General features: G+C 36.7%; 1 protein-coding gene across 4 annotated transcripts; it reads left to right on the plus strand.

Moving 5' to 3' along the window:
- The first annotated feature begins 1537 nt into the window (after positions 1-1537).
- LOC117983692 (zwei Ig domain protein zig-8-like) lies at positions 1538-159242 on the plus strand. 4 transcript variants are annotated; one of them, XM_069499471.1, is made up of 8 exons: positions 1538-2019; positions 105306-105487; positions 137580-137713; positions 139831-139908; positions 140352-140484; positions 150116-150232; positions 152494-152691; positions 154853-159242. In XM_069499471.1, exons 2-8 carry the CDS (start codon positions 105364-105366, stop codon positions 154984-154986), a joined length of 918 nt encoding a protein of 305 aa, XP_069355572.1. In that variant the 5' UTR covers positions 1538-2019; positions 105306-105363; the 3' UTR covers positions 154987-159242. The 4 variants fall into 4 exon arrangements, with proteins under 4 accessions (XP_069355572.1, XP_069355573.1, XP_034826203.1 ...); XM_069499472.1 differs by having other exon boundaries at positions 1540-2019; positions 105306-105472; positions 150113-150232; XM_034970312.2 differs by having other exon boundaries at positions 1541-2019; positions 150113-150232.
- The last annotated feature ends 129116 nt before the right edge of the window (positions 159243-288358 follow it).

Consider the following 288358-nt stretch of genomic DNA (forward strand, 5'->3'; position numbering starts at 1 on the left):
AGGTTAGAGAACTCACTCTTACAATATTATTCAATGTATCCTACGAACTTCGGCTTTCCGAAAGATTGTATTTGACTCTATTAATGTGAAACGTCTTGTGAAAGCAGTCTCTTGATCCTATCATGTTCAAACCGTTTCTATAAGTGAACAGCCACTTTGAATTGAGCAGGGACGAGTATTTGTCTTGTCCGACCAAATGCTTAATAAGTATTTATACTCGAATATGCAAACCCCACAACCGTCAACGCAAAAAGTCGTTGGGCCTGATGAACTCATAATTTCTGACGCTCTAAAAGTTCTTGGTTTATTATGGACACAACATTCCAAAGGACCTTACCGCTAAACGATACACGTGCCATTTTAAATGAATTAAATTAAAACGAAATCGTTTGAAAGAACTGAAGGAAAATAGGGTAGAGGTTCTTAGGACCTCGTTCAGGTTAGTTACAGTATTTCATGTGAAAATTACTAAATTAATATCTGCATACCTATATAATTATTCATAGTACAAAGGTCTTTAGGCTATTGGCCAATTAACTCAAATTTCTACTGTGTTATTTTCGAAAATGTTACTTATTATTGTTTCGACAAAAAAAAACATCCATCATCCTCATCATGACCAACCCATTACCAGCCCACTAATAAGCACGAGTCTCTTCTCAGAATGAGAAGAATTTAGGCCATAGTCAGCCACGCTGGCCCAGTGCGGATTGGCAGACTTCACACACCTTTGACAACATTATGAAGAACTCTCAGGCATGTAGATTTTCTCACAGTGGTTTTCTTCACCGTTAAAGCAAGTGATATTTATTTGATTAAAACGCACATAACTTCGAAAAGTTAGAGGTGTTCGCCCGAGATCGAGCCTCCGATCTCCCGAAAAAGAGGCCGACGCGACGTCGTGACCACTAGGCTATCACCGCTTCACCTATAAGAAAATGTGTCTGTCTGTTAACATTTCACATATTTCACAGACAGGTTTTTGTGATACACCGGAATAGTCAGTAATTTAATATTCAAAATTTATCTTTGTTTTTAAATAAATGAATTAACAGCTGAATTGACTTTGACAAAAGGCACAGAGATAGGTACGAGTAGTTTACATGCTAAAGCATGCATTCATACTTGAAATCACGGATTCTGTAAAAATACGAATCGAATCACGAATGAGTACGTATTTGTATGACGACCACTTTGAAGAATCACGGATACGAACCGAATACGGATGAGTGCACAAACGCCCTATAGATGGACATTAGATATTTTTATCCCTGAAAATGAAACCGAAATCTACGTGGATAAAGTCGTGAGTATCAACTAGTAATGAATGAAAATTGATCAAATATAACATCGGCTAATATCAGCTGGACCCATCTCAGAGGTCTCGCTCATCGATATAATAATACCGAGTTTTATAACCTGTCACTTGACATCGGCATTTAAGTAGCGCGAAACACGATTTTATTTTCATACGTACACGAGCATGCGCGAGACGCACCGTTTTCCCGGCACTGGCCACCACCACATACACAGACAGAGGTGATCGGCAACAAACACATCCGTAATCTTGGACCATCAGAATAGCGCAGAATCGTTTGAAATCACTGGCACAACCAACTGAAATACCTCACACATCGACATCTCATTTTCTGTGTAAATACGGTGTACGAACACGAGACGCGCACACAGATACGAATCCTACCCCGATTTTGCTGTATACGTTAGTCTACCAAAGACCAGCGTTGTAAAAGGAGGTTCACGGAACCCTCATGTGAATTTAATTCGCCAAGTGCGAAATGTGAACTTCTCAAACATCGTTAGTAATATCAAAGTTGAGTGATAATAGAATTTTTTGGCGCTGTAAATAAAATGTAACATAGTTGCTTGATGTCCGAAGTTTGTGAACTCGTGGATTGATAAAATAAAACTTTTACGAAGTTCGTAAGTGGAGTGAAGTGGTTGGTTTAAATAGTTCTAACACTGATTGAGACTTGCTATATTGATTGGGATTTTTATCAGGTAAGATTAGCAAAGTTTTATCTCTTTTTTTTGTTAAAAGGTGAATGGAAATATACATTTACTTAAAACGAAAGTGATTTGTGTGTTTTTATATTGTTAATTTTTACTGTTTACTTTCCTTCTTTTCCTTAAACCACACTACTGTTTTTTAATATTTATGTTTGACATTAAAAAAGTAAGTTGATATTAAGTTGATAAGATCTTAAAATTATTTGCAACACAAAAATATTGAAATACAAAAAATAAACAATATGACATTTTTAAGATTTAAAATTCTATAATTTGTACGTCTTACTCAAATTTTTATTTATTCAACTAAGCTCGTGTTAAGGCATGTTGGGCAAATAAAACCTTATTCGTTTAATTTGCCCAAATTTGAAAAAATTAAAACGGCGCATATTATGAAAATTCAACAAATTTCTTTTTACATATTGAGTAAATCTTTATTAAGTTAATCACTACGCAGTGTAGAGAGAATTTTGTAAAACTCGTAGCTCGTAGCACTTGACTGCTACGTCAGAAATCTACTAATTAGTGAGGTCAACCTAAACTTAACAAATTATACCATTACATTTTATTGATGTGATTTTAGAGATTCAGATTTTGATCTTTTTAATTTAATTATTTTTTGATTAAATTAATATAATAAATTACCTAAAAAATTAAATAAATTAATAGCAAGTTCCGATTTCTGTGGACCTCCCTGGCGCAGTGGTGAGTGGTGAGCACTATGGTCTTATGAGTGGGAGGTCCCGGGTTCGACCCCAGTAGGGGCAGTTAGGGAATTTATATTTTTCTAAAATATGGTCTCTGGTCTGGTCTGGTGGGAGGCTGCAGCCGTGGCTAGTTAGCACCCTACCGGCAAAGCCGTGCCGCCAGTGTGATGCCGCGTAGAATCCTACCAAAGGTATGGGCTTTAATGCCATACCTCTTCCAAGTTAGCCCACTACCATATTAAACTGCATCTTCATAATAATATGTACCACAGGGGGATTCCAACATCAATGGGTACCACCATGTGAGATCGCAGTCAGTGGCTAACTTGTATAGGAATAAAAAAAAATTGCACGGCAATCTCGTGTGACTACGTATTACCCGACAACACGGTTGATCTAGACGTGCCACCGAGCATGCTGTTAGACTAAAAGCACACCTAAAAGATGCTTTTTCGTCAGTCCAACCAAATGTCGCGCATACAAGCTTCACTGTCACGCAAAGTAGGTAATGCCTCGCTAAGCAGGAGTGCTAATTAAGGACCATGCTAATGACTATTCGGCTTTTTTATCTTTTTTCCTATCCAGTTTAAAATATGATCAATACAATATTGAATACCTTTGTGTTTTATGACAGACTAGCTTATGCTCGCGAATTCGTCCGCAAAGACTACACAAATTTCAAACCCCTATTTTACCCTCTTAGGGGTTTAATTTCCTAAAATCCTTTCTTAGCGGATGGCTACGTCATTGTAGCTATCTGCATGCCAAATTTCAGTCCGATCCGTCCAGGAGTTTGAGCTGTGCGTTGATGATAAGTCAGTCAGTCAGCTTTTCCTTTTATATGTCTAGAATATGGGTTTGAATATTTATGTATGGAGTAATATATTCCGCCATTTTTGTTTCTTTCTAAAATAGCGGCCACGCATAAAACCTGTATCAATCAATAAGCTGGCATCAATAAAAACAAGTAGGTATCGTGTGAGACAACATCTTCCAAAGTGTCAAGTTTCTGGGATATTATGAGCTATCAAAGTTGTACTGTTGGCTAGACTATAATTGTGTACTACTGATGACGCTACCACTAAAACTTTGATAAATTACTTATATCTCGGAAAAGTGTCACTTGGGAAGATTTTGTCTGACACAATACTTAATACTTGTTTGTGTTGATGCTTGCTATTGATTAATATAGATTTTATGCGTGGCCACTATTTTGGAAAAAAAGAAAAATGGCTGACAACTAGGCCGAAATCTTCAAAGCCCGTATTTCACATCATTTTTATTGAGTTCAAAGAATAAAAAAATATAAGGTTTATCATAATATTCATTACTTTATCCCCTTAATATTTAAGGATTCTGCGAGACCTCCATTTACACATCAAAAAAGGATAGCTAATTTTCCGCCTGTAGTTGGTAAAATCTTTCAATCTGTTCAGTCTGTAGTCAGCCTTCGGACGGTCCAAAAATGACTTCGATAATTGGGTTTCTCTGAGAGTAACCTTTTAGGCTTTTAGTCTTTTTCGATATTTTTGTGCTAAAATTTCTCTTTTTAGCGACGGGAATACATTTATTTCCTCATTGGTATAAGGTATTACGGTTTTAACACTTTATTTTCACTGTTATAAAAAATAGAAGAAGATTCTTGGGATTATCGACTTACCTATTTTCTACTATTACTTTTGGGTAAAGTGTTTTTTTGTTTATTTGGGACAGTTTGGAGTAAATATAAAACTAATCCTTAAACCTTTGGTCATTTTATAAGAGAACAAATATTACTGACATCATATAAATAGGATTGGGCGTAGTACATAAAGGTTAACTGGGATAGTTAAATATTTCACTAAGGGAGAATTAAAAGTTGCAACACTTCTTTTACTTTAATAATTGACTTTATTTAATAATAATCACTGTGGAACTGCTAAAGCTGTGATAGCCTAGTGGTTTGGACGTCCGCCTTCTAATTGAAGGTCGGGGGTTCGATCCCGGGCACGCACCTCTAACTTTTCGGAGTTATGTGCGTTTTAATTAATTAATTACAAAAAAAATAAAAACCGACTTCGTTACACAAACACTAAAAATTGAAAAATAATTTAATTTATTACCGATTATATTATGTATACAAGAGTTAATATAGTTCCATAATAATACTTTTTGGTGCCGGTGCCAATTAGCTTTAGCTGCGCGAATCGTCTAGACTTCATATTTTTATGGGACTCCACAATGGCACCTCATTGGCACCGACCCCAAAAAATATTATTATGGAACTATATTAACTCTTGTATACATAATATAATCGGTAATAAATTAAATTATTTTTCAATTTTTAGTGTTTGTGTAACGAAGTCGGTTTTTATTTTTTTTGTAAAAAATTTTTATTTTACAATTTTTAGTGGCCCCATGGAATTATGCTATGACTGGTTAAAAATCTACTGTTTACTAAACTATTACACTGATCGCGAGCAATTTACTCTTATCCGTTGAGGAGTTCCAGTATCTATCTTCGAAGATGTTCATCAGATCTTCACCAAATTGAAACGGGACCAACTTTGAAGTATACCCTTTCAAACAAAAAAAGAATTTTCAAAATCGGTCCAGGCGTTTTCGAGTAATCGGGGAACATACATAAAAAATAAAAAAAAAAAAAAAAAAAAAAAAAAAAAGATTCCGACGAATTGAGAACCTCCTCCTTTTTTTGAAGTCGGTTAAAAATCACTTGCTTTACCGGTGAAGGAAAACATCGTGAGGAAACCTGCATGCCTGAGAGTTCTCCATAATGTTCTCAAAGGTGTGTGAAGTCTACCAATCTGCACATGGCCAGCGTGGTAGACTATGGCCAAAACCCTTCTCAGTCTGAGAGGAGACCCGTGCTCTGTAGTGAGCCGGCGATGGGTTGATCATGATGATGACTGTGGAACTAACTCCCATCGGCGGTGTTCCCACTCTATTAAAACATGGGGTTATTCAAGGGGCGGACAAGCAAATTCCTCAAAGGCCGGCAACGCATCGGCAGTTCCTCTGGTGCTGCAAATGTTCATGGGCGGCGGTAATCACTTAACATCAGGTGACCCGCCTGCTCGTTTGCTCGCTATCTCTATTTAAAAAAACATTTTATCGGTACAAAAAATTCTGAATCAGGGAATTTTTACATGAGTACCCAAAAAAGGGGTGTAATATTTTCAGGGTTCATGTAGGTATGTATGTAGACTTCAGTGAAGTGAGTTTTTATTTTTTTAATTACAACTTGTTCAAATTCAATAATAACATTCTCATAGGTAATTAAGTAAGTAATTGTATGAATATTTGTTTAACTTTTACATTGTTTTTATAACATCTAAAAATGCTTGTCTTTTTATTTATTAGCTTTTTCTATGAACTCTATTTGCTGCTTTTTTTCTTTTAAAATCGGTAAAAAAAAAATACCTTTTTTATCAGTTAGAAATTGGAACATAAATCGATGGTCCCATCCCTACAAAGGTGACTTGGATATTTTTCCCTCACGCCTCATTTTTCTTCTCTGTTAAATCTATATTTACAAACGTAATGAGCTTAACTTTAGCGGTTTCTTGAATAATGTGTTTTCTTACGAGATTCATGTTTTATTGCGTACCATTAATCAAAAGCTTTGATAAAAATAAACAGTTTTCTAAAACAGGCATTACTCCTATGAGCTAGTTTTTAGGGTTCCGTATTTCAAGTGTGCCAACAGGATCCTATTACTAAGTCACCGCTGTCCCTTTGTCTGTATGTCAGCGGGGCTGTATTTCGTGAACCGTATAGGTAGAGAGTCAATTAGCTGATATATCTAAGTAATTATTTTGATAAGAGACCTCTGATATATGGTATACTTGAATTGTCCAGTCTCATGTTAGTAAACTGGTTGCATGGCCAATGTTGGCTATGCAGGTTTTGGAACGTATATACCTAAATCAAAAGTTCTGATGCGATTTACTCATCGATGTATCTACTACTTTTAAACCAATTATGCCGTGTTCCATAGCTCTAATGGCATACCTTGAGCTTAAACTTTGAGAGTTCGACATGGACTTAGTCTTATCACCAAGGCTTTAGCACGACGCGAAGACAATAATTTCCCTCTGGACTTGATGATTCTGATTCCAGTCATCTGCCAGATTCAATCTCTGACACACAATAGTATTTCAAGATCGTTTCAAGTACCAGTCATAATGTCAGGCAATTACTAGTGTTAATGCAAACATTATAAATACAAACGTATTTATTATGTTTGCAGATAGAACATTTTTGCAAGTGTGTATGTTTGTCCCTCATTGACACTTAGGTGCGGATATGATGTCCCATTTTGACACTTGTATGTGAAAAAAATGTTGTTCTCTCACACTATGGCGCGGGACTTGGTCATGCTAATATTGTAGAATGATAATAATTAAGTATATACCTACCGAAGAGTTGACTAAGTAAATGCATATTATGATCATTGGTTTTTCATTATCTATAAGTACTTATTTAAAATATTTTTTACAGTTCTTATATCTAAATATATAAAAGGAAAAGGTGACTGACTGACTGACTGACTGACTGACTGACTGACTGACTGATCTATCAACGAACAGCTCAAACTACTGGACGGATCGGGCTGAAATTTGGCATGCAGATAGCTATTATGACGTAGGCATCCGCTAAGAAAGGATTTTTGAAAATTCAACCCCTAAGGGGGTGAAATAGGGGTTTGAAATTTGTGTAGTCCACGCGGACGAAGTCGCGAGCATAAGCTAGTTTTTTAATAATTCCATAACGTTTTGGAACTTGTAAAATATATTACTCTTGCACTTCCGTACAAATAAACTATTTTTAGGGTTCTGTGCCTCAAAAGGAACCCTTATAGGATCACTTCGTTGTCTGTTTGTCTATCGTGTCTATTAAAAACCTAATAGAGTACTTCCCATTGACCTAGAATCATGAAATTTGGCAGGTACAGCACAAGCAAAGGGGATAATCCAGAAAACGCGAATTTGTGGTAACATCACAAAAAAAATTAAGATTACGAAGGTTCATGAGAACCAATATTTAATGAGTATTTTCAATTTTTAAAGTAAGATACATACCAAATGGGATATCATATGAACAGGTTTACCTGTACATTTGAAGTTTGAACACAGATTTTTATTTATTTTTATGCATAATAGTTTTTGATTTATCGGTAGGAAAGGCATTCCGAACCAGTGGTAGATGCATCCGACTATTCGTAAGTACTTGTAAAAGTTTATACGAATAAAAAAGATTTTTATTTTATTTTTTTATCGTGCAAAATGTCGCAAAAATACGATTAGTACGAAACCCTCGGCGCGCGAGTCTGACTCGCACTTGGTTGGTTTTTATTTATTTATTTTCTTATTTCTTTGTTCTCTCTTGTTTAAGTTTAGTTTGATAAAATAACAACAAAATATTACGATTGACGAGAACGCCCGATGTTTGTATTTAGATCCTTTTCCCTTTTCAGTCGCAAAATACCCGTTTAATATTTATATTTCCTTGGCTTTTCCAAGTAAGCGTCAATAAAAATCTTTTTTGCCCGAACCTTCAGGATCTCCATGATTGTCTCCCTCTTTATGAATGTAAGTCGAATAATTTATTCCCTTTATCGTTTCTTTCTCAGTTAAATCTTTCTTTAGAGACGAGAAAATTGTACCGTTGTTCGTTCGGTCGTTTTGAAAACAAACTCAATACAACTTCTAAAATGAAAGACGTCTTGTAGTCTAATGAATGAGTATAAAATACCAATAGCGTTGAATGTAAGTTTAAGCTCCTTTTTTAGGGTTCCGTACCTCAAAAGGAAAAACGGAACCCCTATAGGATCACTTTGTTGTCTGTCTGTCTGTCTGTCTGTCTGTCTGTCTGTCCGTCTGTCAGTCTGCCTGCCTGTCTGTCTGTCTGTCTGTCTGTCTGTCAAGAAACCTACAGGGTACTTTCCGTTGACCTAGAATCATGTAATTTGTCAGGTAGGTAGATCTTATAGCTGACATTTGGGGAAAAATCTGAAAACCTTGAATTTAGGGTTAGATCACACAAAAAAAAATTAAATTGTTGTCATGAACTAATAATTAGTACCTATTTTCATTTCGAAGTGAGTGACTATATCAAATGGGGTATCATATGAAAGGTCTTCACCTGTACATTCTAAAACAGATTTTTATTTATTTTTATACATCATAGTTTTTGAATTATCGTGCAAAATGTCGAAAAATACGACTGTAGTACGGAACCCTCGGTGCGCGAGACTGACTCGCACTTGGCCGGTTTTTTGAATTGACGTCAATAATTGTGTCTTTTGTAGGCAAGAACAGGCTTGACATTGGAATGTTTCAAGTGCGATGATGCGTAAGGAACATGGTACGACACTTCATTACCATATTATCTCAAATACACGAGGCAGGTAGAACCTCGCTGGTGGAGTGGTGAACGCTGATGGTCTTATAGTGGTTCGATTCTCGGATTCGTATTCTGAAAGTTGATAGAGAGTTAGCTTACTTCCCGGGGATGTACATAGGCTACTTTTTATACAGGAAAATGAATAAGTTCCCACGGGATTTTTAAAAACCTAAATCCACACAGACGAAGTCGCGGGCATCATCTAGTAAAGAATCACTACCCCTATTATCACCCTATTATAAATGCGAAAGTGTGTTTGTTTGTTAGTTTGTTGGTTTGTTCTTCAATCACGTCGCAACGGAGCAACGGATCGACCTGATCTTTTGCATGGGTATAGTTAAAGACCTGGAGAGTGATATATAGGCTACTTTTTACCGGAAAATCAAAGAGTTCCCACAGGACGCGGACGAAGTCGCTGGTAAAGAAATAAAACAACGTTGCCTTTGGTGTGGAGACTGCGTATCGGCAAGCGTAGTTTGGGATGACTTCCAACCCGCTGGACTGACGACCTTAATAGGGTAGCTGGAAGTGGGTGGATGAGGAAGGCAGAGGATCGTGTGTGGTGGTGCGCTCTTGGGAAGGCCTATATCCAGCAGTGGACGCAAACAGGCTGATTGATTGATTGCCTTTGGTGCTGTGGTGTGTAATAAGTCCTTATAAGTGGGAGTCCTGGATACAGGTCCTCAGGAAAGTCCAAAAGTCATTTGTGGGTATGGGTATTACCTTTTATAATAAAATCCCGCAAACTATTTTGAACTTACCTTTGCACAAGTTTAAAAAATCTATTAAAAATATGCTCCTGAAAAAAGCATATTACACAATTGAAGATTATCTAAATGATAAAAGAGCGTGGATTTGACCTGTAGCTCGTTCCGGCAACGCACAAGACTGCAAATCCTATTTTATATATGGCATAATCTTGTACCTATATCAAATATTTGAAAAGAGCAACCGCCGAGTTTCTTGCTGGTTCTTCTCGGTAGGAAAGGCATTCCGAACCAGTGGTAGATACATCCGACCATTCGTAAGTACTTGTAAAAGTTTATACGAATAAAAAAGATTTTTATTTTAATTTATTTTACACATCCTTGCTGTGGTAATACATTTGAACATAGACTACAATCATTGTTTTGGTAATACTTGCCCAAAACGCCATTTTAAGGCTGACGTAGGTACTTACTAAGCATTTATTTTAGTATTTTTTTAACGCTGAATTACAAAGGAAGCAGTAATTTTATGGAAATTACAGCACATAAATATTGGTTTTAGCTTTTTAAATTTCCCCTTAAGTAAAAGGCTTTTTACCGTATCTGGTAATGCAGAGCTGAAATTGTAAAGGCTTGAATTATTGACAGCTGTGATAGCCTAGCGGTTAGGACGTCTGCCTTCTAATCGGAAGTCAGGGGTTCGATCCCGGGCACGCACTTCTAACTTTTCGGTGTTATGTGCGTTTTAAGTAATCAAATATCACTTGCTTTAACGGTGAAGGAAAACATCGTGAGGAAACCTGTATGCCTGAGAGTTCTCCATAATGTTCTCAAAGGTGTGTGAAGTCTACCAATCCGCACATGGCCAGCGTGGTAGACTATGGCTAAAACCCTTCTCACTCTGAGAGGAGACCCGTGCTCTGTAGTGAGCCGGCGATGCGTTGATCATAATGATGATGAATTATTGAGTTTTGAAATGGTGAGTTTGAAACATTAGAGTAGGAAACCTGATGACGTGGCTTGCATGAAATTTCACTGGTTTCGAAGAGCTTAGGAAATTTGGACAGGCTTAGAATAAATCGTTTTTCAACTTCTCGTCCAAAAAGAGGTTGATGAATTTTTCGGCTTTTCCTTTAATGCTCTTAAATCTGTTTAGTCATTTAAATAAACAGAACGAGCGGTACACTGGTAATAGGAGATTGGATGAAAATCAGGCCGATAATGGTAATGACTGGCTGTTTTCGAACCATTAAGATACTAGCAAATTTTTCCTTGTAGTTGCTACTTGCTACATTTGTGTACAGTCACTGAAAAGAACATAAAATACTAGTACCTACCTTTTTTTACTGGGGAATATTAGGAACTAGATGATGCCCGCGACTTCGTCCTCGTGGATTTAAGTTTTTGAAAATCCCGTGGGAACTCTTTAATTTTCCGGGATAAAAAGTAGCCTATGTCCTTCCCCGGGATGCAAGCTATCTCTGTATCAAATTTCGTCAAAAACGGTTGAACGGTTGAGCCGTGAAAAGCTAGCAGACAGACAGACAGACAGACACACTTTTGCATTTATAATATTAGTATGGATTAAAATTGTCAGTTTGTCAGATCTCATTACTAACATTTAGGGGGAATTTACAGAGGCACTCTTACTTTTCTTAGACTTAAGATAGAGTTAAAACGAGACAGATGTGCAGGATTTTTAGAAATTGAACCCCCACCTCGATTTTTTAAACTCCACCCGAGCGAAGCCGGGGCGGGTCAGCTAGTATTTATATAAATTGTGAAGAGATCCTAACAGCTGGGTTGATATATTATAAGGCAAGTATAAAATTAGCATACTGTAACTAAAATACTAACTAAAATATCTGAAACAAATTTAGAACGGCCTTAATTTCATGTCTGTCATCCGAAAGATGGCAATTAGAGCACAAAATCCAACATCGAAGGTAATTACCCCGTAGGTAATTAGGTAAATAGGCTTTGACAAAGCAAAATGTAGGCACAATATTCTCATATACAATGGTATTAATAATTAACGAGCTATATTAAACTATAAAAATACACAGATATGGTTCATGGGCGGCGGTAATTACTTAACATCAGGTGACCGGCCTGCTCGTTTGCTCGTTGTAAAATATTTAAAACAAATAAGGTTTGTATGGACATAGCGAAGTTTGTGAGGACTTAAGACCAAATTATTATTATATAATGTATAAAAACACGTGGTCGACCGTGATCGTATTACGTGAAACGATTCAAGGAATAACATCAAAGTGTATAATAACCATCTTGTTCGAGGAAAACTCATTTGTTCGAAATGTAACACAAAACTACTAAGCTCAGTCGAGTATCATTTCGAAAAGTAATTAAGGTACACGGCGTCAGTATTTGAGAATTCTACGAAACTCTGATGTTATTAAATACGAAATTATTTATTCTGAAAATCTTCCAAAATTAAACGAAATATAATAAAAATTATTATGCTAGGGCTTTTGTTTTGTGGGCTACTGAGAATCAGATCTCTTCAATTTAAACATCTGATTTTCGCTACCAGATTAGGTAGGTACGATAAGTTTACAAAATAATGAAATTAAATTAAATGTTTAAAATATAATGAATTTGCGCAGTTCTGGGGAGACTCACACAAATTGTCTTATTGAACTCGATTTTTATAGTTCTTTCAAAAAGGTGGTTTAATTTTATCTGTTATCACTTATCAATTATCACATAACTTTATACTAGTTTCCCGTTAAAAGGAGTTCACACGGAACTAGTTACACGTTTTAAAGTTACATGGTTTATAAAATTTGTATATAGGTACCATTACCTAACTTTTAGAGCTTAAACTGCTTAATTATTTTTACGTAAAAACACACAGTGAAGAAAAAAAAATCACCAAATGAAAGTGATTTAAAAATGTAACAAATTATCCAACTATACGATGAATCTGATCTTGCGATAGTTATATTAGGTACCCTAGGTGATAAATCCTGCTCAACCTGATAAACAGAAATCCGAACACGATTAATACTCCTACAATTTATTAGACTTACCTGAGATACCCTAATAATTAATAGGTATAATTTGCAGTTACGTCAACTCTGGGTGTTAGATATCGTTAGGCCCTTTGTGTACAGTTGCTTGGAGATGATTTGTTTACCACAACCCTTCGTTAGATAACATAGGTCTTAAACTGTGTGGGATGCTATAGGTTTATCTGGGTAGTTGTATAAGGAGCTTATGCTTTAAATTGCTAGTGAAACTTGAAATAATTATAGCCGTCTCTGTCATGCTCAAAAGCCTATTTGGGTGAAACTGAAACAGAAATATTTTCATAATGATGAATAGAAACCCTTTCTTGACGACGGTCGTCTATACCTACATAGATATGACCCTGAAATTTCGTCTGTCCTATCTTGAGCTATTATTTATCAATATTCAGACGTGGAAAGACGATAGGTGCAAAATACGCGTTACGGGAACTGCACTACAAAATGATATACTGAATCCACTTGTACGATTTTTTTTGGGTAAAAAAGCGAGAAAACGAGCGCGTGGGTCAACTGATGTTAAGTGATTGCCGGTCGCTCATGAACATTTGCAGCGCCAGAGGAACCGCCGATGCTTTTTCAGCCTTTCAGGAATTTGTTGATCCCTCCTTGAATAACCCCATGTTGAAATCTAATGGGATCACCGTCGAAGGGGTTGGTTCCACAGCTTACATATGCGTGGAAAAAAATGATCTGGAACAACGAGAAGTCGAAGTGCACCAGGCACCCAGGTGGCGATACGGATTAGTAATACGATGAAATGGAATCAGATCACATTACAGGGTGTGATGCTGACAACAAACACGACTGCACGAGAGCACCTCGTAAGTACGCGGGCTCTACATTGTGAATACTATCAACGCAGTTCCTTGTTTTACAATATAATATAAAAGCCGAACTGCACACGTTAGCAATGTGATGGGCTGTGAAAAGCTAGCAGATGGACAGACAGACAAATAGACAGCCAGACACACTTTCGCATCTTTATAAATAAAAATGAATCGCCGAAATGTACCTACATATTATGTACGCGCATTACGACTGCACAAAATTGGATACCTAATTCTTTTTAAATATACTAGCTTATGCTCGTGCTAGATTAGCCTCAGAAGTATAGAGACAATAGAGTCAGGAATCAACCTACTGAGAGTCTAAACCTTAGTTCGTTATCAATAAGCTAGGGCGTGGTTGTAGGTAGGAGACAAAATAAAAGATTGTATAAGGAAATAAACTGTTTTATTCAGGGAAAAACTCCCTCCAAATCAAAGTTTATCTTTACCATTACTTATTGCTTTATCATTAAATAATTTATTACTTCCTTTAAGAAAAATCTACCGCCAGTTCGTAAAAAGCATATTATCTACCGAGAGAAAGAACTGGCAAGAAAAAACTCGGTGGTGTCTATTTTGAAATACCAATTACACATTTGAACAATACATAAATCAACATATACAACAATAGAAATATAAAATCAACAATATTCGTACCTGTAGGTATGTCACAGCTTCTTCTTAAAAATAGGAAAATTAATGATGTCTACCGTCAAAGCAGAGCCATTTATAGCCCTTTGGCTACCCTTTCCATAAGTATAATGATACCATATAAAAGTCAAATTCAATAGAGTCGACAATAGAGATTAAACTTTAGTTTTAAATTTATACACTTCAAAATTCCACATTATACTCTATTTAAATCTACAATTACTTTACTTCTAAAATATAATAAAATCAATTTCACCATGTAAGACCTTTGGATTAGCTGCTATATATTATCTGTTACGTCTGTAGTATTTTGTCTATCATTTTGACGTGCCTCTGTTTACAAATAAAATGTCAATGGTTTAGAATTAATTCTTAAGCAAAATCTAAAGAGTTTAGTAGCAATTTCAAGAAATAAATAGCAACTCTAACCATTTATCTTATACGGCCAAACTGACAATTGCTTCGTTCTCGAAGCAACAAAATAAAAACAAACAATTCGTAAAGTAAATTTTTAACAACATCAAAACATGGCTTCCAACAAAATTTAAAAAAACATTTTAAACATGTGTGTGACATACAAAATTACCACACAGTTTACTCTCAAAAATACAAGAAATATTTTTCTCGCCACAGCACATAAATGTTTCCAAACAAGATATCCTTTAACCCCATTGGTTTTAAACCAATATCAAAAAATATTTTTAACACCACTGGTATTAAAGCGATATTATAAAAATACTTTTCAACACCGTTGGTTCCAACGTTTTAAAGTATCATCTACAAAATATCCTTCAACACCATTGGTTTTAAGGCAACATCGTAAACCATCATAAAATTGTCCCTTAACACCATTGGTTTTGATCCATATATCACTATACAATTTTTCCATTGATCGAACATTTGATCAAAGTTTTAAATAAATTCCAATAAAATATAGAGATGAATATTAAACAAAGAAAAATTGCAACTGAACAAATTGTAAATTATCAGAATTTAAAATAATATGTTTCATAAAAAAGAACCATCAAAATGAAAAAGTTACAAAAATATTAATATTTCAAAATAAGTTAAATCATAAGAACTTTTTTTCAATTTCAAGTTAATAATTTTGCAAAAATAATAAAATACCATCGACTCTTACTCCTAAAGTACCAAAGTCAAAAACAAAGGGTAGGTATATAAAAAGTAATTATATGTAAGATATATCAAAACAAAACTAACTACTATGTTAGAAGAAGTAAAAATAATCAAAGAGTAAACTTATCTAATTATCGTTATTTACTTTCAAAAATATTTTCTATTCAATCTCTTTTTGTCTATCTGCAATCAGTCCTTGGACTATACAAAAACATTTGTTGCTTCCCACATCCAATGATGTGCCAACAACCTTCCTTTTTAAATAAATACCAAAACATTTTTCCACAATAAAATATAAAAATCCAAAAAGATCGTAAATAAAAACATAAAGGTAGGTATCAAAAACTAAAATGTCAAAAAATACCACAAAAATAATTTACATTAAAAAGATCGTCAAAGAAGTAATCAATATCAAAAATAGTTAAACACTTCAAACATCAAAAACGTCAAAAAATCAAAAGTATTATTCAAACAAAACAACAAAATACGGCATTAAAAAATATTAAACACAAGTGGGTAGTCAATAATCTCTAAATTCCAATATTCTAAATTTAAGTTTCAGGTTTAACCATAGTCCACCACGCTGGCCAAGTGTGGATTGGCAGCTCCATTACATCACATTACATAACGGTGGGTATATATAAAAAAACAATGACATCAAACAATCAGTAGCTACTAGACTTAGCGGCATAGCAACAGGATAAGACATCAGCAGCCTAACCTATCCTTATATAAAAACTACAAAAATAAACTCCAACAAAATTTCTTAATTATTGTAGGTAGGTATCACAAATCTTTCGTCTCTACGTTTCGCGAGTGAGAACTCCGATGCAAAGTCAATAGCAAATTTACAAAAATGGCCACGCTAATCGCGTTTCTGATCAATGAATCATCAATATTTAACGAATGATGCAATATGTATTTCTGTATTGTTCTTAATTTGAAACAAAATTACAACAAAAAAAATTTTTTTTTTTCTTTTTTTTTTGGTTCTTTTTTTTCCTTCTTTTCTCTCTGTCATTATGTAACACATAAATAAATTATATACATCTATTCGGCCAACCTGAAAAGTACTTCGTTCTCGAAGTACTTACATAGGAAATGCCTCAAGAACATAACTAAAAAAAAAGTAAGATGACTCATCACTCGTAAAACAATATTCAATGATTCAATGTCAACATCACTATCATATAAATTACGAATATACGGCTAGACGTCAGACGTAAATTAAAATAGAACACAAATTAATCATCAGTAAATATTTACTGACAAACTTGCTTTAGTTTTTCACCGCTCGGTCAGTCTGACATTTAACCACATTTTATCGTATGATCATTTAATAAAAATTTCATACCAACTAACTACCTGCAAATTTTTAACATTAATTTACGTAATATCGATTTGTGTTACTAGCTGGGACATCATGCGATTAAACACCTTCAAACATTAATCTGAGTCATTGAAACAGAACATCTATACTGAACACAAAATTACCCGCAAAAATTTTATTTATTTAGTACCCACATCTTTATTTCTATAATACAATTAGTTTTAAAACAAATAAAATGACGACAGGTACTATGAAACTGTGTTACTACATTACACAGAGTATTAATAGGTCCATGATTACGCAATAAAACTTTCTAAGGCCTACCTGCCTGAAAAATTGTCTTGCAAAAAAGTTTTAATTCACTTTCACTTTTTTTTTTCATACCATATTTTCATATTAAGATTTCCAGATTTAGGGTATCCAATGTCCATTGTGGTACCTCTCGTGGACGTCAGTCATCACAACGCCTGTTGGAACATCTTTGATGGCTTTTCACAAAGCCATCCGAATTCGCCGGTATTTCTGAAACTTGTACAAACTGCATTAGAAAAGGCACAATTCAGCCATATCGTATCCCACTTCTGATGCTAGATTAGCCTCAGAAGTATAGAGACAATAGAGTCAGGAATCAACCTACTGAGAGTCTAAACCTTAGTTCGTTATCAATAAGCTAGGGCGTGGTTGTAGGTAGGAGACAAAATAAAAGATTGTATAAGGAAATAAACTGTTTTATTCAGGGAAAAACTCCCTCCAAATCAAAGTTTATCTTTACCATTACTTATTGCTTTATCATTAAATAATTTATTACTTCCTTTAAGAAAAATCTACCGCCAGTTCGTAAAAAGCATATTATCTACCGAGAGAAAGAACTGGCAAGAAAAAACTCGGTGGTGTCTATTTTGAAATACCAATTACACATTTGAACAATACATAAATCAACATATACAACAATAGAAATATAAAATCAACAATATTCGTACCTGTAGGTATGTCACAGCTTCTTCTTAAAAATAGGAAAATTAATGATGTCTACCGTCAAAGCAGAGCCATTTATAGCCCTTTGGCTACCCTTTCCATAAGTATAATGATACCATATAAAACTCAAATTCAATAGAGTCGACAATAGAGATTAAACTTTAGTTTTAAATTTATACACTTCAAAATTCCACATTATACTCTATTTAAATCTACAATTACTTTACTTCTAAAATATAATAAAATCAATTTCACCATGTAAGACCTTTGGATTAGCTGCTATATATTATCTGTTACGTCTGTAGTATTTTGTCTATCATTTTGACGTGCCTCTGTTTACAAATAAAATGTCAATGGTTTAGAATTAATTCTTAAGCAAAATCTAAAGAGTTTAGTAGCAATTTCAAGAAATAAATAGCAACTCTAACCATTTATCTTATACTCGCAACTTCGTGTGCGTAGACTGCACAAATTTCAAACCCTTATTTCACCCCCTTAGGAGTTGAATTTTCAAAAATCCTTTCTTAGCGGATGCCTATATCATAATAGCTATCTGCATGCCAAATTTCAGACCGATCCGTCCAGTAGTTTGAGCTGTGGGTTGATAGATCAGTCAGTCAGTCAGTCACCTTTTCCTTTTATATATTTAAGATAAATCGTGATGGTATTATTATTAATTTATCACGCAAAACTCGTGATGAATAATAAACCATAGATAAATAGACAAAAGATCGTTGGCGATAAGTAGTTACGATTTATTAGACTTACCTTGAATTATTAATAGCTGTAATTTACAGTTACAGGACAGTCTTGTGCGTTAGATACCGTTGGACCCTTTGTGTAATGTTGCTCCAGATGATTTGTTGGTACAACCCTTCCCTGTGATAACAATTCGCATAAATTTGGAAACAGAAATAGGCTTTACTGCTTTCTTAAATAGGTTGATAATGGGAAAACTTAATACGTTTCGCTCTGCATGGGTTTGTTAGGAGAGTTTCGAGTATGTACTTAAGAGTTCATGTTGGAGAGTATTGCTTATTGATCTGTACAGACTACAAAACCTTTTTCTGGCCAATAAAGACAACATTGATCACTTAGTGACTATACAATATGTATGACATCATAATATTAACAAAATTTAAAGAAATAACACTACTCCTTGTGTTGGGGACAATACGCAGAGAAACTTTCAGCTTTTATAAAATAACGAAGGTCTGGCCCTCGCGGGCTCTTAGTCCAATACTTCGTCTAAAGAAATACAGGACGAAGTTTGGCCTACTGCCAACATTTATATGACATTTTATTATTTCCACCGAGGGATTTTTCTTGACGTTGTGAGTGACGAGTAAAGTAGAGGATTTTTATGAAGATTTAAGACTGAACGTCCAGAGTAAATAAAAGTTTTATATCCAATTATTTTTCGATAGGACTGCTATCCTTGCTTTTTATTTTATTTCCATTCAATTTCCATCACCAAAAGTAATAGGTAACCAATACAAATAGTAGGTAATAGTAATGATGATTTAATCGAAAAACGGATTGATCTTATTTGCTATTTATTTAATTATCTGTTACATTAGCCTATGTTTTTGTAAAAAATTTAAATTAAATATGAGGTTTCTATAGTTACTATTGGGGCAATGATATTACTTATACTATCTAAATATATAAAAGGAAAAGCTGACTGACTGACTGACTGATCTATCAACGCACAGCTCAAACTAGTAGACGGATCGGGCTGAAATTTGCCAATAAGATTATACCTATTATCAATTATGACGTAGACATCCGCTAAGAAAGGATTTTTGAAAATTCAATACTTAAAGGGATAAAACATGGGTTTGAATTTGTGTAGTCCACGTGGATGAAGTCGCGAGCATCTAATAGATAATAATTACTTCATAATATTACATGGCGTATGAAATGAGTACTCGCTGACGAGTAAGACAGAAGATGGAAAACACTTTACAAATGTGATTCAAACGCGGTAGTTTTAAATCTTCATTTTGGAGACGCGTATGTAAGGTATCTATTTCTTTAAACATAATATTAACATAACATCATTATAAGTAATGTAGAGGCATGAACACGCATAAGAGCTTAACGACACGACAAGAATTTACCTAACAGCCTTACTCGATTAAGTTTAATAATCCACTAGGGTCTAAATAGGAACACGTGTAAGGCATGTTAAGAATCATTTTCCATTATACTAACAAAAGTTTATATTTTGTATTACATAAATATTAAATGTGAGGCACTTAAGTCGACACGCTACATTTTCTTTCAAGAAAACGCGTCTAAATGGCGTAGAAGGTATCAGCAATTTCGGAACGATAATCGAAATTGAACGTCCTCGGGTTTTGTGTATTTGCTATCCACAAATTAGATTTAGGTTCTCAATCTCAACAATATGAATAAAAATGACTAGTTAATTCTTCGTCAGATTCACTCAGATGGTAATTCTAGCATTCTTTTAAAAATAATCAAGTATAGGTTTTCCTTCACGGTGAAGGAAAACATCGTCAGGATTCAGAAAACCTGCACGCCTGAGAGTTCTACATAATGTCTCAAAAGGTGTGTAAAGTCTGCCAATCTGCACATGGCGTGGTGGACTATGGTCCAACCCTTTCAGTAGGAGCCGGCGATAGGTTGAACATGATAATGATGAAGTAAAGATAGTTTGGTAAAAAACCAGCTCTAAAAAGTAGCTATTTTCGTAAACTGTGTATCCCGCCCTCGATTTTCTCGCATTTCCCGCCTTAGAAATTTCTTGAGGTGCATTTACACTCCGACGCGACGAGTTAGTAGCTGTGCGTAAGCTACTCGTACCTGTCCATGCATTCGTCTCTAATCTCGTCTCGCAACCGCGGCAGTGGTGAAATTGTGTGCGACATGCCGCAGATATAAACGGCGAGTGGTGCGGTGCACTGCGATAAAATATATAAAATATTTAAATGCTCCGAAATCATTTTCAATTTCAACAAAACGTCACCCTGGATTGGTACGCAGCGCGACGTGTAAACATGTCAGTATGTCAATATTTTAATGAACAAAAGGAATTTCGCCACTGTACTGGCAAGTTGAGGGTATTTTGATTAAATTCATTTTGCTTTATCAATCACAGCGGCTTATATCAAATAAATTAAGCTTTATAATTCTGATAAATTCCAAATAACTTTGATATTGCAGGAATATGTTTAAAGAAGCCGTGTATTTAGGAATCTAATTATCATCCGGCTGCTGCTTTCCGAACCAGTACAGTGGTAGAGTCGCAGGCGTAATATTATAGGATACACGAGTTGTCCTACATGAAACAAATACATTTTGATTTTGAGTAACAAGATGATACCCACGACTTCACCCGCGTGTATTCTAAAAATACGGAGGAATTTCATTTATATTCTAGGGTAAAAAGTAGAAATGTCTCTCTCCAGGTTTCCTTATTTTAGGTTATATTTAAAGTTAAAGAATAGCAAGTTCTAGGTGAAATGCTTGTATGTAGTTCTATGGAACAAATTAGGATATGTTTTTTGGGCAAGTCCCATTTATTCCATAGAACTTGACGTCATCGGACTAAATGAGACTTGCCCAAAAAATTACGTCGACGCGTTGCTGCTTTATGGCATGATTTTAGAATAAACTCGTGTCCTCTATTTAACTTCTGATTTGTAGTATTAATAATAGGATAGTAGGATGGTACTCTTACCATTTTGAGACGGCCTATGTTATGTTATGATTCAACTCCAGTATAAGTAGAGTAATGAAGGTAGTAGCGGAATTAGGTATAAGTTTTCCTATTTACGAGGCATAGACTCAACAAAGCGTTGTGGTAAAACTTTCAGTTATTTGTGAGTGTGTCTTGGTCTGCAGAACGGGCAACTTTTACTTCAGAGCTATCCTTTCTTATTTATATACTTAGTACTTATACCAGACTAACTTATGCCCGAGACTTCGTCTGCGTGGAATACACAATCATACCCCTATTTTAATTCCTTAGGGGTTGAATTTCCAAAAACCTTTCTCAGCGGATGCCTACGTCATAAATCATAATAGTTACCTGCATGCTGAATTTTAACCCGATCTGTCCATTAGTTTGCAGTCAGTCAGTCAGCTATTCCCCTTCTTCTATATAGGTATATAGTCTAGCTTATGCTCGCGACTTTGTCCGCGTGGACTACACCAAACCTCTATTTTAACCCTAAGGGGTTGAATTTTCAAAAATCCTTTCTTAGCGGATTCACGTCACCCGCGCGATTCCACACAGGGTTAGCGCGGAAGCCGTGCGAGAGTGCGGGGCATCCCCACCCTGATTGCCATCTCAACCTGTCGCCTATTTAGATCTCATTTTATTTCTGAGGGATACTTTGTACAAGTTCGCCTACGAGCATGTATCGCCTTAAGGTTACATCTAAGAGGTTTCGGCCCTTAATCCCTTTTACTGCGAATCGAGTGGCCATCAAAGGTCCACAGATTAAATTGGTTATGTGACGAGTAACAGCTTTATTGGGTCATAAATTTGGACGGGTCCCGAGTTATTTTATTAGCAGAGCAAATAAAAGTGTGATGGCTGGACGGCATCGTAAACGCAAATTGCTTTGAAGTGGCCGGTGTGTAGACTTTTAAAAGCTTGTTAAGTGCTTTTAAGAGAACATCTGTGCTAAAGTCTATAAAGTTTAGTTCATATGATGTTAACATGACTAAAGCTTTAAGCACGAAACATACTATGGGATGCGTCCGTAAGCCGCGGCTGACAGCCGCGACGGATAGGTGTGTACAGTCGTCTTGCGAGATATGGCTCGGACGCTCAGATATCTGCGGATATTGTCCGACCGCTCAGGAGCGGACGTAAGTCGCGTACGTAACCATGAGCCTCAAAGGAACGTCTGCGCCTTACGTCTGTGCCTTACGTCCGACAGTGTGCACAGTTCAGTGATTAAGTAATATTGTCCAGATACCTATAGTCCGCGACAGGTTGAGATGGCAATCGAGGTATGAGGTGGGGGTGACGCTCCGCAAACCCGCACGTCACCCGCGCTCGCCCGCACCGGGTTAGCACGGGGCTGTGCGGGTGTGCGGGGCGTTCCCTCCCCGATTGCCATTTCAACCTGTCGCGTACAGTAGGCGGCAGAAAGTAATGTACATCGGCCTTTAGAATGACACTTCGGCTTTGTAGAGCGTTGTCTCGGTCACTCATACCTACCTATATGATGTTTTGTTGGTCCCAATGACAGGGACAACGCTCCACAAATCTGCTATCTCCTTCTAAATGTCGACGTAGGTACATTATTTTCTGCCGCGTACTGTACTATAATTTGTTTCTGTATCTGATTCTGTTTTACTGATTTTCAGGTAGATAACGGTTGCATATCCTGAGAATATCAGCAACCTTTATTCGTCATCATCACCGTGATCAATCCATCCGAATGAGAATGGTTTAGGTCTTAGTCAGCCACGCTGGCCCATTGCAATTTTGCAGACTTCACAAACCTTTGAGAACGTTACGGGGAAATCTTCACGGCTAAGGAAGTGATATTTAATTGCTTAAAATGCATAAAATAAATCTGAAAAGTTATATATGTACGGGATATACCAGGGATCGAATTCCTGACCTCCAGAATATAAGACTGACATATTTACCACTAGGTTTACAGCACTTCACACCGGTAATATATTTTACAAAGTTATTATTGCCCTCTTCTTGAAACAATGAACCAAAAAATATTAAATTATTCAATTTGTTTATTTACGCCATAAATATTTTAGATGATACTGTGCTTTGTTTCACTTGGTGTAATTACAATTATATTATTCATACAATTATTTGCCCAGGCTTAAAATATCAAAGTTAAATCATATCAATATATTTGGTATTCGAAATAACTGAATTAAATTGAAAATCTTGACACAATGAGCTAGATCGCTACCGTCGGAATAATATCACTCATAAGGTACCAATATGATATCAGTGCATGCATATATTATTTTCGATATTCCCTTGACCTAAATCGTAAACAAAAACAACCATTGTAATTGCTCGATTCGTTCCGTGGATACGGGCATGTCAGAGAAAAATCGCGATATCGGTGATTTCGAAAACTGTCTGGAAAAAACCTCGAAGACGCCGAATACCCTAATTTCAATTCCTCGTTTACTTACTGTTGTAGCTGTGATGTCACCCCCCACAGTTGAAAATCAGCATCCTGCATTTTATGCGTGTTGGTGCTTACGATGCAAGGCATCCATTTGGGTTGGTGTCACAGATGAAAATGTCACATTTGAATTTTTTTAGGATTCCGTGCCTCAAAAGCAAAAGCGGAACCCTTATGTTCCCTCCCTTATGAACCCTGTTTGTTGTCTGTCTGTCAGTCTGTCTGTCTGTCAAGAAACCTATAGGTATATATACCTAACCTTTACTCTCCGTTGACCTAGAACCATTAAATTTGGCAGGTAGGTAGGTAGATCTTATAGCACACGTAAGGGGATAAATCCAAAAACCATAAATTTTTTACATCACAAAAAAATTAAAATGAGTTCATGAACAAATAATTAATATTTTCAACTTTCAAAGAAGATTAATAAACCAAGTGGGGTTTCAAATAAAAGGGCTTTTCCTGTACATTCTAAAACAGATTTTTATTAATTTTTATGCATTATAGTTTTTGATTTATCGTGCAAAATGTCGACAAAATACGACTGTAGTACGGAACCCTCGGTGCGCGAGTCTGACTCGCACTTAGCCGATATTTGGTCAACAACAAATAAGTATATTTTCTTTCAGTTCTATATCTGTATATCTTAATCTACCCCATTTCACTAAACAAATCTAGTCAATGGTAAAACGCTGAAATGGTAGCTACGAGGACATCATTTTTTTTAATGGGCTACGCCAGACGCCAGATAACGCCACACAAAAACACTCTAAAGGTTAGAACAGGATTATTTCGGATTTTCATGATATCCCTAGGAAACTTGCGAAATCTCTAATTCCTCTTTTCCCTGCAGCAAATATTATTATTTATTATCAACGGAACTGACTTGGCCATAACCTATATTTTCTGGAGGAAGACGCCTGCGAGAATTAATCAAACAAACTTTTTATAACCGACTAGGTACATATACATATTATACTAATTCCTTGACTGGTGACAGAAAAACGGTTCTGTTTACGTGCCGCTCTGCTGATTACAAATACTTCTTCATTTTCCTTGTTTTTTTATACATGCCCTACTTTCATTCTTACATATTATTATCATCATCTGATGTTTCATGTTTCTCCATAACTCAAATCGGGATAGGAATCGTTCTTTTCAACAGTAGGTAAGTTGTTCAACTGTGTGAGATAATGGATGTATGTTTTCCTTATACTTAGCTTGATAATGGTTTGGTTATTATTGAGGAATTAATTGTCTTTACATATTATTCTTTTAAATATCTTATTAGTAAAATTGTTTTAGTTTCAAACCCAGTTAAGTTCGGTTCTTGACATGTTGCGTAAACAAATTAATGACCTAGGTTCCCTTAATCTAAGCCTATAAACAAAAACTGGTTCGAAACTAAACATTCACAAATATCATTTTTTTTTTATATTTCTCACGATACTCACGATAGTGTAAATTCAAAGTACCTAAATAGAAAGGTGCGACTAATCTTAGCTCGGCATTTTTCTTCCCGTGGGGACTCGGGCACTTACCCAAATACACCTATTTCGAAAGTAAAACATTATCTAAACACATCCAAGACCGTCGTGTCAAGCATATATTATACAAGAATTGGTCGATTTAAATACAAATACAAAGTATAATATTATGATAATATTATTATGATTCTATCAACCAAAATCACAGTGCAACATTTAAAAATAACAGCTCCGCGCGCCAGCATAATTTGTTATCCAATATGCGCTATCTGACCGTTCAGAAACTGAACGGAAGCCGATGGGTATGATACACGAAATTAAATTGCCTGTTTTGTTACCATGCCACCCAGGATGATCCCAAATTGAAAGCACAAGCTTAGCCGCTCTCATGATACTTTAATACAATAGCTACTTGAAACAACAAGTCTGAGCACACAATATGATTTATTTTACATACATTTGACATGATTTTAGCCATTTTAGCCGTTTTATTGTTTTTTAAGGTCCCGTGAAAATTTCTTAAATTTCTTCCTTGGTGTTTTTAACGTTCAAGAAATATTTCTTTCAAATTTCAAATCTCTTGGTATATCAGTTTTGGTACAGGTTTTGTTAAAACTATTTTAAAATTAAAATTGTTTTATTAAAATCAGTTGTTCATTGGGCATATCCATACAGCATCTGTGTCTTTCTATTTACTATTTTTTTCTGTTATCATATTTTTTTGTTTCTATTAACAACGGCGCCGAATTAGCAATAAGCATTAAAATGTACATACGAGTTCCTACAATTAAATGTTTTAACGAGTCTTTTATGCCTTCTACAGCTAGTTTTGCTACTGGTAGCACTATTACTAATATTGGTCTTCAAAATATTCTTTTGTATTGTATATTATTTTCTGAATAAGAATAAGCCCAGACGTTCGAAAACATAATATTTATGTACAAATCATATCGTCTACTACCACTAATATCCACAAAATATTTCTGAAGAAATTCCACAGTAGCTCAATATTCCAAGACATTACATCAATACCATTATCATAACATAGATATCGAAGAAAATCACCGAGGCAAAATTATTTTGAACATCATAACAGTATGACGTGAATGTTTTCAATAGAACATAATAGTATTTCCAACACAAATTGCAAAGCCGACCTCTTAGTAGGCAATTAATTTATCAGGAAAGTCTATAATTAGAATATTACGTCATATGTTCGTGTTATATAATAAATAATTATATAATACTAGCTGATGCCCGCAACTTCGTCCGCGTGGATTTACATTTTTCAAAATCCCGCGGGAAATCTTTGATTTTCCAGGATAAAAAGTAGCCCATGTGTTAATCCAGGGTATAATCTATCTCCATTCCAAATTTCATCCAAATCCGTTAACTGTTTTTGCATGATTGAGTAAAAACATCCAAACATCCACACTTTTACATTTATAATATTAATAGGATTATGTAAGTACTCGTACCTACAGCGTGGTTTTAGATGTGTTCAAGTTGGGAAATAATTATGTATTTTGAAAATGTTTTGTAGTTGCTCAGATATACAGCTTGTTTCAGATGTTTAGTGATTTGGGCGGGCGAGCGTGGGTGACGTGTGAGTGTGCGGTTCGTCTCCCCGCCTCATACTCATACCCCCATTGCCATCTCAACCTGTGGCAAACTATATCTACACAGAGATAGCTTGCATCCCAGGGACGGACATAAGCTACTTTTGCCTCGGAAAATCTAGGAGTTCCCACGGGATTTTTAAGAACCTAAATCCAGCTGGATGAATCTATTGGTACAGAAATAGCCTGCGTTACAGGAACTGACGTAGGCCGGAAAAATAAAGAGGTTGAACAAACAAGACTTATCTAAGAGAAGTAATATTATTATGTAAACAGAGAATTTCCATTAGTTATTGAGTAAAGCAGCTTCAATACGTAGAGACAATATCGATAAATCCAGTTAATACTGTTGTTTGTTAGGTGTCGCCGGGTATCGGCGACTAGACGTCCATTATCCGCCTGATAATGAAGCTGAGGAAAGCTTTAGCTTACTTAATCAAGGTTAATTGGAATTGCTGGCTGTTTTGCATTAGTATCACAACCTTTTTAGTATTCACTATAAAGCCAGGTCCTGTTTCTCTCGGATTACATTTTTGAAAATCCTTTTTGGAGTTTCGTTCGTCCGAATGAAAAAACTGAACTCTTAGTCTGTGGCCCAGGTGGGAGCGGGTGCGTCGTGCGGGACGGCCAGCGTGTAGAGCAAACTCTTCATATTCAGAAGAAATTGCAAGGAAGACGCGCGGACGCGTCCTAATTTAAAAAGTAGCCTTTGTGTTAATCCAGGGTATACCTAATCTATCTCCATTCCAAATTTCATCAAAATCCATTTAGCCCTTTTTGCTTGATTGAGTAACAAACATCCAAACATCCACACTTTTACATTTATAATATTAGTAGGATTAATCATTAGTATGAATTGGTATAAATTTTAGCGTAAAGACTACAGAGGGCCTTATAAGTGTACGGCGTAATATAAATGCTTCCTTACCCAAGTACGATAGAGTAACAAGGAGATGCTGACACGCGTTAAAACAACTAAAGTGCCCTTCTAAGCCGCTCACACAATCATTTATGTCACATCTCGCGACGCAGACGTGACCCACTTCAGTTCCCAGACGCGTCTGCGTCTAAAAGATAACATTAGCTCATTTTATTATATGCACCCGTGGGTTAATTTGATTGGTTGATATCCGTTAAGAGACCTATCATTAGTAATATTCAAGTCGAAATTGAAGTTGTTTGAGTTTCACAAAAACCTTTTTGTGTGGATCTGCGTTTTAGGCAGTGGTCCGACCGCCAACGATAAACGAGAAACGTGTAGAACTAGAACCTCAACGAATTGGCGATCAGCGGGAAGCGAGTGTGTAGTTTCGATGAGATATGTTGTGGCCGTATGGTAATAATTAAATGCGGCAACAGTGGAAGATGTTTATTGAGAGCCGGCTTATGATCTACTCTCCCTTATGGACTAACAATACCAATAATGAAATCTTACATACTATTGTTTTAATCTTATTGCCTAACTACTTAACCTACATAATTTTGCATCACCTCTCTTTCAATCCGATGTGCAGGCAACCTACTTCGATATATTGAGGAGTTGCATTTTTATGTTACAGCTAATATGAATATGCTACGTTTAAACTGTCAATTCGTACATATTACAACTCCCCTGAAAATGTATGCGGTTACCCCTCCCCTTAAAAGAAAAAAAAATGTTAGACGCTACATCGAATCAGAAGAAAAGATGATGACAATCACAAAAATAAAATCTAATGCTAAATAAAATTAAATTATGTAAGGAAACATTTTTTTTTAGTTACTTCCTGTGCTTAAAGTGCAATTTATCTTATCTCTTACTTCGTATGGGCATACTTTTAACCTTACTTATATAAATATAAAAATCGTAATCTATTAAGTGCACAGTCAAGGATTTAACTTTTACAAAAGTTTCGAAAAATCTCATCATAATAAAATAATCTCAAAATAGCATCATAGGTATAAATTAGATATGTATAAGTTGAGGTATCGATTTCACAAATCGACTTCAAAAGATTCTTTGACCTATCAAATCGTCCTCATCTACAGTATACAGCTGCTGTCGTAGCATCGTCGCAAAACAGTAAATATAAGGTTTCTATTCCATAACCCATAATAATACCTATTATTAAGTAAACATCTCAGGTATTCATATTTCCTGGACAGTCAAAATAAATCTCTCCTAGTCTTCATCTTCCTTTCAAGTTACTTCTTCACATAATACAAATAAATAAACAAATCAACAAACGCGGCGCGTACTCTCCTAATCAATATTTAACATAACATGCTTGCGAGCATTTTTCATAACACTTATAATCTTCATCAAACTTATTTCTTTCAATAAGTATTTCAATAACATTCAACTTTTCATAAAAATTCTAGGTCTTTCACTAACACCAGCGCGGTAGATAATGATCAAGAGTCTAGACAAATATATAGTTGAATGAGGAGGTACTAAATATGCGCAAAACATCGCGTCCAAATAAATAAATAACAATCATCTTCCTACGTCAGTATGTCTCAATCCCAAAATAAATATTGTATATTTTATACCTATAGCACTTCTACAGCCGAAGGGTGATCAAGCCTTTGGTTTGCAGAGTCCTAATTTGTCAAAGCCGGGTATAGTCTTATATCGTCAAAACTAGCGCGAAACTAGACGAAAAACGTCTGTAGGGGAAAAATTCTCCTTATTTCATATTCATTTCCTTGTATTTGCAAATTGCATCTCGAGCAAAACCATTGTCTCGTATAACAATACAAAATGTTCGGGTACGCGTGTGTCGTTGACCACGCGATGACACCGTTATAATTCTCTGAATTATTATAGTTCGATTTTAACACCGAATATTTACGAAAGAAGTAAGTATCTATTTATTCATTTATTAATTATCTATTATTATTTTAAACTATCCTACACACTATATAAAATCTTACAAATAAAGTACGAATGGAACTTATTAGTAGATAGTGGAGCAAGTATTATTTATTATTAAAAAACCAATATTCACCTAACCTACGTACAAAATTAAATTATCTACCCAAGAGAAAAAAAAAATTATAATTGCTACATATTTTACCTATTTGCCCATTACGAGAGATAAATTGCACTTACTTTAACTGTTAGCGACGCATTTCAATAGTCAATTTCGTGACCGCCGTGTAGTCGCCGTCGTCATCAGGACAGGTTTTGGTCATCAGGTCCGGAGGTCTGGAGTCTGCGCCTCTTCTTTACTGCATCTTAATGGGCCGGGAAAACCCTGGACTCCTCGAACTGGGCCGGGAATACCCTGGACACCTCCTAGTTGTGGCCGGGATAACCCTGGACGCACGATGATGCTGGGCCGATCAATGAAGCTTGAGATTGTCTTCTGTTCATAAGCGATTCATTTTTGAACTTATTTCTTGATGTTAGTGTTTTTTGAGTTTTAATACAGGACGTGGAATTATTTTCTTCTTTTTGTTCTAATTGAGTCTTGAATCTTGATATTCTTTTGAAAATTGTGTAGTCTTCATCTTGATCGGTGCCCAGCCGGTGCACGCACTTAGATTAGGCATGCACCGACTGGCAAGGGTCGCCATGAGATATGTTGTGGCCGTATGGTAATAATTAAATGCGGCAACAGTGGAAGATGTTTATTGAGAGCCGGCTTATGATCTACTCTCCCTTATGGACTAACAATACCAATAATGAAATCTTACATACTATTGTTTTAATCTTATTGCCTAACTACTTAACCTACATAATTTTGCATCACCTCTCTTTCAATCCGATGTGCAGGCAACCTACTTCGATATATTGAGGAGTTGCATTTTTATGTTACAGCTAATATGAATATGCTACGTTTAAACTGTCAATTCGTACATATTACATCGATAGTTTTATCGCCGGGCTATAAGCGAGTGTGCAAGTGCGACGAGCGATTACTCGCGCCATTCGCCCGCGGTCGCTCAGTCCTGTGCAAACCTGCGCGCGCGTTACACGTGTTGAAGCGAGCGAGCATCGCTGAACGAATATCGTTGAGAGAGTTTATTTTTGAAAGCTCGTCGCTCAGCGACAAAACTAGTAAAGCGAGTTGTCGCCGGCAGTGTGAACAGTCAGAGAGCAACTTTTGATATTTTATGCATCTCTTTCGTTTACACGGAATGTACATTCATTGTGCGTTTCTTGAGAAAGAAAATCGATGCCTAATTTTTTTATATTTTCTTTTTGCTATTTTTGGGTTGAAATGACAAGTGTCTGGTAATGCATGACGTGATTTCTAATACTATTCTGAAGAAAATATAAAAAATTACACCTTCATCACCTATTATCTCCCAAAGCCACCGTGATCAAAACTTCATAGTCGCTGATCGTTCCTCCCTGTGATGGGGACAAGACGCAGATAAACTTTCAGGTTTTATTAAATAACGAAGGTCTGGCACGCGTCGGCTCTTAGTCCATAATCTGGTAGGGAAGTAGGTAATAAGCAAAGGTACAGTTGTTTCTTTTGATACGCTTCTACTTCTTATCGCAAGCTTGTACAAGTTCAATGTTCATGTTGTAATTGACGTCTTGCTCAGCTCCGAAATGCCTCTTCTCGGTTCTTTACGCTTCTGCGAGCTTATTTTGTTACAAGCACCGATGCGTTAACTTGATTGGATCACGTCCGCTAAGAGAGCTGTATGTAACCCAATTCTATCCTATTATGTAATTATGACAGTTACCCTTATCAAAATGTAGTGCAAGTATAATTTAGTGTCCAACAGTATATTAGATGGAATCATCATCATCAACCGATAGACGTCTACTGCTGGACACAGGTCTCTTGTAGGGACTTCCACACGCCACGGTCTTGCGCCGCCTGAATCCAGCGGCTCCACCTGTCTGATTTCGTCCGTTCACCTAGTGGGGGGGTAATCGGTTTTACGAACTACGTGCCCTGTCCATTGTCACTTCAGCTTCGCAACTTTCCACTTTTAATATTAAGCCTACCTTTAAATCAAGAATGAAGAGGCATCGTCTAGGCAGGGTGCTCCACCTTAGGCAGTCCACTGTATACTACTAACTTGCTAGTAGTTTGATTGCAGTCTATAATTAAAAAATCTACTTTTCCCTCCCAAGATGTTGGTGTAAAATTGACCTCGTAATCGATCTTGGTCAGATGAAAATCGGTCTTAAATGCGGCTATCTGCTTTAGCTCGGCTTCATAAAAAACGAACAAAGACCTAAGTCGTCTACAGATATCCACAAGAGAAATTATTTCGGGTTTGTGAAGAGTATCTACCTACCAGCTGGTACTAATGTGCTTGTATAATATTTTCTTTAATTATACTGCAACTAAAATTGTGCTCATTTTCCTTTTGTTCCATATTCTTTTTCCAAATCTTGATTATATGGGTGCTTTATAAGGCGTGTATCGTATACGTACCTCCTTTTTATTTTTTTTAATATAAAAAGATGTAAAAAGTGTATCTACCAAAAATTTTGCAGTATTTTGTGTGGGAGAGCGCACTTTTTAAGAACTGTTTCCGTTATTTAAATTCTACTAACAATAGAACTGTATTTTTAATATGTGTACTCTAAATAATACAGCCATATAATATGGTTTTCGCTTGGTAAATAATGAGAAACTTTTGTTCTGCTGCATCTACTTTATGATTAAAAGACATTCGTGGTTTGTAAAACGAAAGCGTGAAAATAATTATATACTTGTTATACTAAAAACTCACATTTCTACGATTCATTTATTTACTAAGATAAGATTAAATAAGCAATACGTTCTTTGATTTTTTTTTAGTATTTTATAACATTGTTTTTAGGTTTCCGTACCTCAAAAGGAAAAAGGAAACCTCATAGTACCACTTTGTTGTCTGTATGTCCGTCAATCCGTCTGTCCGTCCGTCCGTCCATACCGAGAATGGTGTCCAGTGTTATTCTAATTTTGACAGCGCATAGAACACGATTTTTGTTTGAAATAGCCGTTCTATCGGTACTAGTTTAATTAAATGCTTGTAAGCGAATTATTTTCATATCATCATCATCGTCAACCGATAGATATCCTCTGCTGGACATAGCTTTCTAGTAGCCACTTCAACGCGCCATGGTCTTGCGCCGCCTGAATGCAGCAGCTCCCTGCAACTTGTTTGATGTCGTTTGTCCACCTAGTGTGGGGGGTCTCCCAATGCTGCGCTTTCCGATGCCAGGTGCCATTCTAGCACTTTTTTACTTGTCGAGATTATGCACTTATTAGACTTTATAGTAAAACGAAAACTAAAACAAGACTGAAATACAGTACAAAAAGTTTTCTTAACACAATACTAAGAGTATGTCAACAAAGTTGAAGTTTGTAATTTTTTTTTTCAACAAAAAATCCTATTCCTGAGGCTCGTTTTTGTTTTGTGCCTGTTTTGTTTGCCACAATAGACGTGCTGTCTGTTTGTCAACTAAGTGAGCTTTGTTTTATTTTTACGCGACCTTCCTCCGCTTTGCTCATGCTAAAGTCAGGGGCAGTCAAGACGTTTTAAAAATGTATGACTTGAACATCACACAGTTGTAGGCATAGTTTGCGACAGGGCGAGATGGCAATCGGGGTATGAGGCGGGGGACGCCCCGCACACCCGCACGTCACCCACGCTCGCCCGCACTCGCCTAGCGTGGGAGCTGTGCGGGTGTGCGGGGCGTCCCCCGCCTAATACCCCGATTGCTATCTCGATCTGTCGCGTGCTATAAGTATGTGTTTTGTGATATTAAACTATTCAAAGATGATTCAAAGGTATTTAGTTTTTCTAACCCATACTAGTATATTAAATATGAAAGTGTGTCTGTCTGTCTATCTGCCAGCTTCTTTTGACAGTCTTTTAAGATGGATTGACATTGACAAAGAGGACAAACTGGCCCATCCTTTTGCGTCGGGATTTAGTATCTACTGAAATCTTCTAGGTCTCGTGCATTTTCTACTGTAATGCTAGAAACACGCTTTACGCCGAGGAAAGAAATAATATGAGCCTTGTGCCAAGTATTTCATTTATTAAGATAAATCCATGGTCCGTGGCTGCTTACCCCTAAGTGCGTCCACGATTTAGATATGTACGACTATGTATAGAAAATCTTCTATTGTCGCTCAAGACCGCCGCTCAAGACGAGCACTGTCAAAATATCATTGTCCTCGTTCTTGGCATACTCCGTGCTCCACTTGGCAACTTTTACGCCACCCAGTATCTTTTCAGCTTCCATCTAATATATCAAGCTACGAGTAAAGGTGAACGCACACTTATCCGAGCCGAACACGTCGAACGAGTCGAACGAAATGAATTTTGGAATTCTGTATATGAAATCTCATGAAACCTTGCATACTTCTCCGCGTCGAATATTCCGAATCTGCAAGAACCCCAGAAATCCCAGATATCCTATACGAATTCGGATGACGTCATCAGATTCAGCGCCGTTTATGCGGTTGATTCGACCGATGCGCTCGCATTCTATCAGTTGCGTACGACAGAGCAACGCGCGAGTACTATTTCTTCATTGTTTAAAAAAATGAGTGATTCTTTTGAGTCGATTCTTTCGGCGCGGTCGATTCTTCTGGTGCGGATATGTGTGCGAGGCCTCCTTGACTTCGATACGTTCGACGCGTTCGGCTCGGATAAGTGTGCGTTCACCTTAAGAAATAAGCAAACGAAATATTTGGGACCAAAGTTGCTATCCAGTTTGTCACAATTCGTCATTTAATTCCGAATTTAATAAAAGTTATATGCGAGTTGATATGTGACCTACTTCGACACAACTTTCAGCATGTGATTATATTAAAATCATTTTCTGAAATAATTTTGCGAATATTTAATACTAGATGAAGCTCGCAACTTCGTCCGCGTGGATTTGGGTTTTTACACCTTTTATTTTCTATGCTCCGGGACGCAAGCTATCACTGTACCAAATTTCATCAAAATTCGTTAAAAATATGGGCAGTGAATAGGTGACAGACAAACACACTTTTGCATTTATAATATTGGTATGGATTGCTGCTATCCTGTGCTGCTATCAGTAGCCCGGTAGCAGTTTTTTTTTAAACTCGCAAATTTATACTTATTATTAAGAATACTAAAACTGGTTAAATATGCTTAAAAATTTTCACTTCATTGATTTTAATATTACAAAAGCATTACGAAAATTATTTAGTCCAGAAACGGATAAATCCATTGACTCGTAATATATAACTTCATATGGACAGGGTCATTGAACAAACAAAATGGCACCGACTCATTGGTGCTTAGGTCCCAATGCAACCTCAGTGACGTCTGGATTTCAAACGCGTCGTTTATTAGTATAGTAGTAATAGTTCTAAGAGGTGGCGCTGATTTATTTGGTTCCAAACCCGTGAAAATTTATGTTCGCTTGGGCATATCTTGTCATTTATATCGATGGATGAATCAGTGTTTGTATAATGTAGTATGCACATAAAAAAATTACGCATCGCATTCTCGTTTCCACTGGAAACGATAAGCCGAAACACCAACGTTAACTTTGTGATTCTCGAATACTCCAATCAAACCACAAAATGGGTACCTAACCTAATATCTTCGGTTTGTAAGTATTAAATTGCTGTGTTTATTCGGGTAAGATTCCAAAACTAAGCAGTCCGAGGCAAACAATTCACCGGCAAATCCTTAGCAAACATTTGTAGAACACAATTTAACTATGTTTACATCAAAAGATGACCACTTCGACCCCCGAAAGTACGTAGACCCTTGCAATAAATTCAGCAATTTATATACTACTAAGATAGGATAATTTAATAAACTTGAATAAAGGCTAGTACACATCACTGAAAGAATCCTAAAGCATTAACTTTTTACCGTTACCCTTGCAGTTGATATGGCTCCTGCTATAATAGCTTTATTCAATGGGCTTATTTTATATTTTTAAGTATAATAAAACCGGCCAAGTGCGAGTCAGACTCGTGCACCGAGGGTTCCATATTTTCCACATTTTGCACGATAAATCAAAAACTATAAGTCATAAAAAAATCTAATTTAAAATGTACGGGTAAAGCCTTTTCATAATATGATACCCCACTTGGTATAGTTATCTTACTTTGAAAGTTGAATATACTTAATTATTTGTTCATGAACACATTTTAGTTTTTTTGTGATGTAACCGCAAATTCAGTTTTCGGATTTTTCCTCTTACGTGTGATATAAGACCTACCTACCTACCTACCAAATTTCACAATTCTAGGTAAGTACGCCATAGGTTTCTTGACAGATAGACTTCTTTACAGTCACCAGTGTTCCGCCTATATTGCTCTTTTTATTAACCGACTTCCTTCTACAGAGCAAACTTCGTTATATGCCTTTATCACTTCACATATTACTCGCTATGTAGAAAACGTCTCGCGTAAATTTAAACGAAGAAATATGAAAGGCAACGCCAAAGTTTCCGACTTTCCTTTTATACGGTAGCGGTAGAAACTTTGTCCGATAAATAAAAAATTATAATCAAACTTTGTGTAGGTACTCACGCGTTTATTTCCATGCTATATTTCTGGTATATCGGTGGCATATTAGGTAAAATTGTTTTAAACGGAGAATCATAATCAACTTTCAGCGGTGGCGCTGTGGTTACCTAAGCTAACTCTTCGCACATTCTAACAATTTGATGGTTGAATTAAAGAAACAGTACTCTTTTAACAAATATGGCTCAGTCAAGTCCTAAACAATAAAATTACGTTCATATTAGTCATATTTCTATCGTAATATTATATCTAGTTTATACCTAGTTTTGATAGAGAAAAATGGCGAAGAAAAATACTGAATGTTTTGTCCATTACCGATATAACCTACATCTTGTACGATGGTACGAAACCCTTCGCATGCGAGCCTGACTCACAATTGATCAGTTTTTATCGGCTTATAAATCTCCTAGTTACATAAATGCGATATTTTAAGGCTGCAGTAAACTAAAGTTGCACATTACAAACATATTTTGCGATAACGTGCAGTAAGTTACTCGGAAATATGTTGTGCAATACTACAATGTACGTTGCATATATTTTACGCTGTACAACCGGGGTGGGGGCGCCGCTATCGCAATATTTGATAACGTCGCCAGCTTGCTAAGAAATATTTCTTAACATATATTACACATGTTTGCTTTTCTCTTTAGTAAATTGTGTACGTGAAATATTTGTGGGTGGAAAGGTGCCTTATACTCGTACTACAGTAGAGACTGTGATGTCCCTCAACCCAACTGGTGAAAAAATAGTTTTGCTTTTTGATTCAGTATCGTGACGCATTTTAATAGTAATTTAAATAAAGAAGAAAGAATTATTGACATGTTTACTCAAGCTGGGGCGCTGGATATACTATGAGATCTTATCTCTATTGTCTATGAACTAATGTATGTGGGAAACATGCATTACAAATAATTTATAGGCAAATATCGTTAATGTTTGTATAATAACATGAGTTTTATAATTAAGTTAAATTACAAATCAACAAACACCAATATATTATTTGTACACTAAATAATCATACAAGTATTTTAATAAATAAATAAATAAATAAATTTGAATACAGTTTTAGGATATACGCATAAAATATTAATGTGTATTTTATTTATTATTATGTTTGATCGTATCTATTAATAGGATTGCATATTATTTAATGAAACCACATTGTTAATGAAATAAATTAATTTCAATAAAAATATTTACTGTACGGTCAGGTACAGATACATGTGACAGATACCTCTAGATGTGTTCTAAACTTTTAACGTCCTTTTCGTACTCTAACAGGTTACTCTACCACCATAAGTTTCTTCTTTGCTTTATATTTTACTGTCTTATCCCAGCTTCACATGCCTATATATATATACCTACCTATATGATTACTTATATGATTGTATTAATCGCAGAACAAAGAATCAGGTTATTTGTACAGAGGTAAATACATAGAATAAACATTTCCTTAAAACTGTCTAAAATCTGAATCATAGTGAAAAATGTATTGGAATCTATGTGTGCCTGCTGCACTTTGATAACTTGTTGTGCCAGATCTTATTTTCCACGCACATTCATATTGCGGAACCAACTTCCTTCAGCCTTGTTCACACGTGATTTTAATTTAAGGTTATTCAAGAGTCGGATCACCAAAATCTTGAATAGCCGACAACGCATTTGCTGTTCCTCTTGGTGCTGCAAATGTTCATGGGCGGTGGTTATAACATAACATTCGTTAGCTTGCTATTTATTTATATCATATCATATCAATAATAAGAACGTAAAATGCTGCTACAAATTGATAAAATGAATAAGGAATATAGTATAAGTTCGTTAGCTTGCTATTTATCTATATCATATCATATCAATAATAAGAACGTAAAATACTGCTACAAATTGATAAAATGAATAAGGAATATAGTATAAGTAATATGCGTTCAATACGTATAAAAGATTAGCGCCATTCAGGATTCTACTAGAGCCATCTAGTATATAATACAAACAATAAACAAAACGTAGGTATCCATCCATGTAGAGACCCACCGGATTTGACACTATCTCCGCGCGCGATGGCCAGCCTATCGTCCGCAACGCGGAGATCACGACCGGACCAGACACCACCCCCGCGCGCGACGGCGACTCTATCGCCCGCAGCGCGGGGAACACAACCAGCCACGAGGCCTCAAGCCAAGATGGCGGGCCCTAGCCGGTGAAATTCCGGCTAAAAGACCAACACCGGGGTAATTGAATACCCCGCGCCTTGCCCGGGTAAGGAGGCTACGCCTCGAGGCCCGTACCCCCGCTTGGCCTTCGGCCAACAGGAGAAGACCCTATCGTCCATCCATGTAGGTTGAGCTGGTTTACTTGGCTCAGTAAATCCTTTGGTAAAAGTATGTTTGCTTTTGTTTTTAAACCATACCATTTATAATATTTAAATATGAGTTAATATTATGATTTATGTAGATGTACTGTCTTTTGTTGTCCTTGTTAGCAAAGTCAAAGTCAAACCATTTTTTCAAAATAGGTAACATGATTTTTTGTTTGTCAATACAGAGTTGTTGGATTTGTAAGGTAATGATGTAATGGTGATAAACTTAAAACTAAAACTACGAGGGTTCCAAACGCCCCCAGGTTCGACAAATACCCGCAACAAACACAGTCAGGTATTATTGAAGCCTGCAATTCTTAGACATAATATCTATAGTAGTTACTTACTGGATTTCCGGTAGAGATGAATTTAAGGTACAAGTTCATCGGGCCCTCCTCAAAGATGTGTCAACCCTTCCTGCAGTCTCTTCAGCATTCATTAGTCAACACGGCTTTACATGCGCTTCACACGTTATGTTTTGACATCACTTGACAAGTCTCCACTTTGCCCGTCGTCCCGTCGTCACTTCGAAGATAGGTAGTTACGTGAGGTACAAAATATGTTCCGTGTAACGTTTGTTGTGGGCTTTTCTCAGACCTGGGCGCGTTTGGAACCCTCGTAGCTTTAGTTTTAAGTACGTATTAATTATCACCACTAGGTATATCATATCATCTTACAAATAAAATTTATGACAATCAGGAAACGTAAAATTTTACCAATTCTGAATAAATAATTTGAGTATGAATTTGAGTTTATTATTATCCCAAAGCCATCATGGCCCAATTTTCATAATCGCTGATCGTTCCTCCCTGTGTTGAGGACAATACGCAGATAAACTTTCAGCTTTTATAAAATAATGAAGGCCTGGCACGCGCTGGCTCTCTCTCTGTAAAGTCCATTCAACAGTTACATTAAACGATCATTTTCAACAATAACGATGATTAGTGATCAGTTTACCATTAATTAAGTCACTGTCGCATGACAGGCTTAATGGGGAACAACTATAAATCAGGATTGCCACCGCACGGATTGCATATCTACTTGAATTATTGTTTAAAAGATAAATAGTTTAAATTACGTTTACATTAATTCATCATCACCATCATCATGATCAATTTATCGTCAGCCCACTACTGAGCACAGGTCTCCTTTCAAAATCAAAAGGGTCATAGTCCGCCACGCTGGCAAAGTGCGGATTGGTAGTCTTCACACACCTGTGAGGACATTACATATTTTTATTACTTAAAACGCACATTACTCCGAAGAGTTGGAGGTGCGTGCTTGGGATCAAACCTCTGACTTCCCGAATGGGACGTGAACGTCTTAACTGTTGTACTGTTATATTATATTCTATGCCTCTAGGCTATCGTGGCTTACATTACTCATCACAGCTTACATTAATTAATTATTACTAGCTTATGCTCGTGTGAGATTTAGATAAAAAAAGAAGTTAAGACAGTGGGCTTTAATAGTGATGATTAATAAAAGTTAATGACGACTAATAAAAGTTATCATCTATCATTTATTTGAAAATGTAGGTAGTTGTAAATTTTGTCACGTAAGGCCAATATTAAGTTATTAAAATCAAGCAAAGCATCTGCTGTATTATTTTAAAGTAAGAATCCTAATCATCTAAACAAGCTTCTATAATAATTAGGAGCTAACAACCTAGTGTTTACTTTTATCTCAATGTATAAAATAAATAGCAAAAGAGGGTAGGTTATAAATACAGAAGTAAAACCAACCAAGTCGAATAATAATTAATCATTTATTGAAAGATCTTTAATACTTTAATCTGTATAGACCTATCTGTATTTTGTTGTATTTCTCAGCATAGGTCTATTCATATTAAAATGAATCTACCACCCGTTTCCAAAGGTGTTTCGTTGTGGAGAAGAAATGGGCAAAGAAACTCCACAACACACATCTTTTAAAAGCATTACAATGTTCCATAATAGATAACATAATATCTAAACATATTTGGTACATGGTTATAATAACTAAACCTTTAAAACACATTACAATAAAATATAAGAATACTTAACTTAGCAACTCTGTCGCCTTTGTTTACTCTGAAGTCACATCACTTCACTAGACTAAGGCTGTAGTTAACACGAGAAGGAGTTATAATACGAGACTGCCCCTTTATCGATGTGTGTCCCGTTTTTATCCTCTCTCCATTGTAAACAAACCACAGGCCACCGTCACATGACATCTTTAATAATTATTTATGTTGGTACAATGGTAGGTACCATTGTACAAACATTGAGATTGTTGACATTATTATTAATTTACTTAAATAATATTATTTGCAACATGTATTGACGGTTTACTTATTATTGTTTTACTACATTAATTAATGCCATACTCTATTGATGATTTACATATTATTTCACATAATTTCTATAGATAACTGTATTTTAAATCCAGCCATATCCTGTCAATCCTAGTATGTTGTCAGTATTTACTTTACAATAAATAATTAGTCATATGTATCGATAATTTACATAATATTATTTATCGTATTGTCACATTCCTAAATATTAAATTAAACAACATACAAGAAAAGATACTTTAGCGTTTAAACTACCGTGAGTGATTTCCATTATAAATACTATCTGTCCCGGCTTACTCACGTGTGTAGTCGACGTTAGCCTGACTAGTTTCGAACCCATCCGGGGTCCTTTTTCAAGGGAGTCCGTCCGCGCACGCGCCGCGGTTTTGACTGCGGGACGCACGTGCCGCTGCCCGTAGAGCCCGTTGTGAGGGTGGCTGGGGTGGCCATTAGCTCCGCGTGCCTGGATTTCGGTGACGGTTCCAGTGATGAAGAACAGCAGGAACTGTCGGGAGACGATCGGCAGCTGTCTCCCCCCCCACCCCAGCCACCCTCACAACGGGCTCTACGGGCAGCGGCACGTGCGTCCCGCAGTCAAAACCGCAGCGCGTGCGCGGACGGACTCCCTTGAAAAAGGACCCCGGATGGGTTCGAAACTAGTCGGGCTAACGTCGACGACACACGTGAGTAAGCCGGGACAGATAGTATTTATAAAGAAAAGATACTATTTAAATCATACCCTTTCCGTACATTGACATTGAATCCGGAAACGGAATAACGATTCTGTTTTAAATATTACAACAAATATTTATTTCGGACTCCCAAGTTTATGATTAGATGAATTTTAGCATAATAATTATGTATCCAATTTTATCGTAATATAACACTCGCGACTTCGTCCGCGTGGACTTCAAAAATTTCAAACCCCTACTTCACCCCTTTAAAAGTTGAATATCCAAAAATCCTTTCTTAGCGGATGCCTACGTCATAATAGGTAGCTATCTGCATACCAAATTACAGCCCGATCCGTCCAGTAGTTTGAGCTGTGCGTTGATAGATCAGTCAGTCAGTCAGTCAGTCACCTTTTCGTTTTATATATTTAGATTATGCTATGAGATAACCGCAACTTCGACCAAGCGGATTTAAGTTTTTTTTAATCCGGTGGGAACTCTTTGATTTTCCGGGATAAATGTAGCCTGTGTGTTAATTCGCGGTATATATGTACGATAATATCTCCATTCCAAACAGCCAAATTGCCTCAGAACAAACATTTATACATCTGAACTTTCGCATTTATATTATCGTCTATCATGTTCTATTGTAATAAAGTTGAATCACCCTTTGAAGGTTCCACAATTTAACCATTATTATTATTAATGTGGTATTAAGTATCTCCGACTTCCAAACTGACGTATTTTACACTCGATATCGCTGTGCCATTCACTCGACTGAACAATGAACATTCAAACAACCAACAAAATAGAAGTCAAACGCACAAACCTACGACGAAACTGTTAACATTTCAAACAATAATAATAATCCTTGTTTACAGGCGCTATCTCGCTATAGAGTAAGTAATATAAGTTATAATATCTTAAAGTCATTATCTTAACAGGCAAAGACTTGATGACTGTTTGCATATATTTTTAGAAATTATACTGACAATTTTTTGTTACCACTATGCCACATAAGATGACGAAAAAGATGGGACAAAATAAACCCAGGTTGTGGAGTAAACAGGTCCTTACAGACGAAGGCAAACCAAAACTGAGAGCATAATTTTATGGCGTGGTCTTAACACTTTTTTTTAATCTTATGAAATTTTTCGTTAAGTTAGGATAGGATATCTATCAAAGTAAGCATGATGTTAAATATAATAATAAATTTTGACGATTTTAAATCTTCTTCTGTTTAATAAAAAAAAAAACTAGGTACGCCGTACGGCTAAGTTTTGGACCAATTTAGTTATTATCAAAGAACGTAAATCTCTTTCCCTCTAACAAATAAACCTGGAATAGCGGTGGAATAGTTATACTCTGTTTTGTCTTTTTCCTTCAAATGTCAAATTACTGATGACAGAGAAAGACAAAACAGAGTATAACTATTCCACCGCTATTCCAGGTTTATTTGTTAGAGGGTTTAAGTATATTATTCAATTAAATATGACAAAGATAAAAATACAATGGATAACAATACACCAAGGATACAAAAGAGGCGTGCAAAGGGCGGGCATATCAAAAACAGTGATATATTTCGGGCAACTCTGAAAGATGGACGGGTCAGAATAAATAACAAATGTTTCTAAAATACCAGATGAAAACACAGACATTGAATTAGTACAGTGTGATTTACTCGCCTAAATTAAATGAAATCTAAGGTGCAACGCGCACCGGCAAAGCCAAGGCGCAGCGTATTTCTGGCTAACAACTTAACCTAAGCTTTATTTACTTAAGAATAACAGTGGCGGCCGCGGCCGACAAACCTTGATGCGCTCAAGTGCGGCGAGATAAATGCGAAAATGTCTGTCTGTTAGTCTGCTAGCTTTTCATAGCCTACCGTTTAACTGATTCTGATAAAATTTGGTAAGTACTTGCATTCCGGGGATGGACACGGGTTACTTTTTTTCTCGGAAATCTAGAGTTCCCACAGTATTTTAAAAATAAGTAATTTCACATGGATGAACTCACAAACATCATACATTGCTTGCACGTAGGTATACGGAGATGAGCAACTCTTTGTCCCAAAAATTAAGTAATTCCTACAGGATTTTTAAAACCCAGATAAAATCGTGGGCATTATCACTAAGCAGAGTTGAATAGTTTTCAAGACCCATTCCACTTCACTCCACCTGTCTACGCCTGGCTCTTATACGATCACGATTATTACATGTATTGCTAAGGCATCTACGTATGCCTGCACGCGATGTTGTTAATAATGTCATGCAATGTTACGTGATACATGTATGTTATGTAACGCATGTCCCAGTTTAGCAAAATATGACTTAATGGAAAACATTTCTTTATGCAACTACTGAATAATATTATATTATGTGAAAGACTTCAACGCTGAACCAGAAAATAGCATACAATACTTTTTATTGTTTGCCTTATGGCTGTGTTTGACTTAGTGTACTTGTGCCTAGAACATAGACTTTGTTTAACCTTGAATTGACTTTAATATCAAGTACAAAAATGCTTTAGTATTTACATATATATCACACTAATTATACTGTTTAAGTACATATATCATACTTAATATTATAAATGCGATAGTGTGTCTATCTGTCTGTGTGTTTGCCGGCATTTCCCGGTCCATCTGTTTAATCGATTTTGACGAAATTTGGTACAGAGATAGCCTGCAACCCAGAAATGGCTTTATGTCCTGAAAAATTAAAGAGCTCCCAACAGGATTTTTAATCCACGATGACAAAATTGGCATACAAACATGTACCTACTACTTTTTATCCAGGAAAATGAAAGAGTTCCCACATCGGGGTTTTTAATAAACCTAAATCCACGCGGATGAAGTCGCAGGCATCATCTAGTTATTTCATATTTTTATGTTATTGCAACCGCCGCATTAAATATTTATATCAAAACTACATCAATATTTTCAACATCTTTTCCACTAGAGTGTTACGCAGGCGAAGTCAGCGGCTGATACATAGTGAGCCAGCGCAACATGCATTCCCATTCCCACGTACGAATACGACCCGTATAGCTGACGCGGCGTAATATCAGAACCCGCGCGATGTGGGAATCGTAATATTAAGATAGAATATTCTCATCCGTAGAGATAAGCACTAGTTTTTAGTCTTTTCATTTAAATGTAACTTTGAATATAATTATTATAAGGATATTATCGCCGACTAGTTTTCTTCCATCCACCTCCTGCGAGCCTAAACATTACTGGCGCAGTGACGGGGTAGGATAAGCTGTACCTGTAGCTGTATCGGACAACTGTGACGGAGAACAACTTATCCTGAGAACCTACTATTCGGAGGCCGCAGTGTAGTGGAGAATCTAAACTTCGATTCGTGGAAAGAAATAGAATGGCGATGCGGTAAGTACTTGAATCGTTCAAGTTCCTTTTACCTATCCTTTCCGACTAACAAGAAAAAGAGGTATTGTGTTTAATTTTTTTTAATTGATTTTTTTTAAATCGGACGTTTATTGAATCCTCATTTATATATCGTCCTTATTCCTAAAATTTTATAATCTAGGTTTATACAAAATCTATAGACCTATTTAATATAATTTTACGTGAACTTTAGGGAATTAATTTTTTTTATTGAGTGCTTTTTTGTAATAAAAGTTTTTTTTGAGTGTCTTTTTGTGTGTGTTAGTTTAATTTTTATTCGTCAAGATTTTTCATCCAAGGTCAGGACGTAGTTTCGTAGGTTCGGTTAATAGGTCAAGAGCCGTAGACGAATCTAGGAACTTAGAAGACATGGCATCAAACGATTTAGATACTATCTATAAATCTATTCGATTTTTACCCGAATTTGACGGAAATCCTCATGTGTTAACACGGTTTATAAATTTGTGTGACCAATTGGTGATTGCCCATTTTGACGTTAGTCCGGGACATGAGTTACAAAATTCGGCATTAATTAGTGGAATATTAAATAAAGTGACAGGTTCCGCGGCTAGGTTAATTAATGCAAACGGTATCCCAGATAGTTGGAATGGCATACGAAATGCCCTTATTAATAATTTCGCAGACCATCGCGATGAGACCGCTTTATACAATGATTTGTCTCTACAGACACAAGGCTCTAGCACCCCACAAGAATTTTACGAAAAGTGCCAAAACCTGTTTAGCACAATTATGACCTACATTTCCCTACATGAATCTGTACCTACCACAATAGAGGCTAAGCGGCAACTTTACCAAAAGTTAACCCTGCAGTGTTATTTACGTGGTCTAAAAGACCCGCTAGGCTCAAGGATACGGTGCATGCGGCCAGTGTCAATGGAAAAAGCCCTCGAATTTGTACAAGAGGAACTTAACACGCTATATATACAACAGCGAAATGAAGGCGGGTTTTCTCAGAAAAATTTTGGACATAAATTTTCCGTGTCAAATTACACAGGTCCTTCAAGGTCACAAGGTTTCGCTATGCCTGGGCCATCTTGGCAGCAGCCCATACATTTTAGACCACCTCAGAGTCAGCAACCTATGCATTTTAGACCTGGTTGGAAACCTAACCCTCAAATGCATCCGCGTGGTCCTAGTCGTACCCAATTAATGTTTCGCGCTCCTCCACCGAATTATAACCCGAAGAGCAACGTTTTCAAATTACCAAATCGACACCAATCGCCTAACAATTCTAATTTCCCACGTCCCATGAGCGGTGTGAGTCATTTCACCCCTAGACATTTACCACCATCGGGACATGATTGGCGTAAATTTGGTAATCCACCACCAACTAACTATATGAAATCACGCGACGTCAATTTTAATGAACTTAACTATGACTATGATTATGATTATGACTATGACTATGACTACGATTATGACTATGACAATTACGAACAATTCACGAATGAATGCTATAATAACTATGAGGAAAGCTCCTCGAACGTTGAACCAAGTCCAATAACAGAAGAAGTTGATCAGAAACAGGAAGTCAGTTCTAAGAAAGAAAATTTTCAGATAGTCAGCGAATCCGAAAAACCAGGATAGATGTAAATTTTTATGTCCAGCGGCAACTTGGTTATGTACAGATTAGTAATCCACCTCTCAGATTTCTTATCGATACCGGGGCGAATCAATCTTTTATCAGTCCTAAAGCAGTACAAATGTATTTTAGTAATATGCCACTTAACTATGAACCCTTTGAAGTAACCAACGTGCACGCAACAACTAAAAATGACTATTCCATTACATTACCTTGGTTTTCCGAATTTAACGAAGATGGTGACATTACTTTTTACGTATATAATTTTCACGAATACTTTGACGGTCTTTTAGGCCTAGATTTACTTGAAAAATTGGAGTCCACTAATAATCTTAAAGACAGAAAATTAGTAACGCGTAACGCTGAGATTCCAATAAAAATGTATGATTCGCGTAACGTTAATTTGTTCGAAGAAATTATTCCTGCTCATTCTTCAAAGCTATTTGCATTGCCTATTAATTCGCAGGACGGTGATGTCTTGATTCCATCTCAAACTATATGCAGCTGTATTATTTCCGATTGTATAACACGCGTTAAAAATAAGAAAGGATATGTTGAAATTACTAATGATTCCCCGAATGATATAGTTTTTTCCATAGACAAACCCATATCAGCAGAACTTTATAATTTTGAATGTGAGCAAACCAATGTTTCTTCGAATCGTGCTAAAGAAGTTTTTTCTCGTCTTCGCACTGAACATTTAAATCCAGAAGAAGCAGCTAATTTGAAAGCACTGTGTGCAAAGTATGCCGACGTGTTCTATCTTGAAGGTGAACCTTTAACGTTCAATAATAAGATTAAACATAAAATTAAGACCAGCGATGAAATTCCTGTACATACAAAAAGTTACAGATATCCTTATGTCCACCGACAAGAAATCAGAGATCAGATCAGTAAAATGCTTGAACAAAATATTATAAGACCTTCTGACTCCGCCTGGAGCTCTCCTATTTGGGTGGTTCCCAAAAAGGCAGATGCTTCTGGTCGTCGTAAATGGCGTCTTGTCGTGGACTTCAGAAAAGTAAACGAGAAAACGATTGATGATAAGTACCCTATTCCCAACATCACCGATGTTCTAGACAAATTAGGGAAATGTCATTACTTCACTACCCTAGATTTAGCTAGTGGCTTTTACCAGGTTGAAATGGACCCTGCTGATATTCACAAGACTGCATTTAATGTAGAGAATGGGCACTATGAGTTTTTAAGGATGCCCATGGGGTTGAAAAATGCTCCATCGACTTTTCAGCGAGTCATGGATAATGTTCTCTTCAAAATCTACAGAACAAAGTTTGTCTAGTATATCTTGATGACATAATTTGCTTTAGCACAAGTCTTCAAGAGCACATAGTTAATTTAGAAAAGATATTTCAGAGATTGCGTGAGTCAAACTTCAAGATACAGATGGATAAGTCTGAATTCTTGAAGTTAGAAACCGAATTTTTAGGTCACATAATTTCTAAAGATGGTGTAAAACCAAACCCCAATAAAATAGCAGCCATAAGTAAATATCCATTACCAAAGACTACGACACAGATCAAACGTTTTCTCGGATTGCTAGGATATTACAGAAAATTCATCCCTGATTTTGCACGTCTAACAAAGCCCCTTACTCAATGCCTGAAGAAAAATTCTAAAATAATACTCGATGACGAATACATAAGGTGTTTCGAGCACTGTAAGCAACTGCTTACCAATGATCCCATTTTACAGTATCCGGATTTTACTAAAGAATTTTTGCTAACAACTGATGCTTCTAATGTCGCAGTAGGTGCCGTTTTATCACAGGGCCCAGTAGGGTCTGATAAACCGATCGCATATGCATCTAGAACTCTTAATTCTAGCGAATTGAACTATAGTACGATAGAAAAAGAACTCTTAGCAATCGTCTGGGCCACCAAGTATTTCAGGCCTTACCTTTTTGGACGTAAATTTAAAATTATTACAGATCATAAGCCCCTGCAGTGGGTAATGAGTCTTAAGGAACCTAATTCGAGACTTACAAGATGGCGTTTAAAACTCAGCGAGTTCGATTTTACGGTGTTGTATAAGCAAGGAAAGTCTAATACCAACGCGGACGCGTTATCGCGCATTGAAGTTCATGTGGAAGAGCTAAGTTCGGTTGCTGTGAATCTATCGGACGGAGCTCCCTCTTTAGATGACTCTGGAACTCTCTCAGCTCCGGAGGCTGAAGATGGTTCTAGAACAGCAACTGTCCATACTGATGACGAAAGCCCCATCTTGGAAATCCCGATTACAGAACATCCGTTGAATAAATTTACTAGGCAAATCGTTTTTAACGTTGTAGGTGATATTAAAACCAAACCAGTCACTACAAACCCCTTTGAAAACCATAAGCGTACGACTGTTCAATTATCTGAATCAAATTTAGAAATAGATGTCATCAATGCTATATAGGAATTTGTTCAACCTAAAATTAAAACCGGTTTATTAATCAATCCACCATTGGCTATGTATAAGATAATTCCAATAATACAGAAAACCTTTAAAAATTCGTCAATGACACTCAATTTAGCTAAAACAGAAGTAGAAAATGTTCGAGAATATTTAAGGCAGCAACAAATTATAGATAAGTACCATGATGGCAAGACAAACCACCGCGGTATCAATGAATGCTTTCTTGCTTTATCTCGAAAATTTTACTGGCCTAAAATGCGAGAGCATATTTCAAAATTTATCAACGACTGTGCAGTATGCAGACAGGCTAAGTATGACCGTAATCCAATCCGACAGCAATTTCAAGTAGCTCCACCACCCAGTAAACCTTTTGAGCTTGTGCACTTAGACCTCTTAAGTGTAGAAAGCTGTAAGTTTCTGACAATAGTCGACTCTTTCTCCAAATATGCTCAAGCATATTTCTTAGGAGACAGCGCGGCAGTCAGTGTAGTTCAAGCATTACTTAAATTTAGTACGCATCATGGAAATTCTTTGACTGCAGTAGATCCAACATGATAGAGTTAGGATATTATAGTGTTAGGATATTATAGTGTTAGGTTAGTATTATGTAAGAAATGATATCGTTTTGTTTTTCATAGTTTAAAATTTTCCTGTTAGTTTAACCTAAGTATATTATGTATTAATTTCCCATTACCACATACGCATCATGATATCCTTGTCACTTATTATCCATTCCTTGCAATAAGCTTGAACGAATACAGGTACATAGAGGCTGAATGCCCGAAGACCAGCAAAGGTTATCTATATTATAATATGCCGATATACGATGCTTATAGATTTACACTTACCCAGAATAGAAGAAGACATAGCCATCCAAGTTATAGTTTTACCTAAAGAAGAATCCTTTGACTCAAGACCATCTCCACATTATGAATAATTGAAGTCCACAAAACTGGATCACCTACATGATGCAAGTGCAAAGGTTTCATCTCAAACGCCTATCACTCTACCTCCAAGTACGGACCATGGAGTTATTTATCACACAATCATTACCATACGCCATATTAATTGGAACCTGCAGACTGAATATGATCATTACAGTTTATCAGAAAATACATCGCACGAAGACCTTGCAGTTAAGAAACATAACCAAAATTCTGAGTTCTTCATCCGATGACCTTTCGGCGCAATTCACAGCCAAGGTGTTCCATATGCGCCGATCTGATGGGGGAGGTGTTACGCAGGCGAAGTCAGCGGCTGATACATAGTGAGCCAGCGCAACATGCATTCCCATTCCCACGTACGAATACGACCCGTATAGCTGACGCGGCGTAATATCAGAACCCGCGCGATGTGGGAATCGTAATATTAAGATAGAATATTCTCATCCGTAGAGATAAGCACTAGTTTTTAGTCTTTTCATTTAAATGTAACTTTGAATATAATTATTATAAGGATATTATCGCCGACTAGTTTTCTTCCATCCACCTCCTGCGAGCCTAAACATTACTAGAGCGCATTTTCCGTTTAGCTACTCTAACGACATCATTACAAAGCGGACAATTCAAGATGTTCTATCCGACATAAAAGACGGACAAAAACAATGGAAACACTCTACGAGCTTCGCTCAAACTGTCTCCTCTTTGAATAATTGAACAACTTTCAGCACTCCAATTTGTTACTCGGCAAGTAGTTGTGATTTAAAACAAAACATTCTTGACATATCTGACGTGAAGATATAATGTGATATACTAGCTGACTAGCCTGGCTTCGCTCGAGTGGAATTTTGAAAATTGACGAGGGGGTGGACTGGACTGTCTTAAGGTCCTGAAACACGTATTTCTTCGTTTTCAATCGAAAGTCCAAATACTAATTTTCATTGAAATAACTTGAAAATGACGGAATTTCATATACACTGTCAACCCCTATTTTAACCCCTTGGGTGTAGAATTTTCAAGAACTGAAAAACACGTATTTCTTCATTTTTGACCAAAAGCCAAAAAACCGAGTTTCATAAAAAATTACGGATTTTCATACAAACTTTCATCCCCTGTTTAATCCCCTTGGGGTTGAAAGTTTAAAAAAATCTGTTTAGTGAGTGCTTAGGTACGACGTAAAATAACCCGCTTACTGTCAAAATTTCAAGCTTCTGTGTTCAACGGTAAAGGCTGTGCGTTGATAGATCAGTCCAGTCAGTCAGTCAGGACAACTTTTTATTATTTTAGTATAATAAGTCTATGATTTTACTGGTAAAATTTCACTGGTCCGCTTGTCAAGTATTGACGGTATTACGTCAGAAACCTTCACGCAAGTGCCAATAACAACTGCATAACGTTTTAACCCAATTGGATGAAGAACGCGCGAACGCATAGGTGACAAACTCAGGTGACAAATGAACGAACAGACAAACGTCAATTTTTATAGTAAGTAATATATTATATTACCGACCTATGTGTATATAGATTTATCTATAACAATAAAAGGGAAAGGTGACTGACTGACTGATCTATCAACGCACAGCTCAAACTACTGGACGGATCGGGCTGAAATTTGGCATGCAGATAGCTATTATGACGCTAAGAAAGGATTTTTGAAAATTCAACTCCTAAGGGGGTGAAATAGGGTTTTGAAATTTTGTAGTCCACGCGGACGAAGTCGCGAGCATAAGCTAGTGTTTAATATGACAAAGTAGGTATCGGTGATTGTTCAGAAATAATTTTGTGGGAAAATTCATGCCTTATTTCGTTTCTAAAGAAGTGATTTAATTTTACTAGGCTTGGCAACATAATTTAATTAATTTATATAACTACCTACCATGGCACTTCCACAAATTTTGTTTTGCAAGAAAAAATACAGATTGTTGATATGGAGGACGATAGAGGAAAGAGAAAATAAGGATATATTATAATATGTATCATATTTCTCTCTTCCCTCTATCTTCCTGGCATTGTAGTTGAATGAATATGGGATGATATAATATTCATTCAATTAAATCATTTCGTTTGATTTCATCCTGATAATATTCGGTTTTTACCTTCTCACAGGCAATTTTTTTTCCTAATACATAGGTATAGGTACAGAGTTAAATCTTGTTGATAAATAAGTTACTAGATAAGTTGCAACGTTGCTAAGTATAACTTAAATATAAAAAACCGGTCAAGTGTGAGTTGATTTGCACACGAAGGATTCTATACCGGCGTACAAGACTATGTACTTAGTTTTTCTAATTTACATGGCGGCCATTTTGAAATTTAATTATTAACTAGCTGATGTCCGCGATTTCGTATGCGTGGATTCAGGTTTTTAAAAATCCCGTTGGAACTCTTCAATTTTCCGGGATAAAAACTAGCCTATGCCACTCTCCAAGTCTTAAACTATACCCGTGCAAAAAATCACGTCGATCCGTTGCTCCGTTGCGACGTGATTGAAGGACAAACCAAGAAACAAACACACTTTCGAATTTATACTATGGGTAGTGATTATTGTTATAGCGACAGTAGAAACACACACTAAAATTTTCAACTCTCTACCTATTAAGTTTCACAGCCCGTTGACAGACAGGACGGACAGTGGAGGCTTAGTAATAGGGTTCCGTTGGCAGCCTTCGGGTACGGAACCCTAAAAATTAGCTAAATATCATTTTCAAACGCTCGTTATACCAACACATTGTTACTTAAAATAAAATTAGTTAAAAATCGTTAGCAGGCGTGCAAATTGCCTCTACAAAAATTTTCAGTTGCGATAAAGTCGCGAAAAATAGGCCAAGGGGCGAAATTCGGGGAGAGTTGCCAAGAACGCCAACGATATTATCTTCACGATATGGTATATTAGTCAGTCAAAGTTTTCGAGTAAGATCTCTCAGGCATGCAGGTTTCCTCCAGATGCATGTAGGTGAGGTTTTAAGTATTTTAATATCACTTGCTTTAGCGGTGAAGGATTTACAATATGGATACAAATTATGTAATACTAGCTTATGCCCACGACTTTTTCCGCGTGAAGTGAGTTTTTTAAAAATCCTGTGGGAACTCTTTGATTTTCCGGGGTAAAAATAGCCTATGTTACTCTCTGTCCTTTCACCTATCACTATGCCAAAACTCAAGTCGATTTGTTGCTTAGATAGGGCGTGAAGGAAGGACAAACAAACAAACACACTTTCGCATTTATAATATTATATAGTATAGACTAGCTTATGCTCGCGACTTCGTCCACGAGGACTACACAAATTTCGAACCCCTATTTCACCCCCTTAGAGGTTGAATTTTCAAAAATCCTTTCTTAGCGGATGCCTACGTCATAATAGCTATATGCATGCCAAATTTTAGCCCGATCCGTCCATTAGTTTAAGCTTTGCGTTGATAGATCAGTCAGTCAGTCAGTCAGTCACCTTTTCGTAGGTAATTATTTTCTATTTTTTAGTTGTCTGCCCTTGATGTAGATCCGAGAAGTATGATGAAAGTGAATCCAAGAATTCTGTGACATTTTAGATTAGCTCGTTCCAAGAAACCCGTGACCTTTGAACTTAGACAATACAATCCCAGATCAAGTAGGTACAAAGGATACAAAATGGTACAAAGGGTAGTGGAGAATAGCTCTAGTAGTAAAATACATTGACGTTTACGAAATAGTTTGAACTTTACTTTATTTTCTCAAAAAGTAGTTTATCCTTAATAAATGTCGGGAATGCCGACAATGAGACCAAAATATTTTTAATTTGAATTTATGTACGATACCTATTTAATGTATTTAAACCATTTATCGTGACTAAAACTTACTGTGCGTTTGTACAATCTGAGAATCGATCCTATGGAAAATAAAAAAAAATTGTAACATTCAAACCCTCTCTCTTTTCTTAAATCCAAAATTTTATCAATTAATAGCTGTATTATATACTATTCATTCCATATAGTTTCATGTGTGGACATCTAAGGGTCTAATTTATAGAGAATGTATATTATACTGCAATCGAATAGCATTAAAAGGAGATCACCCACATTTTTGTTTGTACGCCCCTATGCTATAGTTTCAATTTGTTTTCAGTGGCTAGCGCCAGCATACATTTTCCCTGAAAAGACCCTACACTAAAGCTAGTCAAAACAAGTGCTATTTTCTTGAAGCATCCCTAAGGGCGGAAACAAATTATTGGACGCGGCTGGCGGACGTGGCTGACTGCCACGACGTACGTTTATATATCTGGATAAAAAAATGCACACTGAACTTTGCAAACCATCGGACGCAATGTTAAGCGCTCGGACGTCCGATAGATATCTCGCAGGTCGCGTCCCAAACGACTGTGCTCACCTATCTGTCGGGCTGTCAGCCGCGGCTTAAGGAGTTACGGACACATCCGATAGTTTGTTTCCGCCTTAAGGATCAGCGTCATTTGTCCGACATGTTTGTTTTGGGCTCTTATTTATCTTCTCTCGGCCTATTTAATGACCAAACTGGTGAAATATGGTTGGCACTTAGGCGGGGCATTGAAGTATTCGGTTACAATGGATCTGTAAAACAAGCACACTTTCCTAGAGGCAGTTTTGTTTGTAATGTATTTATGTTGCTACGAGAGTCGTTACGTAAAGCTATGAGTTTCGGCCTCGCAAATCGTAAGTATTTCTCCTTCTATGTTATGAATGATAGATAGATGGTAAGCTACGATTTAAATTAATAACGGCTAAGTACTTTAAATTACCCAATTCCATTCATCTATTTTTATTCTATATTCTCTAGGTAGGTAGGTACCTTAATACCTACTAAAATTATTCTATCTTGACTTGTTCTACACAAAAATACCGATTTTATCCAGAGTTTTGGACCAACCCAGAAAAACTGTGACCTTATTGTATCTTGTGAATTATATTGCGTAAAATAAATCGTTCCAACTCATTTGACCGAATATTTAGGCTCATACATAAAGTTTTTATCTATATGTACTTAATAGATAATAGTTTTAGATCCTTGGGAATAGAAAGAACCCTTCTATTCCCAAGCTTCATACACGAAACTTCAACAAAAGCTCAAGAACTTGGGAACTGCTGATACAACTTCAACCAAAGAGTCTAAATGCCTGTAAGTAAGTACACTTCCAAACAAAACAAACGGCACGGTACTCCACGGTAGTGTCCACACCACTAGTTAGATACACATTAGATACAAATGGAATTCTCAGTAGCAGCTCAGAGGTACAGAGCAAGGATGGTAGGTATGTTACTCTCCTTACACAGTGCCAGAGGTACAGAATAATATAACAGTACTAACGTACAGAAGTTTCACTCTTTTGTTAAATAATCACTTGCGTCGATTTAATAGCCTAGCCGCAAAGCCCCCGCTAGCGCGAGATAGCGTGGGTGCCGTGCGGGGTGATGCGGGTATGCGGGACGTCCCCCCGCCTCATTACCCCGATTAAACTTTAGCAATAGTTCAAAGAAAGTAGTAGATAATATATCTACGAATAATAAACATTTGTATGATAAAGTTATGTAGTATATAGTTTATTCGTGCCGTAAAAATCGGAATTTACTATACCAACTTTATCTCCCCGAAGAGCCTTAAAAAGTGTTTTTATATATCCATAAACCATACCAAGCCTTAAGGTAGCCGCGGCAAATAATTTTTTTGCGAAACCGTATATGAATTAAATAGGTACTCAAATATTATTCGACCTAGTATAATATTATGTTCACATTTTATAAAGAAGTAGGTAGTTAGTTTAATACAATATATTATTATAGCACGCGACAGGTCGAGATGGCAATCGGGGGAACGCACGACACCCGCACTATCCCGCACCGAGTTAGTGCTATATAGTGTATATTTGTAAATGCGAAACTGTGTTCGTTTGTTGTTTTGTCTTCAATCACGTCGCAATAGAGTGACGTGATTTTTATCCGTGGATATAGTTAAAGCCGAGATATACGGGATTTTAAAAACCTAAATCCACGTGAATGAATGAAGTTCATTTATTATCTTTATTGTAATTTAGTATCTATATTGTAATTTAGTTGGTCGTTCGCTACGAACTTAGGCTGAGATCTATAGAGCGTACTTTGACTTTGCTGAGACTTAAGTTGCACTAAAACGAGACAGATTTATGTCTATGACATAATGGGCAGATTACACAAACCGAGTAGTGAAGCGAGACAGTAAAATGTCACTCGGCCGAGACAGTGCTGTGGCTGAGAAATTGCGGCGAAATTGCTTCGTTGAAGTGTTTATACCAACCGAGTACTCGGCCGAGGACACTGACTCGCCACTGTACTCGGTAGGTGTAATCTGCCCATTACGATGTCTCGCTGTAGCAGTGCTTTAAGTTTTTTTTTATTCTGTAAGTGATAATGCAGTCTAAGATGGAAGCGGGCTAAGGCAGTTTCATTAAACCCAAACCCTACCTACCTCTGATCGGTTTCTACGCGGCATTGTACTGGAACACTAAATCGCTTGGCGGCAAGGCTTTACCGGTAGGGTGGCAACTAGCCACGGCCGAAGCCTCCCACCAGAACAGGCCAAAGACAATTTAGAAAGTATATATAAATTCCAAAATTGTGCCTGCCGGGAATCGAACCCGGGACCTCACACAGCGCTCACCACTTCGCCAGGGAGGTCGTCAAAGCCTGAGCAAAGTCAAAGTACAGACCTATACATTACAACCTTAGCTACGTAACCTCTAAAAAAAGCATTTCTTACCCTTAGATTAGCCACACGTCACGGATACCTACATTACCTAATACTTTGAAAAGATTCTGGCAAGTGGCAACTACCAACTATACCACAGACGCCAGCGCTCGTAACTGATTGATTGAGCCAAGTTTGTTCGAAACAATACAATATACCTACCTAGTGAACTGAAAGTTTATTAATAATATCTGATCAATATTGTGGTGCGGTGAAACATCTTTAATGATTCCAAGGTGGGTTTAGCAGACTGGGCTCACTTGGTCACATGACCTGAAAACTATACCTACAGGTGCTAGAAGTCGCGTCCGGTATGTATGAAGTCGGGCGAGCATTATAAAAGAAACTAGAAATCAAAGCATGAAGCTCGCCCGACTTTAACATTCATAGGTACTTACAGGTGTAGAAACAAAAGTTATTTTTCACTTTGTAGTAGTTTTGGAATTCGGTTTTTGTAATATTTTTTTCTATTTCAAAATCGACCTGATCAATCGTAGGTCAAAAATTGTTTCAGTCATTTCCGCTGGCTGGCACTGTGCTGTGATAATAATGGAATGCGTTTGCATATACCCCTTCGTCAAAGTCCGCTCTGTTGTATTCGATATTTTCGCACTCAACGCCGATGAAAATCTATACCGCTATTTAAGTAAATTCCACAATTCACTACACCGAACATTGGTATGTATTAGTTCGTTGTGTATTGGAATGTATTTTGTATTTTGGCAACGTTTCTCTATTTGAATTAACTGTACAATGAACTTCTATTGTTACAGATGCTATAGTGTTTTTGTATTGCATATTCCTATATCGCGCGCGTATAGTATGCGACATGTTGAAACGGCAATCGGGAAGGGAACGCCCCGCACTCCCGCACAGCGCCCACGCTAACCCGGTGCGGGTCAGCGCGGGTGACGTGCAGGTGTGCGAGGCGTCTCTCCGCCTCTTATCCCGATTGCATATCGCGGACTTTAGTAGAGAATAGAAATTGTAACAAGGTGTTAGATCTGAGCACCTGGTGCAGCAACGTGCTGGAATCTTGAACTCGCACCGGAAAGCGCAGCGTTGGAAGACCACCTATTAGGTGGATGGATGACATCAGGCGAATCGCAGGGAGTCGCTGCATTCAGGCGGCGCAAGACCGTGATGTGTGCAAATCCCGACGAGAGACCTAGATGTCCAGCTGTGGACTTGTATCGGTTGAAGAAGATGATGGTGATGTTAGAATTGAACTCCAATAATTTCATCGAATGAAAAAGACATTGCTACCTGCCTTTAAGATTCAATGGGATTTACCATACGTTTAGATTCCTTTGCCTTCACAGACACGACAAACCGATAGACAACGAAGTGATACAAAGGTTCTTTTTTCCTTTTGAAATATGGGACCCTAAAAATATAATTTTCTTCAAAAATGTCTGTACAAATATTAAACCTTCATTTCTTAGATACGTTTTTACATACATTCTTTTAAATTATCCTTTCTTTATTAATCTCAAGGGTCACTCAGACCTTCCAATTGTCTGTAGTACCTACCTAATCAAGATAACTCAAGTATTCAGGCTTGGCTTATCTTTTGGAATGGGCTTGATGTAGGCGGTTTTTTGTTATACCAAAATTAAAATTCTAAATATTCACATATATTACTGTGCTTATATTTTTTTGTTTCAAAAGATATTCACCAGTCGAGGGATAACATTTTTGTCCTTTAGTAAATTTATAACGTAGAATGGTCAAGAAATACATTTGGACCAATAAAATATGTTTCACCCGCGCCTTTTTTCACGTAGTTTTCTTTCGATAATTTCTCATTAATTTTCTAAATTTTTCACGATTTCACGGTTGCGTCACGATTTTTCCTTCGACTTTAAAGAAAGTCATATTTAAATTGCTTAAAACGCACATAAAAAAGTTGAATTCACAACTTTTTTACAACGTTAGATTTAGTATACGCAAAACCTGCAAGTAGTTTGTTCAGAATCAATTGCAATCATTTTTTCAACTAGTTATTTTTGACCAAAAAATACTTTAAAATCCTGCAAGTTTGAACACTATATTTATTCTTTATGTTTCGGTTTTTGCGTACACTAAAACTAACGTTGTATAATTAAAAGATTTGTCGTGAGCATTGATGTCTTTGATTATCGCCTTTTCCAAGTCGAATCAGTTACTGAGACGCATTTGGGTAAAATTGACGTAATAAAATGGAACTCTTATCCCTAAAAATTGCATTGCCTACTCGAACATAAAGCTAGTATTGTTTCCCATCTTGGCAACCCTCGCCAAACTTTAGTAGTTGCCCTATTTTTCATCGTTTTATCACGGTTCAAAATTTTTGTTTTTGGCAAAAAAGCCAATTTGTTCGCTTGCTAACGAATTTTTAATTTTCCCCATTCTCACGAATCTCGGCCATTAAGCGATTTATTGTGCACATGTATGGAATAATAACTTCAAAGTTAGTTCGAAGATAAGTATTTAATAAGCCGTGGCAAAGTACTAGATATTTTTTAATTAAAAATCAGAGGTCGCTGTTTTATTCTTGGAGGATTTATTTTTAATATTAAGTATCTGTTTTATGTGGGTTGATGTTGTTGATGTTTGATGATGATGAGGACTAATTATGAAAATTAACTATGTAATCAAATTGGTAGTTGAACAGCTTTATAATTTAAATCCGCTTAGGATCTGGAATGCAGACATATTATACATAATATAGATTAATTACCCTTGCTCCTACAAACTTGACATAGAAGCGCACTGCAGTGTCATTAATTAGAAATATCATATAATTTTAAACGATATAATAGGTATATTTTAGTATAAATTAACAAACTTGTACAAAATATGGATAAGAAGAACATCCATACTATATTCCATCCATACTAATATTAAAAATGCAAAAGTGTGTCTGCTAGCTTTTCACGGCCCATCCGTCGAAATTTGGTACAGAGATAACTTATGCATCCCGGGGTAGAACATAGGCTAATTTTTATCCCGAAAAATTAAAGAGTTCCCTAGGTAGTTTCCACGCAGACGAAGTCCGGGCATCATCTAGTCACCTATTTTTTTTAACTTTTATACAATATTCAGAAAAGCTGAAATTATTAGGTCAATATTACATTCATTATATATTGAAATTTTCCAGAAATATTCATTGGAAGAGACTCATTAAGTAAATTGCATTTTAGTGCTTCCGATGTAAAGTGGTTCTTAAACAATTCAATTCAGATTAATATTTTCATACAATTTATATTAATTACTTACTCAATTGTTTAGTTTCATAAGAGTTCAGAAATATACATACTTTTGCTTCTGTACAAAAGAAGGTATTGAGTTAAACTAATAGAATGTTGTTTAACGTTTATTTATAAACTAGCTGATGCCCGCGACTTCATCCGCGTAGATTAAGGATTCTAAAAGTCCCGTGGGAACTCTTTGATTTTCCGGGATATAAAATAGCCTATGTCCGCCCTCAGGATGCAAACTATCGCTGTACCAAAAATCATCAAAATCGGTTAAACGTATGGGCCGTCAAAAGACTAGCAAACAGATACACAGACAGATGGACAGACGGACAGACAGACAGACAGACACACTTTCGCATTTATAATATTAGTATGGTTATATAAGATATCAATAAAATGTGTGAAGTGTCTGTTCGTGTTTTATTTAATCTACAAGAAACTTTATTTAAGTACAGACTGAGAATTTTATCTGGAAAATATGTAAACTTGAAAAGGTTGAAACTAAGTTGCCCCCAGAGGCCGTCTCTTATCCCTGAGTAGTGACAAAAACTTACTTAACAAAGTCCGAAAGCTATAACGCTTCAAAATATCTAAACAAATAATTACTTTATAAGGTTAACCTCTAGACAAAATAGATAGAAAGGCAAACGAATCATTTTTGCCACACTATAGACTGGTAACGGGTCACCATGATTTGAAGCATGCTCGTAGGCGTCGTCTTACCCAAAATATTTTGTGATCACGGCCTAATAGTGATTTAATTTATATCCCGGCTTTAATTTATATCAGTAACTGTCCACATATTCATTCATCTTTCGTGATAAGTACAGCATCTAGAACCGGTTAAGGAGTAGATGTAAGGAAGTCCTTGTCCAAAACAGGTGAATTCGTTGGCGAGGTACGTCTGGGCGCCAATACGTCTTATCCACAAGCGAGAATTAAAAATACACACCTTAATTGCATGCAGTACAAGTCTTTTGACTCATGAGTAGGTAGGTATGTCCAACACGCGCCCCTCGTGATAGTCTCCAAGTCAAGATACCTACTAGAGACCTAGACCTCCCAGATGCGCTTGGCGAGCGAGCGAGTCAAGTATAGGTACATTCTCAAAATGCTCGCTCGTTGCACGCTCTTAGTAACTCCTTTTAGTAAAGCTACTGTACTGTACACAGTACGCGGCCGAAAGTGATGAACATCGACCTTTAGAATGATAATTAGCGTTGTCTCTGCCACTCATACCCACATGACGTTTTTTCGGGGACAGTGCTCTACAAATATGCTATCTCCTTCTAAAGATCGATGTTCATCATCATTCAGATGTAATCTATACGGTATAATGCGCGAAACGATTCGCGGCTAATTCGCCTCTTCTGGATAAAGCCTTAAGACAAGTTACCAAAATGTATTTACCATTGCCAATTGAACCAGCTTCGCTTTCAAAGCGTATCCCGTTAATTAAATATGGGACACAAGCAGAAATATTATGATCAGAAATTCACGAATACTCTCAAAGGAAGCAGATGAAATCACTTGTGCATACTTAACACCATGATTACGTTCCTCGGAGGAAAACGCTACACGGAAGACATCCGGAATGAGCTTATATTGTATATTATTTAGTATCGTGTTTAAAATTGGAGGCTATTTAATTTTTTTTGCTGCTAATTAATTTAATTATTGTTCGCAGATACATTTTAACTAATTAGTGTGATGAACTTTTTATAGCACCTAATACATCAGATCAACTAAAAACCAAAGATTATTTATACAACTCCAGATAGGCAAAAGTTCATACAGCTGTATTTTGATAATTTGTAATTATTAGTTCATGACCACAATTTAATTTAGTTTGTGTGATGTAACCAAAAATTCACGGTTTTCAGATTTTTCCCCGAATGTCGGCTCTAAGACCTACCTACTTGCCAAATTTCATGATTCTATGTCAACGGGAAGTACCCTGTAGGTTTCTTGACAGACGGACAACAAAGTGATCCTATAAGGGTTCCGTTTTTCCTTGTGAGGTACGGAACCCTAAAGATGTCAACCAAACCAAAAGTTCTGAATGGAATACTTACTTACTTGTTTAATAAAACATTTAACTTTATTTCAAAGTCATAAGTAAGGAGAATCCACTCCAATTATATTTCGAAAGATCCCAGGGCAAAAGGAAACAGGAAACGTAGATTTCAGAATTACATTATCATACGCAAATCGTTTTTGTTTTAACATTGTCACAAACATATTTTGTCATTTACCTATAACATACACGTGTCTTGAATGTTTTATAAATCATGTTGTATAACTTACTATCAGAAGAAATTATTATCTCTCTATATTCGAGTAGGTATTCATATAAATGTACTAGCTTTTAGTAGCGAAATTCTTCATGTGGATTTTGATTTTTACCGTTCCGTACCTCAAAAGGAAAAACGGAACCCTTATAGGATCACTTTCTTGTCTGTCTGTCTATCAGTCTGTCAAGAAACCTACAACCTTGGTGGGTAGGTAGGTCTTATAACGGACATAAGGGGAAAAATCAGAAAACCGTGAATTTAGGATTACATCATACACAAAAAAAATTAAATTGTGGTCATGAACTAATAATTAGTATTTTCAATTTTCGAAGTAAGATAACTATTATATATCAAGTGGAGTATCATATGGTATCATGTGGTAAATTAAAACTACCTGAGTCAATTCATAAACACTTGTAAAAAGTTTACATGAATAAAAAAACATTCTATTCTATTCTATTCTATGAACGGGCTTTACCTGTGCATTCTAAAACAGATTTTATTTATTTTTATACATCATAGTTTTTGAATTATCGTGCAAAATGTCGAAAAAATACGATTGTAGTACGAAACCCTCGGTGCGTGAGCCTGACTCGCACTTGGCTGGTTTTTAAAAATACCGTAATGGTTTATTTTGCGGGATAAAAAGTAGCCAACACAGTTATCTAGGCATGTAAAGGGTGGTCCATGTATTTGAGCTGAGAGGGTCATGAGTAGTGTACATAGATTGCATCAAATGCGTTTTTACGTGGATCAAGATCGAATGGATAATAATATGTCGTTATAAAATAACGAGGCAATGTCAACCGTACGAAGCTTTTTTGCTTCCTCGTTTCTAATACGCACAGCTAGAATATGGAATGCCCTTATGCCTTCCGTTTTTCCCGCTAGCTATAATATTGGTACCTTAAAAGAAGAGTGAATAGGCATCTTCTGGTCAGGCGCGCTCCACTTAGCCTATATAGTTATAAAAAAATGTTTAAACTCGCATTCGCTAGAAATATAATGTACCGGCAACTGAATACCTATTATGATCCAAAAGCTACATTTTTTTAAACAAAATTAGCCACGTTTATCATCCCTTTCCCCTCCAACTAAGCGTAAAGCTTGTACTAGGAGAGGGTACGGCAATAATGCAACGAGTAGGATTTGAAACTCCGATCTTTCGAATCTCATTCTCAGAGGAGATCCGTGCTCAGTAATATGCCAGCGATGGGTTGATCATAATGTTGATGATGAACTAGGTTCTTCCTTAAGCTACTTTTTAGATGTTCTTGTCGCAAAGTGCTATAACAAAAAAAAAGAATGAAAAGGGAATTGCACGATACCTGCCCGTATTATCATAACCAAATCGCTTTCGTGCGAACATTGTCAGAACCATTCCTGTATAATATATCACTTGCTCACCTATATCATGCCTGGATGTTTACTGAGACGACTTTCCATTACTGGAGCATCGCTTTTTTACGATATAGAAGTTATTCGTATTGACGTATCTTGAATCTTGATTATATTTATATAAAGTCTCTTAAGATTACATTCATATAAATATTATCACATACTTCATTGAGTTTTTATTAGAAATGGGCAATGGCATTGTGTTATTCGTCGTATCTTTTATATTTCAATATTTATTTTACACGTTCTTTAAACAGAATCCGCTTGGTTCCTTGCTCCATTTGAATATTAACTAGTCCAATTCATTGAAATCCTGTACACACGTTTGAGATACAAATAGGTGTATCTGTGGTTTGCCAGATTTTCGGAAAAATATCTAGATTTAAAGTTAAAGTTATAGTGTAAATCCTTGAGGCCGTATAACTTCAAAACTAAAAATTTTAAGCGGAAACCAGAGACATACTATATTATTAGTTCTTAGAACGTATCAGCAGAATTTCTTTTAGTTTGATCGGTCAGTATAGTCAAATCAGAGCCAAACTACGTCTATTAAGGCATTCCAAACCAGTGGTAGATGCATCCGACTATTTGTAAGTACTTGTAAAAGTTTATACGAATAAAAAAGATTTTTATTTTATTTTATTTTTATTTTATTTGGTGCGCACTACGAATTACAATTACACACTCTTAAGGCGTAATGGGATAGCAAAGGCGAATGTATGGAAAAGTCTGGGCTGCCCGAACGCAAATTTGTTGCACGCTTTTTATAAATAATATTTATATTATATTTTAAATTGCTGTGTGCTCTGTTACCATAAATTAATACCATAATCCCATATTCAATTATCGTAAAAAGTTGGTTTTATATCAATCGAATCAAACTGGCTTTTCAGCTAATGGTCGTGTAAAAAAATGCGTATTTTGGGGAAACTTCGCCATATTATGCCAATCGTGTGTTAGCTCTCCTAATTCACTAAAGAGTATCTTTAATTTTTAGAATATTAAAAAATAAATAAAGTAGTTTTTGAGGCCAAAACTTAATTCTTTAAACATCCTAAATGTGTATCAACAGTTAACACCACTTTTGGGACGCACATCGCCTTAAGTGACTATTATATCTAAGGTCTTAAATTGTCTCAAAATGCGAAGTAAAGCTTTTTATATTCTATAGAAAGATTTTTATTCCAATAAACTTTTACACGTGCTTTTGAATCGCCAAAAATCTGCCATGCACTTGTTTGGAACGGCCTATATCTACAGGGGATTCTGAACCAATTCAAGTTTCTTTCTCCACGTTTTCCCGAGGTACAATTTATTTATTAGTCCTTATATCTATTTCAAAACTATCAATTGAAAAGTCCAAGGAAAACTTTGGTGGCGATACTGTATAACATCATCGAGTCTAAAAAAAATATTATCTTTATCTTGAACAAAGCAAGTACCGAGCAGGTCAGAAACCTCGTTTAAGGTTAATCTGTGTATAGCACGAGCGGCCATCGGGGAAATTGTTAACAAGCTTATGCGATATAAATGTTAGCCAAACTCGATTAAACAGTCATAACTGCTTTTTAACTTTTAACATTTGTGAACTAGTTCAGAATGAACTTGGTGAAAATTACGTAATAAAATGTGCAGTCATAATAAATGAGCATAATAGGACATTACAGTCCAGTCCTGAAATAAAGCGATTACTGGCCAAGTATTATTGGAAGGCTGAGGCGAAGGACTTCTCTCCCATTTGCGAGGAAGCAATAAAAAAATTGAAGACTAAAAAAATCATATGAAAATGCATATATATATATATATATATATATATATATATATATATATATATATATTATATCTACTATTAAAACAAATTAATAGTAAAACGATAAGCGTAAAAAATATATGTAAAAGAGAGAAAAATTAAAAAAAAAACAAGAGTAAAAAACATTTTAAAAAATAATAATAAAAACTATTAAATGAACAAATGTACTTATTAAAAATAAGATAATTAAAAAAAAAAAAAAAAAAATAGTAATAGGTGAATATTAATAAAATCGTGTGCCTAGAAAAACTTAATTTATGTTAGTGTACACCACAAAGATCCTCGTCATCAGTATAAAACTGTCCAGCAATTTCCATTACAGTTCTCTTGGAAACTGCTGGCGTGCGGCCAGTAAAGACCCAATAACAGTACTCTGTTATGAAATCCTTTCTTCTGTAATGTAGCCGATTCGGAGCAAGTGGGAGAAAAAGACATTACAGTAGTCGGCAGGAAATATTCCACATTGACCATTAGAAAGAGGTTTCAGCTTCATAGAGCGTTGTCTTTGCTACTCATACCTACCTATATGACGTTTAGTTGGTCTCAACGACAGTGACAACGCTCTACGAAACCGCTATCTCTTTCTTAAGGTCGATGTACAATATTTTGCAATACTGTAGGTACAATAAGTACTTACAATAAGTTGGTTATCCAACACTATTAGCAAATAATTAATTCTGTACTGACTTTCTAGTAAAGATTAACTTTTTTGTTACCATAAAATATAGCTACCCTACCCTAATTAGTAATTAATATGCAAGTCATACCCGCGTGGAATGGAGCTAAGAATACCGGCTGTATTTCCGCACTTTACAACCACGCTGATTCTTTAAGCATACAATGAGCCAGCCTTTCTCCAAAAGTAAATTAAATCTTTGGTATCCATAAATATTTTTGGAGAACAAAGAGAAAAGAACCTTCATGAGATTATATTCTAACTATAGCTGATGCCTGCTGATAGCTGATAACTTCGTACGTGTGGATTTAGGTTTTTAAAGATTCCGTAAGAAATCTTAGATTTCAGAGTATAAAAAGTGACCTTTATCACTCTCCAGGTTTTTATCCAAAGATAAAGTAGTTAACCACTTCCTTTATCTATGTTTTTATCTTCATAGATACCTAGGTACATTCAAAAAATCACGTTGATCCGTTGCTCCGGTGCGACGTAATTGAAGGAAAAACCAATAAACCACCAAACAAACACACTTTCACATTTATAATATGGGTAGTGATGGTACCTAATTTTTTTTCATAACAAAGAAAGTCATTACGCGAGTCCTATGTATAGTCCATCCGGTTGCAGACTGTTTCTAAATTCTAATGCAGCCTAAATAGCGGTAGGCGGGGCGGGATTAAAATAAATTTAAACTAATAAGTTAAGTTTAAGGTAGCCCTAGGAGGTTGGATACAGCGGCATTACAACAGCTGAGTATTATCTATACTATCTATACTAACATTATTATTGAGCCTCAATAGCTCAACAGGTAAAGGAGTGGACTGAAAACCGAAAGGTCGACGGTTCAAACCCCGCCCGTTGCACTATTGTCGTACCTACTCCTAGCACAAGCTTTACGCTTAGTTGGAGGGGAAAGGGGAATATTAGTCATTTAACATGGCTAATATTCTTTAAAATATATATATATAAAGAGGTAATGTCGTTAAGTTTGTTTGTAGGGGGTAATCTCTGGAACTACTAAACCGATTTTGAAAATTCTTTCACGAATAGAAAGCTACATTGTTCCTGAGTGACATAGGCTATATTATATACACGCGAGCGAAGCCACGGGGATCAGCTAGTAGATAATATATAAAATGAAAGGCTGATTGACTGACTGACTGATCTATCAACGCACAGCTCAAACTACTGGATGGATCGGGCTGAAATTTGCCATGCAGATAATTATTATAACGTAGACCTCTGTTAAGAAAGGATTTTTGAAAATTAAGTCCCTAAGGGAGTAAAATAGGGGTTTGAAATTTATGTTGACCAAGCGAACGAAGTCGCGGGGATAAGGTAGTTCAAGGTATATTTCAATTTTATTTATCCATTTTAGTTAGTTTAGCACAGACTTAATCTGTTATCATTTAAGCAAGACATAATAGTAACCAATCCTGCTTAGTTAGTATCAACAACGGACGAGATTATCTTACAACTGAATGTAAAAACAATACTTTTATTGCGAACAAAGCCGCAAGCGACCGACCTGGGGAACTTATTTAAGGTAAAATTGTATATAGCAGGAATGGCCATCTGCGAAATTGTTAATAACAGGTTTGTGCGATACAACCGTAAGCGAAACTCGTAACAGAGCTTACGTGCTTTAACCCCTAACTTTATTATTGTGAATTAGTTTTAGATGGCTGTAATTCTAGTTTGAGGATTTTACAGTTTGTTTTGTTTTATTAGGTACACATTTTGTATTTTGTGTTTCAACTAGTCTACTTTATATGTCATAAGATACCATACAAATAGTTCTATGACAACTTCGGAACGTATTTTCGCAGACGGTACGACTGATAGAGACAACACTCTATAAAGCTGAAATGTCATTCTAAAGGCCGATGTACATTATTTTCCGGCGCGTACTGTACACTTTTTGATTCTCAAAGGTGTCTGAAGGCTGCCAATACATAATTGACCAGTGCGGTGAATTATGGCCTGACTTTGGTTAGACCATAGTTACCAGACACACACCCTTCCCATTTTGGAAGGGACCCGTGTTCAGTAGTGAGCCGGCGATGGGTCGATCATGACGATGATGATGAGTATGGATTTGCCAGTCTATTTAACAAAAGCCTTAATCAAAATTGCTTCATTTGTACTGAATGAAGAAGTAATTATACGAAATGGTTCAGAGTATTAAAAAGAGCTTCGGTAAACCCAATCTGGCTCTCTGTATCGCTTTAAAAAATGAAAAAAAAGGCATTTGATCCACAGTGTGACATTAAATGGGAGTTTTACTTTGTAGGGGTGTTGATTAGTCTCTTTAAATAGGTCACCGGGATCGATCGGCGATGTTTACAAAAATACTTCTCTCATATATCAATTTCTGCTGACACACTTTCGGCAATAATTCAGCCAATTTACAAGTACCTTACTTACTTTTCAGTATTTACCTATAGTACGCGACAGGTCGAGATGGCATCCGCGATGGGGACGCCCCGCATACCCGCACAGCCCCCGTGCGAACACGGTGCGGGATAGCGCGAGTGACGTGCGGGTGTGCGGGGCGTCCACCCGCCTCATACCTCAACTGGTATTTCGATTTGTCGCGTACTATACTTTATCTACTTTGATAGAAGATGTATCTTCTGCCATTTTTATTCGAAAAGTTTTCATGATTAACTTTGTAACCAAAATTTTAATCCATGCAATTTCAACATATGTTTTCTTTTATGAAAAATGAAAAACAAAAATTTCATTTCATTTTGGCTTGTAAATTTTGTACCTAACCTAAAACTACAGAGCTGTAATCTCACGTCAGCAACCATTCGATATGAATTCGTACTGAAGTTGGCCGTACACCTCAGTTGGTAATCCATTGTTTGGGCAACCCAAAACTTTTGACAGATAACAAAGTGAAGCTTTAACAGCAAAAACAAAGCACCAGCCGCGCTCCGAATTTCCAAATGTTTGGTGTTAGTTACTTTGACAGGGATTATGTATTTTTTGCTTGGAGATGTTTTGAGAATGTATGGGCCCTGGGATCAGATCTTGTACTGAAAAATAAATAAGATACCTTAAAATAGCGTTTCGAAATAACATTTTCTTTGAAATGGGTTTTTCTCAATTTTTTAAGGAAGCGTACAATTACATGCATGTGGCACAATTTTAAAAATCTCGGTACTTGTCACCTAGTAGCTTAGTTAGGTGTAAGTTTGTATTTTTAATGACAGTGTATTTTTTAATTTTTAACTCCGTTCTCCATTAATTGAAAATTGCACATTTTTAGGGTTCCGTACCTCAAAAGGAAAAACGGAACACGTATAGGATCACTTTGTTGTCTGTCTGTCTGTCTGTCTGTCAAGAAATCTACAGGGTACTTCCCGTTGACCTAGAATTATGAAATTTGGCAGGTAGGTGTGTCTTATAGCTGGCATTAGGGGAAACATCTGAAAACTGAGAATTTGTGGTCACATCACAATAAAAAAATTAAAATGTGTTTTGAACAAATATTGCTATTTTTGACATTCAAAGTAAGATTGCTATATCAAATTGGGTATCATATGAAAGGGCTTTACCTGTACATTCTAAAACTGATTTTTGATTATTTTTCTACATAATAGTTTTTGATTTATCGTACAAAATGTCGATAAAATACGATTGTAGTACGGAACCCTCAGTGGGCGAGTCAGACTCGCACTTGGCCGGTCTTTTTTATAATAATATGTTTTGCGAAAATTTTATAACATAAAACATACATGTGACAAACAATTAGGTTAAAAAATCTTTACCAAAGCTCTCTACGTTTAAAAGTAGGTATTTATAACATCTATATAGGATATAGATATACACATCTCCCTTGTTACAACCAAAGTTTTATATACCAGGGTATCATTCTTATAACATTAGTAGCTTTAGGATTCCCTAGGTGACGATATATTTTAGCAACTTGGGACCGTAAATGGCCTTCTTTATTACAATCTTTGAATAGCATTTCCATATTCAAATCACGTCTGTAAATTTCAATACCTATTTTATTTCTTTTGCAGGTAAATCTGGAGATGTTTTTACCACTGACGATGGTTAGTAAAAAATGATATTATTACCTATTATGTATTACAATAGGTACGCAAACAAAAAAATGTTGGATTTCCCTTCCCTTTTCAGCAAGTTATTTTTTTGTATAATATTTCCCCCAGATTACTTGAAATGTACTTACCTAATGAACTGAAAATGGAAATTTAAATAATTATGTCAGTAAAAAAACAGTAGTTGCTTTATGCTATATATGTACCTACTCATAGAGCCAATTTTCATTTTTAGGGTGCCAACGGGACTCGATTACTAAACCCTCAATGTCCGTCCGTTTATCCATCCGTCTACTAGTTTATAAATTAAAAAAAATATGTATAAAACCCTACCTGATACTTTAAAGCACATCCAATCCCTTTGATGAAAACTGCCAACTTTCAATTAATATAGTCAGATCAAATATGATCCGGGAATATCCGGATAGAATGCAGCGAGGTGGCAGCGAGTTATCCCCACATAAACTTTTTAGTAACGCTGCTCTTACTGCAAGCTTTGTTGAAGTTTTTATGAGAATTCTACACCCACGCAATATTATATAACCCACTTTGACGTACGAGTTCTCATGTCATTGGCAAATAATTTGTTCTCGCTCACGCAACTCGTGTCTCTGAAACGTGTCTAAATTTTCTGGCCAGAATATCTGACTAACACCCACTTGTCGTTTGTCGTTTGTCGCTTGATGTTCCATATGTAAGATGTGAAGTGTTATACTAAATTTTTCTCGAAATCACGCATGCTAAGTATTTAAATCCATACTTTAATATTATAAATGCGAAAGTGTGTCTGTCTGTCTGTCTGTCTGCTAGCTTTTCACGGCTCAACCGCTCAACCGATTTTGACAAAATTTGGTACAGGGATAGCTTGCATCCCGGGAAAGGATATAGGCTACTTTTTATCCCGGGAAATCAAAGAGTTCCCACAGGTATTTAAATCTATTTTATAAATCGTGTCTGTCTCTCTAACTGTCTAATAATATATTATACGTCAACTCGTTTCTCGCTAATCGTCGGTGGTGGAACAAGTGCCTTAGGGCCATCGATAAAATGACTTTAATACACTATGCGCACTGCGGGACTTTCACATTTCTGCGAACATTATGGTGAGCTAGATTTATTTGTATAAAATGCGGGTCTTTTATGAGGTCAGTTCGGTTTCAAGTTGCGTGGGCGGCCGTGGGCGGCACATTCATCTTTATGTTTCCACAGTGGAACCATTGTGTGTCTATTCAATTTTTATAAATAAAAGCTTAAAGGTTTCATATTTTTAATTTTCTTTTTCTTTTGTTTTCTTATGTATAATCTGTGGTAGAGTATAAATTAGCCTTTTTTATCTTTAGAAAATATGACAAAGATACAGGTTTTGAAGCAATCACGGCTCGTAGGCTTATAACATAAAAGATCCAAATTCTTTAGTATGTTATTCATCTTATACCTACTAGGTACCTAACCTACTACGTGTTGTGAATTTGTATTGATTTGAAAGACCCTCTCAGCGTCAGCGTCATAACTAGTTTTTGAAGCGAAAATATAGGTATCTAGCTTTTATCTAGCTGATCTTTTCACGGCCTAACCTTGACGAAAGGCACAGATATAGTTTTATATGGGTACACTTTTATTACAATAAATAGCTAGATTCCCAAGGTAGTCTTACCTTAGGAATCTAGCTATTTTTTGTAATAAAAAATCGGCACTGACTGTTACCTTTTCACGGTCCATTCGCTTAACCGATGTTGACAAAATTTGGTACAAATATTACAGTTTAATAGGTAATAGGTATAAATAAGTAGTTCCCACGGGATTTTCGAAAACCTAAAGCCACTAAGATGCTGTACTATCTAACTAGGACCTAGTAAATACATTGCAGTATATTTTATTGAGTAAAATTGCTTGCTCGATCCCCAGACACGCACCTCAAACTTTTCGGAGCTTCGTGCATTGCTTTAACGGTGAAGGAAAACATCACGACGAAACCTGCCCAGCATGCCTGACAGTTCTCCATAATGTTCTCAAACCTGCTAATCAGCACTTGACTAGCATGGTAGACTTATATTTTTTAATTAAATACAAGTTAGTCCTTTACTGCAATCTCACTTGGTGGTAAGTGATGATGCAGTCAAAGATGGAAGCAGTCTAACTTGGAAGAAGTATGGCAGTTACTATTAAGCCCTTTAGTTTCTACACGGCATCCCACCGGAACGCTAATAGTAGGTAGGTATTTGCTCATCCGCCTGCCTTCGCCGGATCGGATTTTGGAAAACCTAAATCCAGTCGCGGGAAAAGCTAATAAAAAATTTTTACATCCAAGATTACTTTCTTTTTATTAAGTTTGCAATTTTGTATGTATGTATATTTATCTTAAAAGGTTCAACTAGGATGATGTTAGTCTCGTTAGTAGCTCGTACAAGACAAACATCTAACGTCATTAGCTACAGAACAAGCTAGCTATTGTTATTGTTAGCTGTACCCACATTAATGAAAGCTTGCTACACCACATGCATAAACTGAACGCATATGCAAATCGAATGCCAGCAGCAGTGTTCTAGCATTTCGCTTGTAAATGTAAATAATGTGTAGGTTTCCTTCTAAGTAATGCACTATGAAGCTATGATAGCCTATTGGTTAGAACGCCCGCCTTCCAATCGGAGGTCGGGTGTTCGATCCCTGGGCACGCACCTCTAACTTTTCGGAGTTATGTGCGTGTTAAGTAATTAAATATCACTTGTTTAACGGTGAAGGAAACATCGTGAGGTTCCCTCACGATTCCTTGCATCCTTGCATTCCTTCCTGCATGCCTGAGAGTACTATAATTTCTCCATAATGTTCTCAAAGGTGTGTGAAATCTACCAATCCGCACATGGCCAGCGTGGTAGACTATGGTCAAAACCCTTCTCACTGTGAGAGGAGAGCCGTGCTCTATTGTGAGCCGGCGACGGGTTGATCATGATGATGAATGTACTATGAAATAATAATTTGTACTAGGTATTTATTTAGGTACTATAACATTCATTAGCGATCGCCCGCGGCTTTAGTCGCCGAAAATATAAATCCCTTCACTCCCTTTCCCGTGGGGATTTTAAATAATCCAGATTTAGTAAGTAGATAAGAGACAGTCAGTGAGTTAGGACTTCTTTTTTATATATTTAAATTTAAAATGACGATCAAAACAGTAATGACGATGGTCGTACTCTTTTATTTCTTAGTACTTAGTATCTACCCTGTAGCAGAAATATTTCATGCCTGGGTGGTAACTAGCCACAGCCGAAGCCTCCCACCAGACCAGACCAGAAATTTAGAAATTATAAAATTCCAAAACAATTAAACCAAATTCCTGCCGGTAATCGAACCCGAGACTTCCCACTAATAAGACAACAGCGTTTACAACTGCGCCAGGGAGGTCGTCAAAATATCATTATCATAGCAGGTTCGATCCATTGGATTATTATTGAATCCACTCTTAGTATGTACAAGCACAGAAAATAATATAAAAGTAGGTACTTACAAGTTTAATGCTTATTTTGGAAGATAAATGGAAATAAGTACTAGAACTTATGCTTAGAAATACGATACGCCTAAAGTGTTTCTATCAAATCGGGATGATTTGCGCGTTTATTGTGGGAGAAATTATTTTCTTTTCTCTTTGATTGATTCAAGTGTATATTATAACACGTGCATTGACCTCTCTTATTATAATAATAGGGGTCAAAGTTCATACTGCCATGAGCAATTTATGATCAGGGATCATTTATCAAGTTCAAGGTTGAATACCCTAAGCAATATTTGATTATTATTTGGCAATAAAGTGAGTGGACTTGCGTGTGAGATTATGACGTGGTACTTTTTATTGTTAGAGTTTATACCTATATATTACTAGCTGCCCCGGCGAACTTCGTACCGCCTAACAGTCGATTCCAATTTTTTAAATTTTTCTCTCCGTAAGAACCATCCTCGTACTTCAAGGAATATTATAATTAAATAATTTTCAGCTGGCAAAAGGTTCAGCTGTTCTCGAGATTTGCGATCAGTAATACATTTAGCGATTAATTTTTATATATAGAAGATAGAAAGAGAAGATTATAGAGGCAGCGAGAGATTGCGTTTTTGACATCTCTCAGTAACATACAAAATAATATTTTGTGCCCATCGATATAAATGACAAACAAGAAGACATAATAATATTTTTTTAAACAATATAATTAAGTCAACTTCAGAAACAAAGAGAGAAAGATAGGCTTTACCCGTACATTCCAAAATAGCTTTTATTTATTTTTATGCATAATAGTTTTTAATTTGTAGTGCAAAATGTCCAAAAAAATCCTCGAGTACGGAACCCCCAGTGCGCGAGTCTCACTCACTTGGCCGGTTTTTTTTATAACAAACCACGTTTCAATTCTATTAAATTTCGATACATAAAGATATCAAATTATAAGTTAATCGAGCCATTAGTTTGGTTAATTAAACAATTTGACAACAATTACTCCCTAACCTTGTTCCTCTTTGTTTACCTTTAAAACCCTACAAGTGATAAGTCTGTTTGCCCAATTAACAACTTTGGAATCTGAGAAGCCTTCGGAGATGAAGTTTTGCTTCAAACAAACCACTGATTTGATCCTTGGTGCTATTTACTTACCTTGAACTCCTTTGGCGGTGGATACAATTTTAATGAAGCTACAACACTAATACAATTTCAAAGGTATCTAATAATAATTGTAGTATTAACTTAATTGATAAGGCAGTACGTTTTCTGGAGGAATGCGTACCGGTAAGCGCAGTGTAGGACGGCCGACTGATGACCTGAAGAAGATGGCGGGAAGCAGGTGAATGAGAAAGGTCGTGTTTGATGGTGCGCTCTTAAAAATGTCTATGCCCAGCTATGGACACCCACAGGTTGGTGGATTGGATTGTCAAGTATTGTAATATTAAAGGTAATTTAACCATAATACGTTAAGAGATAGGCAGTATAGAGCGCACCTAAGCTTGCGCACAAACTTGTAACGTATAGTATATAATACGCGACAGGTCGAGATGGGACTGCTCCGGGAATCGGGGAGGGAACATTCCGCACACCCGCACAGCCCCCGCGCTAACCCGGTGCGGACTATGTGTGGGTGTGCGAGGCGTCCCCCCGCCTCATACCCCAATTGCCATCTTGACCTGTCGCGGACTATAAACATTATATCCTGTAGGTAATTTGGCTAGTTGTCGCAGATATTGTATTGGCCGCCGTGGGCAAAAATCTGTTACGAAAACTTTATTAAAATCATTTATCAGCGAAAAGTCGTTTTTGCAATATTATTATTCCAAAGTTGTATCATAAAGTGAGTCTAATACAATTCTAGTTTCATTGTTATACCCTAATCTTGCTTGGGCCTTAGAAGTAATAGGCATGTTTATAAATAAACTCCATTTAATGTGTTTTCTCCCTACCGTTTATCTCGAGGGCGCTTGACTTCATGAAATTTTCGCTTTATATAAGGAAATTTATTCGAGCAACTTGAGAGATTTGCCTTATACAACTCTATCTCATTAGAAGCGGAAAACAGAATCGTTATTTTTGTTCGTGAGGACCATCACAATAAAGAATTAAGTATAGGTTTCGGGGAGAACGTGTTTGGAAAGTTCTGGAGTAGTTTTGCGTAGGCGACTTTCGATTGTTATTTTATTGGTGTTCAACTATAAAAGAGCAAAGATACTTTTTTTATTATTATTGAGATTCAAGACTGACTGACCCTTGACTGCAATCTCACGTGGTGGTAAGTGACGATGCAGTTTAAGAAGGAAGCGGGCTAACCTGGAAGGGGTGTGGCAGTTTTCAGTGAACCCATGCCCCTTTGGTTTCTACACGGCATCGTACCGGAACGCTAAATCGCTTGGCGTAACGGCTTTTCCAACTAGCCACAGCCGAAGCCTCCCACCAGACCAGACCAGAAATTTAGAAATTGTAAACTTCCAAATCCCTGCCAGGAATCGACCCCGGGACCTCTGACTAATAAGACCACAGCGCTTACCACTGCGCCAGGGAGATCGTCAAAAAACTAGTTATGCTGGTAAAGAAAGCATAATTATTATTGTCGCCAGAACTAAAGACAAGCATAGATTGCGCTGCAATAAAAACAAACACGGTGACAACATTTTAAAAAAAATGTTAAGGTATGATTCCGAACCACACTGAACGCAGCAGTCCATGCATGTCGCGGCAGCAATGTAGCGGAACATTGCTGCCTAGCTCGGAATGTGATCTCATATAAGCTTATAAGATTGCTGCCTAGCTCGGAATGTAATCTCATATAAGCTTATAGAGATTGTATGGGGACCAGTATAAGTGCCGCGACAGCACTGTACGCTGCGCGCAGCAGTGCTGCGTGCAGCGTGGTTCGGAATCATACCATTAGAGATGACATCAAATCATAATATGTTTTTACTAGCTTATGCTTGCGACTTCGTCCGCGTGGACTATACAAATTTCAAACCCCTATTTCGCCCCCTTAAGGGTTGTATTTTCAAAAATCCTTTCTTAGCGGATGCCTACGTCATAATAGCTATCTGCATGCCAAATTTCAGCCCGATCCGTAGTAGTTTGAGCTGTGCGTTGATAGATTAGTCAGTCAGTCAGTCAGTCAGTCACCTTTTCCTTTTATATATTTAGATTATTTACAGGAGCTTCTTTAATAATTATGTTGTGTTCTAAAGTAAGCAAAATAGGTAGTGTTACTTGTCAGCGTTAAATCTGCCACACAATCTTAAACCATAACGTCTTAACAATACGTATAGTTATTGTTAACGGTGAACTGAGCCTTATTTATTCGCATTTGGACACTATCCAAATAGGTTTCGGGGTTCATGTACGATTTATTTCCCGCGCGGAATATTTTATACATGAATTTTTAACTATTCGTGAAAATGCCAAAATATTGTTATCGAAATTCAAACAATATTGTTCTATTTGCTAACAAAATAACCAAATGCGCGAACGCTACGGACGGAGGGCAAAACGAAGCGTGACTGACGTAAAAATGCTATAGTGCCCTAATTCTAGTCAAAATTCTCATAATATAATAATATATAAGCATGCAAATGAATAATATTTAATATCTAGTAATGATAATTTTAATAATTTTAATCCTATTCTTATTGTATCTTTAATATTTACCATTCTATTGTACCTAAAATTGTATTTTCAATACCCTGACAGGGTCTCATGTATTTAGCTTTTAGCTTTCAGCACCCACCATCAATTAATGTAAATGTACATGAAAGCAAATAAATAAATCTGAATCTGAATCTGAAGTATGAGTTTTTACTTCTCACCAATTTTGATAATATTCGAGAGTTAAACGTCAAAGTAAAATGAACCTACAGCTTCTTGATATAAAGTCAAAAATTCAGTACCATTGATTTTAATTTCGCAACTTTTCCGCTTGGAGCGCTAGCTGTAAATATATGTACAAACTTAAGCATTAAAACAAGGCAGTTAAGGGTCATTTTACTTTAACGCTAAAGTGTATAGACTCTCAAAATACTATCGACGTTGGTGACAAGACAGAATCTATACTAAGCGTACTGGTCTCCAAGCTACGATTGCTACGTTCATGCTACGTTATAGAAAACGCAACGTCTCATATCATTACGATCTTAACTCAATTAATAATAAGTATCGATATACTTAAAGTGAGACTTGAATAATGTGGTCACTTATTTCTTCCTACATTTTGCCTTATTAGGCTAGTGGAATCTCTACAGCCTTTTATTTGGGTGATCAGGCCTAGGCTTCTTTATTCGACATGTTTGTACTACTTATCAGTTATCTTACTTAGAAGGTAGCTTGGTCAGGTCTTAAAAATTAGACGGGATCATTTTCTGGGTGAATTAAGCAGGTTGAAAATGGGATGTATTCTTTCTTTCTTTTTTGGACAGCTTTCCGCACTAAAACACCATCCAAACCTGCGCGACTAAAGCGACTACGAAGCGGGAACCTGACCTGACGTTCCCGCTTTGTAGTGGCTTCGTAGCGCTTCGTAGCGCTTGGCGGTCGCCTCCCATGATATTTAGTGGCACCATGCATACCTAAGCGACTACAACAGTCACAAGTGTGCACGTATAATTTAGATTTACGTCGTGGACGCTTCGGCATCGCGCTAAGCATCCCGCGTTCAGGACGCGCAGGTGTGGCCGCAGCTATAATAAACGTTTCGGAAAAAAATGGGATGTCTTTTTCGTAAGAAATTATTATTTTTAATATTTTTTTCCAGTTTAATGAGTTTCTAGTTTAAACATATTAAAATTACCATCAAATAAAATGGTAAAAAGTCAGATTAAGTATTATTATCTAACTATGTAAGCAATAAGGTATTCAATATTTAAGTAAAGTACGTATTTTTAGTCACCGGTGAATCACTGGTATAGATTTGGGTTAAATTGTTGAGTCGACAAAAATAGAAATCACAAAAATAGGAAGCTGGAAAAAAAAAATTATAAGTTTTGCTCATTCGGAGAGGAATATTATAATTTATATCTTGTGTTCGCCAAAACCACTTCAAACGTTTTAGGTAGGTACTTGCAAGTTGGGGGTAATGGTGGGTATAATCAGAATAACAACTCAAAGTTCCCTGAGACAGTTTAAAAGTTGAACTTTATCAGTTCAATCATTTGTACTCTTTGAAGTAAAAAATACCGATGGAATTGTTGACAAAAGAAATAATATTGTTCAGCAAGATTTTCTGAGGAGAACCGGAATCTACCGCTAATAAAACGAGAAATTCTTTGCACGATTGATAATTTTTGTTGCAATGCAGAGAGCTTCAATACACATACAATATACATACTTACATACTAAAGTGGAATTATGAAAAAAATACATTTTTGCTAAAATTGTGGAAACAGTAAAATTGGATGACAATGGGGCCGATTCTCTTGTACACAATCTCTAAACTAAACTAAACTAACAGGTCTAAATCTAGTGCCATCCTTTTCCGCAAGCAACATTATAAAAGGGATAGCAATAGATTTAGACGTGCCATTTTAGTTTAGTTTAGAGATTGTGTACAAGAGAATCGGCCCCAATGTCAATATATTTTTTAAAATATTATATACATATTTCTTGGTTTTTGAGAGACATATGTGCTTATTCAGCGCGAACGAAATCATCAGTAAAAATTTATTTTGTTTTATACCGCACTATTTTTAAAGAAGTTTCTTATCTGAGAACTGGATTATTGCATTGCTGGCTGTAATTCTTTTAACTTGCGAGTTATCCGATACGGAGCGACGCCACCAGCCAACAGCGAGAGTAAGTCTCTATTAGACTATGGTCTGTACTCCGTAAGTGTATAGTCGCGCTGCATTTGCATTTTCATCGTAGAACTGCCATTCCCAGAGCACTTTAACAAACTACATTTAAGGCAAGAGTGACTTAGATGTTAGAACGTTCGTAACATATTGTACCTACAAGTAAATCTATATATTATGTAAAAGAAAAAGGTGACTGACTGACTGACTAACTGACTGACTGATTTATCAACGCACAGCTCAAACTACTGGACGGATCGAGCTGAAATTTGGTTGGAAAGGTTTTTTGGAATTCCAAATTTTTTGGAATTTCATAAAATAGGGATTTAAAATATTTAAGGATTTTAAAAGTCCAAGCGGACTAAGTCGCTGGAATAAGCTAGTTAATTCTATATATTTCCTACACTGAAGTGAACTACTGAGTTCCTTGCCGGCTTTTATTCAGTAGAATCTGCTTTCCAAACCGATGCTGGTAGAGTCTTGCGTGAAATAAGAAAATTATGATTTCGATTTTGTTTATTTATTTTATTTTATTGAACCACCAACCGAATTAGATTAAAAAATATTACATTATTCAAATCCCAGGTGCCAAGTTCTTCCAATTATAGGCGGCTACAGCATTGATTTCAATTTTGAACATTTTTTTTACGTTTTTTTAAAGTACAGTGGGAGCCCCCTGCCTGAAACCCTTAAACTTTTAACTTTAAGGGCGACTGGCATGGGTTTGCCACGACACAAAGTATCAGACGTACGTGATTCCTGATTGATTTTTTATATTTTTTATATTAAGAAAATATAAAAAAATTAGACCACTATATAATTTTTGACTATACCTATGCAAAAAATCACATCGATTCATGGCTCCGTTGCGACGTGATTGAAGGACAAACCAACAAACCAACTAACCAATATACCAACAAACAAGTAGTGATAGGGGTAGTAATAATGGGGGTAGTGATAAAAGGGGTAGTGATGAGAATAAAACTACGTTTGTATGGAGTACGTTACGGAGAGTCCCCTGAGAAAAAACGTACGTACGTGTATAAGCATTAAATTATACATACTAGAAATACCCTTTTTGGGTGTGACGAAGCGTACTGCAGGTGCGGAAGTTATGCATGAATTCGCAATTGGGTTCGGGTGAATCGATTCCATTATTTCAGGAAAATGTTACGAGGCATTCAACGTTTAATACATTTAGGTGTATTAAGCTTGTACTTAATATACCTAAATGTATTAAACGTTGACCCGCCCCGGCTTCGCACAGGTAGCTTATTAGTATTACATTTATTTTCGTATCTCTAATTTTTTTGAAAATAAAATATAGCCTACGAGTATGTTACTCAGGAATAATGTAGCTTTCTACCGGTGAAAGAATTATTACCTGAAACCTTTATTACCTGTTATATCCAAAGCCACCATGATCCAACCAAACATCCAAACAAACGTTCCTTTCAGTGTTGGGGCAATACGCAGAGAAACTTATAGCTTTTATAAAATAACGAAGCTGGCATACGCTGGCTCTCTTAATTTTCTTTTCACTTTTTAGAAAGACTTTCTTTAAAATCATGAAATTAGGCAGGAAAGTGGGTCTTATAGCTGGCATTAGGGGAAAAATCTGAAAACCGTGAATTTGTGGTTACATCACACAAAAAAAATTAATTTGTGGTCATAAAATAATAATTAGTATTTTCAATTAACAAAGTAAGATAACTATATCAAGTGGGGTATCATATGAAAGGGCTTCACCTGTGCATTCTAAAACTGTTTTTTATTTATTTTTACGCATCGTAGTTTTTTAATTATCGTGCAAAATGTCGACAAAATACGACTGAATTACGGAACCCTCGTTGCGCGAGCCTGACTCGCACTTGGCCGGTTTTTAGTTACGTAAACACCAAGTCAGGCTTTTATTTTTCCTTTTACTTGTGCTATAAGACATTGCTACCAGCCAAATTTCGTGATACTAGGTCAACGGGAAGTTACCTTCCCTTACCGGTCTTGACAGACATGTCACATAACAGATAGACAACGATGTGATCCTATAGGGATTTCTTTTTCTTTTTGTGGTACGGTACCCTAAAAAGTATAAGAGAAAGAAAAAAGAGATGCTTTGAAGTTGGACGCCAGCTAAGCTACATGGGCTACGCAAGTTATTCTGCGGTTTTTACTCGCTCTCAATTTTACACGTAATATGGGTGCGAGCTTATTAATTATGGATGCGACCACGGGCGGCGGGCCTGTCCCCCACGTTTGGTCAGTGGTCTGGAGATTACTTTTAAAATTAAGTGCGCTGGAAATAAGTCAAAATGTTGCATATTTAAAAAAAAATTAATGTTCTAACGAAAAGGACAGATTTGAGTTATGGTAAAAGTTGTATTTGGCGGTCCCAAAGTCATAAGCAAGTCATAATCAACAAAGTCTTTTGGCAATGCTAAGCTATGAATTGTTCCAATTTGAAACGTAGGTATTTGGTACGAGTATTAGTTATTAACACACCATCAAATTCTATAATAATAATATAGACTTTATAGATAGAATCGTTGATGTAGAATAATCGCTATAGAATTGTCATTGGTGTAGAGTAATCGCTAAGTATCGTTAGTTTAACGATAAACTAACAACTTTCGCGTTCATAATAATTATTATGGGAAGTGATTACATCTGATACCTAATAATAGTTAACTCAATAGGTGAAAAACATTTTTAAACCTGGCTTCATGCGTTTGGAGGTTGATGTTAGTTGGAATTTATGCTAAAATTTTAATCTGTTGTTATCAATAGCTCACCATCCTTACTATCTATTGGGATATTTTGATTTTATAGGGAAAAATATCAGTAAAAGGAAAAACTTGGACGTCCTGTTTGAGATATATATTTGAAGTAAGAGAATATGTCATCGAATGTAAAAACAAAAAACTCTTAGAAAAAATAAGAATAAGAACATATTTAAATATAAACAATTTAGTTTACAGCCAGTTCCAACATCCCCCTTTAAACTAAATTGTCTTACAAAAAAAAAACTTAACATAAAATATAATAATTAATATTACACACAGGAACAAGAAAAAATAAACTAACATGAGAAAAAACTAAGACCTAAACTACCTGATGATTCTTCAAGTTCAATTGATTCATGCCTATGCGACATAAGTGTCCTAACCATATTATGCCAGAGCTGATACTAGCTCAGACGGTCAGAGTGCACCTCGTACGCAAAATCTTCACTATTCATCTTAGGTGGAATATTAACAGTACAATCAACTATGTACACTGTACAGTCCACCACAGGGCGAAGCATGACGAACAGAATCACCTTCATTGATGCAGCGGTCGTATCTCCTTCTGGATACCCATCAATAGAAAACCACAGGTTCTCATGTAGCCAATAGTTTAATCATTTTCCAAGTGGGATATCCTTCTCTATTTTTGACATTTGGTAAAAATTGATTTTTCTTGTTCGCAACAAATATAATATAAATGGACAATTAACACCACTTTTCCACTTTTATTTTTCCACCTAGAGCCCTTCGTGCTGATAACGTGTTGGGATATTTAGAATTTATAGGAAAAATATCAGTAAAAAGAAAAACTTGGACGTCCTTGATGCAGCGGTCGTATTTCTACTCGTGCTGATAACGTGTTGGGATATTTAGAATTTATAGGAAAAATATCAGTAAAAAGAAAAACTTGGACGTCCTGTTTGAGATATATATTTGAAGTCAGTGAATGTCATCGGATGTAAAAACAAAAAACTCTTAGAAAAAATAAGAATAAGAACATATTTAAATATAAACAATTTAGTTTACAGCCAGTTCCAACATCCCCCTTTAAACTAAATTGTCTTACAAAAAAAAAAACTTAACATAAAATATAATAATTAATATTACACACAGGAACAAGAAAAAATAAACTAACATGAGAAAAAAACTAAGACCTAAACTACCTGATGATTCTTCAAGTTCAATTGATTCATGCCTATGCGACATAAGTGTCCTAACCATATTATGCCAGAGCTGATACTAGCTCAGACGGTCAGAGTGCACCTCGTACCCAAAATCTTCACTATTCATCTTAGGTGGAATATTAACAGTACAATCAACTATGTACACTGTACAGTCCACCACAGGGCGAAGCATGACGAACAGAATCACCTTCATTGATGCAGCGGTCGTATCTCCTTCTGGATACCCATCAATAGAAAACCACAGGTTCTCATGTAGCCAATAGTTTAATCATTTTCCAAGTGGGATATCCTTCTCTATTTTTGACATTTGGTAACAATTGATTTTTCTTGTTCGCAACAAATAAAGCAACAATGGACAATTAATACCACTTTTCCACTTTTATTTTTCCACCTAGAGCCTTCCGTGCTGATAACGTATTGGGATATTTTGATTTTATAGGGAAAAATATCAGTAAAAGGAAAAACTTGGACGTCCTGTTTGAGATATATATTTGAAGTAAGAGAATATGTCATCGAATGTAAAAACAAAAAACTCTTAGAAAAAATAAGAATAAGAACATATTTAAATATAAACAATTTAGTTTACAGCCAGTTCCAACACTATCAATACAAATTATCCAGGCTTTTAGAAGTTTTTCTGTGTTTAAAAACTGATTTTAACGGATATTTTTCTACTCTTAGTACTCGAAGACTGTTTTATCCAGTGCTGTTTCCGACGTTGCAACAAAGTCAGTACTTTTCTCCAAACACGATCCATCACTCGACAGCCACCAATAGAAATTAAGCATCCGAATCGTTTTTTAAACGGTCCATCAATCATAATATTATGCTTGGTAATTTTTCACTGTCTATTTAAATTGAGACGATGTCTTAAAAGCATTGATGCGAATGAATCCATTCAGTTCAGTATCTATTTCAGAAAATCTACCAGTCGTAAGTACTAAGTAGGCAAAACATTTTAATGGACGTTAGGGATGGAGCAATGCCTCGTAAAAATGAAACAAACAATGGCCATGAAACGCTTTTCACTGGATGTGCTGCGTGTATGTATGACTGAAAGTTAGTTAGTTAGTTTACTTAGTATCCTTCCATTCTGCCGGTTGTTCCGTGAATCCTATTGACTTAATGTTATCCATACTAATATTATAAATGCGAAAGTGTGTCTGTCTGTCTGACAACTTTTCACGGCTCAACCGTTCAACCGATTTTGACGAAATTTTGTACAAATATAGCTTGCATCTAGGGGAAGGACATAGGCTACTTTTATCCCGGAAAAATGAAGAGTTCCCACAGGATTTTTAAAAACCTAAATCCACGCGGACGAAGTCGCGGGCATCATCTAGTTTTAAATACATAATGTCTGTCTGTTAAATAATGGAAAATTTATTTCACAACGAGTCCATGCCCGGATTGTGTATGGTTCGAAGAACGTAGATTAGTATAATGATAGACACAAAAGCATATATACAGCTAAAAGAAGCAACTCTGATTGCAACGTCGCAAATAAACCAAAACAAATCAGTAGACCAGCGTACAAGTCATTGATGGAGGAGGAATCTGTGGCATATAAGTTAAAAATAAAAGACCCATCATATGCATACATTTTAAGAACGCACTCGCCATATTTGCTCTGTGTCGTCGATGCACTATACCTAGAGTCCGCGACAGGTCGAGATGACAATCGGGATATGAGCCGGGGGGACGCCCAACCTATCCGCACGTAACCCACGCTCGCCCGTACCAGGCTAGCGCGGGGGATGTGCGGGTGTGCAGGTCGTTCCCTCCCCGATTGCCATCTCGTCCTGTCGCGTACTATTCCTATAGTAGCATAAAGACAATATGTCGGGCACGAAGGACACGTTGGGGCTATAAAAGCTTACATTTTGAAGATAAAGTACCTAATTTAAAAGAATACCTAACCTAATCCACTAAGCCGCTAGAATGCACGCTATTATAGGTACCGTGTCGAGTTTTTGAAATTTTACTGCATTCTTTAAACCTTATTTCTGGGAGATAACTTAATCTAGCGGTCACGAAGGATTATTTTGCACATGTTTTTCAGCGGAGTGTTAGACAAGTTATTTTTGAAGTAAAACTTTTTTAGACGTGACTTCAGAGGCCAGAATAAAAACCGACACATCATTTTTAAATAAGGTAGGTCAGATATAGTAGGTACCTATTGTATAGTGTAGTGTATCAGGTAGGTGTAGTATTGACAATGCCTTGAAAGAATTGTGTATAGAATCCAATTGAAATACTTTTCTTTAAGGTTTCCGAAGTGTGCAGTGTAGCGTAGGGTGTCCATCGTTTTTCTCAACGCTAGTCCATACCATAACTTGAAATTGGAATTTTCTATGAAACGGTTATATATACCTAGTCAAAATATACTCATTTATCTCTTGAATCGGTGAATGTATTGCTGATCGCAAATCTCGAGAACATCTGAACCGATTTCTGCATGCCCAGCCCGATCTGTGTATAAGTTTGAGCTGTGTGTTGATTCATCAGTTAGTCAGTCAGTTATCTTTTCCTTTAAGAATTCAGTTTCATCAAATTATTAAATCAGGAGTCTAAATAGATATATTTAATAATAATTAAATCTAAACATATTATTTATATATAGCGTTGATGTATCACTCCTCCTTTTATATATTTAGACTCCTGATTAAATAATTTGATGAAACTCAAGGCTTGCAAACCCTCAAAATTCGGTCCTAGTTTAGCCAAAAAGCATGGATATACGTGTGAATCTATTTTCCCCACATCGGTAAAGATCGGAAGATTGGAGATGTCAAGCTTGTTTCAAGATGTCAGTGTCGAATAAGTATTGCTTTATACTCGTAGAAGCCGCTGCAGTGAGAAAATATTTTATTTCGACACAAGCGGCTTTCACTATAAGCTCTATAGACTTTTTCGCAAATACTCGACCATTTTTCAACTAGACTTTTTCTTTTTATTCTTTGACTCGACTAGGGTAACATTTGGGCCTATAATTTTTATGATATTTATACGCCTTTTGCAATACTCTTAAAGAAACAGGAGGAACGTAGAGGGCTTCCTATTTTACTATTATACTAGCTTATGCTCGCGACTTCGTCCGCGTGGACTACACAAATTTCAAACCCCTATTTCACCCCCTTAGGGGTTAAATTTTTAAAAACCCTTTCTGAGCGGATGTCTACGTCATACCTAATAGCTATCTGCATGCCAAATTTCAGCGCGATCAGTCAGTCAGTCAGTCAGTAAGTCACCTTTTCTTTTTATATATTTAGATTAGTCTTAAAGCTGAAGCACAGAGTAGACCAAAGAGGAAGCTCCATACAAGCGGTTTTCTGTAGGTATACTCAGGGATATCTACTTGTGTGGCTTAAGGATGCATTTCTACTGTAGTGGAATGGAGCGGAGAGATGTTTAATAGCCCAACCAGATTATTATTAGTTGACGTGACAATTTTAACTTCTCTCAATAACCTGATTGGTCGAAAACGTAAGTGTCCGCTCTGCTCTGTTTCAGTAAAAATAGATCTGGCATAAAGGTGGCGTCACATGATGAGCCAGGCGTGGCATACATTTTCCATGTTTTGTTATCAATAACAATTTCATTAGTAGGTATGTCATTTTTTTTTTTTATTATTCAGATACAAGTTGGCCCTTGACTGCATTCTCACCTGGTGGTAAGTGATGATGCAGTCTAAGATGGTAGCGGCCTAACCTGGAAGGGGTATGGCAGTTTTTAATAAGCCCATGCCCCTTTGGTTTCTACACAGCATCGTACCGAAACGCTAAATCGCTTGGCGGTACGGCTTTGCCGGTAGGGTGGTAACTGGCCACGGCCGAAGCCTCCCACCAGACCAGACCAGAAATTTAGAAATTATAAAATTCCACACCCCTGCCAGGAATCGAACCCGGGACCTCCCACTAATAAGACCACAGCGCTTACCACTGCGCCAGGGTTTATAACATAAGGAGCAGTAGATATAGGTATCGAACACTGCATAATGCGACGGCATTGACATGAGACACTAGTAGCCGCCCCCTACGCGTATATCACAATTAAATACAACTCTTTCATACAACGCATTATATTGTAACTTTAGAACCAACGCATGGAGATGTGTAGAGTTGAGTTTTTCAAAACTACCTAAACACAGTGTTATTTACCTTTGACGACCTCCCTGGCGCAGTGGTAAGCGCTGTGGTCTTATTAGTGGGAGGTCCCGGGTTCGATTCCTGGCAGGGGTGTGGAATTTTATAATTTCTAAATTTCTGGTCTGGTCTGGTGGGAGGCTTCGGCCGTGGCCAGTTACCACCCTACCGGCAAAGCCGTACCGCCAAGCGATTTAGCGTTTCGGTACGATGCTGTGTAGAAACCAAAGGGGCATGGGCTTATTAAAAACTGCCATACCCCTTCCAGGTTAGGCCGCTACCATCTTAGACTGCATCGTCACTTACAACCAAGTGAGATTGCAGTCAAGGGCTAACCTGTATCTGAATAAATAAAAAAAATCGTAAACTCTTACGGTGGTTACGCACTCATCCGATCCGAGTCCGTGAAAATACGTTCGTTTTTGTTCTGTAATGGAAGCTTATGACATATGTCGTAGATAATCGCTGGTATTCTCACGGATGACGGCTAGAACTCAATTAGGTACCCAAGTGACGGAAGTGCAGTGCGTAATCGCCGTTACGCACACATTTAGTGTATCCTTTCGTGCTCTTTCCAGCTCTCACCGTCATTTCATAAAATGTTGAAAAAGACCGAAATGCGACGTGTAAAAATGGGTCCACAGGGGTTTGTATCCCAGAAGCTTTTATTTGATTGTGACGAAATGTCACGCAAGGGTCCCTTTAACGTGCAAACAAGGGTTGGATTTATACAATAAATACCATACCAAAAACATAAATACTTACTTATTATGTCAAGACTGGATGTTTTTAAATCTTCCTAGCATATATTATACTTTGTTGATAAATTGATTTTCAATTGTATAAATCTTATCACTTCATTACCTACTCTACGGCCGAAACTAATGTACATCGACCTTTAGAAGGAGGTAGCAGATTTGTAGAGCGCTGGTCCTGTCGTTGAGACCGACAAAACGTCATATAGGTATGAGTGACAGAGACAACGCTCTACAAAGCCGATATATCATTCTAAAGGCCGATGTACATTACTTTCAGCCGGGTACTGTACCGAATAACGTTCTCCAAGTGTAAATATCTCACTTGATGTTCTTAATAGTAATAAGTTGCTATCAAAACTTAAGCTAACTTACATACTAAATCATGAGCCTCTTCGAACTTTATAGTAGGTACCTAATGTAGAAAGGAATAAACTGTATGATAATAAAATATCGTCACCACGGGAATTGTTGAGGTACTTACTTACGCTATAAGAATGAAAGCCTAGTAAAATACTAAAAAGAGACAAAATAAACCAGAATGTCTAGTCTGTGACTCTAACCTTACAAAGGACTTAAAACGAGCGACATTTCTATGAAACGGGTTCCATTTTCCTGGGAATTTTTATTAGTCTTAAATTGTTATTTCACTGAACAAAGCTTTGGTCTGACTTTGACTGGATGTGAATTAAAAAAAAATTATTAATTTCTTACTTTTTTGAATAATACATATTTATTATATTTAACTGGCAATTTCTTTCAATTATAAATAACAAGCGACCAGCGCCGGCTTCGCACGGGTAGCTTATTACAATTTTCGTATGATCTCTAATTAAAAAAATATAATATAGCCTGTGTTACTTGGGAATAACGTAGCTTTCTAATGGTGAAAGAATTTTTGAAATCGTTCCAGTAGTTTTTGAGAGTCACAAACAAAACTATGTTTTCTGAAAACATTTTCGAATTGAATTTCGAATCTTTTTTGAAAACATTTGTGATTGGTTGGTGACTTCAAATGGTTAACTCCCACTGAGATTTTGTGTCTATAATCGACTCTAGTATCATAAGGTCGGATGTGTACTTCCGACCAAACTCACTTTTTTACATAAAGGTAATGAGCATTTCGGGCTCTTTCTGCCAAGCTGACACCAGTATTTCTATCTCTTTTCGTTGCAAAGATAAATACATGCATAATGTCGTATCTGAACACATTCTAAAAATTTGGAGAACCATAATTATATTTTTTGACTTGCGTATGTATGCACCAAAGCAATGGAGAAAAATTATAGATGTATTTTGAGTTCGACCATTATGCTACGAAATAAGTTTATTTGTAATACTATCTGGTACTGCAGTTACGCACTTCTGCTTCTAAAATATGTAATAATTTTGTTAGGTAAAATCACAACAGATGTTATGCTTCGAATTTTTTGTATTAATATTTGGACTGTGAATCATTTAAGACTTTTTGCCTTGTAATATAAATAATTTTACAATAAAATTCATGGAAGTAAGTTGAAATAAAGCTTTTTGTTTGTGACTACATTAAAGTTGATGTGATTAATAGGTAAGAGATCCATCCTATTTCACCAAAATTTTGGACTAAACTGCGGGAAAAAAGTAAAGAGCCAGAATAAAGCTGAAGACATTTTGAAAATGTAGACTAGAAAATCTTTTAGGACCACGAAAATCACACCATGGAAATCTAAACATATATTATAATAAAACCCCACTAAGCAAAAAACCGTGCATTTATGGTGTTTTTTATGAATCACAGTTCAAATCATCAGTTCAAAAATTTATTGCCCTAGTTTTTAAGGTAGCCTTAAAAAATTAGAGTACCTAATCAATTTTTTTCTTCTTTACCCGTCTTATAATCGACCGAATTTGATGTTAATCGAGAGCAGAAATTATAAGGCACCTACAATATGTGATGATAGTGATTCTAACGAAACATACCTAATTATAGGAAGCTTTAGATTATGTTAATTTAAATATAAATGTAGAATAAATTAATTTATTAATTAAACAACTAATAAAAGTGAAAGTAAAAAAATAAAAAAACTTAACTAAAACACGAAAGAAACAGTTTAAATAAGTATCTGTTAAAAAGAACAGTCGAAACAGAAGCAATGAAATTTTCAAGAAAGCAGAAAGTATTTTTTTTATTACAAAAGTGGCAATGCCGGATTTGACTAACAGTAAATCCTTATACCTGCGTAGTTTCTGCACCTTAAAAACGATTCATGATGCTACCAGCAGTGTTGCTACTTTAATGTGGTCTGAAAACATCAGCTGCAGCGGAAGGAATAAAACAGTAACTTGTCTTATTTCATTAATCTACTAGAGAAGAAACAAAATATTCTTGAAATTGTTGAAGAATTTTCTTTGTGGTCTGATAATTGTGTCGGTCATAATCGGAGCATGATAATCGTTATGGCTTACTTATGATTATTATAAGGATTACCACACTAAAAGATGATAAATCACAAGCTTTATGCTAAAATTCAAAATGTACCTACGTGGAGTAAGATGTAATCCATGCACAAATAGAAAAAAAGGGAACAGCTGAAAACAATGCAGATTACTAAACTAAGAGATTGGTCACAGTTTACAAGAACATGCGAAGGAAACAAAACTTTTTGATAAGTTTGATTTGGCACTACAACATATTTTTAAAGACCACATCCCTTTACAAAGGTGATATATCAGGACCGTTTGTTATATCAAAAAATAAGAACGGCGGGGATTTTCAGATTTCGGAATATATTACCTGGCTACAACTAACGCAATAATGCTGGGTGTTATTATTTTATAAAAACTACTTTAAAGAAGACTTTTTTGTATTTCATTAGTATGTTACAGGTACATAATTATAAACTTAAAATTCTTCCCCGCTTTCGCCCAATATACGACATAATGAGAAACCACTATCCACTGTAAAATATAACCAACTTTTGCAGTAGGCACCTGCTGACCTCCATTCTTACTTTACGTACCTAATCATTATAAGGAAAATCAGGCTATGTTGGCATGTTTTAGATTTCTATATTGATGTAACCGTCATGTATGCAATTCCACAAAAAATGTTTGGCCCACTGTAGGTTTCTAATTACTTTGTAATTTTTTTTTCCAATTTATGGCCGTTGTTTTTAATTAATGGGCTTTATTTGTGAATTTGTAAATGTTATTTTCATTCATTCAGAAGTCACAAGGTTTACACGGATGCAATGGTCAGATTATCGGGCGAATGCAATTATTATGTTTCAGATCTAACTAATCAGTTTCAGAAAAATCAGATAGGTACATTGTTGCCATCTCACAAAACTCCTAAATGATTTTTGTGAGATAACTACTGTGATCTTTTGTCCGAATATTACTTATGTATAATCAGTTAAGACGTATTATGAAATATTAAGTAATAGATCCGACTTTTATTTCAAATTTGTAATAGTAAAAATTGCAGCCATAAAGTCGGTTTACAACTTATGCACACAATTTTTTAGCACAGTTACGAATATTACCAGCATAAAGTCGCATATCGTCTATTTTGAAGAAATTGTGAGTTTATATTTTATTTATTAATGATAAAGTATTTCTAGTAATGGTTAATGATAGGTACAGTTCAGTGTTAAATATTACAAAAACAACTGAAATTGTATCTCTAGTAGTTAAGAAATTATGACCCGATTTCCCTAGCATTTTTGTTTTGGCTCTCCTGAAAAGTAGCAAAAATCCACATCCGACCTTATGATACTAGAGTCGAGAATTGGTATGGGATTACGTAACAGAGACAGCGTTATACTAACTTCTTTCTACGGACAGGGTAAAGACAGAAGTACTCTACACTGCTACTAGTTAAGTTTGGGTACAAAATGGAAGTTCCTTTCGGAAAACAATTTCCTGCGAGTCGTTTTACATTAAATCCGATAGTTCTATGAAATCCATTATCTCGCGCGTGAATGTTCGGCTTTCAAAAGAAAGCCTGGAATATTTCAACGAATAGACCTTTTTTTATTTCACTATCTAAATGAATGGGAGTATTTTAAAGTCTGCAAAGTCTGCGAGACAATGGAAGATCAATTTTTTTTAATACATTTGGTTCTAGAATTTGTGTTCATAGTATATGAATTGTCCTAGTACACAAAGCAATTTTTTAGATTTCTTCATAATGTTTCTAAGCTAAGTTTAACATTTTATAAAGGTAAATTTAAAATTTTACTAGGTATTTAAAAAATATGACACCTAAATAAATTCAAAAGCATTTTTGATTCGTCGAGGTCTGACCTGACTGTCTGACTGACTGATCTATCAACGCACAGCTTAAACTACAGAAAGAATCGGGCTGAAATTTGGCATGCAGATAGATAATATTATAGCGCGGACATAGACTTCCGCTAAGATGGGATGTTTTGAAAATTCAACCCTTAAGATGGTAAAATAAAGTCGTAAATGAAGTCGTGGGCATAAGCTAGTCCGTAATAATATTGCCTCTTAATAAATAAATAATTAATCAACCAAATGTTTGTGTCAATCGCCGTGATCCAAAATTTAATACTAATTTTTTAAAAATTTAAAATCCCTCACTTCATAAATTGAACTGAACTGCCTGCATGGTATTAATAATGCATATCGGCACCCGTCACTCACACGATTCATTACGGTTTTATAGCCTGTCCAACGTCCATCAATGAGAAAAATGTCTGTTTTCTCGTGTATTTACCATGGATCATCAAACACCTCATTTCACCCTCCTTTCTCTACAACCGCACGGTAAGCAATTGCACCATCACTACCTGTGTGCCTGGTGCACTTCGACTGACCGTTGTGCCAGATCCTTTTTTACACGCACATACAAACTTTGGAATCACACTTCCTTCGGCGGTGTTCGCATTAGATTACAACATGGGATTATTCAAGGGGCGGTCCAACAAATCCCTGAAAGGCCAGCAACGCATTAGCGGTACTCCTGGTACTGCAAATGTTCATGAGCGGCGGTAATCATATAATATCAGGTGACCCACCTGCTCGTTTGCTCGCTATTTTTGTTTAAAAAAAACCATCGTCTTGCATTGTAAAGTTCATAGCTCATTATAGAGCCACGTCCTGGTATCCGACCAGCACTACCTCGTCGTTCGGCATCCACCCGTTGTCGATAGGTGTTCCACGGTTGGATATCAATGTTTTCAAGGGTAGTTTTTAACAAGGGTAGGTTGGAAGATTATGAAATTGTATCCTAAAGCATGAACAATCATTATTTAACTATTTTTACCCATAGTTAGGTTTTAATGTTATTTCATAAGTTTTGAAAATAAGGGGTAGGTCTCACCCCTAAAAAACAAAAAGCGTACAACGGCACAATATAGAAAATTAACTAGAGGGTGAAATAAGCCTAATCCCAAATTTTTGTACAAATCGGTGCTGGACGAAAAAATTGCGAGGTTTTACCATTTTTTTAGCTTCATTTCCTGGACTACACGAACCCCGCGTGGTCAAAGAGTGATCGCGGGTCCACAAAGGAGATCGAAACGTTTCCATACATCCCTGGGCGTAGCCTACGTTTTATTGCGTTATCTTGGAAACGAAATTCATAAGCAATGTGCCAATTTAAAGGTAAGTAACTGTAAAATCTTTTGCAAGATATTTAATTATGAATCGTGCTTTTTAATCAGATGTGCAGCTCATAGAGACATAAAAGCACTACACAGCTTAGTTCAAATATCTCAATGCTCAATATTATTTATGCAGAGTATAAAGTCTGCATGAAAAAAGATGCCCACCCTGTCTTCAAATGCTGTGCATACAACTGCAAACAAGACGCGACAGGGAAGTTGAATAAAACTGTATGATATTACAAAAAAGTGTATGCTCTCATCTCGTATAACTCGCTCATAAAATGCTGCATGCGAAAGTCAAATAAAAATCTATTATTGTCTAACAATGCTGACAATAGAGACCGCGTCGCTATCAAGTTTCTACGGAACTAGCTCGCTGCATTCTATCCGATATATTCCCGGATCATATTTGATCTGACTTTATTTGAATGGTTAGCGCTTTTTATTAAAGGATCGAGATATGAACTTGATATACGGATAGTAATAAAACGTAGAAGCAGAGTTTTAATACTTATAATACTAGCGATCCATCCAGGATTTGCTAGCGTGGAATTTGTGAAAATCGTTCTTAGTGACGTCATGCACGTCGTAGAGAACCTACACGCGATATCTCAAGTTACTAGACGCAGATGATTTGAGCTGGGTTGGCTTGGGTTTATAAATCCTTTTATTTTTAGGGTCCCGTACTCAATAGTAAAATTGGAACCCTTATGGTGCAACTTTCTCCCTCCATCTGTCTGTCTGTCACAGTTAATTGCCTATTTCAGTAAAATATATTAAAGCTATTGACATGAAATTTGGAATAGCTGTAGGTATTTAATAGTGACCCAACATCTATGAAATAAAAATAGTTTAATTAAAAAAGGGAGAGAAATCTGGGGTTTCAAATTTCAAAGTAAAATAACTATACCGAGTGTAGTGTAGTACCTATCTAGTATCTATATATATGTATACATATGGGGTTTTACCTGTACATTCTAAAATGGAATTTCATGTATTTTTATGTATTTTTATGTATTTTTATGCATAATAGTTTGATTTATCGAGCAAAATGTCGAAAATAATACCGGTCCCATAGCCCCGAAGAATACAAATCCAAAAATCTGAAATAATTATGATCAATAAAAGTTTATGCATATTTTACAGAAAAAATAAGAGTTATTAACCTCTACTAACAAAGTTAGTTTTGCGATTTGTTAATCAAAGCGATTCTTACCGTATTACTTATTTTGTGTGTGCGAGTCTGACTCGCACTGGCTGGTTTTTCTATACTACATAATGCACTTTGTATGAAGAAATACAAAAAGAAATGTAGGTGCGCTTTAAGATGTACTTTGCTTTGTGATTTCTTAGTGTCTCTCAATAAATGGTATCAAGTTTTGCAACATTTCCTTTAAGTAATTGTACACCGATCAAAATGAGGGATTATCCTGTTTTTCGACCTATTTCTACTGACCTATACTATCGACTTCGTAATGAACACACTGTTTGCCCTAAATCCCTTAAGCTCTATTTACAGTGATAAGATGTTTGTGTCAGCGGAATTAATAGCAGATTACAATTTGCATTTGAATACTGATTTTTCAGATATAAAGAAAGTAATTTATGATATATGTTTTTTTGGTTGGTATGTTAGATATTTTATTGGGATTTTTTTATTTGATATCACTCGATAAAGTAATTATTTAGTTATTTTTAATAATACGTACTCCACATTAAGATATGACGATGTGTTCATAGTTTCATGGCCTATCGGTAGGTACATATTATTTGTACAAATCACACCACTGAAATTCCTAGAACTAAGTTACAAATTATATTTTTGTAATCAATGAAAAACTAATTTGTTCGAATACTCAAAACTTATTTGTTCTGTGGTGAACCCGTGCGAGATAAGAATTAGTTTTAAACTCCTCTGTGACAACTGCAGCAGTTTATCCCGGAAATGAACTCGTAAAAACTTCTGTGAACTCGAAGGACCATTTGTACGTTTGTCAAATAGCAGACACAAGAAAAGAATCTATGGCACAAGTAGGTATTTGCTTGCTACATACCTCATTTTGTCGTTTTATATAGTTTTATATGATTTATCAGACACGCTGCATAAAAAATATACATTGTATAAAAATTTATATTTCGAAATGACTAATTAATCGAGTCCCAAACATCGATATAAATGACAAGATATGCCCAAGCGAACAAAATTTTTCACGGTTTAGAAACCAAATAAATCAGCGCCACCTCTGAGATACTAATGAACGACCCGTTTGAAATCCAGACGTCACTGAGGTTGCATTGGTGCATAAGCACCAATGAGTCGGTGCCATTTTGTTTGTTCAATAACCCTGTCCATACGAAGTAATATATAAGTCAATGGTCCCAAAGCATTACCTATTTTTCTGAAAACGCACATTCACACCCTATCTCGCCCGTGCCTCTATCTAATGTGAACACACCCATATTTGCCACTAAGGATGTTCAAGGATTCTCCGTTCGTGTGAATTATGTATGGCTATATATCCTTGTTAGAGCGTTTCCCCTACTATTCGACTCCATTTGATTTATACGTTCCATATACACCGAAGAAATGCGAACGTGTAAATGATTTGCTATTTATTATAAGTTTATAACACTGGGGTTATCTGAGATTTGAATGACAGGTTTGTGCATGAATATATTTATCACATGTAGTTACTGGTATATATGACTATGACAGTTTATACACCTTTGGTGGTTGCCTTATTATATTCGACCTGACTATACAGAAGTCATAAAACAAGAATTTGTATAAAGACTTTTAACCTAAGAAGCGAGCGTAAAGGAAGGCCTACACCAGTGTACGCGCATGAATCATACACACAAAGTGCATCGAACAGTCTATAGTCTATAGACGTGTTAATTTCTGCACACAATATGTATGCTGCGAAGATGTATAATAATCATTTCAAAAACTTACGAATATGGCGTGCAAGCCGTGGCTGACCATTTTAAGGGTTCCGTACCTCAAAAGGAAATAAGGAACCTTTGTAGGATCACTTTTTTGTATGTTTGTCTGTCTGTCGTATCTATCAAGAAACCTACAGGCTGAGAATCATGAAGTTTGGCAGGTAGGAAGGTCTTATAGCACACTTAGTGGGAAAAATCCGAAAACCGTGAATTTGTAATCCACACATGCGCACATACCATTTTTATCAAAAACATCGCACTGCCTGGGATAGAACAATATTTTTTTCCACATATAAATAAACGTTAATTTATCTGATGGCTAGGGATAGTGCTTCTTAACAGGGTCTTACCTACAAAATTCCTATTCAGTCATCTACAGAAATACCCAGGTAGTACGTGTCAGGAAAGATGGATGCCGGGCAGAAATTACATTCCTATCCCGCGAATTGCGCGCGAAATACAAGAAAACAAAATGCATCACTTTGACACTGAGTTTTGTATGTGCTTCCTATATAATAATAATAATATATTAGTAGAGCGGAGTGGGACCAATAATTAATCTCTGATATTAATTATAGACATTTCAGCATAGGTATTATTTTTATTCAGCCGTTTCAAAGATTAGCACATAGTCTTCAGGACTTTTTGATGCATTTCGATATGTCCATCGATTGATGTAGTTACTAGTAAATAGCCAATACATGCATTTTGAATTAAATTAGTATCTTTAGAAGGGCTATTTCAAAAAAATAGTGTTCTACCAAGCCGTCAAAATTAGTAGGACACAGGACGTCGAGTTTTAAGCAAAGACGAATTGCAGCTAGAAATAATATTTAAAAAAAAATCATTAAAAAAACATTAAAAGCCACATACAATACTTTTATGTCAAAAAGCTCCCGTGGCGTGTTAAATAGTCTATCCATATAAGTAGGACGAGTTGCGAATGGGACGAGTAGCGAATGTGACGAGCTTCGAAAAGGTCGAGGTGTGAATGGGATGAGCTGCGAATGGGACGAGTTGCGAACGTGTGACGAGTTGCGAATGGGACAAGTTGCGAATGTAACGAGCTGCGAAAAAGTTGAGATGTGAATGGGACGAGCTGCGAATGGGACGAGCTGCGAATGCGACGAGTTGCGAACGTGGGACGAGTTGCGAATGGGACAACTTGTTAACATACCATTCTCTTGAGGGACTATGCCTATTTATCATGTATTAATTACGTATTCACAACTTCCCAATCAGCAAGTTCACCGCGAACAAAGAACTTGCGAAACTTCCTCAAACCATTAAAACCTCCTTTAGAAATACACAAGTTGGTAACCGGCAAGTTTTAATGTCTTCTGGGAGAAAATTCCCCTTTGTTGCGACCTCAGCTGGTTTAACGCTAAAAACAACAGCTTGGTACGAGTATAAAGGCTAAAAAGTACCGTAGTATTAAAAAATCTTCATCTAAACAATAGGGACGCTACACTATGCTATCACATGTATTTCATTCAAACATATTACCACTATATTTTATACCTATCATATCATCAACATTGTTCATCATGACGTTACGCAGGCACAATCAGGCCGCATCGTTAGACGTGCCTGCTTACTGCGTTACCACAGTTGCCGCGAAAACCGACACCTGACGCGGCAGAAATCATGGGCGTTTGCCCATGGTTTCTGCCGCGGATAAAGTTGCGGGCATCATCTAGTAGATAAATCATAAGTATGTCAGTTTTGCTACTGTCTGTGACTGTCGGATAACATACACGGTACACGTAACGTAACGGTAACTAAGGTTTTCGTGACCGATATCTTGGTAATACTGTTCCGTAAATCTATCATCTCGTACGACGAATAGTCATTACGACGTATCACAAAAACCATAGACGAAGGCCAAGGAATTGAACAAGCAGGCTTTATACAGGGATTTTCAACCATAGACCATATTCATACTTTAAAAAATATAATAGAGAAATACAAGGAATATGGAAAGTCCTTATATATTGGTTATGTAGATTATTCCAAAGCCTTCGATTCTATATCGCATGAGGCTATCTGGAGAGCTCTATCAGAACAAGGCATCAATAAAGAATATACAGATATTATAAAGGAACTCTACAAGAAGAGCACGTCTAGCGTACGTATAGATAGAGTTGGTACACCATTCAAGTTAGAACGGGGCGTTCGGCAGGGCGACCCGCTCTCTTCAAAGCTATTTATAGCTGTACTTGAGAATATATTTAGGAAGCTAAACTGGGACAGCATTGGGTTAAGAATTCACGGCAAATACTTATCAAACCTGAGATTTGCAGATGATATTGTACTACTCTCAGAAAACTCGCACGATCTGCAGTATAATATGCTAGAAACACTAAACTCACAAAGTATAAAAGTAGGACTGCAAATAAATCAAGATAAAACAAAAGTAATGACAAACTCCGTAAAGAAACATATCAAGATAGAGACGGTTAATATAGAATATGTAGACGAGTACATTTATCTCGGCCAGCTAATTTCCTTTGAAAACTCCATCGACAAAGAAATAGACAGACGAGTAACAAATACGTGGAACAGGTATTGGAGCATGAAGGAGATTTTTAAAGGTAACCTTCCCACAAAAATAAAAACTAAAGTATTAGAGACTTGTCTTTTACCATGTCTTACCTATGCATGTCAGTCCTGGCCTCTTACTATCAGAACAATTAAAAAAATACGTACATGCCAGAGAGGCCTAGAGAGAAGTCTCCTTGGGCTGAAACTAAGAGACCGCGTAAGAAGCTCCGATATAAGACGTGAGACTAAAGCGAGAGACGCAATAAAGCAAATCCTACGACTTAAATGGAGATGGGCGGGGCATATTCAAAGATACAAAGATGATAGATGGACCAAAACTGTAACAAATTGGTATCCTTTGAATTGGAAGCGAAGACCCGGAAGACCATTAAAAAGATGGGAAGACGACCTCGCGAAAGTTGCGGGGAAGATTTGGAGTACGCTGGCCAGAGATAGGTGTACATGGAGTAAAATGGAGGAGGCTTTTACCGCCACTGGCAGCCCTTACATAGAACTCAAGTAAAAAAAAAAAAAGTGCAATATAAAAATTTTATTGTAGATATTAGATTATTTAAATTGTTTAGTGTAAATATTAACTAAGTTGGGAAGAATAAAAATAAGAATATCTAGTTTAAACTATAGATAAAAATGTAAAATTAATTAGTAAGGGATAAAAATAAAGCTTTTTTATTTATTATTTATTTATTATTAAATCTATCATCGCTCATGATTGAGAGAAATGAGCCTTACAGACATATTGTTTAAGTACCTATACTTGTATTTACAGTTCTATTTATCAAGGCAGTAATAAAAAGAGTTTTTCTTCCAGAAGACATTAAAACTTGCCCGTTGCCAACTTTGTGTTTCAAAAGACGTTTTGATGGTCTGGAGAAATTTGTCAGACTCAAGACCCCTTGCTAACGGCGAAGTCGCTAATTCTGAAGTTACTGATAAATAATGAATAATGGACGTTTCTATTCTGAGACATCTCAGACGAGTTTGTTACATAAATTAGTGATACATGAAATAATTTTAAAATAAATAATAATAATCGCGCATTTGCAAAGATGCAGAAGCGATGCTGAATCGATACTTTGCGATTGTAACACTACTTCAAATGCGACTTGCCCAAAAGCAGCGATGCAAACGCGAAACACGCTATTGAATCGCATAAAAAATGACTTCTCGCGTGCCATTTTAACTCTATGGGTTCACCTTTAAAATAAGGACCAAAATCGCACTTTTTATATTAAATTTGACCCATAAAGTGAAAATGGCGCGTGAGGAGTCATTTTTTACACAATATATTACAATTTAGACGGTATGACAAAGTAAAAGACCGAAGATATCTGTGGACCGAAGCTTAAGTTGATAAAAATAGATGTCACGCCCCGGCGCCAATTCACTCCGTCTGTGGGCGTTGTGCCTAATGAAGCAAATACCCACAGATTATAATTTCGATGTGTCACATTGATGATCACTGGAAATCAATAAGCTCTACCCACAGTATGCCCACAGTCGACGAATTTTCAACGTGACCATCTTTGATTACGTAATTATTTCCAATTTATTTTTGCTAAGCTGTTACTTTATATTATAATTTGATATCATTTTTTTTTTTTTTTTTTTTTTAATACAATAAAACTTAAAGCTAGCCTTATCTAATTACTATATAAATCATGACCGCGTGGAATGGTGCCAAGAATACTGGCTGCATTTCCGCGCTGGACAGCCAGGCTGATCCGCTGCGCAAAAAATGAGCCAGCCCTTCTGTCACCAGTTGAGGCTATTAATCGCGGTGAAATGTCTCGTAAAAAATTTTTTGCACTAAGACTCCATGGCCCCAGGGTCTCCACGGCAAACGGCACAAAAATGTAACTCTCTATAAGAGAGGCATACTTGCGCCGCTTGCCGTTTTCAGCTGTTTCTGCTGCGGCTCCCGGTCTTGATGCTGTCTTCCTGATATGACACGGGGCCAATGTGTCAACGCAAGTTGCGTCCCACATTAGCGCCCGTCCCCGTTCCCAGGGAACCAGCGTCAATCCATCAGGTCTCTTGCCATCATCCCGACTAATCCCTGCCGGCTCAATGAGCGCAGGAATATTTATGGTGGCAAGAGCTCTTTTAATTGTATCGTTAAGAGAGCCATGCCTAAACAGCCTACCGGAGCTCCTTTGGCAAGAGAGTCCGTGGATTCCAAATTTATCAACCTCTTTTCCACACGGACATCTGTGCTGATGGCACAGTGGTGTTCCGAATCTGAGACCTAGAGCCACACGAAAACTTTCGTTATCTAAAAGTGTGCCGAGATTTTTTGATGGCAAGGCATGCAGCCAATACCCAGATTCCTTTTCGGATAATGCTAGAAGCCTGGCACGATCTCTGTCACTTGTAAGATTTTGAACCAAATTCGTATGTGTCAGTTGAACCAATGGCAAATCCCAAAGTTTTTGTGTAGTACGTTCCTTCGGGATGTCGACATTGGGACATCTGACCTTCCAACTCTCTAGGGCCTCTGTGGCATAGGTCAATGATGAATTGGATTTGAGAATTTGAGAGCTAAGCTCTTTTATACTATGCACAGAGGACAGAAAAGCCGGAAGAGCTACACTGGAAATTTTCCTCACGCCGATGCCACCGTACTTGACCGGTAAAGTTGCTTGGTTCCAGGAGTGCTCATCAAAAGTTAAATTTAGAATTTGTTCTAGTGTACTTTTAAGGGTGGCATCCATGTTATCGAGTAGTCCATGAAATTTCCAAATTGATATCATGAAATGTCGGAAGTCAAATTTATTTAATGCTTGAATGAAATTAGTTTCATAGAAAGTCCTTTGAAATTATCGCCAAGAAAACAAAAATATTACCTTACCAACTTGAGGCAAAGTGCTTAAACATCAAAAGTTTTTAATTCTGTATTCAACTTAATTAAGACTAACTAATTACGTATTTAGAAATAATTTCATTTAAGATTACTTCAAAATTAATTAATTCGTCTGTAATTTTTTTTAACCCAATTTTAATTTTTTTTCAATCTCATTCCCGGCCAATAACTAAGCACAATAAGAAGGATTTAGGCCATAGTTCCCCACGCTGACCAAGTGCGGATTGGAAGAATCCACTCACCTTCGAGAACATTATGAAGAACTCTTAGGCATGCAGGTTTCTTCACGATGTTTTCCTTCACCATTAAAGCAAATGATAATATTTCCATGCTTGAAACGCACATAGCTCCGAAAAGTTAGTGTGTCCCCTGGATCGAACCTCCAACCTCCCAAATAGGAGGTGGACGTTGTATATCCACTAGGCCATCACGGCTGTATTAAGTACTCAGAAATTATTAATTTAGGGTTAGTACCCACTTTAAATAATTATTTAGGGTTACTTCAAATAATTAATTTAATTTATTTTAGTTTTAATTTAATAATTTTTTTACTTTTAATTTAGATTTAGGTAAGTTTATTTATTAGAATTGTCTATACTTATTATGCCTTCCAAATAAAAATAAAAATAGTTTATTATTTAGGGTTACGTGATTAATAATTCGTTTGTATAAGTCCCGCAAATTGCTATTGCGCTAGTACTATGTCTCATCAACATCGAAATGACGTCATTTTGACGTCATTTGACGTATATTTAAGTAAAAATATACCATCAGCTCGAAACTTCAGTCCAGTGCTGACGTCACTAAAATGGCGGCCAGGCGCTTTAGCAATTTGCGGGACTTATACTTCTTAATACGAAATTCGTTTAATGTTGATAGAAGCACAATAGAAGTGAGAATGTCAAGCATCCATCAAGATACGCTTCAAAACTGATAGACCACGTCTGAGGAAAGCCTCTGTCAGCGAAATGCTTTCACACCGTGTCATGCTCTTTGCTTAGGGTGCTTTTATAACCAACTAGCTGATGCCCGCGACTTTGACCGCGTAGAATTAGGTTTTTTAAAAATCCCGTGGGAACTCTTTGATTTTTCGGTAAAAATGTCAATCCCCAAGTCTTTATCTATACCCATGCAAAAAATCACGTCAATCCGTTGCACCGTTGCGACGTGATTGACGGACAAACCAACAAACAAACACACTTTCGCATTTATACTAAGGGTACTGACTAGCATACACCCGCAACTTATTCCGGACTACACAAACTTCAAACCCCTATTTTACTCCCTTAGGGATTGAAGGATTTTGGTAAATTCAACCCCTAACCCCCCGTACCCGCTTGTCATTTGTCGGAAACCAAAATGTTCTGCCACTGGTACATCCGATTAAAATCCGAGCCGATAGACAACAAGTGGGAACGGGGTGGGGAGTAAAGCAAAGCTTTGAAATTCTTATAGTCCTCACGGATGAAATCGCGGGTATAAGCTATCATGATCAACCCATCGCCGGCGCAGTACAGAGCACGGTCTAACACGCTGGTCAAGTGCAGATTGGCAGACTTCACACACATTTGAGAACATTATGGAGAACTCTCAGACATGCAGGTTTCCTCACGATGTTTTATTTCGCCGTTAAAGCAAGTGATATTTAATTACTTAAAACGCACATAACTCTGGATTGAACCCCCAATCTCCGATTAGCAGGTAGACGTCCTAACCACTAGGTGATCACAGCTTTTAAACAAGAACATACCTAAATCAACATATTTTTATTTATAACTAGCAGCATGCATGAGATCTCAAATTTTCCCGTTGCAAAAGGCCTCACTTATCTACTCACTAAATGCCAATTTTCATATCTCTAACTTCAAAAACGTAGGTTTTTCATAAAACCCTTGCACCCCCATTTTACTCCCTTAGGGGGGGAATTTAGTTAGATCCTTTCTTATCTGATACCTACCCCCTAGAAATAGCCTACATTTCAAATTTCAAGTAAAATAACAATTGTTAAAACTGTTCTATAAAAACATTGCCCCCCTATTTTACCACCCTTAAGGGAGGAATTTCCCAAATTGAATTATACAGATTTTTATTATTTAAAGCTAATAACCTAAATGTCGATTTTCACGTCTCTAACTCCAAAAACATAGGACTTTCATACAACCTTCGACCCTTTTTAACCGACTTCAAAAAAAGGAGGAGGTTCTCAATTCGTCGGAATCTTTTTTTCAAAACCGTTTCTTAGCTGACACCTACGTCCTAGAAAGAACCTACCTTCCAAATTTTAAGTTTGTAGGCTTTCTAGTTTCTGAGATTTCGTGATTAGTCAGTCAGTCAGTCAGTGAGTGAGTGGTATTTCTGTTTTATATATTTAGAAGATATCTCTCACCCAGCTATACTCACGTGTTTGGTTGAAGTTAGCCCGACTAGTTTCGTACACATCCGGGGTCCTTTTTCAAAGGAAGTCAGTTCGCGCACGCGTCGCGGTAAAGAGTCTTAAACGCGACAAGTGCGCGAACTGACTCCCTTTGAAAAAGGACCCCGGATGGGTTCAAAACTAGACGGGCTAACGTCGACTAAACATGTGAGTATAGCTGGGTGAGAGATATTATACATAATGGAAATCCATCACGATAGTTTTAACGCTAAAATATTTTTATTTGTTTCAGACAATGCATCGTATAGTCCGTCGGTTGGCATATAACGAATGGATGCGACAGGGTTAGCATGGCGCTGACAGGGCTAGGAGGGATGAGAGCGCGCATGGGCTATCGTCTCAAGATCGGTTTGGTTGTGATCGTCAGCATGGTGCTGGGGTTCTTCAATGAAAGCCAAGGTACGGTTCAAAAAGGTAAGTTACAATTTTTTTTTTCAATTCATTATAGGCGAACGCTTGATCACAATCACACCTGATGGAAAGTGATGATGTGACCTGTGAAGTGAGATGAGTGAAGATGGGACGCGTTTACCTAGAAGATGCCTATTCACTCTTGTTTAAAGATACCCGGGTTTTAATTGGTAGGAAACACATATATCGTGGAATTAGGTATATTGTTTTTGCTTCTCTTCTTCACGCAACCGCGTATTCTAAACATATAAAAGAAAAAGGTGAATGGCAGACTGATCTATCAATGCACACCTGAAATTACTGGACGGATCGGGCTGAAATTTGGCATGCAGATAGCTATTATGACGTAGGCATCCGCTAAGAATGGATTTATGAAAATTCAACCTCTAAGGGAGTAAAATAGATAGTGATTTGTATAGTAATTAGATAGGGCTAGCTTTAAGTTGTATTGTAATATTTTCATTAAAAAATATTTAAAAAAAACTAAAAGTTTATTTGAATAAAAATCTTTCAATTTCAATTTCTACCATAACATACAGTAAAACACATAATGCATTTCCATTTGGCGTCTACCTTTGTTGATGTAGAAATCAATTTCAGCTTAGTCTCCAGTGGAAATCTAATTTCCGCCGAAACGTCTAAACAGCGTTTGGCGTTCAAAACGACCAGCATTATTCGAATTACCATATTCCGCATAAACCTAATTAGTGACGCTAGCAATAGGATAGTAATTGGCCATTACTTTGTCTTTACGATCGCATTCACTTTGCTATAGCTGGCTGTGAAATCATCGAATGTTATTCAGAATTTGAATGGATTTCGCTTAGGTGCTTTGATTCCATGTTCATTTTCATTGCTTTTGAAGTTATTTTGATTTATTTAGGGTTCTGTACCTTAAAAGGAAAAAAAGCAACGTTGCGTGCCTGTCTGTCTACGGTGTCTGTCAAGACAATGGAATCAAAACCTATAGGGTATAAGACTGATGTATCAGTCTAATTTCCCTACTCTACATTTAAAAAAATACTTGATCGCAGTTATTTTTCATGATATTTTAGAAGTTTTTTTTTGTTTTTGTTATGTCAATTGAGTCATAGGTTAAGACTGATTACCTAAATAAACACGTTCTAAATAAAAAATCCTTTTATTTCAATTATTCGAATTGTGCAGGGGCACATTGGCCTGGTTTACCGTACTAAAAAAGTTTGTACGAGTTAAAATAAACTAGTACCTATACTGTAAGTACATAAACTAACGTGTTGTTAAATTTGTTGCGAACACAAATCGCAATCCTAAATAACAATATTTGCGTCGACAACATCGGTAATAACATATTCTGTTGCGCGATAAATCTATTTGGCCCAAATAATCGCATTAGTTGTACAAACAATTGGGTACAAACAATGACATGGTACAAACATTGTATTCAATGTATTTACATGGGGGTTTGTTAAGTAAAGCAGAGTACCCATTGACATTGGTTTTCAGAGCCTGTTATCACAGTTCATGACAGTCAGGGAACTTGTAATAAAACGTCGAGGTTTCGAACTCACTAGCATGTGTCAAATGTTCCTACATTTGACGCTAGGTAGCCTATGAATTGCCTATTTTTCTTTGATTTCACGTCAAGAAATAAGATCAAGTTATATGGGCAAGTAAATTAAAATCAGAAATCAGACATAGGTAGGTACATAAATATTTGTCTCTATAACGGGTCTTAAAAATTTCATTGAATTTTATTACTTAATATTCAAATGAGAAATAAATTATGTTACGTGACAGGTCGAGATGGTAACTGGAGGTGAGGAGTTGGAATCCATTTTTTTTTGGGACAATGTCGAAAAGTTTCTCTATCGATTAAAAAAAAATACTCAAATCGGTTCAGGAATTTCGGAGGGGTAGAAAAATACAACTCCTCCTCTATTGAAAGTTGGTTAAAAAGTAGCCTATACTCTACTTGTCTGTGAAAGTCCAGTCAAAATAAGTTAAGCCGTTCCGAAGATTAGCCCGTTCAAACAGACAGAAAGACAGACAAAATTTTTAAAAACGTGTGATTCAGTTATGGTACAGTTCAAATAACCATAATATAAGCTTAATTTTAGGTAGTTATTTCGAAAATACAGACAGACACTTCAATTTTATTCATTAGTATAGAAGTATACATTTTTACAGGCTATATTAAAATAATATTTTCTCTACAATAAAAATAATGAACAGACACTATTTAGAGAACGGCATTTATTTTGTCCTCGCGTGCACTATGTCGTCCGCTCATACATTAAAATTTTATGTTTGCAACTCACATAAATTCTTTTTTAAAGGCTAAGCAAATAATGATGACTCAATAAAAAAAAAATCGTCAAAAATAAATTTGTTCTAATTATTTTCTTTCTCTACTATCAAACGCAAAACTTTTAGAGACCAGTGTTTCGTCTTAAAAAAATAGTAGCGGATTGAAAATACAGTAAGAAAAATACCAGACAAAAATAAATTTAGCTTAAAACAATATTTTCTTTACCACAAAAAATATTATTATAAGGACCTTTGGAGGACGTTGTTTTCTTTTCATAGCGTGCTGTATTTTGATAAACTTCGCTGTAACAATATTTATCTTTGCAACTCTCATGGATCCTTTTTAGATTTCCGTACCTAAGGAAAAACTGGCCAAGTGCGAATCAGACTCGCGCACTGAGGGTTCCGTAGTACAATCGTATTTTGTCGAGATTTTGCACGATAAATCAAAAACTACTTACTAGATCTCGTTCAAACCAATTTTCGGTGAAAGTTTGCATGGTAATGTACATCATATATTTTTTTTAGGTTTATCATTCTCTTACCTTAGAAGTTACAGGGGGGGACACATATTTTACCACTTTGGAAGCGTCTATTGCGCAAACTATTCACTTTAGAAAAAAATCAGATTAGAAACCTCAATATCATTTTTGAAGACCTATCCATACCCCACACGTTTGGGTTTGATGAAAAAAAGATTTTTGAGTTTCAGTTCTAAGTATAGGGAACCCCAAAATTTATTGTATTTTTTCTATTTTTGTGTAGAAATCTTAATGCGGTTCACAGAATACATCTACTTACCATGTTAACAGTATAGCTCTTATAGTTTCGGAAAAAAGTGGCTGTGACATACATCCAGACAGACAGACAGACATGACGAATCTATAAGGGTCCCGTTTTTTGTTATTCGGCTACGGAACCCTAAAAAGGTACCCTTATAGAATCACTTTGTTGTCTGTCTGTCCGTCTGTCCGTCGTGTCTGTCAAGAAAACCTATAGGGTACATCCCGTAGACCTATGATCATGAAATTTGGGAGGCAGGTAGGTCTTATAGCGCAATAAAAGAAAAAAATCCGAAAACCGTGAATTTGTGGTTACATCAAAAAAAAAATTAAAAAGTTTTCAGATTTAAAAATATTTACTTAATCCATACCTACTAATTTATACTAATATTATAAATGCGAAAGTGTCCGACATCCGTCTGTCTTTCTGTCTGTGTGCTAGATTTTCACGGCCCAACAGCTTTACCAATTTTGATTAAATTTGGTACAGAGTTAGCTTAGGTACATCCCGGGGAAGGACGAAGGCTACTTTTTATCCCGGGAAATTGAAGAGTTCTCGCGGGATTTTTAAAAAACCTAAATCCACGTGGAAGGAGTCGTGGGCATTATCTATTCACATATAATTAACTAGCTTCTGCCTGCGGTTACGCCCGCGTGGCCTACAGGAAACAAATTGCATTTTTTTTTCAGAAACAGGACGCGCACTCTGAACAGCACCGAATAACACATATAACCTTCCAACCCCCATTTCACCCCTTTAGGGGGGGGGGGGGGGGGGGTGATTTTCTCATAGTCTTTTCTTAGATGACACCTAACCTCAAGAAAACCTACTTTCCAAATTTTAAGTTAATTATAATATCAATAATTAAAACTTTCCCATACATCCTGAGACACGTATTTCTTCATTTGTAACCGAAAACCCAAATACCAATTTTCATGCAAATAACTTGAAAAATGACCGACTTTCATACAAACTTCCATCTCCCATTTAACCCACTTAGGCGTGAAATTTCTAAAAATCCTTCCTTAGTGGATACCTACTCTTTACAAATAATAGACCCTCCAAATTTCATGTCTTTAAATAATTTAAATAAATAATTTATTTCAAATAACTTGAGATTACAGTAGCTGTAGGAGGTTGGAGCCTTCTTTTAGGAGTAGGCGAACTACACCTGTGTCAGAAGACACCGCTCTTCCTTAACAATATTTTCATCAGCGATATCAAGCAAACGTGTGTGAGTTAGTAAGTGTATAGATAGATATATGTATGTGTGTATTTGTGTGTGTGTGTGCGCGTGTGTGTGTGTGTGCGTGTGTATGTGTGTGCGTGTGTGTTGTGTGCGTGTGTGTGTGTGCGCGCGTGGTCTATGCTTATATTATGTGAGTATTAAACAAAATAGTCAAATAAACCTAGTAAGTACTACAATAGTTGTTATATGGTACGTAATAAAAGCGATTCCACTTCATCATAGTTTAGTGATAACAGATACTTTTTCAAAATTTCTTTGCAAGCGTTGTATTTTAGTGGATATGTTTTAAGCTTCCTGTTAATCACGTTATACTTATAGATAACTTGATTGTATGGAATATTGATTCCGAGCAAAAGCAGTTCTGGTTCGAGATGTTTTTGCTACAATAAATCTATTTCTTTTATTGGAAGGTGAAAAAGGTAAAGATTTGTGCTTCCTTAAGACTATGCTTAAAACGTATAGCTTTCTGACCGTAAGTAAGCCCGAGTCAGAGTAGAGCTGAGTAGTAGAAAACATATAAGGTTTAAAGAGCATAACTTTTAAAAGAGAGCGTTGGGCTCTCTCTAGCTCCAGAAGCTTTGTTTTGGCTGCTCCGCCCCAGACAGTTATGCAGTAAGATATAATGGATTGTACAAGAGTTAGATATACAGTGGTCAAAATATTTTTGGAAGCTATATGTCTAAGGTTTTTAAAAATCCATATTAATTTCCTTATTCTATTTGAGACTAAATCTATATGTGAGTACCACGTCATACGATAATCTAGCATCACACCAAGGTATTTGATAGTGGAAACTTTTTTTAAAACCGGACAGTTACAGTCTACATTATTGTCCAATTGTGCACATGTATGGATCTTTATTTTAAAATTAGAGACTTGTTGGGAACGTTCACATATGGTAAAACACATATAATTTGTTTTTTCTGTATTTAGGGTTAAGAGATTCAAGTTAAGCCACTTAGCAATTTTCATGAGCCCTTGTTCGGTATGATTACGAACATCTTCCCAAGAATTACCGGTGAATACAAGGTCTTTAGGACCAGCGGTTTAGGCTGTGCGTTGATATCTATGTCAGTCAGTCAGGCAGTCAGTCAGGACTTTGAATTTTATATATATATAGATGGCGATATCTTGAACGATGGTACGGAACCCTTTGTGTGCGAGTCTGACTCACTCTTGTTTATTGAATCTAAGCAAAGAATGATGGCGGAATGCAAATATTAAAAGCACATTTGCAAATTGCAATATGCGGTTTGTAACACATATCTACGTGTGCATTGTTTCATATTACTCACTCCAGGTTTAACTTTGTTTGCTTGGAAGTCTGGCGGAAGTATTTATTGATTTACTTACAATTTACATTACCGTAGTACTTATTGGTCTCGGTTCGAAGCACTTTACAGTACATGCGCAGATCATGTTAACATTGCATTTAATTTGTTAAGCATACATACCCAACAAAGACGTCTTCAAAGAGTCAGGCTCGCGCAACGAGGGTTCCGTACTACAGTCGTATTTCTTTGACATTTTGCACGATAATTCAAAAACTATGCTGCATAAAAATAAATAAAAATCTTTCAGAATGTACAGGTGAAGACCTTTCATATGATACCCCACTTGATATAGTCACTCACTTTAAAAGTTGAAAATACTAAATATTAGTTCATGACTACATTTTTTTTTTGTGTGATCTAACCTAAATTCACGGTTTTGATCTACCTACCTGCCAAATTTCATAATTCTAGGTCAACGGGAAGTACCCTGTAGGTTTCTTGATAGACAGACGAACAAACGGACAGACAGACAACAAAGTGATCCTATAAGGGTTCCGTTTTTCCTTTTGAGGTACGGAACCCTAAAAATGATTATAAATCTTTGGGCATAAATGGGAAAGTAGATATAAGTTAATATACCTAACCGTTTCTTTTAATGTGAAAATAACTTCAATATCAGCAATTAATTAATACAAACCACCCATCCTAGAACCAAATCTTAAGCACTATTAGTTTTCTCGTAACTACTTTCGTAAATTTTTAACTAGGCTATGATTTTAATTAATAATTTAAAAATTTACTTCGGAGTAAATAAATAGGTACCTACCTAGGTACGTAAATGCGTATTTCGGGGAAACTAAATGCATATCGTATCGTACAAAAGAGAAGGGTTTTGGCCATAGTCTACCACGCTGGCCACGTGCAGATTGGCAGACTTCACACACTTTTGAGATTACCATGAAGAACTCTCAGGCATGCAAGTTTCCTCACGATGTTTTCCTTCACTGTTAAAGCAAGTGATATTTAATTACCTAAAACGCACATAACTCGGAAAAGTCAGAGGTGCGCGCCCGGGATCGAATCCCCGACCTCCGATTACGAGGCGGACGTTCTAACCACTAGACTATCACGGCTTATAAATAGAGTTAAATAAAGAGAAATATTTTCCTTAACCTCGTCTCCCTTACCGTATGGTAGAACATAGAAATGTTTGTTTCTGTCTATTTGAACAACTAATGCGATTATTTGGGGTAGATAGATTTATCACATATCGGAATATTAATATGCTATTATCAATATTAGCACGCCAATATTTGGAATTGCGATTTGGTTTGCAACATGTTAATCCGTCGGCTGTCAATAATTAGGTGTTTATAGTGTAGGCAGTAATTATTATTAATAATATCTGAGCGCGACCTACCTTCGCTCGACGTCTTTCGGTTCGATTTTGTTATGTTTGAATTCCTGTAATAACTCAGGATTTCACCTATCTAAAAAAAATATTACCTGAAAGTTACTACTACTACTAAGTATTTTATGGCATTGTCTAAATTCAAAGTTTTATCCAAATTTTTTGTTTGTTTTACACATTAAAACAATGTTTTAGATTTACCATATTTATTTGTTACCCTTGAGGTGGGTAAATCAATTAGAGTCGAGATTAACTAGTCAATGAAATAGATTACCTGTACGTAAAAGTGATTCGTTTCTCAGATAATATTTAATGCTGAGATTCCCTAAATAATCGAAAGCCTAACAACTAGCCTGTAAGAGTGGAGATTATAGGTACTTCGCTGGAATAAACTATCATTAAGTTCATAAATAATGCATAAATCGACCTAACGATTGGTGGTCCAGCCCGCAATCTGTGCACCTCGACTTGACGAAGCCTTTTCTATCCTACCCTAGGGGTAGTAGGTAGCTATTACTAGTGTTTTTGTCACATGCGAAGCTAAGAGCTCGCGTAGGAGGTTCGAAATAAAGCAAGCCTAAAAGCTAGCGTGCAACCGCAAAATCTGTGAACTATAAAACTACATCGAAGTGCGCGCACTGCGGAATTATTTCAAATTTGCGGATTTTAAAACGCACCGCAACTCACCGCACTTTGGTGTGCGCTAGCTCTATGAGACCAAGTGGAGCGAAGGGAAGTATCTATCCATAGCAAAACGAATAAAGTTGGATAAAAGGACGACGGTAAAAGTTTCTACGTTTCACTTGAACTTTGAATGAAACTTGACTGGCACTTATTTAAATACGGGTACTAACTTGACAAACTTTAAACCTTTTAAATATAAAGATGTCTTGTAGTTTGTGAGTGATCATTACCTATAGCAGAAAGAAATACGTCAAGTACTTGCAGGAACAAGCAATAAAGTTCAACCCGCAAAATATATATTTTAATTGGATTTCAGAAACATACTTGTATTGTATGGCACACAAAAAATTACATTCAGGATTGTTTTCCGAAAAATTGGATAACGTCACTCCGAAATGAAAAGGGAGAAACATTTATTTTGTGTATGAGTTCTGGAAAATGGGTTAAAAATTAATGGTACCTACCTACTGGAAGGCAGACCTCACATTTGATGTTTAAATTCTGCTACGAGCTGTGCCGTGTGAATAAATGTTATAATTGCGCGTTTACTATTAATTTGTTTTCATGTTGGTGACCATTAACTATAATAATAATTATTTATTTAATTTAAAATATTCTTAGACCTGGGGAAATTGTGTGTAGGATTTTGTCTACCAAGCGAGCAAAACTACTAATTTTACTCAATTTCTATGCTTTGAAATACGTTTGAAAGTATTAGCAGACATTAAAGACGTTATACCATAGACATTTTTGTTACGTTCAAATTACAATGGTAGTAGGTACCTATATAAAATTCGCGATCGGTGATGAGAAAAATAGAAGACACAAAACGCGCGAGAATAGAAGAGATACCGCTTTACAAATATTATGGGTCATAGTTTTAAGCCTTCACTTTGATGTGTTCCTCACCTTCACTATCTATTCTTTTTTTACAAATGGAATCATTGGCGTACATGATGACAGAAGAAGCTAATTAACATACTTAGTAACGAAAATTGTGAAGCGATTTTAACACAAAATCGTGTTTTTAAAAATTGTGTACAGGCTACAACCATTTTTATGCGTATGTATTAACCTCAGCACAAAGGTACCATTTTCAAAATACATATAACCAGAAACAAAGGACGTTTTAGTGTGCACGGATGGCAATAATGAGTTTCATTAGGGCCCGTGCCTGCATATAGATGCTAGATGTGACATGAGAACAAAGAGGATTTTGTGTTAGTATCTTCGAATGAGAAATGCTTATAAATGCGAAATTGTGTTTAATTGTTGGCTTGTCCTTCAATCACGTCGCAAGGGAGCAACTGATCGACGTGATATTTTGCATGGGTATAGTTTAAGACCTGCAGAGTGACATAGGCTACTTTTTATCCCGAAAAAATCAGAGTTTCCACGGGATCTATAAAACCTAAATCCACGCGTACAAAGTCGCGGGCATCGGCTAGTAGGTAATTTTATAAAAATAAACATGTAAATATTGTTTGCTGCAAATAAATGTAACTTTCAAGATAAATTTCTATGACTCGAATATAACAATCTACAATTGATAACGGTTACAAATTGTAAAAATATAAAATTATCATAATTCTTTTTTTATTTATAAACTAGCTTACACTCTTGACTTCGTCCGTGTGGACTACATAAATTTGAAATCCCTATTTTACCCTCTTAGGGGTTGAATTTTCAATCGTCATAATAGCTATCTGCACGCCAAATTTCAGCCCAATCCGTCCAGTAGTTTCAGCAGTGCTTTGATAGATCAGTCAGTCAGTCACCTTTTCCTTTTATTATGTTTAGATAAAGATAAGACTTTATTAAGTGTTCGATTTTTAACAAATTTTTAGTTCTATGTTCTTTTATTATAGTATAGGTAATAGGTATTGTTTAATAATGAGTCCGTTACTAACTACGTACACGTCCATTACTAATAACTGCATTTGTACACACTTTTTGTGAGTGACTAGTTTTATTCATGGCTTGTATTACTTTATCAATTATTGTCATAATCTGTTTTGTGTGTCCAATAAATAAAAATAAAAAATAAAATAAGATAAATATAAATTTGTATTTTAATGCAAATACTTTACTCTGTATATTTATATTTATTCAGCACTTACGAAGTTACGAAAGTCAAATCGTTATGGTTAAATAATTATTATAAAATATTAAAGTGAATTTACAGTACAGTTCTGCTTTAATTATATCTATTTGTAATTACCCACGTCATTAACAATTGCTGTATGACCTACACTAACTAATAAATAATGTGTATTAAATAATAATTATTATTAAATACAATATTCAATAATTATTTGATGTATATTAAAATACGGCTTTCATCTTTCATTTAATTACATTAACATTTCCGCGCAAAGACATCTTCCTGTCATCACACGCATTATGATTACCATAACTGCTAACTGGGGTAATCTCATTATATAGTAATCATTCTTAGAGAGTCTGCATTATACAATATTATATTTTGCGTCGTATCGTATTATCCGACGCTTCATCTAAATGTATGTTAAATTAAAATAATTGCTGGTTTTCTTAGTTTTAATGTTAATCTTATGAATATATAAAACGAAAAGGTGACTCATTGACTGACTGACAGATCTGACAGCTCAAACTACTGGACGGATCGGGCTCAAAATTAGACATGCAGATAATTATTATGACGTAGACATCCGCTAAGAAAAGATTTTTGAAAGTTCAACCCCTAATGGGGCTATTTTACCCCATTATTCGGGTTTGAAATTTGTGTAGTCCACGCAGACGAAGTCGCGGGCATAAGCTAGTGACGAATAAAATAGTCTCGTGACTGACTGACAGATACGCACAGCCTAACTACTTATATTATGAAAACTAGTTAATACTAACAACGAAAAATACCATTATTCAAACCCTAAAAACTTTTGCAGCAGTTAATACACATATTTCAAATATTAATCTTCTAACGTAAAAGCTAGTCAGCTTGCAATATACATATTTTAGTTGATGTGTACTTTGTTAACTTAAGTGTTTGCCTTTTGTAGTTTGAGTTAAACCCTTCTTTCATAAATAACGTCAGTTTTGTCCTTGAATGTACCACGTTCAAGGGCAAAATCCTTAAGGTCACTTGAGAACTGACAAAAATAATAATTCAAAACCACACGATTTGAACTGCGATAAAATGTAGATTGCAGGATAAAGGCGAGATGACATTCTTCTTCCCTTCTATTCTTAAGCCCCTGTCGGGAATCGAACCCATGACCTCCCGTTTATAAGACCACAGCGCTCACCACCGTTCCAGGGAGATCGTCGTTCTTTACTTACGACCAATGCTTACGACCAAAACGCGCAGTCACCGAAAAGCAATTTTTACCACCGCATTTAGCACCGTTTTTATTTTCCAGTGATAGCCACATAGTTTTATGACCCTGGAAAATATGTGCCGCTAGAATGCCAATGTAAAAGCACTCTAAGTTATACCTTAGTTAACACCTGTGTAATTATAAACTTATGTTGAAAGCTAGAAGCTAAGCTTTGTGTGCCACTTCCATTTGTATACTAAATTTCTGATTTAGACAATGGCCCGCGAAAGTTGTGCTAAATAATGTTGTAATAATATTCAGATCTGGGGCACTGCGTGCAAATAAACGTACAAGCCATACAACGAGCCCAGAACAGTTTGCTCAGGAATATTTCTAACGCTCCGTGGTTTGCTTGTAACAAGGGTAGTAGGTGACAAAGGGTGCGTAAACCCCGCACCAATATCTACGTAGTGACGTGTACTGCTTCGCGTATGTGTGACATACTCAAGCATACGAATTTGCTTCACTTTTAAAAGACATTTTTATCGTATGAGCCTTTGCTTATCTAGAGTTTTTTAATATCTTTGTTAGCACATAATAGCCAATGAGCTTAATCGAATAAATACGCACGAACGACACGCATAATTTGAAACGCGCAAATGTTCGAAGGGCTGCGCTTGCCACTTCCATTTGCATATTAATTCTTTATTTAAACAATGGTACTCGAAAGGAGTGCGATGTAAAGTCGACAATAACGCGGCTAATTTCAAAACTTTGTGCCGAGGTTTAATTTTGTTGCATTGTTTTCGAGGAATTTCAGCATTGTGTACCGGGCGGGTTATTAGTTTTTAGGACATTTTATATTTTTGACGCTCAATTCAAAAAGACTGTAGGCTTTATTTTAAAGGATATATTTTTTACTATTTAGATAAAACTCGAGCTTATAATAAGAATAGCATTTATAAAAATGTCTGAATGACTCCTGAGGTCCAAAATCTGTATCACAACTCATTACAAGTTGGCACCTACCTATAGTCCGCGGGTTGAGATGGCGGGATGGGGTGCCCCGCACACCCGCACCGGGTTAGCGCGGGGGATGTGCGGGGCGATCCCTCCTCGATTGCCATCTCGACCTGTCGCTTACTATGCTACCTATCCAGGTTAGGTTCACAACACTTAAGCTATTTGTAAACGTGCTTGATTATTACGTATGAGAACCAGAATAACTAACATAGTTTAGTAAATCGCGTACAGTACGCGGGAGAAAGTAATGTACATCGGCCTTTAGAATGACGTTTCGGCTTTGTAGAGCGTTGTCTCTGTCACTCATACTTATGTGACTTTTTATCGGTCTCAACGACAGAGACAATGCTCTACAAAGCCGCTACATCTTTCTAAAGGTCGAAGTACATTACTTTCTGCCGCGTACTAAAATGCCACTAGGCGGGGAACAAAGTTCGGACTTCGAAGTACCCATAGAGATTGGGGTCCCAATGAGCTCGAGTGACAACCCTGCATCATTAGGAGATCCTCCAATAGGTGAAACAAATTTTGAGGAGCCACTGGATTTAAATGGCACAAAATCATATTCTTTAGCGATAATATCTCCAGCAGATAAAACTCGAGTATATTCATTGGATGAAACGATGATGACAATTCCCTTACTAACCCAATGGACCATTTCATTTCAAAATTAATTACATTACAAGTGCGTTGCAACTTTTAGTTGCGAGTTTGTCAGTCGATTGTCAGCAGCTGCTTCCAACTTTGTTACACGATTTCAGATTTGCATAGACACCGAGTGGATTGAGTCGTTTGAGGACTAACGAAATGCATTTCGAATACGGACTGCACTTACCACTGCTTACAAGTTAAATGTAAAAGGTATTCGGTCTTGTATTCGTACCTAAGTTCGTCTTTGAACCACTTACTAGATTATTCAATCATAGGAATGCAGTTTTGAAGAATATTTTATTTTAAACGTCTAATGCACTCCAAAATATAAGGAATCTCTACATAGTATAAAATAAAGTCGCTTCCCGCTGTCTGTATGTATGTATGTATGTATGTATGAACGCGTAGATTTTTTAAACTACGCAACAGATTTTAATGCGGTTTTCACCAATAGATAGAGTAATTCAAGGGAAAGGTTTATATGTATAGTTTAATCCTCAAAAAATTAGAGATACCTAGGTAAATTGAAATAATGTGAATTAGGTCAGAAAAATCCTCTCATTTGAGAGTTACCGAGGCGTGCGCTGCATAAATGGTCAAAGTTACACGAAAACAATGTAGCGTAAAATTGTTTCTTTTAAAAAGTTGTAGAAAAAAGTTCGCGATAACATATATTATGTATCTCTTAAGGTTGCCTCACAATAATCGATTTTATGATTTTCAAAAGTGATCTGAAACAAAGTCTTACTTTCGAAGGTGTTTTTAGTTGCATACTATTAACTCTTATAAAAATAAAATAGTTGATCATCTGAAATATTCAAATAAGACCAAAATTGCCCTTAACATCATTTAATTTAGAAGAATATCTTAGGAGATATCCAAAAAATTAAATAATATGAAATATCGTAAAATTAAAACTAACGCGCAACGAAATGAGACGGAGGCGGTGCGGGCTGTTCCGGTGGTCGCGTTTATAATATTAGTATGGAAGTATGGATTATTTATTAATCATTCCTCACTGACACCACATTAGTATCTACATTGCACCCATGCGAAGCCGGGGCGGGTCACTAGTCTGAATATAAAAAGAGTCCTAGTTAGGCTAGAACAAGGCCACTATTATGTGATATTAACATTTAACATCATAAAGCCCCATTGTTGAATACAATGCACAAAAGAAAATCTGATATATAGGTACAGTTTAGATCTGGTTTATAGACTTATGACTTTGAATGTTCAATGTTCATTCTACATTATGTTGCTGTTCTCGATTTATTGTGCGTAAATTAAAAGCTATTGTTGAAGGTATAAACATCAATAATGAGTATATAAGTTGGCGACAAATAATGAATGAATAAGTTCGGTTTGGTTCTACTTCACTCTGTGAGTATGCGTAGGCACTTACTGCCGTACTCAGAGTAGCTAATCGTTACTTAAGATTGAGTTAAAACGAGAGAGATTTATGTGACAGATATAGCTCTGTCTCGTTTTAACTAAACTTAAGTAACGATTAAGCGACTCTGAGTACGGCGGTTAATCGTGGTATAGTAAGCAGCAATAGGTATTACGGCTAGCCCATCTCAAACTTTGTAACTACTCCATAAACTTTCTAGCCTCTCTAGAAGATTAATTATTTCTCGAGTAGTATCGATTAAAAAAGTTTTTCTTCATCACGAAGGAAACTTAAGCACAATACCCAACCACTACTTTGTAAACTTTTATAAAGTAGAAAGACATCTTGTTAATACTATGCAGTCTTTATTAATTGTTTTAAAATTTTAATTGGATAAAGCGGTGTAGAAAATCTAGTAAGTATTTATTTTTGTCCGGAAAATATCATGTAAAAGGTACATAGTTTTATTGTTGAGATATACCTACCTAAACGTGCATAGTTCGCGACAGGTTGAAATAGCAATTGGGGTAAGTATGAGGCGGGGGGGGGACGCCCCGCACACCCGCACCGGATTAGCGCGGGGGCTGTGCGGGTAGCGCGGCGTCCCCACACCGACTGCCATCTCGATCTGTCGCGCACTATATTTTTGATTTTTTTAAATCATTGACCTATATTAGGTACTTATCTACTGCACTTATTATTTTAAAATTACTTACTTAAATTACTTTTTAATTATTTTAATAAAATTAATTACTGCTCGATATAAAAAATAATACACTATCAAAATAGTACACAATCAACGAATAGCATTAGCTCAGCGAGTTATAAAAAATCTCTATCTACATTTATGCCTACTCAGAAAAGAAAAAAAAAATCTAAATAAGTTTCAAAAGCTTCCTAACTTAACTTTTCCTAGATGTCATGGATTTCACATTTAAACTTTAAGGCCGTATAAACTTGGCTGGAAGCTTTAACTCTTTTACGATATGCCCACAACTTGCGTCCTACAGACCCCATTCAAGTTTTACTGTTGGTCAAAGCTCGATCTTCTAAATACTTACAACAGTAGTCCCGTTTAACTACACTTTGATGTTGGTTATCTGAATTTGATAGTAGCTATTCCTACTATCCGTAAAGCTGTGATAGCTTAGTGGGAGTGGCTAAGACTCCTATCGGGAGGTCAGGGATTAGATCCCGTGCCCGCATCTCTAACTTTTCGAGGCTATGCGTGTTTTGAGCACTTAAACTCAACTCAGGAAACCTGCATGCCTCAGAGTTCTCCATAATGTTCTCAAAGGTGTGTGAAGTCTGTTAATCTGCACTTGAGTATAATGTGTTGGAATATAGACTAAACCCTTCTCATTCTAAGGGAAGACCCGTGCTTAGTAGTGGACCGGCGATGGGCTGAGATGATGATGATGATGATGATGATGATGATGATGATGATGATGATGAATATAAAGAGTAGGTAATAGGTATCTATGCGAAACTAATCTGGAATCCATCCATTGAATAAATATCGAGCATGTAGACTGTGAAGAGAACTTTAGATTCACTCTTTATCAAGTAAGTAGGTAAACTTTCTTTTGTGAATTGATTAGGTACTCAGTTAAGTTAAAATTCTCATAAATTTTTTAATAGTAAAGTTATTATATCAATTTAAGAAGCGTTATACCGAACAAGATGTGATGATGATATTTTCTGTTAACTTAGAACACAAAGCCAAAATGTTCTTTGTTTATTAAATTTTGTACGGTCTTAAGAAAATATTAAAAATTTTCATTTTCCGCGTGTTATAATATTTTATACGTCGGCTTATTCTCCAAAGCTCATTTTGCCGTGAGTTGGAGAAAGAGAAATAAATTTGCGAACAAGCTGCAGAGCTTGTCACACCGTAGGCTGCTTTTCCCCCAGAGATGTACTATATGCAGCTACGTTGCTATAGGTGTGTACAAAACCCGCAAATTGCTAATGCGCGTGGCCGCCATTTTAGTGACGTCAGCACTAGACTGAAGTTTCGAGCTGATGGTATATTTTTATTTCGGCTGCCGTCAAAATGACGTCATTTCGATGTTAATGAGACATGGTTCCAGCGCAATAGCAATTTTCGGGACTTATAATATCCACCAATCATTGTCATTGCTCCACACACTATTAATAATAATAATAAAGTTCAAGTTGCCTAAATAAATGACTATTTTATTATTATTATTATATTATTATTTATTATTAGCATTGGTGGAAACAATATGTTTAACGAAGCAATGTTTATATTTGGGGGGATGCGTGCTATGGTACCAGTGGCAGATGCATTTGACGATTCAAAAGTACTTGTAAAAGTTTAATTGAATAAATAAGAATGTTTATTTATGGATGAGAGCTACGGATGAGTGCTACGGATGGAAGCTACGGATGCGCGAGTGGTGTAGCACTCTCCCTACATCGATCGGTCGATGCTTAGCTCGTGTCGCGCATCATCTACGTCGCACATCCACCTCACGGCGACACATCTTCGTAGCACATCTTACCAGCTCCGCTACACCGCTTAAGATTAGTGAAAACGTAGTACATTGTTTCGTAGCTTAGCTTGACCTCCTCCCAGCATAGCCGCATGGCACATCTCTGGTGGAAAAGCAGCCGCTTTTATTTTTAAATCCATAGAAGGTGTCATAAAGGTGCGGAAAAATTCCGTTTACATAGGTCTTTATTTGTTTTTCGGGTGTCTTGTTGTTTTAGGTCTCTCTCCATTAATATTTTAAAACACGAACATCAAGAGTCACGTTACGTTATAAATATGTCGTGTACACGAACATACAATTTTTTATTTTGACTCCCCCTTTAATAATTATTTTTTTGTAGATTGAGGAAGTTTGAAATACTAACAAATACTAACAGTTTTTTATCTGGCTCTAAACATTAAACGTAGCGATAGATACCTAGGTAATAATGTAAGAAAATAAAGTTCAAAACTAAATCTTGAATATTCCTCTTAAAATAAAATATAAAATTAAATAATAGTGAAATTGTTTTTCCATCGCATGGTATTAATAATAGGTATTGTATTTTATTTACATTTATGAACTCAAAAATATTCTCCTGTTTCAATTCCCCGCTTATTACGATTTAAAAAAAAAATCAGAAGTCCCCACTTTGAATGTAATATCTTTCATATTGATTTGTTAATATCACCCGGACTAAAATAACGAATCGTTTGACATCTCATTCATCCAAATCAGCTCAGAGTTTGGGCGTTATGGTGGAACATAATATGTAAATACAAACACACATACGGATACATAGACTACCTTTTAGCTTTCCAATACAAATACCTACTATCAATAAGCAGTAAACTTATTGACTAGCTTACAGCGCGGTGTAAGACACGGCCCTTGTTAACGCTTGTTTTATAGACCCATATACAATCTAAACTTTACAGGTAAAGTTTAAGGTGGTTAGCTCTATATTCAAAGCTCTTTGTGGCTCATTCATGAAAGCGGTAGGTAGTTATCGTGTCGTATATTTTAAAGCTTCAAGTCACGTTGTAACTTCTTCACTAAAATAGTAGAATGTCATATTATGCAACCGCGACATGGGTGAGCTCACTCTCATATTTCACCTCTTCTGGTCAAATACGTTTGCTCTGGCCATACAATAAATCACCCACTGCGCAGGTACAAAGTCAGAGGTCAAACAGATATGGGTACAAGGTATTAATCTAAAAAAAAAATTGGACTCAATATAGCACACGCCGGCAACAATACTGATATTTATTTAAATAAAAAAGAAGGTAGGTAAAATTATCCGGTAAACTAGAGCAGAGTAATTCGCTGTAAAGTGCCTGTTTTAATGGTTTTCCAACAATGCAGTGGAATATTCTCGACTTAATGTTAAGCTTTCATGCAAATGTAAACTAAAGTAGTAATCTACCTTAATCTACTGTAATGTTTGAAAGGAATACTGACATACTGAAACAAAAACTCAAAGCTGTGAGAGTTTCAAAATAGAATCCTGTTTCCCCTCAGCAGAGGAAAATCATTGATTGATTCAGCATTAGGTTTAGGCATTAGAAACATATACGTAACACACCACCCGCAGATTTTTAGGGTTCCGTACCTCAAAACAAAAAGGAACCCTTATAAGACACATATTATATATCATTGTCTGTCTGTCTTTTTGTCGTGTCTGGCAAGAAAACGGAATAAAAACCTATAGGGTAGGTACTTCCAGTTGACGTAGTATCACGAAAATTAGGCAGGCAGGTTAAGGGTTTTATAGTACAAGTAAAAGAAAAATCTGAAAACCGTGCACAAATAGTTAGTTTACTTAAATCACATGTAGATGGCGCTGTCTGTCATTAACTCGCAGCACATACAAGTGTTATATCTTGTACGATGGTATGGAACCATTCGTTTCCGAGTCCGACTCGCACTTGACCGGTTTTTTTATAAATTCTTAATCTCACAGGTTCTACATATTCTCCAAAATGTATTGAAGATATGAATATGATATATAATATTTACATTATGTATGTAATTCTTTGTTCGCTCCCTACACTCTACAGCTTAAACGATTTGATGGATTTACATTCAGAATAAGTTATCAATCATCTTATTCTCTTCAATGTCCTTGCGTATACAACACATTTTTGTGAAGGATGCCGAGCTGTTATGAATACGGGATAGATTAGATGCAACATATGTATCAACCTACCAAACATACTTATGCTCGTCACTTCGTCCGCGTGGACTACACAAATTTCAAACCCCTATTTTACCACCTTAAGGACTGAATTTTCGAAAATCCTTTCTTACCGGATGTCTACGTCATAACAGCTATCTTTTTATACATTTATTCAGATACAAGTTAGCCCTCGACTGCAATATCACCTGGTGGTAAGTGATGATGCAGTCTAAGATGGAATTGGGCTAGCCTGGAAGGGGTATGGCAGTTTTTATTAAACCATACCCCTTTGGTTTTTACACGGCATCGTACCGGAACGCTTAATTGCTTAGTGGCACGGCTTTTCCGGTAGGGTGGTAACTAGCCACGGCCGAAGCCGCCCACCAGGCCTGACCAGAAATTATAAAATTCCAAACCCCTGCCGGAAATCGAACCCGGGACCTCCCACTAATAAGACAACAGCGCTTACCACTGCGCCAGGGAGGTCGTCGTCTGCATGCCAAACTTCAACCCGATCCATGGAGTAGTTTGAGCTGTGTTTATTTTACCTTTTACCTTTTCATATGTAGGTATATCTATTAGAATTCAACTATGTACAATGTACATATCCCTTATAATTCTCCGATCAAACAATCCCCTGTTATAATTAGATATTATCTTACGGCCAATAGTAATAATCAATCTTGATAATTTTGTTAAAAAATACCATTACTAGCTGATAACCGCGAGTTCGTCCGCGTGGATTTAGGTTTTTAAAAATCCCGTAGGAACTCTTTGATTTTCCGTGATAAAAAGTAGCCTATGTCCTTCCCCGGAATGCAAGCTATTGCTGTACCAAATTTCGTCAAAATCTGTTGAATGGATGGGCCGTGAAAGGCTAGCAGACAGACAGACAGACAGAAGGACAGACAGACAGACTTCCGGATTTATAATATTAAGTATGGATTAACAGATGTGAATTGAGTCTATAGAAATCAGCATTTAGCCGGCGTGGTAGAACATGGCCAGACCATTCTCATTCTGAGAGCAGTCTCACCTTTGCTCACTTTAGTTGATAATAACGATGATGTTGGTTCTTTTACTTAAGTAGGTACTTATATTTTCGTTCAAAATTTCCTATGACTTTTTTTATGAGTTACGTAAGCGGCTCCCGTTCAAACAAGAAATCTTCACGAGAACGGTAAAGAATTCCCCCTCGCTTCAGTCAAAAGAATAACACTTTCGCTTAAATCTAAGCGGCTTAGTCGCGACCCGCGACTGGGTCAAGTGTCGTGTGGTTTCCGGCTTAAGCTGGTTACATAAGGTACCTATATACTATAATGAATAACGATATTCGTAGTCTCAACCGCGCCGCTCGCGCCACGCGTGCATTGCATTTGAAAATGACTGGTGAACTATATGACCAGCCACTCCACTCCACTTTTTATTCCACTTATCTGTCGTCTATTCCTCTCTTATTTACTGTTGTATTTTTATTTATATATATATATATATATATATATATACATAAGTATATTATATCTTTTTACTTTATTAAATTAGTACACCCCTTCCGCTTTCTTTAATTTTATAATATCCTCTACCCTAAGGTTGCCTGGAAGAGATCGCTATTTTAGGTCGCAGATAAGGCCGCATATTGTACATGCTATCTTTGTTATATGTCTATTGTTTTGGTTTTGGTGTACAATAAAGCATATTTTACTTTACTTTACTTACCAGCAAATTATTTTTTATATTTCTTAAGATTCCCAATATTTCCCCACATTCCACTTTTCACACTTGTCTGCTAGTTCGAGTCGGTTCTATCAAAATACGCCTCGAGTTCGTCGCACTAGGCGATAGATAGGTCTGTACTCGGCATTTTTTGATCATCTGTAGCACCCAGTGTACTACGGCCTTTGCCAGTCGGACATCACATGCTTGGCTTATTTCCACTTTTTGGCAGATTTGTTTCCCATGTCTGCGGTTTTATATGGGGCGCAGTTGTGGTTTTATTAGAGTTCCATACAAAAATGGTAAGGATAAAAAAATCATATGGTCCGTCTGTTCGTCCGTCCATAAACGCTGCTTATTTCAGTAACTGATGCCACTAACACTATCGTGACTTGTAAGAGGAACCTATAATTTGTAAAAGTAGGTTAGGTATACACAACTTCTCTCAAAATAAAATAAAAACCGGCCAAGTGCGTGGCGGGCCACGCGCAGTGTAGGGTTCCGTAGTCACAATCCTCGAAAAACAGATGTAACTCCTTAACTTGTGAACCCTACTTAGCCATGATAGTTTTCCTTTAAAATTGATTATATATACTTGACACTTTAAAACATCATATTTTACAAACGGATATAGTAATCAAAAAATGATGTTCCCAGACCCACAGTATTTTTAAAAGACCTATTACGATACCCCACACTATGGGGTAGACGAGAAAAAAAGTTCATCCCCACTTTACATGTAGGAGAGCTACCCTAAAAAAAATATTTATCAAAATTTTATTTCACCACTTTGTCGGCGTGATTAATATTATGCCAAATTACAGATTTCTAGCACTAATGGTCTCTGAGATTAACCGAGGACGGACGGACGGACAGACAGACAGACAGACGGACGGACATGGCGAAACTATAAGGGTTCCTTGTTTACTACGGAACCCTAAAAAATGAAATTTTATTTACATTTGGAAGTGTAACCGATTCAATTTTAATATCGAAACATAAACTTCAAAAATTGTGTACATTTTTTAGCGGTGACTTGTTTAGGCAAATATAATATGTATTTCTTCTATGTATTATTTTTGTATATCTACGTCTTGGAAAATTAAAAAAGAATTTCCAATCCTGTAAACAAAATCCTTCCGCCTGCAACTAAGCTACTTATTCGAACACTGAGCAGGTCAAACTGAGTGCGGTAGACTTTAGAGTAAAGCCTGTTATACATAAATAAATTATAGCAGCACTTCTAAGAATTACTTTGCTCAGTACTATTTTAAAAGATTTAGCCTTTATTTATTGAGAACTAGCTGATGCCCGGGACTCATCCGCGTGTATTTAAGTTTTTAAAAATCCCGTGGGAACTCTTCAATTTTCCGAAATAAAAGCCTATGCCTAAATCCTTCCCCGGTAAATCGGTTCAAATGTTGGGCCGTGAAAAGCTAGCAGCCAGACAGACAGGCAGACAGACACACTTTCGCATTTATACTTATTAGTATATATATTCGTACGGATTATCCGAAAAATATACCTATTTGATATAATTTATTTACTTTTCCGAATATATGTATCTGGAGGACATAAATAAAGGACATGTATTCTGTAGCATATATAGAAGAAGAAATTGACTGACTGACAGATCAACATACAGCTCAAACTATTTCAACAGAAGTAGGTAGTTCAAACTAGTTAACAACGACGAATTAATTAAGCATATTATATTTTATTCGCCTATGTAAAGAACACATACAGTAGCCGGCAAGAAATATTGTACATTGGTCTTTCGAATGAGATTTTGGCTTTGTAGAGCGTCGTCTCTGTCAATCATACCTATGTGACGTTTTGTCGGTGTCAACGACAGAGACAACGCTCTACGAAACCGCTATCTCTTTCTCAAGGTCGACAAACAATATTTTCTGCTGCGTACTGTAAGTAGGTATAGAACGTGACAGGTCAAGGTGGCAATCGCACCCGCACACCACCTGGTGCGGGGGAGCATGGGTAACGTGTGGTATGCGGGGCATCCCCCCCGCCTCATATCCCCTATAAATTAATATTCAAATAAATACTTATTTGAATATTATTTTTATCACATAGCAGTCGCCTTTTTCTTTTTATCGTAAACATGCAAGTAAAGAGTTTACCATACAGGCGCGAGAACTATAGAACTTCTACTCGCTTAAGTAGAAAATAAGCAGCTTAGTTAAGGGTCAAGTGGATAGGGTTACCGAGTTAAGCCAGTTAAATTAATAACATTACTAGGAACACTCATAAGACTTTCACAGAGGACAGAGTTTTATAATATTTTATAGGAAAATAGAGAAATTCTACTTCGCAAAACTTAAAACATAAATTTTAAAAATTGATAGGTTCCGCCATTTCTACTATTGCACAATACCTATAAAATATTTACTTAGGTAGATATTCGTCGGTAAAAATGCTGACCTTTCAGATCATTACAACAATCTGGGAAAAGAAAGAACTCAAAGAATTAAAGTACTTACCTAGGTATATCATAAATGGTATAACCAAATATATTCGTGTTATTAACCTATCGGTAGGAAGGAACTCCAAAAAGCATCTTTACGAAGCGGTAATACAAAATGGATGCCAGACATCCATAACAATAGGAATAAAACGCCAGAAGCAAATGAACCGTGTCGGAAAATAGGAAAAACACTTAAAATTACCATTGCTCTACCTTATATTCTCTCACAAAAGGAAATAAAACTTAACCACATTTCAAGTATAATACCTACCTACTCTAGAGTTTTATAAAATCATACAAATTACCGTATAGGTACAGTCAGCAACAAAGTTGGGTTTGCAGTTTGCACCTGCCAGTACAAGCGACTATGGACGGGGAGAAAACCTAGTTTTATTAATGACAATATCCATATATATTTTTTTAATTTAATTTTATCTTTCATCAATCGCATTCTCGCATCAATTGCAAGAGCTGTTAGTCAAGTGTATTTTTTCACCTTCATTTTTTTCTCCTATGGAACAGAGTCCCACATTAAAATCATAAATTTTATCCATTACCAAAAATGGTCTAAAATGTACAGCGAGCCATTCATTGACATACTCAAGACGCGGCAAGTTGCCAAAATCTCAACTATTGTGGTGCCTTTTATGTCGTATTGTACTCAGATCCTACTCTCCATATTACGACCTCGTAGTTGTGATAGTAAAATAATATAGGCTTGAAACCATACAGAGGCAGTTTCTTAAATACTTAGCTTTTAAAGAATTTAAAAAATTTAATAGTTATGAGGAAGCGTGTACTCACTACGGTATCGGCTCACTGGAACATAGAAGGGAACAATGTGATATGTTGTTACTGCAAGCAATTTTAACCGGCTCAATCGATTGTCCTAGCTTACTCTCAGCCTTTTCATTTAATGCTCAACCTTTAAGAACGCGTCACACGCGCCTTCTAAATGTTCCCAAATCTAACTCAAATTATGCGCGAAATTCTATAATTCCACGCTTGGTACGTACTTATAACAATCAGTTCGCTGAGTTTGACTTATTTTACCTATCAAACAATAAATTTAAAAAGGAATTAAGAAACTATCATCGTAAAACAAAAAAAAAAGTAGCTAACATCTAAATATGCATGCAATCATACACTCCCATTTACACACACACACACATGCACACACGCTCACACATACTCATAAGCACACACTCACACACGCATACACACACACATACAATCATACACACACTGTTGTAATTTTATTTTATTATTGTATATACCTACATTTATTCTAACTCTATTCTGTTAAAATAGTTTAATTATAATTTTAAGTAATCTCTTTTGGCCTTCTGTTATACCTAGATTTAAATTTAAATAATAATTATGTATTTACGCTGTTGATTACTTTCAAATAAACAAAATAAAAAAAAAAAAAAAAAAATAATGCCAATACATTTAAATGTATCTAGGGCTTCCTAAATGACATCATAACATTATGTTATACTAGCTGATGCCCACGACTTCGTCCGCGTGGATTTACTCTGTGATTTTCCGGGATAAAAAGTAGCCTATCTTCAGGTCTTTAACTATACCCATTCAAAAAATCGCGACTATCCGTTGCTCCGTTGCGACGTGATTGACGGACAAACCAACAAACAAACACACTTTCGCATTTATAATAAGGGTACCTACTGATAATAAATATAAATTAAAAAAAAACTTGAATCATAAAATCGTCAGTGGGTCAGAGTATCCAGTGGAATTCGGTCATGCAACTTTACAACTTTTCTAGCTTGAGCAAAAGTTACAATCGTAAACAGTTAACAACATTCACAACAAACTAACTAACAATAAAGGAAACAGTGTCAAAGTTCAGTTAATGCGCTACTTCGATTAAAGAAAGTTTGTATCACTTACAATAATATAAAAAAAACTTTATTTTTATACCAAAAACAATGGTGAAACTTTTCGATAGCAAAAGTACCAACACCATTGTGTTGTTTATCTCTCCCCAGCTCTTATTATTGAATGAATAAAACTAACTTTGTACAAACAATACCGCATTCAACTTTGTGACACCCAGCGACCCTTTTACACTGTAGCCTACCCTCATTTAGCTAAATTGCGCGACTTAAATCGCGCGGTTCACATCTCATTTAGCCGGTTTTTACGATTCCAGAGGTGTTTTAAAAGGCCAACTCAAATAATTTAATAGGCATTGTCTTTTTGGAATTTATTTCTTGGGAAATGTTCCAAGACGCGCTCTATCCCGCTACACTTTATCTAATGCGTTTTGGGAATGGCTTCGAGGCTCCGTCAGGGGATTCTGTGGAAAAGTAATATTAGCATGAAAATACCTACATGGACATGGTGAGTCATACAGTAAAATCCATACTATAATGTTATAAGTGTGTCTGTCTGACTGCTAGCTTTTCACGGCCCAAAAATATAAACGATTTTGATTAAATTTGGTACACAGTTAGCTTACATCCCGGGGAAGGACATAGGCTTCTTTTCATCCCGAAAAATGAAAGAGTTCCCACGGGATTCTTAAAGGCCCACCCGTTTTACCGATTTTGATGGGTACAGAGGTAGCTTGCATCCCGAAAATTAGCATAGGCTCTTTATCTTTATTTTTTGATTTTTGAAAAACTTAAATCTACGCATAGGAAGTCGCGGGCATCATCTAGTGGTGAATATTGATAGTCCTTATGCCATAAAAAGTTTTGATAAAATTAGGCAGAAATTCTCGAAATAACCTTCCCCATTCCTTATTTTAAATGCACGAGGAGTTATTAAATACAGAGATGGGTACAATTTGTCAAAGTGTCATTTTTAGAAGCCCAAATTGTCACTTACTTTTATAAAATACGGAGTTCGATAAACGCTTTTAAACCCAAGCTTTTATTATAATTGGAGATATTTAGCAGGTGATTATTTAATACCAGAGCTTAATACTTATCGAGCTCAGTGCTGTCGGCTTTCTTATCCTCGCCTCTGTGTTTAGTACTTAAATGTAATTATTTTATCCTTACAATATTATTTATACTTAAAAAACTCTCTTGGTTCACAATAATCTGTATACATAAACTGATTGACTGAGACAGAATACTTACTTAATAATACCTTTCAGGTAAAGGACCAAAGATAACCGTTTGAATAAATAGTGACCCTTGCAGCGACGCAATTGAGTGCAATTGAGCTTGCACAGCGCTGCGGCCTAAAATTTATTCAACACTTCTCGTTTTGTCGCTTAAACTTTTATTCCTTACTCTCTCTTTCTTAAGAGACAAGAGCCGTCGAAGGGTCGCAACGCCGTAGGTATCCTAGTCACGTGACCAAGTAAGCCCAACCTGGTACAGCTGGTTTAAACTTAGAACACCATTACAAAAGGTTTTCAATAATTCCACTGAGTGAAGTCGGACCCGGTCAGTTATTTAATCAGATGGTGGTTCAATGATATTGGTATGGATTTAAAAGAAAACCACCATCTATCTATATCTATCAGTATTAGATTTCTTAACTCTGATCTGTTGGCTTCCTGTAAAACTACCATCAATCTTATACATCGATGGTTACCATGCATCTACATTCTACATTATTCACCTTGACTGTCTTGTTGCGCCACTCGCCGTTTATGTCAACGACATGTCGCGTATAATTTCGCTACTGCGCAGTTGCGAGGTGAAACCGAAGACAAATGTGTGCCATTCATGCCTATGTGCTTGCCATCTTTATTGGAATAAATACAATGAATTTTGAAAAACTATTTACATTTAAAAGCAGTCACTGAAAATAATTGAAAAAATAAGAATTTAAATCGATTTTGTCCAAGATTTTCCCTTATTTTTACATTACGGGAAGTATTTTTATGCCTATCACAAATTGAATGCCACGACTGCAAAACAACATGCGACATTCTTTTCTTAAAATAGAAGATTTTATAATAATTTTCTTAAAATAGAAGATTTTATAATATCTAGGTATATTTATAATAATATAATATACCTAGGGCCATTTTCGGCTGCCGCACCAACCCGTGCTTTCGTGATTCCTTTCGTCAAAGGTTGCCTGGAAGAGATCGCTTTAGCGATAAGGCCGCCTTTGCATGCTACAGCTATTAGATTAAGATCCTGTATTGTGTTTTTTTCAATGTTTACTTTCTGTTGTGTGCAATAAAGTGTAAAATAAATAAATAAATAAATAAGATTTTTACTATAATATATGGCACATATTATTATTATATCTGTACATTCTGGGGCACCCATCCATACAATTTTTGTTCATCTCCTTTGTTTTAACGAAATTTAAACGATGGCCCTGTTTTGAAAGCTTAACACCACATATAAACTAATATAACACATAACAACAAACTTTTTACTAACACTTCAAAGTTAAAAGGGGTCTCGGAGGCCCATTCACGGATATAAACCTTCCGGATGCCCACATTAGAACCAAGATGCTGTCGGAGACCCGAATAATTTCTTAATCAAGTCACCTTTGTTTCCGCTAATTGTTTCATTTGCCATTCCATTTGCGACGGGCTGCAAACGAAATTCCAAAAAACATTATCGCGTAAATGTTTTACAAATGCGCGTGGAAATTTATTTCCAGATTTACCTTTCACACCACAGGTTTGTCATTGTTTATATATAATACGAGTATTTGAATTACCTGTTGAATTTTGTAGTAACAATCGTATATCAAATTGTGTTTTATTTTAAATCACCAGATGCATACAATTTAATTATTCATCATCATCATCAGCGCTACAGCCTTTCCTGGGCTTGCTCCAGTCGATTTCTCCACCATTCCCTCTGAATATATCCTCCAGTGTTGGTTTTATCAGTAGGTACTGAGCTTTTTACCATGACACAGTTTGTACTTCTTTAGGAGCCAGTGGTTAAAAATTTTCGTTACAAATATTTTTTGGTAATAAAGATTATTTATTTACTAGCTGATGCCCGCAACTTCGTCCACGTGGAATTATGTTTTTACAAATCCCGTGGGAACTATTTGATTTTCCGGGATAAAAAGTAGCCTATGTCACTCTTCAGGTCTTTATCTATTGCGACGTGATTGAAGGACACACCAACAAACCAACAAAGGAATAAACCAATAAACCAACAAACCAACAAACAAACAAACAAACATACTTCCGCATTTATAATAATAAGGGTACTGATTCATTTTAGTGATCCTGGATCTGCTCTAGTCGATTTTTCCACCTATCTCTATCTGTAAGTATATCGTGCAGTCTTATTTACTTAAATAGAGTTATTTTTAACCGACTTCAAAAAAAGGAGGAGGTTCTCAATTCGTCGGAATCTTTTTTTTTTTTTTTTTTTTTTTTTTTTTTTATTTTTTATGTATGTTCCCCGATTACTCAAAGACGCCTGGACCGATTTTGAAAATTCTTTTTTTGTTTGAAAGGGTATAGTTCAAAGTTGGTCCCATTTAAATTTGGTGAAGATCTGATGAACATCTTCGAAGATAGATACTGGAACTCCTCAACGGATAAGAGTAAATTGGTCGCGATCAGTGTAATAGCTTAGTAAACAGTAGATTTTTAACCAGTCATAGCATAATTCCATGGGGCCACTAAAAATTGTGAAATAAAAAATTTTTACAAAAAAAATAAAAACCGACTTCGATACACAAACACTAAAAATTGAAAAATAATTTAATTTATTACCGAATATATTATGTATACAAGAGTTAATATAGTTCCATAATAATATTTTTGGGGTCGGTGCCAATGAGGTGCCATTGTGGAGTCTCATAAAAATATGAAGTCTAGACGATTCGCGCAGCTAAAGCTAATTGGCACCGGCACTAAAAATATTATTATGGAACTATATTAACTCTTGTATACATAATATATTCGGTAATAAATTAAATTATTTTTCAATTTTTAGTGTTTGTGTATCGAAGTCGGTTTTTATTTTTTTTGTAAAAATTTTTTTTATCATAATCATCAGCATTATTGGCAATACTATTTCTTTGTGAGCCTGGGTTTGCTCTAGTTAACTACTCCATCTATCTTCTATCCTGTGATTTTTTTTGTTTAGTTAGGTGATTTTTGAGCCTCGAGGCCTGTACCCCCCGTTTTGGCCTAGGTCAAACAGAGAAGACCCCGCTGCTGCTGATTTTTGAGCCGTAACATAATTAATCAATCTAAGAAAAAAATCTACGTAAAGTGTAATAAAATAAACTACACAATTTTAAATAGGAAAAATGGCAATGCTGAACTTTTATAGAATACCCAGTGAAATGTTATTCATTCCCTTTCATCTTTGCAGTTATTCACTATACATTACCAAATAGAGTAGCTGCTCTGTATTTGAGCTTTATATACTTAGTGCAAAATTCAAAGGTGAACTGCGTCATGCTAACTAATGAGTCTATTAACATAATTACAACCCACTTTGCTAGTGTGTCGCATTACAGTGAGGGCAATGTTGGATCTTTCCTCAACTTCGGGTAGAATTTATCAAAAATGCCGTAGACAGAATACCTTTTTACTCTATCAGGGACTCAGGGTTGACACCTGATATTCTGACATTTGTTTTTATGAATTTCAAATATGCTAAAAGTAAAACTTCTCTTTGCTTTAATTCAGTAATAATTAACCTACCCTAGAAAATTTTAATTAAAGATGCTTGTCCAATATTTTAAATATCGCTTAGTCAAAAAAAATAAAAACTCCTCCCAAGTAAGCCCACTTCCATCTTAGACTCCATCATCACTTACCACGAGTTTAAATTACAGTTAAGGGCTAACTTATAATGGAATACTAACGGAACGAAAAATAAAATAACGGAAAAAAAATATTAAGCTTCTTTGGCGTTTAAAAAATCACGTCTTATATAAATAGGTGAAATAATAAATACGATGAAAATATTATATTATGGCAGGGTACAATGACACAAACCCGAAGTTTTTTGGCATCTCTCCATGCCTGGAAATGTCAACGGAATAGGACGACTATAGTTTCCGATACCATGTTCCGATGGACAGCAAATCTCTTCCGATATTCCGGTCAGAGAGCTGTTTTTCAGAAAAACCTTTAAATGAGAGAAGAAATGAAGTCGCTGTATTATTTATTTAGGTCAGTTGCTAAAACATTTATAAATAGGTATAAACATGTTATTACGCAATACGTATGGCTGTAAAGGAGTTATAGTTTATTGAGTAGATTGAGTAAGTCGATCCATTTACCCGTTCCACAACTTACAGTTTCATCGTACTTTATAGGTTTTTGCAAATAGAGCTCCCGATTACGGCATTGTTATGGTTTCACTGAACCGGTATTGAATTCACCAGTGAATTCACCTATTACTGATAGCGCCTAGCAGTAATGTTTCCTTCTGGTTTTTGATGAATTGATGATTGGTGAAAATTATGAATAGAATTAGCTAGGGAATAAAACATTATTTGGATATCCAAAGAGAGGAATATTGGACAAGAATAATATTATTCTTGTCTAAAATTCATCAGTGCTTGAAAACAGTCTTCGGATAGTGCGTGTTGCCACTGAAATTATGGATCGGAGACATGTTCGCTAAGTATGGGCCTTATAAGAGAGCTCAGAGTCACCCAGCGGGCGATAAAGAGAGCTATGCTTGGAGTTTCTCTACGTGATCAAATCAGAAACTGGGTGATCTGCAGGAGAACTAGAGTAACCGACATAGCTCAACAGGTTGCGAAGCTAAAGTGGCAATGAGCAGGGCACATAGTTCGAAAACCGGTAGACGTTGGGGTTCCAAGGTGCTAGAATGGCAACCTCGCACCCAAGCGCAGCATTGGAAGACCCCCCACTAGGTGGACAGGCAACATCAAACGAGTTGCAGGAAGCCGCTGGATTCAGGTGGCGCGAGACTGTGGTGTGTTAAAGTCTCTACAAGAGACCTATGTCCATTGTCCAGCCAGTAGACGTCTAACTGTTGATAATGATGATGATGATGGTAATATTAATGTAATTTGAAGTCAAAGAATAGGTCTAGTCAACCATAGTAAACAAAACAAATATGTAGTACTAGCTTATGCTCGCGACTTCATCTGTGTGGACTACACAAATTTCAAACCCATATTTCACCCCTTTAGGGGTTGAATTTTCAACGTTGCCTACGTTATAAATTATAATAGCTATCTGCATGCCAAATTTTAGCCCGATCCGTCCAGTAGTTTGAGCTATGCGTTGATAAATCAGTCAGTCACCTTTTCCTTTTATATATTTAGACCAACAGATGTAAAAAAAAAGTTCAGTAACTTGTCAACACGTCTTGAATGTTAATAGGGACCTTTAGATCCTACAGTTATTGATATACTGGAGAGTTTCATATTCCATTAGATATTGCTCTGATTTTCCAGACCCAAATAATGTCTTAATCAACTCACCTTTGTTTACGCTAATCGTATCATTTACCATTCCATTTGAGCGCAATCATAAGCAGAATTTCATAAACATTTAGGCTGTTAATGATAAATTGATACGTCTATGGAAAATTTTCAATCTCTCAAGCTTACTGTCGTGTTACTTTATTTATAAGGTACTTAATTTCAGATTAAATTGTACTACAAGATAATGTTTTCATCTACCAAAATTAACCTTTTGATGTGTAATTATTATTTGAAGTAATACTCTGCAAATAAATAATATTATGGACCAAAATGTGGTGCATTAATTATATCCATTTATTAATTAGTAAACTCCTAAAAAAAAGTAGAAAGTTGTTATAATAGTAATCCTTTCACTTTATAGACATACTAGCTCATGCCAGCGACTTCGTTCGCGTGGACTATATAAATTTGAAACCCCTATTTTACTACCTTCGGGGCTCAATTTTCAACAATATTTTCTTAGCGGATATCTACGTCATCTCATAACTCATAATAAATAGCCTATCTACTCGTACATGCCAAATTTCAGCCGGATCCATCCAGTAGTTTAAGCTGTGTGTTGATTAAAAAAATCAATCAGTCAGACAATCACCTTTTCTTTTTATATAGGTAGGTATATTTAGACTCAGAGCAATGCACTTCAAAGTGTATTCAAAAATTTCTATGCGCTCAAATAGTTTAAATGTAGCGGCAAATTTTCAAAGCAAAATTATGCTGTGTAAACTAATGAGTGTATTAACATAATTACAGCGTTGTTCACATTGCAGGCTCGGCGCATTTCGGCCACGACAGCGAGGGGTCATTCCCGTACTTCGAGTATAACGTGCCGAGGAATGTGACTACCGTGGTCGGGCAGACTGCCTTTCTGCATTGTAGGGTTGAACATCTTGGTGACAAAGCGGTAAGTTTTATATTTAAATTACTAATTATTATTAGATAAGGCTGGCTTTCAGTTTTATTGTAATACTAGCTGATGCCCGCGACTTCATCCGCGTGGATTTACATTTTTCAAAATCCCGCGGGAACTCTTTGATTTTCCGGAATAAAAAGTAACCTATGTGTTAATTCAGGGTATAATCTATCTTTATTCCAAATTTCATCCAAATCCGTTCAGCCGTTTTTGCGTGATTGAATAACAAACATCCAAACATCCACACTTTCACATTTATAATATTATATTAGGAATTAGGATTAGGATTAGTGTAAGTATAATAAGTAAACACATATGCATGTATGAATGAGAGGTAAAATATTTTTGTCATTCGCCGAAAGTATTTTGTACTTTTTATATCGAAACGGCTTAGTAAAATGCCTCGAGGGTATATGTATATGGAAAAAAAAAGATTCCGACGAATTGAGAACCTCCTCCTTTTTTTGAAGTCGGTTAAATATAAGGCAGAAAAGCCTTGTAGGAGGAAATAAATTTCAATGCGCTTACAAACAATGACAATTGGACCCTTTGAAGCCAGAAAAAGAGTTTTTCGTGAACAATATTATTATATTTCGAACCTCATTATCTAAATACTTTTATATAAAAGGAAAGGTGACTGACTGACTTATCTACCAACGTATAATAGCTCGGGCTGAAATTTGGCATGCACACAGTTAAATTACGACGTAGACATTTTTTTTGAAAATACAACCCCTAACAGCCCTTTCACACGGCGTCCAGTTTTTTGCAGGATCCCGTTTTCTGCACGATCCCGTTTGATGGCGAATGTGTTTGTATGCTAGCGTGCTTAGCGTAAAACGGGATCCTGCAAAAACCTGGACGCCGTGTGAAAGGGCTGTAAGGGGTTAAAATAGGAGTTTGAAATTTGTGTAGTCCGAGCAGACGAAGTCGCTGGATTAAGCTAGTGTTTTGTACCTTACACTAGGGTTTAATGCATTATTTGATGAGTTTTTGAGATTCATTCCATACAGTAAATGACAAAAAAGATTTAGTTATGATATTTGAAAGTAGTTCCAGTAGGTAATCTTTTTTGTGTGAGGTTAAGTACTAACTCAAAGTTACCCATAAGACTCACTATCTTTCTGCCCTGAAGATATAGAAAACCGGTCAAGTGAGAATCGGAGTCGCAAATGAAGGGTTCCATACCATTCCATACAAGATTATGCACTTCTTAACTTTTTTAATTTACAGACAGACAGACTGACAGACGGGTAGAGAGACAGTGGACGCTTAGAAATAGGGTCCGAATACAGAATCCTAAAAAGTAAAATCTTTATTTTCGTAGTGTTTGATTTTTAGATTCAATAAAACAAAAAAAATACTATGTTCTCTACAAACGCGAAACATGTAGCTGTGTATGTAGGTAGTAAGTAGTTCACGCTCTAGTTGCCATCGTCAAAAGAGGGGTCAATGTCTTGGGGCTATAGAGCAGAACGGAAAAATATTGTAACCATTTATAACAAACTATGATAACAAATGTTGGAAGAATATCAATTGTGTAGTTTATTGGGTTCCGTCCACGTTGGCAACCAGCTACGAAATAAGATTAACACTTCGCCTTTTCGTAACTGGTTATTAATCAAGAATATTTTTACCCGGTTCGTAACGGAGTAAGAATTAAAATTACGTCTTTTCGTAGTAACCAGTTACAAAAATCTTATTAGTTACGAACCCTGATAATATTCTTGATTAATACAAGTTACAGAAAGACGACGTACCTACCTATAAAGACGAAGTAATGTGACGTAACTGGTTACGAAACATTGGTTACCAACGTGGACGGAACCGTTTATGGTTTATTGACAGTGCTCTACAAATCTGCTATCTCCATTTAAAGGTCGATGTACATTACTTTCGGCCACATACTGTATATCTTTATCTGTGATATAATATATCACAGATAAAGATATACAGTACACACACAGTAAAGATATACAGTAGTAGTAGTAAGATATACAGTAGTATTATCTGTGATATAATATATCACAGATAAAGATATACAGTACGCGGCCGAAAGTATGTAAGTACGTTCTACAACGACCCGTTGAACTGTATGTTTTTTGCAGGTATCATGGATAAGGAAAAGAGATCTTCATATACTTACTGCTGGAATTTTAACCTACACGTCTGACCAGAGGTTTCAAGTAAGTTATGTTCAAATTAGTAAATAAACAAGCAAACACAAAATGTATTAAAAAGAATGTATAAAATAATAGTTAGTAATAAAATGACATAGATTCTATCTCAATTGCAGTTAGATACATTTTTACATCAAGTTTAAGGGTGAAAAATATTATTAATAATAAATATTATTATTATAAAATATATTATTTTATATTAACAAAAATATTTTTTTAGCATTATTCGTAGTACCAGAACGCGGCGGTGTGGCTCAGTGCGGCAGTGCTACGAATAACGCTACAAAAATAGTCGTTGTCTCTGTCACTCATACCCATTTGACGTTTAGTCGGCTTCAACGACCGAGACGGTGCTATACAAATCTGATATCTCCTTCTAAGGATCGATGATCATCACTTTTGGCCGCGTACTGTAGCTAAGTGACTAATCCATTCCTGTTGTTATCTAGGTCATTCGGCCTGACAAATCGGAGAACTGGACTTTGCAGATCAAGTTTCCACAAGAAAGGGATGCTGGAATCTACGAATGTCAAGTGAACACTGAGCCGAAGATGTCTTTAGCATTTCAACTCAATGTTATAGGTAAGTGAAAATAGCATCAATTGATATTAAAACGAAGTGCAATTAGTGTGTACCACAGCATAGTCCGCGACAGGTTGAGATGGCAATCGGGGTAGAGGCGGGGTGATGCCTGGATTGCCATCAATAGCCTCATATATAGAGAGATACATAAATAGAGGATTGATAGCTCAACGGTTAAAGAAGCGGACTGAAATCCGAAAGGTCAGCCGCTGCACTAATGTCGTACCTACTCTAAGTATAAGCTTAACGCTTAGTTGGAGAGGAAAGTAATATTAGATCTCGACCGACAGGACGCGACAGCGTAGGTACCTACTATACTTTTTATTATCTACTAGCTGATGCCCGCGACTTCGTACGCGTGAATTTAGGTTTTTAAAAATCCCGTGGGAACTCTTTGATTTCCCGGGATACAAAGTAGCCTATGGCACTCTTCAGGTCTTTATCTATACCTATGCAAAAAATAACGTCAATCCGTTTCACCGTTGCGACGTGATTGAAGGACAAACCAACAAACCAACAAACAAACACACTTTCACATTTATAATATTATGGGTACTGATTTATCTACTGTTGGACATATGCCTTCTCAAGCGCACTCAATTATTCTCAGTGCTAGGCTAATCTCATACGTTTTTCCCGCAAGCTTAGTAAGAGATAATTCACACAACGTCATTCAAAGCCGTACCCGTACCGTGCCGAAGCCATGCAATTTAGAGCCTCGATAGCTCATCGGTCAAAAGAGCGGACTGAAGCCCGAAAGGTCACTGGTTCAAATCCCACTGTTGCACTATTGTCGTACCTACCTACTCTTAGCACAAGCGTAGTTGGAGGGGAAAGGTGAATGTCAGCATGATAAACTTGGCTAATATCCTTTTTAAAGAAAAAAATATTGTTTACTAACTGATGCCCGCGACTTCGTCTGCGTGGAATTAGGTTTTTAAAATTCCCGTGGGAACTCTTTGATTTTCCGGGATAAAATGTAGCCTATTTCACACTCCAGGTCTTTTTCTATATCCTTGCAAAAAATCATGTCAATCTGTTTCACCATTGCGACGTGATTGAAGGACAAACCAACAAACCAGTACACCAACAAGCCAACAAACAAACACACTTTCGCATTTATAATAATGGTACTGATAGATTTTTGCCCGGACAAAGAATGTTCTAGCATGAATTACTTTTTACGATTCTAAAATGATTCTTTGACCGGATCCCTTCGTGGCCCGACCTGTGCACGTAACATAAACCAAAGAAGTTGGAAGTACTTAAACCCAGCAAAATACTGATAATACGATAAAAGGCTTCGCGTTTCACACGTCAATACAAAATCTCATTTAGCGAATTTCCCAATACGCCATATATTTCGGCAAATCTTGTCAAGTCCCTATATTTGGATGTATTTACTGGTGAAATGAAAAACGAAAATCAAAACATTTTTTACTAGCTGATGCCCGTGACTTCCTCCGCGCGGATTTAGGTTTTTAAGAATTCTGTGGGAACTCTTTGATTTTCCGGGATAAAAAGTAGCCTATGTCACTCTCCAGGTCTATAACTATACCCATGCAAAAATCACGTCAATCCGTTGCACCGCTGCGACGTGATTGAAGGACAAACCAACAAACAAACACACCTTCGCATTTATAATAAGGGTACTTGACTGTTGACTGCAATATCACCTGGTGGTAAGTGATGATACAGTCTAAGACAGAAGTGGGCTAACCTGGAAGCGATATGGCAGTTTTTATTAAACCCAAACAAACCCCTTTGGTTTCTACACGTTCGTACCAGAACGATAAATCGCTTGGCGACATGGCTTTGTTGATAGGGTGATAACTAGCCACGGCCGAAGCCTCCCAGCAGACTAGACCAGAAATTTTTCAGACCAAAAATTCCAAATCCTTGCTGGAATCGAACCCGAGACCCGGGACCCGGGACTGATAAGACCACAGCTCAAATACCACTGTGCCAGGGAGGTCGTCATATTGCAACTATTGTAAAGATGTAGAACACTGCAACGCGAATGAAAATAATATCATTAAGAGAGAAAATGTCATTAAAGTCCCTTGCGTAGCACGACAACCTAATTACTTACTGGAGGAAGCAAATTTTCCTGTTTGGGAAGCAGAGGGAAAAATTTCATCTTTAATAGGATAGCTGAGACATGAAAAACATTTAATTTTGGATCAAAATTGCATTGTCGTAAAAGTCGTGACACTGAAAGTAATTTAGCGAAACCTGCCTTGAAATTTTGGTCACGCTCTTAAATTTTGTTATTATACTATTTCACTGATATACCTACAAAGAAGATTCATATAACTTTCATCCACTTTGGTTAGGTTATATTGAGTGCTTTATCCGTAATTTCATAATAACATTTTCGTTGTATGTGTCTGGTAGCCTGCCAATCCAGACTACGGCCTAAACCCTTCTCACTTAAAGAGGAGAGTCGGCTCAGTAGTGGGCCGTTAATGAATTGATAATGATGATGTGTCTGTAAGTCTGTCATTCGTTTATCGACAATTTCGGAGATGGACTAGAGATTTTTTATCTCGAAAAAATCAGGGATTTCTCAAGGGAGTTTGACCCAAATCCGGACGAAATCTCAGGAAACATTTTAGCTCTTTCGTATTTTGAGTAGTCATGACAAAACGAGAGACCAAAATATCGATGTAAAAATTAAGGTCTAAGAACTGATGATGACTTTGCCAGCACGTGGCGGTCGCGAGCCGTGACATTATATATGAAGCAGTTTATGCTTCACCAGACCGTGTCCGGGCACGAAAGTCACACGGATAAACTGCTTCATATAAATGTTCATGTTTAGAATCCGTGCCTCGTCCGCGCGTCGTGCGTGGCACGGCCCGCGCCCGCTACGTGCCGCCATAAATCATCCCTTAGACTTACTGAAGGACAAGTGACAAGGATGGATAAGATAAGGAATGAATATATAAGAGGAAGTTTGAAAATAGCGTCAGTGGTAGAAAAGATGAGAGGTAATAGGCTAGCATTGTATGGGCATGTAATGCGGAGGGAAAAAAGCCATGTCACTAGGAGAATGTTAAATAAAAACGAGAATGTAAAAGGTGGATAGATTGCGTGAAAGAGGATATGCGTGTAAAAGGGGTGGATAATGCGTTGACGGATGACAGAAGTGAGTGGATGAAGAAGACATGTTGTGCCTTTGTTGTGCCGACCCCACGTAGCGTGGGATAAGGTACGGAAGAAGAAGAAGACTTACTGAAGGAATACTTACTTTCAATGTTGAACAACCTTGGCCTATGTCGTGACAATGCAAGCAATTTGGCGACTCTCGACTTTACAATTTGGTCGCGTTCTCAGTAATTAATGCCGTCTGGCGTCTTGCCGGCACTCATGGCTGAGGCTTAGATTAATGTGATCTAGTTTTATTAAGTTTCTTAAAAAAGAAGTAGGTTTTGTTAAAATTTAACGCCTAATTTACTTTTTAGAAACTTTTAACAAGTAAGACATGATTAAATAGGTAGTTAATTGTATTTACCAGTTCCCGTGTAAATACGGGTATGATTATAAAAATTGTAGTTATAATTATTGTTATTATGCGTAGAAAATGACTTCTCACGTACCATTTTAACTTTATATATTCGCCTATTGCCGCGAGCCTATTGTTTAAATTTGTAGCGTGCACTAAAATTATGTAAAATTCATGTTTCGTCCCTTTTTGCAATATCAAAAAGAAAAAGATGCAGATAGTCTAAATTTAGTTTAGAAAAACACAACAGAATCAGCGCCATTGTCGTTTGAAACAATGCGGAAGTTTTCATCGTCAAAGTATCCTTGCTCTCGGATATAAAAGTGCTGCGAGCATAAATTACGACGCAATTTCCTAATCATTAAAACTTCCAATCTTAATCTTGAGCCCCCATTGTTTGGAAAGTTATCGCAAACTCGCGACAATTGCAGACTGTACGGCGACATTACGCTGCGATTTGGTTGTTTCCTTATGTACTAAGAGCCAGCGTGTGCCAGACCTTCGTTATTTTATAAAATCTAAAAGTTTATCTACGTATTGTCCCCAACACTGGGAGGAACGATCAGCGACTATTAAGTTTGGATCATGGTAACTTTGGAAGATAACAAGTTATAAAGGTGTAAAAAATCTTACGTCCAATTCGTAAATTTTCTTCGGAATAGTTCCTATTAGAAATCACGTCATGCATTGCGAGACACGTCATGGCAATCTCCTGGCCTTAAAATTTAAAAGTTATAGTAGTAAATTAGACTTTATACTGTGACGTAGAATTTTTTAAACCATTGTTACCTGTTATCTCCCAAAGCCACCATGATCCAAACTTCATAGTCGCTGATCGTTCCTCCCTGTGTTGGGGATAATACGAAGAGAAACTGAGTTTTATAAAATAAAAAAGGTCTGGCACTCGCGGGCTCTCTCTCTATTAGTAGTTTATATACTTGCCTGGCATCTTGCCTCTTAAACGACATGGAAAATTTGAGCTTTAAACTTGGTCTCGGCTTTCAAAGTTTGTGAATATTCAGGAAATAGACGTTATTTATTATTTTAATATAATAATTTTTGTTACATGAAATTATTTCGTTAAATTGCTCAAAATAAAATAAGTAAAAAGAAATTTCCCCCCGTTTGCTATATCTAATATTGGTACCTTCAAAAGAAGAGTGAATGTGAGCGCATCTTCAAGGCAGGTGCGGCCTTTGGCTTCAATTTTATTTTAGTGTTATCTCCAAAATTTGTCTGTATGTACCTAAGTATAAAAGTATCTACGATAAAGTAAGAAATCGTTTGAATTGTCTTAAATTAAATTAAAAATCTTATTGCGTTTGATATTATATAATAAATGCTATTGTTAGTCGTAATAATTAAAACTTCAAGTATTAATTTTGAACTTCATTGTTTGGCAACGGTTGCAAACTTGTGCTAATTGCAAGCACTACGTTGCAATTTTCTTCCTTCTTTGGTAGGTATTTAAAGTTCGCTTGGCGTTTTCTCTCTATAAGAAAAACATTATCGCAACGAATTGTTAAATTTTTACGATTGAAAAGATTGTTTATTACTAGATGATGAACGCGGCTTTGCCTGCGTGGATTTAGGTTTTTAAATATATCGTGAGGGAAAAAAGTGTAGATTACATAATACATAATTATTGAGGTTTCCAATACATATTAAGTTTCCAATAGAAGAAAAAATCTATTCTGTGTCTTCCCAACTTAGTTTGCTCAAATGGCACTTTCACTGGCTATCAACTTGACGTATTGTGAAAATTCACCAGAAAAACATTCCTGTAGGCCGTTGATATAGAATAGTCTAGATAGCTGGCGAATGTAAAAGGCAAAATTTTATAGCAGATATAAAACAGAACGTAACAGCGTCAACTCACATCGGAGAGTTTATTTTCACTGTTCGTCAGTTTCTTGTCTCTTTGCACTCTTGATTGACTTTATAGATGTTGTATAGAAGCAGGCGTTATTTTGCGGAAGTCCATGATATACAATTAACCAAAAGCTTAATTTGCTGTAATCCGCTGAGACAGGTCGAATCTGTATGATGCAACATGCAGCATGCAAAATGCACCGCCCGCCCTCCCACTGCTAACCATGCAGGAAAAAGCAGCTACCAGGCAAGCAATACGCACCCGCACCACCACCACGCAGCACAACACAAATCCCAAAACACACTCGGGCTGAAATTTGACTAAAGATAGCTATTATGATATCCGCTAAGAAAGGATTTTTGAAAATTCAATCCCTAAGTGGATAAAATAGGCGGTTGAAATATGTGTTCCGCGCCGAAGAAGGCGCGAGCATTAGTTAGCAATAAAATGAGTTTTTTTTTAGATAGAGTACAAGTAAGTTATGATACCTTTCGTACACTTCTAAGAAACCGTGTGCATCTTTGGTTTTTCATATCAATGCTATAATATTATAGGCGCTGGTAGATTAAATCTTTGAATCAGTTGAGAAGGCCGCGTGAATAAGCACAGATTTAATCTCAATTTTGTTTCAACGTATTATTTACCTCCCATCTTGGCTGTGCGTGTTTTACGGGATTAAAGTGCAGATTTTACGAGGATTTTTCTTACTTTATTATTCATTCACTGTTTTTAATTATAGCAATACCTTTTTTAGTATTCGTAGTGCCTATGTTACCTCGCCATAAAACTTTTACGTGCCTTCCAATGTATACACGTACAGTGCTTTCATATTAACGCTTGGAAGCAAAGCAACTCAGGTAAAATTTCATAAAATATTTTCACTTTTCTTTGATAGTGTAATGTCGTGACGTAAACCAAACGTTACAAAGTAACACTGCGTGACATGACTATAGATATGAAGCTTATCCTTGGGTTATGTGATCCATTTCTAGACCATGCAAAAATGGACTATTATGGAGCGTCAGGCTCACCAATAAACATTGAGCTGTGCTGCGCTGTACTGTGCGCAACTAAGCCTAAGCTAACTTTCTGCTGCTATGTTTTTTCTACAAACAACATTGAGCTGCACGGCGTACTGTGCGACTGCGACAGCGCGACATGCATGCGTACAAGTGCAAGCAAGTTAGACGGAAGACTGAGTGAGATGGGCAATGCGATGACAAGCGAGCCAGCACGTATGGCGTGATCCTTGCTATGTTTTAAGGCGAGTCACCGAGGCTAAGCGGAAAAAACTGGTTTGCTAGATCAAATGTTTTAGGTATTTACTATTAAATAATGGCCTTGCTAAAAATATACAATATACCTAAAGACATTGTCTAAAGAATGTGCTACTTTGATACAAAATAGGAAGTACTTCACTCGATCAAATAAAATCTTGAAATAAGCCGAAATAAAAGTCTAAAACGAATTATTTAATACTGTAAAAGATTCAGCTGGGATATGCTGGATCTTGCCCCACGTTGGAGACGCCAGATGCAGGAAGGGTGGTCCACGAAGGTTGACGGGGTCCGGACGGCACAAGAGAAACAACGTCGTAACAGCACCACGTTTATTTTCACGTTAAGAGTGAGAGTCGTGTCCCGTGCACACGTCCCACGCGGTGGAAGCGAATGCCGGAAGCGCGACTGTGCTGTGCGAGTAGCCGATAGCCATGTCCCGAACAAACGTCCCACGCAGTGGAAGCGCAGTCGGAAGCACGACACAGCGTACTCGTACGTTGTGCGTTGGTGAATCCGAAGACTGGCGAACTTTAGGATTGATTCGGATTGAGTCGGATTGACAACTGTTGGCTGTGGCTGGGTCTTATACTAGGGCCGGACGATCTCCGCAGCGCGATGCGCTTTTGGCCAACCCACAGCCAACGCCATCTAGTGGCAACTTGGCGAGTTCGAGGGAGTTAGCGCGATCCACACCTTGGCTAGCGCCATCTGGTTATCGCTTGTGTTACAATACTAAAATTTCTGACGTGGCTAATAATTTTTATATGGAAATATTTGTCTTTAAGTACTACAGAGAACCTGCTAAATTTGGTTTTCAACAGGACTTCTATAAGTTATTAAATTCAAATTTAACGTTTGAAACAGAATTTGAACGTTGCCAAGCGGTTTACTTCAAAGCCGCGCTGCCCGCCTCGGTGACTCGCCTTAAACACAACACAGCCCTACAAAGCGCAGCGCGCGCAGAACGGTTTTGTTTGTATCGTTATTATAATCTAAGAGGAGCGATTGAGTATAATACAGCCATCACCCTGTATGCGTCCACTACTTGACATGGGCTTTTTCAAGATTAAGTAGAGTAGCAATATTATAAGAGTACATTTATTCAATAGGTATAAAAATAATAACATAGTAGGTAAGTAGGTAACTAATTCAATCAGTGAAATCAACAGAAAAAAGGTGTCCGGCGGTAAAATAAGTAATAGAAGAGAAAACCAATTTCGTTCCATCCCAACTAAGATTGCTCAGTGCCATTCTCAACGGTTATCGACTTACACAGAGTCACAAGAAAAACATCCTCAAAGCCACTAGGAAAATTAACCGTAAGGTCGCACTGTCGACATGGTATTAGAAATGACATTGAAATAGGAAGAAAGATTTCGTAATTCACGTAAACTTTTCAATTCAATTCAATTCAAATTTCTTTACTGCGAATATGGGTAAACAGTGGAAATGTTACAAAAACAAAAAGGTACACCCAAATTCTTTTTTTTTTTTGTTGAAAATACTAGCTGATGCCCGGGACTTCGTCCGCGTGGATTTACGTTTTTCAAAATCCCACGGGAACTGATTTTCCACCAAAATAAGGCTGCCTGTCCACTGTTGTGGAGTTAGGTAGCGGAGTGGAGTGAGAAAGTGATGCGGAGTGGAGCTGAAACCGTATCTGTCCATAGACACGGAGCTAGATAGCGGAACGGAGCGAGAAAGTAATGCAGAGTGGAGTTGCGGACTATATTTTGTGTTTTTCCATACGTGGAGCTATCCCTGCTCGGCTTCCCCGCTCTGTTTCTCCTTTCGGCTTCCCCGCTTCGCGTTTAAATGTGTGATTTTTTAAACTAGTCCGCAAATCCTTGTCCACTGAAGCGGAGCGAGAGTTTTATGCAATTCTATTGGGTAATATTTGCACAGCTCCTCTCCGCTCCTCTCTTCTCCTTACCAGTAGACAGGCAGCCTTACTCCTACCAACACCGGCGCCATAATATAGGCAATTCCGTAATAAAGAGGCCTACTTCTGGCAAGGTTATTAATCTTCGGCGCGGTGTAGGCGGCGAAAGATTAATTAGAAATATTTATCGAACACTATAAATCTTTTCGGTTGTTCCCAGGATTGGACGAATCAATTAATCAATACGTAAAATAGTACATTACCTATTTGGTTTGTGATGTGAAATGATGTGTTATATTTTTTCCGTATTATGTGATACGTCATTTCATTTTTAAAAACAAAGAAAATGCTGTGTGCATTGTTCGTTTTTCAACATATTTTTGCGTATACGTAACTGAAAGTTTATTTATGCACTTTATCAGTAGTAATTACATACACAAGGTTTATGTATTTGGCACAGTCGTGAACGCTGTAGAGTTATCGTTGGAAGGTCCCGAATTCGATTCTACTTTGTCGAAGGTCTGGTCTGACGGAAGGTTAGAGTCGTGGCTCATTGTTACACCCCACTAGCAGAATCACGGTGCTATAATAAGATATTATAAGCGTTCCATAGGGGTATGGGTTAAATTAAAAATTCCCCCTTCCATGTTAGCCTGGTTTTATCTAAGACTGCATCGTCACTTAAGTACCTACTCCCAGATAAAATCGTAGTCAAGAGCTATCTTTACATTGAAAAAAAATTCAAAAGTTGTATACTGTTCTCAATCACAGTTAATAAACTGACCATTGAATCACTACCTTTATTTCACTACCTTTCTTATAAATGCGAAAGTGTGTTTGTTTGTTGCTTTATTGGTTTGTTGGTTTGTCCTTTAATCACGTCGAAACGGAGCAACGGATCGACGTGATTTTTGGCATGGGTATAGTTAGAGACCTGGAGATTGACATAGGCTACTTTTTTATCTCGAAAAGTCAAAGATTTTCTACGGGATTTTTAAAAACCGAAACGTAGTCGTGGGCAGCTAGTTTGTAAATAAACGTTAAACAACATCCTATTAGTTTAACTCGATACCTTTTTTGTACAGAAGCAAAAGCAAAAGTCCTTGGGCCAGCAGACCTCTACGTGAAGACTGGCAGTCTGCTGTCACTTACATGTATCCTGAGTCAGGGCCCGCACGACTTGGGGACGATATTTTGGTATAAGGGTAAGTTCAATCAATTAATTAGCCTGTTTGGGTTCACTGGACAAAACCCTTCCCAAGAGGTCAAAACCACACACGGCCCTGCGTCTACCTCATCCACCCACTTTCCGCTACCCTTAGACCCATTACGCGCAGCCGATTAGAAGCCCGGCGCGGCGGCGACTCAGTCGACGACGGCGGTCGTTAGAATCTGTAATTTATATGGAAGTCTACGTGTGTATGTGCACGGAGTTGCAGTGACTGTTTGTCGTGCTCGTACTGTCATACATACTCATATCATCAGAAATTTATATCAGAAAAAAAAACGCGCGCTGAAAGGTCTGTTCATAGTTCATTCATTTTGTACACGCCACACAGACACGCTAGATTGGCAGAATGTTGCCAGGTCGGACGTACTGACGATTCTAATGGCGATTACGCACTGCACTTCCATCATCCGAGTTCTATCCGTCATCTGTGAGAATACTAGCTGTTATCTATGACAAAATATTATTATGTCATAAGCTCCCATACAAAACAAAAATTAACATTTTTACACGGATTCGGATCGGATGAGTGCGTAACCTCCGTAAGGGTGCCTGTCCACTAAAGCAGAGCGCAGCGGAGCGCAGCGGAGATGTGTGTAGTTGACCAATCAGTTTTGTCATGATGTGTTATCGCGTTATTTACCAACAATCTCCGTTAATTATTTATTTTGTATTTTTATGAATGTATTTAAAAGTTTAATTATTACTTTTTTATTGCACAGAATTTAAAAAAATGCTCTTCATAAAAAGAACTTCATGACTAATCTTTTGACCGAAAAATTCTATGCAGTAATCGGATTGGCCTACTCTACTTCCTAATTCAAATCAAGTACTATAACCTATCTTCCAAAACGTTTTATTTTACGATTAAATTAAACACAAATTACTTTAATACAATGTCTAATACATAAAATCTTTAAATCACTGAAATACAATCACATTATACTCGTCATTAGTAAACCAATAAAAAATCAAATTCCATTAGAATTATTTCTGGTAACAATCAATTCCTCTTATCTGAACCAAATATCTTTTTATTGAAAAAAATAATGTGCTCTAATTGCTTCGGCCCGCTTCCCTGTTTCAGAAAATCTTTTTCACTGGCACGTAACCCTTTAAATTTATTTGATTGCGGCAATCCAATTTCGAACTAGCATAATCTATTTTATACCTTTTATAACCGATTCTTTTTGGCCATTAATTTTATACGAACACGTATCTTCTGGCACAGTGCCTGCTGTTACTTAAGTTGTTAAATATGTTTTTATCTAGTCGAGATCATGTCGAGATGGCAATCGGAGTGGGGACGCCCCGTACAGCGTACACCCGCATGTCACCCACGCTATCCCGCACCGGGTAAGCGCGGGGACTGTGCGAGGCGTCCCTCCGCCTTATACCTCGATTGCTATCTCGACCTGTCGCATACTACACAGTACCTGCCAATACTATAATACCTATCAATAAAAAAATCTTTAAAACCATTTCGTTACAAATTAAATTCCTCTATTCCAGAAAATCTCTTTACTATCACGAGAGTCCTAAATTTCTTTAATCGCCCAGAATCCAATTTCACCTATTCCATCCATTCTACACTTTTACAGGAAGGTTGTTTTAAAGCATTAATTGTTCCAAAGCACGTATCGTATCATCTGGCGTATTGCCTATTTGTCACTGTCTACGTTTTAGGTGCACCATTTCTGGTAGTTATGCCCCTTTATCCGTTCTCTATTACGCTTGAACCAGACTGAACAATTTTTCAATTGTCTGCCATATTTCCGATTCGATATCTTTCCCGGTACAATTGTGGTGAATTAAGTGAATTAAAGCTGTTCTGTTTATGAATGAGTTTGCATCGAGCAACCATATTACCATACCAACATAGTAGGAGGAGGTTTTTATTGGTTGTCAAAGTTAACCGTAACTTAACCGTGTCACTATTATAACTTAGGCCTTTATAGTATTAGTGTGAAGTGTGATTAGGAATTAGAGCCTCAATAGCTCAACGGGTAAAGGAGTGGACTGAAAACCGAAAGGTTGACGGTTCAAACCCCGCCCGTTGCAGTATTGTCGTACCTAGTCCTAGCACAAGCTTGACGCTTAGTTGGAGAGGAATAGGGAATATTAGTCATTTAACATGGCTAATATTCATTAAAAAAAAAAAAAAAAAAAATAGGATTAAGATTACTAGGATAAGCATTAATATGAAGAAAATGAGAATAACCTTGGAAAACTTTACAGGATCCAAATTAATAGAATATAAGGAAGTGGAGACGAACGATGTAGTCGAAGAGCCGAGAATCCGCCTGAAAACAGACTGGACGGAAAAGCTCACGTCAAGATTAATAATTGACAAGCTACTGCCAACTGACAGCGGGAATTATAGCTGCATGCCCACAATGGCTGAAGGAGCCTCCGTCAATGTTCACGTTATAAACGGTAAAGTATTAGTAGCACTAAAGCTTTAGGCCCATTTTCACCGAGCATTTAACCCCGTTTAGTTACATACCGCAATTGTGTCCCTTTTTAGCACACGACGTAAGCGTTTTTAACCGACTTCAAAAAAAGGAGGAGGTTCTCAATTCGTCGGAATCTTTTTTCAGAGAATGATTAACTAAACCATGGTTAATTTCTTGGTGAAATTAGTTATTATTGTAACTTGTCAAATTAACGATATGATGTCAAAATACTTTAATATGGACGGGAAAGAGACGAAAAAACGTCCTGGTTTGACATCTCTATATAATTTGACAGATTTACGCACACTCAGTTACTTACGCTCAGAACTCAAAACTATAATTTAGATATTAATATTTAACTCTAATTAGACATTAATAATTATGACAAGAGACATAAACTCTATTTCTTATGATTGTACAATAATTAATATTAACGTCTAAAAAAATTTACGTCTTGCGATTTTTTTTTTGTTTTGCCTTTATTGCTTCTATTATGTCGCATAAATATAGTACGCGGCAGGTCAAGATGGCAATCGGGGAGGTAACGCCTCGCGTAGCCCCCGTGCTAACCCGTTGCGGGCGAGCGCTGGTGGCGTGCGGGTGTGGGAGGCGTGTCCCGTTTCATACCCCGCTTCCCATCTCAACCTGTCGCAGACTATAACTATTTTCTCATTTCTCTGGTATCAATATAAGAAAGAAAATAATATATATTAAATCATTTGCTCATAGGGAATTTACTTATTTTCTTTGTGGTAAAAACAGCCTTTTTGTATAAACAAAACTACTTAGTTTGGCGTATCTTAAAGACGCCAATACCTTTTGATAAAATATGTACGGAAAAGTTACATTCTCTAAAAGTCTGTTTGGCGTCAGGACTTACAAAATAGACTTAAGTTCTTCTCACGAGAGATCCGGAAAAAGTTTTGTAGAAAATATACTATGGGGAAAAGGATTTCGCTATGGAATATTACGGGTTTATGTGATAACATAGTCTACGTTGTCTTATTTAGGGTAAAAGAATTTTCGTTGTTGATGTAACATTGTTTGTTTACAAAAGTTGTAATGTTTTCCTCAATTTTTCACGCGATCGTGTTAATACAACCATTTTGCGTTTAATGTATCTACCTATTATATAGACCTTTTATCTTTATTTTATTATTTATTTAGCCTGTGGTCATCTAGTCACTAGTGGTAAGTTAGGATGCATTTTAAGATAGAAGCAGGCCAACTGAACCCGGGTAGGGCAATTTTACGAAGTCCATCCCAGTCAACTACTTCATCTCTTTGCCGGTAATATTATTATTTACTAGCTGCCCCGGCGAACTACGTACCGCATAACAGTCGATTCCTTTTCAGGATTTTTTTAAATTTTTCTTTCCGTCAGAATCATCCCCGTACTTCAAGGAATATTATGAAAAAAGAATTAGTGAAATCGGTTTAGCTGTTCTCGATATTTGCGACCAGCAACACATTCAGCTATTTATTTTTATATATAAAGATTTTTAGAGATTATCTAGTCCACCCGACGGAACTATCCACAACCTGCTATTTCAAATGTCGACAAAAGTAGGGCTCCTATCTAATTAAATAAAACAGGAGCCTGATAAATTAGGTGGCCCTTTGTGAAGTTTCATTAAATTGGCCATGATGAGCAAAGTTCATTCTATTCTATTTAAATACTAAATGAAGATTAGGTCATAAAGGTTTCATTATAACAAACTGCTGCAGAATTGCCGGTGATTTAGCATTTCACCTATACCTTATATTACCTATACCTTAGTGACAGTTGATTTCTATATATCTACTTAATTAGTGTGACTGTAAGGAGTATATTATACCTAATTACTAGATAAATAACTTCACTTATAGTATCATCATAAATATGTACATAATAGAACTACAGAATGAGATTTAAGCTTTGTAGAGCGTTGTCTCGGTCGTTTTGTCGGTCTCAACGACAGAGACAATGCTCTACAAAATCGCTATCTCTTTCTAAAGGTCGATGTACATTATTTTCTGCCGCATACTGTAAGTACAATTTGCAGTCGGCTAGCAGTTCAAAAATAGTTTACCTGGATGGATACTTAAGATTCCGTACCTGAAAAGGAAATGTTCTTCATAGTTTCAATTTTTCTTCGCAGGTGAACATCCGGCGGCGATGCAGCACGGCAACGCGAACACAGCATCACCATGTGCCCTATCGGTTAATCTCCTTATTTCTCTGTACTGCACACTTGCGACTTTATACACGAACACAGTTGATGGCTTTAGATGAAAGTTACACAAAATATCTTAAAAGATTCTATCGTAAGAGATGAAAAATTGTAAATTATATAAATATTAAACCTACCGTCGTGAAACTTTTATGTTAAAAAATAAGGAAACCCGTATCTCAACCTTTTTTATTTGCCTGCTTTTTCTTCGCACATGTACCTACTTGCATATTGTATTAGGTATGAGCCTCATAATAAGCAGAACAGAACGTAAGAAAAATAATAATTTATCACCACTACCCATATTATAAACATGAAAGTGTGTTTGTTTTGGCTTGTTCTTCAATCACACCGCAACAGAGCTACGGATTCGCGTGATTATATGCACGGGTATTGGGTTTAGTTAAAGACCTGGTTGGGTATCTCTCTGAGGGACAAAGTCCGTAACGAGGAAATCCGTAGGAGAACCAGAGTGACCGACATAGCTCAACGAATTAGCCAGCTGAAGTGGGGCAAGCCACGTCTGCCGCAGATCTGGCCGCTGGGGCAGACGTGTTCTGGAGGAGCCCGCGTATCAGCTAGCGCAGTGTGGGACGACCTCCAACCCGCTGGACTGTCGACCTTAAGAAGGTAGCGGAAAGTGGGTGGATGAGGAAGGCGGAGGATAGTGTGTGGTGGCACGCTCTTGGGAAGACCTATGTCGAGCGGTGGACGCAAACAGGCTGATTTATTGATTGATTGATTGGTTGATTGATTGATTCATTAATTCATTGATTGATTCATTGATTGATCGATTGATTGATTGATTGATTGAAAGACCTGAAGAGTGACATATGGACTACTTTTTATCCCTGAAAATCAAAGAGTTCCCACGGGATTTCGGAAGACCTAAATACACGCGAACGAAATCGCGGCCATCAGCTAGTTATTAATAATTAAGTACAAGGATTTTTGCAGAATAAATCTTACGTCTACGTCTTTATTCGTACAAAAAATCATGTCGATCCGTTGCTCCGTTGCAGCGTCATTGTAGCACAAACCAATAAACCAACAAACAAACACACTTTTAATATGAGTAACGCATTTATCATATTTAACAGTTCTATACTAATTAGTGTGTTCGCGCACTACGTATTCGGTAAAAAACTGGCAAAAAAATACGTGCGGTGTTATCAACTCGTATTTTTTGACAAACATTGTTAATAAAAAAGCACAAGCTTTTCATGCCAATTTAATTAAAATACGGTGTAACGTAACATTTGTTTATATTAAATTGACACTGCTTTTATCGACAATTTCAGAGAATACAGATAAAAAATGTGTCAATTCCAACAGTTATGAAACCCATTTTTATGCATTGAAATACAAAAACCCCTTTTTAACATTGAATGTTTTGCACTAAATCGACGTTAAATTGTAAAAAAATCCTTTTTGTAAAGAAAAATCCAAAGCCGTACTAAAAATAGAAGCGAAAGTTATTTTTCTGTCTCTTAATGTTAAAGTTAATCAAAACGGTTTTATGTCTTTGTTATCAAATATTATTTGTTTTTCCAGTTTTGTAGAAGAAAAAAGTGACAAGTATTAGCTTTTCTTTAAAAAAATCTATATTTTTTAAGGAAAGAATAATATTTATGTTTATTAGGATTTTGTTTTTAACTTTTAGTTTCCCCGTGACTTTTTCGCGTGGATTTTTGTTTTGAACATTCTTTTCGTGGTTGCACTAAAGTTGTTTTATTACAAGATTTTATAACTGACTTGGTTTTGTACTTTTTTAGTACGGCTCTGTTGTAAGCTTACAAGAGACTTTATGAGGTACTGTCAATCAAATTAAAACAGTTAGTGATATTATGAGCATAATAATATAGTATCAGTCATCATAGAATTTATAAAATTAGATTTTTCTTTACTTTCATGGTCGAATCTTATCAGACTGAATATTATAATAAGTTAGAATTGAAAGTAGATAATTAATTGACATTATATTTAATAAATTTTTAGTATTCTGTATTAGAAATAACTAATATTTGAACATCCACCTAACAAAGCAAAGAATTTATTATTTCGTGACTGATTTTAGAAAATTATTAGCAGCAAATAATTTTCAAATTGATTTTGATATAACATTTTTGCTAAACTAACTTGTACAGTTAGTATATGAATTCTGAACCTTTCATTCCGTAAATTATGTATTTAAAAATATTTTAATTTAAAATTACTATGTTGTTTTAATATTGCATTAATAATTCATCTGACTTTAACAGTAAATGATGTTAACATGAATATAGCTTCTTCAGCCTATATACATTCTTATTTTTTATGTTGTCAAACAATATGTATATTTATACCTAATTATATACTTCATTATTTCAAAGATAGCTGTATGACGCACTATTCAAAAATTAAAAATAACTTCGAAGAACAATAAAATGTGAAAATAAATCAGATTTTAATTATAATTATTTTAATAGGGAACATTAGTTAGAATGTATAAAATGAAAGAATACCTAGGTATAACATAATATATACGAGGCAGAGGGAATTTTTTGATACAAAGTACAAACAGACACATATTATTTGTATACAAAGACAACAATAAAAATGAATGTATTTGAAGGTTTATTTTTATCAAAAACAAAAGAACATAATTTATTACTGTAAGAGGAGAACAGAAAATAATGAGATACACAATGGGATGGCAAAAAATAATCACCGTTTCCGTTTCCCGTTTCATTGCAAAATCAAAGCTGAGGTAATTATTTTACAGAAATAAAAACGTATCTACATAATTATAATAATACTTCACGGAAGGCATACGTACGGTCGGTCTCAGAATTCGAGTAGCGATTCCGCAAAACTATTCCATCAATAAAAACCGACTTCGTTACACAAACACTAAAAATTGAAAAATAATTTAATTTATTACCGAATATATTATGTATACAAGAGTTAATATAGTTCCATAATAATATTTTTTGGTTCCGGTGCCAATTAGCTTTAGCTGCGCGAATCGTCTAGACTTCATATTTTTATAGGACTCCACAATGGCACCTCATTGGCACCGACCCCAAAAAATATTATTATGGAACTATATTAACTCTTGTATACATAATATATTCGGTAATAAATTAAATTATTTTTCAATTTTTAGTGTTTGTGTAACGAAGTCGGTTTTTATTTTTTTTGTAAAAAAATTTTATTTCACAATTTTTAGTGGCCCCATGGAATTATGCTATGACTGGTTAAAAATCTACTGTTTACTAAGCTATTACACTGATCGCGAGCAATTTACTCTTATCCGTTGAGGAGTTCCAGTATCTATCTTCGAAGATGTTCATCAGATCTTCACCAAATTGAAATGGGACCAACTTTGAAGTATACTCTTTCTAACAAAAAAAGAATTTTCAAAATCGGTCCAGGCGTTTTCGAGTAATCGGGGAACATACATAAAAAATAAAAAAAATAAAAAAAATAAAAAAAAAAGATTCCGACGAATTGAGAACCTCCTCCTTTTTTGAAGTCGGTTAAAAAAAACCAGTCTGTCGCACTCATAACTTTTTTCTATAAACACGCCACACGAACACTCAGATGTGCGCACAACCGTGCCGTGCAGTGCAAGCGAACTCGTAGTTCGCACATTAAGGTGCTAAACGAGTTTTTGCCTTTGAGTGTACGTATACCTCCGTACGTAGACTTAATAAAAATATACAATGATGTGTTTTTATGTAATACCAACCCTTATTTAAAAACCAGAACCATTACGACTTGAACGAGATTTTAAAATCCATTAATTTGTAAAGATATAGGTTTTAATTTCAAATTTTAGAATAATTTATTAATTTCACGAAATTATAACGAATAGCTTTCACGCGTTAATTAATAAAGTTAAAACTTTAAAAAAGTTTTAACATTTCGTACAGCTCACAAACAATAAAACATAATATGTTAGAAAGCAATATATATAACACTAAATTAATAAAAATAAAAAGGTGAATTTTCTGTAAATATTTTCTATGTTAACAATAAAAATTATATTTACCACTGGACACTGTTCGAGATAGCACCAAAGTTTAACTGTAGTTAATTTGCTAGAAGTTTATAATTAGATTTATTTATTACGATTATTTAATAAAAATGTAAGATAATCTGTAAATATAATGTAAATAGTAAATTTTTAATAATGTAATAATTAATTAATGGTAACATTGTTTTTGCACTCATCGAATGAAAACTGGTAAGATTTTAAAAATGAAAATTAATAATGTTAGAAGATGATACCAGAGAAGGATTATATTATGTAACAAATAGATATAAGGTAAACTTTGACAAATAAATATAGTAAATATTTTTTCTGTGTTTCATTTTGTAACCATACTAAAAAGATATTCCTATTCCGCGCTCTGAAAACAGTTCGTATAATATTATGCCGTTATTTGCAAAATATAAGCAAATATATACGAATTTATATTCAAAGGACAGCAAAATCGCGTAATAAAGTAGCATCATAAAACCCTCAATACAATAGGTATGTATCGGATAAGACATGTGGCCCATTTGAAAATATAAATAATGCTTGAATATAGCTTTATGTTCACAGTTGGCCCTACTTACGAAATTAATAATCAATCTATCTGCAATCTATATATTATTATATAAAATTCAAAGTCCTGACTGACTGACTGACATAGATATCAACGCACAGCCTAAACCGCTGGTCCTAAAGACATGAAATTTGGAGGGTATATTCTTTGTAAAGAGTAGGTATCCACTAAGAAAGGATTTTTCGAAATTCCACCCCTAAGTGGGTTAAATGGGGGATGGAAATTTGTATGAAAGTCTGTTGGAAAGTAGGTTTTTTCTTGAGGTTAGGTGTCAGCTAAGAAACGACTATGAGACCCCCCCCCCCCCCTAAAGGCATGAAAAGGGGGGTTTGGGGGTTGGAAGGTTTTGCTGGTGCAGGGTGCGCGTTCTGATGTTATAATGTTTGTTTCTGAAAAAAAGCCATTTATTTCCTGTAGGCTACGCGGGCGAAGCCGCGGGCAGAAGCTAGTCAGTCGATAAGTAACGACGTTGTTAATTATTGTCCAAAAAAACCATAAAACTTGTTGTATTTGTCAAATATTGTACCGTATTTTATGACAATTAATAACGTTACGTAACTTATCTACAGATTCCTAGATTGAATATTGACGAAAACTCTTAAGTACTCGCTGTTTGGTGGGAGGCTTCAACCGTGGATAGTTACCACCTTACCCGCAAAGCCGTGCCGCCAAGCGATTTAGCATTCCGGTACGATGCCGTGTACAACCAAAAAAACTGCCATACCCCTTCCAGGTTACTCCGCTACCATCTTAGTCTGCAATCTGCATGATCACTTACCACCAGGTGAGATTGCAGTTAAAGGCTAACTTGTACTTGAATTTTAAAAAAAGTACCTATAGTACCCGACAGGTCGAGATGGCAATCGGGGTATGAGGCGGGGAGACGCGCCGCACACCCACACGTCTCCCGCGCTATCCCCAAGGCACCTTAATTCGTAACATAAATCGCTACAGCTTATAGTAAACAACACACGCTGAATATCATCCAAATCACGGATTATTACACAAATTACATGCAATCCGAATATCATACATACGCCTTACATGCAAATGCCATCTCAGATCCCTTAACATTGATTATGCATCCGTTTAACGTAGACAAGCGAAGCCTGAATTGGAACTGTAGATGATATAAGTAGGAATATTAACTCTGATCGTAGCTACAACAGTAGGTACAAGTATCCGAAATATATTGAAGATCTCTTTGAAGGTGTTACACTTGTGCAATCACACACAGGTACAATCCAGTGGCGTGCAGCTCATAGAGGCATAAACGCACTGCTTACCCTTATTGTAATAAATCAATGCTCATTTTTCATTATAACCTGCCGTAAAATAAGTTCATACCTAAATGCATACCCTGGCTTGAACTCCTGTGCACGCCACTGGTACAATCTCTATTCCCTCACTTTCATAGCCCGATGAGATGGAAATCCGACACGACCGGAGAGCGATTAGGTACAGGTCCGATGGGTTAACGTGCTCTCCGAGGCATGGGGGCAACACACCAGCAACTTCCTAACTCCGGGCTAGTACCTACTGATAATTTCTTAACAGAAAAACCCAATACTTATTTTTGACCCTACCCGTGAATCGAACCCAGAGCCTCGTCATCCGGAATTAGGTAACATCTCGACCGAAAGAAACTCGTCCGAATGGTCGAGTTGCCACTTTGCATCTTTTTAATTTTTTTGGTTGGTCAATTCGACCGACCTTAAAAAATACTAAGGCGTTTATGTACAGTGATCCGAATTAGAAATGTTAATAGTATACAGTCTACATTATATACAGAATTTTAAATGAAATTCAATTTAATTTAAATTGCTAATTAGCATATTATTATTATTATATTAAGTACATATTATCATATTCAAACGAATATTATATAGGATATGTAAGATATCGTGCAAGCAAATTACAATTTCGAATCCCACTTAGTTTTGCATAATATGTTTACGTTCACGTCATTCACGTTTCTTTAAGTACCTATTAGGTAGGTATATTGTAATACAAAAAAACCGGCCAAGTGTATTTCCTTTACTTGTGCTATAAGACCTTCCAACCTGTTTTTCATGATTCTAGGTCAACGGGAAGTATCATGTAAGTACCCTATAGGTTAACAGACACGATAGACGGACAGACGGATAGACAGACAGACAGATAGCAGACAACGAAGTGATCCTACAAGGGTTCCTTTTTTTTTGAGGTACGGAACCCTAATAAGAAATTATTTTCTACGTGTGAATACAATCTGAATAATATTCACGGTGGTATTGGAAATTGTTAGCTGTGTCTGCTTTTGTCCCTAAAATCGCACAAGTATAAAAAAAATCCATTAATGCTATGTCCAAATACGTTAAAAATGTGTGGAGCGCTCAACAAGTTATAGCGTAGGCTATTCTTATTTTACAATGTGACCGTAATAAAGATCTTATTTACAAATTGGCTCATTTTATGTAGCTTAAGCTTTTAAGAGATTTAATATAATAATACCAAGCAATAATATCGTAGAAATGAATGGGCGACACTCATTTAATTTGGGGGAAATACGCTTTCAATGGGGGAAAATTTAATATAAAAACATCTGTCATAACTCCTCAATTTGCAGGAGCAATTTTACCTTTTTAAAAAGGCCCATTGTACCTGCGCCATTGTGAGATTGGACTCCCAAATAATTTTCACGATATTGAACGACCGTTGACTTTGGAGTGGAAGTCAAATATTCGTTAGTGAAAATTCTACTCATTGTTAGGCACCTTTTGTATAATATTAATACTAATTTGTGTGGCATTTTTAATCAAAAGCTTTGGCTTCGAGAAAATAAAACTTGTTCTCAGTGTTTTGTATCATTTAGAAAGCTTTGTACGCTATACAAATTGAATCCGGAACCTAATTTTAATTTCTCTAAATAAGCCTACCTAATAAGCCTATAATAAAATACCTAAACAGTTTTTGTTTTAATATTAATAGGCTAGTTGACACTTTTTTTAAGTCGGTCTTAAACGGTTAATATTTGTCCTATTAGATCAAAAAAATTAACACTATATTTTTTTGCGTCCTAAAAACCGTAAAACTTTAATTTAAAAATATATTTTTCTTAGACAGGTGAAAACACTGTCGGCCATGTTTGGCCGATAGATTATCTGTGCTCTGACGTCATGCATTTGTAAACAACAGCATAACCTCCCTAAGTTTAATAAACATGACTTCTATACTAGTTTACATGAAAAATATAGTATTTATCGTTAAATGTATCATCCGAGAATGTAAAAACGCATCGATAAAGACCATAGGAAAGTTGTGGATTAGAGTGCCCAGTGAAATAAATATACGTAACACGCGAAGACTTGCTTAAAGGGATCCTATATGACTAACGACTGCAACCCAAATTTATTTTTGCAAAGATCACTTTGTTGTAAGTCTTACTTAATACCTAACTTATTCAATTTATAAAGAAAAAACGATAATTTTTTACGTTTACTATGAGTTTTTAGAAATATATAAAAACTAGCTTATGCTCGTGACTTCGCCCGCGTGGACTTCATACATTTCAAACCCCCATTTAACCCACTCAGGGGTGGAATTTCAAAAAATCCTTTCCTAGTGGATACCTTCTCTTTACCTACAAAGAACACACCCACCAAATTTCATGTAGGATCTAGGACCAGCTGTTTAGATGTTTAGGCTGTGCGTTGATATATAAGTTAGTCAGGACTTTAAATTTTATATATATGGATACTACGTTAGTCCACACGTGACATTCACATAGGGATGACATTTCTTTGTTTACATATTTAATGACGTCACATCATGGCTGACAGCGTTTTCTGCTTTTCAAATAAGAATAAAAACAGTATTTTTTTAAATTGGATTTATATATCCATCCTGCGTTTTTAATAATTGTTATTGATATATTTCGTTGTCTTAAGCAAAATACTATAATAAATAATCATTTATTGGACGAAATTAGATATGAGTCAAGTAGCCCATTGCGAGTTAAAGAGCAGGTAGGCTACCTGATGTTTCACCCATGGAAATGTGTAGAGAAACCACCAAAGCGTTGCTGGCTTTTAAAGAATTTGTTTATCAACCCTATATTGTTTAAATGGGAACACAGAAGATGGAAACTGATTCACTTATTATTAGCAGGTACATTGAAAAAATACTGGAGAGGCGAAAGAAAACCAAGCATCCAGATTGTGGACATGAATAGAATTAGTACATGACTTTTTTTAAATTTATTCTGATTTTAGGGTTCCGCACCTGAAAAGAAAAACCGAACCCTTATAGGATCACTTTGTTGTCTGTCTGTCTGTCCGTTTGTCTGTCTGTCGGTCTGTCAAGAAACCTACAGGGCACTTCCCGTTGATTATAGCAGACATTAGGGGGAAAATCTGAAAACCGTGAATTTGTAGTTACATCACACAAAACAACAAAGTGATCCTATAAGGGTTCCGTTTTTCCTTTTGAGCTACGGAACCCTAAAAATCTAGGTAAAAATCTTTGGTCTCAGTTTTTTCTATCCAGGAAATAATATGCAACCGTGTTTCTACATATTTCATAAGGAATTTAGATTAAAGTCTCAATAAACAATCACACGTTCACTTTGAGAACACATTAATTAAAATATTACTTAAAGTTATTAGTTTTAAACTTATCAAACAAAAAGCTTCCACGCGGGCATTATTAAAACGTTTATTCATAACATATTTCATTTGGCGTCAGTTTAGACCAGCCAAAAATAATAGGGATCCAATCTCACTACGCAGCACAATAGTCTTATAAAAGGTGAAATTACTCCCACAAATTGAAAACATACAAAAGATGTTTTGCCAATATTAAAATTTTTCCGTTGGCAATCACCTCGAAGTCCCGCGGAATTAAAATGTTTTATATCTTTTTGTTTTTGTAAGTTCTTCGACTCATTTGATATGACATTATTTCAGTTATTTAGGTGCCTATATTTAATTAATACCCGGTTTTCTAATCTTCAATTATATCAAACTATTTTTTTGATAATATTATTACAAAGCGGTGATAGCTAGTGGTTAAGACGTCGACTTCCTTTCAGGTGGTCGGGAGATCCCGGGCACGTACCTCTTACTTTTCGGAGTTATCTGCGTTTTAAGCAACTAAATACCTATCACTTGCTTCAACGATGAAGAAAAAGAATGATGATGGTGATATTATATTAATTCCAGGTTTTCAATTCTTCAATAATAAAATTGTCTAAAGCATTTTTTTGATAAAACTATATTCATTTAATATTCGAATCAGAAATTATAAGATTTGGGGATTACAATCTCAGCAATTTAATGCCTACATTAGTAGATCAAAGTTTAAAATATACCTAATATAGGTTATATAGATTGGTCTGGTCTGGTAGATCATAAAAAAACTAACAAACTAAGGTCATCTATAATATAAAAATGAATCACTAAATGTGTTGCTCATCGCAAATATGGAGAACCGCTGAACCGATTTCGCTAATTCTTTTTTGTAATATTCCTTGAAGTACGAAGGTGGTTCTTACGGAGAGAAAAATTTAAAAAATTTGAATTGACTGTTAGGCGGAACGAAGTTCGCCAGGGCAGCTAGTGCTCAAATAAAACAAATCAATCAAATGCCTCGCACGGCTGCCGCGCTCAGTAGGGAACTCCGGTGGTGTTCCGGTTAGTGAGCGAAACACAAGCTGCTCGCAAACCGCTCGTGATCACATCCAAACTGTTCTTACACAAAGAATTCAACCTCAAAAGTACGCATATACAAGGCGAAACGCGAAAACTAAATCGTTAAATGTTGGCGGGGGACAGGGGAGAATGCTTTGTTCTGATTGGTGGACTCAAAAGTCCCGTATTCAAGACAATGTTACCGGAATGAGGGTACCGAACGGGCATGGGCCGACTTTTATGCTAAGCAACTGTAAGCAACTGACTAAGCTTGGCGATCGGGGGTGTCCGGCTGTTAGGCATCTATCTGCGTATTCTTATGTTGCACGTAGAACCTGCGTAGAACACACAGTTTGTGCAAGTGAACAGGTGTGGTGCCACCCTTAAAGATCTAATTTAAAGCTTTTCTTAAAGAGCAGCTACCTTCTAAAAAAATTACTTTCCTTTCCACCTCTGCTGCATTTTTAAACATTTGCATAAAAAAGTGTAATAATCCTTCAGGGATGCGCACAAAAAGTTCCTCTTCAAAATTGTAATTTTTCTTCATCTACATTTTGTTAGCCACGGACAACCACTCTTGTGCAACTTTAGCAAGCGGTGATTGAATATTTTTGTTATTATACTATTTTTAATAGCGATTAAATTTTACGTTCCCTTAGTTATAAGCCCCGCAAATTGCTAATGCGTGTGGCCGCCATTTTAGTGACGTCAGCACTAGACTGAAGTTTCGAGCTGATGGTATATTTTTATTTCGGCTGGAAATGTCATTTCGATGTGAATGAGACATGGTTCCAGCATAATGGCAATTTGTGCATGTAAGCGATGTACTCTGGTGTAGTTAGTTTTTGAAGTAGGTACCAACTTACTTTATACAGTTAAATACAAGTTTTTTTTCACCTTGCCCCGTCTATGCGCTGACACTGGAATCAGCATCATCACGCTCTAAAAGGCATACTAAACAGCTAAGCAAAAACAACAAACTAAGATTTTGCAATTTTATGTCATAGAGAAAGCGTTGTCACCTCAGACAAAGGATCAAGGTGGACTTGTCAGACGCGTATATCCGAAAGGGACAAAATAACAAAAGAAATCATACTTACGTATGAAAGGTTATGTTTCATGATTTGTGTTCGCTACACTACAACTGTTACAGCCGAACACACAGCAATGCACTATAAATGGCTTCTATTCTATATACCTTCAATACTAATTTTAAAACAGAAAATTAAATAAAAACTCGTAATATTCGCAATAAAATAATCACAATTGTCATCTGTGCCCAACTATGACAAAGACAAAAAATGTGTTTTTGTCTTTATCACTCATTAGAGCTTTTTTGTACACTTAGCTTGATCTAACAAGGTATTATTATTTTGATGCTAAGTCTCCTTGATCCTTAGTCTGAAGTAGTCACGCTGACTTGGGTTGCTGCAGTAAGTAGGTACATAGGTACAATTGGTGCGTTTCATCTCTTCGTTCTGTATAATTTTATCGTGCTTAGTCGGAAGTAAGACATTTGCGCATTGGAATTCATGTCTCGCTACGCTCCAGATTTGCATTTCAATTCTCTTTCCTTGAACCTTAAAGATATTACTTGTGTGCCATACAGAGTTTCCTTTATCTCATTCCTACTTTACAATACATGAAATCTTTGAAACTCTTACATAATATGAATTTCTTTGAAACTTGAAAATTTATCATATTCGTGCGCGTGGATTTAGGTTTTTAAAAATCCCAAGCAAATAATTATTCGATTTTCCGGGACACAAAGTAGCCTCTATCTCAAAATAATGCTCAAATTTCCAAGCATGTTTGAGAAAAATAACAACTAAATACTTTTAGCATAGTAGGAATAATATGACTGATACAGAACTACCAACATGACAGGCGTAATTGATTGTGAAACTCTATTGGAATGTGATCATTATATTAACTAGTAAGCGATATAATTACAGGGAAGGTGATTAATTGCCGTTTCACCAGTCAACGGATACCTGTAACGGATGCTGAATCTGTTTGTGGCGATGATAATATTACATAATTAATAGTTAGGTACATAGTCGAATGATAGGTGCGTACCATATACCTGACGAAGCAAAATTATTGTATGCGTAATGTTGTGCAAATTATTTGCGGGTGAAATACTATAGTACTTAAGTGGGTTTTCAGAAATTACATTCAAGTCAAACCAGGATGGATCACGTCATGTCTTATATTCCTCATTGCTGAGGGTTCAAATTCCTTTCCGTTAATTCCATAATGGTACTAGTACCTAGAGTGGTATAAGAGTTCTAGAGAATGGAGAACCGCATTATTACCCCAAGGGAACTATTTCCGCTCTTCTTCTTTTTGTTCCCTGTGTGTGGCGTATATAATAATGTGGTGGGCTCTAAAATCCTTCCACATACGATAGGTACGTGTTCGTAGGTAAATTTAGATTCGTAGTTGTTGTACTCATCAACCGATAGACGTCCATGGCTGGACAAAGGTCTCTTATACAGATTTCCATACGCCACAGTCTTGCACCGCCTGAACCGCCTTCCTGCGATGCTGCGCTTTCCGGTTCAAGGTCACCATTCTAGCACTTTGGGACTCCAACGTCTATCGGTCCTTTGAGCTATGTGTCCATGTTAGTTGCTCTGGTTCTCCTACGGATCTCCTCATTTCTGATTTAATCACCCAGAGTAGAGAAGCTCTGAGCATAGCTCTTGTTGTTCATGTTCATTGTTCGATGATCAAGATTATTTCCAATCAATTCACATCATTTAGTATCAATTTAATCAATAGCTAAGTCAGCTTCCGAGTAAAGTTTCCGGTCGCTATAGAATTGATATAATAATCTCAATATATCGTGAATACTCCCTTGACTACAATGTAATTATAGTTCCTCTGTCAGGTGCTAACTGTTAATACTTCTATCTACAAAGAATACGCAGTATCTAGAAGTGACAACAAGTAAAACAAAACATTAAAATGGATTCATTGGATTTAAGCTCGACACGAGCTATGAAGAAGTCATGTATACTCGTATGGAAAGTTATTTAAAACTACAGCATTGTGGATAAGGTATCAACACTGGTTGATTTGCAACAAAATATGTAAGGTTGAACCGGCTCCTTTAAAAATAAATGGGCTCTATGAGTGTTTGGTTTACTACCCCTATTGTTTACGTGGCATGTCGAATGTAACCCTACTAATATTGCTAATGACGGTCTCAAGTGGAAACACGCCAGTTATTATTGAATGCACTATACTTAAGTAAGAAATAAATTATGGTGACACTTTACACCTGTATTTCATAAAGTTATCGCCAAATAATTAAAGTATACTTTCCTTTACAGGTAGGTACAATATTATTATGACTTAGACGAGTCGGGTAGAAAAGATCATATTATACCTACCCAAGATGTCTCGCATAGAGGGGATAATGATTCAATCATGAAAGAACAACTGGAGAAAAGGCGGTCTCCCTTCAGTTGAAAATTATTCTTCTCTTTGATTATTATTATTATTCTTACTATTCACTCCGGTTTCGCACGGGTGGGCCTTTCTAATGTACTAAATGCATATGTAGGATAAGTATTCATGAACCGTCTTCGAAAAACATTTAAAACGACTGTGAAAACCAAATTAAAAGCAAATTCATTGACAGACGTTATTGATTTTTTTATACAATTTAGAGAAGACCAATGAAGAAGAATAATGTCAATAGAGCAATTATCTAAATAATCTATAGCTATAGATATATTTTAATCTAGCTTAGTACTATCTAGAGAATAATTAATCATTGATCGCAACATAACTCCAAATCTAACGGCACTAATGAGATGGTTAACCAAACGCTAATGGACGCGCATCCGGATGGCCATGATAAATGACGCTGAGTAACTAACATATTTATACATCAATACAAAGGCTAGTGATAATGTTTTCCTAAATTAGCCAATACCTAATCAATTGAAATCTGATTGAAATTGATAATCAATCTATCTCTAATCCGTCGATGAGTTACTTAATCAACGTTGTTATTTGTCAAAAAAGACCATACTGCTGCTCAACTGCGGTAGAATGACAGCTACAATGTCACGTCGCAATCACCTCTGATTGGTTGACGATCGCTCACTATTGGCTACAATGCATTGTTGCAACAAGAATCGCACAAATTCAGCCAATCACAACAATTGAGATTGTAATAATGATTGATGCAAGTTTTACGAAATCGACCTACAGTAATTTTACTAAACAGCTTATCGACTTATGATTTTTGAATAATATGAATTGATATTTTGGATAGAATTAAACGGTTAAACATCTCAACGTTATGTTAGGTATATAAAGTCACAAAATCGAAATAAGCACTTAACTTGAGGGGAAAATTTCGATCATTATACATCCCACATATTATTGATGGTTGCCTATAAAAGGTTCGTTTGTCCGTTAACTGGACACGTATAGCCCAGAATACATTATCCCTTATTTTTATCCCGATTGCCATAAAGTGGGTATTTTCTTTTATTTGAAAGAACCCTTTCCAAACTAACATCTTGAATTTCAAATTGTGCACTTATGGTTGATCGGAAACAACTTAAATAAAAATAATCTCTAAATGTGGGATTTTTTTTTACTAAATCCTAAGCTTTAAATTGGTACCGTTCGTAATAATTGTTATTTGTTATTACGAATTATTAATGCTTATTCTTAGTTTTTCCTTCAATCACACTGAAACGGATCAATGGGTCGACGTGATTTTCAAATTAATGGATGTTAAAGACCTGGGGATTGACCTATGGGTAGTACCTACCTAGCCTTCATAGACTACTTATCATGTCGAATAATTAAAACCTAAATCCTAGCAGCTAAGTGGCGATCAACATCTAGTATCTACCTAATTTATAATTCGTACTTTATTGTATACAGTACAACAAGGTGTATTAATACAAATCCATACTAATATTATATTATGCGAAAGTGTGTCTGACTGTCTGTCTGTCTGTCTGCTAACTTTTCACGGTCCAACAGTTTAACCGGTTTTGATGAAAGGTACAGAGTTAGCTTACACCCCGGGGAAGGACATATGCTCCTTAATATCACGGAAAACGAAATAGTACCCACGGGATTTAAAAAAACCTAAATCATATTTTACTATTAATCTAGTATGGCATATTTTACTCGTACCGTACCTAGTATGGGCGGTGGTATGGCGCACAAATAGATATGCGCATGTTTTACAATAATAGTATTTATTAATGGTAGTTGGGATGCAAATTACATTCAATTTACTCAACTAAATTCACTAACTAATATTTACAACCGATATAGTACGGACTTCATTCCTACTAACTGTCAATTGCCCTTGAAATAAGCGCTATTTTACCGAGAAATTCCTTCGCTTTGCAATTTGCGCCTCGGGAAACTCAGCAAGGTGTTAGCATAAGTTGTATTTCACTGGGGAAAAGAGGAAAGTATGGAAATGGCCACTTGCACTCAATCTACATAATAAGGCGGTAACGCTCCTAGAATGATAAATTGACACTGTTTTATTCATGGACATTTTGCAGTGGACGTCTTATGATCATTGAATATTATGAGAGGACATTTTGACGCATAGATACAAATGTTGGGAGAGGTAACTAAATTGGAGTCAATAGATAACAAAACCAAAGAATAACAGTAAGTAGCTATAGAAAAAAAGTTCGCACAGTAAATATACCGTATTTTGGGAAAAATTTGATTAAATTTTGTACCTATTCTACTCCCTTCACAATCTCTCGTACTGCCAAGGGCCACTGGTAGAGATCTATCATAGAGATAAGTGCTTCCCTGTCCACTTTTACTCCGGTTTTCTCTTTACTGTAAATGTTTTTGGTACAAAAAATACCTAAGTATATGTATTATTACTTAAAACTTCAATTAAGAATTGACAACCTATTCCTTTTTCTGTATCAAATGAAAATATAAATTATCACCCTAGAACTCTATTAGAATAATGAGGTAACTGAAAAACTTATGATAGGTACTTTGCGATAGGTAGTTTCTAGACCAAATCGTTTGAGCAGTTTGCCGTTTGCAGTGAGCAGTAAAAAAAGTGATGGTCTAGTCGGGCTACACTTATTTTTATGGTATCAACTAGCTTTACTAAGCTTTTAGCTTTACTACGGGTTGAATTTTCGAAAATTCTTTCTTAGCGTCTGCGTCATAATAGCTATCTAGTTCTAGATACCTAATAGCAGCCCAATCCATCCAGTAGTTTTAGCCGTGCGTTGATAGATCAGTCAGTCAGTCAGTCAGCTTTTCCTTTTATATAGCTAATATAATACCTACTGGCGTGGGAACCGGAAGCCAGAAGGACATTCCATAATAAATTCTAGTAGTGTGTTGAAATCCTTGCCTTTAAGGCTCAAAATCAATTACACATAGTTAAATATAACACGGCACATCCTTTGGACCTCGGGACAATTTTTCGCACTATTTCACCTGTCCGCACCACTGCTGTCTCGAACCCACTTCACTTGATATCAAGTTTGCTAGATGTGTCAAAGATTCAAATAATAGTCATATTCTAAAACTAGCTTATTTTCGCGACTACGTCCGTGTGGACTACACAAATTTTCTAAAATTCTTTCTTACGTCATAATAGCTATCGTGCTAAATTTCAGTCCGATCAGTCCAGTAGTTTGAGCTGTGCGTTGGTAGATCAGTCGGCCAGTCAGTCACCTTTTTGTTTTATATATTTATGAAAATTGGAAAAGTAATAATAGCATTAGAGTTACCTGTAGATACTATACCACTGCATTTACGACTCAAATTAGGACTTAGTGACACAAGATATTTTTAAAAAAGATTTCCTTGAGGTAATTTCAATCTAGAAAAAAATAAAATTACTTGTTTCCAAACTTAGTATGTATTGTCTAGCGCAACTAGGCAGCAATATAGATATTATCCGTCTTCATTTTTGCTTTTTTAACGAGATAAATTCAGTTCTAGATAACGCGTATATACGTTGTCCCCAAGGGATCCGTAAGAGAACGCAGTAGATATGGGTCAGGTTTTTTTGTGAGCTGATCGAGTGAGCTGCTCCTTTACAATTACAACAGGGAGGCGGAGACTAAGGGTATGAACCTATCCACACTCTATTATTATCTAGGTCAACGGCCTCCATACTATTTTCTAGATGATGCCTGTGACTTCATTCGCGTAAGTAAATTCCGTGCGATCTCTTTGATTTTCCGGGATAGAAGTAGGCCTATAATATTCTTTTCCGGGTTGCAAGCTACTTCTGTACCTACCTACCAAATAGATGATACCCATGACCTATTTGCTGTGAATTGCTACTATGTACATTAGTACCCTTATTATAAATGCGAAAGTGTGTTTGTTCGTTGGTTTGTTGGTTTGTTAGTTTGTTGGTTTGTCCTTCAATCAAGTCGCAACGGTGCAATAAATTGACGTGATTTTTTGCATGGGTATAGATAAAGACCTGGAGAGTGACATAGGCTACTTTTTATCCCGGAAAATCAAAGAGTTCCCACGGGATTTTTAAAAAACCTAATTTCACGCGGACGAAGTCGCGGGCATCAGCTAGTTTATTATATTAGAGTATGGATATGGATTTTATTTCACCACTGTATATGGCACTGACATCGACGCAATGGGTTCTGACTTCTGAGTTCTCAGTATAACTTGTTAAGTAACATCTTGTCAACGTTAACGATGCGAAAATCTGTCAAAATATAATATTATGAAGATGTCAAATCACAAGATTTCCCGTTACCTTATTTCGTACCTGGTTACAAAATATTGGTCACCAACGTGGACGAAACCGTTTTAAGGTATATATTATACCTATCAATATATATGAGTATTCATTTAATTATTTATATATCACAAATTAATACGTAAATGTTGTCGCTCTACTTTTATTTTCTTCCAATATACTTATATTTGCCAACCAAGTAAGCCAAAAATCGACCTCAATTTTGTAATTGCGAAAGTTCATGTTTTTTTCTTTCTTTTGCCAACAAAGCGTAGTGAATATAATTAAAGTACCAAGAACAATAGAATATTTTCCTTGTAATATACAAAAAGAACGTGGAAGATTTTTAGCTTTAGCCCTAATTTGAATACTAAAGTAGCACGTTCGTGGATTACTAAGTAAATATATTGATGTAAACTCGTAGGCAAAGAATCCCTACCAACCTCAGTAAGATATTTTTAATTATTTAATGAATAATTCAATAAACAAGATTGAAAAAAACAGGATTTTGTATTTAACGCATATCCCACTATAATCTTATGAATCTTACTAATTAAGCATGGTGTTCGTATGATAGGCGAAATAGTTTCATAATGTTTAAATCAAATATTTGTGTTTACTCAAGTTTTCTAATTTGGATCTTTACGTATAGAGGATAAGGTACAAACTTAATGAATTCCTGGGCTATGTATGGAAATACGTATTATATGCTCAAAGTTTCTTAATAGGGATTGATAGTTAAAGTAGTTTATCACGAAGTTTAACTATGTTAAGTGGACGTGTTTACTGGGCCGATGATTAAATAGTTAGTCATTTTACTTGAACTCCGCCTAAGTTCTTGTAGCGGGCATCTAATTTGTCATATTTACAATATCTTCTCCTTCTTTTTTATCAGCCTTTACTTATCCAATATTGGACATAGGCCTGGCATGTGCAGGCCATTTTTTTTATATGAACCAGAAACATTTACAATAAAGAGAAAAAGAAAGTGAAAGCGGACAGGGAAGCACTTATCTCTATTTCCCCGCTATTATTTTTCCTGGTGTTGGCAAGTCTCCTCCAAGTTTTTTCCGCAAGCTTGGTGCTATCATCGGACCAACGAGATGGTTGTGTTTCAACGTTTCTTTCTTCGCTTTATGGTTTAAGTGGCAAAAAAATTGCGTACATGAGAAACGAAGGTCGTAAAAGAATGTTTTTATTCCCCCTTGAGCGGGACCTCGTTGAATAGGTTTTTTTTTAAATCATTATGAGACTTCAGGAAAATGTTTATAGTAAACGAAAAAATTGAAAAAATGCCGAGGATATCTTATTTAAAAATAGAACGTTTTTGATTTTGTATGACCCCGGCTGAGACCCTCTTTAGCACTTTGTAGGCTTTTGCGCTGTTTATTTTTTATTTAATGTCAATCAAACATGGATCAATTTAAGATCATTTTTTGGGGTAACTTTTTCAAGCTTAATAGTATAAAGGTTAATTATTGTACGTGATAAAAAAGGCATATAGCGTAATATAACTATATTGAAACAAATTTCACTAGGGCAACATTAAGGACCGATATGTCTCACATATTGGGCCGTTCGTCTCGTTTACGATCACCCTTACGTTATTCGATCAGCCTGGACCAGTAAACAGTAACTCTTGGCCTTTCCTGAGATAAATGGAAAACAGCTTTTTTATGTACCGATACTTGATTTAATGTTAAACAATTCAATTTACTTCTTATCAATTCCCTTATTATAAATGCGAAACTGTGTTTGTTTGTTGGTTTGTTGGTTTATTGGCTTGTTGGTTTGTCCTTCAATCACGTCGCAACGGTGCAACTAATTGACGTGATTTTTTGCATAGGTATAGATAAAGACCTGGAGAGTGACATAGGCTAATTTTTATCCCTGCATAAAAATTAGCCTATGTGCATTAAAATAAGATTCATCTTCCAAAACCCAACACAAGAAATCCAACAAAAAATTAAGTTTTATCATCCCTAACTAAATTAAAAATAGAATATTTTGTTACAAACTGTTCCGTACTAGCAAATCCTAATTCAATAACTTTTTTTAATCTTAATAATCTAATAGCAAAATTTCATGTTTCCACCGTTTCAAAAATATTTCTCTCCATTGGAAAATGCATTTTGCAAAACGATGCGAAATTAATAAACCACTTTACTAAAATATATTGAATGGATTTATATTGCGGTGATCACTTAAACACGAAGTAAGACACAAAGTCGCTTGTCTGAACCTTATGATTTTCCGGTGATCACTGATGAAATATTTTGTCCAGGGCAGTGATCGCTGAAAGTGTTACCTACTACTACCCAACGCATTTTTTGACGACCTCCCTGGCGCAGTGGTGAGCGCTGTGGTCTTAATAGTGGGAGGTCCCGGGTTCGATTCCTGGCAGGGGTTTGGAATTTTATAATTTCTAAATTTCTGGTCTGGTCTGGTAGGAGGCTTCGGCCGTGGCTAGTTACCACCCTACCGGCAAAGCCGTGCCGCCAAGCGATTTAGCGTTCCGGTACGATGCCGTGTAGAAACCAAAAGGGGTATGGGTTTAATAAAAACTGCCATACCCCTTAAATAAAAAAATAAAAAAAAATATGTATCCAAGTTGCTACCTTTTTTATACACAGGAAATGCCTAATGCATACCCCTTCGTCAGGGGAAACAAAGGGGTAAAACCTGTGTTCGTCCCTCGACAGACTGTCGTTGCGCGGGTATCACTTACTAGTATTCACCGCGCTTCCACCAGGTTCAAACTTGCAGGTGGGTCCCATCACTGTCGGCAGCCTAGCTCCTGGGACATCCGTCTTAGATACGCGAATGCAACACCGTGCGCCACCTCCTGGCCTGTCTATGTTTGGGGTGACGAACGCCCCTTACGTTCGTTACCCGCAGGCCATGGCTCATGGAGACCGGAGGTCATCATGCACCCGTATTTGAGCCCCTGGGTTCAAACAGTTTAGGAAAATACACACATTTTTGATAACTCATTATCTGAAATTATTATACATACTTCAATAAATAATTCCCAATATCGAAAACGTTATTGTTGTACTTCAACCTTAGACGTAATAAAATTTTATTATTTCACCAGTTAGCCGTAACGAAGGACGGCCAAAGAGATAAAGGAGAAAATATAGATCCGGAAAAGTCTACAAAAAATAGGCTATTGACGAGAAACTCTGTAAACAAGGAGATAACACGGCGATGATATCTGCGCTTTTTGTAAGAATTATTGGGCAGTTGGTCGCACGCTTCTCTGAATATTGTGGCTGTAACCTACTTTTTTCCGCAACTTTAGATTGCGTGGGATTATATTTATAGTTAAAATATTCTGTGGCCCATAAAATTATTATAAGACTAGCTAATTCCCGCGACTTCGTTCGCGTGGACCACACAAATTTCAACCCTCTATTTTACCCCTTAGGAGTTGAATTTTCAAAAATCCTTTCTTAGCGGATGTCTACGTCACAATAGCTATCTGCATGCCAAATTTCAGCCCGATCCGTCCAGTAGAAACTGTGCGTTGATAGATCAGTCAGTCAATCAGATATGATGTTATGTCGGTCTCAACGACAGTGACAATGCTCTACAAATCTGCTATCTTCTCCTTCTTAATATCGATGTACATTTCTTTCTGCCGCGTACTGTAAGTGTAGATCTGTTATTTTATGATAGGGACATATTATTATCAAAAATAATTTGTAATAGTCATCAAGGTACCTACCTATCTACATAACAACTGTATCGTATAAAGTAGGTATTCTAGTGATCTAGAAAATATATCCCATGATAATATTATGCATTGTTGAAAGCGCACGTCTGCTTTAAATGGGACATTCCCATGAGAACGCGAAGTGTTTATTTTGTGGTTTAAAATACGAGCAGATCCGTATATATAAAAGGAAAATTTGACAAACTGAATTTGATTTAATATAAATCGGTTAAACGGATGCAACTTTAAGGATCCCGTGGAAACACTTTGATTATCCGGGCTAAAAGTAGCCTATGTCCTTCGCCGGTTTGTAAGCTAACTCTGTACCAAATTTCATCAAATCGGTTAAACTGTTGGGCCGTGAAAAGCTAGCAGACAGACAGACACACTCGTATTTATAATATTACTATGGATTACTATGGATAGTAGGTATGTAGTATCCATTGATAAAACGTGAACAAATTGATAAATGCGGTGTATAAAAGGGAAGCTTACACACAACATTAATATTTAATGGATTTTACCAGTTAATATTCAACACCGTAAGCCGATTTGGTTTCGATTTAATTGGAGCCGTTTTGTTATATTCAAACTGTAGTTTTTATTTATTTTTAAAACCGAATTTTCACTAGCCTAATACATTTATAGAAATTTTACATTCCTAGAAATTATATTGATTTGTAGGGTTCCGTACCTCAAAAGGAAAAAAGGAACCTTTATAGGATCACTTGTCTGTCTGTCTGTCTGTCTATCCGTCTGGCTGTCGTGTCTGTCAAGAAAACCTATAGGGTACTTCCCGTTGATATAGAATCATGAAATTAGGCAGGTAGATAGGTCTTATAGCACAAAACCGTGAATTTGTAGAGTACATCACAAAAAAATTAAAATGGGTTCACGAAAAAATTACATATAGATGGCGCTGTTGTATTTACTTGCAGTGTTGGACACAAAAATGTTAAATTACGATGGTACGAGTCCGAGTCGCCCTTGACCGCTTTTTTTTTATTTTTATTCCAACACAAGTCAGCCTTGACTGCAATCCTACCTAATAGTAAGTGATGATGCAGTCTCAGATGGAAGCGGGTATGGCAGATTTTTGAAAGACTTTCTGTACAAAAAATATTCAATTAACAAAATCATTCCGCAGTTTAAGATTATTATTTGGCGATTCAAAAAGCAGCACTTTTGACTTATACTGTGTTTAAACCTGTAGAAAGCATAAAATAATGTAAAAATGATAATGTCATTCACTTTTAATAGTATTTTAAGATCTATTAGTGAAGGTAATATAGACTTAGGGAAATTATTTTCTAATAATTTCTTCAATAGATTTACGAACAACAAACTTTCGAAAAGGTAAAGTAAGAGAATAAATAAAATAAATCCTATACTTGCTAAAAGCTTATAACTTGTACTGATGCAAGGATATGAGACATCTTAATCAGGTGTTCCTAAAAGCATGTGTGACATTAGCAAGCAGTGAGCTTGAAAAGTTTAACCAATGCCCAGCTGTAGGTACTATCATCATTAAATGCTATAAAGTTAAATAAAACTAAGATTGTAGGCACGCAGTCAAGTTTTTTTGTATAATACCTTTACTATGACATAGACATGTGACATATGACACATCATTTTATTTTATTTTATTTATTAAATTAACTTACGGCTACTTACACTAATACATTAAAAAAAACTTAATTCTGAAAATATAACTAACTAAATGTAGTCGCCAATTAAAAGTTAATACAACATTTACAAACATATGTGACAAAATAAAAATGCATACATCAATTACAGATAAGACTCAAGACTTCCAATATACAAAGATCTTGTCGCGAAACCTATACAAAGAGTCAGAATTAATGTCAATGACAGAGCTGTGGTGGTTAAGAGTTTTACACAATCATTAGCTATTGGTGTAATAAAATGTTTTTTGTTTTACTTTTTTGTAGAAAGCTGTAAGTGAACTATTATTTTTCAGATCTGTGACTCCATATGCCATGAACGTCTGCAATATAAATTAAGAAAATTATTTTCCTTGTTTTTCTTCTTTGAAGATGGGAAGTAAAGTTTCGTTCTGTGTTCTGTTCATATCTCAGTGGAAGCAACCCAGATTCTATGAATTTCTGGTCAGGTTAGTATATTATACTATATCTAGCTAACATTTGTGAACAACGTAGCTATTTTTTCCCTCTTTATAACTTAAAAAAGTTATATGTATAGATAGATAGATAGATACAGATATAAATAGATAGATACTTAAAGAAGATTGGCACTCGGTATTTTTTGTAAGATTAGGTGAATTTCCCAAAAAAAAAAAAAACATTTTTTGTAGCTCAATAACAGACTAGAAATTACAATTTAGCACTATATACATCGATATAAAATGTAGTGGATACTAGCCGAATGCGTTATTATTTTGCTCAGATCGTAGTCCAACACAAGTAAACGGGTAGCCGTCAATATTTAACAACTAGTCAAAATAAGTATTATATTAGAGTTAAGTACCCGGAAAATTGTAAAAGGGGCAATACTTCCATTCCATAATACATCTTCCAGTTTACTTTGATCCTAAGCATACATAGATCAAAGGCGTACGTGATATCAGTAAATTCAGCTTTGTAACTGAAATAGAGTAACTTTGTCGCGAAAGTCAACTACAAGTCCGATCCCTCGCCTTGCAGACGATCTATCCTGTGTTTGGACATTTTGTTTAGGAATGTTTTGGAAGCACTTTGTTGACATATTTCGTCACAGTAATTGCCTCTTCTGACTACAGAAAAGTTGGTCTATTTATTGCGCAATTATTCAGATTGCTTGTTAAAGTGGGAAAGCAGTTAGCGCTTTTCTACGAGGGCATAATTTTACAAATATTATATTTTTTACAACGCTAGTATTTATGAAGTCTGTACTGCTACATATATACGTGTCACACACACATACAAGCGTATGAAATTTGTCATCACATTCTGGGATACCTTTGCTTATCTGGAGTTAAATAGGGTGCCCAGACCATGTAGATGACCGGCACCCAATATATGAACAAATCTCAGTTTTTATTTCATTAAGAGTTATGGACGTACTACGGCTTTTGTTGTATTTTTGCTCGAAGCAGCAACACCATACCTACGCTTATTATTACATTTATTCGGATACTTACTACTTAAGTTAGCTGTATATGTTTTATTAGAAGTAAAAATGTTTTGCCGTACACTACTAACCTCTACTTTAAAATGACCCAAATAGCTTTGAAAAGAAATCGCAACTAATACACAAATAGCTTTTAGAATGTTACAAAATGATACAAAGTGAATGAAAATTGGGTTAGAAGCTTTCAAAAGCAAGTTACAAAAATAAATGCACTTTTTGTATGTACTGCAAATACTTCTAAATGAATAAACATTCTAAAATATCTTAGTAACTAGCTGACCCACCCGGGCGAACCCGGGGAATTCAGAAAATCGGCGTGGGGGTAGAATTTGCTAAAATCTTGAAATAGGTATCTACGTATTTTTTCTTTTATACCGAAAACCAAAATATCAATTTTCATGGAAATAACTTGAAAAATGACGGATTTTCAGACAATCTTTCATACCCTATTTAACCCCCTTGGCAGTACAATTTTTACCAATCATGAAATATGTATTTTTTATTCTTAAACGAAAGCCTGAACACCAATTTTCATCAAAATAACTTTAAAAATGATAGACTTTCATACAAACTTCCATCCCCTATTTACCCTCTTTAGGGGTGAAATTTCGAAAAATCCTTTCTTATTGGATAAGGATGTCCTTTTTCAAGGAGTCAGTTCGCGCACGCGTCTCGGTTGAGACCCCGGATGGGCTAACGTCGACTAAACACGTGAGTACAGCCGGGTGTAAGATATGTATAATATGAGAACTATTGTGTTTTAGTTTTCTAGCTCCAAAGGCTCCTTAAGCTGAACACACAGTTTTATAATAGTATCGTAAAACTGAGCCTGAATGTTGATGAGTCAGTCAGTGAGTCAGGAACTTATTTTTATAATAAGACGTATTGATAACTATTAAAATTTTAGTCATTGACTTAAAGGAAATGTACCTACAAATATTATTTTTAAGACTAGAATTTAAATTATAAATTCATAAGAGTCTTGAATTTCATATAAGTTAGAGAGTTAGAGGCCAGAGCACAGTTTTGCTTCTGTCGGGAGTCTCATGACATCTCGCGACTGTTTTTAAGTTCTTATTAAACATGCAGAATTCGAATGCAAATAATGCTTTGCTCACTTCTACCGCTCGCTTAATTAAAGAGTAAATAAAAATAACCGAAATAACTAGAAAAGGAAATAGCTACTAATGCCAAAACAGCCTTTCCTACTTTCACGGCAAAATGACCTGTTTACTAGAAAAGGATGAAAAAATTTACAAAAACCAGACTGGAGATTCCTCTTTTGAAAGCAACTTACAAAAATGAACACATTTATTATGAGAAGTACCGTAAGTACTACAGAGGAATGAATTAAAAATTCTGAAATACTTAAATGTTCAAAGGAAAAGCTACAAGATCGCAAAAAGTTTAAGAATAAAAATGGCAAACGAATCCGGATTTCAGAGGATTTCGAGATTAGCGTATTTATGCTTGTATAATCTGTCGCTTCTAAAGAAATAATGATACGTTTTTATCTTTTTTAAGATTTTCAAATATACTATTTTTTAAGATTTCCATAGATTTCAAAAACTAAATAGGTACTTACTAAAAATCCAAAACTATTTAGCACAAAAAAAAAACAAATACCCTTTCATATGATACCCACTTGTAATCTTACTTTAAAAGTTGAAAATACTATTTTTCGTATCACATTCACGGTTTTCGGATTTTCTCCTTTACGTGTGCTATAAGACCTACCGACCTGCCAAATTTCATAATTCTAGGTCAACGCGAAGTACCCTTTAGGTTTTCTTACCTGGTAGATTGTACTACTCTATAGGCTTTCTAGACAGACACGACGGACAGACAGATAGACAACAAAGTGATCCTATAAGGGTTCCTTTGACCTTTTGAGGTACGGAACTCCAAAAATGTGTAAATTAATTTGGGATATCACACTGCATCGGTACTGTGGTAATCCACCTGTAATCAGGTACTTACGCATTAATTGTTTCTTTAAGATCATGAATTGAAATGATCTAAATATTACGTTAGTTGAGATAGAAACTATAATAATCAAGAGAGAAAGAAAAGAAAGAAAACTTTTTTAATTGCTTAGTATCAACATTTTTGGTTGCTTAGTGCTGTGAAAAAATACGCATGCAAATTCGAGCCGTCCATTTATTTCCCTACATCAAAACAAAACAATAAATGAACATGCCACTCGCGATGCATTGATTTCACCATTTTGACGAATTCATGACGTGATCAACTTTCATTTCATAGTCCGAATCCATTTTTTGTTTGTAGCTGGATCACAAAAATAGCTTAGTTTTCGGGTTTCGTACCCAAAGAATGCCAACAGGACCCTATTAATAAGGCTTCGCCGTCCGTCCGTCAGTCCGTCAGTCTGTCTGTCAGCGGGCTGTATCTCGTGAACCGTGATAGGTAGAGAGTGTTGAAATTTTAACACAATGTGAAATACACATTGTGTGCCCTATAACAACACATAATAAAAATTTCAAAATGGCCGCCACAAAAAATTAAGAAAAAGTGTAATTTCTTACAATATGGTACGGAACCCTTCATGTGCAAGTCCGGCTCGCACTTGGTTGATTTATCAATCAGCGTTTAAGCGGGACATACTCAAGAGCGAGACGCTGTTTAATCAACATTAGGTATTACGTTATTATTCTTCAAACTAATCAATAGTTTTAAGAAAAAACGAATTTCAAATATAATTAATAAGTAATGTTGCCATAAAGTTTTGCAATTTTGTAGTTTTTTATACGGTTTATTTACGCACAAATTTTGCCTCTAAATTTGGCCTAAAGTAGAAATGTTTCAAGAGACATAACTTCCAAAATAAATCTTCTTTCTAATACATACATGTGTATTGTGTAGGTATATGGTGAGAAGTAAGCAAGTGAGAAGTGTAACCTTAAATGGAATTCCCTAACATCACTGAAACTCTTGTGACCTTTCTCAGCTCAAAGGGGTTTCAGAGAGCACTGTATGCTAAGTGGCTCTTTGCTCTTTGACAGCGATCTCACGTGCCGACATTATAATATTCCACTTTTGTATTTTCATGGTCAAGCAAATTTCGTTTCCAATAGGTAAGTATAATAAACTAAAATATAGTAGACAGGTATTCTAACAAAAACAAAGCCATCATTACTGCCGTTGTAAATCACTATCCATATTACCCAAATAATTTTTAGGGTTCCGTACCTCAAAAGGAAAAAGGAATCCTCATAAGATCACTTTGTTGTCTATCTGTCTGTCTGTCTGTCGCGTCTGTCAAGAATCCTACAGGTTGCTTCCCGTTGACCTACAATCATGAAATTTGGTAGGTAGGTCTTATAGCAGACGTAAAGAGAAAACCCCTCCGAAAACCGTGAATTTGTGGTTACATCACGAAAAAAAGTAAAGTGTGTTTTACTTGTATATTCTAAAACAGATTTTTATTTATTTTTATGCATAATTGTTTTTGGTTTATCGTGCAAAATGACGACAAAATACGACTGTACTGCGGAACACTCGGTGTGCGAGTCTGACTCGCATTTGGCCGGTTTTTTGCATTGGTATAGGTAAAGACCTGAAGAGTAACATAGGCTACTTTTCATCCCGGAAAATCTAAAAAATCCTCTACGAATTTTTAGGAAACATCATACCACGCGGGTGAAGTCGATAGCGTCGTCAATTAGTACTTATGTTAAAAAAACACAAAATATTGACAAAACACGTCGTTGTGAATAAAACTAAAGTAAAAATAATAAAATTTTATTTTAAAACCCGCTCGTGTTGTTCAACCAAGCGATGAAAATGGCGACGCGACGAACGCGAACGTCTCAAGAGGACATCGCATAAAGCAAGCGTGAACTTCAACGGTGCGCAGTACGACAAAATTACTGAGTATTGAAAAATATTATTACTTACGCTTTCGTCACTTTCTTTCCCTGAATATTATCCTCCCCACCGCGCATCGTGACGACATAGTTACCTGTTCCAGATCACTTCCAAGTGATAAGGGCCAAATCGTAGGACTTATTATAATAGATAGGTATACCTAGCTCTAGAAAACATACCTTGGTAAAAGGCCTTGGAATTTGGAACCATAAGCTTCGATGTCTACAGTAGGACTGCAACAGTGTGTCTGCCTATCTGTTTGCTAGCTTTTCATGGCCCATCTGTTCAACCGATTTTGATGAAATCTGGTACAGAGATAGCTTGTATCTCGAGAAGGACATTCGTTTTGTTTGGTCTCGGAAAATCAAAAGTCCTTATGGGATTTTTTATGAACTTTAATCCGTCCGGTCGAAATTGCAGGCACAATCTACCTACTTGCATCCTGGAGATTACTTTTATCCCGAATATTGAAAAGTTCCCACAGGATTCTTAAAATCCTGTCAAAGTCGCAGATATCATCTAGTATATTATTCTATTATTTATTTATATATATTATAATTACTGATATAAATATATTGTTTAGACAATTCTTTATAGATCCTTCTTTTATTCACTTTCCAACTATACTCGTAGTAAATTTAGTTCATTAAGCCTGCACGCTTGAGCCATGTTTAACTTAGTCTTCATTTTTTCCAGCACGCAGTAAGATTTAAGCGGGAACAAACTTCCTTTCAAACATTTTTGACATAACTGCCAAAAACGTTTCCAACCAAAAAAGTTCTTGCGCGCTCATTCCCCATTATATCTTTAAATCTGGGAAGTTCCTTGCCCGCTTTCAGTAAGAATGAATACGCTAATCTCGAAAGCTTCAGAAATTTGGACGATGTTTTTATTTTATTTATTCTTAAACTTTTATCCTAGATTTCTCTTCAAATATTACACGGTTTTAGCATTTTTATTCATTCCTGTGCAACGTTTACGGTGTACTTAATCGTTGTATTCATTTTTACCATGTTGCACTCTAAATGGGTTTCCAGTCTGGTATTTACATTTATATCCTTCATTATCAAGAAAACAGGTCACTTCAGATGTAGCATTTACCATAATGTCGCAATTTAAAGAAACTTGGTACTTATTGTAAAAATAAAAGTGCAAGTATCTTATTATAGTTTCATAAAAAGTAGAGTACAACTCCTAGACAATAAAATATACATTTTAGAACTGTTTTTAAAATAGTAAAAGTTAATCGTAAATGACCCAAATTATGTTGTCTGTCACGTATTGTTTCTTGACTCCCTAGCCGTGTCTCCAAATAGTCAATAATAATTATTATTATTCTAAATGGTACAGTAGCCGGCAAGAAATATTGTACATCGTCCTTTGGAATGAGATTTCGGCTTTGTAGAGCATTGTCTCTGTCACTCATAACTATGTGACGTCTTATCAGCCTCAACGACAGAGACAACGCTCTGTAAAACCGCTATCTGTTTCTAAAGGTCGACGTACAATATTTTCTGCCGCTTAGGTACTGTACATCTATTTTTCACATAGGTAGGTCGCAAAGATTTTGAGTATCATCATTTCAACCTACCTAGGTACGAATACAACGTAAGTATTGCCCTGCCCAGCACTGAGCACGGGTCCTCCTCTCGGAATAAGAAAGTTTTAGGCCATAGTTCACCTCGCTGGCCAAGTGCCGTTTGACACATTTCACACACTTTTGAAAACATTACGGAGAACTTTCAGAGATTATTATTTTCCGGTGTAAAATTGTGTCTCTTGTCCAGGGGCCATATTACCATCGCTTAAACTAGAAATATTATAATACTGTTTTGACATTTTCATACAAAACTTGTATGAAACGAAAATGTCAGAACAATATTGAAACCATCAATTAATCTATGATCGAAACATTATTACTTTAAGCGGTGGTAGTAGGGCCCCAGGTTTATAGCTACGTTCATGAAAAAATCAGTCGTTGCAGCGTGATTGAATGTCAAACCAATAAACAAAGATACTCGCATTTGTATGACTTGTGTTTATTAGTGGGTAACGGATTAGATAATGTGGAAACACAGGTAACGATCAGTACGAAATTCATGAACCAAAAAGTTCCTTAATTTCCTAAAAGCTGTTTTGAGTGTTACAAATTCCTCGCTGTTGTCGTTATCCAGCGGCAAAGTAGTCTGCGACGCATTTTCTTGCGTGTTTTAATTATTCAAAGAACAATTTCAGCCCTCCGGGTTGTTTCAAACACCGCATGTTCACAAATGTAGCGATACATATTTTATCTAAGTAATTGTTTACACAAGTACCTACTCGTACGGAAAAGCGAAGTTAATTTTGTTTCGACCTGAACATATTTAATTAACCGGATCCATTTTCTGCGCAAACAAAATTCAAACAAAGTAGGTAGGTAGTAACGATGATAATTAGAATCATCACAACCTTATTCTCTCTTTACCAATCTACCATAGGAACATCGCCATTTCCAACATCAATGGCCTAAGGCTAGTGACACACCTGCTAAACGTACGGTGCCGATACTTCTAAGGCTGAACTAGCGGAATATCCAATCGGTTATCGGTTGAACGGGCCGGCGGCGCCGGGCGTTTAGTTCAGCACTTTACGCGACGAAAAACGGAGGAAACGGATCAGCCTAGCTGTCCAGCGCGGAAATGCAGCCAGTATTCTTGGCAATATTCCACAAGGGCATGATTTGAATATTAATTAGATAAGGCCAGCTTTACGTTTCATTGTAATTTTTTTTCATTCAAAAAAAGTTGTAATGTTATGAATGAAACATGAAACCATAACAAAGAAAACAGAGTTCTCCAAACTGTCAATCACTTAAATGTTCTATGGGAATAACCAAATTTGCTCACATTTGCAAGTCAATCTCAGCGTCTCGTACACGTATAGACTATAGATAGCACACGTTAAGCAATGGCGACCTAATTCGGTAACTTGACTGATGTATGTTAAACCGTTGACCCAATTTTTTTGCTCGACTACCTACTATTTGTTCTGAGAAAATCGATAGTAATCATAATAATTATAGCTAATAGTTAAAAACATTTTTCATCAGGTCACTTGACAATTGACATGCCCCTTCTATGTTGGTACAGTTCTTGCAATTCACGAAGGCGAGTGGACTTTACTTGTGGTTACGTCGGATTGCATTGCGTAAATGTGCGTGCATGTCGGACCCATCAGTCGCGAGCAAGCGCTCGCAAACGCACACATTCAGTGTACGTTACTTATGTCGATACGACTTAAACACAAGCATGAGCCACTCGCCATCGTGAATTGCATTGCAAGAACTGTATCAAAGTAATGTTACTAACAATATAGCCCTGCAGTAGATGTATGCAAATATTATAATGCTATTATAAAATCTCTACATAGACCTTACTTACTTTTTTAAATATTAAGCCTAATCAAGTAAAATTTTTGGAATTTTAACTCCTGGCCATGGATAGAAAGTATTTATAGGTATATGGGTTAGAAATTAAGCGTTCATAAGAAGTGTCTGATTTTGAAAATAAGAAAAATATTATTTACCTAGTTACATAAGGGGCGACTGCAGGGGGCGCGAAAAGAAACAGCATTTCCTTATCCTAATTTTATTTTTAAAAATTTACATATTAGGTATATACTAACATACATATTATTAACATACATGTAATTTAATATTATATAAAATTATCCTAATTGCTCCGCCGAATTGTGGCGGAGGCTTCTATCGGCCACACTCAGGAGTCGCTTAATCGTTACTTAAGGCATGAATTTGTATTTTTTTTAAAGAATATTAGCCATATTAAATGACTAATATTCCCCTTTCCTATCCAACTAAGCGTCGGACTTGTGCTAGGAGTAGGACGTACGACAATAGTGCAACGGGCGGGGTTTGAACCGTCGACCTTTCGGTTTTCAGTCCACTCCTTTACCGGTTGAGCTATTGAGGCTCTATTGATAAGGAATGCCATTAAAGCGACTCTGAGTGCGGCTGTATATCTAGTTGTGATGTGTGTCCAGTCCTCGATTGATTTTTGCCGCGTCAGGCACGTCTAGCGTTGCGGCCTGACTACGACTGCGTAACAACCTACTTAATTACTTATTTTCATAAACATCTTTATTTCGCACAGAACAAAAAACATTAGATAACAACCTCTGCGATTTTTCCCGGCAGAGCCACCTATTGTTCCTATGGATACATTTTCAACAAAACCTCAATTCATTCAAAAATAAATCGGCTTATCTCTACATAGTATAAAATAAAGTCGCTTCCCGCTGTCTGTATGTTTTACGCGTAGATCTTTTAAACGACGCAACGGATTTTAATGCAGTTTTCATCAAAAGATAGATTGATTCAAGAGGAAGGTTTATAGGTATAGTTTAATATTGTTCTGTGTTAATCTACGTTGCACCCATGCGAAGCAGGGGCGGGTCGCTAGTTGTCCATAAACTACCTACAGCTTCTAAAGTTCCCCCAAACTTTAGTTCTCATGATAAACTTGCAGCGAACCTAAATGTCTTGAAAGAGATTCTGAGGGTTCGCAATATAAACTGATACCAACCGTTACTCGAGGCCACTCGATAGTAAAGTACAATCTACAGCAGCTCCCAGACTGTCCACTGAGAAAATGTTCTGAGAGCGGCTACACACAACTAGACAATGGCCTTTTTTCATTGTCGGGATGAAATATTTTTTTTAGTACCAAAAATTAGTAGATACTGTAGATAACAGTAAAAAAAGGTGCGGTGGTAACTATAGCCACGGCCAAAGCTTGCGCTCCTCCGCGCTAACCCGTTGCGGGCGAGATCGGGTGACGTGCAGGTGTGCGGGGCGTCCCCCCGCCTCATACCTCGATTGCCATCTCAACCTGTCCTGGACTATAGGCACCCAGACTTGGGCGTGTTTGGAACCCTCATAGCTTTAGTTTTTTTACGTAATTATTTATCACCATTACAACATTATCGTACAAATTCAACAATTGACAATCAAAAAATGTACAATGGTACTTAATTTGAATAAATTATTTGACTTTGACTTTGATAACAGCTCAAAGGTAATAAAGTCATACAGTTAATAATGTCTCTGCAAAAACGATATGCATAGTAAAATTAAATAATCTAATAGACTTACTTAATTTACTGTATCTACTTATACATAATTTTTATGTGTTTAAAAATTAACTTTCATTATCAAAAAGATTATTCTTAACAATATGTTGGTTGTGTGCGCTTCCTCCAGTGAAACTTTATCCTTTATTGATTTGGAGACAAAGCTGTTTCAAGTTACAACTATTTCCAACAAAATCTAGCAGTCAGCACGTACTTGTGAAAGTAAAGGGAACTGTTAGATATCTAGTGTCTTGAATCTTATTTTTTTAATATCTTCTTGTGATCAAAACACTTCAAGTTCACCTAATGCCCCAATTACACCTGTAAGTTTTACTAACGTAATTAGCTTACATGATTAACTTATGACTTTACTAATGTGAACACTTTTATAAGTGTCATCTACCCGAGTCAATTTGTTGTCAATTAATTACTTAAGCTAATTACGTCAGAAAAACTTACAGGTGTAATCGTGGCCTAATAAGTAGATCTGTGATTAGTATGAAATGGAATGGGACAAAAGAAACTCCCCCTTTCCTGCTAATACTAAATGACAGATTTACACACAGTTAACGTTAATTGAAAATTCATCCTTGAGCGTACTAATTCCATATCAATTTCGCTTGAGCACTTGAGCGTAATTTACCAGAGTTGATATACTCAAAGACTCATCGAATAATTTAAAAAGTTTTAATAAGCTGTGTTCTCCTCTCTTTCTCTCTCTCTCTCTCTCCCTATCTCTACTCTGCTTCTCATACGGATCTCTTTATTTTTGCATTTATAGCATGCCACAATATCGCACACTATGTTGCCATAGCGTATATGAAGCCTTAGCAACTGTTATAATATATGCATCACTTACTTTACCCGTAGACATTCAAAATGATTTTTCAAAAGCTGGGTCAGCTTTTCTACCCAAATAGAATGCCCGAATATTTCACGGCCTATCCATTTTTCTTCCCTTTTCACCCCCACGATAAATCACTAGATTTTCGTTCAGTGATATAAAAAGTAAAAATAGCGGTAGTACTACCCGAATGTCACCTTCCTGGTTCATCGATCCGTCAGCTCTAGCAAATCCCTGTGGCTCTGAATGGATTTTAAGTTTAGCATAGTTCTTATTGTTATTACATACGAAATAAAGACTGAAGACATTGCGATCTCTATCTATGCTTTAGAATTTAGATAAACGCATCGATATAAATGACAAGATAATATGGTCAAGCGAACAAAATTTTGAACGGTATAGAAACCAAATAAATCAGCGCCGCCTCTTAGATGATACTAATGAACTACCCGTTTGAAATATGGACTTCACTGAGGTTTCATTGGTGCATAATTGACTTTACGCACCAATGAGTCGGTGCCATATTGTTTGTTCAATAATTCAATGGATAAACGCGTATTTTACTAGCACATTTCAACTGAAAACATGTTTGCTTTGTTGATTGTTCATTTGCAATAGGTACCAAGAAGATTCTTTAAACTTTTTTTCTCTCGAGTTAAACAATGATATACAATAAAGAAAAGAGACTTTGCAACAAAACACCACTACAGCGAAAAATTACCGGGTCGCCGTCGCAAAGCGTTATAAATGGCCTCAAAAACATTTGCCAGCGTTTTAATTAACATTTTGTTTTTAAAACCAACGGTCATAAAATTCTGCGGGAACTGTAAACAATGAACTTGATAGGAAATTAATAAGCATTCTTAGCTTAGTCGGGTGTCTTTGGGGAGGAATTAATTCACTAGTTGAAGCATCAATAGTTTTGTCTAGACAATATGTATGTATTATAAGGACTGTGAAACTGCTTTTATTTGTTAAAAACTTACAGTCTTACCACAAAAATCTTAGGCGCTGTTTAAACTGACTTTAAATATAGGTGTTGTATAGAAACCAAAGTTTTTTAACAAAACAGTTATTAATTTTCAGACTATATTTTGTATACTTACAGTGTTTATTTGAATCTCATCCCACAAGCCACGGTCTTGCGCCGCGCCGCCTGATTCCAGTGGCTCCCTGCGACTCGTTTGATGTCGTCTATCCACCTAGTGAGGGGTTTCTAAAGGTGTGCTTTCCGGTGCAAGGTTGCCATTCTAGCACTTTGGGACTATGTACCATGCAGCTTCACAACCCGCTGAGCTATGTTAGTTCTCTAGATCTCGTACGAATCCGCTCATTTCTGATTTGATCGCATAGAGAAACTCCAAGCATAGTTCTTTCCAATACCCGCTGAGTGACTCTGAAGTTTTTTATGAGGCCCCTATGGACCATGCCTTGCCATGTCTTGGATCCATTAAGTCATCACTGGCAACACGCACTGGATAATTTAGTCTTCAAGCACTAAAGAATTTTGGATGAGAAGACATCTCGAAGCTACCCAAATGCCGCCAGCCGATAATAATTATTTCCTATGAATTTTCCTGGTCTGTTCTCAGTTCTTGCTAGCTCTATTGCGATGTACAAACAATCTTAATTACTAATTCAATAAAACAGAAATGCGATTTATCACTGTTACAGGATGGTTTTCTCTTGTAGCTCATTGTATTATTTTCTTACTTAAAGTGTCATTAATTGTACGAACCGTTTTATGATGGAGATGAAAATAACACAAATTATGTATTTAACAAAATTACTTTTTTCGTTTTTAGGGCTCTATACCCAAAGGGTGCCAACGAGACCCTATTATTAAGCCTCCGCTGTCTGTCTGTCTGTCAGTGGGCTGCATCTCGTGTCTTTCTATTTCCGCAATAACAACAAAAATAATGATAATTTCAAAATCCATACATATATTATAAATGTCTGTCTGTCTCTCTGCTAGCTTTTCACGGCTCACCCGTTTAACCGATTTTGATGAAATTTGGCACAGAGATAGCTTGCATCCCGGGAAAGGACATAGGCTAATTTTGATCCCGGAAAATCAAAGAGTTCCCACGAGATTTTTAAAAACCTACATTCACGCGTACAAAGTCACGGGGATCAGCTAGTTGCTTATACATGATACAGTAAATAATCTTGTACGATGTTACCTTTTTAACCTTCATTAAAAAATCCAGACTAATATACCTAAATGCGAAAATGTATATTCTGTTTGTCTGTCTGCTAGCTTTTTATGGCCAATACTTATGTATTTAACCGATTGTGAGGAAATTTGGTAAGTAGGTACCTATAGACATAGTACCTACTAATAACTCTAAGTAATTGAATTCAATTTTGGTTCGTAAAAAATATCTCTGGGAACTGAAACTAGTTCCAAAATTTTACATTCAACAGTTCTAACGTGTAACTGAGGATTAATCTAGAGAAAAACCTTTTAACAAATAGAGCGAGTTTCTGTGGTCGTGGTGCAGTCGACACTGAAATTGCTTTCCCAACTATTCTACACTTTGTCAATAGAGAGTGGAATGGTAGCCAAAATTCAATCTGTCGTATTTCTTTGAGTAACCTTTTTTCTGCTAAATTAATTAATTTGGTCGATTTTTGATAAACCATACTAATATTACAAATGCAAATGTGTGTCTGCCCGTCTGTCTGTCTGTCAGTCTGTCTGTCAGTCTGTTTGTCTGCTAGCCTTTCACGGCCCGTCTGTTCAACCGATCTTGACGTAACTTGGTAGTTGGTACAGAGATAACTTGCATCCCGGGGAAGCTGCTTGACCGTCTCGGAAGTTAGAGTCATTAGTAGGTATAGATGAAGCTGTGATAGCCTAGTGGTTCGGACGTCCGCCTTCTAATCGGAGGTCGCGTGTTCGATCCCGGGCACGCACCTCTAACTTTTCGGAGTTATGTGCGTTTTAATTAATTAAATATCACTTGCTTCAACGGTGAAGGAAAACATCGTGAGGAAACCTGCATGCCTGAGAATTTTCCATAATGTTCTTAACGGTGTGTGAAGTCTACCAATCCGCACATGGCCAGCGTGGTAGACTATGGCCAAAACCCTTCTCACTCTGAGAGGAGACCCGGTGCTCTATAGTGAGCCGGCGATGGGTTGATCATGATGATGATGATGATGATAGATGAAACTGTGGAACGTTAATCGTTATTTTTTCCTTTTTATTGTGTCTTGTTATAAATCAAACAAGAATTTATTTTAGTGAAGGTAAAGCGTAACAACTTCGGGAAATCCTTGTAGTATTCAATAAACAGTGAGAATCGCTTAACTTTATACTGAGAAACAAAGGGCGTTTACAATCAATTGCATTCAGAATAGTTTCTAAGGAAACTATCTTTGCTATTGGAAACGGTCCATTGCGCAAAACTTTTGCCAGTACTGCTTGCTGCCTTATCTATTTATGCCATAGGAAGAAAGTTTCATTGTGCATATTGTTATTTAGTTATTGCATTGTGTTATTTTTATACTATCTATACACACAATCCAATACCTATAACCATTTGCCTCATTTTGTAGTTTTAGTGATTTAGTATTTTTCAAACACGCAGCGTTGAAAACTGGGGTCAATGCTAAGACGCGGCATTGATTCCGAGTGGTCTACTTACGCAACGTTCGTTGACGTCTTGCGTCAGTCAGATGTTTTATTTGCGATATATCATGAACTTTTCAAAACATTAGGTTTTTTTTTCATATATTTTTCGCGTTTTCTTTTATGGTATCATATCTATAATCATCAGAACTATCACCTACTTTTGTTTTTGCTAGCGTTGTGATTACACCCTGTATCATCATAAACTGTGCGTGTTACCAGTTACCACTGATGACATTATATGGATCTGAGATACATCTGAGAGTAGGTACCTACTTTAAATACTCTGTGTCCGAGACATGGTCGGTAATTATGGGCCTCATAAAAAAAAGCTCAGAGCCACTCAGCGGATAGTGGAAAGAGCTATTACTCGGAGTTTTTCTACGTGCAGATCAAAACAGAAATGAGGAGATTCGTAGCAGAGTGACCTGTATAACAGAATATATAATAGTACTCCTGTATCTAGACCAGGGTTGCAAAGCTGAAGTGGCAATGGGCGAACATATACTTGGAAGAGCTAATATGCAATAAACGCACACGCATTACAGACGGAAACGTTTAAGTGCGGAAACCAGCCCAGAGCGAAGAAAGAAAGAAAGAAGATGCAATAAACGCACCATTTATTATTTACCTACTATTATGGTAAAAAGCATTCCGTACCTTTTTCGTCGGTAAAACGTAACGCCACAAAGTTAAGGAGAGCATAAAATTGATAAATCCTTAAACTTGTTAAATTTTTCATTCCGAAGATAAGTTTAGGCTTTCCGGGCTTAGTAGGATTAATGATAGGATTTTGCTTGTAAACTGCCCTAAACGGCGTGACATTTTTGGATATAAAAATGTAATATCGCGTGATACAATAAAAGCAAGTGCTATTTATATAATAAAAGGTCGATTTTCTCGAAGTTGAGAGACGCTGAACGAAGTTTGGTAGCACCTATACAGGTATTTAGGCATACGAGGAAAATGTAAGGTAATTTTATATTATGAAGAAAATATAAGTACTAAATGGTACTTTGACTTGGACTTTGACTTTGACTTTGCACCGCCGCGCCGCCGTGATTATCACTGTTAAGGCACCACCATCCACTTCTCCACGAACGGAATAGGTAACCACCAGAAGTCCCGCGCAACCTCGTGTTTCCCTGAATAGTTTGGACCACTTTAGTATTTAGTCGAGTGGAGTGAGTTCCTACAAGTGAGTAGGTACCTAGTGTTTTGCAAGATGAACAAGGCTGCAACGCAACAAAATAAACAAGCAAGTAAACAAACAAGTCCCGGTACTATACGGTGTAAAAACCAAAGGCGTATGGATTTAATAAAAACTGCCATACCCATTCCAGGTTAGCCCGCTTCTATCTTAGACTTCATCATCACTTACCACCAGGTGAGATTGCAGTCAACGACTAACTTGTATCTGAATAAAAATAAAAATAAAAATATGCTACTGGTACTAACTAGCTTTCATCCATAAAATTCCTTATTAACAAACCGGATGTAATAAAATCCGAAATCACGCTTCTGTGATATTTTGCTATAATTCGATTTCCAGGAATCTGATGAAACTAATTTGCATAGACGATTGCGCACTTGGTTCCATCTGTAACGTTTTCATTAGTGATTCATTGTAGTTTAGCATTTACGTAGTGTATTCCGATTAGAATCTGATTGCATCTGATTGTAACTAGATTGTAATAAACTTTAGTATCTACTTGGCTCTTCGACTATACTCTTTGATTAGGTACTTAGGTACTTCAACTTTGAGTAATTTTAGCTCGAATAATTTCATTGGGTAAATAAATGTAAAGACTTTGCCACTTCCAAAAGTTTTATTTTACAAGTGTATATGTGACTAGCTTATGCCCGCGACTTCGTCCGCGTGGACTACACAAATTTCAAACCCCTATTTTCTACCCCTACCCCTCTTTGGGGGTTGAATTTTCAAAAATCCTTTCTTAGCGGATGTCTACGTCGTAATATCTATCTGCATACCAAATTTCAGCCCGATCCGTCCAGTAGTTTGAGCTGTGCGTTGATAGATCAGTCAGTCAGTTAGTCAGTCGGTTAGTCAGTCAGTCAGTCACCTTTCCTTTTATATATTTAGCTTCTCTTGTCTTTCTGTAAACTAAATTTAGAGTAGCTGCATCTTTTTCTTTTTAATATTTTTAAAAAAGGAAGGAACATGAATTTTATATTTAAATACTAAATTTTAGTGCACGCTACGAATTTAAACAATAGGCTCGCGACTGGCAGCTAAAGTCACTAGGTTTGACAGCTCTAAATTAAATTTAAAACTGTCAAATTGTGTCTGTCCTTTTCATATTACATTAGTAAGATATTAAAATTAAACAATAAAATTAATACATTAGTAAGATAATAAAATTAGCATTAGTAAATTTTAGCTGTGCTCAGAATCAGCACCATTATTGTAAACATAGCGACGGAATTACTCACTCATATTATAATTAATGCGAAAGTATGTCTGTCTCTCTGTCTGTTAGCTTTTTACAGCCTATCTGTTTAACCAATTAGAGAGGAAGGAAGAAGGACAGTAAATCGAAATAAATGCGGACGAAGTCTCGGGCATTATCTAGTTATTTCGTAAAAAAGATTATACTCATACCAAAAGGACAATTATAAATGTTAAACCATTAGTCACTTAATTGCAAGAGAAATTAAAGATGAAATTGTGGACCGAATCTCATTAGTCACAGAAATATAAAAATCACATCTCAGGAGCAAAAGCCTTATAAATTGCGATTTCTGCTCCAAGCATTTTATTAATTTCCTGTTTTTATTTAAATTCAGTTTGATGATATTTCGCTTGTTAAGATTTTTGTGGTTTTCGTTTTCCATTTTTGGATTCACTTGTACCGGACAGAAATCGTCTAAGTTAGAAAATAATATCGTATCGTCGTCGTCGTTGTCAACCGATAGGCATCCACCGCTGGACATAGGTCCTACTTCTCTCGCCGCGTAATGGACCGATCGGTGTGGCAGACGTGGGCAAAAAATTTTGTGCATGTAACAAACACATGCTAACGGAGATAATCATCATCATCATCATCAACCGATAGACGTCCACTGCTGGACAGGTCTCTTGTAGGGACTTTTACACGCCGCGGCCTTGCGCCGCCTGAATCCAGCGGCTCCCTGCGACTCGTTTGATGTCGTTCGTTCACATAGTGGGGAGTCTTCCAACACTGCGTCTTCCGGTGCGAGGTCGCCATTCCAGCACCTTGAGACCCTTACGTGTATCAGTTTTACAAACTATGTGCCCTGCCCATTGCCACTTCAGCTTCGAAACCCGTTGAGCTATGTCGGTTACTCTAGTACGGAGATAATGAGAAAACTTAATGCACTAGGCTGCTCCAGTATAGGTACCCCAAGTAGGCTTCTAGGGTTAGTTCTCATATTACACTTCATTTACCTGTGTTAGTTGGGATACGATTACTTTACATAAACGACGGGTGAGCTTCCTAAAATTTCCATTAATGATTCGTTGGCGATAGTGCCCTTTGATTAGGTACTGATTGCATCCAAGTTTAATTAAGTTAGTTTATGCTTTGTTGAGCTAACAGTTTTGATTATAAAGCACGATAAACTTGGATTTACGAGTTTATTAACCTCTAAGCAACCTATAATGAACTAGTGCTTGCTATTAGTTAGTTAGTTATTATAGGACACGACCTTGTTTGATTGAATCTTATTACGGTTTTTACGATCCACACACGCTGTAATATTAAAGTACATACGATTTGGTTAAACGAATAGTATAACGCGTAAAGTTTCAATTCTCTCGCGCCATTTTAATTTTTTTTTGATCAAATTTCATGTCAAAATTTCGATTTTAGACTTTTAGTCCATTTTTTTAAGTCATCATCATCATCAACCAATAGACGTCCACTACTGGACATAGGTCCACACGCAACGGTCTTGCGCCGCGTGAATCCAGCGCTCCCTGCGACTCGTCTGATGTAGTCCGTCCACCTAGTGGGTTATAACTGTAAACATACAATATTTCAATATTCAATTTTCAGTTTATTGGTTAGCTACTTTTATAGAATTGAGTCAACAGAAATCAATTAACAAAAATAACCTTTCAGGCAACTTCGCGATAGCGGAAACGCAGTCTACGCTGAAATTCATTTAACTGCACAACGTTTATCAACATTCGTCAATCGGACGTTCATTGGAAAGGAAAAAAAATGTTTGTTGTACGTAAACGTTGGAGGCTTGACACTTCTGATTCTAGTGATTTTGTTAATTATATGTATTTGTCAAGCTATTAATATGGCTCAACAGGTGGGTACATTTATAGTTCGTATTTATTTAGCCTAGTGGAGAGCCGCGATATTAGCAGACGTCCGCCTCCTATACGGTAGGTAATTTTAAGCAATTTAATATCACTTGCTTTAACGGTGAAGGAAAATTGACAGAAAACCTGCATGCCTGACAGGTATAGTAGCTCCATACCTAATGTTCTAAAATCACCGCCCATCTTCGCCTTTTGGTCGATGCCACGGCCCTAAAAGTGTTATGACTTAAGTACGGGTTTAGATTATGTTTTTTCACTTCATCGGTTCTTTCCTAGTTGCCGAAATATTTGTTAGATTTGACAAAGTAATCAGTCATCATTTTTGTTTCGTCTAACTGTTTCGCACAGTGTAGGCACAAAATACTTTATGGTAACTTTTGGCGTATATTATCATAAGATATTAATTATAATGGAGGATTAGAATTATTATGATTAATGCCACAGCGCGGCGCCGCCGTCGAGAAAGATATTATAAGTTTATATTAAGTTTGGTCTCATTTTGTATTTTGCGATAAATAAAGTTTGCACAGCAAATAATATGAACCATTCGTGATCACTTTACGAAAAATGTTTTTGAGCTTTAAGTATCTTATTAAAATAGTTTTTTAATAAGATACTTAAATAATATGAAATACCTAGATTAATTCAACTTACTTTTCAAACTACAACTGTTACTTCTTTGAAAGAACCGCTTAACGCTAGGTATAAGAGGAAACCCTTGGAGAAAGAACAAATAGGCCTTTAAAACATGTATTGTCAAAGTGAAACGCAGTGATGAAAGCACTTAAAAAAAATCTCGAGTAAAACTATGGCTGGTTAAAATGCAGGCACGCACGCGTCTAGAGTCTAGACGTCTGACAGACAACTCCATTATATTTTACTGCTATGCAAAAAACAGCACTTTTACTATAACTCTATGGCGCCTTTTATTATCCATAAAGTACCAGCTTGCATACTGTATACCTTCCCACCCTAAATCATACATACATAGTTTTCCGAATGGAATGCTTCCCGTGTTTTAGTCAGTACCTACCCGAAGCACAGAATATAATATATAATACTACCAGTGGCGTGCACAGTGTTTGAAGCCAGGGTAAGCATTAGTTAGGTAGGAACCTGTTTACTGGCAGGTCATAATGAAAAATAATATGCATTGAGCTATTACAACTGGGGTAAGCAGTGCATTTATGCCTCTATCACCTGCTCGCCACTGAATACTACCTACTAACGTATCCGAAGTTCTCATAGATTTGAATAGTAAATTTTTGGTTAGACAATTTTCAAACTTTGCCTATGAAATGGTTGGGTAATTTTAGCTCATTATAGTTCACATTTTTTATGGCTATAGCTATAGCTATTTGGTAGTTAAAAAAGAAGATTGAAGACAAAAGAAGAAAAATGGAAGAGAAGAAGCACAGACTATGTAATTGCTGTCAAATACTAATATAGCTATCACAGAAAATAAAAATTATAGTAGGTACTATCGTGAGTGATATTCACTATAAATATTTAAGTTTAATAAGTGGGGCTATGAATAAGGACTCCAGATTGGTCTGAAACTAAATAAATAAGTAAATTAACTAAAAAAAAAAAAAAAAAAAAACTAACTGGTCATATTCTAAAAAAGTAAGTATTTAAAATAAAAATTTAGGTTATTACTACAGGTCGTTCAGAAACAAATATAGTCCGATAACAAAGTAAATTGTACCACAATGAAAATCATTCTTGAAATATCACATGAATTATGGCCACCGTAAAAGAAAGCAACGATGGGCAGTGAAATTAATGATCGGCATAGAAGCTATTACCTCCACTCAACAGAATTCACAGTGTCACGGCTCGAGTGTTTGCTACAAAATAAATTTTCCTTTCCACTGAACGTTTCGTTGACTAACGTTTGTGCATTGGTAGAGCTATTTTAGTACCTAGGTATAGGTACTAAAATAGCATCTCCAGTTAATTTTCACTTTGTAGTGGTTTTGGAAGTCGGTTTTTTTAATATTTTATTTTTATCCACACACATGCAAACTGAGGAAACAACTCCCTTCGGCGGTATTTCCACTAGATTACCACATGCAGGCGTTTGTTCAGGCTACTATGGAAACCTTCGAAGTCCTTCAAAATGTAATTTTTCCCTACAAACGCGAATTTAAAACTGCGATATCTCAAATGTGTCACGAAAAATTGCTTTAAAAACAAAACATAATCAGGTCGAGTTAACGCTAAATGGCTTTAACGACCAACATTTTGTTTCCGTCTGTTTATCTTCGGCTGTCACATTTGCCGACGCTCCATTCAAATTTGGACTCTATTTTATAGTAGGTAAAGTAACATATTGCAGCGCAGAAAAGATACATTGTGACGTTCGTTGCGCTTAAAAAACCGCGTTCATTTGTCACCGGCAGATGCAGTAGTATCTGTGTGGAGCCATAAAAGCAGCGGTTTAGTATTTTATGAGAATACCAAACTATTTTCCAAATATACTTACATTTATATCTATTGAAAACTATATTGGCGACAATGACATGGATACCAGAGAGAAAAGATGGCAAGAAGTTATTTATATTGGACCTTACTTTAGAATTATCGTAATATATTCATTGGCAAATAGCCCTTGGCAAAAGCTTTATTTTTAATGCGACTTTATGTATTATACAAACAAGTATGGCATCGAAAATATGTAAATATTTGAAACAGGTAAATAAATAAAATAACACTGATTATAAGATGTACCTACTAGCAGACTACCCGGCGTGTGCTACTACGCTAATAAAACTTGAAATAACAACTCTAAAACCATCTTTGCATTATTGCCTTTGTAACTGGTTTGGAAGTTGGAACACATCAGTTGAATGGTTGCAAAGTCTATAATGGGCAAGGTAGAAACATTTTTTGTGTTTTATGTATTAAGATAAAAAAATCTCTTATCTCTACTACTTTTATTGGCACTAGGTACAGCCATTTGTGGGCCTGGACCTGCTTATATATTATCCCGTGCACATGTCCACCCACCAGTTCCTTAATCGACAGCTTTTAGATCTCGGTTAGCTCCGTCTTTCCAGCGTACCTTTGGTCTACCAAACAGTTCATCGGCTGTGTATCTATACTGCTGATAAATATCGTAAAACAACTCGCTTACTCTGTGGCCACACATCAGAACCAGGTGATTGAGGAACCTCCTTTGACATAGTCCCAGGAAAAATTAGGTAGTTTTTCCGAAGAATCAAGGTGAACGCTATATAGCCCCACGTCACTTTGATATATTACACGTATAAAATATGACGCCTAATCATATCAGAGTCAAAGGCGCTATGACACGTCACGCAGTTTAGCTGCCGAGCAATTTTGTTATTTTCCTATTTTCCTTAAGTTACTACTTATTTCAAAGCGTACCCACATAAGTCCTACCAACCTAGTCGTACCAACTACTCTACTATTTGAAATAGATAGGTACAACCTACTAGTATCTATCGTGACAGGTCGAGATGGCAATCGAGGTATGAGGGAGGGGTGGGGACCCGAACACCCGCACGTCACACGCGCTATCCCGCACCAGGTTAGCGAGGAGCTGTGCGGGTGTGCAGAGCATCCCCAATCCGACTGCTATCTCGACCTGTCGCATACCATATATCTACTAGCGTACGAGTATTAGTAAATAGGTACGGGTAAGGGATACACCTGCATCTAGCACTCTAATAAAATCAATCTCACCTGCCCGCAGTAACCTCTGCTGGTCTACAAACGAGGCTCTGATGACCGACAAATGGCGGTATAACCATTCCGAAGTGGCTAGACTAGATAAATGGCTCAGCAATTGAAGAGTGTGCAGACCGCAGAAGCGACACCACGACCAGTCTAGCCCTATAGCCTAAACCTTTTATAAGAAACGACTCAAGGCTAAGGCCTCTAGTCCCTGGATAGCGCTAAACGAAACGTTTAGATATGGATTCAGGTGGAGTGCTGCAAGACCGCGGCTCGTGGAGGTCTTTACAAGAGACGTATGCCTAAGCAGAGGACATCTATTGGTTGACGTGACGACGATAACGACGTCTAGTTTACTTCAATAAGAAATTCTCATTGCTTCAATAAGATGACCTATACATTCCATTTTATTTTGCATCAATACATTAATATGTACATTATACTCGTACAATACCTAATGAAGTTTTCTATTTAATATAATTCTTGCATAGTATAAAAATATCTACCTTTCTACCTTTAATTTATTTGTTTTATAAGCAATTTATATCGGTGTATTTATTATTCAACGTTTTAAATTAAAAAGTGGCAAGTGTATCTAGTTAGAGTGTGATAAAATTTCAATGGACTCTTCAATTGGTTTCAAGATCCTATTTATTTTATTAAACGTAAAAGTTGCCATCTCAATCTGTCGTGCTAAAAATTAATTTAATCAAGCAAATTCTTCAAAAGAATCGCAATTTAAATGCGACGTCATTTTCATCGTCGTCATCTGTTTTTTTTTCAATTTCTAAATCTAAATTAATAAAATCCAAACCTATCCTAAAAGTGGATCGTAAAAAGTTTTATTGAAATTGAACATCAGACTAGGGTCTGTAATATACTTAAGTATCTACGCTTAAATTACAAGATTTTAGAAAATTCTGAGTTCAATACCGTGAACCAACCATGTTGGGTCCATTCAAGTAATAATTTTTACTTTCGCTGATTTATATCAGATACTAGCTGATGCCCGCGACATAGTCCGCGTGGAATTAGGTTTTTGAAAATCCCGTAGGAACTCTTTGATTTTCCGGGATAAAAGTAGCCTATGTCACTCTCCAGGTTTTTATCTATACCCATACAAAAAATCACGTCAATCCGTAGCACCGTTGTGACGTGATTGAAGGACAAACCAACAAACAAACACACTTTCGCATTTATAATAAGGGTACTGAAAGGGTACTGATTGTTACCTCTATCTCTAGCATAGATAAAGGAAGCAGCTCTACTATCTTTTCAGTCTATCGCCGCCGTAAAAACTTACTTAAAAACTACAACACAAAACATGCAAGTCTGCATGGTACAACGTGCAATATACGATATGCACAACCCTCCCTCCCACTACTAAAGAAGCAGGAAAAGCAAGCAATACACAACACCACATAGATCTTCCTCCAGAACACATCAACATACGTTTCACTCCGACACCGAAGCATCCTCATGAGATGTAGACTCCACAATGACGGTATTTGAGAACTAGTCAAATCAGTAACTTTTTAATTTTTATCAAAAGTCAAAACGCGCGCTTAACTTAGTATGCGAGCTTCTATGAAATACAGAAATGTGACGTTACAATCATTTGACGAATTTTTTATAGTTTCATCGAGAATATCAAATGGTTATTACACAAAGGACGTGGATTTTCCGTATTTTGGAAGACCCTCTATTTAATAATCACTGATCTATTTTTGTGCAAATACCCAATTGTGCATTGTGCAATGTGCATATCGCATAGTACACGTTGTTCCATACAGATATTTTGTTTGTTTTGATGCCTGCGACTTGGTCCGCGTGGATTTAGGTTTTTTTTAACAATCCGGTGGGAACTCTTTGATTTTCTGGTATAAAAAGTTGCCTATGTCAATTTCCGGGACCATGTCAATTACCTCTGAACCTTTCATATAAATCGGTTAAACCGATGGACCTTTAGGAATCCCGTGGGTACTCTTTGATTTTCCGGGATAAAAAGTAGCCTACGTCCGTCCTCGAGATTTAAGCTAACTATGTACCAAAAATCATCAAAACGGTTAAACTGTTGGGCCGCCAAAAGCTAGCAGACAGACAGACAGACACACTTTTGCAGTTATAATATTAGCTTGTACAGTACGCGGCCAAAAGATAGCAGATTTGTAGATCACTGTCTCGGTTCTTGAGCCCGACAAAACGTCAACTATGGGTATGAGTGACAGAGACAACGCTCTACAAACCTGAAATGTCTTTCTAAAGGCCGATGTGCATCACTTTCGGCCGCGTACGTAGTTGTTTATATTATGGAATTCCCCAAAATAACATCCGCTTCTATCCAACATTAAAAACTACATATTTTTTTCTTAATTGAAGCGAGCGAATACATTAGATACTCTATGTTGCCTGCTTTTTGATTATGCACCTGTTGTATTAAGAGTGTAAGACATTAGAGTATGTTTACATATTCCATGCAACTCTAACTTTGCAAAGAAATTAGCCGCGCAGCGAGCGGGCAACTTTTAATTTATTCACTCCGCAATCTGAATATGAAACTATCCGTGAATGGCGGTGTAACGTGCATTGTTTGTGCCTTGCTAATTTATTAATTAACACCTACAAAAGTTAAAAATGCTTACTCAGCACAAAAATGTGGCGGTAATTTTATTTATAGTTTTCATTGTATCATTGTTTACATTTTTGTATATAGGTATAAATCAATATACTTACTTCATTAGGTAGGTACGTAACTTAACCCACCTAATTAAATAATCTATTCAATCAATCAACCTAAGTATCAACCAATTGAAAGCCTACTGTGTGTATATTTTTTTTTAATTATATGCATCATGTGTGTGTGTGTGTGTATAGGTACAACAATCAGTGGATATCATGGAATTCCGCATGGTAAACTTCCATCCTACAATAAAATCTACAGTAATACTTTTTTAGTTGCCTTAATTGAAGCGAGCGAATACATTGCTCTATGTTGCCTGCCTTTTGTTTATGCACCTGTTATATTAAGAGTGTAACATCCGTACTCAGAGTCGCTTAATCGTTACTTAAGATTGAGTTAAACGAGACAGAGTTATATCTCTCACATAAATCTGTCTCGTTTTAACTCATCTTCATCATCTTAACATCTTAAGTAACGATTAGCGACTCTGAGTGCGGCGGTAAGACCCTCTGTGGTAAGACATTAGTCTGTTTACCTTAATTTAATTTATTTTAGTTTGGTTTTGATTTAAGTTTATTTTATGAAATGTAAAATAATGTTTAAACTTGTTAACAATCTATACTATATAAAAATGTATCACTAAATGTGTTGATCATCGCAAATCTCGAGAACAGCTGAACCGATTTCGCTAATTCTTTTTTTTTTTAATATTCCTTGAAGTACGTTGAAGTGGTTTTTACGGAGAGAAAAATTTAATTCAACCTCCCCCTCAATTTTCTAAACTCCACCCGAGCGAAGCTGGGGCGGATCAGCTAGTATCATAATATTTTTTTTTTCACTTTTCAATTTGTGCATTGTAAAGTCTACATCTCCTGAGGATGCTCCGGTGTCGGGGCGAAACGTGCGTCGAGTGTGTTTGGGATTTGTGTGGTGCTGCGTGGTGGTGGTGCGTATTGCTTGCTTGGTGGCTGCTCCTTCTCGCATGTTTAGCAGTGGGAGGGCGGGCGGTGCATTCCGCATGCTGCATGTTGCACCATACAGATTCGAGCTGTTTCAGCGGATTACAGCAAATTAAGCTTTTGGTTCATTAGGTAGGTATATATCATGGACTTTCGCAAAGTAACGCCTGCTTCTATACCACAATATACAATTTTATTTATGTCTGTATAGTAGAAGTATCAGCTAAGTAGGTATGGTTTATTGTATTAATAATCATAAGAGGCGAGTGTACGTAGTTGTGCCCGTTAAAGGCAAGTTGACTCAACACAAATATTGCCACCGGCATCAGTCACTGCTCTAACAAGACCTCGGGATTATTTCATTTGTTAATTTAAACTCGACGGAATTTACGACGCAAATAATTAATTATATGAAAGTTCTAACGCAAAGTTTAAATGTAAATAATAACGTAATGAGACCTTGGTTCATTGGGAATGACTCAAACAGGCCCCAATCATATATATTCTGTGTCCCAATGTAGGACGCAACGTGCATTGACCATAATCTTATTATTATTAAGTCCATATCATATTATCAGGAAGACAGTATCAAAACCTGGAGCCCCAGTAGAAATGGCTGAAACTGGCAAAGGGTGCAAGTATGTCTCTCTTATCGAGAGTAATACTATTTTGTTCCTTTGTTTGCCTAGCAGTGCGACTAGCAGATAAAATTTCTAATAATCTAATACCTAATATAAATTACTAGCTGATGCCCGCGACTTCGTACGCGTGGATTTAGGTTTTTAAAAGTCCCGTGAGAACTCTTTGCTTTCCCGGGATAAAACGTAGCCTGTCCAGGTCTTAAACTATACCCATTTACGCTAGCAAATAGCAAAATCACGTCGATCCGTTGCTCCGTTGCGACGCGATTGAAGGACAAACGAACAAACTAAAAAACCAACAAACACATTTTCACGTTTATAATAGGGGTAATGATTTTGTACCTGTGTTTGTTTGTCCCTTATGCGCTCATATACCACACGATTGCAATGAAGTTTTGTACAGTTATTGGTACTTGCGGAAAAGTTTCTAACATAGAATCATTTACGAAAAATAGGTGACGCGCGAAGCGCATTGCAACGCATGCCCGGCTAATAGCTAGTAAAAATTTACATCCAAAATGGTTGCGTATTCCATTTAGTTCAATGCATCCTAGAGAACTGAAATACATTTTCCAACTTTTAGAAGAAGTATATACCTTTCAAATGCGTTACATACAATAATGCTTTTAAAGCATTCAACCGAAAGTTCTATAGCAAGCCAGGCAAATAGAAAGTTTGAGTGCTCAGATCTTTACTAATTCTCTTATAAAGCCACTTTCAACTTGAATAAAAGAGATTGAAAACACTTAAGTTAACTAATTGTTGACTTAAGCCTTGGCTTAAGAAATTTTTAGCACTAAAATATATTGTAGTTTATTATTAATTATTTAACTGCGCCAGACACTCAAATTAAAAGTAAATTGTTTTTCAAGTAAAAATAAATTGTTTCTGTCTTCGCAACTCGTTGAGCTATGTCGGTTCTATAATTTGAAGTCGTGTTTTGTACCTACTACAATACTGTTATTTAGATGTATTGCATAATGTCCCACTAAAATATTGAAGCCAATAAAAATGTTCCTATCATTATAAAAAAAATCTTTTCAGCGATTGCTTTTCGCGTGTAACATAACAAAGCAAAATAGATGTCCATTTCACCCGTAATAGCCCGTAGTGAGTAATCCGTCGAATGGAAACATTATTTACGCAACTATTTCAACCTTTGTGTAGAATTTGACGCCACATGTCTGGATTTGGAATTATTTATGGGCAAAAAGTGGCAAAACAACTTCGGTGGTAAATATTTGTTAGCGCTTTTAGGAATACCCTGAAATACATGACTATGCTAATTTCAATTAGTTTTTAATTAATTCATGTAGTTTTATTATACTAATTCATTCTACTCATTGAAGTGAAAAATACTTTGATGTGATATTGTGATGAAAAAAGCTTCAAGTTTGCTTCATTAATGTTAATTATAGTGCTCGGAGTGCATAGATTTAAAAACTAAACAACTAATGTTAATGGTTTTAATTTGCAAATTGTGTCATTTTAATTTTGAAAGTACAATTAATTTGAAAATCAAAATATTTTTATTTTGATTTTCAAACCACTGTTAAGTATTTCATAGTTTAAAGTTAAGTTTTTTTCATTGTTAGTGTTATATTTTTTATCATTTACACTGCCTCATCGGTCTAGTGGTTAGTGAGTTTGACTGTGGATGTCGAGTCCTGGCTTCGATTCCCGGGTCGGGCCAAGAATATTTAGGTATGGGGGTTCTACGTCAACAATCTCTCAGTACCTACTAACCTGGAGTTCGAAAATTGGTAATGTTCCACCCACGTGCCTCAGAGAACACCTAAAGGCGACGGTCTCCTGCACCTGGTTTCTTTCCGGTAGAGTCCGGTAGAGTCCGGTCCGACCGGTCCCATCGGACTATGAAAGTGAGGGAAGAGAGGGTGCGCCTGTGTTTGCGCACCAATTTGAGCACTATAATATGTAACGCTTGAATGCCTAATCTCTGTGGAGATTGGCAGCAGTGACTAAAATTCGGTCGGGAGGACATTATTAATTAATTTTAGGTAATTCTGAAAATAGTAATTAATAATTAGCTACTCTCCAATTAAATTTAATTAATTCTGAGAATTCCCTAAGTATACTTTCAAAGATACTAATCTCTGTTATTGTGATTTTGACTGTAATTACGAAAGTAATAAACTCGCGAGCAAAGAAGCCGGGTCGGTTATTGAGAAAAGTATTGTGACTGACCTTGACTATTTGCTTCCAAGTGTAGTTGTTGAAAAACTTCAATCTAGTTTTGTTGAGACCCATATTTCCCAGTTCAAATAATATTATAGTTAAACTTGAATAGGTACCTTTACAACTTTGATTGCAATCTCCTCTGGGATAGTATCTATAGAACTATACTTTTTTTGTACCAGAAACATCCCTACTAATTCCTATTAATATCCCTACTAATATTATAAATGCGAAAGTGTGTCTGTCTGTCTGTCTGCTAGCTTTTCACGGCCCAACAGTTCAACCAATTTTGATGAAACTTAATATAGTGTTATCTTACATCCGGAGGAAGGACAAAGGCTACTTTTTATCCCAGAAAATCAAAGAAGTCCCGCGGGATTTTTAAAAACATAAATCCACACGAATGAAGTCGCGGGCATCATCTACTTCACTATAACGGGAAATAGAAAGTAAAAGTGGACAGAGAAGCACTTCTCTCTATGTGAGATCTCTACCAGTGACCCTTGACAATGCGAGAGGTTGTAGAGGGAGTGGAATAGGTACAAAAACACTTGAATTGTTCGCAGGTGATGTTGAGCGCAAAAGTTATATACTTAGGACTTAGGTATTATTTTTTGCAAAGAATCATTATTCTCGTTATCCATCCATCACACACGAATTTCATATTCAAACGTTATTTATCATAATTCATAATACAAACTGATTTATGACCTGTTTTTATTTCAAGACAGCCTAAATAATAATGAACTCATATGTTAATAACCTAGCTCTTCCAGCGAAATATTAATTTAATATTGAGATATACTTCGATTTTCATATTATTCTGTTTATTGGTTTGGTTTACCCTCGAGCATTTTGTAGCTTGTGTAAGTTCTAAAATACAATCATTAGATGTAATGATTTTATGCTACATAAATCTATAACACAAAATACTTAGTTGCAAAACGAAACATTTAATTAAAAATAGAAACAAACCCACAAAAATCTTAGACAAATTAGACTGATCTATTACCGCGACTTCATCCACATGCATCTGCGCCAAATTTTACTAAAATGAATTCATTTGTTGAAGCATAAAGAAGTAACAATCATTCAAACAGAAACATTTTTCAATGTTGTAAACATATAAAATAAAATTGAGTATTATAATGTGTCCGCCCGCCCTTAGAAAACGTGAAGCTATATTCCACGAAATGCTTTTGAAACCTTGGAAGTTGGACTATCTTAGACGACACTTTACAGTGTATCTATGTGTGTGATTTGTAATAATATTTTATTGTGTAGACTCTACACAATAAAACATTATTATAAATCACAGTAGATACACCACAAAACCGCAAAAATATTTTGATCGCTGTAAACTCTAGTAAAGGAGATAATGCGAACATAAAATAAGGAAACAAAGATTACGAGAGTTTCATTTCTACTTTTACCTTATTCAAAATTTACCTCGTCATCAACTTTAATCATCAACTTTTATAATTTTTACGCGCGATATAGTCAGACACAAGCAGCATTGTGAGGAATTATAGTGAAATCAAAGACAACCGAAGAATATACTGTAGTGCTGCGACAGAAATGTTTGCAAATTTGTAGTAAATCGCAAAAATATTTCAATCGCTCGCAGCCTTCTTACTTTTTGCCTTCGTTCTTACTTTTTGCCTTCTATTAATCTTGTAACCTCAATTTTTTTACGTTCTGTAGAGGTAAACAGAAACAGCATTGTGAAAGAGGAATTATAATGTAACCTAAGAAAACGGGAGAATATACTCTTGTCCTGCGATAGAAATGTTGCCACCTAACATAATTTTGGGAAAAACCCTCAATTCGGGACCGTAAAGGACGAAATCATAACCTTTCATTTAAAGGTTAAAAGCACGCGTTCTACGGCAAAGATTGATGAGCTCCTTTGTTTCTCAGTCCCCGGTAATGATGAGTAATATCATGATGAATGTCATTCACCGACACATGAAAAGGATAAAAATGGGACGCGTAATTCTACGGGCTTTTTGCGTGGGATGCAGATATGCTTTTAGTCTTATGTTAGGAACCCATTCTGTACATTGTATTATGAGGGAAAAATAGTAGATTATTCAACACGGGGGTAATGTAATGTCTTACATCACGGGTGCCGGGATAGATCCCAAGCGTAACGAGAGATTCTATAGTAACTCCCAAGCGTAGCGAGGATATTACATGTAGATTCCTGAGTGAGAAACCAAAACAACCAGAAAGAAACCAAAAAGTTTCAATAAGTTAAAAAAAACTAAATGTACGCATACAAATTTGTAGGAAACAGGTAGAATTCTATTTGGGATACAGGAATTTAGGGGTTTCTTTTGGAATAAAACAATTAACATTTTGTTGAGGCCTAAAATATATCTAAGCTTACGTTTTCCGGCAGAGATTGATGAACATCTTTGTCTCTCGGCGCGCGGCGCTGATGAGGAATACTTTGATGAATGCTCGTGAATGTCATTCACCGGAAAATGAAACGAATAAAAACCGGAGCCGTTAATTAAATGAATTCAACGGAAATTCAACGCGTTTCTCGCGTGAGATACAAACATCCATTTTTCATTTTTAATTTCGTGTGAAAATTCCGTGTTTTTCCATGTTTGTATACGAGTAATATTCATCGTCATCATCATCATGAACTCATCGCTGACTCATTACTGAGACAGGTTTTCTCTCAGAATGAGAAGGATTTATGCCGTACTCCGCTACGCTGGCCAAGTGCGGATTGGCAAACTTTATAGGACCTTTGAGAACATTATGGGGAATTCTCGGGTATGCAGATTTCCTCACGAAGTTTTCCTTCACGTAACTCTGAAAAGTTAGAGATGCCCGAGATCGAACCCTCCACCTCCCGAACAGAAGGCCAACGTCTGAACCACTAGGCTATCACCACCACAATTAGAAGGTAAGTACTATTGAGTGTATGTTTTGTGTAGTCTAATGGTTTAAGGTTACTTACCTATGCGAAGCGGGGCGGGTCGCTAGTTTCTACCGTTTTCTAATAAATTTGTTTACTCATAATCCAAAATCTCAAGTCTAAAACACCCGTTGCTCTCAGGAACAATCAAAATCTGTCAACATCAACAAGCGGAGATTACCTTAACGATCACGTACCTACTACCTAGCGATTCGTTAAGCATTTTGCTGAAATCTCCGTCGGAAGAACAAAAGGGGTTACTAAGTATACGTAACTACTTACTTATTTGCCCTTTATTTGCCTTGGTACCATCTTATTTTTAACAATACCTGGATATTCGATACCGCGAAGTAAAAGACGTGAGCTCTACTTACCTCTCTACGTCCTACTTATAACTTGCCTAATTTAAGTATACTATCCAACACACCTAGTTTCTTCTTTCACCAAAGGTTGCCTGGTGGAGATGGCTCTGAGCAATAAGGCCGCCTTTGCATATAATTGTTTTTCGTTTGTAGTTTCTTTGTTTTTGTCCTCGTTATTTCATGTTTTGTTTGTAATAAAGTTTTTCTATCTATCTACCTAGTGTCTTTTTAGTAGGTACCTAGGTCCTAGGTACATCTTTTGTGCACTTAAGTGAAGTTAGATTTTGTGCGGCGCCGCACGACACGTCACAACGGACTTGGGACCAGAAAGATATACTTAATACCTTATACTCAAATCCACAGCTATGCGGCACCGACGCTTACGGACCTGCGCTGCGGGGTGATTACGAAAAACTTTGCAGTAGCGACAACACGACAGCAGTAGGAATGCGACAGTTCATTCGCTGTCTCTCTTCTTCTTATTTTTCGTTGTGCCTATTGCTGTCTCTCTCTAGCCGCTGTTACGTGTGACGTTTGACAGCAATGATCGCGAGATTTATGCCTGTCGCAAACCTGTCGCGAGATACGTAATCACCCCGCTGGGCGTGCCGCAGCCGGGCAATAAGTTAATTTCGTGTAGGGCATTTGTGACTTGATGGGGTACGGAAGCGACAAGATCTTGAATTACTTTATACAATGTAACAATCCTATGAATCTTGAATGGCGTTAGACACATCCGGCTTAAGGATGACCCTAATTTGTACTTTTTCTCGTAAAAAGATATTAAGGGACTACCTACATAATTTTACACGTGGAAAATCTTTGAGGAAAATGGGCAGAGAAATTTAACCGAGGGCTTTATACATACCGTATTCAAATGTTAGTATGATAATACTGAGAAATGGGACTTATACATGGCTAAATTGGCAGTGGTCTCCACGATAGAATTCTCTATATAACCTATAGTAAACTAGCTTAAATATGCCCGTGATTTCATCCGCGTGGACAAACCCCTATATTTTACCCCCTGAATTGAATTTCTAAAAATCCTTTCTCAGCTTTTTTTTTTTTTTTTTTCTTTCTTTCTACATCATAATAAATATCTGCATGCCAAATTTTAGCCCAATCCGTCCAGTAGTGTGTCTCGAGTCAAAAGGTCCTATGAACCGCAACCAAATAAATTAGGAAGCCACAGTCAAAATTATTTCCTATAGTAGGTAATTAATTAAAGTGTCTTGCTAGTAGGTATACCAAATTAATTCACAAGCATAGATTTAGCATCGGCTTACGTTAATACTAATTCCATCAAGATAGATTATAAATTTAACACCGCGATGTGCTTGTTAAGAACAGATCCAAGTACTGAAATAACAAAGGTTTATTTTAGCGTTTAAACTATCGTGAATGATTTCCATTATAAATACAGAAGAATCTCCAGTCTCAAACGCGACGCGTGGCGAGCTGAGTCGCTGTGAAGAAGGACCCTGGATGGGTTCGAAACTAGTCAGGCTTACGTCGACTAAACACGCGAGTACAGCCGAAGTCTATTACAACGCTTATTTGCTAGTAGGTACCTAAGTGACATATAAAAAAACGACCTATCTCTATTATATAAAAATGAATCACCAAATGTGTTGCTCATCTCAAATCTCGAGAACCGCTGAACCGATTTCGCTAATTCTTTTTTTATAGTATTCCTTGAAGTACGAAGATGGTTCTTATGGAGAGAAAAATTTAATTCAACCTCCCTCTCAATTTTCTAAACTCCACCCGAGCGAAGCCGGAGCGGTTCAGCTAGTCTCTATACATAAAAATGAATCGCTGAATGACGCTCATCGCAAATCTCGAGAACAGCTGAACGGATTTCGCTAATTCTTTTTTATAATATTCTTTGAAGTACGAGGATGGTTCTTACGGAGAGAAAAACTTAATTCAACCTCCCCCTCAATTTTCTAAACTCTACGTCAGAAATACAAACAAATGTGTTCGAGACCCTTTAATGAATACAAATAGAGTCTTTTGAAAGGCACAAATTAATTATAGACCTAACTTCTATTTGTTAAGTAAAATTAATAAGCCAACGAAATTGGGTCAAATCGTAAATATTCCCTCTTGTAGTTATTTGAAAATCATTTTGAGTTTTGGCATTGTTCGTTTCATGAAACCGTATACCTACCTATTCAAATTAGTTAGTACTTATTTGTAACTATGTAAATCTATCTGTTAATTAGTGTATTGATGTAGCTTTTCTGTTCTATGTGGTATTCAGTGAGAGTATATATCTATAGTACGCGACAGGTCGAGATGGCAATCGGGTTGTGGGGCGGGAGGACGCCCGCACACCCACACTTCACCTGCGTTCGACCGCACCCGGTTAGCGCGGGGGCTGTGCGGGTGTGCGGGGCGTTCCCTCCATATTATATTATTATATTATACTATAAGTACTAGCTGATGCCCGCGACTTCGTCCGGTGGAATTAGGTTTTTTAAAAATCCCGTGGGAACTCTTTGATTTTCCGGGATAAAAAGTAGCCTATGTCACCCTCCAGGTATTTATCCATGCAAAAAAACATGTCAATCCGTTGCACCGTTGCGACGTGATTGAAGGACAAACCAACAAACCAATAAACTAACACACTTTCGCATTTATAATAAGGGTACTGATTATATTATATTATATTATATTATATTATATTATATTATATTATATTATATTATATTATATTATATTATATTATATTATATTATATTATATAAGTATATTATTATGTTGCGAATTTGTAAACTGTAGTTAGTGTAGTAAAACTTATAACTCGCTTTAAAAGGATAATGATGATGATGATGCTAGTCTATAAATTAAAAAAAAAAACTTTATCATCCTCATTATCTCAACCCATTGCCAGCCCACTACTGAGAGCAGGATTCATCTCAGCATGGATCTCCTGGCATGTACCTACCTTTTAATAATATCGTTTTGTAAAAACTTTTTTATACTTAGTATCTGTGATGAGACGCATCCCTCAAGGCTTAAATATTGCGCAAACTGAAATAAGTATAAGAACTATAATATGTACAGAAGCTGTGAATTTCTACTTCGAAACTATTTGTTAGTATAAATAGCTAAGAAGAATGCAACTCAATCTGTCAAAGTAAGTGCCAGCTTTCAGAAGATGGAGCGCTTTAGGGGATTTAAAATCTATTTCATTTTCAAAGCAAAACCTTAGCACAGTGCGGAGCGGTTACATTGGGCAGGACTTCGAAATGCATTGTATTTTTGTGGTAGGTACTTCCAAAGGACAAACTTTATTCGAGTCCTATTGCAAAAAGCAGGATTGTGATTTTATCAGACCACGTTTATAAGTACGAAGGTTATCCATTTCTTAATTAATTTCAAGCATTTTATACAATGAACCAAAAGACTAATTTGCTATAATCGTCTGAAACAGATCAAATCTGTAAGGAGCAACATGCAGCTTACAGATTAAATTATTATTAAGGACAAAAAGAGAGATATCGGCGTGTAACTATTCATCCACTAAACAATATACACTACTTGGACTTGTAATATTTCTCAGAAAATATTTTTTTAATAGTAGTATATAGTTAATATTATAACACCTATTCGACAATATAATTTTAACTCCAGCAAATCAAAGGTCAAAAATTTACTTAGGTTACTCCATCGTTACTCTCAAGTAACTTTCACAATAACTTTTCAATAATTCGGTGTCTTCATTAAAATTTACTTACCATTTAATAAAGGGAACAATTTATTTATAGTATGTGACGCAGACGATCTCAAGGCTTGATCATTTGCAGCAAGACAATCAAGTCTGTTATGCCTGATGTTAATGACAGGGCATCAAGTTACCCCACGTCTTCTTGACATTTTAATTAAAGTCCCCAATAAATAACCAGCCAAAATAACTAGAAGCTATTCAAGTTAATATTTTCAGAGGCTCATTAAACTCGTTAATTTTCACGAATTCAAATAATATAATACAAATTTTATTTCAGCGCATTGTTTTTTAATCCGAAATAACGAGCACAACGATATTGTGTACTAGATATTAATATTTTGCGGCTTGTAATTTTTTATCTGTAAATGAATTTGTTTTTTCGTCTTTTCGCTTCGCTTCCACAATCTTGAAATTCTGGTTCCCTGGAATGATTTTACACCAATCCACGACCAGCCAATCTATCAACGTTATTGACGTCTTGTAAATTTTTATGCTAAGGTCTGGCTAACGACGCCTCGGGCTACGACGTAGCACGACGAGCAACGAGATGTAGCTGCTACGTCCACGGGCTCTCTTTGGAGCTTGCCAGTGATCATGAGTTTTTCTCGATGCTGTTCGAGTTTTCCTAGAAATGCTCGACTACTTCAGCCACATTTCTAAATATTGATTTTACACTGAGCACAAATGTATTTAAAGTCGCCCGGGCGTGAAACAGCCTAGCAAGGCGGCGCGGCGTAACGTAAATCATGCCTAATCGTAGCACGCTCAATAATCTAATCAGCTAATGCTGATTGCAAATTACAAGGCCGACGACGATTTTTCAGTATTAAAAATGTTAACGAAATACAGATGGCATTATCATTGAATTGTCTTATGCCTTATTGTTGTTAACTCTAAGAGGAGGCTTCGGTCGTGATTATAGTTACCGACGAAGACAATGGAGTGGCTAACACTACATGGGAAAATTGGGCTCCTCGCTGTAAATGTCCAAAGAAAGCAAGCTTCCTTTGCGTGATGGTAGACATGAGTTTAAGATAAGTCCTGAAAGGAAGAATTAAAGGCAACAAGGCTCCAGTGGATAAGATTTAGTTACCCGAAAGCAAGGCGGCTTTAGATAGAGAAGATTTTCGTAAAATAACCACCAAACTTCATGTCTAAGAAGGCACGCAGTGATGATAATGATGATGAAAGCTTATTTTTGATTGATATATTGACATATCTTTCCACGTTAGTCCGCTTCCATCTGTCTCCTACGACTACGTAAAATTGCAGTGAAACATAAAAGGGATAACTTGTCATAGAGTAAAAAAGTACCTTAATAAGTACACATTCCCAGTTCTGAAAATGCATTGCATACAACTTGCAGTAGGTAATGTTCAATCAGCTTGATTCACTCAAAAGCAATCTGACATTTTCATAATATGCACCTGCTCCGTTGAAAGCTGCATTAGAACGATGCGCGTTTACAAACATTTTACGAAATATATTCATATCCTTATTCACTAAGAGCTAGTGAGGTTCAGACCTTCGTTATTTTATAAAAGCTGAAAGTTTATATGCGCATTGTCCCCAACACAGGAAGAAGCAATCAACGACTATGAAGTTTGGAACATGGTGGGTTAAGCAGATAACAGGTAGCCAAAGACGTATAAAACCTTTCGTCAAAGTATAAACTTTATTTATTTTTCGGAATAGTATTAGAATTCACGTCATGCATTGCGAAACATTTAATATAGTGACAACCCCCTACCAAACACCCTTAAACTTTATACTATAAAGGTGATAATAAAAAGAATGCACGACTGAGTTTGTTGTGGGCTCTTCTCAGACCTGGGTGCGTTTGTAACACTAGCACTAGTTTTAAGTTCGCGTAAAAATTACCACCTAGTGGTGGTAATTTTTACGCGAAATCTCATCGTCATCTTAAAAATCCAACAATCAAACATCAAAATTAGTGTAATTTATTACTTATTTTAAATAAATTATTTGACTTTGAATATGTCTTGGGTTTCCTGTTATCTGCCAAAGCCACCATGATTAACACTTCATAGTCGCTGACCTCCGTCGTTCCTCCCTGCGTTGGGGACAATGCACAGATAAACTTTTAGCTTTTATAAAATAACGAAGGTCTGGTCCTCACAGGCTCTCTCTCTATTACAAAATACAACTCGCAAATGTTCACTCTGAAGAGAAATTTGCAGTAAGCGGAGGAAGCTCCAATGTTCCCGTTGCGCGTAACTCTCACAAATTCAAGTGACATTTTCATCTCAGCCCGCGCTGCATAAAGCTGAATTTATTCTGCAGCTGCAACTAATTATCATTTTATTTCCTTAAAATGTATAGTTAGTAATAATTATGTATGTATATTCTTTATAGCACCACAACACAAAAGTGACAGGTTACAAGAATAGATCTTAGAATGTAGGCAAAAAAAAATTTGCAAATCGGTCCAGAACCCTCGAAAAAATTCTGTATACATACATTTAAAAAAAACGAGCCAAATTGAGAACCACCTCTTTTTTGGAAGTTATAAAGGCGGTCTTATAGCTAAATAGCGATCTCTTCCAGACAACCTTAACGCTGGAGAGAAAACGAACAAAATGGACAGTGGGAGGTGGTGTTTAATATAATAAATCTAAATACTAACAGCTAAATAAACTAAACCATATAATATAATATTAAAATATTAATACACTAATATATTATACAAAATAAATATAATAGGCATACACGAGACTACACAGATATAATATATACATATACATATACATATAGATTTAAATAATAAAATGTCGTTACTGATGATAGCAAAGAGATAGGTAATGATTTTTGAAGTCAATTTTAAATTTATTAAGGGATTCAGCACGATGAATTTGCGAGGGAAGCTCGTTCCATAAACAGGTAGCCTTGACCGTGAAGGAATTACTAAAGTATTTTATCCGATGTGTCGGTGTCGCTAGAATGAGTTTCCCCGCTGAGCCTAAAACTCTATCTGGTCTTAAACTTCTTTATTAATACATATTTCACGCTAAAAATGAAATCAGTTTGAAAACATCCGATAACTCGCGAAAGAGAGATTAGGGTATACCCTAAAATCGGAGGGCTGGCAAAAAAAGTGCTTAACAATACGCCAGGGGGTCGAACCGTAGGATATTGTAATTACGTTCTGGGATATTAATGATAATATAATATATATCTACATCGCCATTATGTTTTAGTTTAGGGATGTTTTGGTGAGGACAGTTTCGGGTGAAGGTTCTTCACAAAACAGATTAGATGTTAATAAAGGTTCAACTATGATATATCATCGTCTTCCCCTTGAGCCTTTCGGGATCGAAGGCCAGAGCACGCAACGGAATTTCAGTTTCATATAGGTACCTACTTATTACTTAAACTCTGAAGCAAGAAGGATAATTTATTAGAAGTTTAAAAAAATAAAAAAGTTACTGGCTGAATTTCCGCGCTGGACAGCCAGGCTGACTCTTTGCGCAAAAAATGAGCCAACCATCTGTCACCAGATGGGGCTGTAAATCGCGGTGAAATGTTTCGTAAATTTTTTTTTAGCAATAACTCCTAGTAGACTCCATGGCCCTATGGCAAAAGGAATTTTGTAATTAAGACTTTTCCGTTCAGATTTAAGAATATGAATACGTTGTCCGCGTATTTTATTGCTTAAAACAAACATAACTCCGAAAAGTTAGAGGTGCGTGCCCGGGATGGAACCTCCGACCCCACAAATAGAATGACCGCAACCTCTGAGCTTCATTTTGAAGAAGGCTTTATTATTTATGTCATTCAGATACAAGTTAGCCCTTGACTGCAATCTCACCTGGTGGTAAGTGATGATGCAATCTAAAATGGATGCAGGCTAACCTGGAAGGTGTATGGCAGTTTTATTAAACCCATACGCCTTTGGATTCCTATGTATGATGTAACTCTATTTGCCTACATCGCGTTGCGAATTTATTTTATTTTATTTAAATTCTTCCTTTACTGAAAATTATCATGATTCAGATCTGCGATTGAAAAAGACTAGGAGCACAAAATGTAATAAAAGCTTATTAGAAAGTTTAACACTGTCTGATTTTATTGTTATGAGCTTAACAATCAAACCCCGCTGCCTTTGTAATTATTTATCTTCATATTTATGTTCCGCAAATTAATTCTATACGGGTAGTACACGAAATGATCTGGAGCCGTCCCAACTTAAATAATTAAACTTTGACCCGACTAAAGCTTTAGATGATGTACGGGGTAGAGGAAGGATTAATATTATTATTATCTTAAGAGCCTACTACCGGCTAAAGTACCCGTTTGATGAATGTGGAGTATCACATGACTCGGCGAATCTCGCCATATCTGCTAATCATATGAAACCCAACCTATTAATTACTATAATTACACATACCGCTTTGACAATTTGTTTGCTTAATACGGTATTCTACACCAAGCGAGAAATAATCTAAAAATAAATTATATAAACAAGATAGCAATAGCCATAACAATAGGGAATCGAAAAATGTTAATTTCAGTTTATAAAATTTCATAATTAATTTTATAGATTTCACTTTTTTATCTGTTCTACAAATATCCAAAACGCATGATACCGTAGCCGCAATGTTAATTCCGACTGTGACGTCACATGTATTGAAATTGTGAAATTGTAATGTATTTCACTAAGAAAACACCGTTGGCTTAGAATAACAACTCGACCGTTGGTTACCAATCCGTGTGACGTCATAACAGCTCATGAACCTAAAAAGATGACGGGTAGCGTTTTGGTGGCGAAATTTGAAATGCAAAATTTAAGTACATTTTTATTGATTTAATAAAAAAATTGTAATTTTTTTGGTACCTACTTTATTATTACTTTAGGATTAAATTAAGATACTTTTCAAAAAAGGGTGAAATACCTTATTATATTTTAACTACAGTGGGTTAAGCATGGAACTGGATCGAAAAATATTTAAGAAATCCCAGCTACCATCCATTGAATTCAACTTGCTAACCACATGACATAGTAGTTGGTCTCATGTAAACACTTCTGAAATATATAATTTTATTGAACATGAATTGAGCATTTGAACAATTTAGACCAATTAATTATTGTTTGCACCTACCATTTTATTCCTTTTTTATTAGCTTCTTGTTCCGGACACAAAATAGATAGTATTTTGTTTCGGGAATATAGGTACTTTAATACTGTGAAACATCTAAATCTCCTAACAAATAAATATCCCATACTATTTTTAACCGACTTCATAAGATATTAGATATGGGTGAATTCAATCCAGAGGAAAAAAATATTAAAGACGGGCTTACCCGGGGCAATTCAGTGCCTTATCGATGTTCTCGAAAATGTTTTCTTGTCCCACATTGCCTACTGGAGGTTGAAGTCACCGCATCAGCGCTTTTAAGCCTCAAGAGTCAAGTGACGTATGCTTCATTAGGTGAAAGGAAACCTTCGAGATGGCCTATAAAGTGTTTCAGGCGTAGGTTTTAGCGTAAGGTGTTTTATTAAACGGCGCATATAAATCTTGGGGATGTGTTTTCGTAAGATTTATTGGAGGAGGAAATGTGAAAGTGAATTGTTTTCGTTCTGTTTATGAATCACTCAGCATAAGTTGTAAGATATTAGTTCTACACTAGGGACCACTTGCGAGTTCGCTCTGCGAAAATATAAACCCTCACTTATCGTCATAATTATAGTCATAATTAGGTACATATGAGTATACTTCATGGGAGGACACAACATCATATTATACTCCAGCATTTGTTCAATATGTAAGAAATTATTCAAAATTATTTAAAATTGTTTGCGTACAAGCAAAGTCTATTCACATAAAGCAGAAAATTATTAATTCTAACAATAAAATAAAAACAACTTGAGACATCATTACGGATGAAACTGGGAAACATAAAATGGAACACAAGAAATTGGAACTTAAAATTAACAACCATATTATTGATTCCGATTTAGAAATTGCAAAGATATTTGAGGACTTTTTCCAAAACATCCCAGTCACCACTACAAGTTCCCTTAACTCGTCGCCAACAGAAGCCTATAATCTTCTCAGGAGCAATGTTTCTGAGTGCAGTGTATTATTTAAGTTTGAATACGTTACCCCACATGATATTATTAAAGTATTCAAATCTTTACAATCCAAAAAAACAGGAGACTTATGGGGGATATCAGTAAAAATAATCAGCAATATTATTGATATTATTGCTCCGTATCTTGCTCTAATTTTTAATGAGTCTGTAGATTTAGGATGCTTTCCAGATCTTATGAAATGAAGTAAACTAATTCCTCTTTTTAAATCGGGCAGTAAAAATGACCCAATCAATTACAGGCCAATATCAATTTTGCCGACTTTTAGCAAGATATTTGAAAAAAATATGCTCAACCAACTGCTCCGACACTTCAATCTGAATAAATTACTTCACTCTGAGCAGTACGGTTTTACTAAGGGTCGATCAACAATTGATGCGGGCGCAATGCTTTTAAAGCATATATTCGATGCGTGGGAGAACTCACAGAATGCCATTGGAATTTTCTGTGATTTGTCTAAAGCGTTCGATTGCGTTGAGCACGAGACTCTTCTAACTAAATTGAGCCACTATGGAATTAAAAACACTGCGCTTAGCCTCATTGCGTCTTATCTGACTGACCGTATACAAACCGTATGTGTAAATGATGTGAAGTCATCCGGATCACCCTCACTAATGGGCGTTCCTCAAGGCTCTATACTAGGTCCCTTCATGTTCTTGGTATATATAAACGATTTACCATATTTCGTTCATGATACTTGCGATATTGTGCTATTTGCAGATGATACGTCCCTAATTTTTAAAGTCGATAGAAATAGAAACAATTTTGACGATGTAAATAATGCCATATCGCGGGTCACTCATTGGTTTACTGTCAACAATTTACTTTTAAATGCAAAGAAAACCAAGTGTGTTATATTTTCTCTGCCCAATACAAAGGCGACCAAGGACATTAACTTAATGATAAATAATGATATGTTAAAAGTGGAGGAGACCACCGTGTTCCTGGGAACCACGTTAGATGCAAAGCTTCAATGGAACGCCCATATATCAACACTTGCTGGTAAACTCAGCTCTGCTGCTTATGCTGTTAGAAAGATTCGACAGGTAACTGACGTGGAAACTGCAAAAATTGTGTATTTTGCCTATTTCCACAGTATTATGTCTTACGGAGTCTTGCTGTGGGGTAAAGCGGCAGATATTGGGAAAATATTCGTATTACAAAAAAGGGCAATACCTACGTGCAATTTATAATTTAAAACCGCGCGATTCCCTACGAGAGATATTTAAGGAAATAGGTATTCTTACAGTAGCTTCCCAATATATTTACAATAATATAATTTTTGTACGAAAAAACATTCACAGTTACAAAAAAATCAGTGATCTCCATGATAGGCAAACTAGAAACAAAAATAAGCTAGCTACTCCTGCGCTCCGCCTCTGGAAGGTGCGAAAGTCATTTGTGGGAATGAGTGTAATATTTTATAATAAAATTCCACAAGCAATTTTAGACTTGCCTTTACACAAGTTTAAAAAATGTGTTAAAAGTATGCTCCTAAAAAAAGCATATTATACAGTCGCAGACTATGTAAACGATAAAAAAGCTTGGATTTGACTCGCTCCAGCAATGCACGGGGCTGCAATGGCTTGTATAGTACGGTATAATAACATTGTAAATTGAAAAATTTAAAAGAGCAACCGCCGAGTTTCTTGCTGGTTCTTCTCGGTAGGAACGGCATTCCGAACCAGTGGTAAATTAAAACTACCTGACTATTCATAAGCACTTTTAAAAAGTTTACATGAATAAAAAAACATTCTATTCTATTCTATTCTATTCAATAAGTGTAACATCAGAAACAACTGGCTTTATTCGATAAGTTTCAAAGTTAACACAATGACGAAAACTGGAAAAAATACACTATACTTAATGATGAGTTTGTATAAGTTCACACTTAAAGCAACACGGTTGAAAATCACGCACTGTCAAGGAACAATGGTGTGTCAATGGTTCTTTACATTCTCGAGTCAGATAAAATGGAGGCACGTACAAGTCTAGACGACTAACAATTCTTCAACTGGTAAACAAATGTCTGTTCTAATATCGCGATTCAAAGTCAAAATCAAATAACTTATGCAAAGTAGGTATTGTACACTTTTTGACTGTCAATTGTTCGATTTGTAAGATGATGTAGTGGTGTTAATTATTTACGTAAACTTAATTATAGTGCCTTTTGGGGTGGAGACCATGGGTTCGTGGGGCGAGGATGCTAGATCCTTTTTTAAGGACCTTTCATCCCGTCTCGCGGAATCCACGGGGGACCGGAGGGCTGGCAGTTACCTCGGTCAGCATATTAGTCTGGCCATTCAACGAGGTAACGCTGCCAGCGTTCTGGGCACCCTGCCTCGTTGCGGTGGTTTAGATGATATTTTCGATTTGTAATTTTTATGTTCTAGAATAAGTTTGGTATTTTTGTTTTTTGTAATTTAATCATAAATCTACTTTTTCGCAGTACTACTTCAAACTTTGAAACATTATTCAAATAATTATTGAAATAGTAAAATAAATAGAAAAGAAAAGAATTTTATTTCATCGTATCACATATTATTAGCTATAAATTCCTAAGGATCTACCAATCCCTGGTTGTAAAGTTCAGGAAATATTTAATTACTGCAGTGCGATGAGACATGCGAGCATTAATTTCGCCTGTTATCTAAGGAACTTCGCTGCTGTGATGTGTATGTAAATTGGAAATATCGACTTCTATTTTCATTAATATTCATAACAATATGAATGATTCATGTTATGAAATTTGATGCGTGTTAGCCATTAAATTCATAGCGCCTGTAAATTACTTTCGCGAAATTCTGCTGGAAAAGGCCATTAGGTAAATGACAGGATGGATGTGTGTGTGAGAGAGCATGTCGTCAGTGTGTCTACGTTAATTTGTGATATGTATGCGTGTGTATTATCAACGAAAATACTTTGACAGTAATTGACGTTGAAAGTTCAATATCGTTGCCGGCTTCAAAATGAATAATTACAATCTGAATTGTTTCCTTTTCAAGTCAACCTAGGCTTCAACCGTCAATATCAAAGCTAATTATAATAATAGCTATCAATAATTATTATAATTAACCCAGGAACTTTTTTAGTTGCTCCCACAAGTGATTCCTATTTACGCAACAGCAGAAGCTCTGTCTTAGGACTATTTCAATTATCATCCTACCGGCAGCTTATTGTCGCAAAATATTCGTAAATTATCTTAGTATATAAAAGGAAATGGTGACTGACTGACTGACTGATCTATCAACGCACAGCTCAAACTACTGGACGGATCGGGCTATTTGGCATGCAGATAGCGATGACGTAAGAATCCACTAAAAAAGGATTTTTAAAAATTCAACCCCTAAGGGGATGAAATAGGGGTTTGAAAATTGTGTAGTCCACGCGGACGAAGTCACGAGCATAAACTAGTAGTCTATAATCTTCGTCCTTTATCTCTAAAAATAATTCCTAATTAGTAAAAGGAGTATGAAAATCCGACAGTAGTTTCTAAGATTATTCGAAGCAAACACGAACTCAGCACGGTGGGAATCTTTGATTTTTAATACCTACTTATGTTGTAATTAAAAAAAACTTGTTTATAAACGATATGTTGAAGGATCTATTAATTCAAGGAACACGTAGTAACTAAAAGCTACTATAAGTCCCGCAAATTGCGCGTGGCCGCCATTTTAGTGACGTCAGCACTAGACTGAAGTTTCGAGTTGATGGTATATTTTTACTTTAATATACATTAAATGACGTCAAAATGACGTCATTTTGAAGTTAATGAGACATGGTTCCAGCGCAGTAGCAATTTGCGGGACTTATAACTAATGAAGTTACATAATAATGTGGGTCATCCCCGAGAACATGACAAATAAAAAATCTCCCGATAAAGTCTTGAAATATCTCGATGCTATTAACCTAATTTCTTGCTTTATTGGAAGTGGTGGCTGTTCCGATAATTACAAAGGAGGTCACAAAAATGATTTACCACCACAAAAATGTTATCCGTTTTCATAAAAAGACAATATTAGCCGCTTAGCTAGTAATATTTTTTGATTCAATATATTTTACTGGATTTTAATAAGATACCTTATATATTATAAGGTAAAGCTGACCGACTGACTGATCTATCAACGCACAGCCCAAACTACTGGACTAGGCTGTAACGGCAAAGCAATGCCGCCAAGCGATTTCGGGTACTATGCTGCATAGAAACCGATATAAGTGAGGTAATGGTATAACGGTGAGATATAGCCCTAATAGTTTTATATCTCTTTTAGATAACCCCCTTCTATCTAAGACTGTATGTGATATGAGATAGGTGAGATCTCAGTGAAACAACAACAAAAATTTTTTTTACAAAATAAATCTAATTCTTCAAAATATTTACTTGTACACGAAATTCTTTTTATCTGTGAAGAAAATAAAATATGCGTAACTAGCTTATGCTCGCGACTTCGTCCGCGTGGACTACAAAAATTCAAACCCCTATTTCACCCCCTTAGGAGTTGAATTTTCAAAAATCCTTTTTTAGCGGATGCCTACGTCATAATAGCTATCTGCATGCCAAATTTCAGCCTGATCCGTCCAGTAGTTTGAGCTGCGCGTTGATAGATCAGTCATCAATAATGTAGACATCTGCTAAAAAAGGATGTTTGAAAATTCAACCCCTAAGGGGGTGAAATAGGGGCTTGAAATTTGTGTAGTCCATGCAGACGAAGTCGCAAGCATAAGCTAGTGTACAAATATATCGTCAACTGAAAAGCCTGAAACAAATTATCAGATGCGGCTGGCGGAAACATACTTATACGTATACGTACATGTATATACATAGACGGATACATTACATACAGGTGTTTGGATACTAATATATATTATAATAGTATCCTGAACAGTTAGCACAGTTGCACGTTTGTACAGCAAACAGTTGGACGAAGTCGCGGACGTAGCCGATGTAATTAGCTCTTTCCTGCGAATATTCGTTTGCTTCGCTTTGGGATTTCTAAAAAATTAAATTTTTCCATAAGTTCCATAAGTTTAATAATAAGCTGTGATAGACTAGTGGTTAGGACATCCACCTTCTAATTGAAGGTCGGGGGTTCGATGTCGGGCACGCACCTCTAACTTTTCGGAGTTATGTGCGTTTTAATTAATTAAATATCACTTGCTTTGAAGGTGAAGGAAAACATCGTGAGGAAACCTGCATGCCTGAGAGTTCTCCATAATGTTCTCAAAGGTGTGTGAAGTCTACCAATCTGCACATGGCCAGCGTGGTAGACAATGGCCAAAACCCTTCTCACTCTGAGAGGAGACCCGTGCTCTGTAGTGAGCCGGTGATGGGTTGATCATGATGATTGTAAGTTTAATATTTAATCTCTGTGCTAGGGAAAGTTCTATATTAAGATCGATTCAGGGAATAAGCCATGAAAGGTATCGTACACACTTTCGCATATAAGAAAGTATGGGTAAGTATAGTAAGTATGGATTAGGAAGCACCTTCTATAGTAAGACAAAGAAGATAAAATAATATTGTATTCAGAGTTGCTACTGCAAGATATCTGGAATTACGAAAAAACGCCGTCACGATTCTACTCGTGTAAAGTTACAAATTTAATCAAGCGCATTTCTTCGCAAATACGAAGAGGCGACCTAATTTCCATCAGACGCCTTCCGTTTTTATTGTTTTCGTAAGTTTCGAGGCAATTTGAAGATTAATAAAATGTAAATCAACCGTACTTACCTACTGGACTTTTTGCTAACAAACTTGATCTAAAAATGTAAGATAAAATTATGAACTTTATGAAGTACCGACCTCTTTTTAGGGTTCCGTACCCAAAGAGTGCCAACGGGACCCCATTACTAAGCCGCCGCTGTCTGTCCGTCCGTCTGTCTGTCTGCCTGCCAGCAGACTGCATCTCATGCACAGAGTAGGTATGTATTTCTATTGCCTAAAATTAATCAGTGTTATTTCTTGTACAATTAAACTCTGCGTGTGCGAGTGCGACACGCACTTGACCGATTCTTTATTACATTTTTTAAATTTTAAATTTAAATTTCTGTCGCCTAAAACACAGGTGTATACTTACCTAGCTTAGGGACAGTGGGTGTTTCTGTATACCTACTTAATAAATTGGTCTGATATTATAAGAATGTATTGTACCTACATTTAAATATGCAGATGTACTTGTAGGTACCTATGTTTTTTAAACAATAAACAATTTATAATAAAATTATAAGTAATATAATTAAAAAGATATAATGGTGCAAAAATAAAGCACACAAATAAATCACTGCTTTGCGTATCGGAGGATCATTAGGTAACAAAATATTCCCATTTAATTGGACTGGTATTTAATCAATGTGGAACGATTTTATAATAGCTAAAGATTTCCACTTTGGTTAATAAATAATCGAACTGAGATCTCAGCTCTGGTTGATAGAGACGGGGTGTTAAGTTTCTAAATTAAATTTTGCAGAGGGATAATTTAGTAGTTTTCTTGATTGGTTTATTTTATTATATTTATTAATGGGATAGTGTTCCTACCTACTACTCGTTTTGCTTGCGGGTTCCTTAAAATGTTCTCTGAGAATGATGGCTCAAAGCACAACGTCGAAGCGAAAGTGTCTTTTCTAAACGAAATAAATATTTCGAAATAAGTACACTGAAATTTTTTACACCACGAAAAATACCATTTCTGAGAAGCGAAAAAGTGAAAGAGCATAAATAAGCGCGTGCGGAATTACTACAATACAAGCAAAATAGTTTAAAGGTTTAGTTTAGTTTGAAATAATTTTAATAAATCACAATGCTTAACATCATGATCAACACTATCACTACACAGCACGGGTCTCCTCTCAGAGTGAGAAGGGTTTTGGCCATAGTCTACCTCGCTGGCCATTTGCAGATTGGCAGACTTCACACACAATATTATGATTTTATAAAGAACTCTCAGGCACGCAGGTTTCCTCACGATGTTTTCTTTCACCGTTAAAGCAAGTAATATTTAATTAATTAAAACGCAAATAACTCCAAAAAGTTAGAGGTGCGTACCCGGGATCGAAACCCCGACCTCCGATTAGAAGGCGGACGTCCTAACCACTAGGCTATCACAGCTTATATCGCGATGCTCGCTTCTCCGAAACTACACGAAGGGCTAACATGCCTTGCGTGGGATTGCTCAGCAATAGATTTGCAACGAATGGCATGGTAGTTTTTAAAACCTAAAAAATAATAAATCGTAATATGACGCGAATATCTCAACGGCTTATAAATAATACGGTACCTACGACCTAGGCACTCATTTTTTGTAGAACACATAATTTCTTAGATAATTAATTAGCCTAATTTACCTATTACTATCTACTTGTCAATAAATTATCTCTGCTATCTAAATACAATACTCATAATTTTGGCCAGCCTGATCGAAATTTAATTAAAAAAAAAAAAGATTTTATTTCAGGCAATGAAAATACAACTCATAACAATATACACACAATATGGAGTAAGTATAGGTATACCTATTGCGTAGTAAAAAATTAATATTATATTCCTGTATAAATATTACTGCAATATACGAAACCAATTATTCAGGAATATTAAGTCGTGGATAAAAATGAAAGCAAAATCGTTGAATTATTCATTAATACTTAAATCGACTCGCGTATGGATGATCGCGCGTCATTACGACCTTTACAAAATAATATATTCCGATTTAATTGGAATTGGAATTAATGATGATACGTTTTATTATCTGAGGTAAATAAATAATTTTATCAATAAAATTCCCTATTTCTGTTTCACGAAATCAATAATTATTGAATACCGCTAGATACTATAGATAGCACAATGATTTTTGTTTGAACACTTTCGACTGTCCGATTATTATTAACTACTTAGCTGATGCTCGCGACGCGACGTCATTCGCGCGAATTAAGGTTTTTTAAAAATCCCGTGGGAACTCTTTCATTTTGCGGGATAAAAAGTTTCCTATGTCCATTTCCGGGACGCGAGCTACATCTGTACCAAATTTCATATAAATCGGTTAAGTGGATGGTTCTTTAAGAATCACGTGGGAACTCTTCGATTTTCCGGGATTAAAAGATAAGCTAACTCTGTACCAAATTTCATCATAATCAGTTAAACAGACAGTGAAAAATGAGCAGACAGATAGACACACTTTCGCATTTATAATATTAAGAATGGATTTTTCTGCAACACTACCAGACGTGTTAGCGTTTAGTAGGTATTTTACTGTAGGTATAGTTCCATGTTTCTACCCACTACCAGCAATCTCTTATGTATTCCTAAGTGCTTGTTAAAATTTCTTTCTCTTAAACAACTGTTTCGTTAGTCTAGTGTTTATGTTCGACTGCAGGTGACCTGGCGTTCGATTCCCTGAACGTAGTAGTATTCCCTGATATTCCCTAACATACAAGTAGTTAGGTATTGGAGTATTGGTCTGGAGTTGGTGGTGTTTCTCCCTGTGTTTTGAAGAGTACGTAAAGCCGTCGCGCGTCGGCCTACACCTGATCAGGCGACTGCCATCCCATCGGGTTATACCTAAAGTGAGGGAATAGAGAATGCAAATCGTGTTTGCGCGCACATTTTGTGTACTATGTATAATAATAATATGATCTCCCACGAAGTTGAATACGGCGAAAATACATTTTTATTATACTTATTTATTTCAATGCCTACTTACCACTTAGTTACCTACTAAGTACAACAGCCTGACCATAAGATAAATATCTTATGGTCTTTGGAGGGAAGATTATAATATAAACATATTTCTGTGGTTGGTAGGTAAAAAGACATGTTCTGTACCCGTAGTATAAGATTTTACGTCTCACCAAACTTTGCTAGAATTCGAGAATCGAAACACAATAACATCAAAGTAAAATAGACCTAAAGAGCCTTGAATTGAAGTGAAAAATTCAATGCCACTGATTTTAATTTCGCAACATTTCCGCTTGGAGCGCTGGCTGTAGATGTGTAGACAAACTTGAGCTTTAAAACAAGGCAAGTAAGATCCAGTTTACTATAACGCGGGAGTGTTTCGACTCTCGAATTCTAGCAACGTTTGGTGAGACGTAAAATCTTATACTATGGGTACCGTTATTCAGTTTAATTTATTTTTAGAGTGTAAATGCTGGACATTAGGAGCTGTTTACAGATTCCATGCAACACTAACTTCGTAAAGGAAATTAGTCGTGAGGTGCGCGAGGGAACTTTTAATTTATTCTCTTCGTAATCTGAATATGAAAGTAGCAAGAATGCGGTCTCAACGTGCATTAAAATATTATAAAGGAAATTAAGCTAGTGAAAGACTAAAGCTTTTAACAATTACAAACTCCCATTTTCAGGGTTCCGTACCTAAAAGGAAAAAGGAACCCCTATAGGATCACTTCGTTGTGTTTGTCTGTCAAGTAAAACCTATAGGGTTCTTCCCGCTGATCTAGAAAAATTTTGGTAGGTAGGTAGGCCTTAAAGCACAAGTAGATGAAGGAAAATAGGTACACAAAAAAATGTGGGTATGAACAGTTTACTGAATCCCATATAGATGGCGCTGTTCGTAAAATATTTATTTATTTAAGCATTTAGATACATAAAGTGTACAGTAAGCGGCAGAAAATAATGTACATCGACCTTTAGATGGAGATAGCGGATTTGTAGAGCATTGTCTCTGTCGTTGAGACCGACAAAACGTCACATAGGTATGAGTGACAGAGACAACGCTCTACAAAGCCGAAAAGTCATTCTAAAGGCCGATGTACATTATTTTCTACCGCGTACTGTAACAATAATTCTTCTTCCTTCACAACCCCCGCCACTGCCAAGAGTCACTGGTTGAGATACAATCTTTTTAGTTTTTACAAAAGAGTATGAAAATGATTTTCAAACATTATACTCCTAAACCTCCTAAAAAAAAAACACATTTTATTTATAAATAAGTACCTACCTGCCTCTTCGTACCACTTACTTATATTTATAAAATAAACAAAAGTAACATTTATTTATGGTAAGACGTGCCACTTATTTATTCATATAACGATATGAGGACAGGTTTACGCAATATGTAAAAGATTACATACATATTATACTATCAATAAAGACGCTTATTAATGAAATATTATATTAAATCCATTATAGGGCAGGTCACGCGTTGTATTCAAGTCACGTATGATTATGGAACGGTCACCTCAATAATTGCGTTCCTTTAGGGAATAAAAGGATAAGAATACACTAATAAAGTGAGATAATCTTATAAAGCTTATTTATTTAATCGTAGTCTAAAGCGAACACAAAATTATTATTATGATATTGTAATAAACTAGATAATAAACTAGATGATGCCCGCGACTTTGTCCGCGTGGTTTTAGGTTTTCTAAAAATCCCGTGGGATCTCTTTGATTTTTCAGGATAAAAAGTGTTCTTCCCCGGTATGTAAGCTAACTCTGTACCAAATTTCATTGAAATCGGTTGAACTGTTGGCCCGTCAAAAGCTTGCAGACAGACAGACAGACAGACACTTTCGTATTTATAATATTAAGTGTGGATAATATGTTATTAATTTATTATAATACAAGGTGTAACCAGAACGCAACGAAGACAGGTGATACTACTGATGATTACTGAACACCAAAAAAAAACGCGGAAAAATCTAAAAAAACCTATATTTTGCAAAAGTTTACGATATATTGCAAATAAAACATCTTACTGACGCTAGAGGTCAGTAAATATAATTTATGATTTGGTCTCTTTGACTGACTTTCATTTACGCTAACTTGTGCTAGAACTGAGTAGGGCAGAATATTAGGAAGATTTTTTACCTACAATTATTCGGATTTCAGTCTACCTATTTTCTGCTAAGCTATTGAGGTGTCATCTCATTGTACACGATTTCTAAGGGAATATCTAACATCTAATAAAGGGCAGGTCACGCTATGTATCCGAGTCACGCGCGTCCGATCATTGCATGATCACCTTAATAACTGCGTGAAAGATATAGAAGAATAGGAAAAAGTGCCACGTATAAAGTGCAAATATTATACAAGATTATTGGTAACTCGTTACCTTTAATAAATCTCCATTTTTTACCATCTCCACCTGTCGCGTACTATAGTAGGGCCGCCTAGTATAGGCACTCGGTCTCCACTCTAGGACTTTTCGGCTCCAACGGCCAATGGGTCATTGCCTCTACAGCATACTAGCTACAAAATGACTGTAAACTAATGGATTATTTTAATTAGTTAATTGCTGTTTTGTTGGACTTTATCCAATGAACATCAGAACTAAAGCGTATCAAATATTCAAAGCACTTAAGTATAGCTGTGGGATTACTTAGTTGCTAATAAAATTAGCCTCAAAATGTCTTACAATTCAGAAATGGGCTGCTTTAAACATAATAACTTTTATCTTCTCTCATAAAAATTAACATTAATTATTGTGTGTTCATTCGTTCATATTTTGTTTTTGGAGGTTGTACCTTTTTTTTTTTTGGAGGGTTAAATCTTCCTAAAATACCCGATTGTTTTGGGGGAGAGATGCGTTTATATGGGATTTCTACCCACTGAAACCCCCTCGGTGTACATCCTCAGCAAACAAACACACTTGACATTTATAATATTAGGAATAATAATGGGTAGTGATTCCTACAGGCCTTTTATTTATACAAAGGAGTAAAAAATATTATGTGCAAATAAATAAATGTTCTCACTCTAATTTCCGCTAGTACTTGTTTATATGCATTGTAGAGCTAGTACGTGGTCTGGCAAGCAATAGAACGATGCGGTGTCGTAAATTTAATGGCCCTGTGTAATGTGCTACATATTGTTTCACAGAATAAGCTATAGATATTGCCAAATAACTTTATATCACTGATCTGATGGAGCAACTATCAGTTTGCCGCTCTTATCCTGCCTTCCAGCCTATCACTGATGAAAACAGACGGTCAATTCAGGGTATAATTTTAATATTATTTGCGTGGGATACGTTGCGTAAGAAATTAGATACGTTCCAACTATAGGTTGTTATTGTCAAACAAAACTGTATCTAGGAGAGTATACCTGCTTATTTCAGCGAATGATCATACATAGAAAACGCGTTTCAACCAAATAAATAATAATAGCTTACTTTTTGGCACTGGCCGCCGCTGCCAGCCGCCGCCGTGATTAAAATAATTACCGAGTTACAGTTGAACTGGCGATGCGTGCGGCAAAGTACGTATCTACTTAGTACGCAACAGGTCCACGGTAGAGTTTTCGTTACGCCATGTGAGCCATAACGTAAGGAATGCTTGTATGTTTCATCATTCGCTGGGTTACCTACGCTACTGAAGTTTATATAGTCTACTAAAAACACGAATGTTATGTTAAACTCACATAGACTGAATAAAAACGAATGGATGAAAATCGGCTTTAGACAAAAAATTAAATTGTAGTCATCTGTCTTCGATATTCAAGCACAAAATCCTTTAACAATAAGATAGTTTGGCAAGATTTAATACATCCAAAATCTCTTAGTCCGTAGATAATAACGGGGATAAAAAGTAGACAGATACCCAAACCTGAAGACAGTTAATCGTGATGTACGTTTTCGCCCGTCGCCTCCATAAATTACCCCTGTTCGGATTTCTTTCAATCCTGATTCCTTCGCCCGATAATTATTGCAAGCAGTGATTCAACGTGACTTTGGGAAATCTCTCTCAAGACTACTTACCTTCTGTTATCTTTAGTATGGCTTTGCGAAGGTAGGCTATCATTACTAATTAAGATACCAATGTATTGGGTGGAGCAAATTAATACTGATTTATTTGAGAACAGTGTTGAATGTAATGTGATTTGCCAGCATTTTTGTACTAATATTATCCTACATCAAACTTCATAAAATAGATAGATATAAATTAAGACTGGTTTTTTATTATGTTTGTTACAGCAATTACACAATGAATTTAAAAACATACCGCATACCGAAACAACATTCTAAAATTTTAAAGATCTTAGGTGCTAAAACCATTCATCATCAGACCAGCGCTAAAACGCTTTATTAGTCTCCTCCTAAGTTTTTAGGGTTCTGTACCTCAAAAGGAAAAACGGAACCCTTATAGGATCACTTTGTTTTCTGTCTGTCTGACTGTCAATAACGAGCTCTCATAAGGTACATCCTTTTTGTTTCCAAGAACCCGAAATTATTAAGCCATTACCATTTCTTTGTAAAAAAAAATTCAAACTCGTCATGAGTTTTTCCACTCCTCTCTTTTATACTGTAAGCTTTGGGCTCTGAATAATTCCTAACATGGGCTATTACGTGAACCGCTATTGTTCTTTTATATGTGAAACCAAATTGTTACAATCTGTCCTTCGTGAATAATTTAACTTTTAAACTAAGGGTTTTGCGCCGTTTGTACGAGAAATTATTTGTAGTTTTATAGAGCAGTATCTGTTAATTACAGAACTTTAAAAATAATTGTGATATTGTATAGAAATTGAATTTCGCATCAATAAATTAATGAAGTTCAATATTTAGTGTCAGATCTATAACGGCGAAATACGAGCGTCATTTTGTCAACTGCTGTGTGTGTGTGTTTGTGTGTGTGTGTGTGTGCGTGTGTGTGTGTGTGTGTTTGTGTGTGTGTGTGTGAAGTTTCCTCTCAGTGTGAGAAGGGTTTTGACCAAAGTCTACCACGCTGGCCAAGTGCTGATTGGCAGACTTCACACACCGTTGAGAAAATTATGGAGAACACTCAGGCATGCCGGTTTCTTCACGATGTTTTCCTTTACCGTCAAAGCAAATAAAGAAATTACTTAAAATGCACATAAATCCGAAAAGTTAGAGGTGCGTGCCCGGGGGTTTGATCTCGGGCACGCACCTCTAAAATTTATTATAACGCACATAGGTAACTCCGAAAAGTTAGAGGTGCTGCCCGGGTTCGAACCCCCGGGTGCGTACCTTTAATGATTAAGAAGTACAGTACCCGTAGTACAAGATTTTACGTCTCACCAAACGAAACCAAAATCGAGAGTCGAAATACTTCCGCGTTACAGTAAAATGGACCTAAACAGCCTTGAATTGAAGTCAAATATTCAATGCCACTGATTTTAATTTCGCAATGTTTCCGCTTGGAGCGCTGGCTGTAGAAGTGTAGACAAACTTGAGCTTTAAAACAAGGCATTTAAGATCCAGTTTACTGTAACGCGGAAGTATTTTGACTCTCGAATTTGGTTTGGTTTGGTGAGACGTAAAATCTTGTACTACGGGTACTGAAGTCAAATTCGTACTTGGTGGTTTACGTTATACCGTAGATACACCATAAAAGTCATAATTAAATTATGCTTAAAATGAAAGCGAGAAAGGATAATAAATACATTAGTAATATTATAACACTGTTATTCCCAAGTTACTTTCAAATTACATACCCAATATTAAGCAAATAAATTACGAAAATCGCAGCACATAATCCAGCTCAGCCAGCTTATAAAAACATAGCGCCCCCAATTTTCACGTTATCAAAACATAAACGATAACATTTTGATAATAAAGTTTCCTTACCTATTAATCCCAAATCCCACGCCTATCACAACAAGCCCTCCCAAGGGATAGCAATCAAAAGTTTTGCCAACATAAACAAACGAATAACCTGCCTAAATATTAGCTCACGTACCTCACCTATTCGTCATCCCAACCAAACATTTTATTGGCTTAGGAAATAATATTTTTATCGGGTATTTTAGACAAAGCTCTACGCCAGAATATCATACATGCGAAAATACGTCAAAGCGGTAACCGCTTCAAGAAATTTAAGTTTTTTTAGAGTTCCGTACCTTAAAAGGAAAAATAACCCTTATAGGATCACTTCGTTGTCTGTCTGTCTGTCTGTCATGTCTATCAAGAAACCTATAGGGTACTTCCCTTTGACATATAATCATGAAGTTAGGCAGATAGGTCGGTCTTACAGCAGCACACATAAGAGAAAAATCCGAAAATCGTGAATTTGTGGTGAAAATTAAAAGGTGTTCATGATCAATAATTAGTACTTATTTTCAACTTTCGAAGGAAGATTAATATACCAAGCGGTGTATTATTTGAAAGTACTTTACCTGTATATTCTAAACTAGATTTTTAATTATTTTTAAGCATAATAGTTTTTGATTAATTATTGTGCAAAATGTCGAAAAAATACGTCTGTAGTACGGAACTTTCGGTGCACGAGTCTGACTTGCACTTGGCCGGTTTTTTTAAATTGCAATATCGGGGATCGCTCGCATTTCCTAGGAATATCACGAAAACCTGGAAGAAGCTGAATACCCCAATTGATTGCCTCATTTTACTAACCAAATCTAGTGAAATGGCAAAACACTGAATTTAGTTTCGTGAAACGTTTGTTAACTGAATCTAAAAGCCTCCCGTTTAAGTAAGACGTTCCTAAAATTCTGTAGTAAGTATTATTATATATTCTGTGGTAAAGGTAAATCCTTAACCAGTCATTTAATATGGACCAACTTATTATAACTCCATAGAACTTTTGCAGAATAACGTAAATACGGTACTACCTACGTCAACAACCTCTATTACAGTACCTACTTTAAAGTACGCGATAGATCGAGATGGCAATTGGGATGAGGATGCCCCGCACACCCAAACAGTCGCCGCGCTAATCCTGTACGGCCGGTGCGGGATAGCGCGGGTGACGTGCGGGCGTCCCCCCGCCTCATACCTCATTTTTTACTTACATATCCAGTGTCATATTATTATTTTTGGCAGGTTCATAAAATACAATTTTTGTTTGAAATAGCCATTCAATCACGTGTTTTAACTTGAAAAATCTGCATACCTATTTCTTTCAACCCAAAAATTGTTTTATTTAATGTTGCTGATTAACCTTGAAATTAGAAAACTTAGTTACCTATACCAAAGTGTTTATTTCTATTAAAATGTATATAGAACTAGCAGGGTACTTGGATCTAAACTCTTTGAAATAATATCTAGAAAGTGAGATATGTATATACGTCTTTACTTAGTTTTGGAATAATGTTATGTTGTTTAAACCTTTGAATTGTTATCATTCAATTTCGATCAATGATTCACAATCCGGTTCACCGATAGATTGGGTAATAATCGGTCGGTCAACCGCAGCCAAATTACTGCGATTGGTGTTACATTGCTCAGTAATGTGTAAAATAGCGAGCCTATAAGATTGACGAGTTACTTCGCTATCGATCCGATGAACTTTACAAAAGAATTATTTGAACTCTTTAGGCGCGACTTCCGAGTTATTCAGATTTGTTTTGAATCAAAAGGTTACCTAGTTCAATCCACGAAGACGCGACCCACTATTTTTCGTGCGGGGAAACTATGGGTGCGGGGAGTTTCTCTACATAATTTATCTTCTTGTGCGTGTGCGCACATCGCTGATCGGTGCGTTAGATACTTACGATAGAACTCACAGTCTCAGCACATAGTCGTTTTGCATTGTTACCGATTGGGACAAAGAGTGAGGCGCGTCATTATGGATTTAACTATCACAACGCGAACCAGTCGTAATTAAAATAACCGCCAAACAGAACAGCTTTTTGAAGGCGCCATATTTTATCAAGGTGTTTCAAAGTAGCATGAAAGTAACTTCTTAGTTTTATTTTAGTGCCATAATCACATAATTATTAAAAGGTCTACTTTGTCGCGCCTCACTTTGTGTAGCTACCAACGATCAATTAATCACCCACTGCACAAGTTCAAGGTTAGCAGAGCTTTTTTTTGAGATGCCAACTATGCTTATCTATGTATCTAGGTAGTTATGAGCATATTGTAGGTAGGTACACTGGCAACAAAGACATTTTATGACTGGCAAAAACACACTTATTCAATTACTACCCTCACAACATTTTACTCACGAAATTATTAATATCTTTAGGTACTTAGGTATGTGTATGCAGCTACAGTATGTCTATAATCCTTATCCTGACATTTCGAACCATTGATCACATTATGTTACTAGCGTACTGATTTACCACATAATAGCATATTAACTCAGCTGATTATTGTCAGGTGTTTGTGGTGATTATTATGGTCGTGCCCTATTATTGTATTACTGTCTAATTTACACAATCGAATACTCCTGGATTACGAAACAGGATGGTTCTTTCTTCAAACTAGCATTTTTTTCATGCATGCATAGCATGTAGGATACCTACTTTTACTTTTTGTCTTTTCCATCGATGTATTTTTCTTATTGCGAGATAGGCTTGCGCTTGATGACAATCATGAAAAACCAATGAAGCCTAGGTTGGAGTGCGCTTGCCTAGAAGATGCCTATTTACTGTTGCCTTGAAATAATTCAGGTTATACGTGGCCGGAAATGCGGACGCCGGAAGAGCCTTCCACACCTTAGCAGTTCATATCAGAAAAATTGAGCATAAACATTTCGTGCGACTAAATTGGATGTCGACCACATAAGAATGCCAACGTCTTAGACGGAAAATGCTTTAAAAATCTTGTTTGTAATCTTCTTATTATAAAGCCAATTTAATCCCGAGGTTCAACCAAGATTGGTTTTGGTAAATATATAAAAAACAAACACAGTAAAGCCAAAATTGCAGCGTAAGCTAATGCTACGAAAATCGACTTTCTTCGTAACCAAATTTCACTTTAATGAGCATAGCAATTTCATAATCCTAATGAACCAAAGTTGCGCTTGTTTCAGCGTTCAGACCCTTCGCTGCGAAACCGAGCGTTTAATTGGAGTTTCGAATTTAGCCTTTTATATGCTATGCTATGTTATGAAGAATTATGCAAAGAGTCGTAAAATGTGATGGATTTAATGATAATCTCTAGTTAATTAAAAAAGTTGGGTAACTCCCACTGCTACTGAATATAAAACATGTTATTGAGCTTCACAGAGTCCAAGCCTGACGACCTCCTTGGCGCATTAGTGGGAGCTGGTGGTCTTATGAATGAGTGATCCTGGGTTCAATTCTCGGCAGAGGCAATTTGGGTATTTATAATTTCTAAATTGGCTAGAACTAGTTACCATTCTACCAGCAGAGCCGTACCGCCAAGCGATTTAGCGTTCCGGTACGACATCGTGCAGAAATCGACAAAGTGTTTAAGGTGTAACAGAAACTTGCCACACTTTCCAAGTTAGCCCACTACCATCATCACTTACCACCAGGTGAAACCGCAGTCAAGGGCTAACTTGTAATTAAATAATAAAAACCAGAGTGAAACTAGAACAGTCCTGTTAAAATATAATTTGATATAGATACACTTATATAAAACGATCATTATACATGTATTTTGGGATAGAGTTTCTCAAAAATGCAAAACAGTTACCTACATAATATTTAGAGCACAGATTAACTATGGACACTAAAAATATATTATTACACTTAACGTTTCTAATCCAATCTGCCCTAACAAGAACTGCGATGTTGGTACGACCTTTCTCTTTACGACATATCTAGGGTCATAAAATGGCATTTTATTATCTAGTAAGTTGGTATGATATATTATCTACATTTGAATATCGATTTACAAGCTTTTTGTATTTCATAAAACTTTCTGTACTAACAAAATATAGGTACTGATAAGAACTCTTAAAATAAAGTCCTTTACACCATAAAATTATGGATATCCATTTATATTTTATCAGACCTCAAAACTGTCCCTCTAGATGGACAGACGACATCAAACGAGTCGCAGTCGAGCCGCTAGATTCGCTTGCAAGAGACCCATGTCCAGACGACTATAGCAGGGTACTCACCTAGCCGTGTAGCATGTAACGTATCTGATACTTTATCAAGTGAGTACGTGAACACGAGCCCGCTGCGAGCCGCTCGCGCGTGGAGCTCAGTATGGGCAGATTACACCTACCGAGTACAGTGGCGAGTCAGTGTCCTCGGCCGAGTACACGGTTGGTATAAACTATAAACACTTTAACGAGTGCAATTTCGCCGCAATTTCTCAGCCACAGCACTGTCTCGGCCGAGTGACATTTTACTGTCTCGCTTCACTACTCGGTAGGTGTAATCTGCCCATTTCGCAGTGACCCGCCGAGTGGCGGTATCACTGCGAACACAAAGGCAGGTCGCATTGTGCGCGTGGACGGCAACAAGTAGCTCTTAGCCGGATCCGCGGTGATCGTGGACAAGCCGTACCCACTTGCAGATTGATACAGTATCAGATATGACACATGCTACACGGCTAGTGAGTACCCTGCTTAATGGTTGATAATGATGATGGTGATTATGGATTATGGATTTGTAGCTATTTTATTTATCGAATAAGAGAATACAATAATTTAACATGGTGTAACCCAACAAATGAAATAGCTACCAATAACGATTTCTCACGAGAATTCTCCGCATTAACGAAACGATAGGGAACTGTGCAGGTGTGTGGAATTGCCCGGGGAAATCGTAACGTGTGGAAAGCTTCTATAATACATTTTGGTGAAAAGGATATTATGTTTGGCTTTTTGTCCACAATCTAGGTACAGTACGCGGCTGAAAATAATGTACATCGACCTTTAGAATGAGATTTGAGTTGTCTCTGTAACTCATATCTATGTGATGTTTTGACGGTGTCAACTGTCAACGTCACAGACAATACGCTACAAACCGCTATCTAAAGGTCGATGTGCATTATTTTTTGCCGCAAACTGTAGATTATAAGCTATCCATACTACTCCATACTAATATTATAATGCGAAAGTGTGTCAGTCTGCCAGGTCTGTCTGTCTGCTAGCTTTTCACGGCCCAGCCGTTTAACCGATTTCGATGAGATTTGGTACAGAGTTAGCTTGCATCCCGGGGGCTACTTTTGATCCCGGAAAATCAAAAAGTTCCTGCGGGATTTCAAAAACCTTAATCCACGCTGACGAGCTCACAGGCATCACGTAGTATATTATGTAGTTAAACACAGGCCCAAAGTACCTATTTTATTGACTTTGATCCTGGTTGGCTTAAAGCTTACCTTAGGTACGGCGTAGTCATCCCTGTATAATTTCAAACCAAAACATTGTTTTAGGATAACGCTACTACTAAAGACATTAATAATTTTCTTTGCTTATCTTGGAACATACCCGCAAGTCCCTGGGGTCAAAGTTTAATTAGCCAAGTTTAACGCGGGAAGGCGGTGCTCTGTTCTTAGTGGTGGAAATAACTTTGTCAAAACATGCATTCTAACATAATAATTTGTGTGATATTAGGTAGGTATCTAGTAAAATATTATCGTGGAGAAACGAGGGAATCTTCTTCTTTTGCTTGTAAAACAATCCAGCAAACCAAATCGTTAGAGGTCCGTTGTTAGGAATATCTACCCTCGTCTGATAGATGGCGCTGTTAAAATTATCGGGAATTGTGGGATACCACGGGTTTTAGTTCATGGCGAACCACTTTTATCATGTTCGTTTCGAAGGTTTCGTTTCTTTGAAATTTATGCTTTAATTAAAAAAAATCTTTTTAGAATATACCTACAGATAATGCCCTTTCATATTATGATATCCTACTTGGTAATAGTTATTAAACTTTAAAAATTGAAAATAGTAATTATATGTTCGTTAACACATTTCAATTTTTTTTTGTGCGATGTAACCACAAATCTACGGCTTTTGGATTTATTCCTTTTACTTTTGCTATAAGACAGACCTACCTGCTGAATTTCATGATTCTACATAATCCACATATTAACAACAACAAGCACATAATATCTTTCAAATCTCTAGTGGGTCAACTGTCAAAGTTTAATTAGCTAAGTTTTAGGTGTTAGGTTGTTCGCTTCGTGCAGTAGGTAAGCAGAGAGCTAACTTCCAAACAACGAAGATAATTAAAACTACCCAATCAGAAATACTAGTTAGAGACTTTGTCAATTCACAGAAGTAAGAAAAAATTTATGATTGAAAAAAAATTTAGATAAAAGTAGTAATAATTAGGACCCTAACTAAAAGTGACTTTTATATTCAAAAGCTGAGATTCAATTTTAACAAATTGGCTAGGTGGATCCGACACTTGTTTAGACGCTCAAATCTATCTGAGTGGATTTGACCTGCAGCTCGTTCCAGCAACGCACTAGACTGCAAATACTATTTTAAACATGGCATAATCTTGTACCTATATCAAATATTTGAAAAGAGCAACCGCCGAGTTTCTTGCTGGTTCTTCTCGGTAGGAAAGGCATTCCGAACCAGGGGTAGATGCATCCGACTATTCGAAAGTACTTGTAAAAGTTTATTTGAATAAAAAGTTTTTTATTTATTTATTTATTTATCAACGTTAATGAGATGTAAAATACGAGTAACTAATGCTAAAGCACATTAGTGTGGCTAAAGTGTGGATGGGTGTTTCCCGCCGTTCACGGGTTTACGGGCTTCTTTTTTTGTGTACTAAAATTTAGTAACTAACCTACGTAACCAAAAATTTGCTCATTGGTTTGGAGTGAAGAGCGAGCATACCGCCTCAGACACGAATTACTTTTATTGCTACGGTTTCTACTATCTAGGTCGTAATCCATTAAAAGTCGCAAAGGCTATAGATATTTTTGTCTAGAATATTCAGTTACCTTAAAAGCATTATCTTCAATAACGCTCAAGGCTTTGTCCATTACAAATCCGCCAGCCATATTATAATTTGTTCGGAAAATGTGCCTTTGTTTTCGTCTTGTTTAATACATTTCAGGTACGGTTCGGATGAGATGGATTTTAAAATAATCGCTTTCACTGTAAACGATTTTGCTTTTATATTTTTTGTTTTTATTCCAGTGAGATAAATCTACTCTACAAAATAAAGGTGGCAGTGAGTTCGTTGGTTAATCCTAAGCCCTAGGACCTTTAGCCTAAGATTTAGGGGCCTGTATTAGGTGCCACCTTTCCAGATCAAGCCTTACCTTCTTTCCATCCTTAAAGTACCCAATCTTTAAATTCATATGGCATGTTTATGGACTTCTTACTCTTCACAGAGTAAAACACAGGCTTAAAATATCCAGAATAAGTCTACTTTTTATAGGTAACGTAAACTTATACACTTTTCTGAAATACTTTTCTTCAAGTTTTTCACATTTCAGCTGTTGCGTATACACTTATAGTAGTAGTATACAGAGTAGACTGTGGTACTAACACATAAACCGGCATTTTATGACTCCTCAAGTATCATAAAAAGGAGGTTTGCTTGCCGAGATCTGTACCAGTTCGGATTATAAACTTCATGTTTTATATCCACATGAAAATATCATATATCCGTAAGTTTATTTAGCTTAACTTTGTTATGTAAATGAAGGAAGTAAAAAGGTATAAAGTAAGTAACCAACTGAAAGATGCACATGATACTTTCAAGTTTGTAACTTAAGTACTTAACAAAAATTACAAGTTTTTTTAAAATTCAGATACAAGTTAACCCTTGACTGCAATCTTACCTGGTGGTAAGTGATGATGCAGACTTAGATGGAAAGTATGGCAGTTTAATTAAACCCACGCCCTTTTGGTTTCTACACGCCATCGTACCGCACACACACACCATCTTGAAGAAGTAGACCGACAATGATACTTTTTATCCCGCAAACTCAAAGTTCCCACAGGAGTTTTAAAACCGGAATCCAGGTGGATTTAGTTGCGGACAATAGCTAGCATATTTTAATCTAAACCTTTTGGATCCTAATTAATATATTAATATTGTTTGCAAAACGACCTCAGTTCGTGGAATTGTTCTTAAGTTGCTTAAATACGAAATTCAAAACTCTAATTATTCGCTCGAGCTTTGCAAAAGGTTATTGTTAGTGTACAACTTTGTTTCATTAACATATTTAATTTCGTGCTAATTAAAGTTTGTATTTGATTTTGATAGTCTACAGTCCACACTCACAGCAATGTGTATAGACCATAGACCAATATAAAGATGCTTGAGTCATCAGGCATTATACCCACCTAATTTATCAGTCATCATCATCGTGATCAACCAATCGCTGGCTCAATACTGAGCACGGGTCTCCGCTCATAATGAGAAGGGTTCAGCCATAAATCTACCACGCTGACCAAATGCGGATTGGCAGACTTCACACATCTTTAAGAACATTGTGGAGAGCTCTCAGACATGCAGGTTTTCTCACGATGTTTTCCTTCACCGCTGAGCAAGTGATATTTAGGTATTTGAAAATAATACCATAAAACTTTTTGACCGGAACGGAGATCGCTTATACAACTAGCTTCTAGCTTCGATTTCTTGTTTATTAGGTTATGTTGATTACAGACAGTAATCATAAGAGTATAGATTGTCACATATTTAGTCGACGTAAGCCCGATTAGTTTCGAACCCATCCGGGTCCTTTTTCACAGGGACTCAGCTCGCTGCGCGTCGCGGTTGAGACTGCGAACCGCACGCACCGCGGCCCGTATGGACCGCTGTGACTAAATACATGAGTGTAGCCGTAACAATATCTACTACGTAATCATACGGATATCAAAGTCAAAGATTAAAGTCAAACTCAAAGTCAAATGATTTATTCAAAATTTAATATTCAATATCGTCGAAACATAACTTTGAGTTTTATTTATACCTACAACTTTTATTCAATTTATATATTTTTATTATTATAAAATTATTCCTCTTGACCCTTTTAATGCCATCTTTCATTTCAATAAACTCAATTAGGAACCCAAATCTTATTTCGCGTGACAAAAGACCAATTGATTATATTAACCAATCGATATCGAAGGTCGACTTTACAGTATCCACGCGTACTCATTTCATATTTTTTCAAAAATTCACTACAAAGGTAGAGAAATTTTATTCATAACAAGTTTTGGTCCGAGACTTCGTCAAAAAAATCCGTCCAGTAGTTTTAGAGTTATCGATTACAAATAAATAAATGAATCTTTCCTTTTTATAATATCAGTAAGTATAGCTGATGATGATTATTGATTACAATGACCTCCTTTCTTATCAGAAACAACAACCTCTTAATTAATACGAGTTCTTTGCCTTAATTAATACCAGTAAGTACGTTTAGAATTAAGTTACCAAGTGTAATAGAATAAAGGTAAGTATTACGAGTTCCCAGAAATCTCTCATCCACTTAAAGATTCGCTAGCATAGGTTTGAAAGTTACGTCGTGACGAAATTCCACAGTGAACGCTTGAACAAGTTGGTGAAAAACATTACGTCAGCCAGTAAGGCTCAAAGTTCATTGCCGAAATGTAACGATGCGAGAAGTTTGTGCTAAAATATTGCAATGATAACAAAAACGATGGAATTTATGAACAACAAATTCTTCTTCTTGTATTGCCGTCTGCTATCGGAGGTTGGCAGCCAATAGGGCTATCTACACCTTGGATGCTGCTGCGTGGACTAAAGATCGGGTACATTTTCCGTACCATTGGCGTAAATTATTGAGCCACGATGTTCTTCTTCGGCCAGGTGGGCTTCTGCAGGCCAAAGATCCTCAATCGCGCAAATGAAGTACCTATACTCTACGAAGCACTATTATACTCCTATAAGTTCCAGAATACAACGAACGGTCGGACCAGCTAGGTCCTCGGTCGTAACAGTCTGGAAGACGATGTTCCTATTATTGCAATTGAGTGCACATATCACCTGCTTCCGAACAAAGTTAATTGTCGTGTTGAAAAACGCATTGCTGTAGGTACCCTATCACAGTGTACCTTGAGCCTAATGCCAAAGTTTTCAAGTTAGTATATAAGTAAATCAACATTAATCAACTCTAAGCCTTTCAATTTGATCCTCGCAACTTCATAGGTCAAAAGGGTGAACCGATAAACCAATAAAATGTGTGCTTTTGTAATCTGTTGACTGTAAACTAATCTACGAAGTAAGTCAATAGAGTAATATTATGGCTAAGGACAAATCACTACCCATTTATAAACGTGAAGTGTAGGTATTTGTTTGTTGGTTTGTCCTTCAATCACGCTGCAACGGAATTACGGATCGACGACGTGATTTTTTGAAAAAACAATATTAGGTAGGTAATTGTAAGTTATGTAATTTAGGTAATTTTATTTTCGTTTTTAATATCAAAACATGTTTAGTCAATAACGAGGTCAAGCTAGAACGTTTAGGTATATTTCAGCGTCGTGTTGCCAAGACACCGAAGCTGAAAAGCTGAAAATACACAGAAAATTTTCTTGTTTCCAAGTCCTGTTTTCGACGTTCTCTCAATGCCCGCAAAAATAAACACGAAAAACTGGAGAAATAGGTACTTATTTACAGTCAAATATTTTTAGTTGTTTACAAAATCCAAACACTTCTTTTTACAGATTTACGTTCTTTAGATTAAGGACTATATTGAACTAGCTTATTCTCGCGACTTCGTCCGCGTGGACTACACAAATTTCAAACCCATATTCCACCCTCTTGGGGGTTGAATTTTCAAAATTAACTTCTTAGCGGATGCTTACCTGCTCAGACCAATCTCTCCAGTAGTTTGAACTGTGCGTTGATAGGTCAGTCAGTCAGTCAGCAAGTCGTCGTTGATAATCCTATACCACGATAACTACTAACACCCATAATGCCATATGGAAGTAGGTATGGATGCAATCTATCTCTGTACCAAATTGCGTCAAAATCGGTTAAACGGATGGGACGTGAAAAGCTACAGACTAAGGACCCACTTTCGAATTTATAAAATAAATTCTATATAACACTGAAGTAGGCTGTTTTCATCCGATTTTATCAAACGAAGGCAATTATAGGCACAGATCTAAATACTGGCCTAATGCGGGCCTTCGGGGCACCTACAGCTTTGCTCTGAAAATAAAATAGATTTCAAATCCGCTAAAGCGCTCCATCTTCTTAAGAGCTGGCACTTCCTTTGACAGATTGAGTTGCTGTCTAACCTACTTATTTAACCAAGTTTAAAATTGAATTTTATGCCTCGTACAAAATGAGGAAAATGAGAATTTAATTCGGTACATTTTTTTTTAAGAAGTAACAAGTTTTACTGTACAGAACGGGACGAAATCTTGAGAATATACTGGAGTCTTATTTCCTAAAATTTATTTAACTTAATAACGTTATCCTAAATTAACGCGAAGCGATGTAGGAATTAGTGGAAAAGTTCAACATTTTGCCCGGAACGTGCAAATGACTTAATTAAAAGAAATAATGCGCCGGAATAACCAGCTCTTAGTAATTATTCTTATAATGTGGCACAATTTGGAAAATAAACGTCTTTTCTTTCTTTCTTTCTTTCAAAATAGGTAAAATTAAATCGTTTCAATCGTCAATTGTTGACGATGCCATACGACCTGTCAATGAGAGACCTGACCTTGAGATTTGTGTACTTCAGAAGTTGCACAATTGTCTGCCTCTCTATTTTTACCCCTTCATGTACCGGTGAACGACACTCACCATAATAATATTAAGTACTTATCATAAACGCGAGCCGTTAAACAAAGGAGCTCATCAATCTCCGTCAGGAATAACGTAGGTTCTAGGGTTTTATTACGTCATTTTATCTTCACTTTTTGTTGAATTTTTATAACATTGTTTGAAGAGAATTTATTACTATGGTGAGTTGTTACCGTTACCATCGCATTAGGTAAGTACTATTCTGTGTTCTTCAAAGGTATACCTACTCTAAATCAGTTTTTAGATAAACATTTAATAAGATAAGCTGATTCATAGTTCCATTATTACCACCATGGACAAGGATTACTTACGATATGACGGTTCACTAGGTCCCAGTTGCATGATAGGCGTGTGGTTTAAGTGTACCCACTATTTAATTGATAAACTAGCTTATCCCCGCGACTTCGTCCACGTGAACTACAAAAATTTAAAACCCTATTTTACCCCTTTAAGGGTTGAATTTTCAAAAATCCTTGCTTAGCGGATGTCTACGTCATATAGCGTCAATAGCTATCTGCATGCCAAGTTTCAGCCCGATCCGAAGCAGTTGTTTGAGCTGTGCGTTGATAGATGAGTCAGTCAGTCAATCACCTTTTCATCTTATGTATTTATATATTTAAATAAACTATTAATAAACTTAAATCTAAAAAAAACAACATTAAATTAAAAGTAAAATAAATTAAACTAAATCTAAAACTTCATCGAGACCACCGCAGCGAGGCATTGTACCCAAGATACTGGCAGCATTACCCCTTTGGATGGCCAAACTAATTCTTTGACCAAGGTAGCTGCCGGCTTTTGGGTCCCCGGTTGACTCGATAACTCTTTTCGCAATTTCTTCAATAAGAGCTCGAGCCCCCGGGCCCCACGGCCCCAAGGTCTCCACACCAAAAGGCACGAATACGAAGCTCCCATCGAGGTTTTCATATTTGCGCCTCTTGACCTGTTCGGCGCTGATGGCCGCTGCACCCGCCATAGAGGAGGTCGCCTGAATGTGGGATGCAGCTAAAGTGTCTACACAAGTTGCATCCCAAACAAGCGACCTGCCCATCTTCCACGGTACGAGCGTCATACCATCAGGTCTCTTGCCATCGTCGCTACGTGGCAAACCAATAGGTTCTAGTACAGCTGGCACATGGGCGGTGGCAAGGGACCTCCGGATGATGTCGTTAAGGTACTATGGCGGGAGAAGCGTCCAGCGCTTCTCGAACAGGAGAGCCCATGGTGGCCGAAGGCGTCAACGCAGTCACCTCAGTGGCAACGGTGAGGCTGGTTTATTGTGGCGCCAAGCCTAAGACCAATGAGAACAGAAAGTGTCGTATGGTCTAACATAGTGCCCAGGTTGGCAGAGGGAAGAGCATGTAGCCAGTAGCCGGACTCTTTTGCAGAGACAGCGAGAAGACGAGCACGGTATTTTTTAGAATTTGCGTTTGCTAGTAAAGTGTCAAATGTCGTTTTGCAAATAATGTCGTCCCACTGTCTCTGGGAAGAAAGAGAAACCGGCACTTGGCTGGGACTATGCATGGACCATTCATTTCTTGCCTCTGTTAAGCCAGACACCTCTATGGAACCCAAAGAATTGGATATAATCTTGCCCTAGAGAGTGTGTGTATTGTAAACAGAGGAAAGAAATGCTGGCAGTGAAACACTAGAAATTTTGCGAATTCCCAGACCTCCATACCTGATTGGAAGAGAAGCCTGGGACCATGCTTGATTGCTTATTGGACAATTTAGAATACTAGTGAGAATATTTTTAACAAAAGCATCCAAATTGTCCAATAAAGTATTAAATTTCCAAAGTGGAGAACATCTTAGATAGTACGTAAATTTTGGAACAAATAAACAAAACCGCAATATTGTGAGAGCCATATGTGGATTAATTTCACACAGACGGTGGGAGTTACTACTAAACTTTGAAATAGTATTTTCAACAAATAGAGGAACTGATGCATCTAGTACGGGAGCCCCTAGGAGACGAAGTGACTCATCATTTAAAATTTTAATACCAGGAGCCAACATATTGAATTTCTCTAAAATATCTAATTTAGAATCAGCCGAAAACGAATTTGGAACATATACTTCGCATTTATCAAAGTTTAGTTCTAGGCCAATAGATTCAAATTTTGATATAACACTGCTTAGATCGTCCAAAACTGTGTTCACTTCGCCACCTAAGGTCCCATCATCTAAATACCAAACATTGAATTTTCAATTTAGCGTCGAAATGATAGGATGGATAGCCAAACTATTATATATTTTATATTAAAAGGTGTCCAGGCCTTCATTCATCTGCATTTAGGTTTTTAAAATCCCGCGAAAACTTTGAATTTTCCGGACTTTTTTATTTGATTTCGTCTCCGGGAATGCAAGCTATCTTTCGTCAAATCGGTTAAACAGATAGGCCGTCAAAAGCAGACAGACAGACAAACAGATACAGACGACATACTTTTGCATTTATAATATTATCCGAAGTTATAAGGAATAAATCCGAGTTCCGGCCATGACCTTTAAAATTTACATTGATATTGAAATTGAAATTCCCACTAACTCAGAGCTGCAACTGCGATGATAATATGTATATCCGGGTATATAGGTATCTGCGTTCGGATATGTGAAATATCCGTCCACCGCTTATCTTATTTTGACATGGGTGATTTATGTTTCTGTTTATACACAGTAGATAATATACTACGGAATAGCATATTGCTGTAACTTTAGTAGACATCAATATCAGAAAGGACATTTCTAAATAATTTTAAATTCATATCAAAAATTGCGGAACCGGCAGGGTTCGAACCTTTGTCTTTTGGGTTCGCACCCCACGCCTTGACCGCTAGGCCACAGTTTCGCTTACTGAAAGTGACAAAGGACATAGGCTACTTTTTATCCCGGAAAATCGAAGAGTTTCCACGGGATATTTAGAAAACCTAAATCCACGCGGACGAAGTCGCGGGCATCCTCTAGTCACAAATAAACTTTGATTAAAAAATTGAAGCAGGCGATGCCACAGGAAAAATATTGTTGTCAATGTTTCATTTATACCAAGCACTAGCGGATGCCAGCTGTATGTTGATGATGATAGGTATGCCAGAAACATTCACAAAAGAGTCAACAACAACTGCACGAAGTTTGAACTCAGGTGAAAGATATTACGCGAATACATTACCAAACGAACACACAAATACAATTTTTTTTTAATGTACCTACTAGACTTCGTTCGCGTGGAATTAGGTTTTTTAAAAATCCCATGGGAACTCTTTGATTTTCCGGGATAAGAAAGGGGTAGCCTATGTCACTCCAGGCTTTATCTATACCCATGCAAAAAATCACGTCAATCCATTGCACCGTTGCGACGTGATTGAAGGACAAACCAACAAACTTACAAACCAACATACAAACATACTTTCGCAATTATAATAAAGGTACTGATGGATGGGTTACGTGGCCAGTTCAGTGTATTTCAGATATCGCTAATTAGAATACTGCAGGCTACATCACTAAGCGGCTTAGCGATCTGTTACCCGTGCATGTAAAAGCTAATTAGCTCCATTTTCCAGGTCCGTAATAGGGTATTTTACAAATAAATAAATAAAATAAAAATCTTTTTTATTCGAATAAACTTTTACAAGTACTTTCGAATAGTCGGATGCATCTACCACTGGATGCATCTACACAATCGGAATGCCTTTCCTTGCCTTTTACATTTCATTAGGGTTCCGTATCTCAAAAGGAAAAACGGAACCCTTATAGAATCACTTTGGTTATCTGTCTGTCTGTCTGTCTGCCTGTCAAGAAACCTATACGGTACTTCCCGTTGAGCTAGAATCATGAAATTCGGCAGGTACGTAGGTTTTATAGCGCACATAAGGAGAAAAATACGAAACCCAGACTAGACCAGAAATTTAGAAGTTATGAAATTCCAAACCCCTGCCAGGAATCGAACCCGAGACCTCCCATTAATAAGACCACAGCGCTTACCACTGCGCCAGGGAGTTCAGACAAAATCTATTGCCAGAGGACTTGGTCTTACTAAAATATGTCAGACCCGTGTCGCCAATGTTGAGCTAGATTTCCTTATAAGCTATGACTCGGTAGGTAATACTCAGAAAAATTATCACGAATATGTTCTAACAGTCCATTCCTACTACATTGGTAAAAAAAAGTTAAAATCGCAATTCGATTTCGTACTGCTCAATTCAAAGCTTTTACAAAAAATAAAAGTAAAAATCTTCGCACATAAATTGCGCTAACTACATTTTTAAGCAATTGTTTCGTTTCAGTTAACTACGTAACACAATTAAAATAGACATCCATTTCAACTGAAATAACCCACAGTAAGTAATCCGTCGAATGGAAACATTTTACGCAACGTACGTTTCCAACCGGCGACGCGTTGGTATTTCGCTACATATACCATTGATATAACAAACCAAAGATACATCAATCAAAATACCAGACTGGTGGAGTTGATCAAAGGCAGTCCAGGGGGGTGATTGCGTAAAACGTTGCAGTAGCGACAGCAGTAGCAATGGGCCAGTTCATTTGCTGTGTCTCTTCTTCTTCTTATTTTGCTTTGTGGCTATTACTGTCTCTCTCTAGCCGGACGTTTGACAGCAATGATCGCGAGATTTACGCCTGTAGCAAGCCTGTCGCGAGATACGTAAATCACCCCGCAGGTCGTATCATTTCGTACAGAATTGATAAACGATCTTAAGTAATATTATGTAGCGCACTGCGTAGCGTAAAGTAGCTAGATGAGAATAGTACATTACCTGCTTACAATACGTGTGACTTAAATAGTCCATCATTGCAGTTATATTTAAATATTTATTTTAATAAAAATGGCGAGTAAACGAGCAGGCGGGTCACCTGATATTAAATGATTATCGCAGCCCATGAATTGTTCATGGGCTGCGGTAATCACTTAATATCAGCAGTAAAAGAGGAACCACCAATACGTTGCCGCTCTGTTGGTCCGTCCCTTGAACATTTATATTGAGTATCGTATATTTTTTAGTAGCCTGTGTGACCAGAACCAGCGTATTGTTTATTCGTGACTTTATGGTCCTCGCTGCGCTTCGGTTCTAACTCTCGTTGTGCAGCAATATTTTTTATACGTTGTAAAAATGGGCTACAAGTTACGGATAAATTTTACTTAGTGTGGATTTAAGTCTCGCAGTCCTATTTAAAGATTTCTAAAGTGTGAGATGGCATGCTCTCTAATATTTAACAGTTAACTAAGAAGAGAAGTGACTGTATAAAATAGTTTACCTTACCAAAATGTAAATACATATTTTTTGGCGAATATCAACGATGTTAAACATAATTAATATACCTCTGACCCCTCCATCACAGCTTAGCTTATGCTCCGAAGCAGGTACGACGATAAAATGCAACGCCTGGAATTAGAGTCCAAGAACTTTCAAATACCAATCGTCTCTCTACACTGCTGAGCTATTGAGGCTAAATTTAAGTGATCTTATGTGCATAGAACAATAATTTATTTTGGAACAACTTTCCACACGTAACTGTTAACTGTTGGTAACATACGGTATATTCTTTTATTTTTATTTCACTCGTATATTCTTGGATTTTCTACATCAGTGTTCGCTACCTAGATTGCAGTAGCGCATTTTTCCAAACTAAAAAGGCTATACTGGTTGATAGGTGAAAATTTGTTCCTGCTATAACATAGCCAATACTATTAAATAGTGTGCCTAAAAAATATTTATGTGATTTAGTTATTGGGGAGTTCAATTAAAACCACAGATTTTGTGTGCACACAGTAAAAATAATACCACTTAGAATCAATTTATTTTTTGAAAACTAATTTATAGATCTATATTTTATATGGGTTTTCCATTCTGGGTTATTGTAACGAACATAGCCTACATACAACATAGGGACCTTAAAAAAAAAAAAAAAAAAAAAAAAAAAAAAAAAAAAAAAAAAAAAAAAAAATTTGTAAGAGATTCCAGCTGGGATATGCTGGATATGCCCCACGTTGGTTGACGGGGTCCGGATGGCACAAGAGAAACAACGTCGTAACAGCACCACGTTTATTTTCACGTTAAGAGTGAGAGTCGTGTCCCTGACGTCGTCCCACGCAGTGGAAGCGAGAGGTCGGAAGTGCGACTAGTAGTGTACGACGCGACAGCCGCGTCCCGTGCACACGTCCCACGCGGTGGAAGCGAACGCCGGAAGCGCGACTGTGCTGTACGAGTAGCCGATAGCCATGTCCCGAACAAACGTCCCACGCAGTGGAAGCGCAGTCGGAAGCACGACACAGCGTACTCGTACGTTGTACGTTGGAGAATCCGAAGACTGGCGAACTCTAGGATTGAGTCGGATTGACAACTGATGGCTGTGGCTGGGTCTTATACTACGGCCGGACGATCTCCGCAGCGCGATGCGCTTTTGGCCAACCCACAGCCAACGCCATCTAGTGGCAACTTGGCGAGTTCGAGGGAGTTAGCGCGATCCACACCTTGGCTAGCGCCATCTGGTTATCGCTTGTGTTACAGTCTCCCCCTCAGTTTCCGAAGGCGTCCCGACGAGGAAACTGGAGAAAGAGTTCGTTTCGTAATTTATCCCTCCTGTTGAACGTTGAATTTCATCCTCAGTGTGTTACAGTCTCCCCCTCAGTTTCCGAAGGCGTCCCGACGAGGAAACTGGAGAAAGAGTTCGTTTCGGCATTTGTCCCTCCTGTTGAATGTTGAGCTTCATCCTCCCCCTGGTTCAGAGCAGCTCCCATGGCATAACTCCAGCGAGGTCTTCGTACGTTAATATGTTGATAGCCATCACGTAGACTCTTGGGTCTGAGGTTTTCGATTTGCCTGTGTCTGCCGGTTGTAACCAGCAGCCCCACACGTTGTGCGCCACTGTAAGAGATTCCAGCTGGGATATGCTGGATATGCCCCACGTTGGTTGACGGGGTCCGGATGGCACAAGAGAAACAACGTCGTAACAGCACCACGTTTATTTTCACGTTAAGAGTGAGAGTCGTGTCCCTGACGTCGTCCCACGCAGTGGAAGCGAGAGGTCGGAAGTGCGACTAGTAGTGTACGACGCGACAGCCGCGTCCCGTGCACACGTCCCACGCGGTGGAAGCGAACGCCGGAAGCGCGACTGTGCTGTACGAGTAGCCGATAGCCATGTCCCGAACAAACGTCCCACGCAGTGGAAGCGCAGTCGGAAGCACGACACAGCGTACTCGTACGTTGTACGTTGGAGAATCCGAAGACTGGCGAACTCTAGGATTGAGTCGGATTGACAACTGATGGCTGTGGCTGGGTCTTATACTACGGCCGGACGATCTCCGCAGCGCGATGCGCTTTTGGCCAACCCACAGCCAACGCCATCTAGTGGCAACTTGGCGAGTTCGAGGGAGTTAGCGCGATCCACACCTTGGCTAGCGCCATCTGGTTATCGCTTGTGTTACAAATTGAAAAAAAAAAAAAAAAAAAAAAAAAAAAAAAAAAAAATGTATATAATTTTTTTTTTTATCAATGTAAGTCAGTCAGTCTAGTCGGTGCATGAGAAATTCGGTTTTTATTTAGGTTTTCATACGGCCGCCAGTCAATGTAGTCTATCGAGGAAAACTGTCTCTAGTCGGTTGGAGCCTGCGGACCAGACGGTCGCGGGAGTTAGAATCAAAATCAAACACTTGACATTAGTTTTCTCTACTGCGTTGGGCCACAGTTCGAACACTTATGTGAAAGAACAAATTCCCTTATCATTGCAAGGGGTGGTCCGCAAGGGCTGAGCAATTAACTGGTGGTCGACCATATGGCTTCTTGTGTGTGTGTGTAATGGAAGTGCGAGCACTTAACGTTCGTAGACTCTAACACGCTGACGAGGACCATAGTGGTAGACACCTATAATGAGTAGAGGCGAGGCGGGACATGCGCGCACTAAGGTGCGTGCAGCCTAGCGCTCGTGTGGTGGAAATATTTGTGGAAATGGGTGCTTGCATTAAGTGCTCTTATGGAGGAAGACATAGTCTTCAATTAAACAGGTCTGTGAAACTATAATGAGTAGAGGCGAGGCGGGACATGCGCGCACTAAGGTGCGTGCAGTCTAGCGCTCGTGTGGTGGAAATATTTGTGGAAATGGGTGCTTGCATTAAGTGTTCTTATAGAGGACATAGTCTTCATTTAAACAGGTCTGTGGAATTATAAAATAGTTGAATGATATGGAGGTGAGGTTGTCTAAGACGGTAGACGTGCTTGTCGGTGGCACTGTGCACTATGTCTATCGCTATTTTTTCCCTAAGGTGCAACTAGTTGAATGATATGGAGGTGAGGTTGTCTAAGACGGTAGACGTGCTTGTCGGTGACACCTTGCACTATGTCTATCGCTGTTTCACTAAAGGAGAATAATTGGAAGAAAGGAACGACCAAGCGGTCAATGTCCTAATGCCGAATCAGTGTTGCGCGTGTTGGGTCCGCTGCGCCATACATTGAATGCTACCACTAAGTGGAAAAAAGGGGTAAAATACAGGGATTTACTGGCATAGCCAGAGGTTATACACTTATGTAAATACAAAGTCTCAAAGCAGGGTGCTATAAAATGAACGCAAGAGCGGGCAGGCATGCACATGATCGTACGTGCTGTCTATTAGAACACCACTATGGTAGGTGGAAACATGGGAGCATGGCTCTATTGTAAACCAAGTTTGGAATATTATAACTTGAGAGCATAGCTCTTATTACTTACAAGCCAGTTTAAATAGATGGTGCAATTATAAATATTATCCAAATATCAATATTTCGTTGGAAGACGCGTGCGGCATCGCTTCGACCCCATCGGTCGGAACGGTGTGTGTGCTTGCAAATTGTTACGTAATAACGTCCGGATTGTGGATTGAGTAATAACTCAACCGACGTTATAAAAATAGATAATATAATCTATCTAATTAAACTTATGTGCTGGACGACACATAAGATTTATACTCAAGTAAGAAAATTTGAGAATGGGACCACTTTAAGTACAAGGATACTTTTCTTATGTTATAGGGGCGATACTTCTAAAGTCTAAAAGCGATTCATGATTGATCTGGTAATGTGGCTGCTTAGGCGAGGTGAACCGCGCGTCCTTTAGGATACTCGGTAAATCCTTGCTTGAGCTGGCAGACGGAGTTGTACTCTGTGTTTACTTTCGATCTATTTGCTGGTATACGTTGGAGTGCGTTGGAAGATGATTATGCGAAGGAGAACCCTAGTGCCATTAATGGCGCCACTTGGCGCTTTGTGAATCCTTTGCTGAGCTGATTCTAGCATACTTTAATAACTACCGATCACAGAGGGCAGGTAATACTGCTGTTCTGTTTGTACTCTGACATTCGTTGGAATACTTAACCGCCTTATGGTGGTTAGTGAATACACGCATATAACATAAAGCAACTTTAGCGTTCGAGAGCACTTTAGCGAAAGAGGAACATAGCACTCTGGTGTTTGTGCATCCTACCTAAAGGAGAGCCTAGCGCCCAGTGCTTGTGAATCTTTTACTATAGTGATTTTTAGCGTACACAAATAAGTGATGACTTATCACTTGAGACCGAGCACTCTGAGTGCTAAATTACAAGGGTATGTGTGTAAAGGGACACGTTCCTTACCTATTGGGCTACGCATGTGTCTGAACATTGAATTGAATTGACTAGAGACACCAGATAGGTCTGTTGATCTCTATGTTACCCTAATATTGCTTGGAGCGTTGCATTCTTCTGATGGCAATTTATAAATAATACATAAAGCAACTTTAGCGTTCGAGAGCACTTTAGCGAGAGAGGAACATAGCACTCTGGTGTTTGTGCATCCTACCTAAAGGAGAGTCTAGCGCCCAGTGCTTGTGAATCTTTTACTATAGTGATTTTTAGCGTACACAAATAAGTGATGACTTATCACTTGAGACCGAGCACTCTGAGTGCTAAATTACAAGGGTATGTGTGTAAAGGGACACGTTCCTTACCTATTGGGCTACGCATGTGTCTAAACATTGAATTGAATTGACTAGAGACACCAGATAGGTCTGTTGATCTCTATGTTACCCTAATATTGCTTGGAGCGTTGCATTCTTCTGATGGATATTTATAAATAATACATAAGCAACTTTAGCGTTCGAGAGCACTTAAGCGAAAGAGGACCATAGCACTCTGGTGTTTGTGCATCCTACCTAAAGGAGAGCCTAGCGCCCAGTGCTTGTGAATCTTTTACTATAGTGATTTCTAGCGTACACAAATAAGTGATGACTTATCACTTGAGACCGAGCACTCTGAGTGCTAAATTACAAGGGTATGTGTGTAAAGGGACACGTTCCTTACCTATTGGGCTACGCATGTGTCTGAACATTGAATTGAATTGACTAGAGACACCAGATAGGTCTGTTGATCTCTATGTTACCCTAATATTGCTTGGAGCGTTGCATTCTTCTGATGGCAATTTATAAATAATACATAAAGCAACTTTAGCGTTCGAGAGCACTTTAGCGAGAGAGGAACATAGCACTCTGGTGTTTGTGCATCCTACCTAAAGGAGAGCCTAGCGCCCAGTGCTTGTGAATCTTTTACTATAGTGATTTTTAGCGTACACAAATAAGTGATGACTTATCACTTGAGACCGAGCACTCTGAGTGCTAAATTACAAGGGTATGTGTGTAAAGGGACACGTTCCTTACCTATTGGGCTACGCATGTGTCTAAACATTGAATTGAATTGACTAGAGACACCAGATAGGTCTGTTGATCTCTATGTTACCCTAATATTGCTTGGAGCGTTGCATTCTTCTGATGGATATTTATAAATAATACATAAGCAACTTTAGCGTTCGAGAGCACTTAAGCGAAAGAGGACCATAGCACTCTGGTGTTTGTGCATCCTGCCTAAAGGAGAGCCTAGCGCCCCAGTGCTTGTGAATCTTTTACTATAGTGATTTTTAGCGTACACAAATAAGTGATGACTTATCACTTGAGACCGAGCACTCTGAGTGCTAAATTACAAGGGTATGTGTGTAAAGGGACACGTTCCTTACCTATTGGGCTACGCATGTGTCTAAACATTGAATTGAATTGACTAGAGACTAGTTTCATTTATACCAAGCACTAGCGGATGCCAGCTGTATGTTGATGATGATAGGTATGCCAGAAACATTCACAAAAGAGTCAACAACAACTGCACGAAGTTTGAACTCAGGTGAAAGATATTACGCGAATACATTACCAAACGAACACACAAATACAATTTTTTTTTAATGTACCTACTAGACTTCGTTCGCGTGGAATTAGGTTTTTTAAAAATCCCATGGGAACTCTTTGATTTTCCGGGATAAGAAAGGGGTAGCCTATGTCACTCCAGGCTTTATCTATACCCATGCAAAAAATCACGTCAATCCATTGCACCGTTGCGACGTGATTGAAGGACAAACCAACAAACTTACAAACCAACATACAAACATACTTTCGCAATTATAATAAAGGTACTGATGGATGGGTTACGTGGCCAGTTCAGTGTATTTCAGATATCGCTAATTAGAATACTGCAGGCTACATCACTAAGCGGCTTAGCGATCTGTTACCCGTGCATGTAAAAGCTAATTAGCTCCATTTTCCAGGTCCGTAATAGGGTATTTTACAAATAAATAAATAAAATAAAAATCTTTTTTATTCGAATAAACTTTTACAAGTACTTTCGAATAGTCGGATGCATCTACCACTGGATGCATCTACACAATCGGAATGCCTTTCCTTGCCTTTTACATTTCATTAGGGTTCCGTATCTCAAAAGGAAAAACGGAACCCTTATAGAATCACTTTGGTTATCTGTCTGTCTGTCTGTCTGCCTGTCAAGAAACCTATACGGTACTTCCCGTTGAGCTAGAATCATGAAATTCGGCAGGTACGTAGGTTTTATAGCGCACATAAGGAGAAAAATACGAAACCCAGACTAGACCAGAAATTTAGAAGTTATGAAATTCCAAACCCCTGCCAGGAATCGAACCCGAGACCTCCCATTAATAAGACCACAGCGCTTACCACTGCGCCAGGGAGTTCAGACAAAATCTATTGCCAGAGGACTTGGTCTTACTAAAATATGTCAGACCCGTGTCGCCAATGTTGAGCTAGATTTCCTTATAAGCTATGACTCGGTAGGTAATACTCAGAAAAATTATCACGAATATGTTCTAACAGTCCATTCCTACTACATTGGTAAAAAAAAGTTAAAATCGCAATTCGATTTCGTACTGCTCAATTCAAAGCTTTTACAAAAAATAAAAGTAAAAATCTTCGCACATAAATTGCGCTAACTACATTTTTAAGCAATTGTTTCGTTTCAGTTAACTACGTAACACAATTAAAATAGACATCCATTTCAACTGAAATAACCCACAGTAAGTAATCCGTCGAATGGAAACATTTTACGCAACGTACGTTTCCAACCGGCGACGCGTTGGTATTTCGCTACATATACCATTGATATAACAAACCAAAGATACATCAATCAAAATACCAGACTGGTGGAGTTGATCAAAGGCAGTCCAGGGGGGTGATTGCGTAAAACGTTGCAGTAGCGACAGCAGTAGCAATGGGCCAGTTCATTTGCTGTGTCTCTCCTTCTTCTTATTTTGCTTTGTGGCTATTACTGTCTCTCTCTAGCCGGACGTTTGACAGCAATGATCGCGAGATTTACGCCTGTAGCAAGCCTGTCGCGAGATACGTAAATCACCCCGCAGGTCGTATCATTTCGTACAGAATTGATAAACGATCTTAAGTAATATTATGTAGCGCACTGCGTAGCGTAAAGTAGCTAGATGAGAATAGTACATTACCTGCTTACAATACGTGTGACTTAAATAGTCCATCATTGCAGTTATATTTAAATATTTATTTTAATAAAAATGGCGAGTAAACGAGCAGGCGGGTCACCTGATATTAAATGATTATCGCAGCCCATGAATTGTTCATGGGCTGCGGTAATCACTTAATATCAGCAGTAAAAGAGGAACCACCAATACGTTGCCGCTCTGTTGGTCCGTCCCTTGAACATTTATATTGAGTATCGTATATTTTTTAGTAGCCTGTGTGACCAGAACCAGCGTATTGTTTATTCGTGACTTTATGGTCCTCGCTGCGCTTCGGTTCTAACTCTCGTTGTGCAGCAATATTTTTTATACGTTGTAAAAATGGGCTACAAGTTACGGATAAATTTTACTTAGTGTGGATTTAAGTCTCGCAGTCCTATTTAAAGATTTCTAAAGTGTGAGATGGCATGCTCTCTAATATTTAACAGTTAACTAAGAAGAGAAGTGACTGTATAAAATAGTTTACCTTACCAAAATGTAAATACATATTTTTTGGCGAATATCAACGATGTTAAACATAATTAATATACCTCTGACCCCTCCATCACAGCTTAGCTTATGCTCCGAAGCAGGTACGACGATAAAATGCAACGCCTGGAATTAGAGTCCAAGAACTTTCAAATACCAATCGTCTCTCTACACTGCTGAGCTATTGAGGCTAAATTTAAGTGATCTTATGTGCATAGAACAATAATTTATTTTGGAACAACTTTCCACACGTAACTGTTAACTGTTGGTAACATACGGTATATTCTTTTATTTTTATTTCACTCGTATATTCTTGGATTTTCTACATCAGTGTTCGCTACCTAGATTGCAGTAGCGCATTTTTCCAAACTAAAAAGGCTATACTGGTTGATAGGTGAAAATTTGTTCCTGCTATAACATAGCCAATACTATTAAATAGTGTGCCTAAAAAATATTTATGTGATTTAGTTATTGGGGAGTTCAATTAAAACCACAGATTTTGTGTGCACACAGTAAAAATAATACCACTTAGAATCAATTTATTTTTTGAAAACTAATTTATAGATCTATATTTTATATGGGTTTTCCATTCTGGGTTATTGTAACGAACATAGCCTACATACAACATAGGGACCTTAAAAAAAAAAAAAAAAAAAAAAAAAAAAAAAAAAAAAAAAAAAAAAAAAAAAAAAAAAAAAAAAAAAAAAAAAAAAAAAAAAAAATGTATATAATTTTTTTTTTTATCAATGTAAGTCAGTCAGTCTAGTCGGTGCATGAGAAATTCGGTTTTTATTTAGGTTTTCATACGGCCGCCAGTCAATGTAGTCTATCGAGGAAAACTGTCTCTAGTCGGTTGGAGCCTGCGGACCAGACGGTCGCGGGAGTTAGAATCAAAATCAAACACTTGACATTAGTTTTCTCTACTGCGTTGGGCCACAGTTCGAACACTTATGTGAAAGAACAAATTCCCTTATCATTGCAAGGGGTGGTCCGCAAGGGCTGAGCAATTAACTGGTGGTCGACCATATGGCTTCTTGTGTGTGTGTGTAATGGAAGTGCGAGCACTTAACGTTCGTAGACTCTAACACGCTGACGAGGACCATAGTGGTAGACACCTATAATGAGTAGAGGCGAGGCGGGACATGCGCGCACTAAGGTGCGTGCAGCCTAGCGCTCGTGTGGTGGAAATATTTGTGGAAATGGGTGCTTGCATTAAGTGCTCTTATGGAGGAAGACATAGTCTTCAATTAAACAGGTCTGTGAAACTATAATGAGTAGAGGCGAGGCGGGACATGCGCGCACTAAGGTGCGTGCAGTCTAGCGCTCGTGTGGTGGAAATATTTGTGGAAATGGGTGCTTGCATTAAGTGTTCTTATAGAGGACATAGTCTTCATTTAAACAGGTCTGTGGAATTATAAAATAGTTGAATGATATGGAGGTGAGGTTGTCTAAGACGGTAGACGTGCTTGTCGGTGGCACTTTGCACTATGTCTATCGCTATTTTTTCCCTAAGGTGCAACTAGTTGAATGATATGGAGGTGAGGTTGTCTAAGACGGTAGACGTGCTTGTCGGTGACACCTTGCACTATGTCTATCGCTGTTTCACTAAAGGAGAATAATTGGAAGAAAGGAACGACCAAGCGGTCAATGTCCTAATGCCGAATCAGTGTTGCGCGTGTTGGGTCCGCTGCGCCATACATTGAATGCTACCACTAAGTGGAAAAAAGGGGTAAAATACAGGGATTTACTGGCATAGCCAGAGGTTATACACTTATGTAAATACAAAGTCTCAAAGCAGGGTGCTATAAAATGAACGCAAGAGCGGGCAGGCATGCACATGATCGTACGTGCTGTCTATTAGAACACCACTATGGTAGGTGGAAACATGGGAGCATGGCTCTATTGTAAACCAAGTTTGGAATATTATAACTTGAGAGCATAGCTCTTATTACTTACAAGCCAGTTTAAATAGATGGTGCAATTATAAATATTATCCAAATATCAATATTTCGTTGGAAGACGCGTGCGGCATCGCTTCGACCCCATCGGTCGGAACGGTGTGTGTGCTTGCAAATTGTTACGTAATAACGTCCGGATTGTGGATTGAGTAATAACTCAACCGACGTTATAAAAATAGATAATATAATCTATCTAATTAAACTTATGTGCTGGACGACACATAAGATTTATACTCAAGTAAGAAAATTTGAGAATGGGACCACTTTAAGTACAAGGATACTTTTCTTATGTTATAGGGGCGATACTTCTAAAGTCTAAAAGCGATTCATGATTGATCTGGTAATGTGGCTGCTTAGGCGAGGTGAACCGCGCGTCCTTTAGGATACTCGGTAAATCCTTGCTTGAGCTGGCAGACGGAGTTGTACTCTGTGTTTACTTTCGATCTATTTGCTGGTATACGTTGGAGTGCGTTGGAAGATGATTATGCGAAGGAGAACCCTAGTGCCATTAATGGCGCCACTTGGCGCTTTGTGAATCCTTTGCTGAGCTGATTCTAGCATACTTTAATAACTACCGATCACAGAGGGCAGGTAATACTGCTGTTCTGTTTGTACTCTGACATTCGTTGGAATACTTAACCGCCTTATGGTGGTTAGTGAATACACGCATATAACATAAAGCAACTTTAGCGTTCGAGAGCACTTTAGCGAAAGAGGAACATAGCACTCTGGTGTTTGTGCATCCTACCTAAAGGAGAGCCTAGCGCCCAGTGCTTGTGAATCTTTTACTATAGTGATTTTTAGCGTACACAAATAAGTGATGACTTATCACTTGAGACCGAGCACTCTGAGTGCTAAATTACAAGGGTATGTGTGTAAAGGGACACGTTCCTTACCTATTGGGCTACGCATGTGTCTGAACATTGAATTGAATTGACTAGAGACACCAGATAGGTCTGTTGATCTCTATGTTACCCTAATATTGCTTGGAGCGTTGCATTCTTCTGATGGCAATTTATAAATAATACATAAAGCAACTTTAGCGTTCGAGAGCACTTTAGCGAGAGAGGAACATAGCACTCTGGTGTTTGTGCATCCTACCTAAAGGAGAGCCTAGCGCCCAGTGCTTGTGAATCTTTTACTATAGTGATTTTTAGCGTACACAAATAAGTGATGACTTATCACTTGAGACCGAGCACTCTGAGTGCTAAATTACAAGGGTATGTGTGTAAAGGGACACGTTCCTTACCTATTGGGCTACGCATGTGTCTAAACATTGAATTGAATTGACTAGAGACACCAGATAGGTCTGTTGATCTCTATGTTACCCTAATATTGCTTGGAGCGTTGCATTCTTCTGATGGATATTTATAAATAATACATAAGCAACTTTAGCGTTCGAGAGCACTTAAGCGAAAGAGGACCATAGCACTCTGGTGTTTGTGCATCCTACCTAAAGGAGAGCCTAGCGCCCAGTGCTTGTGAATCTTTTACTATAGTGATTTTTAGCGTACACAAATAAGTGATGACTTATCACTTGAGACCGAGCACTCTGAGTGCTAAATTACAAGGGTATGTGTGTAAAGGGACACGTTCCTTACCTATTGGGCTACGCATGTGTCTGAACATTGAATTGAATTGACTAGAGACACCAGATAGGTCTGTTGATCTCTATGTTACCCTAATATTGCTTGGAGCGTTGCATTCTTCTGATGGCAATTTATAAATAATACATAAAGCAACTTTAGCGTTCGAGAGCACTTTAGCGAGAGAGGAACATAGCACTCTGGTGTTTGTGCATCCTACCTAAAGGAGAGCCTAGCGCCCAGTGCTTGTGAATCTTTTACTATAGTGATTTTTAGCGTACACAAATAAGTGATGACTTATCACTTGAGACCGAGCACTCTGAGTGCTAAATTACAAGGGTATGTGTGTAAAGGGACACGTTCCTTACCTATTGGGCTACGCATGTGTCTAAACATTGAATTGAATTGACTAGAGACACCAGATAGGTCCGTTGATCTCTATGTTACCCTAATATTGCTTGGAGCGTTGCATTCTTCTGATGGATATTTATAAATAATACATAAGCAACTTTAGCGTTCGAGAGCACTTAAGCGAAAGAGGACCATAGCACTCTGGTGGTTGTGCATCCTGCCTAAAGGAGAGCCTAGCGCCCCAGTGCTTGTGAATCTTTTACTATAGTGATTTTTAGCGTACACAAATAAGTGATGACTTATCACTTGAGACCGAGCACTCTGAGTGCTAAATTACAAGGGTATGTGTGTAAAGGGACACGTTCCTTACCTATTGGGCTACGCATGTGTCTGAACATTGAATTGAATTGACTAGAGACACCAGATAGGTCTGTTGATCTCTATGTTACCCTAATATTGCTTGGAGCGTTGCATTCTTCTGATGGCAATTTATAAATAATACATAAAGCAACTTTAGCGTTCGAGAGCACTTTAGCGAGAGAGGAACATAGCACTCTGGTGTTTGTGCATCCTACCTAAAGGAGAGCCTAGCGCCCAGTGCTTGTGAATCTTTTACTATAGTGATTTTTAGCGTACACAAATAAGTGATGACTTATCACTTGAGACCGAGCACTCTGAGTGCTAAATTACAAGGGTATGTGTGTAAAGGGACACGTTCCTTACCTATTGGGCTACGCATGTGTCTAAACATTGAATTGAATTGACTAGAGACACCAGATAGGTCTGTTGATCTCTATGTTACCCTAATATTGCTTGGAGCGTTGCATTCTTCTGATGGATATTTATAAATAATACATAAGCAACTTTAGCGTTCGAGAGCACTTAAGCGAAAGAGGACCATAGCACTCTGGTGTTTGTGCATCCTGCCTAAAGGAGAGCCTAGCGCCCCAGTGCTTGTGAATCTTTTACTATAGTGATTTCTAGCGTACACAAATAAGTGATGACTTATCACTTGAGACCGAGCACTCTGAGTGCTAAATTACAAGGGTATGTGTGTAAAGGGACACGTTCCTTACCTATTGGGCTACGCATGTGTCTGAACATTGAATTGAATTGACTAGAGACACCAGATAGGTCTGTTGATCTCTATGTTACCCTAATATTGCTTGGAGCGTTGCATTCTTCTGATGGCAATTTATAAATAATACATAAAGCAACTTTAGCGTTCGAGAGCACTTTAGCGAGAGAGGAACATAGCACTCTGGTGTTTGTGCATCCTACCTAAAGGAGAGCCTAGCGCCCAGTGCTTGTGAATCTTTTACTATAGTGATTTTTAGCGTACACAAATAAGTGATGACTTATCACTTGAGACCGAGCACTCTGAGTGCTAAATTACAAGGGTATGTGTGTAAAGGGACACGTTCCTTACCTATTGGGCTACGCATGTGTCTAAACATTGAATTGAATTGACTAGAGACACCAGATAGGTCTGTTGATCTCTATGTTACCCTAATATTGCTTGGAGCGTTGCATTCTTCTGATGGATATTTATAAATAATACATAAGCAACTTTAGCGTTCGAGAGCACTTAAGCGAAAGAGGACCATAGCACTCTGGTGTTTGTGCATCCTGCCTAAAGGAGAGCCTAGCGCCCCAGTGCTTGTGAATCTTTTACTATAGTGATTTTTAGCGTACACAAATAAGTGATGACTTATCACTTGAGACCGAGCACTCTGAGTGCTAAATTACAAGGGTATGTGTGTAAAGGGACACGTTCCTTACCTATTGGGCTACGCATGTGTCTGAACATTGAATTGAATTGACTAGAGACACCAGATAGGTCTGTTGATCTCTATGTTACCCTAATATTGCTTGGAGCGTTGCATTCTTCTGATGGATATTTATAAATAATACATAAAGCAACTTTAGCGTTCGAGAGCACTTAAGCGAAAGAGGACCATAGCACTCTGGTGTTTGTGCATCCTGCCTAAAGGAGAGCCTAGCGCCCCAGTGCTTGTGAATCTTTTGCTAGAGAGTGATTTCTAGCGTGAGTACTTAATCACTTACAAGTAAAATACAAAAACCCAACATTAGCGTTTGAAGACACCTATGCGAGAGACGACCATAGCGCTCTGGTGTTTGTGCATCCTGCCTAAAGGAGAGCCTAGCGCCCCAGTGCTTGTGAATCTTTTGCTAGAGTGATTTCTAGCATGGACTACTTTATCACTTACAAGTAAAAATAATAAAATGCAACATACCTTCACACAATGGATTGAGGTCAGGCCTGCGATTATAACTTGCTTCGGCAGTATCGTAGTGCAAGCCGCTCATCCTTGAGATCTCTAAGATCATTACACTCATTCACACACAAAGGATTGAGGTTAGGCCTGCGTTTATAGCTCGCTTCGGCGGTATCGTAGAGTAAGCCACTCATCCTTTAGATCTCTAAGAGATCGATATACCTACACCACACCACACTACACAAACCATTTACAGTGGAACACGCCACTATAAAGTATGCTTGCATGCGCCGTGCTATTTCATGAGAGGAACGCACCTCTCCTAACAGTATGCTTGCATACATTGCGCTATCCCTTGAATGATGACGCGTAGTGAGGGGGGGGGAGCTCGTGTTCGTTGGTATTTTATGTTCTTAATGTGATAGGATACCAAGGGAAGGCAGAAGCTCACCGTTGAAGGCGCGGCGGAGCTTTCAACCATCATTCACTCCTAACCCCTTTTACACGAACTGGAGTGAATGGTGCCATTACACAGGGCTTCTTCTTCCTACAGTAGGAGGAAGAGCTTACATTTAGGTTTACACACGTTGAGTATGGGTACTAATATTATTACACTTCTTTTAATACGTCTCAATTGCTGAACCCACATCTTAAACCCCAATGGTTTAAATTCTATACCCGAACACGGTAGACATTTGGTATTCAATACGCGATCAACTGAATGATCGACCAGACAACTCCTATACACGAACGCACGTTCCAAAATAATGTGTTAGTTTCTATGCGTGAATACATACCTTCAAAGCCCGAACACCTACAGTCATTTGAGCATTCAATACAGGAATGCCCACTTCCTCTGCTCATACCCCGTAAGGTCCGTTAGGTCTGATGAACTCACTATTTCTGATACTCTAAACGTCCTTGGGTTATTGCGTTCACAACATGTTAAAAGGTTTCTACTGTTAGATGATACGCGTGCCACTAAAAGATATGAAATAGGAAGCGTATTCTTTAGGTAGATCAGTATATGAGGTAGGGTAGATTCATTAGGTAGGCCTCGGAATAGTTACATTATCCAATAGTACAGATTACGCATACGAGTTTAAGTTGGTGGCCGTTATGTTCGTGAATTCTTCCGTGTTTTAAAAAGCCTTTCGGAATTTTCTAAATATCGTCGTAATGTACGACGCGCGAGGGTCTTTTTTCATTGAGGAGGATTAACGTTAGACGTTAATAAAGCGGTGATAGCCTACTCCTATTTGGGAGATCGGGGGTTCGATCCCGGGCACGCACCTCTAATTTTTCGGAGTTATGTCTATTTTAAGTAATTAAATATCACTTGCTTTAACGGAGAAGGAAAACATCGTGAGGAAATCTGCATGCCTGAGAGTTCTCCATGGTGCTCTGTAGTGAGCTGGGGATGGGTTGATCATGATAATGATGATGTACGTTACACCGTACACAGGTGATGCATACATATGCATAGTTTTATGTTCGATCACGGACACAGTACAATACAGTCTAGCATAACATGCGCCCTCTGGTGCACAATCGCGAAACCACTATTATTGGTATCAGAAAAAACGCAAAAATTTACCGCTATTGCTAAATCTACTAGTCTATAAATCCCCTAGCCTCTATAAAGGGTGTCACAGGGTCGTCCCACAGCTTAATTATTCACAAAGGCCAGATTGTAGCGATTTGGTTTCACATATAAAAGAACAATAGCGGTCGCGCGTAATGGTCTATGTTGGGAATAATTCAGGGTTTCGACAAAGTAAAATTTAGGAATGATGGTAGATCCTGCAATATTTTCTTCAGTAAACTTTTGAAACGAAGTTACAGCATAGACGAAATCATGCTTATCTGTTGATTGATCTTGTGACCCAAGTCATAAACTGCAGTTAGAGATGCCATTGAAGTATAAATAGGTAAGTAGATACACTATGGAAATCTGTTAAAAAATAAGAAAGAAAGCCGTTTATTGTTGAAATTGTGACATCACAGGTTATACCTAAGGGTGAGATCTATAGAACGCACTCTGAATTAGCTTAGACTTAAGACAGAGTTAAAACGAGACAGAGCTATATCTCTCACATAAGTCTGTCTCGTTTTAACTCAATCTTAAGTCTTGTCAAACGTGCGCTACTATAGATTTCAGCCTAGAGTTGGTTATCCCGGCGCTTCCTCCACTTGAGCATCAAAGCCAAAATGCCTTAAGCAGTAACAGTCAAACTCCTAAATATTTTATTGGTTACATCGGTAGCCAACCAAGATAATATCATAATAATAAATATAAATATAAAAATAAAGGTAATACTTATATAGACTTCATAACGTATTGTTATATTATATTTTATAATGCACAATTGCAAAATGATTCATAAGTACTTATGTACTAAACTTTTACGTAAATATGGTAGGTATCGGTTGAGTCAATTGAGGGAAAGTCAGATTGCACGCACTCATAATATTTTTAAGTACTTTTTTGATCTTAAGATAAGAACCATTTTCCAAAAAAAACAGCTACTCGTACAATTATTGCAAAAAGAAACCGGAACATGAAGAAATCGGGGCGGTCGTAATTTATGGCGAAGGGTTGAAACATACATCTTTATTACACGTTGCCAGGTTAAGAGTTAAGCGGGTACTCATGAGGGACAAGAATTTATTCTCATAAAAAAAGAATGTCATAAGGGTACATTACTAGCTTATGCTCGCGACTTCGTCCGCGTGGACTACCCAAATTTCACCCCCTTTCTTAGCGGATGCCTACTTCATAATAGCTATCTGCATGCCAAATTTCAGCCTGATCCGTCCAGTAGTTTGAGCTGTGCGTTGATAGATCAGCCAGCCAGTCAGTCAGTCAGTCAACTTTTCGTTTTATATTTAAGAAGATATCTTTCTTTTTCAGATTTTTTTTTTTGGAATATTATCTTCATACACCTAGGTAACCATTATCGGATGATAAGGCATAATATTAATATTCATTTTTAAGCATTCAAACTCACGGGTGAAAGCGTAGACCGCTAAAAAGTTTCAGTTTTATAGCACGCTGCAAGTGACTGAAAGGTCAGAGATAATATTATGTCAAACTAGCGGCCGCTTTCATTCATTTCATTCCCATGGGAATTAAAGAAAGATCCGGCCTTATTCCTTGTCTAAATTACAAATTGAACTCTTGTGCAAAATTTCAGGTTTTTAGGTCCAAGGGTTTGGGTTGGGTGTTGCTAAGGCAGTCAGTGAGTTAGAACTGTTCTTTAATTATTGTTTACAAAACGAACAAATTTTTATAAAGTTGGTTGCAAATTGTGAGGCTAAAGTACGTTACAGTTACAGGATTCGCCGGATTCGCCAACTTTCTCCCCCTACGCTGCTTCAGGCCCAAGTTGTTTGCCGGGCACTCACAGCGGGCACTATACATAACGTTGTAATTAAAGATTTTGAACACAAATGTGAAACGGGTTGGTTGCAATATATTTTGCTATTCGTACCTGCATGGTTGTTATGAAGGTAAAACTTTGGCACAAAATTTACGAAACGCATAAACAACGCAACGCGTAAACGCATTTCCCAGCGATAAAAAAAGGTGTATTCAACACTGAAGTGCTTTTACTAACTTTTAATAAGTCCAATTAACTATTGCTTTTTATTTATAGGTGAATTTTATCTGAGTTTGCTGATATTACTAATTTAATAAACGGTTCACAATAATTACACCTATTCAACCTATGAAACATAGAGTAGGTACATTAGCCAGGCCTAGTTTGTATTTACGACACCGCACCGCGCTATTGCTTGCCAGACCACCTACCTACTTGCTTTACAATGCACATAAACAATGCTACATAGAATTTAGGTTGTTATTTGATTTAGAATTCGATTAAATTACTAAATAGTTAATAGTCTCTTGAAAGTTAACTTCAGTCGTATACCTTAAAGTATGCTATGCAAGGTTAGTCTTTATTAATTGGTCCTACACAGCATATATCAGAGACATCAGTTTTCGAAACTTCCGTGCATTTTGGCAAAAACTCAAAAACTACTTTTTCGGGTTGGCCACTTTTGGAGCAAAAGGATAGCAAAATGTTAAGGTTGCCCATTCAACCCATGTCTGTCGATGTTGTGGGGTGATCCAATTTAAATGTTTGTCTTTGAACGTGGGTGACTCAACGGAGAACACCTTCATATCCATTCAAGTTTATTTTAGTAAACAATGTATACTAGCATTCCGACATTGGTTTCCAATATAGTTAACTAACTGACCCGCCTCATCTCCACTGGAGATATTTCCAAAAATCCTGAAACACGTACTTATCTACTTTTTCATTTTTGACTTTAAAAGTGACGGATTTTCATATAAATTTTCATCCCCTATTTCAGCCCCCTTAAGGATAGAATTTCAAAAAACCTTTCCTAATGAGCACCTATGTCAAAAATAATTTTGACATAGGATTAACCTAATGTCAAAATTCAAAGTTTCTAGCTCCAGCAGTTTAGGCTGTGCAGTTGATAGATCAGGTAAGTCAAATTATTTATTCAAAATAGGTTAGTACAATTGAATGGCGTTAATAACGTAAACTTAAAACGAAAGCTACGAGGGTCCCAAATGCGCCCAGGTCTGAGAAGAGCCCACAACAAACAAAGTCACTCAGGACCAGCCTTTTTATATGTATTATGTATTAGATATCCAAAACAGTACAATACACCAAGCCTAGCGAACTCAAGAAGAGCCCAACAAAAGTCCCTATTACTTTTCTAATCTATTAACTTGCGCCGACCCACGTCACTTGCACGACTCTGGTGGTAAAAGGTACTTATTGCCAAAATTATGGGACCGAATATTTACCAAGCTAATATAGGAAAAATTGTATGGACCATGACCAGAGTGAACTGGAGTGGAGAACTCTTGGTTTGATCCTGAATCGACGATATTATATCAAAATCAATATTAGGCGTGACGTGAAATCGAAGAAAAATAGGTGTTGTATAGGCTACTGGCTACCTTGCATCAAATGTGGGAAACATTTGACGCCTGCCAGTAACGTCAAACTCCGGTCGAAGCCTTGAAGTTTTGTTACAAGTTCTCTATAGATAGATCAGAATCTCATGAAATGAAATTTCAAAGCTAGCAACACTGTACTCTGAATATCAGTATTCACAGAGTACAGTGTACAGAGTACTCTGTGGTGAATATAAATAATTCACCACAATAGGTACTCATCATAGCGTAGGTACTATGTACATAGGATATTAGCAGAGTACCTACAGTGTTGCTAACTTTGGAATTTCATTTCATGAGATTCTTGATTAGATTTTTTGAATATAAAATTTCTTACACGCGGAGGGTTCCGTACCATCGTACAAGATACTTTTACAATGCTACCTACCATTGATAATTCTAGGTCACCCGGAACCCTATAGGTTTTGATTCCCTTGAGTAGACACAACAGACGGACAGGTAGACAACGAATGGATCATATTATAAGAGAAAGTACCATTTTTCCTTTTGAACCCTAAAAAACAATAAAAAATGTTCCTAAAATCTAGCCTACGCCTTATTTATAGACAAACAGATCGTTTAGCCTGTAACCGGCGGCGAGGGCAGCGGCCATTAGCGCGGCAAACACTACTCCTGTCAGACTGACAGACGATACTTTCAAGGGTTAACTTTCCATTGTTTGGATTAGATAAATGTTAAGTGAGAGTTGCTACAGAAATTAGTGAAATTTATTTGAATAACTGATCGATCCCGCGGCGTCGCCGCTCGGTTGGAATTTCTGAAAATACTTTCATAGACCACTTACAGCCGTACTCAGAGTCGCTTAATCGTTACTTAAGTTTAGTTTGCATATGACATGCAACTACATATATTATATTATATCTGATTCTAACAACCGGCTGTGCCGAACCGATTATGTGTGTTTACTGTTTAGCAACCCTGGCGAAAACAAAAATGAAAAAAGTGATATGTCCATGGATACGTCTCTTAAAATTCGTTGACACTGTAGGCCCAAAATATAATGTACTACGTAGATAGAGCGTATGTTTAATAATTAAATGAATAATTTAGCAAATTCGAGTTTTAATATAATTATCTCAACATTTGCCTAATTTAATAAGCTTGATTACCCTAATTTCACAGTTAAAATAGTTGCTAGTTTCTATCCATTTAGTTTTGGGGTTAATTTGATTAGATTCAAAATAATTTCCCAATTATCCTAGTGGTTTGAATTTATTATAACAGAGCTTAACCAATTAAGAAAAAACACTATTAAGGAAAATTTTAAGACGTGCCACAATCAAAACCATCTTAGTAAATGCGAGTCGGACTCGCACACGAAGGGTTCCGTACCATCGTACAAGAAATAAGACTTTGTTTGTGATGTAACCACAAATTCATGGTTTACTTCTGCTATAAGACATTGCTACCTGCTTTTAATAATTCTAGGTCAACGGAAAGTATCCTATAGGCTATAGGTACATTTTGATTCCCTTGACGGGTCTACACAGACACGACTGACAGGCAGATAAAAATACAGGCAGACAAGTAAGTAATCCTATACGGGAAAGATATTTCTCTCTAAAAACCAAATGATTTCAATTACAACCAAACAATCTCGACTTTATCAATAGTGATTTTAATAGACCTTATTTGCTAAAATAATAATATAGTTTTAGCAAAAGCTCTAACAATACAATACTCAAGGTCGTTTGTGAAGGGATGCCTAGCCCTGTTTTTAGTTATTGGCTATCTGTACACCATGATAAGAACAGAAAATAATACCTGTGACCTGTGACATCTGAAATGACTTTTTTAACCATTTCAGTTAGTCATAAGTTATCGAATGTACCTATTATAATATTAATAATGCATTATAATGTAAATTTTATTTTATTGTATTTTTTTAAATGTGTACATAGTTATGCAGGCATTTCAGGGTATTTCAGGCATATAAATAGTTTTTTATGCCTGAAAATAAAAACTATTCATCATGATCAACCCAGCCGGCTCACTGCAGAGCACGGGTCTACTCTCAAAGTGAGAAGGGTTAGGGTCCACGCTGGCCAATTGCGGATTGGTAGACTTCACACACCTTTTGAGAACATTATGGAGAACTCTCAGGTATGCAGGTGCGTGCCCGGGATCGAACCCCCGACCTCCGATTAGAAGGCGGTCCTAACCACTAGGCTATCACAGCTTTTTTTGAAACTATTATTATTATAAATATATATAAAATATTAAATATTAATATTATTATAAAAGTTCCAACTATCATGATTATTATCTCAAATGATAAATCCAACCAATAACAAGGACGAGAAATTAGAATTCCGAACATGAGAAACTATCGGATGAGAACAATGCTACATTTCTACGTCTGGTAGAGCTGTGATCGTATTTCAGCACAACAGCTGCCATTTTTCATTGCTGTCCTCTTTAGTTACGGTGTCTAGACAAGCTTTTAATGTGGGGAAACGTTTTGTCACATTAATTTAACGCTAAATGAGCTCGATATAGAGTGTGCGCAAACAGAGTAGGTACCTTTTGATCAAAATCTACGATTATTTAAAAGCACATATCTTTAGTGCTTCTCCTTTTTCAGACAAATTGGATAGTACTGAAATTTGGTAGATTTTTTTAAACTTTTATTTCGACTGTGAATACTTCTGAATCTGAAGAGTACGACAACTCTTCGAGCAATCGTGGTTTTATGTAAATTTTTATGTTATTTAAACCTATTATTATATTTTATTGTATGGATACGTAAGCAGACTAAGGCATTTGGAATACACAGGTTTTTCGAATAAGTGCTGAAGCTGTCCTTTAATTTTTGACTACATTTATAGCTTATGCCTGCGACTTCATCCGCGTGGATATATAGGTCTTTGATTCAAAGGATAAAAAATAGTCTGGGTCACTCTCCAGATTCAGAGAAACTACCTCAATTCGTTGCTCGCCTGTTGTGTGAACGAAGGACAAAGAAAAAACCAACAAACACACTCTCACGTTTTTTTATTTCTCTTGAACTTTTTTCGTTAATTTTTCTCTATAAAAATATCTAAGTGGAGATCAATATTGTATACGCTCAAAAGTAGCCTTATCTTATGTGTGCTCATTTACTGAATTTGCTTTATCAAAAACAAGAATTATCATTGTAATGTATCATTTTCATTCCAAAGCGGACATTTTAACAACGAGTTATTTATTTATTTTATAGAGTTTTGCACAAACTTATACTTTCTTTTGTGTTATAATAATACCAACTTCGGCCTTATCCAATAATTATTAAAATATTAAATCAACTTGTTTTTTTAAAGCTTAAGTTTTCGTGCAGAATTTTATAATACTAGTCTAGACAAGGTTAAATATTAAGGATTTATCTAATATTTACCATTTCTAACTTTTAACGTACCTATTTTAATCTTTGCAAAATTTCTACAAAAAAGTCGTAAGTTCCATCCATGCTTCTTTTAATTAAAAATATTTAATCAGCTTTATCTTAAATATTTGAGTCTTATCTCACAATAGTCTGGAATACTGAAAAGGTGTCTGACATCTCAGTCCACATAAATTTCTTTGAAATTCTGCCAAGTTTTAGGAAATCTTAGATATTATGTATGTGCGTGTCTACAAGTAGATAGCTTTGTCTGTCTTTGAAAGTCATGTCTTGTTAGATTTTCCGGGATAAAAACATTTTAAAACCAAGCTCTTTTGGTGCCCTGCCTATTATATCTACGTTGGACTCTGCAACGATTTCAAATCTGATTTGAAAAAATAAAAATATTCTTTTTAGTTTAAACTTTAAAATGTTACGCACCAGGTATATCTACTGTTTACTAAACTTTTCCCATTGATTACAACTCTTATCCGTCGAGTAGTTTCGTCCTACTAGTTTATTGATAAAGATCATCAAAGAATCAATATAAAATTTTTTTACAAAAAAAATAAAAACCGACTTCGTTACACAAACACTAAAAATTGAAAAATAATTTAATTTATTACCGAATATATTATGTATACAAGAGTTAATATAGTTCCATAATAATACTTTTTGGTGCCGGTGCCAATTAGCTTTAGCTGCGCGAATCGTCTAGACTTCATATTTTTATGGGACTCCACAATGGCACCTCATTGGCACCGACCCCAAAAAATATTATTATGGAACTATATTAACTCTTGTATACATAATATATTCGGTAATAAATTAAATTATTTTTCAATTTTTAGTGTGTGTAACGAAGTCGGTTTTTATTTTTTTGTAAAAAAAATTTATTTCACAATTTTTAGTGGCCCCATGGAATTATGCTATGACTGGTTAAAAATCTACTGTTTACTAAGCTATTACACTGATCGCGAGCAATTTATTCTTATTCGTTGAGGAGTTCCAGTATCTATCTTCGAAGATGTTCATCAGATCTTCACCAAATTGAAATGGGACCAACTTTGAAGTATACCCTTTCAAACAAAAAAAGAATTTTCAAAATCGGTCCTGGCGTTTTCGAGTAATCGGGGAACATACATAAAAAATAAAAATAAAAAAAAAGATTCCGACGAATTGAGAACCTCCTCCTTTTTTTTAAGTCGGTTAATAAAATGAGGTGCAAAGGTGTTTTCTATGCGGCACTGGCATTCACACAGTATGAACAGTACAAGCATACATTCTGATGCGCACACATATTATTATTTCTGCCAATTATAGTGAACATGTAAAAAATTAAAAACCCGCCAAACAAAGAGTAACCGCCAAAGTAATTTGCTTTCGAATATAATAAACTCCTTTTGCTTTTTCTGAGTTGAAGAAAAATACTCGCTGTAATGATTTGATGTCTTATAAATTGAATTTGTTGCCATTAAAGGCAGGGATAGTCAACGTTGTACTTTGGCAACGGTTCAAATCTTAGCCTCGTATCAGCCTTGTAAGTTACACCAGCGGCAGATGTGGATAACAACGGGTTAGAATAATCCTCATCTAAATAGAGGCTGTGTATTCGTAATAATACGTTGTTATGCTTATTAGGGGATAGATAAGTGTTTCGAGTGACCATAAAGAAACTGAACAAGGCGATTTTGGAAAATCATTTCAAACTGCCAAAACTTGGTAATAATTTTAAACGTTAAACGAATATATTTGATGTTTCAAGCTTTGCGTTTTACATTTCAATTTCAACACACCTTTCTTCGTTTTCAAAAATTGTTTACGCAGAGTCGTATGGCATCTATATATGGCATTCTAGAAAAGTATCTCCATTCCGTCTATTTGCTTTAGAGAATTTTCATAAAAGCCTTTAAACTTTTACAGAAAAAGTTTTCAACAAAATTTACCTAACTTACCAACTCCAAATAAAAATGGTTGGTTAAGAAATTGTTGTATTTTTTAAGAAAAAAAAACTATTTGTACTACAAAAAATTCAACAATTTCATAGCCTTGTTAGTTATTTTAATCTGAATAACGGTCACCTTACCCGTCCAAACGTAAATGTAGAAAGTTTTTGGAGCGTATATTGTACGAGCGCTGACAGGGGCCTCTTGTGCCAAAAAAATTCCACTATTACGAATCTGTGTTATTTTTTACTTATATGTAAAAACAAATGTAGGTACCTACCTAGGTACCAAAAATTTTTGCGAGTTTTACACGATTCCATTTAAATAACAATGTTAATAATTACAGTAATTATTGTTAGGTATAATATTTTTAAAATTATGCGCTTGCCATGTTTAACACTTGACTGCAATTTCATCTGATCGTAACTAACAAAGTTCTCGGGTGACGTAAGTACAGGAGCAGCTAATTAGTTTTTTCTTTCTGTATGCGGCATTGTATTGATACGCTAAATCCATACTAACATTATAAATGCGAAAGTGTGTCCGTCTGTCTGCTAGCTTTTCACGACCCATCCGTTTGGTCAATTTTGATGGGTACATAGTGAGCTTACATACCGGGGACGGACATAGGCTACTTTTTATCCCGGAAAATCAATGAGTTCTTTCTTATGGGATTCTTAAAGGCCCATCTGTTTATAAGATTTTTATGAAAGCTACAGTGATAGATTGCATCTCGGAGGGCATATTATGCTACTTTTTATCCCGGGAAATGAAAGAGTTCCCTATGGATTTTTTAAAACCTAAAACCACGAAGTGCTTCATCTAATTACTTACAATCTTTTGTACCTTTATAAAGCTCTCCTTAAGGGCTTTCAGAGTCCTAAGTTTATTATAAACTGCTCCATCATTTAGCACATGTTTGTACCCAATAACTTAAACTTGTGTTAAAAAAGTTCATGTGAAGGAAAACATCGTGGGGAAACCTGCATGCCTGAGAGTTCTCCATAATGTTCGCAAAGGTGTGTGAAGTCTACCAATCCGCACTTGGCCAGCGTGGTAGACTATGGCCAAAACCCTTCTCCCTGAGAGGACACCCGTGCTCTGTAGTGAGCCGGCAATAGGTTGATCATGATGATGATGATGAAGTAAACCAATTGAAAGATGATCGTACAAATGGATTTAATTAAAAAATGTAATAAAACCAAGCCGAGTAATGCACTCGCCAGGCGGCAAGTAGACACACAAGAATAAGACTGAGGCCACACGATGCGTTTCCGGTGTGTTGCGGCGCTGCACCGCTGTGGATTTGAGTATTGGGTGTCACACGGACACTGCGTTGCCGCTCCGGCCAAAAGTATGGTGTGCAACCATAGCTGATAAGACTATGGTTGCAACGCACCACCCCTCGCTCGCCGTCTCGTCTCTCTGTCCCCGAGTCCGTTACGCGTGCGGCGCCGCATGACGTCGTAACGCATCGTGTGGCACAGTTATCTAAATATATTAAACGAAAAGGTGACTGACTGATCTATCAACGCACAGCTCAAACTACTGGACGGATCGGGCTGAAATTTGGCATGTATATTTATGACGTAGCTAGACATCCGCTAGGAATGGATTTTTGAAAACTCAACCCCTAATGGGGTAAAATAAGAGTTCGAAATATGTGTAGTCCACGCAGACAAAGTCGCAGGCATAAGTTAGTTTCTATATAAGAAAACGCAGCGCCAACACTCAGGCGCCGCACTGCCAACGCAACGCATTGTGTGGCTTCACTTTAATATTATTTTCGTAATATTTTTCCGCCGCATAACGTGGCCGTGTGGAAATTTTAAAATTGGAATTTATTTTCCTCCAGGAGTAACTAGTTTAAATGTGACCACCGCGTTCTCGCCGAATGGTGTTGCATATTATTATTAATATTGTGTTTTCCATTTAATGTGACCGTGTGTACGGCTGGGAATACACAACTTAATGACTCGTTAGAGGTTTTGCTACAGTCTGTTAAGCTTTGTAACCTTCTGGTATCTTAGACTGGGTGCAATAAATGTCAAATCACGACGATTGTGTGTAGAGGTTAAATCAAGACGTTATTGGCTCGTCGATACCAAGTAAGAGATTTACGCTAAATAGACTAGTGGTCAAGTGGTGGTCCTATTCGGAGAGTCGTGGCTCGATCCCGGGAACGCATCTCTAACTTTTCGGAGTTATGTGCGTTTTAAGAAATTAAATACCAATTGCTTTAGCGGTGAAAGAAAATATTGTGAGAAAACCTGTATGCCTGAAAGTTTTCCATAATGTTATCAAAGGTTGTGCAGCGTACTGGTAGTGGACCAGTGATGGATTAAGCTGATTATGCCAAACCATTTATTTAAATGTTTTCAAAAAAGAAGTTTTCCAGCCAGCGCGTAGCGAAGGTATGTCTTTAATAAAACCTACTGTTAGAATTTTTTATTACTGTGGACAGTTGTTTTTAAGACCGACTTAACTATTCTTTACGAGTCGGTACCTATATCACACTATACTATATACTCGCATAGAATACGTTAAGCGTTATTTGGTATTTTCGTAAAACTTGTTCGGAAAATCCGAAAACAAATTCAATACAACTCTACTCTTTAACCGCAAAAGGCGATGGAAAATCGGGACCCTAACAAGCAATTTTTCCAACGGTGCAAGTCACCCACAAAAACGAGAATTCAATGTGGAGAACATTAATTCGGACCGGCTGCGGCTTTTACAAGGCTGAGTGCAGACCGTTGCGTCTTTTGTACTTTTTTTGTTCCTTTTTTGGTATAGGTTCATACAAGTTAGCTAGGCATCAAATATTTTTGATAGGCTTTACTAGCGGTAATTTAGTGTTTTAATTAAACGACAAAGTGATACTATTGACATCTAATAATTATCTACAAAGAGTATGTTATTTGGTTTAGACGAAATCGACAATTTTCGAAGTAAATAGATATTTTTGAGTCAATTTTGTCTTGTGTTTAAAAAGTTTTTCTCAACAAGACCCACAAATTTATGTTCGAGTGTGTTCGAGTGTGAGTGTGTTCATTATTGCAAAATTAGGTTCTGACATAAACTACCTAGTACAATTATGCACATTATTATACGAACAAAGAATACATAAATTCACTCATTTCGACTTGAAAACCTCGCTTCGTTCAGTCAAAATAATTTTATATAATTCATCCAGCCATCACTACCCATAATAATAATTATAAATACGAAAGTGTATGTGTTTGTTGCGGTTCACTAATAATTAACAAAAAACGTTGACGGATTAATTAACAAAAAACAAATAACAAAGTTTCATTCCACAACCAAATTCTGGCAAAATTATGTACCTAAAACAAAATAAATAAGTAAATTAGGTATAACAAAATGGCCATTACACCAAAAACGTTTCAAAAACTAATCAGATCACAAACGTCGTATTTCGCAAACATATCATTTTACAAAAGATCATTTAACAAATATTCTATTACAAATGTTTTATTTTGCAAATGTGCTGAATGTTAAAATATTATAAATTTATTATATTTCACCAAAAAAACGTACCTACCTATTTCGCGATTTCACAACATAGCGAATTTGAAGTGAGAAAAGAGAAGTAACCCCCACATACGACGAAGGCCAGGTCGTTTAAAAAGAAATAACCACGTCTAACCTAACCCATGCGAGTTGGAGTGCCCCAAGACCCGAGCTCGCTTCGCTCGCTCTTGCGTCCTAATTTCGCTGTGCCTGTTTTTTCCCATAATATCATAAACTTAATTTATGGGGGAGAGCGTTTTTTAAAAAAAAATGCCATTTGTTGTTTTACTAATTAACACTATTAAGAAATCAATTGTTTGTCAAATGATATTTTTTGAAATGACAATTTGTCTGGTAAATTTTTTTTGTCCTAATTTTGCCAAACGTTGTTTGTGGAATTAAACTTTGTTATTTGTTTTTTTGTGAATTGATCGGTCACCGTTTGTTGTTTGTCCTACAATCGCACCGCAATAGAGCAACCGACCAGTGATTTTTTTGCGAATGAAGTCGCGGGCATTAGCAAATTACAAATGCAATTGATGAAAAAAACAGGATTACAAATGGAAACTCCAAGCGCTATTCCTAACGTAGGTGTTTTACAGCGGCCATCAGAAGGTCGTTATACGCAATCGCAGCCCCGGTCACGTGCGTAACGTTGCTTGTATACGACTGTTTTTTCCCCGTGCATCCCTCGGACGAGCCACAAAAAACGCGAGTGATTCGAACAATTACATTTTTCCAAGAAAAGTGGTTTATTTCAAAAAAACTTCAAATACCTATATTATAATAATATTATAAATTTGGTAAAGCATAGTGATAATATTAGACTCATACTAGAAGACACCCGCAACTTCGTCCGCGTTGATATAGGTTTTTAAAATCCCGTGGAAACTTAGACGCAATTGCAGCCTCGGTCACGTGCGTAACGTTGCTTGTATACGACCGTGTTTGTTCCCCGTGCATCCCTCGGATGAGTCCCAAAATGTGTGTCTGTCTGCTAGCTTTTCACAGATCATGCGTTACACTGATTCAACGGAAATAGACATGGGGTACATTAGTTCCCGGAAAATAAAAGAGTTCCCAAGGGATTTAAAAATACCTAAATTCATATGGAAGAAATGGCTGCCATCATCTACTTGGTACAGAGTTGGCTTGCATCCTTAAGACGTACATACATAGACTACTTTTATCCCGAAAAATCCCCATAAATAGTCCCCACTAGATTTTTAAAAGCCCAAATCCTAGCGGACGAAGGCAAATCTTCTTGGATGAATCACGTGACAACCCTTAGCTTTTGATCATTATTTTACTCGCTCTCTATCGCACTTCAGGATTCTAATAGAGATGACGTCACGTCTTTTGTCGGGCACCCCTTTTCTGGTTTTGGACTAGATTTCTAATTTATTTATTTTTGAGCTGTCAATACATATAAAAAGAAATATCCTGACACTTCTTAATTCACTCATCAACGCCCAGCTGAAACACTAGGCCTAGAAAGCTTTGCACTAAAGTGATCTTTGTGTTAAGATTAAGTAGATAAGGAATAAGGCCAATTTTTTTTTATTCCCACGGATAACTGACTAAGCAAAGCCGGGGCAGGTTAGCTAGTAGATTAGCCTGTTTCTGTAGAAGAGAGGGAAAATAGTTTTTTTTTAAGAATAAATCCCCTTGGCCCTTTCCTCTCCAACTAAGCGTCAGGCTTGTGCTAGGAGTAGGTACGACAATAGTGCAACGTCGACCTTTCGGTTTTCAGTCCACTCTTTTACCGGTTGAGCTATTGAGGCTCAAAGTTGAGGAAAATAAACGCTTTTCTTCCAGCCCCACGGACAAGAGCCCTCAACGCGTGGACCGAATGGAAAACATTCTTATTACTGCGCACTGCGGAGTATAATCATAGTGTAGTTTGGTGCTTAGCAATTCAGGACCGTGTCTCTGTACCATCTCAATATCCGAATACAATCATGCTACCTCGTTCAAGCCTTTTACCACCCGTTGCCACAATTATTATTATTATACCGAAACTAGCTGACGCCCGCGACATCGCACATTTAGGTTCTTAACAATCCCGTGAGAATTCTTTAGTTTTCCGGAAAAAAGTAGTGCATGTCACTCTCCAGGTCTGCAAAAAATCACGTCAATCCGTTGCTCCATTGCGACGTGATTGAAGAACAAACCAATAAACCAACAAACAAACACCTTGGCATTGATAATAAGGGTACTGAGGTACTGATTCCGAAGTCTTTTCATTTATGTTTTCGTAACCAAATTTCCGCCACAGAATGCAACCAATCTCAAAAGAGACTAGTCAACGACGCCAGACCAAATAATAATTGTGCACTAGCATGGGCATAAATACAGGCCTCTATGCCTCAATCTTATAGACCTAATCTGATGAGGCGGAGCACGGCAATCCAACACGACCGGAAAAAGATAAGGCGAACGACAAACCGTGCTTTCCGCGGCTTCGGGGTGTAACACCTCTAACTATATTATTTTAGCTTAGGTAGGTACTATATTAATTTTGAAAGAAATCTCAGTAAAACAGTGTTAAATAGTACTTAATCAGTACATTACACAAAGTACGTGTACCTACCACACTCCATTTCAAAGGTGGGTGGTTGTTTTTATTTTTTTATTCCGATACAATAGCCTTTGACTGCAATCTCACCTGGTGGTAAGTTATGATGCAGTCTAAGATGGAAGCGGACTACCCTGGAAGGAGTGTGGCAGTTTTTATTAAACCCATAACCCTTTGGTTTCTACACGGCATCGTACCGGAACGCTAAATCGTTTGGTGGCACGGCTTTGCCGGTAGGGTGATAACTAGCCACGGCCGAAGCCTCCCACCAGTTTTCACGCGAAATATCGAATATGAACTTTTAAAATGCAAATTTTAAAAAATTGACGAATTTTCACTAACAAATTGTTACAAGACAGTTCAAAAAAAGGACTCTCTATTTTAGCAGAGTGAGACTAAGGTATTTTGATTCGTTTGTTCCAGTCCACTGGCCTCTTTGTCGGTAAAAGTACGTAATTAATGCTGTGGAGTCAAACGAAGTCCGCACGTTCCTTTCGCATCCAAGGGTAATAGTCAGTCAGGCTTTAAGTGATAAGCGATAAACGACAAAATTATTGTCACTTTTATTTTCGTTCATCATCCCCCTAATCTAATCTAATCTAGATCAGCCTGCACTGTCCCACGACTGGACAATAAGTAGTTTTCTTATTAGATGTAGGTAGATATAAAAAAGAAACAAAAAAACATTAATTGTCGATATTCCTGGCCCCCGAACTAGGATTCCCTGAGCTACGAGAAGCCAGTTGAATATAATATACTTAGAAGATAACTAGGTCAACGGGAAGTACCCTGTTGGTTTCTTGACAGACAGACAGACAGACAACAAAGTGATTTTATAAGGGTTCCGTTTTTGCGAAGGGTCTCTGACTGACACTGCATTTCAGAGGATATTCATTTCATTTTATGATCATTCATGGTCAACCCGTCGCTGGCTTACTACTGAACACGGGTCTCAGCTCAGGATTGAGAAGGGTTTGGCCATAGTCTACCACGCTGGCCAAGTGCGGATTGGCAGACTTCACACGCCTTTAAGAACATTATAAAGTACTCTCAGGCGCGCAATAGCAAGTGGTATTTAATTACCTACTTAAAATGCACATAACTCCGAAAAGTTAGAGGTGCTGCCCGGGATCGAACCCCCGGCATACGATTAGGAGGCGTACATTTTTACCTAGTGGTACCTATCACCGCTTATTATTAACTAGCTGATGCCCGCGATTTCGTACGCGTGGATTTAGGTTTTTAAAAATCCCGTGGGACCTCATCTATTTTCCGGGATGAAAAGTAGCCTATATCCTTCCCCGGGATATAAGCTAACACTGTACCAAATTTCATCAAAATCAGTTGAACGGTTGGGCCGTGAAAAGCTAGCAGACAGACAGACAGACACACTTTCGCATTTATAATATTAAGTATGGAAGTATGGATATGGATTAATTACTTAATACTTTGTAATTTTAATTAATTTGTAGTAGGTAGATACCTATTTCTAATTATAAAAGAGCCCTGAGATTAGGGCAAAGTAATTACAACTTCGCCCTTTAACTATGCGGGTTAGAGAAATTTACGGCGGACCCCTGTTCATTTCACACCTATTAAGATGTTTACGTTTGTTAGTTTTGACTACAGTCACGTTGAATATGGCACTATTTACATAGCTGCCTTCAGTACTTTACCAACTAGCATTTTATTAAAATACTAGCTTATCCCCGCGGCTTCGTCCGCGTGGACAATACAAATTTCAAACCCCTATTTTATTCTCTTAGGGGCAGAATTTTCAAAAATCCTTTCTTAGCGGACCTCTACGACATAATAGCAATCTGCATGCCAAAGTTCAGCCCGATCCGTCCAGTCGTTTGAGCTGTGCGTTGATAGATCAGTCAGTCAGTCAGTCACCTTTTCATTTTATATATTTAGACTAGATGATTCCCATAGCATCGTCCGCGTAAATTTTATGTTTTTAAGATCCCGGTGTTTGAAAGAGCACGATGACGGTGAAAATAAAATAAACTTTGTAAAGGTAAAGCATCATCCACACCTGTGCGACCGAAGCGTCTACGAAGCGCGAACATCAGCCGCGAAGCAGGCGGTCGCCTCCCACGATGTTTAATGGCGCCATGCATACCTACACAACTACAACAGTCGCGTAGGTGTGCACGTAAGATACGCGTCGCAGACGCTACCGCATCGCGTTCGCGTCCCACATCCCGCGTTCGTAACACGCAGGTGTGGCAGTAGCTTCAAAGCTCAACTCGAACACCAATGTTTGCCGTCGTTATTTAGTTTAGTTTAGAGATTAATTACAACAGAATAGACCACAATGGACAGCTGTACCCGTAGTACAAGATTTTACGTCTCACCAAACCAAACCAAATTGGAGAGTCGAAATACTTCGGCGTTACAGTAAAATGGACCTAAACAGCCTTGAATTGAAGTCAAATATTCAATTCCACTGATTTTAATTTCGCAATGTTTCCGCTTGGAGCGCTGGCTGTAGAAGTGTAGACAAACTTGAGCTTTAAAACAAGAGATTTAAGATGCAGTTTACTGTAACGCGGAAGTATTTCGACTCTCGAATTTGGTTTGGTTTGGTGAGACGTAAAATCTTGTACTACATCCGTAGGCGCTTTTGAAATACGTTATACGGACCCTCTAACAAAATGTTCCATCTATTTAAAGACTAAAGGATGCCCGGGACTTCACGATTTAGGTTTTTTTTAAATCCCGTGCAAACTCTTTGATTTTCCGGGATTAAAAGTAGCCTATGTCTATCCCCGGGACATAAGCTAACTCTGTACCAAATTTCATCATATTATTATGTAACTCCTTAACCTTGTGGTTTTTGACTCCAATTTTTTTTATTACTTTATAATAAACTAGGATAAAAATCCCACACCAAAATTAAAATGCCTGTAAATCTTTGTTGGATTTTAATATTTTTTTCAGCGTACGTCATTATTTTTATCCTAGTTTATAATAAAGTAATAATATTCATTAAATTCAAATGTAGGAAAATACCCAATTGGTTAAACTGTTGGGCCGTGAAAAGAGCTAACAGACAGACAGACAGACTCACTTTCGCATTTCTAATATTAGTATGGATTACAGGCGTTGCAGGCGCCAGCAGTGGAAAGATAAATGACCACAGACATTAACCAACGGACGGTATCCACTCAATAAGTTTTCTGCTCGATCAGGATGCAACGTGATGGCTAATGTTTTGACGGAAGCAGCCAGCTCGTCTGCTGTAGGTAGGTTTATTACTTGTTTTAGATTTATAGGACTTTCCTGATTTAGGTATCTATGTTAAAAACTTGAAATTCTCCACAAGCTTTTCTTGGGGCCTATTCCATGCTTTTTTTTTACTTATAAACTAGCGCTTGGCTGCAATCAGACCTGGTGGCAAGTGATGATGCAGCCGATGATGGAGCGCGCTTGCCTAGAAGATGCCTATTCACTCTCGACTTGAAGGTAGGTACCCATATTATAATTGGAGGGGAAAACTGATGCTGGGAGGGTATTCCAGATCTTAGCGATTCAGATTACGAATGAGGAGGCAAATTCGTACGTATCCGTGGAACCCCGACTACGTATACGGGTGCAGACCTTGGCGAAGCCTTGCGGTACGATAGTAGAAGGGTGAAAGAGGAACCAGGTTGAAAATTTCTTGGGGATACTCTTCGAAATATATCCTGTTTTACTTATTTATACATAGGTAATGTTTCTAAAGGTTGCATAAAAAGATATGCGTCTGCTTTCAAAGTAAAATAAAAGACCATCAGTACCCTTATTATAAATGCGAAAGTGTGTTTGTTTGTTGGTTTGTTGATTTGTTGGTTTGTCCTTCAATCACGTCGATCCGTTGCCGCCTGCGACGTGATTGATGAACAAACCAACAAACAATCACACTTTCGCATTTATAATATGGGTATTGTAGAGTGATCCTTGTTTACCTGAAAAGTACTATTAAGTATTCCGGGATAACAATATAATATATTTATGTTTAACGCATGGTCACCCGACGCTTGGGGTCAACATAGTACAAATAAACGTTGTTTGCTGGCTCGAGTTTTGTAACCACAATTCTTGTTACTATTTCCTTTTTACGTCGGGAAGAAAACTTTAAACTAAATTGTCCATTTAGTTGACGACTACAAGTAGATAAAGATAGAAACACCAGTAGGGCGATTGTCTAAAACCTGCATCAATTATTATTACAATCTCAATTGTTCTGATTGGCTGAATTTGTGCGATTCTTGTTGCAACAATGCATTGTGGCCAATAGTGAGCGAGCATTAACCAATCAGAGATGATTGCGATCGTGACATTGTAGCTGTCAAACAACCGCGGTAGGCCCGGGTATTTTCAATCGAGCGGATGGCTTTAGGCTAGCAAGCATGTGGAATCCAGTCGTAGAATTATGCAAGCCGACAGCATCGTACGACATCCAAAGTGACAGCTCGTGAAGTCCAAGCGAACAAGAAAGGGGGTAGTTTGCTACTGCCCATGACAGCTCAAACTTCATCTCTCGCAGCACCGCAGTCCTGTCGTGACCACAACCCGTACAATTGAGCCGAAATATCGATAAATAAAACAATAGGATTAAATTAATCGTTGTATGTTTAGGTACCCAATATTTATATTATAATAGACTAGCGATCCGCCCTGGCTTCGCACGGGTAGCATACAGTTTTAACGAAAATAAAAATATAGCCCATATTACTCGGAAATAACTTTTTACTGGTGAAAGAATTTTCAAAATCGGTCCAGTAGTTCCAGAGATTACACCCTACAAACAAATTTACGAACGTTACCTCTTTATAATATTAGTAAATAAGATAAAGATAGGGTAAGGAAAGTTTAAATATATCCAAATGAAAAGATAAAAAATTTCTGATCTACTAACATGAGTTTTATTCACAGGTAATTTTCTCATTGCCATGAAATCGAAAACCCATATTAAAAATTTATTAACACTTCATTGCTAACCGAGTATGGACTATTTTCAAACTTGTAATACAGATCGAGTTGGAACACACGAGCGTAACAGATGCGAAACTTTTTCCAATATATATATATATATATATATATATTTTTTTTTATTTTTTTAAAAGAACATTAGCCATGTTAAATAACTAATATTCCCCTTTTTCCTCTCCAACTAAGCGTGAAG

This window comes from Maniola hyperantus, chromosome 7 (genome assembly GCF_902806685.2).
Source record: "Maniola hyperantus chromosome 7, iAphHyp1.2, whole genome shotgun sequence".
In the NCBI taxonomy this organism is placed as follows: Eukaryota; Metazoa; Arthropoda; class Insecta; order Lepidoptera; family Nymphalidae; genus Maniola; species Maniola hyperantus.

What these genes read in the sequence shown, in the direction of transcription:
- LOC117983692 (XM_034970312.2), top strand. Translation starts at nt 105,364, where the DNA reads ATGGCGCTGACAGGGCTAGGAGGGATGAGAGCGCGCATGGGCTATCGT. An exon ending in CCAAGGTACGGTTCAAAAAG is followed by an intron (nt 105,488 to 137,579) that starts GTAAGTTACAAT and finishes TTCACATTGCAG; the next exon opens with GCTCGGCGCATTTCGGCCAC. An exon ending in ATTTCAACTCAATGTTATAG is followed by an intron (nt 140,485 to 150,112) that starts GTAAGTGAAAAT and finishes TTTTTTGTACAG; the next exon opens with AAGCAAAAGCAAAAGTCCTT.